General features: G+C 35.2%; 28 protein-coding genes and 1 long non-coding RNA gene across 42 annotated transcripts; 15 read left to right on the forward strand and 14 right to left on the reverse strand.

Moving 5' to 3' along the window:
- Positions 1-4,494: 4,494 nt before the first annotated feature.
- Positions 4,495-12,201, reverse strand: LOC139432207 (uncharacterized). Its single transcript, XM_071200628.1, has 2 exons — positions 11,785-12,201; positions 4,495-10,804 (listed from the first exon to the last, which is right to left on the reverse strand). The coding sequence occupies exon 2, from the start codon at positions 9,224-9,226 to the stop codon at positions 6,584-6,586; it is 2,643 nt and encodes an 880-aa protein (XP_071056729.1). The 5' UTR covers positions 9,227-10,804; positions 11,785-12,201; the 3' UTR covers positions 4,495-6,583.
- Positions 12,202-12,220: 19 nt separating this feature from the next.
- Positions 12,221-12,619, reverse strand: LOC139431994 (transcription factor Sp7-like). Its single transcript, XM_071200322.1, has one exon. The coding sequence runs from the start codon at positions 12,617-12,619 to the stop codon at positions 12,221-12,223; it is 399 nt and encodes a 132-aa protein (XP_071056423.1).
- A 2,938-nt stretch (positions 12,620-15,557) lies between these two features.
- Positions 15,558-16,583, forward strand: LOC139431995 (matrilysin-like). The gene is made up of 2 exons (XM_071200323.1): positions 15,558-15,876; positions 15,940-16,583. The coding sequence occupies exons 1-2, from the start codon at positions 15,558-15,560 to the stop codon at positions 16,581-16,583; spliced, it is 963 nt and encodes a 320-aa protein (XP_071056424.1).
- A 15,925-nt stretch (positions 16,584-32,508) lies between these two features.
- LOC139432208 (piggyBac transposable element-derived protein 4-like) lies at positions 32,509-44,763 on the forward strand. 11 transcript variants are annotated; one of them, XM_071200640.1, is made up of 12 exons: positions 32,509-37,476; positions 40,270-41,481; positions 41,537-41,677; positions 41,735-41,803; positions 41,863-42,169; positions 42,229-42,488; positions 42,836-42,910; positions 42,963-44,008; positions 44,064-44,203; positions 44,263-44,328; positions 44,378-44,523; positions 44,579-44,763. In XM_071200640.1, exons 9-11 carry the CDS (start codon positions 44,086-44,088, stop codon positions 44,473-44,475), a joined length of 282 nt encoding a protein of 93 aa, XP_071056741.1. In that variant the 5' UTR covers positions 32,509-37,476; positions 40,270-41,481; positions 41,537-41,677; positions 41,735-41,803; positions 41,863-42,169; positions 42,229-42,488; positions 42,836-42,910; positions 42,963-44,008; positions 44,064-44,085; the 3' UTR covers positions 44,476-44,523; positions 44,579-44,763. The 11 variants fall into 11 exon arrangements, with proteins under 11 accessions (XP_071056741.1, XP_071056740.1, XP_071056734.1 ...); XM_071200639.1 differs by having other exon boundaries at positions 42,963-44,203; XM_071200633.1 differs by having other exon boundaries at positions 32,509-41,481; positions 42,963-44,203.
- Positions 44,764-47,740: 2,977 nt separating this feature from the next.
- On the forward strand, positions 47,741-50,533 carry LOC111418492 (uncharacterized). Its single transcript, XM_071200629.1, has 4 exons — positions 47,741-48,783; positions 48,833-48,994; positions 49,047-49,519; positions 49,903-50,533. The coding sequence occupies exons 1-4, from the start codon at positions 48,129-48,131 to the stop codon at positions 50,527-50,529; spliced, it is 1,917 nt and encodes a 638-aa protein (XP_071056730.1). The 5' UTR covers positions 47,741-48,128; the 3' UTR covers positions 50,530-50,533.
- A 3,300-nt stretch (positions 50,534-53,833) lies between these two features.
- LOC139432210 (uncharacterized) lies at positions 53,834-56,414 on the forward strand. The gene is made up of 3 exons (XR_011642077.1): positions 53,834-53,883; positions 53,939-54,236; positions 54,290-56,414. It is a non-coding gene; the product is annotated as an uncharacterized lncRNA (long non-coding RNA).
- Positions 56,415-61,133: 4,719 nt separating this feature from the next.
- On the reverse strand, positions 61,134-62,264 carry LOC139431996 (uncharacterized). The gene has a single exon (XM_071200324.1). The coding sequence runs from the start codon at positions 62,262-62,264 to the stop codon at positions 61,134-61,136; it is 1,131 nt and encodes a 376-aa protein (XP_071056425.1).
- A 1,849-nt stretch (positions 62,265-64,113) lies between these two features.
- Positions 64,114-74,202, forward strand: LOC139431747 (uncharacterized). The gene has a single exon (XM_071199861.1). It carries the CDS (start codon positions 64,114-64,116, stop codon positions 65,008-65,010), a length of 897 nt encoding a protein of 298 aa, XP_071055962.1. The 3' UTR covers positions 65,011-74,202.
- An 11,079-nt stretch (positions 74,203-85,281) lies between these two features.
- On the reverse strand, positions 85,282-90,463 carry LOC139431997 (uncharacterized). The gene is made up of 4 exons (XM_071200325.1): positions 90,389-90,463; positions 88,144-90,028; positions 87,830-87,969; positions 85,282-86,199 (listed from the first exon to the last, which is right to left on the reverse strand). Exons 1-4 carry the CDS (start codon positions 90,461-90,463, stop codon positions 85,282-85,284), a joined length of 3,018 nt encoding a protein of 1,005 aa, XP_071056426.1.
- A 2,171-nt stretch (positions 90,464-92,634) lies between these two features.
- Positions 92,635-93,033, reverse strand: LOC139431998 (transcription factor Sp7-like). Its single transcript, XM_071200326.1, has one exon. The coding sequence runs from the start codon at positions 93,031-93,033 to the stop codon at positions 92,635-92,637; it is 399 nt and encodes a 132-aa protein (XP_071056427.1).
- Positions 93,034-95,972: 2,939 nt separating this feature from the next.
- On the forward strand, positions 95,973-96,995 carry LOC139431999 (matrilysin-like). Its single transcript, XM_071200327.1, has 2 exons — positions 95,973-96,288; positions 96,352-96,995. The coding sequence occupies exons 1-2, from the start codon at positions 95,973-95,975 to the stop codon at positions 96,993-96,995; spliced, it is 960 nt and encodes a 319-aa protein (XP_071056428.1).
- Positions 96,996-101,636: 4,641 nt separating this feature from the next.
- LOC139432000 (uncharacterized) lies at positions 101,637-102,740 on the forward strand. The gene has a single exon (XM_071200328.1). It carries the CDS (start codon positions 101,637-101,639, stop codon positions 102,738-102,740), a length of 1,104 nt encoding a protein of 367 aa, XP_071056429.1.
- Positions 102,741-118,071: 15,331 nt separating this feature from the next.
- LOC139432001 (piggyBac transposable element-derived protein 4-like) lies at positions 118,072-119,835 on the forward strand. Its single transcript, XM_071200329.1, has one exon. It carries the CDS (start codon positions 118,072-118,074, stop codon positions 119,833-119,835), a length of 1,764 nt encoding a protein of 587 aa, XP_071056430.1.
- A 1,844-nt stretch (positions 119,836-121,679) lies between these two features.
- Positions 121,680-122,918, reverse strand: LOC111415086 (uncharacterized). Its single transcript, XM_023046595.2, has one exon. The coding sequence runs from the start codon at positions 122,916-122,918 to the stop codon at positions 121,680-121,682; it is 1,239 nt and encodes a 412-aa protein (XP_022902363.2).
- A 5,093-nt stretch (positions 122,919-128,011) lies between these two features.
- LOC139432002 (piggyBac transposable element-derived protein 4-like) lies at positions 128,012-129,102 on the forward strand. Its single transcript, XM_071200330.1, has 2 exons — positions 128,012-128,216; positions 128,393-129,102. The coding sequence occupies exons 1-2, from the start codon at positions 128,012-128,014 to the stop codon at positions 129,100-129,102; spliced, it is 915 nt and encodes a 304-aa protein (XP_071056431.1).
- Positions 129,103-130,082: 980 nt separating this feature from the next.
- LOC139432003 (uncharacterized) lies at positions 130,083-133,931 on the reverse strand. The gene has a single exon (XM_071200331.1). The coding sequence runs from the start codon at positions 133,929-133,931 to the stop codon at positions 130,083-130,085; it is 3,849 nt and encodes a 1,282-aa protein (XP_071056432.1).
- Positions 133,932-134,796: 865 nt separating this feature from the next.
- LOC139431745 (macrophage metalloelastase-like) lies at positions 134,797-137,959 on the reverse strand. Its single transcript, XM_071199858.1, has one exon. The coding sequence runs from the start codon at positions 136,424-136,426 to the stop codon at positions 134,798-134,800; it is 1,629 nt and encodes a 542-aa protein (XP_071055959.1). The 5' UTR covers positions 136,427-137,959; the 3' UTR covers position 134,797.
- LOC139432004 (uncharacterized) lies at positions 136,668-138,455 on the reverse strand. Its single transcript, XM_071200332.1, has 3 exons — positions 137,568-138,455; positions 136,815-136,896; positions 136,668-136,708 (listed from the first exon to the last, which is right to left on the reverse strand). The coding sequence occupies exons 1-3, from the start codon at positions 138,453-138,455 to the stop codon at positions 136,668-136,670; spliced, it is 1,011 nt and encodes a 336-aa protein (XP_071056433.1).
- Positions 138,456-144,632: 6,177 nt separating this feature from the next.
- On the forward strand, positions 144,633-145,713 carry LOC139431748 (uncharacterized). Of its 2 annotated transcripts, XM_071199863.1 has the most exons (6): positions 144,633-144,719; positions 144,775-144,916; positions 144,976-145,041; positions 145,094-145,191; positions 145,257-145,317; positions 145,368-145,713. In XM_071199863.1, the coding sequence occupies exons 1-5, from the start codon at positions 144,633-144,635 to the stop codon at positions 145,266-145,268; spliced, it is 405 nt and encodes a 134-aa protein (XP_071055964.1). In that variant the 3' UTR covers positions 145,269-145,317; positions 145,368-145,713. The 2 variants fall into 2 exon arrangements, with proteins under 2 accessions (XP_071055964.1, XP_071055963.1); XM_071199862.1 differs by having other exon boundaries at positions 145,094-145,713.
- LOC111415091 (uncharacterized) lies at positions 145,703-186,129 on the reverse strand. The gene is made up of 6 exons (XM_071199859.1): positions 185,897-186,129; positions 182,618-182,932; positions 182,086-182,262; positions 155,453-171,547; positions 154,058-154,217; positions 145,703-153,998 (listed from the first exon to the last, which is right to left on the reverse strand). Exons 4-6 carry the CDS (start codon positions 155,604-155,606, stop codon positions 153,392-153,394), a joined length of 921 nt encoding a protein of 306 aa, XP_071055960.1. The 5' UTR covers positions 155,607-171,547; positions 182,086-182,262; positions 182,618-182,932; positions 185,897-186,129; the 3' UTR covers positions 145,703-153,391.
- On the forward strand, positions 148,896-150,244 carry LOC111415087 (uncharacterized). Its single transcript, XM_071200333.1, has 2 exons — positions 148,896-149,175; positions 150,138-150,244. Exons 1-2 carry the CDS (start codon positions 148,896-148,898, stop codon positions 150,242-150,244), a joined length of 387 nt encoding a protein of 128 aa, XP_071056434.1.
- On the forward strand, positions 152,986-155,451 carry LOC139431746 (uncharacterized). 3 transcript variants are annotated; one of them, XM_071199860.1, is made up of 2 exons: positions 152,986-153,293; positions 154,310-155,451. In XM_071199860.1, exons 1-2 carry the CDS (start codon positions 152,986-152,988, stop codon positions 155,226-155,228), a joined length of 1,227 nt encoding a protein of 408 aa, XP_071055961.1. In that variant the 3' UTR covers positions 155,229-155,451. The 3 variants fall into 3 exon arrangements, 1 of the variants encoding a protein (XP_071055961.1); XR_011641823.1 differs by having other exon boundaries at positions 153,219-153,293; positions 153,833-155,451; XR_011641824.1 differs by lacking the exon at positions 152,986-153,293 and adding an exon at positions 154,160-154,240.
- Positions 186,130-188,425: 2,296 nt separating the features above from the next.
- On the reverse strand, positions 188,426-189,048 carry LOC111415096 (histone H2A-like). Its single transcript, XM_023046604.2, has one exon. The coding sequence runs from the start codon at positions 189,006-189,008 to the stop codon at positions 188,634-188,636; it is 375 nt and encodes a 124-aa protein (XP_022902372.1). The 5' UTR covers positions 189,009-189,048; the 3' UTR covers positions 188,426-188,633.
- A 200-nt stretch (positions 189,049-189,248) lies between these two features.
- On the forward strand, positions 189,249-190,157 carry LOC111415095 (histone H2B). The gene has a single exon (XM_071200265.1). The coding sequence runs from the start codon at positions 189,322-189,324 to the stop codon at positions 189,691-189,693; it is 372 nt and encodes a 123-aa protein (XP_071056366.1). The 5' UTR covers positions 189,249-189,321; the 3' UTR covers positions 189,694-190,157.
- Positions 190,158-192,332: 2,175 nt separating this feature from the next.
- LOC111415099 (histone H3) lies at positions 192,333-192,837 on the reverse strand. Its single transcript, XM_023046605.2, has one exon. The coding sequence runs from the start codon at positions 192,793-192,795 to the stop codon at positions 192,385-192,387; it is 411 nt and encodes a 136-aa protein (XP_022902373.1). The 5' UTR covers positions 192,796-192,837; the 3' UTR covers positions 192,333-192,384.
- A 205-nt stretch (positions 192,838-193,042) lies between these two features.
- Positions 193,043-193,422, forward strand: LOC111415094 (histone H4). Its single transcript, XM_023046602.2, has one exon. The coding sequence runs from the start codon at positions 193,054-193,056 to the stop codon at positions 193,363-193,365; it is 312 nt and encodes a 103-aa protein (XP_022902370.1). The 5' UTR covers positions 193,043-193,053; the 3' UTR covers positions 193,366-193,422.
- Positions 193,423-217,003: 23,581 nt separating this feature from the next.
- On the reverse strand, positions 217,004-218,062 carry LOC139432005 (uncharacterized). The gene has a single exon (XM_071200334.1). The coding sequence runs from the start codon at positions 218,060-218,062 to the stop codon at positions 217,004-217,006; it is 1,059 nt and encodes a 352-aa protein (XP_071056435.1).
- A 14,402-nt stretch (positions 218,063-232,464) lies between these two features.
- Positions 232,465-233,753, reverse strand: LOC139432006 (jerky protein homolog-like). The gene is made up of 2 exons (XM_071200335.1): positions 233,585-233,753; positions 232,465-233,531 (listed from the first exon to the last, which is right to left on the reverse strand). The coding sequence occupies exons 1-2, from the start codon at positions 233,751-233,753 to the stop codon at positions 232,465-232,467; spliced, it is 1,236 nt and encodes a 411-aa protein (XP_071056436.1).
- Positions 233,754-272,012: 38,259 nt separating this feature from the next.
- LOC139432007 (uncharacterized) lies at positions 272,013-273,332 on the forward strand. The gene has a single exon (XM_071200336.1). It carries the CDS (start codon positions 272,013-272,015, stop codon positions 273,330-273,332), a length of 1,320 nt encoding a protein of 439 aa, XP_071056437.1.
- Positions 273,333-285,345: the final 12,013 nt, after the last annotated feature.

Consider the following 285,345-nt stretch of genomic DNA (forward strand, 5'->3'; position numbering starts at 1 on the left):
GGAAAGTAGTGTTAGAGTTATGGAACACGTGGTTCCAGAATAATTGGTTCGAGCTTGGGGCGCATAAAAAATGTTTCGATGATGTGGACGTGAGGTGTATTACAATGGATGTGTTTAATAGAAAGCTCAATCATAAGTTACAATGCGCCATCTTTAGAAATGTTGAAATTTTCAGGTAAATTAGAAATTAAAATATAGTCTTTAAAGATAATTGAAATGTTAATAATAGGTTTGTTCGAGCAGCGGCAAAACCAATCTGCAAATTGGGAGACGCATGCGCAGTATGGTAACTGTGTTCGAGCAGTAAATAAATCCCGAATTCTGACTTTTTCGACTACCAGTCGTGTGTTCGATCAGAATTTAGGATTAGTTGGGTACTGGTTGGGTATAGTTTTTACAATTTGCTGAGTTTCGAAAAATTGTTGACGGATTGTGTACTGTCATGCGCAGTGGATACTTTGCGAGTTTGTTGGTAATAAACGTAGCACGTCGAGAGGGCGACACAATCGATTTATATTTGTAAACACAATATCCGCTTTATTATTCTGTAATTGTTGTTAACACGTTCTTAAGTACCTAGTATAAATCAGAGTATAAATAATCATGTCCGATATTTCGTCGTCAAGTGAAGATGTGCCTTTAGTAAATTTTGAGTCAAGTGATGATGACCTAGAAGGTGAATTACTTGATACACCAGTGCGAATAAAGCCAAAAAATGAAGAGTACTTCGAAATAACAGTACAACAGTATAGCGACTCAAAATTTATGGAACATTTTCGTTTGAGTAGAGTAGTTGCTGAAGATCTAGCAAATCGATTTAAAGCCAGCCAGTATTATAATTATCAAGCCGGAGGAAATGGAAAATTAACAGAAAAACAACATATATTAACCTTTAACTGGTGACGTATGGGTCTCTGGGACCCGTGTCTGTTAATTTTGGTTGCTGAACAACATATACAAACACTTTCAGACTTAACTCTTCAATACCTTCCTAAAACATAGCAACTTACTCAGTCGGTAATGTTTTAATTGTTTACGGCGTGTATTGAGCCCACGACAGCGACTCATGGGCCCCAGGGACCCGACGTCGTCGTAAACGTTAAAAAAAAAAAAAATTTAAGGTAGATGTTGACTAAAAAATCCAAATAGGCTTCGTTTCAAAATTATCCAAGTAGGCTTAGAAAAAAAAAACGATTTACTGTGCATACAAAAAATTTATAACAGTTGATTTTAAGCGTCCTTACTGTAAGCATCATCTTTGTCTAAACTATTCAATTTCTGAATATAATCTGAAGATACTTTATGAAAAGTCATTGTTGGGGTATCCGGGTGCATTTAACTAATTGTAAATAGAAAATATTATCAAAGAACATAAATTAAAAAACAATGGCCACAAAACGTTATCTCGAATCTACGAGACCGGATGATCCAAATTTCCTGATTTTGAACTTCCTGAAGTGGACGAAAATGCAAGTGATAAAGACGATTGTCCTAGTGATTACTACTCTAAAAGTTGCCATAACTCTGACTCTGAACAAGGTGACAGTGATATAGATGATACCTGCGCAGTACCTGTACGAAACGTACAATTACTAAACGATGAAAGTGAAAAAAGTAACCGAAAAGAGAGCCGCGTTAAATATTTTTATGGAAAAAATAGATTGAAGTGGGCCACACAAGAGAAAAAAAGAACAACAAGAGTGTCCGCCTCTAATAAAGTAACCATAAAACTACCAGGCGTCAGAGGACCTGTAAAAAATGTTCAGGATTCTTCACGTATCTCCGATATTTGGAATTGTCTATTCTCACAAGAACTCTCCCAAGAAATAATTTCCAAAACAAACCAAAAGTTAGAAGCCAATCGCGAAAAATTTCAAGGTACAACTCGCATAGAAATCCGAAATGTGGATGAGATCGAATTTCAAGCGCTATTAGGGTTGCTCTTGTATAGTGGGGTCTTCAAGTCAGGACATGAAGATTTGAGTTCACTGTTTGCGACAGATGATACTGGCCGTGATTTATTTTGCTGTACGATGTCACTGAAGCGGATATTGACGTTATTAGCATGTCTTCGATTCGATGATTCAAACACAAGACAGCAAAGAAGAAAAGATAATGCTGCAGCACCTATATCTTGGTGTTTCGAAAAACTAGTGTCAAACTTTCAAGATAACTATATTTTGGGAGAATATGTCTGTGTAGACGAAATGCTAGTAGGATTTAGGGGTCGCTGCAGTTTCAAAATGTACATCCCAAACAAACCGAATAAATATGGCATAAAAGTGATGATACTTACCGACACCAGAAATAATTACTGCTATAATGCATACATATACAGTGGGAGAAATTCAGATGGTAGGGGATTGGATACAAACTTATTGACTCTAAATAAACCGACCCAAGCTGTTCTTCGACTTGCACATCCAATTTATGACTCCAATAGAAATGTTACAGCCGACAATTGGTTTACATCGGTTGAACTTGTAAATGAACTTACAAAGAGAAAATTAACGTATGTGGGCACAATGCGAAAAAATAATAGGGATATATCGATTGCATTTTTATCAAATAGAAGACGCACCGTGGGCTCAACGTTGTACGGGTTTCACGGAAATATGACTTTGGTTTCTCATGTACCCAAAAAATCCAAGGTTGTTATTGCACTTTCTTCTATGCATCAAACATCTGGCATTGATCAAGAAACAAGGAAGCCCGAAATAATAGCGTTATATAACATGACTAAAGGCGGAGTAGACAGTTTAGATAAAAAATGTGCGAATTATTCCGTCAATCGCAGAACTCGTAGATGGCCTATGGCAGTTTTTTACGCAATGATTAACATGTCTTCCGTTAACTCATATATTTTATACAACTGTTTACCAAATAGAAAACAAATCAGTCGGTTAGATTTTATCAAGCAATTGGCAAGAGAGCTGATACTACCCGAACTGAAACGTCGTACATATAATGATAGGTTACCATCCCAACTTCGGATAACGATCAATCGGATTTTAGGACCTGATGCTCCTGAAACACTACCTCTAGCAGCTGTAGAAAATACTGTAGAGCGTTCCAAGCGCAAACGGTGCTACATGTGCCCAAAAAATGTGGATAGAAAGACATCATATTACTGCAAGGACTGTAAACATCCCATTTGTCTACAATGTTCGGACATGCTCTGCAGAAATTGTGAAAATAGAACCTAGAGTGCCATTTTTAATTTTACTTTGTTATCATATATATGTTAAACAATATGGACATCATAGATGTGATCCTTATTTAGTTTATTTGTATTTCTTTCTCTAAGAATAAAATAATACCTTTTTTTGTAGGCTATTGCTGTTTATTGTAGGCTATTATTTATTTAATACCGCCCTTGTTAATAGTAATAAAATGAGCAGAATCCACTTTTCTAATTAAGTAAGGTATGAAGTGAAGCATAAAACGGCAAACTAAAAGAAAAATATACCAAAGGCTCTTAAAAAGACATGGGTCCCTAGAACCCAACGTCACCACGCACGTCCCTCCACATGCACGTCACCAGTTAAAGGTTAATATTTCTGTGGTTTGCTGGTCATCAGACGGCTTCTTTCCGAGATGTAGCTGATAGATTTAATATTAGTATAAGTTCCCTACAAACTGTAATCCAGCGAACAGTGTATTTTATAAGCAACCTATCAGACGAAGTAATACAATGGCCATATACAATGTTTAATACAATGTTTTCATATTTTTACTGTTCGAGCTGTGACAAATATCGTACTAGTTCGCAATTAATCGTTACGTGCGCATACGCATTCATGAATGCACTAATTTGTCACAAACTAATACCTAATTCTCTGCTCGAACAAACCTAATACTTTAGCGATGAAATTTTCAATCAAATAAATGGGGATGGAGTAGTATACGTGAGGATATTATACGCTGAAACTAAACACGGGCGTGTATGCTGGGATTGTTGGGATATGTTCGATTGGGAGCTTACAATTGGTTATTTAGAAAATAAAGAAGGATTTCAACGAAAACCACTAAACAGCGTAATGGGGGGGTTTCAAATTATAAATAAGAGCGAATTCATAGAGCTAGTGGAAAGCGAGAAAATGTGGTGCGCGTTCTGCTTGAATCGCCCAAATTTTCGAGTAAGTTTAAGAGTAGAATGTTCCGAAGTTGTATACCAATTTTTAATGATAGAAGTAGCTCGTTATTAAATCAATAGAAAAGGATATTATAATAGTATATAAAAGTATCATTAAGAGCACGTTTTACTGGAAATAGACTAATTTAAAGTTTTAAATAATGTAGGTATATTATTTTTAAAATAAGCTTGTAAGTTAAATATAAAAGATAAGTTAGTTTATTATAATTTACGTATAATATTTTTAAATAAATTTTTTGTAATATAAGCAATTGTTTGATATTTCTAAAAAGCTAATTAAATATGAACTTTAAAGTTATATGTAGGGTATGGAAATTTGATAAATAAAACAAATTAAATTCAGGTCAGGGCATTTTAATCTAAATAAATTAAAAAATGAAAGTTAATATAAATATAATAACAATGTAAAAAGATTAAACTCACTTTCTAATTTATATAATATGGAGACATATGCCCCCATATCCTGAAAATAGAAGCCTGGTCCGAGGGGCGTCAAATCACAAAAAATTAAAGTTAATACATATTATTATATTAAAAAAAATTTAAATTAAACATACTCGAATAAAATTATACTATTTTCTACTTAACCTACTTAAATATATTTAAACGTTATTCGAAATAGTTGTAAAATGACCCCAAGCCAATGTTTTAATACCATCGGCATCGATACATCGCTTGGAATCATGTGGGGAAAGGGCCAATTTGTTTTGTAAAACGGTAAAAACCGTGTGGTTAAAACTTCTAAATAATAACTGTTTTCTACACAAGACGGAATTTGAATGTAAACAGTCGAAATAATTTTGAAATGAAAGCTTTTGTTTAACCACAGCTTTCCTAATACCTTTAGATTTTTTAGTAACCCGCCCATCAGCAACCCGATTTGCGTACACCTTCGATCTTAAGCCAATAAATTCGACCATTACGTTTCCGCAATTTTCATCTTTCATCTTACCTAAAACCGCTTTATTTTGCAAGGGGATGTCAAACCGATTATCGGGACTGTAGTTAGATGTATCAAATTTATCTAAATTTAATTTAACATCATTATACACATCGTCAGACTTAATTAGTACGGTGAAACTGTCGGTATCCATGTAACACAACTGAACGTCCTCGCCGTATTTAGGTTTTAAAAAATCATAATAAAAATCGTACATTAATAATTTTGAGAGTTCTAAAACTGTAAAACCAACGTATAGAGGCTTATCGTAGACTACATGAAGACGCTCCATTTGAATTGCCGAAAACGTTTCTGTGAATACTTTAACACTTTTAAAATTTAATTTAGCGATTAAACTCCGAGCTCCAAGTCTAGGTCGACCTGCGGTTTCGCCAGACCTGATATCGTCCCAACTGGTTACTAAGCGGACGTCGACTCGCTTATCAACATTTTCCATGGTTTTACCGAAAACTGCGTTGTTCATTAATTTAAAAAAATCCTTTTCAAAATCATTTTTAGCCGATTGGCGTAACTCTGTATTTTTATCTATACAGTGTGTCCCCGGATAGGTGAAACGACTCTTATAAAAGGTAAAATTTTTTCGATATTAATTGTCATCTTTTGGGGTTTAGCCCTGCTTGATTAACGACTAATTTTGAACATATTATCAATTATTAAAAAACAAGTGAGCCTTGACAGTGAAAGAAAAACTCTTTTTGTGGCAGGTAAAGTACCTTTTCTGTTTACAGTACGTGAAAGTGTTACTAAGAAGTTTTGTTCAGAATGAAAAACTATGGGCATATGCAAATTTTCGGATTGATCGGCCTACTTTGAAAAAATCCATATCAAACAATTTTATTTCTAACAAAGACTGCCATGGAAAAACAAAATTGCTTTCCTGTCACTGTTAATCTCTCAAACTGTAATTTAGTAAACTTAAAGTGTTTTTTAAACAGAATGTTAACATTACAGGAAAAAGTTTACGTGATTCAGTGTTATGGAACCGGGAAAAAAACGATTATTGCTTTATTTTGTGAAAAATTTCCAAATACTGGAAATAAAAGAAGTACTTGTTGGCGTTTAATCAAAAGATTTCTTACAGCAGGAAGTATTCACTCTAAGAAAAAAAAATTATGATGAAACTGATTAACTATGATCAACTGTTTTCCTTTGTGGGCGAACACACACTTAATTTCTTGTGAACATTTTCAGAACGGTTTGTTTATTTCTCCCTAATAATCTGAATCTCAAAACAAAAAGTCGTAATAAGGTACTATTGACGAAAATAATAAACAATAGGTTTTATCAAAGTAGGCTGATGAAAATTTGCATATGGCCATAACTTTTCATTCTGAATAAAATTTCTTAGTAACATTTTACCATACTGTAAACAGAAAAGGTACTTTACCTGACACACAAGAAGTTTTAGCTTCAGTATCAACACTCACTTGTTTTTTAAAATTTGAAAATATGTTCAAAATTAGTCTTTAATCAAGCAGGCCTGAACCCCAAAAGATGACAGTTAATATCGAAAAAAATTTACATTTTATAAGAGTCGTTTCACCTATCCGGGGACACACTGTATATGACTTTAACCAAGGGGATTGTTTAAACGATAAAACTCTATTTACTTTACTTATAATTAATCCGTGTGCAACGGCTTGTTTTAAATTTCTGTAATGAATCACATAATTTGTCTTATCAAATAAATTTGGAATTAATCGTTTATCGCTCTCACATTTACAATTAGGGGGGATTAAATTTTCGGCTAAGAAAGGTAGATCATTATGTAGGTTGTGCAAGTGTTCGGGATACGCAATATCCACGTATAAAATATATCCGAAATCGTAATCGTCGGCTATATTATTAAAATCTAAATTTTGAATTTCGTTTTCAGTCAACCATTTAAAGTCGGAAACGGGCATAAATTGAGATATTGCCCACAAATACAAATTGTTAGCGTCCCAATTTATTAAAAATGTAGAGGGTGAATTAGCATCATAATTTTCCATATATTTATTATTTGCTTTAGCATGACGTAGAGAGCATTGGGAAATGCCCCCACGGATACCTTTTTTAATGAAATGAACTTGATCAATATTCGTCAACAATTCCAATTTAATTTTAGTGAATTTTAGCATAGCATCCCAAGATAACCCCGGTGCCGTATAATAATGCGCGGGATCTAAACCGTACGTTTTGAAACATACCCGTCTAAATTTCTCAAATACATCAGCTAATAGAAGAACATCGGTCTTTAAGTATAAATCGGAATAATCCTTAAAAGTATGACAATTAAATTTCTTCCAAACAGTTTGGGCATGGGCATATTGCTCATCAGATATTCCCTCTAAATTTAAATTATTAAAAAATGCCTCTTTAGGGGGTAAGGATGTGGCATTAAGCCTATCAAATGATGACATAAAGGTGTAGGGAAAGATTCCCTTTTTGGTCAGCAATTTAAAATAATCATTGTGTGGGTAAAATTTACGCACGTTAATAAAATCAAACTCATTAAGGTTACCTGCTAAAGAATCTAATGAAGACGCCATGAACCGAAATGAATCAACAAATCTTAATTTAAAGAAAACATTTTTAACAGATTTGTCTTCGCTAATTACCTTATCAACCAACACTCTTTTACTAAAATTAATGTATCTCTCTTTATTATTAGGTAACACATCAAGTCCATCTTTGTCTGCATCACCCATTTCTTTAATAAATAAATGACAATCATACCCACTAAAGTTATGAAAAAATATCGGAATAAAATTTTGAAGTTTGAAATTTCGATTACAATTTGAATGGGTGGGACCTCGGTATTTGCCGCTAATATGACAATGATCACGAACCTTAACCTGGTTTGAAGTAAAAGGATTTTGACAAATAATACAATTTTCTGCCGATTCGAAATGCCGTTGCTCATCGGCCGTTAAAGGTATAATTGGTTTTACAGTTTTAAAGTATTTGTTGTAAAGTAATTTAACATCATCAATTAATTTAGAGATACAAATTTTAGGCGCATCCGGTCCCGCATACGTTTCAAATTTATTTAAACTGCTATCAATATTGGAAACAATGTAATAAGCAAAACTGTACGGTTGATGTTCCTCAATTTTTTCCGTAAAAGATTTAGCGCTACTCTGCTTACAATAATCGATCGGTTTTAAAAGCGATTCAAAGTCAGCGTAGATGACAAAGGGAGCCATTTGAGCGAATTTATAATTGTTAAATTCTAAAATATTTTGCGGAGTTTTTAAACCGAAAAAGTTTGGTTTAGATTTTAAATCGGTTGTAGGTAAAACGGTCATCACATGATTACAATCATAAGTCTGATGTGCGAGTAACTTGTCTGCGGATGAAAACCGCGTCAAACATCCATCACAAAGATGTATAGAGCCGTTGCGGTTCACCCACTGGTTTGATATTAGCCTTGAAAGATTTTTAATTAAAACGAAATGTCCCTTGCCGTTTTCGTATAGATAAAGCAAATTTATATGAATATCGCGTCTTTGTTTGGTAAAATAAATTGGCCCTTCCACCGTGTATTTACCACTACTACTACTTAACAATTCGTAAACATTAATACTTAAATTATTTAATTTTTCTACATTAATGATATCTTTTAAAGTAATGGGAAATGTAATCCCTTGTAAATTAAGTACTTGACTATAATGAGGGTAGCTTGTAGTTCGATCGTGACTATGATTTGCAGGATGAAGAGCCGCCGTCAAACACCACGCTAAACAAGCATCGTCCTCATAGTTTTTAATATTTACGCACGCATGTTTTTCAGCAATTACCTGAGATAAACGTATATACGATGACCCGGGTATAGGTTCAAATTTTTTAATATTAAGCAGGAGGTGAGATACGGAGAAGAAGGCCCACCCAGAGTCGCGTTCTTGAAATTCTTCGCTTTGAGCTAAAATTTCCCTACACTTCCCAACATACACCTCATGCAAATCTGTACCCACCGAAACAACTTGAAATTTACAATTACAATTTTTCTCAGACATTAATACGTCTTCATCCCCATTTTCATCATACGCGGCTTTAACATAATTTGCAAAAAACTCAATCTGAACCTTTATAGAGGGACCACAGCGATCTAAACTAACCTCAATCATTCGTTTAACAGCTCCTTCTGATCTTGTTAGGAACGATGGTATATCATCATCGGCCAACACGTCTGCGACTCTATAGGTGCAAACTCTACCTTTAAAACATGATTCCAATCTATCGACGTTATCTTCACCTTCGACCGGGGTTGCATGTTCCAACCTTAGATGAGTCCGTAGGTGAGTGGTAGATATAAAGTCAACACCGCAAATTGGACATAAGGGCGATGACAGACACGGCGGTTTTCGTCGAATCGGCTGCCGACTCGACCACCGTCTCGGCGTATACTTCTAATGTTTCATATTAGTTAAGGCACACACAGCGTTGCCCACCGCCTCTCGGCTCTGTGGCCGACTCGACACGTCGTTGACTCGTTCTGCAGCGGCTGCTTCCCGAACAGAAAGCGGCTTGTTATTCCACGTGTTTATATCTACCCGGACACACAGAGCTGTCTTTCGTTCGGTTTTCCGATTTTAATTTCATGAAAATGGACGAAATAATTGATATAGAAAAACTCATTGTGGAAATTCAAAACCGTCCTGCATTATGGGACATGAAAACGAAAGAGTACAGCGATAGAGTAAAGAGGAATGAGTGCTAGGAAGAACTTGTGAATGTTTTTGCCGACCAAAACATGACAATAGATGCAAAAAAACAATTAGGTAAGTTCAAATATTTATTTATAATTACAAGTAAGTTAATATAATTATAAGTATTGAGTTTATTTTGATAAATATTGACAATATCGATCTCTAACAGCAGTGGCTCTAGAATTTCCTCTATGATATGAATCAGGTGGTAAACTCTGCATATTGGATTCAATTTCATTCATGTTCTCTTCAATAAATAGGTTTTCTCGCAATCCATCTCTTCTTCTAACAAAGTTATGTAGAACACAACTGGCTCTAATAATAATTTCAATTAAATCTATGTCGACATCTAGTGATCGATGAAATATCCTCCATTTGTTAGCCAAAATTCCAAATGTACATTCGATATATCTTCTGGCTCTGGATAGTTTGTAATTAAATATTTTCTTAGCATCTGTAAGATGTTTGCCTCCATATGGTGTAAGTAGATTTTCTGCTAGAGGAAATGCTTCATCGCCTATTATTACATAGGGATACGGTTCATTTGAATTGGGGAAAGATCGTGGTGGAGGCACGCTTAAGGAACCTTCAGTTAATTTACGAAAAAGTGCAGAATTCTTGAATATTCCAGCATCACTAGATTTTCCGTAAGATCCGACTTCTATATAGGTAAAACAAAAGTTGGCATCGCACATTCCAAACAATACAGTCGAAAAATAATTTTTGTAGTTATAGTACATAGAGCCACTGTTGGGTGGTTGCTTAGTTCTAATGTGTTTGCCATCTATGGCTCCAATGCAGTTTGGAAACTTTGCGTTTTTTTCAAATCCTGCTGCTATCTCTAACCACTTTTTTGTACATAGTTTTGGTATGGTACTTTCAACTAAACAAAACCAAATTGCCTCGCATACTTCTTTAACAATAGAACTAGCAGTAGATCTTCCCACTCGGAAAGTATAATGAAGATCGGTTAGGGAGCACCCAGTTGCTAGATATCTAAAAAGATATTATTGTAAATGCAATATTCCATGAGAAAATTTTTTTAGAAGAGTGATCATGTAAGAAAAATTAAAAAAGTTTCTTTTTTATGATTCCAGTAATTTATTTCTTCTTTAGAGATACCCTATTTCGAAAGCTACGAACCATAAAAATGAAACTGTTCAAATTTTCCCTCACTGTTATGAAGATCTTTTCGTTGTATAATATAGTGACGACCGTAACTTTCTGTCGATATTCATTTTGTTTATTTTAGGTGAGTTGATACGAAAGAAATGGAAGAACATTAGAGATAGATTTGCGAGGGAATTGCAAGAAAGGAAAGGAAAGTCTGGGGATGGAGCAAGAACAAAAGCTCCGTATGTGTATACAAAGCATTTACAATTTTTAAAAGATATTTTGACACCAAAACAAACCATAAATTCTTTAGAACAAATTTCAAATACCGAACCAATAATATCTGAACAAGAACCTGGACCTTCTATGACCAACCCTCCACAAACAGAATGGAAGAGACTTGGGAAGAAAAGACTGTATCCTTTTGAGGACAAATTAATAAATTCGTTGGAAACTGTTCAGAAAAAAATGATGGAAGCAAAATCTACACCTCCAGATGATAATGACGACAACCGGCATTTCGTCCTGTCTTTGCAACCAAGTCTTTCAGCGTTACCAAGACACCTAAATACACTTTGCAGAATAGAATTATTGCAAGTCATGTCCAAGTACGAAACATACGGTCATTCACGTCAAAATCAATTACAAACAATACCCAGTTTCACGCAAAGTCAATTTAGCAATATGCAACAACACCATCAACAACAACCTCAAGTTCCAGTTCCATCGCCATCTCCAGCAAGTTCCTATATATCAACTTTTAGTACTGAAGAAGACTCATTCCCATACTAGGTTGTTAATATTATAATAAATATATTTTTGAATAAAAAGCTTGAATAAATATGATTTTTTTTCTTGCTTACCTAAGAGTAATGACTAACTTTTCTTCAGGAGGAATACTACACCTCATACGAGTATTTGTTTTAGTAATATTTCCCTTTATAGTATTTAATAATTCATCGAAAGTAGTCATTGACATCCTCAAATAATTGAAAAATTTGTCTTCGTCACTTTTTAGTTCCGCAAATAAGGTTTGAAACTGACCTTTCTTTTCTCTTTCCATTACAATGGGATGCACCCACATTCTACGATTTTTTTTCTTTTTTCGTTTCCAAAGCACATATAGCATTGACAAATAAATAATATGATTTAAATAATCATTGTAATCATCCATCTTTGAATAACCGTTATACTTAACAGAAAACCGAGAGAATATTGCAACTGGTAAAAACCGCAATGTGTGCCAAATAGTCGCGGCAGCCGACTCGGCTGCCGATTCGGCGAAAACCGCCGTGTCTGTCATCGCCCTAAGTTGGAGGGTTGCCGCTGCTGCTGCTTAGGTGAAGGACGTGATGATGTTGATGACACATGTTGAACAGGCTCCGCTGACGTACTTGATGAAGGGTTGGAGGGTTGTTGTTTAGGCGGATGACGCAATGATGCCTGTTGAACCGGACCGGCCGATGTACTTTGTAAAGATGATGGTAGTGGTGGTGGCGGCGGCGCAACACAACGTGGAACATTTAGTCCATGTACGCTTCTTTGATGGTGTTTCAATTTGTCAGATCTTGAATAACCTTTTTCGCAGATACGGCATTTAAAGTTCGATTCCCGCACATCACCGTGTTTCACAAGTATATGCCGGGTAAGATTGTGTTTTAAGGTAAACGCACCGTTACACACTTTGCAAAGAAACATTTTATTACGAAATTTAATAAATTTACGCGACGACCGCTAACGCTGAACTGATAAGCAGCTAGGCGTGTGATTAGAGTTACGGTGGTCAGTCGACACTATCACGAGGTGATCACGTGATCCGAGAGGCGCGGTCACGTGATCAAATAGAAACTGTTGTAGTGGAGTTTATTATTTCCAAGTATTCCATCACATAAAAATTAATTTCCGATAAATTATTTAAACATAATTCTTCAATGGACGTCGTGTTATATATATCATCGTCGTCAACAAGCTGTAGAGATTTAATGTATTCCATAAAATTTAGGCTATCCAAAAGGTTCATTTTATAGGTAATTAGCTTCTCCATTGCGAAAATCTTATCGATATCCGTTGAATGAAGTAAAATCGGTATGAATACACCACTTTCAGAATCCTCAATCACATACGTTAGATACAGGTAATCATCATCATCGTCAAATTCGACCTTTAGGTTACCTTCGGCTAATGGTAGCGTCTGCGAGGAAACTTCTACATTGAAACGTATCAGTTTAAGGGTAGATAACCCGAACAATTACACAGATCCGATCTCCCTGTAAATATAATACGCGTGACGTCCGTTCGCGTGGAGTGTAATATAATTTCTGGATCATATTACAACAATAAGCAGTCACATACGCTATTTGAATTTGCACCGGCGGTAGATCCTGGCTTCAGTATAAATATAGAGCCTAGGAACCCAATATATTTTGCAGTCGACACCGATCGACCGATAACGAACATTACCCTTAGACTCCTGGATCAGCGCGGTAGATTGGTAAACTTTCGAGGAGAAGAAATCGTAATTAGGTTAGAGCTGAAACGTGTTGCATTATAATGGGATTTATGTTTGAAACGCCTGGTGGCGGTGGTGGGACCTATCGCACACCACCATCACAGCCTACCTTGAAAAAGGGTAAAGGGTATAAATGTAAACGTAAGAGAACGTCTAGATCAGTCTGCAGAAAGACTTCCTTGTGACCTGACAACGTTCGTTTACTTCAAGATTTGGGATACCATGTCAACAAAAAAATTAAACATTTATAGAGATCCTATCGTGGATAATTCCATCGCTAGGGAAGAGGTGCACAGTTACCATCCTTCAACAAATTCGTTTCAAAACAACGATGTGTTCACCATTGAACGGAACCAAGAAGATGTTTTATTTTCCTTTTTCGAGAGTTATATACGAATTGAGGGTAACTATGTTAAAAAATTGACGAATCCTGCAGATAACGTAAGTTTAACGCACAATTTGCCGGCATTTCTATTTGAGTACATCGCATTCGAACATAATGGCGTTGAAATAGAACGGGTTCGTGAACCAGGGCTCACATCGCTAATTAGAACACTTCTACACCATAACGATGTGGAATGTAAATCATTGGAAATTGCCGGGTTAAAATGGCCTCCTGAAGGCGCCTTACCCACGGTGGACAGCGCAAACGATAACTTTGTATTTCAAATCCCACTTGTGCACATTTTTGGATTATTTAGAGACTACAATCAGGTTATGAGAGGTCGTTTCAAGTTTAGGTTTGTCAGAAGCCGCACAGATTCAAACTGTTTTAAATCTATATCGACTAAAGCCGACCCCAGCACTGCAGAGTTTACCCTAAAGACAGTGTCATTACTGGCGAAGCATGTTTCTCCCAGTCCATCGATAAAGATTAAACTTTTGGATGGACTAAATAAAAATTCGAATATAGCTGTACCTTTTCGTAAATGGACGTTTTATGAATTGCCATCTATGAGACGGGGGAATAAAGAGATTTGGCCTGTTACATCAACTACCAACAGGGGTAGACCGCAATATGTCATAGTGACATTCCAAACCAATCGAAAGGATCAGCCGAAATCTGATTGTACGCTGTTTGACCACTTGAACATTATAGATCTTAAAGTCTATTTAAATTCATATTCCTACCCATTCGAGTCTATGAATTTGGATTTTACGAAGGAAAACTACGTTGAACTATATAAAATGTATACGGAATTTCAATCATACATTTGGGAATCTAACCGAAAACAGCCGATAATGGATTTCAACAGTTTCAAGAAAAGACCTCTATTCGTAATTGATACCACAAAGAATAATGATGAGGAGGCAGCGCCATCTGCATCATGTGAAGTACGGCTTGAAATTCAGAGTGATAAAGATTTTCCCGCCAACACGAAGGCATACTGTATCCTAATACAGGAATCTATGTATACCTATAAGCCGCTGAGTGGGGAGGTCTCAATCGTTATTAATTGAGTCAATTTCGATTGCGCATCATAGTCAGAGTTATGGAGTTGCGTAGAGCGGTAGTTGATATTCAGGGGTTCTATATAGACTCTGAATTCATAGTTAAAGAATTCACACTTCTGGACCTTATCACCGACTATGCCGTACATCTCCACTTCAAGGCTGACAGACCCTTTCGATGCTTATCGGTTCAAGATCAACGATCCGCCAAGTATTTAGAGCGAAATCACCATAAACTATCGTATATTGGAGGATGGATGGACCTGTCGATGGGGTTAAATTTACTGGATGATATACTGTCGTTCTATGATGAGGTGTATGTGAAGAGTAGCCAGAAGAGGGAGTTTTTGGAAAGCAGACCCTATTATCGGTTCCGATGTCATCGGAATTTGACGGTCAGGGATATTGCCTCGGAGTTTTCTGAGAAGGCGGTTGAAGAAGATACTAAATTGACGGCAACTTCCAATCCATGCTGGTTCCACAACGATGCTCCCGCAGTTTGCTCGCAAAATAACGCCATAATTTTAAAGAATTTTTATGTAATTTGCGTAGACGTGTTATATAAGAAGTTGTTAAATTTTTTTTAATACATATATTAACTTTTATTTATTGTATTTATTTTTGAATCCTTATACATCCTTCATGCAATCAGTGTCTGACCTCCATCACGCAAACATGTACATTGCGAGAGTTATTTTAGTATATACGCTCTGGGCGCTTCCAATACGAATTTTAATGGAAGATTTGATGTACGATAGGGATATGGAAATCTATAAATATCTCAAAGCATTTGGATATTTAAATGGGAATGTGAGCGGTTTACATCATCATCATCAAATGGGATATACAACAACAATGACGGAAGGGTTACGTAAATTGCAGGGATATTTTCACCTGCCAGTATCGGGTGAAGTTGATTTTAAAACTTTGGATTTGATTGGTAAACCAAGATGTGGGAATAAAGACTTGGAAGACATTTCAGTAGACGCTAAACGTACGATACATCGAAAGTGAGGGATCCCAATAGTTAAATGGGCCATCTATAATAAATATCCAGATGGCTTTCCCAATATCGTTGAAAGGGCATTTGCGGTTTGGGCTAAGCATATGGATTTAAAGTTTCAGAGCTCGTTTACCGACGTCAACATTCTAATCGGGTTTAAAGGTTACAACCATACGTGCATAAGGAACGTTGGATCAATGTGTGGTAGTACATTCAAAAATGGAATTTTAGCTCACGCATACTATCCTTATATTAATGGGCGTAATGTTGAAATCCACATAAATTCAGATTTAGAGTTTGATTTATCCAACTCTACAGTAGATGGAAAATATAACCTATTTTTGGTAATGGTGCATGAAATTGGACATTCCTTAGGTTTAATGCATCGAGTTGAACTCGATTCCATCATGCATCCCAACTATGGTAACACGAGAATTGAGGATTTCAAGTTGAATAGCAGAGATATTGTGGCAATTCAAGCTATATATGGTAGACCCAAACTGTATACATCATCGACTGTTCCAAGTCACGTTACGTCATCATATAGGACCACGACGAGTCGGTCTACGACAAAGCCCGCTCAACCCTCAGCATTTAGAGACGTTTGTGATGTGGATTCAAAGTTTTCCGGTTTTTTGATTCACTATCAAACCATGTACGTGCAAACAATGGGTTTGGTTAATAGATTTAAAGTCTAAACGACCTAAACAACCCAATCCTGTAGACATAAATGATTGGCTGCCGACTTTGAGGAATGTTTTTCGTACTGTAGACTATAGTTATAAAGTGTCTATCTCGCCTATAGGTGACCTTATACTTATAATGGAAAATTCAATATACAGAATTGATTTTAAGAGTATGAATGTGCGGTCTGTGTGGCCGTTCACTTCGACCGAGTTAGGGTTTAATAATTTTACTCGAGTTAACGGAATAGTTACAAGCAATTACGGTTTACCTTACATATTTTTCGATGATATGTACGCAATTCAAGTGGATTTTAATTACTTTAGAAAGGAGAGAGTTATAGTTTCGATTGGTGAACTTTTGCCGGGAATCCCAACTTCTTTCAATGGGATTTACAAAGGTTCCGACGGCATATTTAATTTCTTTGTTGGCGATCGAATCCTCCAATACGATGAATATATAAAGGAGGTTGTAGGCACCTCTGACAAGAGTGTATCGATATTAGGGATAACTTGCCCCTATATATCAATTTTAGATCAATTGAAATCTCTCCTCTCAACAATCATTTCAACCAATCTCTCAATTCCCATAAATTATTGAGATGGTGGGGGGAGGGGGTAATTAATTATATTCACCCGTCGCGTGCATTTAAATTCAGTTCTCCATTGGAAATGGATATCGAGGGAGGAGTGAGCGACGTCTGTGAAGAGATGGGCTCGGATTATTGGAATTCAATCGGCGCGCAGTGGAAACGGTATCGTGAATTGATAAAAAAGGAGACTAAATTTATCGGGGAAACGCAATTTTCAACCGAATCTTTCGGCATTAAAGTTGGAATTAGCGTCGCTAGAGGGGGTACAACCTGTGTAAAGTTCGTAGTTAGAACATGCAAAGGTTTGGAATCCCAGTCGCATCAAATTACGTTTTTACGTCAAGATTGGGAGCACCTAATATCTACCCTTAAACTGATACGTTTCAATGTAGAAGTTTCCTCGCAGACGCTACCATTAGCCGAAGGTAACCTAAAGGTCGAATTTGACGATGATGATGATTACCTGTATCTAACGTATGTGATTGCGGATTCTGAAAGTGGTGTATTCATACCGATTTTACTTCATTCAACGGATATCGATAAGATTTTCGCAATGGAGAATCCTAAAATCGAAGCAATCGAATCGGATTCTGTGAAATCAATCTCCAAGTAGTCGCTGCTAATCTCGCACTGTAACGTATTTTTATTAGTCTTGAGGGACAATAGGGTCTCAGGTCTATCTATCTTATCCAATCCGACCAACCGTAGAATCTCCTTTTGCAAATATTTTTCAATATCTGAAATTTCGTATACGCCCGTAGGAATTCCGATTACCTCTTTTGAAGTATTCTTAGGCCCCTGCTGCTGCTGCTGCCCCCTCTTCAATGTTGGGTATGCTGTTGTATGTGTACAGACCAATCAGTCCCAATGAATAAAGTTGGGATCCAATTGTATAGGTGGAAAGTATTCCTCAGAAATTTCGCTCTTCGTACCAACCAGTGTGAACGTCTGCGACATCGTTATACATATGACCCGCTTCCTGTTTGAAGTAGGAATTTTATACATAAATGCCCGCAATTGTACTGATTGTCCTTTTGATAATTATCGTGGTTGTATATAATTTGAGTGTCTTTAAAGTACTTTAAAAGTTCTTTGGGGGGTTTGAGATCCCGATAACTATCAAAATAGAACACTCTATTACCGGATTTTCTATAGGCTACCCAATGTGTTCCATCTCCGCTTTGTACATCTAAATTCACCACCGCCGCTTCATCCGTTTTAGGGCCCCCTTTTGGTAATGCGTTTCGCATATAGACGCCGCGGAATTTTGGGATATTTAGAGATTTAGCGTAACGTAGTATATCAAAGTTGGTTAGAGGTCTCTTGGGTAGCAGCCTTAAAAGTTTTTTTGAGTCTTCTTCTTCTTCGTTAAATATATACCCAATCCCTTTTTATACCTTTTAATGTAAATACCACTCCCCGTCTTTCGGATCGCAATGTCCTCCATTGCTTTATTGTGCCGCTCAGCTTCTTTCATTTTATCCTTCGCCTCTTGAGTTTTCTTTACTGCTCTATAGACTCCGGCCGCGCCTCCGGATAGTGCGCTGAGAGCTGACAGTCCGGCAAATATCGCAGGTAAAAGTGGTAATATTCCTCCTCGTTTAACTGGAATTGGGATTGTTCGTGGAATTTTAACTATTCGCTTTCCACCTACAGACTTTACGGCTATGCGAGCACCTTTCAACGCCAATCGCGCCGCTTCTCGTAAACTATCGGTGTTTTTCGGTAAATCATTTGCTATACGCTTAACTATCCCCTTTTGAAAGGTCACCTGTTTACCGCCACTTTTCGACTTCAATGATCCACCTCGACGTTTTCTCCGGCTTTTACCACCTTTACGCTTATGCCCCATGCCTAATTTACGTTTCGCTTTCATAGCGTTTGTAACTAACCACGCCGCAGTCTTTTCACCAAGTGATGAGTCTTTCGCCTTCACCCTTTCCCAAGCGGTATCCTCTAAACGCCTATCGGCCTCGTGACGTTGATCTAATGTTTTATTATCCCTATAGGCTATATCGTGTTCTCTACAGGCGCGATCTAGCGGATTTATACCTTTTTCACCTCGTGCCAAGCGTTTATCCAACTTTGTTCCGGGCCCGCAAAATTGATATCCGGGAATGTGTAACTCTACGGGGAGTTTGTTGATAATTGAATTTAAAATTCCTCCACCTCGAATTGAAGCTACTGTTGATGTGTTACCTTGAGCGAGCATTACTCTCAAGTGATGCGATTTCAAACATAACCGGGACCTTTATATATGCGTGCAGGTACGTTAGAGTCTCAGTCAATTTTTGACAACATGCGTGTAGTGAAACACCCTTCTCTAACTATGCCATTGACTGATCTCGATCGACTGGTATCAGCAACGGAGACTAAGCGTAGACATAGCGATTTAATACCCAACAGTTTACGCGCAATTGTCTGCGGACCTTCTGGCTGTGGGAAGACAAATTTAATTTTGAATCTAATATTTGATGAAAATGGTCTGACATTCGAAAATATCTACATTTACTCAAAGTCACTGGAGCAACCGAAATATGAACTTTTAAGTTTAGTTTTGAATCGACTTCCGGAAATTGGATTCTGTCGATTCAGCGATAATGACGCCGTAGTGGATCCGAATGAAGCTAAGGAGAATTCAATTTTTATATTCGATGATGTGGCGTGCGATAAGCAGGATAAAATTCGAGCGTATTTTTCTATGGGCAGACATAGAAACGTAGACTCTTTCTACCTTACACAGACCTATACGCGTATACCTAAACATCTAATTCGGGATACCGCTAAAGTGTTAGTGCTTTTCAAGCAGGATGAGGTGAATTTGAAACATGTATACGACGAACATATAAATACCGATATGAGGTTTGAAGAATTTAAAGAGATGTGTAGACGCTGTTGGAACGACGGTAAATATAACCCATTAATTATAATGAAAGACTTTGAAATTAAGGATGGTAGATATCGTATAGGCATGGATAAATACATCTACCCAGATTGAAAAGACGCATTGCTATTTTACATGCGTTTGTGTGAGGTCATCATCACCATTATCATCGATGGCCACTTATAGTAGTAAACAAAATAAAGTAGGCAAGCGGTCAAACGCCGAACGTGATAGAGCTATAGTAAACATCACGAATGCGATAAAGCGTAAACGCCTGGCGATTAGACTAGGCCAGGAACGCGATGACGCGCTTATAGCTAAACTCCACCGACCGTTAAGCGATACTTTGAAGGATATATCAAAAAAATTGGATGACGTAAAGGTACCGATAAAATTGCATCGAAAGACTCAACAGAAAACAGTTAAGGGCAAAATTAAAGAGATAAAGTTTAGTGATGAAGATGTTGATAAATTTGAGGTTAAAAGTCCGACCGTAATTCCCAAGGGTTCGCAAATGATTGAAAATTTGGGAGCTGATGTATCAAAATCCCCTTCAACGTCAACGTTGACGAAACCCGATGCAAAATTAGAGCGTATACCTATTGGAAGGCTACCCGTCGGAATTAGAAATTGATCTCAGAATGGGTATAAGGTACGATTCTAAAACAGATGGATGAAAGATCAGTTCAAAACCTGTTGAACTTACCGACGCTCACATATCACTAGACGGTGGTAAATTAAATATTAAAAAATATTATAAAAATTTTACGGAAGAGGATCTTCGCAAGTATAAAGAGATTCTAACGTATACGGGAGCCCATAAACAGAACTATACCGGTCCCATAGCGAGTAATCGTTCTGAAAAATATATTAAAATAATTAAACCGCTATTTAGCAGCGCGGGTGAAACCGCAGGGTCAGGTCTAGAGATTAATTCCAACCGGATTCAGTATAAATACTGGGATGATGTTAACGAATTGGTAGATCGATTGCGATTGTTGCATGCATCGTATGCGGCCGGAAACAATTCGCATAGAAACGAGATTGCGTATATTGTGGAGGAGCTTAAAGAAATCAACGTTATCAAATAAATTACTACGGACATGTTTGGAGGTGGTGTTGGTGGTATTATCAGTATCGATAAATTCGGACGTACGTTGCACGCATCTTCATGGGGTAGAATAATTGATGAGGCCGGAACGTCTCAGCGGGGGGTTGGTTAATCTCATCTGGGGATTATGATATGCAGGGACGTAAACTTAGTAATGTACAAAGTCCATCGTTAGAAAACGATTGCGTTATAAAAGCATATGTAGATGAGATGTTTAAGACAAACGATACGGAGTATAAACGTATGTTCGATTCAATAAGTAGGACAATGCGAGCCAATAGGAATCTTCATTATACTTTAAAATCGGTGGTTGAGGATTTGCGAGATAAATCCAGACAAGTTACGTCGGTGATTGAAACCCTACGTGATGAAATTGATGCCAGCAAGAAATATATTGATCTTCAAGTTTCCGGAAATTTAAAGCCTTCAATCGAAGCGATCGAGGATCAGATTTTAAATTTAAAATCGCACTGGGTGTCCGATATTAACAATCTGAATGCTAAAATTGATGTTGGCGATGTAAAAATTACCGACATTTCCAACGAATTAGCTGATACGGCGGCAAAGTTCACAGATGTTATTAATCAAAATTACTCGGACGTCTCTGGTGATTTAACTCAACTTTCCGATCGATTAACAAAGTTGGGGGACGCGATTAAAACGGAATTCACTAATTTATTAAATCAAGTAAAGCTTAACAAATCGAATATCGAAGATGTATCGAATTTATTAGACCCATCTAAGACCGGACAGATCGCATCGCTAATTAAAACGGTAAACACCGATATACCTTTAAATCTAAATCGCATTACAAATCGTCTATCGGTGATTGATACGCTCATATCGAATATACGACAGTCGATCGGTGCGCAAAAGTCGCGAGTTGACCTCATGGATTCCGCCATATTTTCCCGACTTGATATATTAGAGAAAAAGGTTGGTCTCAAACCTTAATTGGCACAATGGAGAAGGTGTCAGATGCGAAACGTGTCATTGTGGAGGAACTCCATCGCCCCGCTAGACGTATTTTCGCTAGACGAAGAACCATCCTGAAGGGGATCGATGATCTATGGCAGGCGGATCTAATTGAAATGATTGAGTTTGCCAAATTGAATTCCGGATATAAATATATATTAGTGGTTATAGACTGTTTCTCCAAGTTTCTTTGGACGCGTCCGTTAAAAAGTAAAAATTCTACGGACGTCACCGCAGCGCTACGCTCAATTCTCACAGACGACGGTCGCGCGCCTCGAAATCTACAAACCGATCAGGGCAAAGAGTTCTACAACAGTCAATTTAAACGGTTGATGTCGGATTTTAAAATTAATCATTTTTCATCGTATAGCGTTATGAAAGCGTCGATGGCTGAACGTGTAATTCGAACCGTTAAACAAAGAATCTACAAGTTCTTCAGTCTATATGGAAATCATAAATGGGTGCACCTATTGGAGGATATAACATCTCGATATAACAGTACGAAACATTCGACTACGAAAATGAAACCGTCTGAAATAAATTCGAAATCGGTGGAGAATAAACTTCTCGATACTGTGTACAATCATATTAAAATTGCCGGCAGAGGAAAGTTTAGAGTTGGAGACGCTGTTCGTATCAGTAAATATAAACATGTGTTTGATAAAGGATATCTGCCCAACTGGACCGCCGAATTGTTTAAAATCGTTAAAGTGAATATCACAAATCCAATTTCATATTTATTGGAGGATGTGCGTGGCCAGCCGATTAAAGGCGCTTTTTACGAATTCAAACTTCAAAGGACTGCCCAACCTAACGTTTACCTCGTTGAAAAGGTGTTGAAGAGGAAGAAGGATAAGTTGTACGTAAAATGGTTAGGATTCGATTCATCCCATAATTCTTGGATATCAAATAAAGATATATCATAAAATTTTTTATATCGATGTGAATTATTTTTTTAAATAAAATTTAATTTTTTAAACGTCTATTTTATGGAATTTTACTCGAGTTTCTTTTTCCTTAAGAAACCACATTTGATAAGGGTTTGCAGCATAAGAACGTTGCACCCAAGTTCTTTCCTTAGGAAACCACACACTTGATAAGGGTATACTGTAAAGGGTATAAAGCCTTATGCAATACCGTTTTACCGCATTTTCATTTACAATGTATAACCAAAGAGGTGAGCTCTAAATTGTTAAAGTTTAGTTTAAGTTTTGAGTTTAAAAGTCATATTTTTTCAGTTAAACTAATAGTGGAGGAGATAGCGGGGAGGCTCCTGCCCGCCCATTTAAAAGTAAGTCTCAATACAGAGGTTTAATTTCATTCATTATTTTAATTTTTATCTTTAAATTTAGAGCGTGCCGTTATCGATATTTCTATCGAGAAAACTACCCAGATACAATTGTCCGAGGGGCTTTATGCGCTTAGAGCAGGGCCTGTTTTACCAAGATATGGGGACGTATGTCTCCATATTATACAGGTTAGAATAGAATGTGAGTTTATTCATTTTAAATTGTTATTATATTTATATTAACTTTCATTTTTTAATTTATTTAGATTAAAATGCGCTGACCTGAATTTAATTTGTTTTCTTTATCAAATCTCCATCCCCCCATACATATATCTTTAAAGAGTTATTTACCGTATTTTCTCGAATCTAATCCGCACCCTTTTTACAAATTTTGTATGCTCTAAAATCAAATGCGGATTACAATCGGATGTGGATTACATTGGAAAACCAACTTTTTTTACCATCATTGCATTTTTAAAATCGAGGTGCGGATTAGATTCGAGTGCGGATAAGATCCGAGAAAATACGGTAATATTAATTCCTCAATGCGTTTGGATTATTTAAAAATATCAAACAATTTCTTAAATTATAAAAAATTATTTATTTAAAAAAGTATGCCTTATTTATAATAAACTAACTTATCTTTTATATTTAACTTACAAGCTTATTTTAAAAATAATATACCTACATTATTTAAAACTTTAAATTTAATTTGAAATTAGTCTATTTCCAGTAAAACGTGCTCTTAATGATATTTTTATACACTATTACAATATCCTTTTCTATTGATTTAATAACGAGCTACTTCTATCATTAAAAATTGGTATACAACTTCGGAGCATTCTACTCTTAAACTTACTCCAAAATTTGGGCGCTTCAAGCAGAACGTGCACCACATTTTCTCGCTTTCCACTAGCTCAATGAATTCGCTCTTATTTATAGTTTGAAACCCCCCAATTACGCTGTTTAGTGGTTTTCGTTGAAATCCTTCTTTATTTTCTAAATAACCAATTGTAAGCTCTCAATCGAATATATCCCAACAATCCCAGCATACACGCCCGTGTTTAGTTTCAGCGTATAATATCCTCACGTATACTACTCCATCCCCATTTATTTGATTGAAAATTTCATCGCTAAAATATTATTAACATTTCAATTACCTTTAAAGACTATATTTTAATTTCTAATTTACCTGAAAATTTCAACATTTCTAAAGATGGCGCATTGTAACTTATGATTGAGCCTTCTATTAAACACATCCATTGTAATACACCTCACGTCCACATCATCGGAACATTTTTTATGCGCCCCAAGCTCGAACCAATTATCCTGGAACCACGTGTTCCATAACTCTAACACTACTTTCCACGGCAAGTATTCTTTGAGTGATAGTACATGTAGACGTTTCGATATGTTTAAATTGATTTTTGTTTGAGCCAAATCGTTCAATGAAGGTGCGTTGATCAAAGCCATTGTAGTATATGTTAACGTAAAACAAGTTAAATGATACTAAACTCCTTAATTTAAAACTATTGTATTTAAGCGAAAAGTCGAGAATTCGTAATCTTTATCTAACCACATTAACCCCATTTAACGGTTGCAAGATTTTTATTCTAGTGATAATTACGTTAAATTATTTTATTTATTTTAAATTACATCTTTTTAATTTACATCAATCTAATTCGATTTACGACAGCGATAGGGATGATGCAATAATTAGGGAGCTACTCCCTTACTTCAAGGGTATTTTGCGGTTTTTAGAATTTAGATTTTCTAATTGGTGGATTCACTGATGCGCGCGCATCTTTTTGGCTTAGGGTAATTACCACCCCTGCTGTAATTTCAATGTAGTCCGAGGTAGCCGTTCATACTGATAAGATGTCTCGTCTAAATCTTTTGGGTTCATACGTTTTCCCATTGAAACGTTCGCTTTCTTCGCTACAAATCGATCATCCTTACCCGATTGTGAGAGCTAAAAGAATCGCATCGAACAAATGGCCCTCCGTTATTGTAGAGTTGGAAGATGGTTTTGCGGTATATTTACCGTTGAGTAAACCGTTGAGTTACCGTTGAATTGCCGAAGCTATAACTGATGAAGAGTTACGGTCCCTCGATAGGATGTCTTTAGTATATCTCGGAAAGAGGGATTTCGGGAAACAGAATCCTGTGAATTTAATCCGATTCGATCAGAAAATTTATACGACTCCTTCTCCGGTAGCGGACGTCGCTGAAAATTTGGTGGTGGCCCATACTGTTCCGGAAGTGTCCACACCCGTCAGCAGACGATATCATGGGGCAGCACAGGCCCCTCTTCATGAACGTAACCAAGGCGGTTTCTATTACAATTTAGCGACCGATGTCGTGAACAGTACAGACTAATCTTATCCGTTAATTATGTTTAATTGAAATTTAAATATATATGTATTAACTTTAATTTTTTGTGATTTTCTCTTCCTCCTACCCTCAATCAATAATAATAAAGAACATATTTTAAGTCATCGCTCAGCGGGGGATTAACTTCCGCTGATAAGCATACGATCGTCGACGTCGTCTCCCATTGATCGTTATCTGAAATTTATGTGCGACCTATTGTAATATAGATGGCGCTTATGTAATTTTTATCTCCTCCCATATATATTATATATCGCTACCGTTTTATATTTCAGTCGACGTCTAGCGTTACGATATGTCCCAACGCGATTTGATTGTTGCGATACAAGGTTTAAATGCCTTAAGTATAAGCGCGAGCAAACCTAAAGTTCCAATTTCGTCGTTAGAGAAGAATAGGGTGTATCGGGTGATACGTTTCACGCAAGACCCAGATTCGTATCAAGACCTTCTGGCAGAATTGGAGCACGTTAGGGTATATTTACCACCCCTTTACGCTGATCGCATTTAGAAAGATATCATAAACGGACAAGAGCAACTCGATTCGATTAATCTATGAAGGATATACACCCGCTACTGAACGATTGAAATTTATACTTTTGTAATTAAACTGCTACACAATGGGCAAATGTTTAAATAGCTTACTATCTTTCGTCGCCGAAATTCTCTGTACTTTGATCGATGTTGTGACAAGCGCTGTCTGTATATTTTTATCATTTTTGGCATGTTTAATTTAAATTTAAATTTTTAATATATGTATTAACTTTAATTTTTTGTGATTTTCTCTTCCTCCTACCATCAATCAATCAATCAATCAATAATAATAGGGCACTAATAGGGGGTGATGGGGTTGAAGGGGCCAATAGGGCACTAATAGGGGGATGAAGGGGGCCATTAGGGCACTAACATGGGGTTGAAGGGGGTCAATAGGGCACTAATAGGGGATGAAGGGGTTGAAGGGACCATGAGGGCACTAACATGGGGTTGAAGATGACACCGGAAGTGACAAGATACCGGAAGTGGGATGACACCGGAAGTGACGTCATGGGGGATTAGGGGGATGGGGGATTGACTTCCGGTCCAGAACCGGCATTTATTATCTACTCCAATCATTGCTTCTTGTAATTACCGTCTGGTTTTCTAAAGATAAGAAACATATTTATTAAGTGCTCATTAAATATAGGCGTAACTCTGTTTATATAACTTTCGTGCCGTGTGCAATTCATTTAGTATGAGTTCATCGTCTACAAGTAACTCTTCATTTGTGCAGCTAAGTATAAAAAGTTTTTTCACCGAAAATGGCAACAGATGCTTTGCGAGAACCAGAGGCGATCAGAGACTCCGAGGAAGAAGAAGATGTCCTTCCATCAGCTCAGAATCCAGTCGAAGACCTCAATCAATTAGAGACATTTTTCAACAAGAAGAAAACGGTGGAAGATGTGGTACTTCAAATCTTTCCGAAATATCCAACAGCATCGAAATTGATGACATTTCTAATGGCATGCTCGAGGTTAGCCAACGCCAAGAAGTGGAATGCCGAGATGCAATGTCTGAAGAACTTGTGGCTTCCGATATCGACAAAATGGAAATCGATTCAGAAAAGGTCGGAAATAACTTCCTGGAAATGTTTCCAGGAAGTTATTTCCACGATATCGTGCGATCTGCTATCATTGACGAGTACGGAACAATTAGAAACTTTATTACTAGACTACGACAAACTGAATTCAGAGGTGAGGTGTTCTTCCACTTCCACATCATACACGACTGCCCGTACTCGGGAAACAGATGCAGATGCGCCCGCATCGAAATATGCAAGGGATTCCGCAGGAGGACGAGTAGGACGATTATTTGCAAGTCAGAGCTTACCTTCGAGAGAAACCAGTATATCGGAATATATGTATGCACGGGAGAACGGGAGGTTGTATTCGCTGAAGTGTCAGGCCGACGCTTCGGACGAGTATATCATTCAACTCAAAGTATTCTCGACATCAGAAATCGCTCGTCTCGATCCCAACCTATGGTGGAAGAAGGCGATGTACAGGATGCAAGTAGCATTGCCTTCTTGCAAACCGGAGATTGCGGAAGTAATGTGGGATATGATAGCAGACCTCAAGAACAAATTGGAGAACACGGAAGGTGTACAAGCGAACGAGAGCCCGGACTCCTTCAATTCTTAAAAGCGAATCCGTTTTCTCCAATTCAACTGGTTTTAGACAGTGAGTTGTGGTTTTCTAGTAAGTACAGATATATAATTGATAGACGAAAATTAGATCCAATGTTTGTAGCCTTTAATCATTTTTTTTGTAACAAAAATTTATTTGAAATTTACGAATATGCTATGTCAGTAAATGTTAGGTACGGATGTATTACTGAAAACTTAGATTCCATGTACTACGATGTTGAGGAGTCAATTGAAATAATAAAAAAATTATTAATGTATCAATTAGAGGACTTAGAGTTAGTTAAACAGTTCATGATTCGAACTAATGTTGAGCAAGACTCCAAGTTATTTATATAGGAAGATTAATTTTAGATATAACTTTCACGATCAATTGACCAGGTTTTTTTTTTACTTTTCCACCTGACCATCGCACGGGTTTGTTTGAGAGATCTTTCTCATACCATATTTACAAATTCTATAATCTTATTTCGATGGCTGATAAGAAATTAAGTTTATCGGAATTCTAATTCCATCCTATTATTGAATGAATGAATGCGAGGTAGGTAGGTATCAAGGTTTATACAACCTTGGGCTACACGGTGAAAGCTTGTATTAGTGATTGTGGTGGAAGTAATGTTCAATTATAGAGAGATCTTGGTGTAACATATGAACATACTTATATAAAACACCAAATTATTGGGAGTAATATATATTTTTTTCCTGATGCTCCACATCTGCTAATATTAATTCAAAATTGGCAACCATTTGAACAACTGACAGTAATTTCAAATTAAATGAAAATCATGTACGGTGGTGTCGAAGATACGAAACACAAAATGTTGCTTTGGCAGCTCAACTGCTATCATATACTACTGCGGTGGCGTTAAGAAAATATAGCTCAGTAGATAAATAATGAGAGTTCTGGAGCGGAAGTCAATCCCCCATCCCCCTAATCCCCCATGACGTCACTTCCGGTGTGATGACATCACTTCCGGTGTCATCCCACTTCCGGTATCTTGTCACTTCCGATGTCATCTTCAACCCCATGTTAGTGTCCTAATGGTCCCTTCAACCCCTTCACCCCCTCTTAGTGCCCTATTGGCCTCCTTCAACCCCATCACCCCCTTCAACCCCATATTAGTGCCCTATTGGCCTCCTTCAACCCCATCACCCCCTTCAACCCCATGCTAGCGCCCTAATGGCTCCCTACTACCCCGCTTCAACCCCAAGCATTCATAGATTAATCCAAGCTTAATCGAATCGAGTTGCTCTTGTCCGTGTATGATATCTTTCCAAATGCGATCAGCGTAAAGGGGTGGTAAATATACCCTAACGCGCTCCAATTCTGCCAGAAGGTCTTGATACGTTCCAACAACTTCACTTTTAAGAGCTATGTAGAAATACAGTTTATTTGGTGGAACATAGTTCTTTACCAACTGCATAACATCTTTTTGTTTAGCCTTTTTCAATGGCAATGCATGATCATACAGCCGTTTCTGAGGCAGAATGGATAGCTGGACTTGAGCATTTCGCATTATGGGAAAATAATCAAATATTGGTATTCCCGTTGTAACACTTATTGCAATCGTTTCAATGTGGTCTTTACTGTATTCAAAAACGCGATATTTAGATATTTTGAATCGTATCTTCTCGGTATTAGTTATTACTTTTTTGAAATGACTTTCATAATGTTGACTGAAGTTAAGTATCATATTTTTATCTGCTTTCACAACTTTAAAGTTTTTAGATGCTTGAACAATAGAATCGGCATATTCAGAGGTAGTAAAGACGTAATCTTTCCTTCTATTAAACTTTTCTATAACTCCGAAACACCGATCACAGGGTAAGAAGCTGTGTCCTGGCTCAGGAAATCGCTGAACAATCTTCTTAAAATGTGAACACCTCATAAGCATATATAGATAGCGAACTAAAGTAGAGTTCTTATTTTGTGCGGCTGCGTTATCAGAAAATAAATACAGTATTTTAACTGTGCTTGGTAATATGTTATCTATGTAGTGATTTATAAAAGATATGACTTCGTTTGGGGATTTTCTAGCTACAGTTTCGTCATATAAATAAAAGTGAGCCATTCCTGTTTTCGCTGAGTGTATACAAAAATTATATGCCCAAAGTTGACGTTTATAGAATGCTTCACCTGCTGGAATTTTGGGCAATGACATATTCTGCTGATAATCAAATGTTAATACCTCGCACTCTTCATTAGAAACAGCAAGTTGACTCTTCTCTTTTAAATCAACAATAAAAGTGTCGGCCTTGGTTTGGTGGAGACTCTTCTCTATCTGTATTTGTTGAGTGTCATCGCTATCCAAAGTCTTATCTTTTAATTTGTTATCCAGCATGTCGCACTTCTTGCATGTGTCTGAGCGAGGTGATCCAAAACTGTATTTAAAATTTTGCTTAAAGAATAATAAAAATCAAATGATACTACAGGCTTAGCAGATGCTTCCAGACCAGGCTCATGCTTTTTCAAATATAAATCGTACATCCTTTTAATGTTCAACTCTGGAGATAGATAATAACGAGAGCTTTTATTTCTGCTGTAGTGTGACTCGCGACGTGGAAAACTTCTAATATGAGAATCAACTTTGGAAACCCATTCACTTGGAATACGATTTGGTCTATTTTGATGTTTCCCACGCTTAGACTTAGCTGGTATAGTTACATTAGGGTCTCGATACTCTGTAGCAATATTGTCTACACGCTTTTTGGATATTCCATGGATAGATGCCATTTCTGCGAACTTGTATATTTCTATTTCCTAATTTAATATAATACTTGTGTGAACAGCTCAGTTTATTCCTCGTACCACTTTTAGATCTTTCCCTTACAACATTCTCAGTTTTAATTAAACCACCTAAGTATACGTTTTGCACATAGGCTTCTTCCAATTTATTAAAATTTTCCAATATTAATTTCCTATCTCCTTCATTAATTTGAACAAAACACTTATACTTACTTACACTTACACTTCTTGCAACAACAATTCGGTCCAGTTTTTCTTTCGCCTATTTCACGGCCTTTATAGTTTAAATAGCCTTTTCCAGTAGCAATAGACTTCCGAACTACATTCCGTTTCCATTCTGAAGGATTCGCTTTTACTGCAAGGTCCTCAATTTCAATTAGCTTTATAGACTATATATTAATTTCTAATTTACCTGAAAATTTCAACATTTCTAAAGATCGCGCATTGTAACTTATGATTGAGGTTATTATTAAACACATCCATCCTAATACACCTCACGTCTACATCATCGGAACATTTTTTATGCGTCCCCAACTCATTCCAATTGTCCTCGAACCAGGTGTTCCATAACTCTAACACTAACTTCCACAGATAGTATTCTCTAAGTGTTAGCACATTTACAAGTTTCGATAAGTTTAAATTAATTTTCGTTTGAGCTAACTCTTTCAATGAAGGTGCGTTGAATAAAGCCATTAAAGCCCAACGTAAAGTTGGAAATTCGTAATCTTTATCTAACCACATTAACCTCATTTAACGACTACCAGATTTTTATTATATTTACGTTAAATTATTTTATTTTCAAATACATTTTTTTAATTTACATCAATCTACTTCAATTTGCAACGTCAATAGGGATGATGATGCAATAATGAGGGAGCTACTCCCTTACTTCAAGGTTATTTTGCGGTTACCAATTTTGATTTTTAATTGGTGGATTTACAGATGCGCGCGCGCATATTTTTGACTTAATCTAATTACTGGACCTGCTTTAATTTCAATGTAGTCCAAGGTAGCCGTTCTTACTGACAGGATGTCTCGTCTAAATCTTTTGGGTTCGTACGTTTTCCCATTGACGCGTTCGCTTTCTTCGCTACAGATCGACCAACCTTACCCGATTGCGAAAGCTACAAGAATTGCATCGAACAAATGGCCCTCCGTTATTGTTGAGTTGGAAGATGGTTTTTCAGTATATTTACCGTTGAGAATTTCCGAAGCTATAACTGATGAAGAGTTACGTTCCCTTGAAAGATGTCTTTAGTATATCTCGGCAAGAGGGATTTTGGGAAACAGAATCCCGCAAACTTAGTCCGATTCGATCAGAAAATGTATGCGATTCCTTCTCCAGTCGCGAAGGGGGATGATGATGACACCGGAAGTGACAAGATACCGGAAGTAGGATGACACCGGAAGTGACGTTATCACACCGGAAGTGACGTCATGTGGGATTGGGGGATTCACTTCCGCTCCAGAACCGGCGTTAACTATCTACGTACGAATTCGAACTTCAAAGGACCGCTCAACCCAACGTTTACCTCGTTGGAAAGGAAGAAGGATAAGTTAAGTACGTAAAATGGTTGGGATTCGATTCATCGCATAATTCTTGGGTATCAAATAAATATATATCATAAAATTTCTTTGTATCGTTGTGAGGCTACTGCCCTCCCAATTAAAGGCTCCCTACGGGGGTTTAATTTCAGTGAATTAATTGAATTCTATCTTTAATTTTAGAGATTACCAAAATCGATTTTTATATCGAGGAATATTTTAACTTTTAACTTTTTTATTTATAGGAATACTTTAAAGTTCATATTTAATTAGCTTTTTAGAAATATCAAACAATTGCTTAAATTAAAAAAAAAATTATTTAAAAATAGTATACGTAAATTATAATAGACTAAATTATCGTTTTATATTTAAATTACGGGCTTATTTTAAAAATAATATACCTAAATTATAATAAACTAACTTCTTATTTTCTATTCTGCGTATAAAAATCTATGGATCAGTTCGAAACATGATTCTCTTAAATTTAATTTAAAAATAGACTGTTTCCAGCAAAACGCGTTCTTATTGATACTTGACATGATGATGACACCGGAAGTGACAAGATACCGGAAGTGACGTCATCACACCGGAAGTGACGGGGAGCAGGGGGAGCACTTCCACTCCAGAACTCTCATTAATTATCTACTAACTTCCTCTTTCCATTGGTATAAAGATTGTTCATTTTGGATCTGTACGAAGATGTTATCCAAGGTACAATGAGTGTTGGAAGTGATTTCTTCAATATGAAGGAAGTATTTTCCGTTTTAAATATACCGTTCAGTCATCTAAGTTGTACCAAAAATGTTAAAATCGAGTAGCTGATGCTTGGGAGGGTGTTGCAGTACAAGTCATGAAAGAGGTTGCAGTTGAAGAAGCCACATATGCCATACAAAATGGTAAAGTGGATCACGATGATGTTCCATTAATAACTGTTGTGGCCGATGATGCTTGTTGAATCAAGAGATCTTACAAACAAAATTACAACGCGTTGTCAGGTGCTGCAGCTATCGTAGGTGCTCAATCAGAAAAAGTTGCTCAATCAGAAGGTTTATTACAAGGCTTTAAAGTTTGAGAAGAAGTATACGACTTGCAGTATGCGACAGTGATTGCTGATGGTGATAGCAGCACCATCAGCAAACATAACAGAATATTGGACTCTAGACCGTATACAAATGTAATTGCAGAAAAAATAAAATGCTGCAATCAACTATTACGAAGCTATTACAATAAATTAACAGCATTAACTAAAGAAACCACATTTATGTTAAAGTTCCGTAAAATAATTACCAAAAATATACGTTTTCGTTCTGGCGCAAATGGAACAATAAACCACAGACGAGATAAAAATAAGAAGGAAGATGCTATACATCTTTTAAAAAAGGACATCGACAACTCTTTGTATCATATTTTAGGCCACCACGACAACTGCGAAATATACTATTCCACCCCAAAAGAAGAAACAAGCTACATTATGGAAATGAGAACTTTGTGTCCAGAAATGTATTATAGATTACAACAAATCATCTCGTCAATTTCAAATCGAAGTAGGAGTCTTTTAGTCAGATAGAGATCTAAGAGTTTATATTCCTCGCGGCACACCTCATTGTTTTGATTGTTAATTAAAAAGTAAAGTTAAAAGTAACATTTCTTTTGAGCGATTATTTGAAGAGATGAGACCTGGAGCGCTTGAACGAGAAGTCAGTCATTTAAGTGCATCCAACGTTGTGGAATCGAATAATGAAAGTATGGGTACTTATAACTCATTAAATATCAATTCTGGATATGAGCCAGTTCTATGTAAATATAAAAGATGGGGCATCAATCTCAAAATATGATACGGAATATTTAAACAAATTATACCAAGATGGACAACAATCTGATAATTCAAGTCAATGTAGCTGTAAAATCTGTGACGATGATGAAACGATATGTATAAATCTATCCACATAAATTAACGGATGCACTAATGTGTACTCCGCCAAGATCGCCACTTCCACCAACGTTTTATGACAATCAAAGAAGAGAAGTAATCCGTGAAATACCAGAAGGTAGCGAAATTGATATAGTATTAACGAATGAAACTGGAGCAAAAACACAATCACGACGTAGCAGTGGAAATAATAGTGAATCAAGAAATACTAATGGTCTTAAACGTAAAAGAACAAACTTCAAACTATTGTATAGCATATGAGATACAATGCAAAATAATGCAAACAATATTTAACAATGAAACTTATATGAAATATAGGGATAAAATCTTGAAGGAAATTGATAAAGCTAAAGCGGAAATTACTTTAGATTATCGCTCAAACTTCGTTAATTTGAAAAATCTCACCGAAACCTCTATAAATAACTCTGCAAACGAAATCATAAACATAAAAAGCAAATTATTGATCATAAAACATACAATGACAAGTCATCCGTGACGATAAACAATCTTAGCGCTGAAATTCTAAAGCTTAAAACTAAATTGATGAAAATAAGGTAGAGGTAGATAAGGAATTCATATATTTTAACGATACTTTGTTTCATATTGTAAACTCAGTTAAAACATCCAACGAGAATATTCGATAATACCATCAATGGCTAAAGTATCCAAAGCAAAGGAAACCATAGTTGTAGAACTACATCGTCCGACTAGGCGTATATTTCCTCGACGAAGAACTATACTAAAGGGGATCGATGATGTATGGCAAGCTGATCTTATTGAAATGATTGAGTTCGCTAAAGTTAATTCCGGAAGTAAATACATTAAGTTGTTATCGATTGTTTTTCAAAATACCTATGGACTCGACCACTAAAAACCAAATCAGCCACGGACGTTACTCACGCGTTACGCACAATCTTATCTGAAAACGGACATCGCACGCCTCGCAACCTACAAACGGACAACGGTAAAGAATTCTACAATAATCAATTTAAAAAATTGATGGAAGAATTTATCATTTACCATTATTCTACGTTCAGCGTTATGAAAGCTTCGATGGCTGAACGCGTTATTAGAACTATAAAACAAAAATTGTATAAATTGTTTAGTCTTTACGGAAATCATATATGGCTGCAAACTTTAAAAGATGTAACATTAAAATACAACACAAAACATAGTACCACAAGGTTGGCACCAGCTCAAATTAATTCGAAATCCGTTGAAAACGATTTACTTAAAACGGTGTACAACCACATTAAGATTGCTGGTAAAGGAAAATTTAAAATTGGTGACATCGTTCGAATTAGTAAATATAAACATGTTTTTGATAAAGGCTACTTGCCCAACTGGACTACTGAATTATTTAAAAGTGTTAAAGTGCAAATTACAAATGTAACCTATATATTGGAAGATATCAACGGGCAGCCGATTAAAGGAGCGTTTTATGAATTTGAACTTCAAAAATCTAGACAATCGGATACATATCTTGTTGAGAAAGTGTTAAAACGTAAAAAGAATATGCTATATGTAAAATGGTTAGGTTTTGATTCAACGCATAACAGTTGGATATCATCTCTCGGTATACATAGCGTGTCTTATGTTTTACAGTTAGTTTAAGGGCGGCCGCACATTTGCTACTTTTTGATCCGATTGTCGGATCAAAAAGTAGCAAATAACTAAAAACTAAATAACTGTAGTTTTATACGACCATATCGCAAACCTACGATCCGATATCAGGTCGGACGTCCGACTCGGATGCAGGCCTAGTGCATCCTACTAGTCGGTCCGACAAAAAATCGGAGCAGACTGTCGAAAGGCGCGCTGTGCATAGTTCTCGCATGCTGAGCCGCAAACATACGATTATTTTGTCAGATCTGGCGCGACAGCAGGTGGGTTGTGACGTGTCTGTGACACACAAACATGTGCGATACCGAACATCTAATTACTTCGATCGAAAAATATCCGTGTTTGTGGAATGTTAGCCACGAATCTTATCATGATCGCGACTTAAAAGATCATGCCTGGGAACAAGTGTGCTTGGAAGTAATTAAGGATTGGGACAGTACAAGTGACGAGGACAAAAAGAAGAAACGTAAGTGAAACAATATTTATTTATATTATTAGTAAATAATTACTATAGCGACTTAGTTATTTATGCGCCTATATTGCCAAGGTATTTCCCCAGCCTGTGAAACAAAGTACTCTGAAAAATTGTCTCGAACATTTCGGCTTTGATTGGTAGATCTGTGTTGTGGACATCTAAATGGATTATCTTCAAAATAATGAGTAAGAGAATCTTCAACGTTATACCCATCTCTTGCGCGTACAAAATTATGTAGTACGCAAGCTGTTTTTGTGACCAGTACTGCAAAATCTGGTGGAATGGTCATACTATTATGAAAGACCCTCCACTTGTTTGAAAGGATTCCAAATGTACACTCTACAAGACGCCGTGCCCGACTCAGCCTATAATTAAAAACTCGACGTTGTTCGTTCAAATTGTTTCTAGGGTAAGGCCTCAGAAAATTTATATTTAGAGCGAAAGCTTCGTCGCCCAAAAATACATATGGCAGCGATGGATTATCAGTATTCGGCAATGCTTTTGGAGCAGGCAAATTGAGCTCATTTCTAGCAAGTTTTTTCCCAACGGTCCAGTCGTTAAAGATGTTGCTGTCACTTTCTCGCCCATAGGCACCCACATCAATTGCAATAAAACGATAGTCGGCATCAACAACAACCAACAGAACTATAGAAAAATATGTCTTATAGTTATAATAGTTGGAACCACTGTGCCTAGAATTGTCTACTGCGCCTAGACAATTTGGAAAATTAGCTTTGTTATTAAAATTCTTTGCTATTTCTTCCCATCGTTCTTTTGATATGGTGGTTGCAATTCCAACGGTTTTAAAATTCTCCATATTGCTTCACACGTATCATGTACGATGCTAGATACGGTTCTGCTTCCCATTAAAAAATGCACCTAATTTTACACATGAGAGCATTACCTCAACAGTCTACCGTAGTTGAACAAAGCATATCTTTCAATTATAGCTACCTACATAGGTAATATACACGGAGTTCTATAAGTACAATAAAAAGTTTTTAATTTCAGGTGTCGAGTTAAAAAAAAAATGGAACAACGTACGTGATTGCTACCGGAGAGATATCAATAAAGTGAAACAAACTCCAACAGGATCGGGTGCTACAAAAGTGAAGAAATATGTTTACACCGATCTTCTAACATTTCTAGCTCCCGTTATGCAGAGTAGATGGTAAACACAATAATAAATATACATTTCTACAATATTTTATGAATGCATCATGTATCGATTCAAGTTAAAGTAAATGTTTCATTTTGTTTTTAACCCTAGAACCACAACGTGGCGTCGTATGCGACCGCAAGAAATTTAAATCTTAACGTGCGCTTGCGCTATATGACGTAGGTGATCACGCGTCTCAGTACCTTTTAGGTTAAGAGTGAAAAGTGTGTAGACGAATCAGTTCCAAATTTAAACAATTGTATCTGTGTCAAAAAAATTAGCCGTCGTATACGACGCCACGTTGTTCTTTAAAACATAGAAATTCCAGAGGTATGTGCTTCTGTTTGTATTTTGTTTTATTTATTTTTATGCAAATATATACCTTGTAGAGCAAATATGAATGAAAGAAAACGTCCCTTGTCTCAGATAGAGTTAGAAAGAATAGCACTTGCGATTCAAAATGACGAATTGGAGGACGATGAAGCAGCTGAAAGTGAAGAAAGTGAAACAGAAGATTTTACAACAAATGAAATTTTAGAAGACGACGAGTTTGATGCAGCTGAACCACAAAATACTAATGAAGAAAGTAATCAGTGTAATGACGTGAGCGATAATACTGCAGCTTCTTCAAGCAGTTATGAGACAGAAAATAGGAAAGCGATATATGCGAAGAATGGTCGTAAATGGTATTTGAAAAGTTTTCATGCTAGAAATGCAAGAACTGCCCGGAAGAACATTGTACTTCATTTACCCGGTCCAAAAGGTTGTTTGCGCAACTTGAAATGCATACGTAAAATTTGGAATTCATTTTTTACTGACGAGATCCTCGACATAATTGTTCAATATACAAACCACCAAATCAATATAAAAAGGACACGTTATAAAACCGCTCAGCGATATATTGGTGAAACAAATGTTGTTGAATTGCGTGCTTTACTTGGTCTTTTATATCTTAGCGGTGTTATGAAAAGCGCGCATCTTACCCTACATGATTTATTTTCATTAGAGTTAGGACCTCCGGTTTTCAGAGCAACAATGTGTAAAAACCGATTTGAATTTCTGATCAATTGTTTGCGGTTTGACAATAAAGCGACAAGGGAAGAAAGGAAAAAACAAGACAAATTCGCTGCTACCAGAGAGATATGGGATATTTTTGAGGGATGTTGTAGAAGAAACTACAGCCCCTCAGAATATGTAACTATTGATGAAACTTTACTGGCATTTAGAGGACGATGTCCTTTTAAAATGTATATCCCTAGTAAGCCGGATAAATACGGTTTAAAACTTGTGACCATGTGTGATTCAAGAACATTTTATATGTGCTCGGCCAAGCCTTATATCGGTAAAGAGGTCAGGGAAGGACCGTTTTCCATTCCGACACATTATGTTTTGAACTTGACGAAAGAAATTCAAGGCTCAAACCGAAACTGCACAATGGATAATTGGTTTAGTTCATTAGAGGTAGCGGAAAAATTATTAGAACTCAAGCTAACCATGGTGGGAACCTTGAGAAAGAACAAACCAGACATACCAAAACAGCTTGTGGAAACAAAAGGAAAAGCGGTACAATCGAGTATGTTTGTACATAACGACCAAAGCACTCTGGTTTCGTACGTCCCAAAAAAGAACAAAACAGTTATTCTAATATCAACAATGCATACCCAACCAGATATAAATGAACACACCAAAAAGCCAGAAATGATCATGTTTTATAATGAAACAAAAGGTGGCGTTGATACATTCGACCAGCTATGTCATTCGACGACAGTGTCCAGAAAAACTCGTAGATGGCCACTAAGAATCTTTTATGGAATGATGGACATTGCAGGAATCAACTCGTATGTCATTTACAAATGGAACGAGGATGCCGATAAACCAGTTCAACGGTCAGCCTTCCTAAAGCAACTGTCTATGTCACTGGTAGAAGAACATCTTAGAGGCAGGATGAATAATGGACGACTTCCGAGGGAAATAAGAAGTAATATTCGCCAAATATTAAAGTGCGACGAAGAAGAGGTATTGCAAAGGGCTGAGGGGCCATTAGGTCGTTGTGATTACTGCCCCAGGGCAAAAAACCGTAAAGCGCGAAACAAATGCGAACATTGCAAAAAAAGCGTATGCGCCGAGCACCGCCTCAGCATTTGTGTAGACTGCAAATAATAAAACTTTTATTTCAAATACCATAGTTTTTTATTTCAGTTTTAGCGTGGTTTCTTTCTTTTTATAAATAAATAAAATTCTAGTATTTACTTGAACTAAATATATTTTTCTACTCCCATATTAGTAAGTTACCGATTATGTACTGTTTGGTTACTAACATAAGTAAACGGACAATTGTTAACATTATAATGTAATGTAATATTCATTACGTTATAGTTCCGGTTCATTCTGACCAATCAAAATCGAATCGAATTGGTAGACGCTGTTCTGACAGATACACGCTGTCAAAACGTCGTAATTCTGAAAAAAAATTGAAAATATATATACGATTTTTTTCTTTCGTAGAAATAGTATAGTACATAACTCGAATTGTAAGCTTATTACATGCACGTAGAATTACTGCACTCGCCGCTACGCGGCACGCGCGCAGCTTTCCTACTCGCATATAATAAGGTCCTTACAGTCCTCATAATGTAATATACTATTACAACCTTTCCAGTACTTCATTTGCTTTCCATATGTATAATTATATGGACGTTTTAATCCAAAAAACAAGGTATAAATAGGATTTTATTATGGAGTCGTATGCGACGCCAGGTTGTGACTAATGTGATCAAAATTCCACGTTGTGGTTCTAGGGTTAAGTCACGAGGGGAATTACGACGGCGCAGGCGAAAGAACTTCAAAAACTGGAACTAGAGAAGAAGAAGATAGTCAAAACCCAATTGTGGAAGACTATATCACGGAAGAAAAAACTACTAATGCGAAAAAGAAAAAGGTTGCTGAGAAAGATGTGCCAACGCAAATACTAGCTATAATGAAACAGAGAAAAGAACAACCCATACATGATGACGACGATACAAAGTTTTTGTTAAGTTTCCGAAGTGACATGGAAGCAATGAACAGAACTCAGAAATTGGATTTCAAAATTGGCATGTTACAGCTACTAAACCAAATTAGCGAACCGCCACGAAATGTTCATTCCTCGCTTTCGTCGCATACCTTCAGTTCACAAAGCCCTCAGATGGTATGCTCTCCAGCTCCCCCGAGTCCTCTACACATGAATCGATATAATATTGGCCGTAACACAGAATGTGCCACATATACAGTACTGATGCCACCGAATCCAGAACATAGTACCGTTGGGTCTGCATCTTTGCATCAACCACGATCACAACAGCAACCACCACCACGATCATCACAAAATAGTATGTTAGAGTGTGCTGATAATGATCTTATACATGAATATTTGAATTTTCGAAAATAGTATGATAATAGTATGATAATAAAAATCTTACCTGAGAGTAACAGCTAATCGTTCTTCTGTAGAAATTGCAAGTCTCAAATGTGTGTCCTTTTTCGTTATGTCTTTCCGAATCAAATTGAGAAGTTCATTGAATGAATTAATTGACATTCGATAATAATCGAAAAATTTTTCCGGATGAGCACGTAACTTATTATGCAAAATGTAAAACTGGCTTTGTTGAAGTCTTTTCCTATTTAACGGATGTATCCAGTAGCGACGTTTTCTTTTTTTTCTCGGTTGTGATAATAGAAGAGCAATCGCCAGAAGTTCGTCGCCCTCCATTTTCTTTTGCGACGCGTTACACCGGAGTATGAAACTCAAATGAGATCAAAATCGGATGTACATATTTTGTCGGTAGTGTGCAGTACAGCGTCAGATAGTCGGATACGACAATCGTTTCCGACAATCGGATCAAAAAGTAGCAAATGTGCGGCCGCCCTAATGTAGGTTTTTTCACACATCACCGCATCATGAACGTTTACAACGAGAACGAGTATGCCACAATCCCCTGGGATCTAATCCGGGGGATTTGTGAGTTACATCTCCCAAATGTAAGTTATACCTATACTATAATTAATTTTTCCATATGTAATATTAATTTTTTAGCCTATTATGATTGTGACCACCAATGGTGGTTTTGAGGACTCGCTCGTCCAGGGGGGCGCATAGTTTATAGCTATGTGACCCCCACGGATTTTTTCCTTATTGCTGAGAGCGATGTCATACCATCGCATTTTTTTATACTCTGTAAGTATTTTTTCTTTTTACTTTAATTTATTAATTTTTTTATACTTTTATTTATAGTCGGAGGAGTAATTTTACCACCGCCACCGCTTATCCCATTAGATATGGTCGACTTAACCGGTGAAGAAGGTAATGATGACTTGAAAACTAACTGTTTTTTACTTTTTAATTAATTTTATTTTTTACAGCGGAAGGATCGATCTTACAGCGGGTGCGGGTGGTGGTGTAGACGCTGTTAATTCTGTGGTAATAGACATAGACATTACCACAGAAAACGATTCAGCGGTAATTGAATTCAACGGTAATTTAATATTACATATGGAATTTTTCCATATGTAATATTAATTTTTTAGCCCATTATGATTGTAACCACTAATGGCGGTTTGGAGGACTCGCTCGTGCAGGGGGGGCGCATAGTTTATAGCTATGTGACCCCCACAGATTTTTTAATAATTTCTGAGAGCGAGGTCGTGCCATCTCATTTTTTTATACTCTGTAAATATTTTTTCTTTTTACTTTAATTTTGTATTAATTTTTTATACTTTTATTTATAGTCGGAGGAGTAATTTTACCACCGCCACCGCTTATCCCATTAGATATGGTCGATTTAACCGGTGAAGGTAATTTAATATTACATATGGAATTTTTCCATATGTAATATTAATTTTTTAGCCCATTATGATTGTAACCACTAATGGCGGTTTGGAGGACTCGCTCGTGCAGGGGGGGCGCATAGTTTATAGCTATGTGACCCCCACAGATTTTTTAATAATTTCTGAGAGCGAGGTCGTGCCATCTCATTTTTTTATACTCTGTTAATTATTTGTTGTTTTATTGATTATATATTTTTTATTATATTATGTATTTACCCTCACGTTATCAAGTTATCCGTTGCACGGCGTAAAAATTGATTCGTCGTCAACGCGACATTCGTCGTCAACGCGATAACAAACAAAACATAAAAATATAATTATTCACAACTCGAACGCACGTCTTTCAATGTTTGGCTGTTGCAAACAAATAAAAATAAGGTATTTTTCACGAAAGAAGTTTTTCAACCAGTGCAACCCAGAGAAACCCAGATATTATTTAAACATACTCTGTAAGTATTTTTTCATTTTACTTTAATTTTGTATTAATTTTTTATACTTTTATTTATAGTCGGAGGAGTAATTTTACCACCGCCACCGCTTATCCCATTAGATATGGTCGATTTAACCGGCGACGGTTTAACCGGTAATGATGACTTAGTTGGTTTTTTACTTTTTAATTAATTTTATTTTTACAGAGGAATTGATCGATCTAACAACGGGTACCGGTGGTGGTGTAGGCGCTGTTAATTCTGTGGTAATAGAAATAGACATTACCACAGATAACGATTCAGCGGTAATTGATATATTTTTATTAGAGGATAGTTTTTCGGTGTTTTTACCGAAACGCATGGCTGAGGAGATGACTGATGAAGACATCGATTCGCTAAGTTCAATGTGCATCATCTATGGAGGGGAGAAAGAAGTTGGACAAGTCAACAATGCGCACCTAGTATCGTTTTGTGAAAAATCTCCTCAACCAAATTAAGTGTTAAAACATAATGAATGTAACTACTAATCTTTTTGGCAATAAAATTAGAAAAAACGGTTTTTGAGTTATAAACACAACTCAAACACTGAATACTCAACTTCTAAAATACTTAACTCTTTATAACTCAAAAGCCGTGATGACTAGAAAAATTCTACGTGCACCATTGGTTTCTACGTGAAAAAATCTATTAGAACCCGTTTTTACGTTTCCGGATAGCCGAGATACAGGAGGTGTCTGAAAATCGTAAATTTTGAAACACTCCCTGTATATCAAAAACGAAGAGGGCTATGAAAATTTGGTTTGCGCCATTGTAAATTTCACAAATAAGTAGCTCAGGTTCGCTAAAGCCGCAACTTTCTATCTTTCATAATAACTGAGATACCCTGCAAACCCATCGAAATTTGGACACCCTGTGCATTTTATATAGTTCCACATAATTTTCCTTTGCGAGGTTTAAATTCATAGATTCGAACGGATAACAGTATGAGTTAAGATATACTTTAAGATCAACGATGTTCAAGTGATCGAAGAAAGTGCAGTCGGAAGCGACGTGATCTTTTCTCTTAGTTTGAAACCCAACTATAACGTATTGAGGTCGACCCCTGTTGGACGTTGATGTGACCGACCATATCTAGTTAGTTTAAAGTAGGTTTTTTTTAATGCATCATCATCATGAACAACAACAATGAAAACGAATATGCAACAATCCCCTGGGATCTAATCCGGGGGATTTGTGAATTACATCATCCGAATGTAAGTTATACCTATACTAGAATTAATTTTTCCATATGTAATATTAATTTTTTAGCCCATTATGATTGTAACCACTAATGGCGGTTTGGAGGACTCGCTCGTGCAGGGGGCGCATAGTTTATAGCTATGTGACCCCCACAGATTTTTTAATAATTTCTGAGAGCGAGGTCGTGCCATCTCATTTTTTTATACTCTGTAAGTATTTTTTCTTTTTACTTTAATTTTGTATTAATTTTTTATACTTTTATTTATAGTTGGAGGAGTAATTTTACCACCGCCACCGCTTATCCCATTAGATATGGTCGATTTAACCGGTGAAGGTAATGATGACTTAGTTTTTACTTTTTAATTAATTTTATTTTTTTATAGAGGAAGTAATCAATCTTACAGCGGGTGATGTAAACGCTGTTAATTCTGCGGTGCAGTATAGGTATGGGCGTTCTGGACCAAAATCCCATAAGATTTAACATTGGGGGTCCGAAATCACATTTTATCCCCACCATTATCTGTTGAAGGTAATGATGATGTAGTTAGTTTTTTACTTTTTAATTAATTTTATATTTTTTACAGGTGGAGTTATGGTATCGCCACTGGTGTTGGTAATGATGATCATGTGATCGTTATCGCTGACTCCATGAGCGCATCACACTTAGTATTTTATAAAATCTTTAATTTGTTATGTGTGATTACAGTATTGTATTGTATAAAATTAAATTAATATATAAGAAATTAATTAATATATTTTATTTAACTTATTTTATTTAACATGTTTTATTTACATTTCATTGAATATCCTATGTACATGTGATGAGCATTCCGTTTTTAATAGCAACCTGAAGTTGGGGCGTCTTAAGCAAAAGTTACACCAATTTCCAAACTCTAGAATAGTATCGCCACACTCTTCTGTTGAAACTATTTCATGATCGATTTTACATTCTTCATTTGCTACTACGAATAGCCGTTCCGCAAAATAATCTTTGAAACCTCTAACATATATGTTATAGCGCCTTATACAATCATGACACACCCCACCATGCGCTGTTTTATAATAGCACCACCACATACATATCTGCTGATTATCTTCAAAGATTGCATCACTTTGAAATTTTTATAAAAATTAGCATCCGTTGTTTATTCATTAATTTGCTCCTACCTACCTATAACTACTGAAATGGAATGATAGCGCTTTTATACACCGATGATTCATTTCATAATTAAACGTTTCCCGTTCGATACATAGCATTTCATAATTTATATTGTGATCATATGCACCCACTATCTCATCCCAATTATCTTCAACCCAGGTGTTCCATAGCGCTAATACTAACCCCCAGGTAGAGCTGGGCATACTTAAAATACTTATATTTAAAATATGTATTTTAAGTATCAAAAGTATTTTGGGCTTAGTATTTAAAATACTCTATAAAATTGGTACTTATATTTAGTATTTAAAATACTTCGACAATATATTTAGTATTTTATACTTAAAAAAGTATTTTAAATATCATACAAGTATTTTAAGAATCTGAAAAGTATTTTAAGTATTTTTCATTTCCAAAATACTTGTTAGATTTGCAAGTCTGAACGTGTTCAAACGAAAACTATAATTAGAATTCAGCGCCATCTCTACAAATTAGGTGGGTACTGCATTTTCGGTTTACTTGTTATGTCGGTAATATCATTTGCTAGTTGTTCTCTTGCAACTTGCAATTTGCAATCGTAGTTTGAGACGAGACGACTGTGGACTGAGACGAGTCACAAGTCGTCTGTTGCTGTGTCGAGTTCGTGTACACCAGTAGTGAAATTGTTAAATTGAATAAACGATCGCTGTAGTGATAGGTAAGATTTTTTTTTATTACAGATTTTATTAACGAGTAAATACTGAGAATTTTACGTTTATTGCTTGAATAACCGCAAAAAGACGTTTACGTTTGCAACGACCTATCCTGGTTCGGTCCTAGGAAAAGGGGTCTTGGTGCCCTGTTATGTGTTCGGGATGTTAACGGTCTCGGGCGCCACCTTATGTTTAGAGAGTTAAGGAACTCTTTCGCCTCCAGGTAACTTTTGGGGGTTACAGTCGGAGATCCAGGGATTCGGTATGGGAATGAAGAACACAAGAAAAATTCGGAATACAAATAACTATCAACTTTATTAAAAATAAACAAATAAACAAATAGGAGGGCAGTTTATTGCTTTGTGACCACGGTCGGAGAATGGGGACGGTGGGAATAAATTGACAAGACTTTGACTTTATAATAATTGAATTTAAATTAAACAAATAAAAAAAATGAGGTGGAGGTATGGGATACACCTGGAAACCTTCCTAAGGTGCAAAGGAACGGAATACTCGAAGAACCTTCCAAGAGTATTAAGGTTGGGACAAAATGTACAACAATCAATGAAAATTAACAGCAAAATAAAATCAAAGTCTATCAAAATAAATTGGACTTACGGTAAACTGAAATACGGATATTTCGGAAATTAACTGTTGACGAAGACTGTTGTAGTACTTGTTGAGGACGGTCGTAGTACCGATGAAGAACTGTTGTAGATCTGATGAAGAACTGTTAGAAGTCAGAATTTTGGCCGGCTATTTATACCATTTTGGGGCGAAAACTGGATTTTTCCGCGTGGGGGATCGTATCAGTACAAGTTATCAACGACTAATTTACAATGCGCGGCGCTAATTAACAAAAATAGCAAAATTCTGACGGCGCTATCGGATGCGGGACATAAAATTACATAATTATAGTTTTTGAACGGGTAAAATCGGTTAAAGAACAGCGGAGTAATTAACAATTAATCAACAATAATTAACGGAAAAAAATTATAATACAAATCAAAAGATACCCTTACTTATACAGAAAATCACAAAAATATTTTTAACAAAATCGGCCACTGTTTACGGCACTTATATTCACAGATGTTTTCCCGACCACGTGTTTCACGTCAACACCAATTAATCGGTATTAATTTACGCGCACCTTAACACAAAACAATTCCAGCAGTTGGGTGATGTTCGGGGCAATCCTACATGGACAATATTTTCAACGGATGACCATCAGGAATGGAGTAATTTAATTAATTATGATGCGGGATGATTTTCGGTGAATTATTGTATTAATAATAAGCGGATCATCTTTAGAATCGTTCAACGGTTATTTCATGATATTTGTAAATATTTGAAATCGGTTTGGTCGGTCTACGATTTCTAATTCCGCATCATAAAAAATAGTCGCTATACGGTAGCTCGACGGTAGCTCGCTGGCTGCTGAAACTTCCTCGGGACGGTCGGCTGGACTGATAGAAACATGTGGCTTGTCATATCTTGTTTGGAAATTAGTTAGTTTCGGCATTATTTAATTATTTGATAATAATTTTTCGGAAAGCACATGTTTTCGTGATTCAGCAATTTTATTAATCACATTCATTTATTGATGATTCGGTCAGGGAACGTTGTTGGAATTTAAGATAACGGTTTCGAAATGGAAAATGGAGAAAATCAAAGTCTAATTAAGAAAATTATCAAAATTAATAAAATGTGAATTGGGTTGCATAAACGGGCGGTGATAAGGAGATAAGATATCTTTTTCGGAATTTCTATAAATCGGGTGGAAACTGTAACGTATCGAGGTAGTGTGGGAAGTATACTCGGATATATTTAATTGTCGGTAATTTTTCGGAATATTCGGTTTTTGAAAAATAAAAATAATGTAACTTCGTTACACGTTATCTGCACACGTTTATGTTAGAAATAATTGATTATTTTTTAAATTTTTTCGAACCAAAATAAAATAAAATGTTGTATGTACCACGGGCATAAACGTCTTTTAAGGCCCCTAGATTATGCCCTTGATGCATAAACAAGTATTAAATAAGGTCAAAATAAATTTTTGCAATGGTTTTTTGCAATTTTTAATTCAAACAATGAGTTTAATATTCTACTTCTAAACGTTTTTCGATATTGATTTTTGATCATCCTGAGTGATGAATTGGACACAAAAATTTAACAGTTTTTACATTCCAGTATATTACTCTTTAAAAAAATGGAAGAACCATTAAAACCAAGTTGTTCACATGAAAAATTAATAATGCGATTGATACATCCACGCAATCCATCATGAATGCACATTTACAACAGCGACTAAAAAATAGTCCATTACTGGATGGTACTTTTTTTAAAGTAGCAGGTGAAATTCGAAATTTTAAAAACTTTGAAGTTACCTGCGTTACCTGTCAACCAAAAATAAAGATTCTAAAAGCAAATTTAGATGCTACATCTAATTTATTAAAACACCTGAAGCAATCACATCGGAATAAATTTGACACTTACATTAAACACAAATCCGAAAAAAAAAAATCCGTTAAGCGCAAAGCTAAAAGTCCTCTATGGAAGAAACAAACATGTGAAAAATTACAGCAACCCACTTTCACTTTCACCCACGTTCAACAAGCTGAGTTTAACAGAAGATTAACACGGTTTATAATTAATACAATATCACCGTTATCAATAATTGAAAATGATAGTTTTAAAGCAATCTTTGAGGGGTTTAACGTAGATATACCTAGTCGGCGAACTATATGTAGAGATATGGAATTATTATATGAGTCTACTATCACTCATATTCAAGCAGAAATGTCAAAACAGAATTATTTCTGTACTACTGCCGACATTTGGTCTTGCAAAAATAGAAGCTTTTTGGGTGTAACAGTACACTGGATTGATGACAACTTAGAACGTCGATCAGCTGCTCTTTCGTGTAGCAGATTTAAAGGTTTGTGTATCGATAGTGCTCTCTAGTTGTATAATTCCTATTTTTTTAGGTGTCCACTCATTTAACCGGATTGCTGAAGCATTAGATGAAATTAATATTAAGTTTTACTTAAATTATAAGAATATTGTCAGCACAATTACTGACAATGGAAGTAATTTTGTCAAGGCGTTTAAGGAATTTAACTATGTAACTCCGGAACTTGATGATATGGGTATGTTGGTTAATTCCTGTTTTATGCAGTAGAATACAGAATGACATTTTAGATGATGGTGCTGAAGATGATGAAGTTCTCCAGTTCGAATATATATCCGAAGGCGATAGGAATGATCAGGATAATATTAATATAATTCTTCCTCGTCATCTTCGATGTGCTAGTCACACCTTAAACCTCATAGCAACTACCGACATGAAAAATATTTTACAGAAAAACACTATATTACGCAGCAGAAATATTCACGCCATTAATGAATGTTCTTTGTTGTGGAATAAGGCTAACAGGCCAAAATCAGCTGAAGTTATAAAAGGGGTGTTGGGACATGCGCTTTCAACACCTGGAGCTACACGATGGAATTTTTTGTATGACTCTATAACACAAATTTTGAAAGAAAAAGAAAAATTGCCGGTTTTGTTCAAAGAATTGGATTTAAATTCTAGTTTTAAGGATGCAGAATTAGCGTACTTAGAGCAATACGTCAACATCATGAAGCCATTAGCGCAAACAATAGATTTATTGCAGGTGTGTAATTTAACTTTAAAGGCATACCTTTAAAGTATGCCTTTACGATTTTGCCTTACAAGCGCTTACCTGACCGCATGAGCGCTTGGTCTACCCTCTCTTTTGTCATATGCTAATATATCTTTTGCCGATAGTACATTTCGGCGTTATAAGCAGATAGCAGATAAGCAGTATACATGAATTTTATGAATGATAAGTTTATGAAATTGTAATGTTTTTCATTTTTATATTAAAAATTTCATCGAAAGTGAATAAAAATATAATATGGCATGTGAATTATAGATTTAAATACGTTAAAGATTATAATTCACCCAAAGAAACGTTCTGATAACTTTTTAGTTATTCAGTAAATTTATTTTTGTTATTCAGTTATGATGTTTTAGGGGGAAGAGTGCTGTTTCTATGGATTTTTATTGCCTTCTATTTTATCGTTACACCGAAAATGGACTAAAATGATTGACTCTTCACTGGATCAGGTTGGATTGATATTAAGGGGATGCATAGATGCCCTCAATAACCGTTATGGACTGCTTTTAAACCTAGAATGTGATACTGCCACTATTGCGGCTGTATCACATCCTAGGTTTAAATTGCGATGGCTGTGTGGGATTGAAGATAAAAAGGTGGAAGAAGAAAGCAATAAAATAAAAACCAAGATTTTAAATTTAATAAATGAAGAAAATTTTGAAATAATGGACTCTTCTCCAACAGGCAGTGAAGAGGATGATTTTTTTGAATTCGAAAAACGAGGAACAAATAAAGATGTGGGACATAACGAAATCCAATTATTGAACTATCTGCAAGATAAAAGATGTGATATTAAGATGCTGAATGATTATCCAGTGATGAAGAAAATATTTTTAAAATATAATACTCCATTACCATCTTCTACGGCAGTGGGGCGTTTGTTTTCATTTGCCACGATGATTAATACGCCGCGACGACACGGACTATCAGATAATAATTTTGAAATGTTGACGTTATTAAAAGCTAATAAAGTGTACCACTAATAAATTACAATAATTGATTTTGACCCAATTTCAAACAACAGATTAATTTATTTTTTATTAATCATTTTATTATTTTTCAAATGAATTAGAGAGTATTTGAAAAAGTATTTTGAAAAGTATTTAAATACTTTACACGAGTACTTAGTATTTAAAATACTTTTTATCGAAAGTATTTGTACTTAATACTTTAAATATTTCTTAAATTTAGTACTTAGTATTTTGTATTTAAAATACTTGTGGGAAGTATTTTGCCCAGCTCTGCCCCCAGGGTAAATACAAATGTAGTCTTAAAATTCCCACTCTGTTATTTACACTTAAATTTATACGTTTTAATGCTATGTCGCGTAAAGACACTGGTTGGAATTTATATGAACTCATTTTTACTAATATTAAAAAATTACTATCATACATCCTTACTTATATATGTCCGTTCCACACCACATCCGTTATCCCTTGCAAATGAAATGTTTAAATACATAAAATTCTGAAATTAATTAATCAGTTACATATTTAAGTTCTAAAAGGAAACATGTATAAAATGATGTCTCAGGAGGAATTTAGATGCGCATTGAAGGTGTTTTTAAACGATATTATTATACATGCTAAAAACTCCGAAATCGAGTTGAAACTATTAAATTTAGAAGACCTGGACACTGAATTATTTGAAAATGTTGAGGTCATTATGTATTGTGATTACTTATCGATAAACTGGAAAATCTATCGGAATGGAAATACGTTCTATGCTGGAAATAGTGATGTATTTGAATTTCATAATAAATTTAAAAGTTTTTTAAAAGAAAAAGGACACTTTATTGAAAATGAAACCGCTAAATTAATCATTATGGATAATGCTTTATCTCTCAATAATAATATCGAACATGTGGAATTTTGCTACTTTGATTATGCTGTTTGAAGTTTATATCATAAAAATAATGTGATTTTTGCTGTATTTATAAGATATTAAATAGATTTATTATACATGTTATATTTAAATTTCCCATTTTTGATTTCGCATACATCCTGTTTTTGTAAAAGACATAGTTATCTCCATGGTTTACCGCGACTTCCCGGAAATCCCCCCTATTTCTTCTTTCATGTAAACATCCTGTTTTTCATGAAAGATATAATTATCTTTATGGTCTACCGCAACTTCCCGGAAACCCCCTCTATTTCTTCTTTCGTGTCAACATCCTGTTGTTCATAAAAGAGATAGTCATCTTTATGGTCTACCACAACTTCCCGGAAATCCCCCCCTATTTCTTCTTTCATGCAAACATCCTGTTTTTCATAAAAGACATAATTATCTTTATAGTCTACCACAACTTCCCGGAAATTTATATCTAAACATCCTGTTTTTATAAAAGGACAGTCATCTTTATGGTCTACCGCAACTTCCCGGAAATCCCCCCTATTTCTTCTCTCATGTAAACATCCTGTTTTTCATAACAGACATAATTATCTTTATGGTCTACCGCAACTTCCCGGAAACCCACCCTATTTCTTCTTTCGCGTCAACATCCTGTTGTTCATAAAAGAGATAGTTATCTTTATGGTCTACCACAACTTCCCGGAAATCCCCCCTATTTTTTCTTCTCAACCAATGAAAGTTCTGTAAACATCCTGTTTTTTTATTTCTAGATAATTCGAAATGATGTGAAATTTAAGTACATATAACCATAAGACGGCTTTTAATTATGAGTATTCTAGTTAAAGTCAAAACTGCTATACCAAGTATGTCACTATCGCATTTAAATACGTTGGGGCTCTGTGAATCTGGAAAATTCCTCATCCTATAAAACAAGCAAAACGTGTGACAACGTTGAAATGGCCATCGGTTGTTCTCGAATTAGAGGATGATTTTTCGATGTTTTTACCGAAACGAATGGCTGAGGAGATGACTGATGAAGACATCCAGTCGCTAAGTTCAATGTGCATCATCTATGAAGGGGAGAAAGAAGTTGGGCAAGTCAACAATGCGCACCTTGTATCGTTTTGTGAAAAATCTCCTCAACCAAATTAAGTGTTCAAACACTTCGATTCGCTAAGTTCAATAATGTGCATCATCATCTATGAAGGGGAGAGAAATAACTTGGACAAGTCGACAATGCGCACCTAGCATGCAGTATCGTTTTGTGAAAAATCTCCTCAACCAAATTAAGTTAACATAATGAATGTATGTACTATTTTTTTAGCAATAAAATTACATTTATACGTTAATATTCTTTTTTTATTTCAAACATATTAAATTTACATTATTTTTATTTCAATCCCATAATCTCATGCTATGTTGCTCTACTACTACACCATCCTCAATTCTGATATGTTCCTAGATATGTTTCACAATTAACACAATAATGATCAATGTTCATACACGTGTCCATTAAATATGGTATCCATATAAGGCCAGCATCTATTATTTAAATATTTATTAAATTTCAGAATCTCTTTTTACTATAATTTGTTTACCCAAACAAACATAATATTAAACTGAACGTGTGAGTTCTTGTCGTCGTTTCAGATTTAATCCTAGTTTTACCTTCTTGCCCACAATGTGAGCATATCACAATGTGTTCCGTAAGCTATGTGTGACATATCTGCTCACTTGCTATTCACTTAATTCATTTAATAGTGGAATGGGGGATATATGACAGCCCCCGATCCTCGTATCCACCTCTACAACGAGGAGTAATATTTAATAAGATGGAGGAGGATGATCGTAAGTCCTTATTTTTCTTTTGCTTTACAATATTTTTTTTTTCTTAGCGGAATGTGGGGGATATGAAAGCCCCCTAATTCCCTTCTTCTCTTCCCCTAATATGATTCCCATCACCGATCAATATCAGTGATGATGATGAGTCGTCCCGTCCTCCTTCCCGTCTCCGGTAGGATTACACACCCCCGATGTCGCGATTCGCCGAGGCCCCCCACCGGAGCGGTAGATATAACTAATTTACTCAAAGATATTATTATAGAAATAAAAAAAAAAAATAGAACGTTAAATTTTTTGTTTTTATACTTTTAAATACGTTAATTAATTTCATTGAATGAAGATGTTTATATCAAAGAAAAACAACTCAAATTATGGCGAAAAACTCATAAATCAAAAGATTGTAAAGGTAATAAGTCACTCAACACGAAAAAACAAACAACAACAACCACCATGAAAAAAACAACTTTTCCGGAGATAATTAAAATGATTCATGAAATCATCTCTCGGTATAAATTGAGTGTCTTATGTTTTTACAGTTTATTTTTATTATTTCACACATCATGGCCATGACTAATGCTAACAACGAGTATGCCACAATCCCCTGAGATCTAATTCCGGGGATTTGTGAGTTGCGTCACCCAAATGTAAGTTATACCTATACTAGAATTAATTTTTCCACATGTAATATTAATTTTTTAGACTATTATGATTGTGACAACGAATGGTTGTTTTGAGGACTTGCTCGTCCAGGGGGGCGCATAATTTATAGTTATGTGACCCCACAGACTATTTGATTATTGCTGGGGGCGATGTCATACCCTCACATTTTTTTATACTGCCTAAGTATTTTTTCTTGTTACTTTAATGTTTTATTAATTTTTTTTTATATTTGGTTGGTTTTTATACTTTTATTTCATTTTATTTATAGTCGGAGGAGTAATGTTGCCGCCACCACCACCGCTTATCCCATTAGACATGGTTGACTTAACCGCTGAAGGTGATGATGACTCAGTTAGTTTTTTACTTTTTAATTAATTTTATTTTTTACAGAGGAAGTGATCGATCTTACAGCGGGCAGCGTAAACGCTGTTAATTCTGTGGTAATTGACATTATCACAGAAAACAATTCAGTGGTAATTGGTACATTTTTATTAATTCTTCTCATAATCAGTTGGTTTTTATACGTTTATTTCATTTTATGTTTTTTATAGTCGGAGGAGTGATGATGATATCACCATCACCATCACCACTCAATCCGCTAGTGATTGAAGTAAATTTCAAAAATATATGAACATAAAAAAATTTAAATCGTATAAAATTTAACTCAATTCTCATTAAAAAATAAAATCTTGAAGCCGTTAAATGAGGTTAATGCGGTTATATAAAGATTACGAATTTTAACTTTACGTTTAAATGCGATAGTTTTAAATTAATCACTTTAGTATTATTTAACTTGTTCTTCATTAACATATACTACTACTTCAATGGCTTTATTCAACGAACCTTCATTGAAAGAGTTAGCTCAAACGAAAATTAATTTAAACTTATCGAAACGTGTAAATGTGCTAACACTTAGAGAATACTATCCGTGGAAGTTAGTGTTAGAGTTATAGAACACCTGGTCCGAGGACAATTGGAATGAGCTGGGGACGCATAAAAAATGTTCCGATGATGTAGACGTGAGGTGTATTACGATGGATGTGTTTAATAATAACCTCAATCATAAGTAACAATGCGCGATCTTTAGAAATGTTGAAATTTGCAGGTAAATTAGAAATTAATATATAGTCTATAAAACTAATTGAAATTTTAATAATACTTTACCGATGAAATTTTCAATCGAAAAAATGTGAACGAAGTAGTATACGAATCGGCATCATACATTCAAACTAAACGAGGACGTCTATGCTGGGGATGTTGTGATATGTTCGAGTCGGAAATTCGATCGGACTATTTTAAAGATAAAGAAGGATTTCAGGGAAATTCAAAGAGCTTTATATGGTGGGATGATGATGATATCAATAAGAACCAGTTCATAGATTTAGTGGAAACAGAGTATATGTGGTGTGCTTTTTGTCTGGTACGTCCACATTTTAAAATAAATTTAAGAGAAACAACAATTTCCGAAGTAACTGATAAATTTTTAATGGAGGAAGTAGATCGTTATTGATCCATCTCAAATAAGGACATTAGAATAGTATATAAAAGTATCATTAAGAACGTGTTTTACTAGAAATAGCCTATTTTTAAATTAAATTTAAGAGAATCATGTTTCGAACTAATCCATAGATTTTTATACGCAGAATAGAAAATAAGAAGTTAGTTTATTATAATTTAGGTATACTATTTTTAAAATAAGCCCGTAATTTAAATTTAAGAGAAGTTAGTTTATTATAATTTACGTATACAATGGATGTATTTAATTATAAACTGAATCATACGTTGCAATGCGCCATATTTAGGAATGTATAAATTTTCAGGTAAATTAGAAATTAAAATATAGTAAAAATATAGTATATAAAGTTAAATGAAATTTTAATAATACTTTAGGGATGAAATTTTCTACCAAATGTATGGGGATGATGAAAATGGAGTACTATGTGCGTGGATGACATACATTGAAACTGAACACGGACGTGTATGTGGGAAATGTTTCCAGGATTACGATTGGCTTCTTATAATAGAACTGGATAAAATTATTGATAAGTACAAGTTCGTAGATTTAGTGGAAAATGAAGTTATGTGGTGTGCGTTCTGTTTGAAACGTCCTAAATTGGATGACGGAAAGGGACCGATAAAATTGCATCGAAAGCCTCCACCGACTCCACAGAGAAAAGTTAAGGGTGAAATTAAAGAGATAAAGTTTAGTAGTAGATAGTAAATGCCGGTTCTGGACCGGAAATCAATCCCCCATCCCCCTAATCCCCCATGACGTCACTTCCGGTGTCATCCCACTTCCGGTGTCATCCCACTTCCGGTATCTTGTCACTTCCGGTATCTTGTCACTTCCGGTGTCATCTTCAACCCCATGCTAGTGCCCTTTTGGCCCTTCAACCCCCAACCCCCTTCAACCCCATGTGAGTGCCCTATTGGCCCCTTCAACCCCATGTTAGTGCCCTATTGGCCCCCTTCAACCCCCATCCCCCTTCAACCCCATGTTAGTGCCCTATTGGCCCCCTTCAACCCCCACCCGCCTTCAACCCCCACCCGCCTTCAACCCCATGTTAGTGCCCTATTGGCCCCCTTCAACCCCCATCCCCCTTCAACCCCATGTGAGTGCCCTATTGGCCCCTTCAACCCCATGTGAGTGCCCTAATGGGCCCTCCAACCCCCATCCCCCTTCAACCCTATGTTAGTAGAGATGACGATGACGGCGCTCATACGTTTATCAGCGCGGAGGCTAATCCCCCGCGGAGCGATGACGACGACGGCGATGACGTCGACGATCGTATGCTTATCAGCGGAAGCTAATCCCCCGCGGAGCGATGACTGAATTGAAATAATACTCACCTTAAAATAGGTTATTTATTATTATTATTGATTGATTGATTGACTGATTGATGGTAGGAGGAGGAGGAGGAAGAGAAAATCACAAAAAATTAAAGTTAATACATATATTAAAAATTTAAATTTAAATTAAACATGCCCAAAATGATAAACATATGCAGACAGCGCTTGTGATAACATCGATCAAAGTGCAGAGAATTTCGGCGACAAAAGATAGTAAACTATTTAAACATTTACCCATTGTGTAGCACTTTAATTACAAAACTTTAAATCTCAATCGTTCGGTAGCGGGTGTATATCCTTCATAGATTAATCCAATCCTAATCGAATCGAGTCGCTCTTGTCCGTGGATGATATCTTTCCAAATGTTCTCAGCGTAAAGGGGCGGTATATATACCCTAACGTGCTCCAATTCTGCCAGAAGGTCTTGATACGATTCCGGATCTTGCGTGAAACGTATCACCCGATACACCCTATTCTTCTCTAACGACGAAATGGGAACTTTAGGTTTGTCCGCGTTTATACCTAAGGCATTTAAACCTTGTATCGCAAAAATCAAATCGCGTTGAGACATATCGTAACTCTAAACGTCGACTGAAATTTAAAACGGTGGCGATATATAATATATATTTGGGAGGAGAGAAAAATTACATAAGCGCCATCTATACTACAATAGGTTGCACATAAATTTCAGATAACGCTCAATAGGAGACGGCGTCAACGATCGTATGCTTATCAGCGGAAGTTAATCCCCCGCGGAGCGATGACTGAATTGAAATAATACTCACCTTAAAATAGGTTATTTATTATTATTATTATTATTGATTGATTGAGGGTAGGAGGAGGAAGAGAAAATCACAAAAAATTACAGTTAATAGATATATTAAAAATTTAAATTTCAATTAAACATAATTAACGAATAAGATTAGTCAGTACCGTTCACGACATCGGTCGCTAAATTGTAATAGAAACCGTCTTGGTTACGTTCGCGAAGAGGGGCCCGTGCTGCCCCATGATATCGTCTGCTGACGGGTGTGGACACTTCCGGAACTGTATGGGCCACCGCCAAATTTTCAGCGACGTCCGCTACCGGAGAAGGAATCGTAAAAATTTTCTGATCGAATCGGATTAAATTCGCAGGATTCTGTTTCCCAAAATCCCTCTTTCCGAGATATACTAAAGACATCCTATCGAGGGACCGTAACTCTTCATCAGTTATAGCTTCGGCAATTCTCAACGGTAAATATACCGTAAAACCATCTTCCAACTCAACAATAACGGAGGGCCATTTGTTCGATGCGATTCTTTTAGCTCTCACAATCGGGTAAGGATGATCGATTTGTAGCGAAGAAAGCGAACGTTTCAATGGGAAAACGTATGAACCCAAAAGATTTAGACGAGACATCTTATCAGTATGAACGGCTACCTCGGACTACATTGAAATTACGGTAGGGATAGTAATTACCCTAAGCCAAAAAAGATGCGCGCGCATCAGTGAATCCACCAATTAGAAAATATAAAAACCGCAAAATACCCTTGAACTAAGGGAGTAGCTCCCTCATTATTGCATCATCCCTATCGCTGTCGTTAATCAAATTAGATTGATGTAAATTAAAAAAAAGATTTAATTTAAAATAAATAAAATAATTTAACGAAATTATCACCAGAATAAAAATCTCGCAACCGTTAAATGGGGTTAATGCGGTTAGATAATGATTACGAATTCTCGACTTTTCGCTTAAATACAATAATTTTAAATTAAGGAGTTTAGTATCATTTAACTTGTTTTACGTTAACATATACTACAATGGCTTTGATCAACGCACCTTCGCTGATCGATTTGGCTCAAGCGAAAATCAATGTAAACATATCGAATCGTCTACATATACTATCACTCCGAGAATACTTGCCGTGGAAAGTAGTGTTAGACTTATGGAACACGTGGTTCCAGGATAATTGGTTCGAGCTTGGAACGCATAAAAAATGTTCCGATGATGTGGACGTTAGGTGCATTACAATGGATGTGTTTAATTATGAACTGAATCATAAGTTACAATGCGCCATCTTTAGAAATGCTGAAATTTTCAGGTAAATTAGAAATTAAAATATACTCTTTAAAGATAATAATTGAGATGTTAATAATAATAATAATACTTTAGTGATGAAATTTTCAATCAAATAAATGGGGATGGAGTAGTATACAAGAGGGTATTTTTCTGTCAAACTAAACACGGACCTGTTTGCAGCCATTGTTGGGATATGTTCGAAATCAAGCTTAATTTTGGTGGTTTACAATATAAAGAAGGATTTCAACCCAAACGACAATTCAGCGGAATTCGGAGGTATCGATTTGAAAATACAATTGATCCCATTTTTCGGGGGCGTGAAATTATAAATAAGAGTGAATTCATTGAGCTAGTGGAAAGCGAGAAAATGTGGTGTGCTTTTTGTCTGGTACGTCCACATTTTAAATTAAGTTTAAGAGTAACAGTTTCCGAAGTTTTATACCAATTTTTAATGGTAGAAGTAGCTCGTTATAAGCATGTAAGTTAAATATAAAAGATAAGTTAGTTTATTATAATTTACGGTATATTATTTTTTAAAATAAGCTTGTAAGATAAATATAAAAGATAAGTTAGTTTATTATAAATAAGGTATACTTTTTTAAATAAATAATTTTTTATAATTTAAGAAATTATCGTTTGATATTTTTAAATAATCCAAACGCATTGAGGAATTAATATTAAATAACTCTTTAAAGATATATGTACGGGGGGATGGAAATTTGATAAAGAAAACAAATTAAATTCAGGTCGAGGCATTTTAATCTAAATAAATTAAAAAATAAAAGTTAATATAAATATAATAACAATTTAAAATGAATAAACTCACTTTCTAGCCTATATAATATGGAGACATACGTCCCCATATCTCTGTAAAAAATGCCCGACCCGAGGGGCGTGAAGCCCCTCGGACACTTGTATCGAGGCACTTGCCTCGACATGAATATCGATTTCTGCACCTTCTAAATTTAAAGATATAAATTAAAATAATGAAATTAAACCTCTGTATTGAGACTTACTTTTAAATGGGGAGGCAGAAGCCTCCCCGCCACCTCCTCCACAATGAATTTAACTGAAAAAATTTGAATTTTAAACTCAAAACTTAAACTTTAACAATTTAACAATTTAGAGCTCACCTCTTTGATTATACATTATTAACCAAAATGCGGTAAAACGGTATTGCATAAGACTTTATACCCTTTACAGAGTATACCCTTATCAAGTGTGTGGTTTCCTAAGGAAACGACTTGGACGCAACGTTCTTATGCTGCAAACCCTTATCAAATGTGGTTTCTTAAGGAAAAAAGAAACTCGAGTAAAATAGACGTTTAAAAAAGTAAATTTTATTTTAAAAAATAATTCACATCGATAGAAAAAAAATTTTTATGATATATCTTTATTTGATATCCAAGAATTATGGGATGAATCGAATCCTAACCATTTTACGTACAACTTATCCTTCTTCCTCTTCAACACCTTTTCAACGAGGTAAACGTTGGGTTGAGCGGTCTTTTGAAGTTCGAATTCGTAAAAAGCGCCTTTAATCGGCTGACCACGCACATCCTCCAATAAATACGAAACTGGATTTGTGATATTCACTTTAACGATTTTAAACAATTCGGCGGTCCAGTTGGGCAGATATCCTTTATCAAACACATGTTTATATTTACTGATACGAACAGCGTCTCCAACTCTAAACTTTCCTCTGCCGGCAATTTTAATATGATTGTACACTGTATCGAGAAGTTTATTCTCTACCGATTTCGAATTTATTTCAGACGGTTTCATTTTCGTAGTCGAATGTTTCGTACTGTTATATCGAGATGTTATATCCACCAATAGGTGCGCCCATTTATGATTTCCATATAGACTGAAGAACTTGTAGATTCTTTGTTTAACGGTTCGAATTACACGTTCAGCCATCGACGCTTTCATAACGCTATAAAAATGATTAATTTTAAAATCCGACATCAACCGTTTAAATTGACTGTTGTAGAACTCTTTGCCCTGATCGGTTTGTAGATTTCGAGGCGCGCGACCGACGTCTGTGAGAATTGAGCGTAGCGCTGCGGTGACGTCCGTAGAATTTTTACTTTTTAACGGACGCGTCCAAAGAAACTTGGAGAAACAGTCTATAACCACTAATATATATTTATATCCGGAATTCAATCTGGCAAACTCAATCATTTCAATTAGATCCGCCTGCCATAGATCATCGATCCCCTTCAGGATGGTTCTCCGTCTAGCGAAAATACGTCTAGCGGGGCGATGGAGCTCCTCCACAATGACACGTTTCGCATCTGACACCTTCTCCATTGTGACAATTAAGGTTTGAGACCAACCTTTTTCTCTAATATATCAAGTCGGGAAAATATAGCGGAATCCATGAGGTCAACTCGCGACTTTTGCGCACCGATCGACTGTCGTATATTCGATATGAGCGTATCAATCACCGATAGACGATTTCTAATGCGATTTAGATTCAAAGGTATATCGGTGTTTACCGTTTTAATTAGCGATGCGATCTGTCCGGTCTTAGATGGGTCTAATAAATTCGATACATCTTCGATATTCGATTTGTTAAGCTTTACTTGATTTAATAAATTAGTGAATTCCGTTTTAATTGCGTCCCCCAACTTTGTTAAACGATCGGAAAGTTGAGTTAAATCACCAGAGACGTCCGAGTAATTTCGATTAATAACATCGGTGAACTTTGCCGCCGTATCAGTTAATTCGTTGGATATTTCGGTAATTTTTACATCGCCAACATCAATTTTAGCATGCAGATTTTTAATATCGGATACCCAGTGCGATTTTAAATTTAAAATCTGATCCTCGATCGCTTCGATTGAAGGTTTTAAATTTCCGGAAACTTGCAGATCGATATATTTCTTGCTGGCATCGAATTCATCACGTAGGGTTTGAATCTCCGGCGTAACTTGTTCGGATTTAATTCGCAAATTTTCAACACCCGATTTTAAATTTAAAATCTGATCCTCGATCGCTTCGATTGAAGGCCTTAAATTTCCGGAAACTTGAAGATCAATATATTTCTTGCTAGCATCAATTTCATCACGTAGGGTTTCAATCACCGACGTAACTTTTCTGGATTTATCTCGCAAATCATCAACCTCCGATTTTAAAGAATAATGAAGATTCCTATTGGCTCGCATTGTCCTACTTATTGAATCGAACATACGTTTATACTCCGTATCGTTTGTCTTAAACATCTCATCTACATATGCTTTTATAACGCAATCGTTTTCTAACGATGGGCTTTGTACATTACTAAGTTTACGTCCCTGCATATCATAATCCCCAGATGAGGTTAACGGTAATCCAACCGCCCGCTGAGACGTTCCGGCTTCATCAATTATTCTACCCCATGAAGATGCGTGCAGCGTACGTCCGAATTTATCGATACTGATAATACCACCAACACCGCCTCCAAACATGTCTAGCGTAGTTATTTATTTGATAACGTTGATTTCTTTAAGCTCCTCCACAATATACGCAATCTCGTTTCTATGCGAATTGTTTCCGGCCGCATACGATGCATGCAACAATCGCAATCGATCTACCAATTCGTTAACATCATCCCAGTATTTATACTGAATCCGATTGGAATTAACCTCTAGACCCGATCCTGCAGCTGTTTCACCCGCGCTGCTAAATAGCGGTTTAATTATTTTAATATATTTTTCAGAACGATTACTCGCTATGGGACCGGTATAGTTCTGTTTATGAGCTCCCGTATACGTTAGAATCTCTTTATACTTGCGAAGATCCTCTTCCGTAAAATTTTTAGGTGCTTTCAATTGTATGAGCTCGTATAAACCCGAGCTGGTTGGAATATTTAATTTACCACCGTCTAGTGATATGTGAGCGTCGGTAAATTCAACAGGTTTTGAACCAATCTTCCATCCATCTGTTTTAGAATCGTACCTTATACCCATTCTGAGATCAATTGAATCCCGTTTGCCGTACATATAATATAAATTTCTAATTCCGACGGGTAGCCTTCCAATAGGTATACGCTCTAATTTTGCATCGGGTTTCGTCAACGTTGACGTTGAAGGGGATTTTGATACATCAGCTCCCAAATTTTCAATCATTTGCGAACCCTTGGGAATTACGGACGGACTTTTAACCTCAAACTTATCAACATCTTCATCACTAAACTTTATCTCTTTAATTTCCCCCTTAACTGTTTTCTGTTGAGTCTTTCGATGCAATTTTATCGGTACCTTTACGTCATCCAATTTTTTCGATATATCCTTCAAAGTATCGCTTAACGGTCGGTGGAGTTTAGCTATAAGCGCGTCATCGCGTTCCTGGCCTTGTCTAATCGCCAGGCGTTTACGCTTTATCGCATTCGTGATGTTTACTATAGCTCTATCACGTTCGACGTTTGACCGCTTGCCTACTTTATTTTGTTTACTACTATAATTGGCCATCGATGATAATGGTGATGATGATGACCTCACACAAACGCATGTAAAATAGCAATGCGTCTTTTCAATCTGGGTAGATGTATTTATCCATGCCTATACGATATCTACCATCCTTAACTTCAAAGTCTTTCATTATAATTAATGGGTTATATTTACCGTCGTTCCAACAGCGTCTACACATCTCTTTAAATTCTTCAAACCTCATATCGGTATTTACATGTTCGTCGTATACATGTTTCAAGTTCACCTCATCCTGCTTGAAAAGCACTAACACGTTAGCGTTATCCCGAATTAGATGTTTAGGTATACGCGTATAGGTCTGTGTAAGGTAGAAAGAGTCTACGTTTCTATGTCTACCCATAGAAAAATACGCTCGAATTTTATCCTGCTTATCGCACGCCACATCATCGAATATAAAAATTGAATTCTCCTTAGCTTCATTCGGATCCACTACGGCGTCATTATCGCTGAATCGATAGAATCCAATTTCCGGAAGTCGATTCAAAACTAAACTTAAAAGTTCATATTTCGGTTGCCCCAGTGACTTTGAGTAAATGTAGATATTTTCGAATGTCAGACCATTTTCATCAAATATTAGATTCAAAATTAAATTTGTCTTCCCACAGCCAGAAGGTCCGCAGACAATTGCGCGTAAACTGTTGGGTATTAAATCGCTATGTCTACGCTTCGTCTCCGTTGCTGATACCAGCCGATCGAGATCAGTCAATGGCATAGTTAGAGAAGGGTGTTTCACTACACGCATGTTGTCAAAAATTGACTGAGACTCTAACGTACCTGCACGCATATATAAAGGCACCGGTTATGTTTGAAATCGCATCACTTGAGAGTAATGCTCACTCAAGGTAACACATCAACAGTAGCTTCGATTCGAGGTGGAGGAATTTTAAATTCAATTATCAACAAACTCCCCGTAGAGTTACACATTCCCGGATATCAATTTTGCGGGCCCGGAACAAAGTTGAATAAACGCTTGGCACGAGGTGAAAAAGGCATAAATCCGTTAGATCGCGCCTGTAGAGAACACGATATAGCCTATAGGGATAATAAAACATTAGATCAACGTCACGAGGCCGATAGGCGTTTAGAGGATACCGCTTGGGAAAGGGTGAAGGCGAAAGACTCATCACTTGGTGAAAAGACTGCGGCGTGGTTAGTCACAAACGCTATGAAAGCGAAACGTAAATTAGGCATGGGGCATAAGCGTAAAGGTGTTGGTGGTAAAAGCCGGCGAAAACGTCGAGGTGGATCATTGAAGTCGAAAAGTGGTGGTGGTGGTGGTGGTAAACAGGTGACCTTTCAAAAGGGGATAGTTAAGCGTATAGCAAATGATTTACCAAAAAACACCGATAGTTTACGAGAAGCGGCGCGATTGGCGTTGAAAGGTGCTCGCATAGCTGTAAAGTCTGTAGGCGGAAAGCGAAAAGTTAAAATTCCACGAACAATCCCAATTCCGGTTAAACGAGGAGGAATATTACCACTTTTACCTGCGATATTCGCCGGACTGTCAGCTCTCAGCGCACTATCCGGAGGCGCGGCCGGAGTCTATAGAGCAGTAAAGAAAACTCAAGAGGCGAAGGATAAAATGAAAGAAGCTGAGCGGCACAATAAAGCAATGGAGGACATTGCGATCGGAAAGACGGGGAGTGGTATTTACATTAAAAGGTACAAAAAGGGATTGGGTATATATTTAACGAAGAAGAAGAAGAAGACTCAAAAAAACTTTTAAGGCTGCTACCCAAGAGACCTCTAACCAACTTTGATATACTACGTTACGCTAAATCTCTAAATATCCCAAAATTCCGCGGCGTCTATATGCGAAACGCATTACCAAAAGGGGGCCCTAAAACGGATGAAGCGGCGGTGGTGAATTTAGATGTACAAAGCGGAGATGGAACGCATTGGGTAGCCTATAGAAAATCCGGTAATAGAGTGTTCTATTTTGATAGTTATGGGGATCTCAAACCCCCCAAAGAACTTTTAAAGTACTTTAAAGACACTCAAATTATATACAACCACGATAATTATCAAAAGGACAATCAGTACAATTGCGGGCATTTATGTATAAAATTCCTACTTCAAACGGGAAACGGGTCATATGTATAACGATGTCGCAGACGTTCACACTGGTTGGTACGAAGAGCGAAATTTCTGAGGAATACTTTCCACCTATACAATTGGATCCCAACTTTAACTATTCATTGGGACTGATTGGTCTGTACACATATAACAGCATACCCAACATTGAAGAGGGAGTTAACGATAAATTCCACTTTACAATAGTAAATCCCATCAATAAACGGCAGCAGCAGCAGCAACAGCAGCAGCAGGGGTCTAAGAATACTTCAAAAGAGGTAATCGGAATTCCTACGGGCGTATACGAAATTTCAGATATTGAAAAATATTTGCAAAAGGAGATTCTACGGTTGGTCGGATTGGATAAGATAGATAGACCTGAGACCCTATTGTCCCTCAAGGCTAATAACAATACGTTACAGTGCGAGATTAGCAGCGACTACTTGGAGATTGATTTCACAGAATCCGATTCGATTGCTTCGATTTTAGGATTCTCCCAACGTACACTGAAACCCGAACAATTACACAGATCCGATCTCCCTGTAAATATAATACGCGTGACGTCCGTTCGCGTGGAGTGTAATATAATTTCCGGATCATATTACAACAATAAGCAGTCACATACGCTATTCGAATTCGCACCGGCGGTAGATCCTGGCTTCAGTATAAATATAGAGCCTAGGAACCCAATATATTTTGCAGTCGACACCGATCGACCGATAACGAACATTACCCTTAGACTCCTGGATCAGCGCGGTAGATTGGTAAACTTTCGAGGAGAGGAAATCGTACTTAGGTTAGAGCTGAAACGTGTTGCATTATAATGGGATTTATGTTTGAAACGCCTGGTGGAACCTATCGCCCACCACCACCACCATCGCAACCTACCTTGAAAAAGGGTAAAGGGTATAAATGTAAACGTAAGAGAACGTCTAGATCAGTCTGCAGAAAGACTTCGTTGCGACCTGACAACGTTCGTTTCCTTCAAGATTTGGGGTACCATGTCAACAAAAAAATTAAACATTTATAGAGATCCTATCGTGGATAATTCCATCGCTAGGGAAGAGGTGCACAGTTACCATCCTTCAACAAATTCGTTTCAAAACAACGACGTGTTCACCATTGAACTGAACCAAGAAGATGTTTTATTTTCCTTTTTCGAGAGTTATATACGAATTGAGGGTAACTATGTTAAAAAATTGACGGATCCTGCAGATAGCGTAAGTTTAACGCACAATTTGCCGGCATTTCTATTTGAGTACATCGCATTCGAACATAATGGCGTTGAAATAGAACGTGTTCGTGAACCAGGGCTCACATCGCTAATTAGAACCCTTCTACACCATAACGATGTGGAATGTAAATCATTGGAAATTGCCGGGTTAAAATGGCCTCCTGAAGGAGCCTTACCCACGGTGGACAGCGCAAACGATAACTTTGTATTTCAAATCCCACTTGTGCACATTTTTGGATTATTTAGAGACTACAATCAGGTTATGAGAGGTCGTTTCAAGTTTAGGTTTGTCAGAAGCCGCACAGATTCAAACTGTTTTAAATCTATATCGACTAAAGCCGACCCCAGCACTGCAGAGTTTACCATAAAGACAGTGTCATTACTGGCGAAGCATGTTTATCCCAGTCCATCGATAAAGATTAAACTTTTGGATGGGCTAAATAAAAATTCGAATATAGCCGTACCTTTTCGTAAATGGACGTTTTATGAATTGCCATCTATGAGACGGGGGAATAAAGAGATTTGGCCTGTTACATCAACTACTAACAGGGGTAGACCGCAATATGTTATAGTGGCATTCCAAACCAATCGAAAGGATCAGCCGAAATCTGATTGTACGCTGTTTGACCACTTGAACATTATAGATCTTAAAGTCTATTTAAATTCATATTCCTACCCATTCGAGTCTATGAATTTGGATTTTACGAAGGAAAACTACGTTGAACTATATAAAATGTATACGGAATTTCAATCATACATTTGGGAATCTAACCGAAAACAGCCGATAATGGATTTCAACAGTTTCAAGAAAAGACCTCTATTCGTAATTGATACCACAAAGAATAATGATGAGGAGGCAGCGCCATCTGCATCATGTGAAGTGCGGCTTGAAATTCAGAGTGATAAAGATTTTCCCGCCAACACGAAGGCATACTGTATCCTAATACAGGAATCTATGTATACCTATAAGCCGCTGAGTGGGGAGGTCTCAATCGTTATTAATTGAGTCAATTTCGATTGCGCATCATAGTCAGAGTTATGGAGTTGCGTAGAGCGGTAGTTGATATTCAGGGGTTCTATATAGACTCTGAATTCATAGTTAAAGAATTCACACTTCTGGACCTTATCACCGACTATGCCGTACATCTCCACTTCAAGGCTGACAGACCCTTTCGATGCTTATCGGTTCAAGATCAACGATCCGCCAAGTATTTAGAGCGAAATCACCATAAACTATCGTATATTGGAGGATGGATGGACCTGTCGATGGGGTTAAATTTACTGGATGATATACTGTCGTTCTATGATGAGGTGTATGTGAAGGGTAGCCAGAAGAGGGAGTTTTTGGAAAGCAGACCCTATTATCGGTTCCGATGTCATCGGAATTTGACGGTCAGGGATATTGCCTCGGAGTTTTCTGAGAAGGCGGTTGAAGAAGATACTAAATTGACGGCGACTTCCAATCCATGCTGGTTCCACAACGATTCTCCCGCAGTTTGCTCGCAAAATAACGCCATAATTTTAAAGAATTTTTTATGTAATTTGCATAGACGTGTTATATAAGAAGTTGTTAAATTTTTTTTGTAATACATATATTAACTTTTATTTATTGTATTTATTTTTGAATCCTTCATGCATTCAGTGTCTGACCTCCATCACGCAAACATGTACATTGCGAGAGTTATTTTAGTATATACGCTCTGGGCGCTTCCAATACGAATTTTAATGGAAGATTTGATGTACGATAGGGATATGGAAATCTATAAATATCTCAAAGCATTTGGATATTTAAATGGGAATGTGAGCGGTTTACATCATCATCAGATGGAATATACAACAACAATGACGGAAGGGTTACGTAAATTGCAGGAATATTTTCACCTGCCAGTATCGGGTGAAGTTGATTTTAAAACTTTGGATTTGATTGGTAAACCAAGATGTGGGAATAAAGACTTGGAAGACATATCAGTAGACGCTAAACGTACGATACATCGAAAGTGGGGGATCCCAATAGTTAAATGGGCCATCTATAATAAATATCCAGATGGCTTTCCCAATATCGTTGAAAGGGCATTTGCGGTTTGGGCTAAGCATATAGATTTAAAGTTTCAGAGCTCGTTTACCGACGTCAACATTCTAATCGGGTTTAAAGGTTACAACCATACGTGCATAAGGAACGTTGGATCAATGTGTGGTAGTACATTCAAAAATGGGATTTTAGCTCACGCATACTATCCTTATATTAATGGACGTAATGTTGAAATCCATATAAATTCAGATTTAGAGTTTGATTTATCCAACTCTACAGTAGATGGGAAATATAACCTATTTTTGGTAATGGTGCATGAAATTGGACATTCCTTAGGTTTAATGCATCGAGTTGAACTCGATTCCATCATGCATCCCAACTATGGTAACATGAGAATTGAGGATTTCAAGTTGAATAGCAGAGATATTGTGGCAATTCAAGCTATATATGGTAGACCCAAATTGTATACATCATCGACTGTTTCAAGTCACGTTACATCATCATATAGGACCACGACGAGTCGGTCTACGACAAATCCTGCCGTTCAACCCTCACCCTTTAGAGACGTTTGCGATGTGGATTCAAAGTTTTCCGGTTTTTTGATTCACTATCAAACCATGTACGTGTTTTACAAACAATGGGTTTGGTTAATAGATTTAAAGTCTAAACGACCTAAACAACCCAATCCTATAGACATAAATGATTGGCTGCCGACTTTGAGGAATGTTTTTCGTACTGTAGACTATAGTTATAAAGTGTCTATCTCGCCTATAGGTGACCTTATACTTATAATGGAAAATGCAATATACAGAATTGATTTTAAGAGTATGAATGTGCGGTCTGTGTGGCCGTTCACTTCCACCGAGTTAGGGTTTAATAATTTTACTCGAGTTAACGGGATAGTTACAAGCAATTACGGTTTACCTTACATATTTTTCGATGATATGTACGCAATTCAAGTGGATTTTAATTACTTTAGAAAGGAGAGAGTTATAGTTTCGATTGGTGAACTTTTTCCGGGAATCCCAACTTCTTTCAATGGGATTTACAAAGGTTCCGACGGCATATTTAATTTCTTTGTTGGCGATCGAATCCTCCAATACGATGAATATTTAAAGGAGGTTGTAGGCACCTCTGACAAGAGTCTATCGATATTAGGGATAACTTGTCCCTATATATCAATTTTAGATCAATTGAAATCTCTCCTCTCAACAATCATTTCAACCAATCTCTCAATTCCCATAAATTATTGAGATGATGGGGGGAGGGAGGGGGTAATTAATTATATTCACCCGTTGCGTGCATTTAAATTCAGTTCTCCATTGGAAATGGATATCGAGGGAGGAGTGAGCGACGTCTGTGAAGAGATGGGCTTGGATTATTGGAATTCAATCGGCGCGCAGTGGAAACGGTATCGTGAATTGATAAAAAAGGAGACTAAATTTATCGGGGAAACGCAATTTTCAACTGAATCTTTCAGCATTAAAGTTGGAATTAGCGTCGCTAGAGGGGGTACAACCTGTGTAAAGTTCGTAGTTAGAACATGCAAAGGTTTGGAATCCCAGTCGCATCAAATTACGTTTTTACGTCAAGATTGGGAACATCTAATATCTACCCTTAAACTGATACGTTTCAATGTAGAAGTTTCCTCGCAGACGCTACCATTAGCCGAAGGTAACCTAAAGGTCGAATTTGATGATGATGATGATTACCTGTATCTAACGTATGTGATTGAGGATTCCGAAAGTGGTGTATTCATACCGATTTTACTTCATTCAACGGATATCGATAAGATTTTCGCTACGAAACATTCGACTACGAAAATGAAACCGTCTGAAATAAATTCGAAATCGGTAGAGAATAAACTTCTCGATACAGTGTACAATCATATTAAAATTGCCGGCAGAGGAAAGTTTAGAGTTGGAGACGCTGTTCGTATCAGTAAATATAAACATGTGTTTGATAAAGGATATCTGCCCAACTGGACCGCCGAATTGTTTAAAATCGTTAAAGTGAATATCACAAATCCAGTTTCGTATTTATTGGAGGATGTGCGTGGTCAGCCGATTAAAGGCGCTTTTTACGAATTCGAACTTCAAAAGACCGCTCAACCCAACGTTTACCTCGTTGAAAAGGTGTTGAAGAGGAAGAAGGATAAGTTGTACGTAAAATGGTTAGGATTCGATTCATCCCATAATTCTTGGATATCAAATAAAGATATATCATAAAAATTTTTTTTCTATCGATGTGAATTATTTTTTAAAATAAAATTTACTTTTTTAAACGTCTATTTTACTCGAGTTTCTTTTTTCCTTAAGAAACCACATTTGATAAGGGTTTGCAGCATAAGAACGTTGCGTCCAAGTCGTTTCCTTAGGAAACCACACACTTGATAAGGGTATACTCTGTAAAGGGTATAAAGTCTTATGCAATACCGTTTTACCGCATTTTGGTTAATAATGTATAATCAAAGAGGTGAGCTCTAAATTGTTAAATTGTTAAAGTTTAAGTTTTGAGTTTAAAATTCAAATTTTTTCAGTTAAATTCATTGTGGAGGAGGTGGCGGGGAGGCTTCTGCCTCCCCATTTAAAAGTAAGTCTCAATACAGAGGTTTAATTTCATTATTTTAATTTATATCTTTAAATTTAGAAGGTGCAGAAATCGATATTCATGTCGAGGCAAGTGCCTCGATACAAGTGTCCGAGGGGCTTCACGCCCCTCGGGTCGGGCATTTTTTACAGAGATATGGGGACGTATGTCTCCATATTATATAGGCTAGAAAGTGAGTTTATTCATTTTAAATTGTTATTATATTTATATTAACTTTTATTTTTTAATTTATTTAGATTAAAATGCCTCGACCTGAATTTAATTTGTTTTCTTTATCAAATTTCCATCCCCCCGTACATATATCTTTAAAGAGTTATTTAATATTAATTCCTCAATGCGTTTGGATTATTTAAAAATATCAAACGATAATTTCTTAAATTATAAAAAATTATTTATTTAAAAAAGTATACCTTATTTATAATAAACTAACTTATCTTTTATATTTATCTTACAAGCTTATTTTAAAAAATAATATACCGTAAATTATAATAAACTAACTTATCTTTTATATTTAACTTACATGCTTATAACGAGCTACTTCTACCATTAAAAATTGGTATAAAACTTCGGAAACTGTTACTCTTAAACTTAATTTAAAATGTGGACGTACCAGACAAAAAGCACACCACATTTTCTCGCTTTCCACTAGCTCAATGAATTCACTCTTATTTATAATTTCACGCCCCCGAAAAATGGGATCAATTGTATTTTCAAATCGATACCTCCGAATTCCGCTGAATTGTCGTTTGGGTTGAAATCCTTCTTTATATTGTAAACCACCAAAATTAAGCTTGATTTCGAACATATCCCAACAATGGCTGCAAACAGGTCCGTGTTTAGTTTGACAGAAAAATACCCTCTTGTATACTACTCCATCCCCATTTATTTGATTGAAAATTTCATCACTAAAGTATTATTATTATTATTAACATCTCAATTATTATCTTTAAAGAGTATATTTTAATTTCTAATTTACCTGAAAATTTCAGCATTTCTAAAGATGGCGCATTGTAACTTATGATTCAGTTCATAATTAAACACATCCATTGTAATGCACCTAACGTCCACATCATCGGAACATTTTTTATGCGTTCCAAGCTCGAACCAATTATCCTGGAACCACGTGTTCCATAAGTCTAACACTACTTTCCACGGCAAGTATTCTCGGAGTGATAGTATATGTAGACGATTCGATATGTTTACATTGATTTTCGCTTGAGCCAAATCGATCAGCGAAGGTGCGTTGATCAAAGCCATTGTAGTATATGTTAACGTAAAACAAGTTAAATGATACTAAACTCCTTAATTTAAAATTATTGTATTTAAGCGAAAAGTCGAGAATTCGTAATCATTATCTAACCGCATTAACCCCATTTAACGGTTGCGAGATTTTTATTCTGGTGATAATTTCGTTAAATTATTTTATTTATTTTAAATTAAATCTTTTTTTTAATTTACATCAATCTAATTTGATTAACGACAGCGATAGGGATGATGCAATAATGAGGGAGCTACTCCCTTAGTTCAAGGGTATTTTGCGGTTTTTATATTTTCTAATTGGTGGATTCACTGATGCGCGCGCATCTTTTTTGGCTTAGGGTAATTACTATCCCTACCGTAATTTCAATGTAGTCCGAGGTAGCCGTTCATACTGATAAGATGTCTCGTCTAAATCTTTTGGGTTCATACGTTTTCCCATTGAAACGTTCGCTTTCTTCGCTACAAATCGATCATCCTTACCCGATTGTGAGAGCTAAAAGAATCGCATCGAACAAATGGCCCTCCGTTATTGTTGAGTTGGAAGATGGTTTTACGGTATATTTACCGTTGAGAATTGCCGAAGCTATAACTGATGAAGAGTTACGGTCCCTCGATAGGATGTCTTTAGTATATCTCGGAAAGAGGGATTTTGGGAAACAGAATCCTGCGAATTTAATCCGATTCGATCAGAAAATTTTTACGATTCCTTCTCCGGTAGCGGACGTCGCTGAAAATTTGGCGGTGGCCCATACAGTTCCGGAAGTGTCCACACCCGTCAGCAGACGATATCATGGGGCAGCACGGGCCCCTCTTCGCGAACGTAACCAAGACGGTTTCTATTACAATTTAGCGACCGATGTCGTGAACGGTACTGACTAATCTTATTCGTTAATTATGTTTAATTGAAATTTAAATTTTTAATATATCTATTAACTGTAATTTTTTGTGATTTTCTCTTCCTCCTCCTACCCTCAATCAATCAATAATAATAATAATAATAAATAACCTATTTTAAGGTGAGTATTATTTCAATTCAGTCATCGCTCCGCGGGGGATTAACTTCCGCTGATAAGCATACGATCGTTGACGCCGTCTCCTATTGAGCGTTATCTGAAATTTATGTGCAACCTATTGTAGTATAGATGGCGCTTATGTAATTTTTCTCTCCTCCCAAATATATATTATATATCGCCACCGTTTTAAATTTCAGTCGACGTTTAGAGTTACGATATGTCTCAACGCGATTTGATTTTTGCGATACAAGGTTTAAATGCCTTAGGTATAAACGCGGACAAACCTAAAGTTCCCATTTCGTCGTTAGAGAAGAATAGGGTGTATCGGGTGATACGTTTCACGCAAGATCCGGAATCGTATCAAGACCTTCTGGCAGAATTGGAGCACGTTAGGGTATATATACCGCCCCTTTACGCTGAGAACATTTGGAAAGATATCATCCACGGACAAGAGCGACTCGATTCGATTAGGATTGGATTAATCTATGAAGGATATACACCCGCTACCGAACGATTGAGATTTAAAGTTTTGTAATTAAAGTGCTACACAATGGGTAAATGTTTAAATAGTTTACTATCTTTTGTCGCCGAAATTCTCTGCACTTTGATCGATGTTATCACAAGCGCTGTCTGCATATGTTTATCATTTTGGGCATGTTTAATTTAAATTTAAATTTTTAATATATGTATTAACTTTAATTTTTTGTGATTTTCTCTTCCTCCTCCTCCTCCTACCATCAATCAGTCAATCAATCAATCAATAATAATAATAAATAACCTATTTTAAGGTGAGTATTATTTCAATTCAGTCATCGCTCCGCGGGGGATTAGCTTCCGCTGATAAGCATACGATCGTCGACGTCATCGCCGTCGTCGTCATCGCTCCGCGGGGGATTAGCCTCCGCGCTGATAAACGTATGAGCGCAATAGGGCACTAACATGGGGTTGAAGGCGGGTGGGGGTTGAAGGGGGCCAATAGGGCACTAACATGGGGTTGAAGGGGGATGGGGGTTGGAGGGCCCATTAGGGCACTCACATGGGGTTGAAGGGGCCAATAGGGCACTCACATGGGGTTGAAGGGGGTTGGGGGTTGAAGGGCCAAAAGGGCACTAGCATGGGGTTGAAGATGACACCGGAAGTGACAAGATACCGGAAGTGACAAGATACCGGAAGTGGGATGACACCGGAAGTGGGATGACACCGGAAGTGACGTCATGGGGGATTAGGGGGATGGGGGATTGATTTCCGGTCCAGAACCGGCATTATCTATCTACTTTTAGTGATGAAGATGTTGATAAATTTGAGGTTAAAAGTCCGAACGTAATTCCTAAGGGTTTAGGAGCTGATGTATCAAAATCTCCTTCAACCTCGGCGTTAATGAAACCTGAAGCAAAATTAGAGCGTATACGCATTGGAAGCTCGTTGAAATTAAAAATTTATATTATGTGTACGGTAAACAGGATTCAATTGATCTTAGAATGGGTATAAGATACGATTCTAAAACCGATGGATGGAAGATCGGTTCAAAACCTGTTGAATTTACTGACACACACATATTACTTGACGGCGGTAAATTAAATATCCCAACCAGTCCGGGTTTATATGAGCTCATACAATTGAAGGGGCCTAAAAATTTCACGGAAGAGGATCTTCAGAGGTATAAAGATATCCTAACGTTTACGGGAGCCCGTAAACAGAACTATACCGGGCCTATAGCGAGTAATCGTTCTGAAAAATATATTAGAATAATTAAACCGCTATTTAACAACGCGGGCGAAACCGCGTGATCAGGACTAGAGGTCAATTCCAATCGGGTTCAGTATAAATACTGGAATGATGTTAACGAATTGGTAGATTGATTGAGATTGTTGCACGCACCGTATGCGGTCGGAAACAATTCGTACAGAAACGAAATTGCGTATATTGTAGAGGAGCTTAAAGAAATCAACGTTACCATATAAATTACAGACAGGCGGATATGTATGGAAGCGGTGGTGGCGGTGTTGGGGTACTTATGTGAATTACAATCATTTAATTTAGTTTTTAGCCTTTTTGTTTCCCGTTCACACGAAGAGCAACACCAACCGCACTCCGATCAGTAATTGTTTTAATAGTAGGCATTGTAGGCGCTATAGTACGTAACTCTGGCTTAGGTAACATTTTATGAACACATTTACTAGCCCATGCTTAGATTTCAACTCATAAACCTAAATTTTGACCCTTACGATTTGTTAAATCCTGTCTAATCTCCATAATTTCCTGGGTTCTTTCATCGAGAGATTCTCTTAAAGATGCAATTTCTTTAGGAATCTAAATTTTTTAAATTCTCATTGCAAGTTTCTAAATGTTTAAGATCTCTATGAGTTGTAATGGATAATTGAACATATCTTGAAACTAGATCCGTGTTTCGTAATTTATATTCTGTTAGATCATTAGTACAATTAGTGCGTTCCACTGTTTCAAATTCATTCGAAGAGTTCGCTATGGACTTTATTGTAGATGTTGTTCCATTATAAGGTTTTAAAGTCGATGATAATACAGGTTTTGGTGATGAGAGTGAGGAAAAGCGAGCAGAGTCCTCTACATCCAGCAACTCTTCTTGGAGGAAGGAAAGCTAATTTGAGTCGAAATTGAAGTTGCTAATGAAAAAATTTTCGGTAGCAAACCTCAACTCTCCTGCTTGGAATTAAAAATTGGTGAGGTACATCCGATAGTATCTTTAAAACGATTGGTTAAAGCCAATTTTCTTCTTTGTTGGTGGAGCTTGAGAAAAACATTATCTTTCTCCCCGAAAGATATTTACTACAAATTGATGATGAATTCAACGAAATGGTGAATTCGAGAGAGTATGATCAAATAAATTTGAAACTAATCGAACGCAAACCTGTGGGAAAATCTAACGCTCTACATGAATTTGAATTTGTAAAGTGTTAAGAATGTTTAATACATAAATTAGAGTATGGATTTAATAGAATTTAGTAAATATAGTCGGTTGTAGCAGATAAGGTTGTATGAATATCATATAAATTAAAATTTAATGAATTTGAAGATATAAAAAACCACGATGGAATTTTTAACTACCGAAACCGTTAAAACTACGAGGAATTTATTGAATATTTCCAGAACTGAAGAGAAACTTAAAATACTACAAAAATTAAATAAAACAAATATTCGATTAGTAACTAAATTTACGTACATCTAATGGGGGAATAAGAGACAAGAGACGTTATCAATCAATCTTATGCGATATAGCAAATAGGTTTAAAAATTCAAAAATCATTGGCGGTAGCGAGAGATATTAAAAGCGGGAAAGGATTTTGTAGAAAAAGAAGTGATCGTATTCAATGGAGAGATGTAGCTTCCGCATTTCAGTCCCGTATAAGAACAGGTGCTATTCTTAATATAGTGCATAAAGACCCTAGAGCGTTTTTAAAAGATTGTATTCCTCTCATCCAGTCCAGAGTGCGAAACGCGTTAAAACAAAATATGATTGGTTAAAAAACTGAAAAAGAAGATATCAAATATTTGAATACCATCAATTTCTAATATTACACTCATCTTCCATTAAATCGTTATTAATGAATCTTATTGAAGCTATAATTAATCAAGTAAGTCGTTTGCATGATTTCTTAGGCACTTATTTATTATATTTTTATTTTATGTTTTATAGATGGGAGAATTTGCGGAACGCAACTCTGGCATTCGTTTCCAGCAACTACTTATTGGTTTGCATCAATAAATTTTCACCGCTGCAAGGAGGCACTTACATTTCGCTACCTTCCAATTTGTCGAGAAATAAAAAAGGTGCTATCCTCAACATTCGTAATTATAACAACCTCTGTTTTTTGTATTGTATATTGGCTGTTATGCACAACATTTATTCATGTGAATTCGCTTCTTTAATATCGAAGAAATTTTTAATTTAAACGGAATTCAATTTCCTATTGGTCTATCCGACATAAGTAAATTCGAAAAACTAAATCTTTCAATATCAGTTAATGTTTACGGATTCAATAGTGATTGAGAGATTGAGATTGATCATTTTAATTTATTATGTTTAGAAAGTAATGGTACTGTTTAATACTTGATTTATCTCCGTTGTTGCACAATTGTTGAACAAAAAAAATTTAAAATTTAAAAATTTTAAAGCATTGACGGACCGTTGTTGGTTAAGGGATACAATTTGGATAGCATGGACCACATTAGTAGGGGTGGTGGTATGTTTTGACACCACGTTTTTTCTCAAGTTAGTAAATATGTTAAAGATGTCAAGCGGATGTTATGTGATGCTCTTGTTTTGTCTCAATTTAATTACATGGTTTCTGTATATCATCCAGCCTTGACTGCTTTTGATTCAAATAGAATCCAAAACATTCAAAACTGCATGTCTACATTTTATTTATGGCATACGAAAACATGATAAGATTTCTCATAAGTTAGTTGACGCTGGATGATTGTCGATGAGGAACAGAAGAGTGCTTCAGCCATTGGTGGTTTATCATAAACTAATGTTGAGCAAGACTCCAAGTTATTTATATAGGAAGATTAATTTTAGATATAACTTTCATGATCAATTGACTAGGTTTTTTTTTTTATTTTTCCACCTGACCATTGCACGGGTTTGTTTGAGAGATCTTTCTCATACCATATTTACAAATTCTATAATCTTATTTCGATGGCTGATAAGAAATTAAGTTTATCGGAATTCTAATTCCATCCTATTATTGAATGAATGAATGCGAGGTAGGTAGGTATCAAGGTTTATACAACCTTGGGCTACACGGTGAAAGCTTGTATTAGTGATTGTGGTGGAAGTAATGTTCAATTATAGAGAGATCTTGGTGTAACATATGAACATACTTATATAAAACACCAAATTATTGGGAGTAATATATATTTTTTTCCTGATGCTCCACATCTGCTAATATTAATTCAAAATTGGCAACCATTTGAACAACTGATTCAAACAAATGATTTAGAAATAAGCAGTAATTTCAAATTAAATGAAAATCATGTACGGTGGTGTCAAAGATACGAAACACAAAATGTTGCTTTGGCAGCTCAACTGCTATCATATACTACTGCGGTGGCGTTAAGAAAATATAGCTCAGTAGATAAATAATGAGAGTTCTGGAGCGGAAGTCAATCCCCCATCCCCCTAATCCCCCATGACGTCACTTCCGGTGTGATGACATCACTTCCGGTGTCATCCCACTTCCGGTATCTTGTCACTTCCGATGTCATCTTCAACCCCATGTTAGTGTCCTAATGGTCCCTTCAACCCCTTCACCCCCTCTTAGTGCCCTATTGGCCTCCTTCAACCCCATCACCCCCTTCAACCCCATATTAGTGCCCTATTGGCCTCCTTCAACCCCATCACCCCCTTCAACCCCATGCTAGCGCCCTAATGGCTCCCTACTACCCCGCTTCAACCCCAAGCATTCATAGATTAATCCAAGCTTAATCGAATCGAGTTGCTCTTGTCCGTGTATGATATCTTTCCAAATGCGATCAGCGTAAAGGGGTGGTAAATATACCCTAACGCGCTCCAATTCTGCCAGAAGGTCTTGATACGAATCTGGGTCTTGCGTGAAACGTATCACCCGATACACCCTATTCTTCTCTAACGAAGAAATTGGAACTTTAGGTTTGTTCGCGCTTATACTTAAGGCATTTAAACCTTGTATCGCAACAATCAAATCGCGTTGGGACATATCGTAACGCTAGACGTCGACTGAAATATAAAACGGTGGCGATACATAATATATATTTGGGAGGAGATACAAATTACATAAGCGCCATCTATATTACAATAGGTCGCACATAAATTTCAGATAACGCTCAATGGGAGACGACGTCGACGATCGTATACTTATCAGCGGAAGTTAATCCCCCGCGGAGCGATGACTTAAAATATGTTCTTTATTATTATTGATTGAGGGTAGGAGGAAGAGAAAATCACAAAAAATTAAAGTTAATACATATATTAAAAATTTAAATTTCAATTAAACATAATTAACGGATAAGATTAGTCTGTACCGTTCACGACATCGGTCGCTAAATTGTAATAGAAACCGCCTTGGTTACGTTCATGAAGAGGGGCCCGTGCTGCCCTATGATATCGTCTGCTGACGGGTGTGGACACTTCCGGAACAGTATGGGCCACCACCAAATTTTCAGCGACGTCCGCTACCGGAGAAGGAATCGTATAAATTTTCTGATCGAATCGGATTAAATTCACAGGATTCTGTTTCCCGAAATCCCCTCTTTCCGAGATATACTAAAGACATCCTATCGAGGGACCGTAACTCTTCATCAGTTATAGCTTCGGCAATTCTCAACGGTAAATATACCGCAAAACCATCTTCCAACTCAACAATAACGGAGGGCCATTTGTTCGATGCGATTCTTTTAGCTCTCACAATCGGGTAAAGATGATCGATTTGTAGCGAAGAAAGCGAACGTTTCAATGGGAAAACGTATGAACCCAAAAGATTTAGACGAGACATCTTATCAGTATGAACGGCTACCTCGGACTACATTGAAATTACAGCAGGGGTAGTAATTACCCTAAGCCAAAAAGATGCGCGCGCATCAGTGAATCCACCAATTAGAAAATCTAAATTCTAAAAACCGCAAAATACCCTTGAAGTAAGGGAGTAGCTCCCTCATTATTGCATCATCCCTATCGCTGTCGTAAATCGAATTAGATTGATGTAAATTAAAAAGATGTAATTTAAAATAAATAAAATAATTTAACGTAATTATCACTAGAATAAAAATCTCGCAACCGTTAAATGGGGTTAATGTGGTTAGATAAAGATTACGAATTCTCGACTTTTCGCTTAAATACAATAGTTTTAAATTAAGGAGTTTAGTATCATTTAACTTGTTTTACGTTAACATATACTACAATGGCTTTGATCAACGCACCTTCATTGAAAGATTTGGCTCAAACGAAAATCAATTTAAACATATCGAAACGTCTACATGTACTATCACTCAAAGAATACTTGCCGTGGAAAGTAGTGTTAGAGTTATGGAACACGTGGTTCCAGAATAATTGGTTCGAGCTTGGGGCGCATAAAAAATGTTTCGATGATGTGGACGTGAGGTGTATTACAATGGATGTGTTTAATAGAAAGCTCAATCATAAGTTACAATGCGCCATCTTTAGAAATGTTGAAATTTTCAGGTAAATTAGAAATTAAAATATAGTCTTTAAAGATAATTGAAATGTTAATAATAGGTTTGTTCGAGCAGCGGCAAAACCAATCTGCAAATTGGGAGACGCATGCGCAGTATGGTAACTGTGTTCGAGCAGTAAATAAATCCCGAATTCTGACTTTTTCGACTACCAGTCGTGTGTTCGATCAGAATTTAGGATTAGTTGGGTACTGGTTGGGTATAGTTTTTACAATTTGCTGAGTTTCGAAAAATTGTTGACGGATTGTGTACTGTCATGCGCAGTGGATACTTTGCGAGTTTGTTGGTAATAAACGTAGCACGTCGAGAGGGCGACACAATCGATTTATATTTGTAAACACAATATCCGCTTTATTATTCTGTAATTGTTGTTAACACGTTCTTAAGTACCTAGTATAAATCAGAGTATAAATAATCATGTCCGATATTTCGTCGTCAAGTGAAGATGTGCCTTTAGTAAATTTTGAGTCAAGTGATGATGACCTAGAAGGTGAATTACTTGATACACCAGTGCGAATAAAGCCAAAAAATGAAGAGTACTTCGAAATAACAGTACAACAGTATAGCGACTCAAAATTTATGGAACATTTTCGTTTGAGTAGAGTAGTTGCTGAAGATCTAGCAAATCGATTTAAAGCCAGCCAGTATTATAATTATCAAGCCGGAGGAAATGGAAAATTAACAGAAAAACAACATATATTAACCTTTAACTGGTGACGTATGGGTCTCTGGGACCCGTGTCTGTTAATTTTGGTTGCTGAACAACATATACAAACACTTTCAGACTTAACTCTTCAATACCTTCCTAAAACATAGCAACTTACTCAGTCGGTAATGTTTTAATTGTTTACGGCGTGTATTGAGCCCACGACAGCGACTCATGGGCCCCAGGGACCCGACGTCGTCGTAAACGTTAAAAAAAAAAAAAATTTAAGGTAGATGTTGACTAAAAAATCCAAATAGGCTTCGTTTCAAAATTATCCAAGTAGGCTTAGAAAAAAAAAACGATTTACTGTGCATACAAAAAATTTATAACAGTTGATTTTAAGCGTCCTTACTGTAAGCATCATCTTTGTCTAAACTATTCAATTTCTGAATATAATCTGAAGATACTTTATGAAAAGTCATTGTTGGGGTATCCGGGTGCATTTAACTAATTGTAAATAGAAAATATTATCAAAGAACATAAATTAAAAAACAATGGCCACAAAACGTTATCTCGAATCTACGAGACCGGATGATCCAAATTTCCTGATTTTGAACTTCCTGAAGTGGACGAAAATGCAAGTGATAAAGACGATTGTCCTAGTGATTACTACTCTAAAAGTTGCCATAACTCTGACTCTGAACAAGGTGACAGTGATATAGATGATACCTGCGCAGTACCTGTACGAAACGTACAATTACTAAACGATGAAAGTGAAAAAAGTAACCGAAAAGAGAGCCGCGTTAAATATTTTTATGGAAAAAATAGATTGAAGTGGGCCACACAAGAGAAAAAAAGAACAACAAGAGTGTCCGCCTCTAATAAAGTAACCATAAAACTACCAGGCGTCAGAGGACCTGTAAAAAATGTTCAGGATTCTTCACGTATCTCCGATATTTGGAATTGTCTATTCTCACAAGAACTCTCCCAAGAAATAATTTCCAAAACAAACCAAAAGTTAGAAGCCAATCGCGAAAAATTTCAAGGTACAACTCGCATAGAAATCCGAAATGTGGATGAGATCGAATTTCAAGCGCTATTAGGGTTGCTCTTGTATAGTGGGGTCTTCAAGTCAGGACATGAAGATTTGAGTTCACTGTTTGCGACAGATGATACTGGCCGTGATTTATTTTGCTGTACGATGTCACTGAAGCGGATATTGACGTTATTAGCATGTCTTCGATTCGATGATTCAAACACAAGACAGCAAAGAAGAAAAGATAATGCTGCAGCACCTATATCTTGGTGTTTCGAAAAACTAGTGTCAAACTTTCAAGATAACTATATTTTGGGAGAATATGTCTGTGTAGACGAAATGCTAGTAGGATTTAGGGGTCGCTGCAGTTTCAAAATGTACATCCCAAACAAACCGAATAAATATGGCATAAAAGTGATGATACTTACCGACACCAGAAATAATTACTGCTATAATGCATACATATACAGTGGGAGAAATTCAGATGGTAGGGGATTGGATACAAACTTATTGACTCTAAATAAACCGACCCAAGCTGTTCTTCGACTTGCACATCCAATTTATGACTCCAATAGAAATGTTACAGCCGACAATTGGTTTACATCGGTTGAACTTGTAAATGAACTTACAAAGAGAAAATTAACGTATGTGGGCACAATGCGAAAAAATAATAGGGATATATCGATTGCATTTTTATCAAATAGAAGACGCACCGTGGGCTCAACGTTGTACGGGTTTCACGGAAATATGACTTTGGTTTCTCATGTACCCAAAAAATCCAAGGTTGTTATTGCACTTTCTTCTATGCATCAAACATCTGGCATTGATCAAGAAACAAGGAAGCCCGAAATAATAGCGTTATATAACATGACTAAAGGCGGAGTAGACAGTTTAGATAAAAAATGTGCGAATTATTCCGTCAATCGCAGAACTCGTAGATGGCCTATGGCAGTTTTTTACGCAATGATTAACATGTCTTCCGTTAACTCATATATTTTATACAACTGTTTACCAAATAGAAAACAAATCAGTCGGTTAGATTTTATCAAGCAATTGGCAAGAGAGCTGATACTACCCGAACTGAAACGTCGTACATATAATGATAGGTTACCATCCCAACTTCGGATAACGATCAATCGGATTTTAGGACCTGATGCTCCTGAAACACTACCTCTAGCAGCTGTAGAAAATACTGTAGAGCGTTCCAAGCGCAAACGGTGCTACATGTGCCCAAAAAATGTGGATAGAAAGACATCATATTACTGCAAGGACTGTAAACATCCCATTTGTCTACAATGTTCGGACATGCTCTGCAGAAATTGTGAAAATAGAACCTAGAGTGCCATTTTTAATTTTACTTTGTTATCATATATATGTTAAACAATATGGACATCATAGATGTGATCCTTATTTAGTTTATTTGTATTTCTTTCTCTAAGAATAAAATAATACCTTTTTTTGTAGGCTATTGCTGTTTATTGTAGGCTATTATTTATTTAATACCGCCCTTGTTAATAGTAATAAAATGAGCAGAATCCACTTTTCTAATTAAGTAAGGTATGAAGTGAAGCATAAAACGGCAAACTAAAAGAAAAATATACCAAAGGCTCTTAAAAAGACATGGGTCCCTAGAACCCAACGTCACCACGCACGTCCCTCCACATGCACGTCACCAGTTAAAGGTTAATATTTCTGTGGTTTGCTGGTCATCAGACGGCTTCTTTCCGAGATGTAGCTGATAGATTTAATATTAGTATAAGTTCCCTACAAACTGTAATCCAGCGAACAGTGTATTTTATAAGCAACCTATCAGACGAAGTAATACAATGGCCATATACAATGTTTAATACAATGTTTTCATATTTTTACTGTTCGAGCTGTGACAAATATCGTACTAGTTCGCAATTAATCGTTACGTGCGCATACGCATTCATGAATGCACTAATTTGTCACAAACTAATACCTAATTCTCTGCTCGAACAAACCTAATACTTTAGCGATGAAATTTTCAATCAAATAAATGGGGATGGAGTAGTATACGTGAGGATATTATACGCTGAAACTAAACACGGGCGTGTATGCTGGGATTGTTGGGATATGTTCGATTGGGAGCTTACAATTGGTTATTTAGAAAATAAAGAAGGATTTCAACGAAAACCACTAAACAGCGTAATGGGGGGGTTTCAAATTATAAATAAGAGCGAATTCATAGAGCTAGTGGAAAGCGAGAAAATGTGGTGCGCGTTCTGCTTGAATCGCCCAAATTTTCGAGTAAGTTTAAGAGTAGAATGTTCCGAAGTTGTATACCAATTTTTAATGATAGAAGTAGCTCGTTATTAAATCAATAGAAAAGGATATTATAATAGTATATAAAAGTATCATTAAGAGCACGTTTTACTGGAAATAGACTAATTTAAAGTTTTAAATAATGTAGGTATATTATTTTTAAAATAAGCTTGTAAGTTAAATATAAAAGATAAGTTAGTTTATTATAATTTACGTATAATATTTTTAAATAAATTTTTTGTAATATAAGCAATTGTTTGATATTTCTAAAAAGCTAATTAAATATGAACTTTAAAGTTATATGTAGGGTATGGAAATTTGATAAATAAAACAAATTAAATTCAGGTCAGGGCATTTTAATCTAAATAAATTAAAAAATGAAAGTTAATATAAATATAATAACAATGTAAAAAGATTAAACTCACTTTCTAATTTATATAATATGGAGACATATGCCCCCATATCCTGAAAATAGAAGCCTGGTCCGAGGGGCGTCAAATCACAAAAAATTAAAGTTAATACATATTATTATATTAAAAAAAATTTAAATTAAACATACTCGAATAAAATTATACTATTTTCTACTTAACCTACTTAAATATATTTAAACGTTATTCGAAATAGTTGTAAAATGACCCCAAGCCAATGTTTTAATACCATCGGCATCGATACATCGCTTGGAATCATGTGGGGAAAGGGCCAATTTGTTTTGTAAAACGGTAAAAACCGTGTGGTTAAAACTTCTAAATAATAACTGTTTTCTACACAAGACGGAATTTGAATGTAAACAGTCGAAATAATTTTGAAATGAAAGCTTTTGTTTAACCACAGCTTTCCTAATACCTTTAGATTTTTTAGTAACCCGCCCATCAGCAACCCGATTTGCGTACACCTTCGATCTTAAGCCAATAAATTCGACCATTACGTTTCCGCAATTTTCATCTTTCATCTTACCTAAAACCGCTTTATTTTGCAAGGGGATGTCAAACCGATTATCGGGACTGTAGTTAGATGTATCAAATTTATCTAAATTTAATTTAACATCATTATACACATCGTCAGACTTAATTAGTACGGTGAAACTGTCGGTATCCATGTAACACAACTGAACGTCCTCGCCGTATTTAGGTTTTAAAAAATCATAATAAAAATCGTACATTAATAATTTTGAGAGTTCTAAAACTGTAAAACCAACGTATAGAGGCTTATCGTAGACTACATGAAGACGCTCCATTTGAATTGCCGAAAACGTTTCTGTGAATACTTTAACACTTTTAAAATTTAATTTAGCGATTAAACTCCGAGCTCCAAGTCTAGGTCGACCTGCGGTTTCGCCAGACCTGATATCGTCCCAACTGGTTACTAAGCGGACGTCGACTCGCTTATCAACATTTTCCATGGTTTTACCGAAAACTGCGTTGTTCATTAATTTAAAAAAATCCTTTTCAAAATCATTTTTAGCCGATTGGCGTAACTCTGTATTTTTATCTATACAGTGTGTCCCCGGATAGGTGAAACGACTCTTATAAAAGGTAAAATTTTTTCGATATTAATTGTCATCTTTTGGGGTTTAGCCCTGCTTGATTAACGACTAATTTTGAACATATTATCAATTATTAAAAAACAAGTGAGCCTTGACAGTGAAAGAAAAACTCTTTTTGTGGCAGGTAAAGTACCTTTTCTGTTTACAGTACGTGAAAGTGTTACTAAGAAGTTTTGTTCAGAATGAAAAACTATGGGCATATGCAAATTTTCGGATTGATCGGCCTACTTTGAAAAAATCCATATCAAACAATTTTATTTCTAACAAAGACTGCCATGGAAAAACAAAATTGCTTTCCTGTCACTGTTAATCTCTCAAACTGTAATTTAGTAAACTTAAAGTGTTTTTTAAACAGAATGTTAACATTACAGGAAAAAGTTTACGTGATTCAGTGTTATGGAACCGGGAAAAAAACGATTATTGCTTTATTTTGTGAAAAATTTCCAAATACTGGAAATAAAAGAAGTACTTGTTGGCGTTTAATCAAAAGATTTCTTACAGCAGGAAGTATTCACTCTAAGAAAAAAAAATTATGATGAAACTGATTAACTATGATCAACTGTTTTCCTTTGTGGGCGAACACACACTTAATTTCTTGTGAACATTTTCAGAACGGTTTGTTTATTTCTCCCTAATAATCTGAATCTCAAAACAAAAAGTCGTAATAAGGTACTATTGACGAAAATAATAAACAATAGGTTTTATCAAAGTAGGCTGATGAAAATTTGCATATGGCCATAACTTTTCATTCTGAATAAAATTTCTTAGTAACATTTTACCATACTGTAAACAGAAAAGGTACTTTACCTGACACACAAGAAGTTTTAGCTTCAGTATCAACACTCACTTGTTTTTTAAAATTTGAAAATATGTTCAAAATTAGTCTTTAATCAAGCAGGCCTGAACCCCAAAAGATGACAGTTAATATCGAAAAAAATTTACATTTTATAAGAGTCGTTTCACCTATCCGGGGACACACTGTATATGACTTTAACCAAGGGGATTGTTTAAACGATAAAACTCTATTTACTTTACTTATAATTAATCCGTGTGCAACGGCTTGTTTTAAATTTCTGTAATGAATCACATAATTTGTCTTATCAAATAAATTTGGAATTAATCGTTTATCGCTCTCACATTTACAATTAGGGGGGATTAAATTTTCGGCTAAGAAAGGTAGATCATTATGTAGGTTGTGCAAGTGTTCGGGATACGCAATATCCACGTATAAAATATATCCGAAATCGTAATCGTCGGCTATATTATTAAAATCTAAATTTTGAATTTCGTTTTCAGTCAACCATTTAAAGTCGGAAACGGGCATAAATTGAGATATTGCCCACAAATACAAATTGTTAGCGTCCCAATTTATTAAAAATGTAGAGGGTGAATTAGCATCATAATTTTCCATATATTTATTATTTGCTTTAGCATGACGTAGAGAGCATTGGGAAATGCCCCCACGGATACCTTTTTTAATGAAATGAACTTGATCAATATTCGTCAACAATTCCAATTTAATTTTAGTGAATTTTAGCATAGCATCTCAAGATAACCCCGGTGCCGTATAATAATGCGCGGGATCTAAACCGTACGTTTTGAAACATACCCGTCTAAATTTCTCAAATACATCAGCTAATAGAAGAACATCGGTCTTTAAGTATAAATCGGAATAATCCTTAAAAGTATGACAATTAAATTTCTTCCAAACAGTTTGGGCATGGGCATATTGCTCATCAGATATTCCCTCTAAATTTAAATTATTAAAAAATGCCTCTTTAGGGGGTAAGGATGTGGCATTAAGCCTATCAAATGATGACATAAAGGTGTAGGGAAAGATTCCCTTTTTGGTCAGCAATTTAAAATAATCATTGTGTGGGTAAAATTTACGCACGTTAATAAAATCAAACTCATTAAGGTTACCTGCTAAAGAATCTAATGAAGACGCCATGAACCGAAATGAATCAACAAATCTTAATTTAAAGAAAACATTTTTAACAGATTTGTCTTCGCTAATTACCTTATCAACCAACACTCTTTTACTAAAATTAATGTATCTCTCTTTATTATTAGGTAACACATCAAGTCCATCTTTGTCTGCATCACCCATTTCTTTAATAAATAAATGACAATCATACCCACTAAAGTTATGAAAAAATATCGGAATAAAATTTTGAAGTTTGAAATTTCGATTACAATTTGAATGGGTGGGACCTCGGTATTTGCCGCTAATATGACAATGATCACGAACCTTAACCTGGTTTGAAGTAAAAGGATTTTGACAAATAATACAATTTTCTGCCGATTCGAAATGCCGTTGCTCATCGGCCGTTAAAGGTATAATTGGTTTTACAGTTTTAAAGTATTTGTTGTAAAGTAATTTAACATCATCAATTAATTTAGAGATACAAATTTTAGGCGCATCCGGTCCCGCATACGTTTCAAATTTATTTAAACTGCTATCAATATTGGAAACAATGTAATAAGCAAAACTGTACGGTTGATGTTCCTCAATTTTTTCCGTAAAAGATTTAGCGCTACTCTGCTTACAATAATCGATCGGTTTTAAAAGCGATTCAAAGTCAGCGTAGATGACAAAGGGAGCCATTTGAGCGAATTTATAATTGTTAAATTCTAAAATATTTTGCGGAGTTTTTAAACCGAAAAAGTTTGGTTTAGATTTTAAATCGGTTGTAGGTAAAACGGTCATCACATGATTACAATCATAAGTCTGATGTGCGAGTAACTTGTCTGCGGATGAAAACCGCGTCAAACATCCATCACAAAGATGTATAGAGCCGTTGCGGTTCACCCACTGGTTTGATATTAGCCTTGAAAGATTTTTAATTAAAACGAAATGTCCCTTGCCGTTTTCGTATAGATAAAGCAAATTTATATGAATATCGCGTCTTTGTTTGGTAAAATAAATTGGCCCTTCCACCGTGTATTTACCACTACTACTACTTAACAATTCGTAAACATTAATACTTAAATTATTTAATTTTTCTACATTAATGATATCTTTTAAAGTAATGGGAAATGTAATCCCTTGTAAATTAAGTACTTGACTATAATGAGGGTAGCTTGTAGTTCGATCGTGACTATGATTTGCAGGATGAAGAGCCGCCGTCAAACACCACGCTAAACAAGCATCGTCCTCATAGTTTTTAATATTTACGCACGCATGTTTTTCAGCAATTACCTGAGATAAACGTATATACGATGACCCGGGTATAGGTTCAAATTTTTTAATATTAAGCAGGAGGTGAGATACGGAGAAGAAGGCCCACCCAGAGTCGCGTTCTTGAAATTCTTCGCTTTGAGCTAAAATTTCCCTACACTTCCCAACATACACCTCATGCAAATCTGTACCCACCGAAACAACTTGAAATTTACAATTACAATTTTTCTCAGACATTAATACGTCTTCATCCCCATTTTCATCATACGCGGCTTTAACATAATTTGCAAAAAACTCAATCTGAACCTTTATAGAGGGACCACAGCGATCTAAACTAACCTCAATCATTCGTTTAACAGCTCCTTCTGATCTTGTTAGGAACGATGGTATATCATCATCGGCCAACACGTCTGCGACTCTATAGGTGCAAACTCTACCTTTAAAACATGATTCCAATCTATCGACGTTATCTTCACCTTCGACCGGGGTTGCATGTTCCAACCTTAGATGAGTCCGTAGGTGAGTGGTAGATATAAAGTCAACACCGCAAATTGGACATAAGGGCGATGACAGACACGGCGGTTTTCGTCGAATCGGCTGCCGACTCGACCACCGTCTCGGCGTATACTTCTAATGTTTCATATTAGTTAAGGCACACACAGCGTTGCCCACCGCCTCTCGGCTCTGTGGCCGACTCGACACGTCGTTGACTCGTTCTGCAGCGGCTGCTTCCCGAACAGAAAGCGGCTTGTTATTCCACGTGTTTATATCTACCCGGACACACAGAGCTGTCTTTCGTTCGGTTTTCCGATTTTAATTTCATGAAAATAGGAAGAACTTGTGAATGTTTTTGCCGACCAAAACATGACAATAGATGCAAAAAAACAATTAGGTAAGTTCAAATATTTATTTATAATTACAAGTAAGTTAATATAATTATAAGTATTGAGTTTATTTTGATAAATATTGACAATATCGATCTCTAACAGCAGTGGCTCTAGAATTTCCTCTATGATATGAATCTGGTGGTAAACTCTGCATATTGGATTCAATTTCATTCATGTTCTCTTCAATAAATAGGTTTTCTCGCAATCCATCTCTTCTTCTAACAAAGTTATGTAGAACACAAGTGGCTCTAATAATAATTTCAATTAAATCTATGTCGACATCTAGTGATCGATGAAATATCCTCCATTTGTTAGCCAAAATTCCAAATGTACATTCGATATATCTTCTGGCTCTGGATAGTTTGTAATTAAATATTTTCTTAGCATCTGTAAGATGTTTGCCTCCATATGGTGTAAGTAGATTTTCTGCTAGAGGAAATGCTTCATCGCCTATTATTACATAGGGATACGGTTCATTTGAATTGGGGAAAGATCGTGGTGGAGGCACGCTTAAGGAACCTTCAGTTAATTTACGAAAAAGTGCAGAATTCTTGAATATTCCAGCATCACTAGATTTTCCGTAAGATCCGACTTCTATATAGGTAAAACAAAAGTTGGCATCGCACATTCCAAACAATACAGTCGAAAAATAATTTTTGTAGTTATAGTACATAGAGCCACTGTTGGGTGGTTGCTTAGTTCTAATGTGTTTGCCATCTATGGCTCCAATGCAGTTTGGAAACTTTGCGTTTTTTTCAAATCCTGCTGCTATCTCTAACCACTTTTTTGTACATAGTTTTGGTATGGTACTTTCAACTAAACAAAACCAAATTGCCTCGCATACTTCTTTAACAATAGAACTAGCAGTAGATCTTCCCACTCGGAAAGTATAATGAAGATCGGTTAGGGAGCACCCAGTTGCTAGATATCTAAAAAGATATTATTGTAAATGCAATATTCCATGAGAAAATTTTTTTAGAAGAGTGATCATGTAAGAAAAATTAAAAAAGTTTCTTTTTTATGATTCCAGTAATTTATTTCTTCTTTAGAGATACCCTATTTCGAAAGCTACGAACCATAAAAATGAAACTGTTCAAATTTTCCCTCACTGTTATGAAGATCTTTTCGTTGTATAATATAGTGACGACCGTAACTTTCTGTCGATATTCATTTTGTTTATTTTAGGTGAGTTGATACGAAAGAAATGGAAGAACATTAGAGATAGATTTGCGAGGGAATTGCAAGAAAGGAAAGGAAAGTCTGGGGATGGAGCAAGAACAAAAGCTCCGTATGTGTATACAAAGCATTTACAATTTTTAAAAGATATTTTGACACCAAAACAAACCATAAATTCTTTAGAACAAATTTCAAATACCGAACCAATAATATCTGAACAAGAACCTGGACCTTCTATGACCAACCCTCCACAAACAGAATGGAAGAGACTTGGGAAGAAAAGACTGTATCCTTTTGAGGACAAATTAATAAATTCGTTGGAAACTGTTCAGAAAAAAATGATGGAAGCAAAATCTACACCTCCAGATGATAATGACGACAACCGGCATTTCGTCCTGTCTTTGCAACCAAGTCTTTCAGCGTTACCAAGACACCTAAATACACTTTGCAGAATAGAATTATTGCAAGTCATGTCCAAGTACGAAACATACGGTCATTCACGTCAAAATCAATTACAAACAATACCCAGTTTCACGCAAAGTCAATTTAGCAATATGCAACAACACCATCAACAACAACCTCAAGTTCCAGTTCCATCGCCATCTCCAGCAAGTTCCTATATATCAACTTTTAGTACTGAAGAAGACTCATTCCCATACTAGGTTGTTAATATTATAATAAATATATTTTTGAATAAAAAGCTTGAGTAAATATGATTTTTTTTTCTTGCTTACCTAAGAGTAATGACTAACTTTTCTTCAGGAGGAATACTACACCTCATACGAGTATTTGTTTTAGTAATATTTCCCTTTATAGTATTTAATAATTCATCAAAAGTAGTCATTGACATCCTCAAATAATTGAAAAATTTGTCTTCGTCACTTTTTAGTTCCGCAAATAAGGTTTGAAACTGACCTTTCTTTTCTCTTTCCATTACAATGGGATGCACCCACATTCTACGATTTTTTTTCTTTTTTCGTTTCCAAAGCACATATAGCATTGACAAATAAATAATATGATTTAAATAATCATTGTAATCATCCATCTTTGAATAACCGTTATACTTAACAGAAAACCGAGCGAATATTGCAACTGGTAAAAACCGCAATGTGTGCCAAATAGTCGCGGCAGCCGACTCGGCTGCCGATTCGGCGAAAACCGCCGTGTCTGTCATCGCCCTAAGTTGGAGGGTTGCCGCTGCTGCTGCTTAGGTGAAGGACGTGATGATGTTGATGACACATGTTGAACAGGCTCCGCTGACGTACTTGATGAAGGGTTGGAGGGTTGTTGTTTAGGCGGATGACGCAATGATGCCTGTTGAACCGGACCGGCCGATGTACTTTGTAAAGATGATGGTAGTGGTGGTGGCGGCGGCGCAACACAACGTGGAACATTTAGTCCATGTACGCTTCTTTGATGGTGTTTCAATTTGTCAGATCTTGAATAACCTTTTTCGCAGATACGGCATTTAAAGTTCGATTCCCGCACATCACCGTGTTTCACAAGTATATGCCGGGTAAGATTATGTTTTAAGGTAAACGCACCGTTACACACTTTGCAAAGAAACATTTTATTACGAAATTTAATAAATTTACACGACGACCGCTAACGCTGAACTGATAAGCAGCTAGGCGTGTGATTAGAGTTACGGTGGTCAGTCGACACTATCACGAGGTGATCACGTGATCCGAGAGGCGCGGTCACGTGATCAAATAGAAACTGTTGTAGTGGAGTTTATTATTTCCAAGTATTCCATCACATAAAAATTAATTTCCGATAAATTATTTAAACATAATTCTTCAATGGACGTCGTGTTATATATATCATCGTCGTCAACAAGCTGTAGAGATTTAATGTATTCCATAAAATTTAGGCTATCCAAAAGGTTCATTTTATAGGTAATTAGCTTCTCCATTGCGAAAATCTTATCGATATCCGTTGAATGAAGTAAAATCGGTATGAATACACCACTTTCAGAATCCTCAATCACATACGTTAGATACAGGTAATCATCATCATCGTCAAATTCGACCTTTAGGTTACCTTCGGCTAATGGTAGCGTCTGCGAGGAAACTTCTACATTGAAACGTATCAGTTTAAGGGTAGATAACCCGAACAATTACACAGATCCGATCTCCCTGTAAATATAATACGCGTGACGTCCGTTCGCGTGGAGTGTAATATAATTTCTGGATCATATTACAACAATAAGCAGTCACATACGCTATTTGAATTTGCACCGGCGGTAGATCCTGGCTTCAGTATAAATATAGAGCCTAGGAACCCAATATATTTTGCAGTCGACACCGATCGACCGATAACGAACATTACCCTTAGACTCCTGGATCAGCGCGGTAGATTGGTAAACTTTCGAGGAGAAGAAATCGTAATTAGGTTAGAGCTGAAACGTGTTGCATTATAATGGGATTTATGTTTGAAACGCCTGGTGGCGGTGGTGGGACCTATCGCACACCACCATCACAGCCTACCTTGAAAAAGGGTAAAGGGTATAAATGTAAACGTAAGAGAACGTCTAGATCAGTCTGCAGAAAGACTTCCTTGTGACCTGACAACGTTCGTTTACTTCAAGATTTGGGATACCATGTCAACAAAAAAATTAAACATTTATAGAGATCCTATCGTGGATAATTCCATCGCTAGGGAAGAGGTGCACAGTTACCATCCTTCAACAAATTCGTTTCAAAACAACGATGTGTTCACCATTGAACGGAACCAAGAAGATGTTTTATTTTCCTTTTTCGAGAGTTATATACGAATTGAGGGTAACTATGTTAAAAAATTGACGAATCCTGCAGATAACGTAAGTTTAACGCACAATTTGCCGGCATTTCTATTTGAGTACATCGCATTCGAACATAATGGCGTTGAAATAGAACGGGTTCGTGAACCAGGGCTCACATCGCTAATTAGAACACTTCTACACCATAACGATGTGGAATGTAAATCATTGGAAATTGCCGGGTTAAAATGGCCTCCTGAAGGCGCCTTACCCACGGTGGACAGCGCAAACGATAACTTTGTATTTCAAATCCCACTTGTGCACATTTTTGGATTATTTAGAGACTACAATCAGGTTATGAGAGGTCGTTTCAAGTTTAGGTTTGTCAGAAGCCGCACAGATTCAAACTGTTTTAAATCTATATCGACTAAAGCCGACCCCAGCACTGCAGAGTTTACCCTAAAGACAGTGTCATTACTGGCGAAGCATGTTTCTCCCAGTCCATCGATAAAGATTAAACTTTTGGATGGACTAAATAAAAATTCGAATATAGCTGTACCTTTTCGTAAATGGACGTTTTATGAATTGCCATCTATGAGACGGGGGAATAAAGAGATTTGGCCTGTTACATCAACTACCAACAGGGGTAGACCGCAATATGTCATAGTGACATTCCAAACCAATCGAAAGGATCAGCCGAAATCTGATTGTACGCTGTTTGACCACTTGAACATTATAGATCTTAAAGTCTATTTAAATTCATATTCCTACCCATTCGAGTCTATGAATTTGGATTTTACGAAGGAAAACTACGTTGAACTATATAAAATGTATACGGAATTTCAATCATACATTTGGGAATCTAACCGAAAACAGCCGATAATGGATTTCAACAGTTTCAAGAAAAGACCTCTATTCGTAATTGATACCACAAAGAATAATGATGAGGAGGCAGCGCCATCTGCATCATGTGAAGTACGGCTTGAAATTCAGAGTGATAAAGATTTTCCCGCCAACACGAAGGCATACTGTATCCTAATACAGGAATCTATGTATACCTATAAGCCGCTGAGTGGGGAGGTCTCAATCGTTATTAATTGAATCAATTTCGATTGCGCATCATAGTCTGAGTTATGGAGTTGCGTAGTGCGGTAGTTGATATTCAGGGGTTCTATATAGACTCTGAATTCATAGTTAAAGAATTCACACTTCTGGACCTTATCACCGACTATGCCGTACATCTCCACTTCAAGGCTGACAGACCCTTTCGATGATTATCGGTTCAAGATCAACGATACGCCAAGTATTTAGAGCGAAATCACCATAAACTATCGTATATTGGAGGATGGATGGACCTGTCGATGGGGTTAAATTTACTGGATGATATACTGTCGTTCTATGATGAGGTGTATGTGAAGAGTAGCCAGAAGAGGGAGTTTTTGGAAAGCAGACCCTATTATCGGTTCCGATGTCATCGGAATTTGACGGTCAGGGATATTGCCTCGGAGTTTTCTGAGAAGGCGGTTGAAGAAGATACTAAATTGACGGCAACTTCCAATCCATGCTGGTTCCACAACGATGCTCCCGCAGTTTGCTCGCAAAATAACGCCATAATTTTAAAGAATTTTTTATGTAATTTGCGTAGACGTGTTATATAAGAAGTTGTTAAATTTTTTTTAATACATATATTAACTTTTATTTATTGTATTTATTTTTGAATCCTTATACATCCTTCATGCAATCAGTGTCTGACCTCCATCACGCAAACATGTACATTGCGAGAGTTATTTTAGTATATACGCTCTGGGCGCTTCCAATACGAATTTTAATGGAAGATTTGATGTACGATAGGGATATGGAAATCTATAAATATCTCAAAGCATTTGGATATTTAAATGGGAATGTGAGCGGTTTACATCATCATCAAATGGGATATACAACAACAATGACGGAAGGGTTACGTAAATTGCAGGGATATTTTCACCTGCCAGTATCGGGTGAAGTTGATTTTAAAACTTTGGATTTGATTGGTAAACCAAGATGTGGGAATAAAGACTTGGAAGACATTTCAGTAGACGCTAAACGTACGATACATCGAAAGTGAGGGATCCCAATAGTTAAATGGGCCATCTATAATAAATATCCAGATGGCTTTCCCAATATCGTTGAAAGGGCATTTGCGGTTTGGGCTAAGCATATGGATTTAAAGTTTCAGAGCTCGTTTACCGACGTCAACATTCTAATCGGGTTTAAAGGTTACAACCATACGTGCATAAGGAACGTTGGATCAATGTGTGGTAGTACATTCAAAAATGGAATTTTAGCTCACGCATACTATCCTTATATTAATGGGCGTAATGTTGAAATCCACATAAATTCAGATTTAGAGTTTGATTTATCCAACTCTACAGTAGATGGAAAATATAACCTATTTTTGGTAATGGTGCATGAAATTGGACATTCCTTAGGTTTAATGCATCGAGTTGAACTCGATTCCATCATGCATCCCAACTATGGTAACACGAGAATTGAGGATTTCAAGTTGAATAGCAGAGATATTGTGGCAATTCAAGCTATATATGGTAGACCCAAACTGTATACATCATCGACTGTTCCAAGTCACGTTACGTCATCATATAGGACCACGACGAGTCGGTCTACGACAAAGCCCGCTCAACCCTCAGCATTTAGAGACGTTTGTGATGTGGATTCAAAGTTTTCCGGTTTTTTGATTCACTATCAAACCATGTACGTGCAAACAATGGGTTTGGTTAATAGATTTAAAGTCTAAACGACCTAAACAACCCAATCCTGTAGACATAAATGATTGGCTGCCGACTTTGAGGAATGTTTTTCGTACTGTAGACTATAGTTATAAAGTGTCTATCTCGCCTATAGGTGACCTTATACTTATAATGGAAAATTCAATATACAGAATTGATTTTAAGAGTATGAATGTGCGGTCTGTGTGGCCGTTCACTTCGACCGAGTTAGGGTTTAATAATTTTACTCGAGTTAACGGGATAGTTACAAGCAATTACGGTTTACCTTACATATTTTTCGATGATATGTACGCAATTCAAGTGGATTTTAATTACTTTAGAAAGGAGAGAGTTATAGTTTCGATTGGTGAACTTTTGCCGGGAATCCCAACTTCTTTCAATGGGATTTACAAAGGTTCCGACGGCATATTTAATTTCTTTGTTGGCGATCGAATCCTCCAATACGATGAATATATAAAGGAGGTTGTAGGCACCTCTGACAAGAGTGTATCGATATTAGGGATAACTTGCCCCTATATATCAATTTTAGATCAATTGAAATCTCTCCTCTCAACAATCATTTCAACCAATCTCTCAATTCCCATAAATTATTGAGATGGTGGGGGGAGGGGGTAATTAATTATATTCACCCGTCGCGTGCATTTAAATTCAGTTCTCCATTGGAAATGGATATCGAGGGAGGAGTGAGCGACGTCTGTGAAGAGATGGGCTCGGATTATTGGAATTCAATCGGCGCGCAGTGGAAACGGTATCGTGAATTGATAAAAAAGGAGACTAAATTTATCGGGGAAACGCAATTTTCAACCGAATCTTTCGGCATTAAAGTTGGAATTAGCGTCGCTAGAGGGGGTACAACCTGTGTAAAGTTCGTAGTTAGAACATGCAAAGGTTTGGAATCCCAGTCGCATCAAATTACGTTTTTACGTCAAGATTGGGAGCACCTAATATCTACCCTTAAACTGATACGTTTCAATGTAGAAGTTTCCTCGCAGACGCTACCATTAGCCGAAGGTAACCTAAAGGTCGAATTTGACGATGATGATGATTACCTGTATCTAACGTATGTGATTGCGGATTCTGAAAGTGGTGTATTCATACCGATTTTACTTCATTCAACGGATATCGATAAGATTTTCGCAATGGAGAATCCTAAAATCGAAGCAATCGAATCGGATTCTGTGAAATCAATCTCCAAGTAGTCGCTGCTAATCTCGCACTGTAACGTATTTTTATTAGTCTTGAGGGACAATAGGGTCTCAGGTCTATCTATCTTATCCAATCCGACCAACCGTAGAATCTCCTTTTGCAAATATTTTTCAATATCTGAAATTTCGTATACGCCCGTAGGAATTCCGATTACCTCTTTTGAAGTATTCTTAGGCCCCTGCTGCTGCTGCTGCCCCCTCTTCAATGTTGGGTATGCTGTTGTATGTGTACAGACCAATCAGTCCCAATGAATAAAGTTGGGATCCAATTGTATAGGTGGAAAGTATTCCTCAGAAATTTCGCTCTTCGTACCAACCAGTGTGAACGTCTGCGACATCGTTATACATATGACCCGCTTCCTGTTTGAAGTAGGAATTTTATACATAAATGCCCGCAATTGTACTGATTGTCCTTTTGATAATTATCGTGGTTGTATATAATTTGAGTGTCTTTAAAGTACTTTAAAAGTTCTTTGGGGGGTTTGAGATCCCGATAACTATCAAAATAGAACACTCTATTACCGGATTTTCTATAGGCTACCCAATGCGTTCCATCTCCGCTTTGTACATCTAAATTCACCACCGCCGCTTCATCCGTTTTAGGGCCCCCTTTTGGTAATGCGTTTCGCATATAGACGCCGCGGAATTTTGGGATATTTAGAGATTTAGCGTAACGTAGTATATCAAAGTTGGTTAGAGGTCTCTTGGGTAGCAGCCTTAAAAGTTTTTTTGAGTCTTCTTCTTCTTCGTTAAATATATACCCAATCCCTTTTTATACCTTTTAATGTAAATACCACTCCCCGTCTTTCCGATCGCAATGTCCTCCATTGCTTTATTGTGCCGCTCAGCTTCTTTCATTTTATCCTTAGCCTCTTGAGTTTTCTTTACTGCTCTATAGACTCCGGCCGCGCCTCCGGATAGTGCGCTGAGAGCTGACAGTCCGGCGAATATCGCAGGTAAAAGTGGTAATATTCCTCCTCGTTTAACTGGAATTGGGATTGTTCGTGGAATTTTAACTTTTCGCTTTCCGCCTACAGACTTTACGGCTATGCGAGCACCTTTCAACGCCAATCGCGCCGCTTCTCGTAAACTATCGGTGTTTTTCGGTAAATCATTTGCTATACGCTTAACTATCCCCTTTTGAAAGGTCACCTGTTTACCACCACTTTTCGACTTCAATGATCCACCTCGACGTTTTCGCCGGCTTTTACCACCACCACCTTTACGCTTATGCCACATGCCTAATTTACGTTTCGCTTTCATAGCGTTTGTAACTAACCACGCCGCAGTCTTTTCACCAAGTGATGAGTCTTTCGCCTTCACCCTGTCCCAAGCGGTATCCTCTAAACGCCTATCGGCCTCGTGACGTTGATCTAATGTTTTATTATCCCTATAGGCTATATCGTGTTCTCTACAGGCGCGATCTAGCGGATTTATGCCTTTTTCACCTCGTGCCAAGCGTTTATCCAACTTTGTTCCGGGCCCGCAAAATTGATATCCGGGAATGTGTAACTCTACGGGGAGTTTGTTGATAATTGAATTTAAAATTCCTCCACCTCGAATTGAAGCTACTGTTGATGTGTTACCTTGAGCGAGCATTACTCTCAAGTGATGCGATTTCAAACATAACCGGGACCTTTATATATGCGTGCAGGTACGTTAGAGTCTCAGTCAATTTTTGACAACATGCGTGTAGTGAAACACCCTTCTCTAACTATGCCATTGACTGATCTCGATCGACTGGTATCAGCAACGGAGACGAAGCGTAGACATAGCGATTTAATACCCAACAGTTTACGCGCAATTGTCTGCGGACCTTCTGGCTGTGGGAAGACAAATTTAATTTTGAATCTAATATTTGATGAAAATGGTCTGACATTCGAAAATATCTACATTTACTCAAAGTCACTGGAGCAACCGAAATATGAACTTTTAAGTTTAGTTTTGAATCGACTTCCGGAAATTGGATTCTATCGATTCAGCGATAATGACGCCGTAGTGGATCCGAATGAAGCTAAGGAGAATTCAATTTTTATATTCGATGATGTGGCGTGCGATAAGCAGGATAAAATTCGAGCGTATTTTTCTATGGGTAGACATAGAAACGTAGACTCTTTCTACCTTACACAGACCTATACGCGTATACCTAAACATCTAATTCGGGATAACGCTAACGTGTTAGTGCTTTTCAAGCAGGATGAGGTGAACTTGAAACATGTATACGACGAACATGTAAATACCGATATGAGGTTTGAAGAATTTAAAGAGATGTGTAGACGCTGTTGGAACGACGGTAAATATAACCCATTAATTATAATGAAAGACTTTGAAATTAAGGATGGTAGATATCGTATAGGCATGGATAAATACATTTACCCAGATTGAAAGACGCATTGCTATTTTACATGCGTTTGTGTGAGGTCATCATCATCACCATTATCATCGATGGCCACTTATAGTAGTAAACAAAATAAAGTAGGCAAGCGGTCAAACGTCGAACGTGATAGAGCTATAGTAAACATCATGAATGCGATAAAGCGTAAACGCCTGGCGATTAGACTAGGCCAGGAACGCGATGACGCGCTTATAGCTAAACTCCACCGACCGTTAAGCGATACTTTGAAGGATATATCAAAAAAATTGGATGACGTAAAGGTACCGATAAAATTGCATCGAAAGACTCAACAGAAAACAGTTAAGGGGGAAATTAAAGAGATAAAGTTTAGTGATGAAGATGTTGATAAGTTTGAGGTTAAAAGTCCGTCCGTAATTCCTAAGGGTTCGCAAATGATTGAAAATTTGGGAGCTGATGTATCAAAATCCCCTTCAACGTCAACGTTGACGAAACCCGATGCAAAATTAGAGCGTATACCTATTGGAAGGCTACCCGTCGGAATTAGAAATTTATATTATATGTACGGCAAACGGGATTCAATTGATCTCAGAATGGGTATAAGGTACGATTCTAAAACAGATGGATGGAAGATTGGTTCAAAACCTGTTGAATTTACCGACGCTCACATATCACTAGACGGTGGTAAATTAAATATTCCAACCAGCTCGGGTTTATACGAGCTCATACAATTGAAAGCACCTAAAAATTTTACGGAAGAGGATCTTCGCAAGTATAAAGAGATTCTAACGTATACGGGAGCTCATAAACAGAACTATACCGGTCCCATAGCGAGTAATCGTTCTGAAAAATATATTAAAATAATTAAACCGCTATTTAGCAGCGCGGGTGAAACAGCTGCAGGATCGGGTCTAGAGGTTAATTCCAATCGGATTCAGTATAAATACTGGGATGATGTTAACGAATTGGTAGATCGATTGCGATTGTTGCATGCATCGTATGCGGCCGGAAACAATTCGCATAGAAACGAGATTGCGTATATTGTGGAGGAGCTTAAAGAAATCAACGTTATCAAATAAATTACTACGGACATGTTTGGAGGTGGTGTTGGTGGTATTATCAGTATCGATAAATTCGGACGTACGTTGCACGCATCTTCATGGGGTAGAATAATTGATGAAGCCGGAACGTCTCAGCGGGGGGTTGGATTACCGTTAACCTCATCTGGGGATTATGATATGCAGGGACGTAAACTTAGTAATGTACAAAGTCCATCGTTAGAAAACGATTGCGTTATAAAAGCATATGTAGATGAGATGTTTAAGACAAACGATACGGAGTATAAACGTATGTTCGATTCAATAAGTAGGACAATGCGAGCCAATAGGAATCTTCATTATACTTTAAAATCGGTGGTTGAGGATTTGCGAGATAAATCCAGACAAGTTACGTCGGTGATTGAAACCCTACGTGATGAAATTGATGCCAGCAAGAAATATATTGATCTTCAAGTTTCCGGAAATTTAAAGCCTTCAATCGAAGCGATCGAAGATCAGATTTTAAATTTAAAATCGGGTGTTGAAGATTTGCGAATTAAATCCGAACAAGTTACGCCGGAGATTCAAACCCTACGTGATGAATTTGATGCCAGAAAGAAATATATCGATCTGCAAGTTTCCGGAAATTTAAAACCTTCAATCGAAGCGATCGAGGATCAGATTTTAAATTTAAAATCGCACTGGGTATCCGATATTAAAAATCTGCATGCTAAAATTGATGTTGGCGATGTGAAAATTACCGAAATTTCCAACGAATTAACTGATACGGCGGCAAAGTTCACAGATGTTATTAATCGAAATTACTCGGACGTCTCTGGTGATTTAACTCAACTTTCCGATCGTTTAACAAAGTTGGGGGACGCAATTAAAACGGAATTCACTAATTTATTAAATCAAGTAAAGCTTAACAAATCGAATATCGAAGATGTATCGAATTTATTAGACCCATCTAAGACCGGACAGATCGCATCGCTAATTAAAACGGTAAACACCGATATACCTTTGAATCTAAATCGCATTAGAAATCGTCTATCGGTGATTGATACGCTCATATCGAATATACGACAGTCGATCGGTGCGCAAAAGTCGCGAGTGACCTCATGGATTCCGCTATATTTTCCCGACTTGATATATTAGAGAAAAAGGTTGGTCTCAAACCTTAATTGTCACAATGGAGAAGGTGTCAGATGCGAAACGTGTCATTGTGGAGGAGCTCCATCGCCCCGCTAGACGTATTTTCGCTAGACGGAGAACCATCCTGAAGGGGATCGATGATCTATGGCAGGCGGATCTAATTGAAATGATTGAGTTTGCCAGATTGAATTCCGGATATAAATATATATTAGTGGTTATAGACTGTTTCTCCAAGTTTCTTTGGACGCGTCCGTTAAAAAGTAAAAATTCTACGGACGTCACCGCAGCGCTACGCTCAATTCTCACAGACGTCGGTCGCGCGCCTCGAAATCTACAAACCGATCAGGGCAAAGAGTTCTACAACAGTCAATTTAAACGGTTGATGTCGGATTTTAAAATTAATCATTTTTCATCGTATAGCGTTATGAAAGCGTCGATGGCTGAACGTGTAATTCGAACCGTTAAACAAAGAATCTACAAGTTCTTCAGTCTATATGGAAATCATAAATGGGCGCACCTATTGGTGGATATAACATCTCGATATAACAGTACGAAACATTCGACTACGAAAATGAAACCGTCTGAAATAAATTCGAAATCGGTAGAGAATAAACTTCTCGATACAGTGTACAATCATATTAAAATTGCCGGCAGAGGAAAGTTTAGAGTTGGAGACGCTGTTCGTATCAGTAAATATAAACATGTGTTTGATAAAGGATATCTGCCCAACTGGACCGCCGAATTGTTTAAAATCGTTAAAGTGAATATCACAAATCCAATTTCGTATTTATTGGAGGATGTGCGTGGTCAGCCGATTAAAGGCGCTTTTTACGAATTCGAACTTCAAAAGACCGCTCAACCCAACGTTTACCTCGTTGAAAAGGTGTTGAAGAGGAAGAAGGATAAGTTGTACGTAAAATGGTTAGGATTCGATTCATCCCATAATTCTTGGATATCAAATAAAGATATATCATAAAAATTTTTTTCTATCGATGTGAATTATTTTTTAAAATAAAATTTACTTTTTTAAACGTCTATTTTACTCGAGTTTCTTTTTTCCTTAAGAAACCACATTTGATAAGGGTTTGCAGCATAAGAACGTTGCGCCCAAGTCGTTTCCTTAGGAAACCACACACTTGATAAGGGTATACTCTGTAAAGGGTATAAAGTCTTATGCAATACCGTTTTACCGCATTTTGGTTAATAATGTATAACCAAAGAGGTGAGCTCTAAATTGTTAAATTGTTAAAGTTTAAGTTTTGAGTTTAAAATTCAAATTTTTTCAGTTAAATTCATTGTGGAGGAGTTGGCGGGGAGGCTTCTGCCTCCCCATTTAAAAGTAAGTCTCCCTTCGGGGTTTAATTTCATTGATTTAATTGATTTGTATCTTTAATTTTAGAAGGTGCCGTTATCGATTTTTATATCGAGGCACTTGCCGCTTCACGCCCCTCGGGCCTGGTTTATATTTTGCGGATATGGGGACGTATGTCTCCATATTATATAGACTAGAAAGTGAGTTTATTCATTTTAAATTGTTATTATATTTATATTAACTTTTATTTTTTAATTTATTTAGATTAAAATGCCTCGACCTGAATTTAATTTGTTTTCTTTATCAAATTTCCATCCCCCATACATATATCTTTAAAGAGTTATTTAATATTAATTCCTCAATGCGTTTGGATTATTTAAAAATATCAAACAATAATTTCTTAAATTATAAAAAAAAATTTATTTAAAAATATTATACGTAAATTATAATAAACTAACTTATCTTTTATATTTAACTTACAAGCTTATTTTAAAAAATAATATACCTACATTATTTATACGTAAATTATAATAAACTAACTTATCTTTTATATTTAACTTACAAGCTTATAACGAGCTACTTCTACCATTAAAAATTGGTATAAAACTTCGGAAACTTCTACTCTTAAACTTACTTTAAAATTTGGACGCTTCAAGCAGAACGCGCACCACATTTTCTCGCTTTCCACTAGCTCAATGAATTCACTCTTATTTATAATTTCACGCCCCCGAATAATGGGATCAATTGTATTTTCAAATCGATACCTCCGAATTCTGCTGATTTGTGGTTTGGGTTGAAATCCTTCTTTATATTGTAAACCACCAAAATTAAGCTCCATTTCGAACATATCCCAACAATGGGCGCAAACAGGTCCGTGTTTAGTTTGACAGAAAAATACCCTCTTGTATACTACTCCATCCCCATTTATTTGATTGAAAATTTCATCACTAAAGTATTATTATTATTAACATCTCAATTATTATCTTTAAATACTATATTTTAATTTCTAATTTACCTGAAAATTTCAACATTTCTAAAGATGGCGCATTGTAACTTATGATTCAGTTTATAATTAAACACCTCCATTGTAATGCATCTAACGTCCACATCATCGGAACATTTTTTATGCGTTCCAAGCTCGAACCAATTATCCTGGAACCACGTGTTCCATAAGTCTAACACTACTTTCCACGGCAAGTATTCTTGGAGTGATAGTATATGTAGACGATTCGATATGTTTACATTGATTTTCGCTTGAGCCAAATCTTTCAGCGAAGGTGCGTTGATCAAAGCCATTGTAGTATATGTTAACGTAAAACAAGTTAAATGATACTAAACTCCTTAATTTAAAACTATTGTATTTAAGCGAAAAGTCGAGAATTCGTAATCTTTATCTAACCACATTAACCCCATTTAACGGTTGCGAGATTTTTATTCTAGTGATAATTACGTTAAATTATTTTATTTATTTTAAATTAAATCTTTTTAATTTACATCAATCTAATTTGATTTACGACAGCGATAGGGATGATGCAATAATGAGGGAGCTACTCCCTTACTTCAAGGGTATTTTGCGGTTTTTATATTTTCTAATTGGTGGATTCACTGATGCGCGCGCATCTTTTTGGCTTAGGGTAATTACTATCCCTACCGTAATTTCAATGTAGTCCGAGGTAGCCGTTCATACTGATAAGATGTCTCGTCTAAATCTTTTGGGTTCATACGTTTTCCCATTGAAACGTTCGCTTTCTTCGCTACAAATCGATCATCCTTACCCGATTGTGAGAGCTAAAAGAATCGCATCGAACAAATGGCCCTCCGTTATTGTTGAGTTGGAAGATGGTTTTGCGGTATATTTACCGTTGAGAATTGCCGAAGCTATAACTGATGAAGAGTTACGGTCCCTCGATAGGATGTCTTTAGTATATCTCGGAAAGAGGGATTTTGGGAAACAGAATCCTGCGAATTTAATCCGATTCGATCAGAAAATTTATACGATTCCTTCTCCGGTAGCGGACGTCGCTGAAAATTTGGTGGTGGCCCATACAGTTCCGGAAGTGTCCACACCCGTCAGCAGACGATATCATGGGGCAGCACGGGCCCCTCTTCGCGAACGTAACCAAGACGGTTTCTATTACAATTTAGCGACCGATGTCGTGAACGGTACTGACTAATCTTATCCGTTAATTATGTTTAATTTAAATTTAAATTTTTAATACATGTATTAACTTTAATTTTTTGTGATTTTCTCTTCCTCCTATCCTCAATCAATCAATCAATCAATCAATAATAATAAATAACCTATTTTAAGGTGAGTATTATTTCAATTCAGTCATCGCTCCGCGGGGGATTAACTTCCGCTGATAAGCATACGATCGTTGACGCCGTCTCCCATTGAGCGTTATCTGAAATTTATGTGCGACCTATTGTAGTATAGATGGCGCTTATGTAATTTTTCTCTCTTCCCAAATATATATTATATATCGCCACCGTTTTAAATTTCAGTCGACGTTTAGAGTTACGATATGTCCCAACGCGATTTGATTTTTGCGATACAAGGTTTAAATGCCTTAGGTATAAACGCGGACAAACCTAAAGTTCCCATTTCGTCGTTAGAGAAGAATAGGGTGTATCGGGTGATACGTTTCACGCAAGATCCGGAATCGTATTAAGACCTTCTGGCAGAATTGGAGCACGTTAGGGTATATTTACCGCCCCTTTACGCTGAGCGCATTTGGAAAGATATCATCCACGGACAAGAGCGACTCGATTCGATTAGGCTTGGATTAATCTATGAAGGATATACACCCGCTACCGAACGATTGAGATTTAAAGTGCTACACAATGGGTAAATGTTTAAATAGTTTACTATCTTTTGTCGCCGAAATTCTCTGCACTTTGATCGATGTTATCACAAGCGCTGTCTGCATATGTTTATCATTTTGGGCATGTTTAATTTAAATTTAAATTTTTAATATATGTATTAACTTTAATTTTTTGTGATTTTCTCTTCCTCCTCCTCCTCCTCCTCCTCCTCCTACCATCAATCAGTCAATCAATCAATCAATAATAATAAATAACCTATTTTAAGGTGAGTATTATTTCAATTCAGTCATCGCTCCGCGGGGGATTAGCTTCCGCTGATAAGCATACGATCGTCGACGTCATCGCTCCGCGGGGGATTAGCCTCCGCGCTGATAAACGTATGAGCGCCGTCGTCATCTCTACTTGAACGTTATTTAAACACCTTTAACTCATTTCCTTCGGTAGCCTAGCGGGCAAGACGCCCGACTCTCAACCAGACAGCCCGGGTTCGATCCTGAGCGTTGGCAAAAAAAAAAAAAAATTTAACCGACTGTTAGGGCGCTAGCATGGGGTTGAAGGGGGTGATGGGGTTGAAGGGGACCAATAGGGCACTAGCATGGGGTTGAAGGGGGATGGGGGTTGAAGGGGACCAATAGGGCACTAGCATGGCGTTGAAGGGGAGAGGGGACCAATAGGGCACTAGCATGGGGTTGAAGGGGAGGTGGGGGTTGAAGGGCCAATAGGGCACTAACATGGGGTTGAAGGGGGATGGGGGTTGAAGGGCCCATTAGGGCACTCACATGGGGTTGAAGGGGCCAATAGGGCACTCACATGGGGTTGAAGGGGGTGGGGGTTGAAGGGCCAAAAGGGCACTAGCATGGGGTTGAAGATGACACCGGAAGTGACAAGATACCGGAAGTGGGATGACACCGGAAGTGGGATGACACCGGAAGTGACGTCATGGGGGATTAGGGGGATGGGGGATTGATTTCCGGTCCAGAACTCTCATTATTTATCTACTGGCCGGAAACAATTCGCATAGAAACGAGATTGCGTATATGGTGGAGGAGCTTAAAGAAATCAACGTTATCAAATAAATTACTACGGACCTGTTTGGAGGTGGTGTTGGTGGTATTATCAGTATCAATAAATTCGGCCGTACGTTGCACGCATCTTCATGGGGTAGAATAATTGATGAAGCCGGAACGTCTCAGCGGGGGGTTGGATTACCGTTAACCTCATCTGGGGATTATGATATGCAGGGACGTAAACTTAGTAATGTACAAAGTCCATCATTAGAAAACGATTGCGTTATAAAAGCATATGTAGATGAGATGTTTAAGACAAACGATACGGAGTATAAACGTATGTTCGATTCAATAAGTAGGACAATGCGAGCCAATAGGAATCTTCATTATACTTTAAAATCGGTGGTTGAGGATTTGCGAGATAAATCCAGACAAGTTACGTCGGTGATTGAAACCCTACGTGATGAAATTGATTCCAGCAAGAAATATATTGATCTTAAAGTTTCCGGAAATTTAAAGCCTTCAATCGAAGCGATCGAGGATCAGATTTTAAATTTAAAATCGCACTGGGTGTCCGATATTAACAATCTGAATGCTAAAATTGATGTTGGCGATGTAAAAATTACCGATATTTCCAACGAATTAGCTGATACGGCGGCAAAGTTCACAGATGTTATTAATCAAAATTACTCGGACGTCTCTGGTGATTTAACTCAACTTTCCGATCGATTAACAAAGTTGGGGGACGCGATTAAAACGGAATTCACTAATTTATTAAATCAAGTAAAGCTTAACAAATCGAATATCGAAGATGTATCGAATTTATTAGACCCATCTAAGACCGGACAGATCGCATCGCTAATTAAAACGGTAAACACCGATATACCTTTAAATCTAAATCGCATTACAAATCGTCTATCGGTGATTGATACGCTCATATCGAATATACGACAGTCGATCGGTGCGCAAAAGTCGCGAGTGACCTCATGGATTCCGCCATATTTTCCCGACTTGATATATTAGAGAAAAAGGTTGGTCTCAAACCTTAATTGGCACAATGGAGAAGGTGTCAGATGCGAAACGTGTCATTGTGGAGGAACTCCATCGCCCCGCTAGACGTATTTTCGCTAGATGAAGAACCATCCTGAAGGGGATCGATGATCTATGGCAGGCGGATCTAATTGAAATGATTGAGTTTGCCAAATTGAATTCCGGATATAAATATATATTAGTGGTTATAGACTGTTTCTCCAAGTTTCTTTGGACGCGTCAGTTAAAAAGTAAAAATTCTACGGACGTCACCGCAGCGCTACGCTCAATTCTCGCAGACGACGGTCGCGCGCCTCGAAATCTACAAACCGATCAGGGCAAAGAGTTCTACAACAGTCAATTTAAACGGTTGATGTCGGATTTTAAAATTAATCATTTTTCATCGTATAGCGTTATGAAAGCGTCGATGGCTGAACGTGTAATTCGAACCGTTAAACAAAGAATCTACAAGTTCTTCAGTCTATATGGAAATCATAAATGGGTGCACCTATTGGAGGATATAACATCTCGATATAACAGTACGAAACATTCGACTACGAAAATGAAACCGTCTGAAATAAATTCGAAATCGGTAGAGAATAAACTTCTCGATACAGTGTACAATCATATTAAAATTGCCGGCAGAGGAAAGTTTAGAGTTGGAGACGCTGTTCGTATCAGTAAATATAAACATGTGTTTGATAAAGGATATCTGCCCAACTGGACCGCCGAATTGTTTAAAATCGTTAAAGTGAATATCACAAATCCAATTTCATATTTATTGGAGGATGTGCGTGGCCAGCCGATTAAAGGCGCTTTTTACGAATTCGAACTTCAAAGGACCGCTCAACCCAAACGTTTACCTCGTTGAAAAGGTGCTGAAAAGGAAGAAGGATAAGTTGTACGTAAAATGGTTAGGATTCGATTCATCCCATAATTCTTGGATATCAAATAAAGATATATCATAAAAATTTTTTATATCGATGTGAATTATTTTTTTAAATAAAATTTAATTTTTAAACGTCTATTTTATGGAATTTTACTCGAGTTTCTTTTTCCTTAAGAAACCACATTTGATAAGGGTTTGCAGCATAAGAACGTTGCACCCAAGTTGCTTCCTTAGGAAACCACACACTTGATAAGGGTATACTCTGTAAAGGGTATAAAGTCTTATGCAATACCGTTTTACCGCATTTTCATTTACGATGTATAATCAAAGAGGTGAGCTCTAAATTGTTAAAGTTTAGTTTAAGTTTTGAGTTTAAAATTCATATTTTTTCAGTTAAACTAATTATCGAGGATTTGGCGGGGAGGCTCCTGCCTCCCCATTTAAAAGTAAGTCTCAATACAGAGGTTTAATTTGATTATTTTAATTTATATCTTTAAATTTAGAGGGTGCCGTTATCAATTTTCATGTCGAGGCTGGTGCCTCGATATAAATGCCCAAGGGGCTTCACGCCCCTCGGGTCAGGATTATTTTACCGAGATATGGGGACTTATGTCTCCATATTATATAAATTAGAGAGTGAGTTTATTCATTTTAAATTGTTATTATATTTATATTAACTTTCATTTTTTAATTTATTTAGATTAAAATGAGCTGACCTGAATTTAATTTGTTTTCTTTATCAAATCCCCATCCCCCATACATATATCTTTAAAGAGTTATTTAATATTAATTCCTCAATGCGTTTGGATTATTTAAAAATATCAAACAATAATTTCTTAAATTATAAAAAATTATTTATTTAAAAAAGTATACCTTATTTATAATAAACTAACTTATCTTTTATATTTAACTTACAAGCTTATTTTAAAAATAATATACCTACATTATTTAAAACTTTAAATTTAATTTGAAATTAATCTATTTCCAGTAAAACGTGCTCTTAATGATATTTTTATACACTATTACAATATCCTTTTCTATTGATTTAATAGCGAGCTACTTCTATCATTAAAAATTGGTATACAACTTCGGAACATTCTACTCTTAAACTTACTTGAAAATTTGGTTTCTTCAAGCAGAACGCGCACCACATTTTCTCGCTTTCCAGTAGCTCAATGAATTCACTCTTATTTATAATTTGAAACCCCCCAAGAATGGATTCACTTTTATTTACATTCGGGGGTTTCAACCCCGAATTCTGCTGTTTTGTGGTTTGAGTTGAAATCCTTCTTTATTTCGTAAAGAACCAAAATTAAGCTCCATATCGAACATATCCCAACAATGGCCGCATACAGGCCCGTGTTTAGTGTGATCGTATGAAATGCTCTTGTATACTACTCCATCCCCATTTATTTGATTGAAAATTTCATCACTAAAGTATTATTATTAACATCTCAATTATCTTTAAAGACTATATTTCAATTTCTAATTTACCTGAAAATTTCAACATTTCTAAAGATGGCGCATTGTAACTTATGATTCAGTTTATAATTAAACACCTCCATTGTAATGCACCTCACGTCCACATCATCGGAACATTTTTTATGCGCCCCAAGCTCGAACCAATTATCCTGGAACCACGTGTTCCATAACTCTAGCACTAATTTCCACGGCAAGTATTCTTTGAGTGATAGTACAGGTAGACGTTTCGATATGTTTAAATTGATTTTCGTTTGTGCCAAATCTTTCAATGAAGGTGCGTTGATCAAAGCCATTGTAGTATATGTTAACGTAAAACAAGTTAAATGATACTAAACTCCTTAATTTAAAACTATTGTATTTAAGCGAAAAGTCGAGAATTCGTAATCTTTATCTAACCACATTAACCCCATTTAACGGTTGCGAGATTTTTATTCTAGTGATAATTACGTTAAATTATTTTATTTATTTTAAATTAAATCTTTTTAATTTACATCAATCTAATTTGATTTACGACAGCGATAGGGATGATGCAATAATGAGGGAGCTACTCCCTTACTTCAAGGGTATTTTGCGGTTTTTAGATTTTCTAATTGGTGGATTCACTGATGCGCGCGCATCTTTTTGGCTTAGGGTAATTACTACCCCTACCGTAATTTCAATGTAGTCCGAGGTAGCCGTTCATACTGATAAGATGTTTCGTCTAAATCTTTTGGGTTCATACGTTTTCCCATTGAAACGTTCGCTTTCTTCGCTACAAATCGATCATCGTTACCCGATTGTGCGAGCTAAAAGAATCGCATCGAACAAATGGCCCTCCGTTATTGTTGAGTTGGAAGATGGTTTTGCGGTATATTTACCGTTGAGAATTGCCGAAGCTATAACTGATGAAGAGTTACGGTCCCTCGATAGGATGTCTTTAGTATATCTCGGAAAGAGGGATTTTGGGAAACAGAATCCTGTGAATTTAATCCGATTCGATCAGAAAATTTATACGATTCCTTCTCCGGTAGCGGACTACTGTTCCGGAAGTGTCCACACCCGTCAGCAGACGATATCATGGGACATCACGGACCCCCCTTCATGAACGTAACCAAGGCGGTTTCTATTACAATTTAGCGACCGGTGTCGTGAACGGTACAGACTAATCTTATCCGTTAATTATGTTTAATTGAAATTTAAATTTTTAATATATGTATTAACTTTAATTTTTTGTGATTTTCTCTTCCTCCTACCCTCAATCAATAATAATAAAGAACATATTTTAAGTCATCGCTCAGCGGGGGATTAACTTCCGCTGATAAGCATACGATCGTCGACGTCGTCTCCCATTGAGCGTTATCTGAAATTTATGTGCGACCTATTGTAATATAGATGGCGCTTATGTAATTTTTATCTCCTCCCATATATATTATATATCGCTACCGTTTTATATTTCAGTCGACGTCTAGCGTTACGATATGTCCCAACGCGATTTGATTGTTGCGATACAAGGTTTAAATGCCTTAAGTATAAGCGCGAGCAAACCTAAAGTTCCAATTTCGTCGTTAGAGAAGAATAGGGTGTATCGGGTGATACGTTTCACGCAAGACCCAGATTCGTATCAAGACCTTCTGGCAGAATTGGAGCACGTTAGGGTATATTTACCACCCCTTTACGCTGATCGCATTTGGAAAGATATCATACACGGACAAGAGCAACTCGATTCGATTAAGCTTGGATTAATCTATGAAGGATATACACCCGCTACCGAACGATTGAAATTTATACTATAATAATAGGGCACTAATAGGGGGTGATGGGGTTGAAGGGGCCAATAGGGCACTAATAGGGGGATGAAGGGGGCCATTAGGGCACTAACATGGGGTTGAAGGGGGGGATGGGGTTGAAGGGGGTCAATAGGGCACTAATAGGGGATGAAGGGGTTGAAGGGACCATTAGGGCACTAACATGGGGTTGAAGATGACACCGGAAGTGACAAGATACCGGAAGTGGGATGACACCGGAAGTGGGATGACACCGGAAGTGACGTCATGGGGGATTAGGGGGATGGGGGATTGACTTCCGGTCCAGAACCGGCATTTATTATCTACTCCAATCATTGCTTCTTGTAATTACCGTCTGGTTTTCTAAAGATAAGAAACATATTTATTAAGTGCTCATTAAATATAGGCGTAACTCTGTTTATATAACTTTCGTGCAGTGTGCAATTCATTTAGTATGAGTTCATCGTCTACAAGTAACTCTTCATTTGTGCAGCTAAGTATAAAAAGTTTTTTCACCGAAAATGGCAACAGATGCTTTGCGAGAACCAGAGGCGATCAGCGACTCCGAGGAAGAAGAAGATGTCCTTCCATCAGCTCAGAATCCAGTCGAAGACCTCAATCAATTAGAGACATTTTTCAACAAGAAGAAAACGGTGGAAGATGTGGTACTTCAAATCTTTCCGAAATATCCAACAGCATCGAAATTGATGACATTTCTAATGGCATGCTCGAGGTTAGCCAACGCCAAGAAGTGGAATGCCGAGATGCAATGTCTGAAGAACTTGTGGCTTCCGATATCGACAAAATGGAAATCGATTCAGAAAAGGTCGGAAATAACTTCCTGGAAATGTTTCCAGGAAGTTATTTCCATGATAACGTGCGATCTGCTATCATTGACGAGTACGGAACAATTAGAAACTTTATTACTAGACTACGACAAACTGAATTCAGAGGTGAGGTGTTCATCTTATCAAAACACGGGGAACACTTCCACATCATACACGACTCCCCGTACTCGGGAAACAGATGCAGATGCGCCCGCACCGAAATATGCAAGGGATTCCGCAGGAGGACGAGTAGGACGATTATTTGCAAGTCAGAGCTTACCTTCGAGAGAAACCTTTCGAGAGAAATATCGGAATATATGTATGCACGGGAGAACGGGAGGTTGTATTCGCTGAAGTGTCAGGCCGACGCTTCGGACGAGATATCATTCAACTCAAAGTATTCTCGACATCAGAAATCGCTCGTCTCGATCCCAACCTATGGTGGAAGAAGGCGATGTACAGGATGCAAGTAGCATTGCCTTCTTGCAAACCGGAGATTGCGGAAGTAATGTGGGATATGATAGCAGACCTCAAGAACAAATTGGAGAACACGGAAGGTGTACAAGCGAACGAGAGCCCGGACTCCTTCAATTCTTAAAAGCGAATCCGTTTTCTCCAATTCAACTGGTTTTAGACAGTGAGTTGTGGTTTTCTAGTAAGTACAGATATATAATTGATAGACGAAAATTAGATCCAATGTTTGTAGCCTTTAATCATTTTTTTTGTAACAAAAATGTATTTGAAATTTACGAATATGCTATGTCAGTAAATGTTAGGTACGGATGTATTACTGAAAACTTAGATTCCATATACTACGATGTTGAGGAGTCAATTGAAATAATAAAAAAATTATTAATGTATCAATTAGAGGACTTAGAGTTAGTTAAACAGTTCATGATTCGAACTAATGTTGAGCAAGACTCCAAGTTATTTATATAGGAAGATTAATTTTAGATATAACTTTCACGATCAATTGACCAGGTTTTTTTTACTTTTCCACCTGACCATCGCACGGGTTTGTTTGAGAGATCTTTCTCATACCATATTTACAAATTCTATAATCTTATTTCGATGGCTGATAAGAAATTAAGTTTATCGGAATTCTAATTCCATCCTATTATTGAATGAATGAATGCGAGGTAGGTAGGTATCAAGGTTTATACAACCTTGGGCTACACGGTGAAAGCTTGTATTAGTGATTGTGGTGGAAGTAATGTTCAATTATAGAGAGATCTTGGTGTAACATATGAACATACTTATATAAAACACCAAATTATTGGGAGTAATATATATTTTTTTCCTGATGCTCCACATCTGCTAATATTAATTCAAAATTGGCAACCATTTGAACAACTGATTCAAACAAATGATTTAGAAATAAGCAGTAATTTCAAATTAAATGAAAAACATGTACGGTGTCAAAGATACGAAACACAAAATGTTGCTTTGGCAGCTCAACTGCTATCATATACTACTGCGGTGGCGTTAAGAAGATATAGCTCAAATAAAAATGAAACAGATTCTGTTGAAATAGTAAATGGTTTGTTTACTGGTCGATATCATGAATTCGCGTACACCATATGATAAGGTACCAACTAAATCTGCAAATGGACTCGCATTAGCAGAACAAAACAAAATATTGGATAAAATGCATTGCACAATACAGAATATGAAGTGTATTGGAAAGAACTCAATGCAGACGTTTGAGAAGGGAGTATTAATGTCAATAGTTTCTATAATGTTACTGTATAAAGAGATGGTCGAATGTCATGACATTAAATATATTTTGACAAATAGATTGAATCAATATGCCTTAGAAAATTTATTTTGTCAAATTAAACGAGATGAGGACTTAATAATAATCAAACACCATTAAATGCCCTTTATAGGCTGACTTATCGTTAGATTACCTTAGATAGGTATAATATTCTTCGGTCAATAAACTGTCATGCAATGAATATCGGTGCATCATAAACATTTAAAATTTCACTCATTGCGTTTGCTTAATTGGAAACCCAGAGATTTTAAAAATAACTTATTTTCCTTCGTTAGCTGCTATCTTAAAAGCCCTCCACCGATTGTTCTTCGATATCGCTTAAATGATGTTACATACACTAATTATATTTATTTTAAGAATTCAATTTAATAGATTTTTTCGAGTGTTTTGAATTCTATATATTACCTTTTTAACATTTAACGAATTTAAATTCATGTAATGGATTTTTATCTTTGGAAACACATTTCCGGGAGTGCAACAACAATCCAATTCTTTCATATTCCCCCGAATTTACCATTTCCGCAAATTCCTCGTCTACATGGTTTAGATATCGTTCCGGGAGAAAAACAACATTATCTTCAAGCTCCACCAGCAATGAAGGGAATTTAGCGTTCACCAATCGTTTCATGGTAATAATTGGATATATCACATCTAACTCCATTTCCGTGCAAGATAATTTTGGTTTTAGCGAAGGTAAATTCGCGTTAATAAGTTTATCGTCAAATTTTTGCTGCGAAACGGACGATGTAGATTCATCACTTTCATATACAACATTTTTCTTAACTTTTTTCGTATACGGCATTGTTAGGGTATTTGCTGATTCACAAGTTTTTTTATTTGAAACTTTAGGCATTTTTAGCGTGTAGAGCAACGATGATGCTTATATTATGTCTACTTTATGACTGTATATATATTACCGAAATTTACCCTGTTTATATATATGTTGGTGTGACCATGAAATTTTTCTAATAAATAAATCAACAGGATGTAATGAATAATTACATGATAAATATATCCTGTTAATTAAACATGTATAAACTTGTTAGAAACGCGATCTCATAAACATCCAGCTTGGGGAAAAATAGATCAACTATTTTTATAACAGATGCATCCTCCCGTTACCGATAATTCGCATCCTCCCGCTAACGATGATAAGGTGTGAGCATGAAATTTTCTAATAAATAAATCATCGGGATGTAATGAATAATTAGACGATAAATATATCCTGTTAATTAAAGATGTATAAACTTATTAGAAACACGATCTCGTAAACATCCGGCTTCGGAAAAAAATAGGTCAACTATTTTTATAACAGATACATCCTCCCGTTACCGATAATTCGCTATCGATAAAATGTGTAATGCATTCTATCAATTAGCTACATCCTCCCGCTAACGATGATAAAATGTGTAATGCATTCCGTCAATTAACCACACAAAAAATATATCGATTAACACCCGCATCATCTCGCCAACTCTATATGATTCAACGACAACACTCAGATCATCGTTATCTAATTTTATTTTATTGCTATGCAAAAAATATATTAATTAACCGCCTGCATCCTCGGGATAGCGATAATTCGAGTTATATAAATTCTTTATAATATGTACTAAGAGTTATTAAGTCTACAATGTCATCGTCATCAGATGCGAATTTCGTCCGATATGAGGAAGAATGTAAGTTTTTTCTTTTTCGTTTATCTTATGAATTAAATATTGATTATTTAAATTTGATTTTTTTTTTTTTTTAGATTACAAAAACGATTACCTTCAAGCGGGGGAAACAAATTTTAATCGCAACCAAAAATGCAAGTTTTTTTCTTTTTTCATTTGTCTTATGAATTAAATATTGATTATTTAAAATCGATTTTAGATAACGAGAGGATAGCGAGAGGGAGTTCCAAGTCTCCAAGCGCCGATGCTGGGACTAAACGTAAGTTTTTTTTATTTTTTTATTTCATGAAATACTATTCTTTATTGTTTTTTAGTTGGAGCGATAGCGAATCCGCGGCGCTCTCACATGCTAAGGAAAAAATAATTTTATGTATTATTTTATGTATGTAATAATAAAATATATATAGTGGAAATAAAATTTTTTTTATTTTCTTAAATTTAAAAGTATATATTAACCCTAGAACCACAACGTGGCGTCGTATGTGACCGCAAGAAATTTAAATCTTAACGTGCGCTTGCGCTATATGACGTAGGTGATCACGCGTCTCAGTACCTTTTAGGTTAAGAGTGAAAAGTGTGTAGACGAATCAGTTCCAAATTTAAACAATTGTATCTGTGTCAAAAAAATTAGCCGTCGTATACGACGCTACGTTGTTCTTTAAAACATAGAAATTCCAGAGGTATGTGCTTCTGTTTGTATTTTGTTTTATTTATTTTTATGCAAATATATACCTTGTAGAGCAAATATGAATGAAAGAAAACGTCCCTTGTCTCAGATAGAGTTAGAAAGAATAGCACTTGCGATTCAAAATGACGAATTGGAGGACGATGAAGCAGCTGAAAGTGAAGAAAGTGAAACAGAAGATTTTACAACAAATGAAATTTTAGAAGACGACGAGTTTGATGCAGCTGAACCACAAAATACTAATGAAGAAAGTAATCAGTGTAATGACGTGAGCGATAATACTGCAGCTTCTTCAAGCAGTTATGAGACAGAAAATAGGAAAGCGATATATGCGAAGAATGGTCGTAAATGGTATTTGAAAAGTTTTCATGCTAGAAATGCAAGAACTGCCCGGAAGAACATTGTACTTCATTTACCCGGTCCAAAAGGTTGTTTGCGCAACTTGAAATGCATACGTAAAATTTGGAATTCATTTTTTACTGACGAGATCCTCGACATAATTGTTCAATATACAAACCACCAAATCAATATAAAAAGGACACGTTATAAAACCGCTCAGCGATATATTGGTGAAACAAATGTTGTTGAATTGCGTGCTTTACTTGGTCTTTTATATCTTAGCGGTGTTATGAAAAGCGCGCATCTTACCCTACATGATTTATTTTCATTAGAGTTAGGACCTCCGGTTTTCAGAGCAACAATGTGTAAAAACCGATTTGAATTTCTGATCAATTGTTTGCGGTTTGACAATAAAGCGACAAGGGAAGAAAGGAAAAAACAAGACAAATTCGCTGCTACCAGAGAGATATGGGATATTTTTGAGGGATGTTGTAGAAGAAACTACAGCCCCTCAGAATATGTAACTATTGATGAAACTTTACTGGCATTTAGAGGACGATGTCCTTTTAAAATGTATATCCCTAGTAAGCCGGATAAATACGGTTTAAAACTTGTGACCATGTGTGATTCAAGAACATTTTATATGTGCTCGGCCAAGCCTTATATCGGTAAAGAGGTCAGGGAAGGACCGTTTTCCATTCCGACACATTATGTTTTGAACTTGACGAAAGAAATTCAAGGCTCAAACCGAAACTGCACAATGGATAATTGGTTTAGTTCATTAGAGGTAGCGGAAAAATTATTAGAACTCAAGCTAACCATGGTGGGAACCTTGAGAAAGAACAAACCAGACATACCAAAACAGCTTGTGGAAACAAAAGGAAAAGCGGTACAATCGAGTATGTTTGTACATAACGACCAAAGCACTCTGGTTTCGTACGTCCCAAAAAAGAACAAAACAGTTATTCTAATATCAACAATGCATACCCAACCAGATATAAATGAACACACCAAAAAGCCAGAAATGATCATGTTTTATAATGAAACAAAAGGTGGCGTTGATACATTCGACCAGCTATGTCATTCGACGACAGTGTCCAGAAAAACTCGTAGATGGCCACTAAGAATCTTTTATGGAATGATGGACATTGCAGGAATCAACTCGTATGTCATTTACAAATGGAACGAGGATGCCGATAAACCAGTTCAACGGTCAGCCTTCCTAAAGCAACTGTCTATGTCACTGGTAGAAGAACATCTTAGAGGCAGGATGAATAATGGACGACTTCCGAGGGAAATAAGAAGTAATATTCGCCAAATATTAAAGTGCGACGAAGAAGAGGTATTGCAAAGGGCTGAGGGGCCATTAGGTCGTTGTGATTACTGCCCCAGGGCAAAAAACCGTAAAGCGCGAAACAAATGCGAACATTGCAAAAAAAGCGTATGCGCCGAGCACCGCCTCAGCATTTGTGTAGACTGCAAATAATAAAACTTTTATTTCAAATACCATAGTTTTTTATTTCAGTTTTAGCGTGGTTTCTTTCTTTTTATAAATAAATAAAATTCTAGTATTTACTTGAACTAAATATATTTTTCTACTCCCATATTAGTAAGTTACCGATTATGTACTGTTTGGTTACTAACATAAGTAAACGGACAATTGCGAACACTGTAACATAATGAACCGGAACTGTAATGTAATATTCATTACGTTATAGTTCCGGTTCATTCTGACCAATCAAAATCGAATCGAATTGGTAGACGCTGTTCTGACAGATACACGCTGTCAAAACGTCGTAATTCTGAAAAAAAATTGAAAATATATATACGATTTTTTTCTTTCGTAGAAATAGTATAGTACATAACTCGAATTGTAAGCTTATTACATGCTCGTAGAATTACTGCACTCGCCGCTACGCGGCTCGCGCGCAGCTTTCCTACTCGCATATAATAAGGTCCTTACAGTCCTCATAATGTAATATACTATTACAACCTTTCCAGTACTTCATTTGCTTTCCATATGTATAATTATATGAACGTTTTAATCCAAAAAACAAGGTATAAATAGGATTTTATTATGGAGTCGTATGCGACGCCAGGTTGTGACTAATGTGATCAAAATTCCACGTTGTGGTTCTAGGGTTAATAATCTAAACTTATTTTAAAAATAGAATATATCGCGGAAATAAATTTAAAAGTATATATATTAATAATCTAATCTAAACTTATTTTTAAAAATTTACATAAAGTTTTCATGTTTTCGAACGCACAGTTGCTGTTTATGTTGCGATGATGATGACAGGGATTTTCCTGTTTCCGTAAAACAGGACACGTCTTATTTATATCTAAATTTATGATTACTAAATTTTTAAAATCTTCTCCAATCGTCTCCCGCAATAACCTCTCTTTTTGATGTCCCTTCACAAAAACCACCTCCACATCCCTCAAACGCTCCAACAAAATTTCTTTGAGCGAGGAGTATGGAACGTCCCCATCATCGTAGGGGATGTTATGTAAATTCTTTTCTTGCCATACAACATCCTTGGCTTCTTTTCTATTTAGATGATGTTTGGCTATTGCAGGTTGAAATAGAAGATGGGTACCATCCGATATCGCTAATTCTTTCACTTTAAACCCTGTGGAGATGGCGAATCCCTGAACATCCAATACTTTTATCACGTTGTGAGTTGACATTATAATGCTTAGACGGTGCGATTGCGAAAATATGGGCGATAAAATTACTTCTACTTCATCGATTCGTTTTTTGAATCTTAACCGATCGTTGCAGACTTCTTGCCAGTTCGGCGCATCAATTTCAACTAACTCGATCTGTACAACAAACGCGCATTCAGAAAACTTTACGCATGTTCTTCCAGCACGTTTTTTATTTATTTTTTCCTCCTTTTACAACACCTTCAGCTTTCCTATACAGATTCTCCAACTCTATAAGTTCGATTGCACTCATTTAATTTCGATTTAAGTCTTTTGGTTTCTTGTTCACATGAAGAACAATACCAGCTACATTCGGAGGTTACAGATAAATTTACAAGAGCCCCCGCTCGCGGTAATAATTCGCTAATATTATTGCTATTAGCACATTTCCCGCTCCAAACACATATTTCCAAGCGTAAACCAGCGTTTTGACCTAAACAATTGATTAAATCTTGTCTGCTCTCAATAAGATCTTCCTTAGTTTGCTCGAGAGATTCTTTTAATTCGTTAATTTCTCGAATCGAATTTAATGTCTTCATTCTTTCATTACATTATTCTAAATACTGTAAATCCTCATGAGATGTAATCGATAATGCGAGATATCGAACATTTAAATCTTTATTCATCAAGCGGCATTCTATTAAATTTGTTCTTTTGCACTAAACCTGTTAATGGTCTATATTGTACGATGGTATCGTGAATAATGAGGCAGAATACGGAAGTATTTTTACTAAAAGGTAGATCCGCTTCAAACTCTAACTTTATATCAACTGAAGATGATTTTACGCTTTCTAATTGTTTTGAGCAATCGATAACGAAAAGTGGTACATCGTGAAAGAGATCAAAGTCTATTAGCGGTTCTCCAACAATTTTATTCGAGCCATAATAACTTTTTCTGAAGTTTGTATACATATTATAAACGTTACCATAACGTTTTTGTATCATGGATAGATTTAAATTATCGTATGGATATTGAGATGAATTTAAATGTAATTTAATATTATTGATGTTTGCATGTTGAAAATCGGATGCATCGAATTTAGCATCACGTTTTGTTTGAAACGCTATTATGACGTATCGCGGTCTTTCCAAACTAGTACTCGATTTTACGGACCATATATCCTTTTTCGTTTCGCGTAGAGAAGGTAATTCAAATAATTCCCATTTTCTGAATGGAATCAATATAGGAGAGTCCTTATTGAGAACATTTAATAATTGCAAACGATATTTATCGTTTACAGTTATGTGTCGAATTCTCCAATCAATGTTGGTGATAGTGATTTTCATTTTTTTCGTACCATCTTTTACATCATTTTTATAGCAATTATCATCGCTTCGCGATCTTAACAACACCAATTCCTGTCGAGCGTTAATGATAATTTTTTTATAATCCTCACCGAAACCCAAAATAAAGCTTAATGGTATGCATGCGGTAAAATTCGGTGTAAGAAATGTAGGTTGTTTCGTTAAAGGTTTCGGAATCCAGTCCCCCGATTGCAGACTTTTACTTTCGTTATCGGTATAGGAAATGTATCCTTTTATCGTTGATGTAACTCCAGGTTTTATGCATCTATCTATTTCAACGCCATTTATTTCATATCGTATTTCATCAAATAAAAATAAGTAGGCATTATTGATTAATTGTACTTGACCGGTTCCATCTAACTCTTCTATATTTCCTTGAATATAAATATAGCTGTCGTGGGGATATGTATATATGTCTTGGTGACTTATAGGAATTCTAACTTCATCGCTTGAATTAAAGAATTGTATGCGTGGAAGGTAGGTATGATATTCTTCGCTTGACAAACTATCATCAAATATCGCTGTATTGAAGACGTTTAAAATTTCACTCATTTTTCTTTTTTCAATTTAAATCCCAGAGATATTAAAAATAATTTATTTTTTCTTGTTAATCCCGCTCGCTGTCGTCGTCGTCATTGATGTTGTCTCGAAGAATGACCAGCACCAAATATCTTTCGTTTACAGCTACTCGATCCTTTATAGACAAAAAGCGTATTATTGTTGAATACTAATCCCATGTTGGGAAATTCGTTTCAATTCGAGCCTTATAACAATTTCTTCGTTTCGAAAATTTACAGGTCTCCCGTTTTGATCGGCGAGAAATAGGGTTATGTTGTTGATATTCCTACGATTGATTGGTAAATAAACAATATTTCTCGGTTCTATATTTATAGCATATCCTGTAGCGACTTGAGGAGAAAATTCGTATATCGTATGCGATCTTTCACTATCATAAAAAGCGTTCGTCACAATATTACATTCAACGCGAATACTTGATACTTTAATTATTTGTATTGGTCGATCCGATTCCGTTAAAATTCCTGCTCTTATTATCTTTGCGCTAAACCCCAACATGGAACCAATACTATCGGGTTTATTTTTCTTTTTTTCTTAGCGGAATGTGGGGGATATGAAAGTCCTCCCAGATTCCCATCACCGATAAATATCAGCAGTGATGAGTCCTCCTCCTTCGGTTTTAACTCACCCGAATTTGTTACTTTCTGTCAGTCAAATGGAATAAAAGCAGTAAAATCACCACCTTACCATCTACAAAGCAAAGGATTGGCAGAGAGAGGTGTCCAAACTGTTAAAAAAAGGTTTAGAAAAATCACTTTTTATGAACAGAGTGTGAAATTATCAGAATTTTCAAAGAAAATTAAATTGTATGCATTGAATGAAGATGTTTATATCAAACACAAACAACTCAAATTATTTCGAAAAAGTCATAATTCAAAAGATTGCAAAGGTAATAAGTCACTCAACACGAAAAAACAAACAACAACAACAACCATGAAAACCAACTTTTCCAGAGATAATTAAAATGATTCATTTTAAAACCAAATCTTCCTGTATTAATTTTTAGAAATCATCTCTCGGTAGGTACAAATTGAGTGTCTTGAAATATTGAAATTGAAAACAGTCAAGACTTTCCAGCGGAGACAAAGGCATACTGTATCTTAATTCAAGACTCGATGTATACATATAAACCATTGGGCGGTGAGGTGTCGGTAATCATAAATTAACAGGATATCTATATTTAGATGTCCATTCATTGATAAAAATGTGGTTATTGTTGTGTGGTCAGCCACAGAAAAAAACAACTACAGGTGACGATATATATATGGCGTTCATGCTATGCGCACATTAGTTTCCATCATAAAATTCAGACCTGTAGTTGTAGTCTGTCTTGTAGTGTCTCATAGATTTAGACACATCCCACACGTTCAATCTACATCTACAGTCAAGCAAACCATTTCGAGCGCTAAACGAAAAGGACTAGAAGTCTAGATATTTAGAACGACATCATCATCGATTGGGTTTTAACGATGGCTGGATCAGTCAAGATATAGGTTTGAAGCTGCTCGATGACACCATCTCAAACTATGATATGATCTATGTGAAGGAGAACCAGACGGCACATTTTTTGGAAAAACGCCCATGTCATCCAAATCAATGTTGTAGGAATTGAAAGATTATCGACCTATCGCTAGAAAAATGTAATGTAGCCTAAGAGATTAAATTCAATGCCACGTTAGATGCATGTTGGTGTCATAACAGATTCCCAGCCGCATGTTCTCAAAACAACGCATTGATGTTAAAATCTTACTTAAACCATTCGAAATATGTACTGTATATTTAGTAAACTTGAATATATTGTGTTCGAAACGTACACTGAAATTTAATAAAATTGAATATATTTTGTAAACTGTTCAACTTTCATTCATTCATTCCCCAACATTTGACAAGTTAAGATGTATCTCCATGTTAAGTATGGACATATTTCGTACTTTGAAGAACAACCCAATTTAAATTTAAATCGTCAGGAGATGTTAGCTGAAGGTTTATCCCACTTTCAAAATTACTATAATCTCCCTATAACAGGAGAGGCTGATAAGGAGACATTAAAGCTACTGTCAAAACCCCGATATGGTAATTCGGATATTTATACAAATTTAAACTCCAAACCTATAACCCGTAAATGGAACTTTACTAAAATTAAATGGGGTTTGTTCCAACCATATCCTACACAGTCCGTAGAGCTATTTAGAAAAGCGTTTAACGTTTGATCTGAGCATACAAATTTACAATTTTAACACGTTGACCGCCGTAATGGCAACCGTTTTTACCATGGCTAGGGCCGGAGTCTTTTTTTGTTTTAAACATTCATAAACCTATATACTAGGCTATAGAATTACATAATATGGTCTTATTTACTCTGTAAGTATTTTTTTTAGGTGCGAAGCAAGTGTGCATCGCGCGGCGCCAAAGGCAAAATTTTCATGCTGGCGCCGCGCGATGCATCCGTGCTTCGCAGCGAACAGGAATGAACCTGCAAACTTTACGGTGTCTAGTTGCTTAGTTTATCTTGATCATTCGTGAAGTTAAGTACCTGTGTGCAAAATAGTGATATTGGTGAAATGGGTGATGATGAAAGAAATCAATTGCGTTTACAAGCACTGATGAACGAGGTTTTATCAGATGAAGAACCGTTTGAATATTCATCTGATACTCCTATACAAAAGAAAAAGAAAAAAAGTCAAAAACCATAACTGCTAATCCTGCTGTTATACCTACTACATCATTCATCAACTGTCTACCGAAAATGTGCTAGAAAATAAAGACCGCGACTATCAGGTTAGTACACACGTTGAAGAAACAATCGAATCAGTTATACAGTGGTTCACAGCTTATTTCAACCACCCTCTTTTAAGAAAATATAGCTCACATAATTTCGAAACGAAACAAGATATTGCAAAAATTTAAACAAGGGTTTACATAATACTTTCCAAACTTAAAAAAAAGAAGTTTTATTCAGTCTCAAATTTACATTTTCAAACATTTACAAACTAAAAACCAAAAACATACCTACATAAGTAGTCACAGCTTATTTCAACCACCCACTTCTAAGATCTGTTAAGTTGACTTTTTTTGAGGTTATGTTTCCAATTATGTAAATACATATGGTTGTAGTGTGATTTGGGCAGTTAAGTAAACCAGAGGCGTATTTTGTGACAATGGGACGACGTACTACCATAGAACACAGGGAATTGGTTATTAGCCATTTTAAAAACGGCCATTCGCGTCGGAAAATTGCTGAAATGGTTCGCCTTAGTGATTCGACAGTGCAAAGCATAATATCTCGGTTCGTTCATAAAAATAGGATACATGATAAGGGCAGAAAAGCTCCCAACAAAATTTTTAACGAAACTGATGAGCGCTACATTGTCAGGAAAATAAAGGAAAACCCGAAGCTATCCGCTCCAAAATTGGCTACAGAAGTTCAAAATCAGCTGAATAAAACATGCAGTGCGGAAACTATTCGCCGTGTATTACGAAACCATGGTTTTAATGGTAGAGTAGCCCGGAAAAAACCATTTATTAATAAGAAAAATCAAGCAGCGCGCCTAAAATTCGCCAAGGAACATATTAACAAAGATTCAAACTTTTGGGAGCAAGTTATTTTTGCGGATGAGTCTACATTTAATATTTTCGGCTCGGATGGTCAAACTTACGTCTGGCGTAAGCCAAATACAGAGCTCCAAAATAAAAATTTAAAAGCGACAGTAAAACACGGTGGTGGTAGTGTCATGGTGTGGGCTTGTATGTCATCAAGTGGGGTAGGAAACTTACAGTTTATTGAAAGTAAAATGGACAAAAATAAATACCTCGACATCCTAAAGTCCAATTTATTACAAAGTGCCGAAAAACTGGGTATAAGGGAGGGGTTTCGGTTCTAGCAGGACAACGACCCGAAACATAAATCTGGTATTGTGCAGACATGGCTGATTTGGAACTGTCCCCACTTGATGCAACCGCCGGCACAATCACCTGATTTAAATGTTATTGAAAACTTATGGACAATTTTAGACCAAAACATCCGTCAACACCAGATCTCGAACAGGAATGACCTTATAGCAGCGCTAAAGGAGGAATGGGCAAAAATAACTCCCCAAACCACAAGAAAGTTAGTGGAATCCATGCAAAGAAGGCTGAAAACTGTAATTGATCAAAAAGGAGGTCATACTAAGTTTTGAAATTAAATAAATTAAGTTAAAATAATAAGTGGTTGAAATAAGCTGTGACTACTTATGTAGGTATGTTTTTGGTTTTTAGTTTGTAAATGTTTGAAAATGTAAATTTGAGACTGAATAAAACTTCTTTTTTTTAAGTTTGGAAAGTATTATGTAAACCCTTGTTTAAATTTTTGCAATATCTTGTTTTGTTTCGAAATTATGTGAGCTATATTTTCTTAAAAGAGGGTGGTTGAAATAAGCTGTGAACCACTGTACCAACGGTGACCATTCGTACTTTATTTAACCCTCCAGCAGAAGGGTGAGGCCTGTGAGTCTACCCAATACTTATATGTTGCTGTAATTTTTGTAAGAAAAATTTTGGCACCGTGGGCTTCCGTGTACCTTTCACAAATAGTAAAACCCGAATTTTTATAAAAATTTCTAATAAAGTATGTGACAATTTTTTTGAAAAAAAAATAAAAATGTCCTAATAGGCCTCACCCGTTCACTCATGTAACATCTTATAAAAAAACAAATACGTGTTTTCATTACTCTTTTGGTAGAATTAAAAAAAATATAGATGTAAATTTTAAATTTTCTGTTTTCTCAATAAGTTCCAAATTGCTAAATTTAAATTCGGGGTATTCCCTTCTTACAATGACTTCGCTAGTGTATAACGGTCCGTGATTCCCCTAACATCACCACTTGGCTTCTGTACACAAACGTGGTTCAGTCGTTTATTACTTTTGTTAGTGAATTGTTTTCCAGAGAGTGGCGTAAAAACAAGTTATTATAAGTGTTTGTTAAATTCTTTTGGATTATCGAAGGTAAATAATTCTATAGTTATATATAAATATCAAGCATATTTACGTATTTTCTTTTTTCTCTCCCTTATAGGTTTATTTTATTTCAATGTGTTCATATGAACGAGAGGTAAAAAGGTTAGAACGCCTTGCCGATGAAGTAAATAGTGATGAACTTTCACAGTTGACTGAAAGTGATAATGAATCTTTGGCCGACGAAGACCATAACCTTGTAAGTGACCATGAATTAGATACTGAGCAAGAGTCGTTTTCAGATGTAGAAGAACAAGCCAATCTTTTGCGAAGAAGCAGATGTAAGTACTTTTATGGAAAGGATGGGACAAAATGGAGTAAGGAAGCTGCTTTTCCATTCTTTGGGACTGGCAAAGAATGGAAAAACGCCAATGCAATGTTGGATGTATTTTTTCGAAGAAATCGTGAATGTCATTGTAGTAAACACTAATCTATACATCACAAAAATTTCAAATAGATATCAAGATCAGTACGACTACCACTGAAACAAATACCACTGAAATAATGGCATTACTAGGTCTGCTGTATCTAGCAGGTTCGCAGCATGGAGGACGAAAACACATTGCTGAATTTTATAGCGACGATGGCCTAGGATGCGAAATATTTCCTGCTGCAATGGCTCAAAGAAGGGTTAAATTTTTGTTGAGATGCCTACGGTTTGATGACACAAACACCAGAGAGGTCAGAAAATCCCAAGACAATCTTGCTGCCGTAAGGGAAATGATGATAAAGTTCAATGAACAGTGCAAAGTACACTATTCTGTTGGGGAGTACGTTACCCTTGATGAAATGCTACTTGCATTTCGTGGGAGATGCAGATTTAAAATGTATATCCCAAATAAGCCAAATAAATACGGCTTAAAAGTGTTCTCAATGGTCGATTCTAGGACATTTTACACATCCCATTTAGAAATCTATGCAGGGACTCAACTCGAAGGCCCATTTAAAATCGATAATTCAACAGCTGCTGTCACAGAGAGGATGTGTATGCACCTATCCGGATCTGGACGAAATGTAACCATGGATCGTTGGTTTACCGGATATAAAATAGCTAGTTTGCTATTACGAGAGCATCGCCTCACTGTAGTGGCAACTATTCGGGCCAACAGAAGGAGTAGTATAGTAATGCCGGTTCTGGAGCGGAAATGGCTCCCACGTCACGTGTGACGTCAGAGATAAGTGTGTGACGTAATGTATGACGTCATGGAGTGCGCCATCTGTTGGAGAGTGTCGGCGGTGTGGGTAATGTAGGTTTCTGTTGTGGTGGGGGTGAAGCCTATCTTTTGGAGAGTGTCGGCGGTGTGGGTAATGTAGGTTTCTGTTGTGGTGGGGGTGAAGGCCATCTGTTGGAGAGTGTCGGCGGTGTGAGTAATGTAGGTTTCTGTTGTGGTGGGGGTGAAGCACCTTCCGGCCCGCGAGTGCATGCAGGCACCTAGCGGTGGGGTGGTGTTGATGGGTTAAATTAAAACGAATTAAGTAAATAACAGTTAAACAATTTTATTTAATACAATCTAAAATCATTGTTGAGAAAATCATACAACTTTGGCGTACGACAAGTGGAAAAAATATACAACTATAACTAATGGTAATAAATATAATTACTGAGGCGGCTATAAGAAGTATCCTATTAATATAACACAATGAAATAGTATTGGTATTGTATAAGATCGATGTCCAATTTCCATTAATCACATTATTATTTTCTAACGTGTACCGCAACTTAAAAGTAATAATCTCACTGAATGTGGTATTGGGGGGAACAATTTGAAAAACGCTATCATCCCCATAGTCATCATAATCAACGGTGGTAGTGTTCGGCTTCATCATTTTCAACCATTTTAAATCATTATCACTAGCAGGTTTACTGGTATAATCACTAATGAAAGAAATTGATACGTTTTTAACTTCAGTAGGAAATTTAATTAATAAAACTCCATGTAGTATAGTGTAAAATATTGTCGAGTTCATAGTTGTGGTGTATGTATGCGAACGCGGCGACGACTGGTTAGATTTGAATTAAAACTTAAACTAAAATTATGAAAATAACGTTGCGAGATTTTATACATATTTTATCGCTATAAAAACCGCAAAGCAATATAGATAACATGTATGTATCATAAAGTTATATAGATTACATAAATAAATACTTATCTATTATTAATAATATTGTGGTGACCCCAAGCTAATGTATTAATATAATCAGAATCAATCCATCGCTTAGAGTCATAAGGTGATAGGACCAATTTATTCTGTAAAACGGTAAAAATGTCATGATTGAAACTTCTGAAGATGAGCTGTTTTTTAAATAAAACCGATTTCGTACTCAAACAATCTAAATAATTTTCAAAAGTGATTTTACGTTTAACAATAGCCTTTCTAACCCCTTTCGATTTTTTTGTAATACGTTCACCTGAAACACGATTCGCATACACCTTTGACCTTAAACCAACGAATTCCAGCATTATATTACCACAATTCTCATCTTTCATGAGTCCTAAAACAGCTTTATTTTGGAGCGGGATGTTAAACTGGTTATCTGGACTATAATTCGATGTGTCAAATTTATCTAAATTCAATTTAACCTCATTATAAATGTCATCTGTATAAATTTGAACGGTGAAGCTATCTGTATCCATATAGCATAACCGAATATCTTCACCATATTTCGGCTTTAAATAAGCGTAGTAGAAATCATACATTAATAATTTTGATAGCTCTAAAACGGTAAAACCTATGTATAGAGGTTTATCGTAAATTACGTGAAGCCGCTCCATCTCAATAGCTGAAAACGTTTTAGTGAAAATTTTTATACTTTTAAAATTTAACTTTGAAATTAAACTACGCGCTCCAAGTCGTGGTCGACCACGACCACCTGTATGAACATCATCCCAGCTAGTGACTAATTTTACATCAACTCGCTTATCAACGTTCTCCATTGTTTTCCCGAATACAGAATTATTCATCAATTTAAAAAAATCTTTCTCAAATGAATTGTTTGCCATCTGACGTAATTCTGTATTTTTGTTAATGTAAGACTTTAACCAAGCCGACTGCTTAAACGATAAAACTCTATTCACACTACTAACTTTAAGGCCATGAGCGACAGCTTGCTTTAAGTTTCTATAATGTATAATATAATTTTTCTTGCTTAATAAATTCGGGATTAAACGTCTATCACTTTCACATTTACCATTAGGTGGGATTATGTTTTCAGGTAGAAAAGGTAGATCGTTATGTAGATCGTGTAAATTTTTAGGGTATTCAACATCCACATCTAAAATATAGCCAAAATCAGAGCAATCGGATACATCATTAAAATTGAAATTTCGAATTTGGTTTTCATTTAACCACGTGAACTCACCAACAGGCATAGGTTGCGACATCGCCCACCCATACAAATTGTTGGCATCCCAATACATTAAAAAATTTGAGGGTAAATTAGTATCAAAATGTTCCATAAATTTATTATTAGCTCTGGCATGACGTAATGAACATTGAGAAATACCACCACGAATACCTTTTTTAATAAAGTGAACTTGATCTATATCCGTTAGTAATTCCAATTTAATTTTTGTAAATTTCAACATTGAATCCCACGAAAGACTAGGAGCGGTATAATAATTCGCAGGATCCAAACCGTATGTTCTAAAACAAACTTGCCGAAATTTTTCGAAAACATCAGCAAGTAAAAGAACATCCGACTTTAGATATAGATCCGAATAGTCTTTTAGAGTTTGACACATAAATGTTTCCCACACAGTTTGCGCGTGTAAATATTGTTCATCGGTTATAGCTTCTAAAGTGAGTTTATTGAAAAACGCATCTTTACAGGGTAGAACTGTATCATTAAGTTTATCAAAAGAGTTCATGTAATTATATGGAAATATTCCTTTTTTAGTTAATAATTTAAATTGATTGTTGTGTGGGAAAAATTTACGCACATTTTTAAAATCACAATTATCGAGAGTGCTGACTAAAGAATCTAATGAAGATGCCATAAATCTAAACGAATCCAGAAATTTTAGTTTCATAAAAACATCTTCAAACTGATTATTTTCCTTTTCAACTCTATCAACAAGCACCCTTTTACTAAAACTGATGTATCTCTCTTTATTGTTAGGTAATACATCAAGCCCATCACCAAGTTTAGCTATTTCTTTGATAAATAAATGGCAATCATAACCGCTAAAATTATGGAAAAATACTGGAACGAAATGTTGAAGTTTATAATTTAGATTACAGTTTGTATGAGCCGGCCCGCGATATCTGCCACTTATGTGACAGTGATCCCGCACCTTAGTTTGGTCTATTGTGAAAGGATTTTGACAAATGAAACAAAATTGTGCAATATCGAAATTATGTTGCTCTTCAGTCGTTAAAGGTAGCATAGGTTTTACGGTTTTAAAGTATTCGCTATAGATAAATTTAGTATCGTTAAGTAATTTTGTGATAAAAACTTGTGATGCATCAGGACCCGTGTAAGTTTCAAATTTATTATAACTATCATCCACTGTGGATACTATGTAATATGCGAAACTATAGGGTAAATGCATCTCAATTTTTTCGGTGAAAGATTGGGTTGAATTGGGTTCACAATGCTGGATCGGTAGTAAAAGAGCCTCAAAATCCGCATAAATCACAAACGGGCACATTTGAGTGAATTTATAGTTATTGAATTCTAAAATATTTTGCGGGGTTAATTGTCCAAAAAAATTTGGTGTTGGTTTTACATCTTTCGATGGTATGATGGTCATTTTATGGTTACAATCATTAAGTTGATGTACCTGCAGCTTATTAACGGATGGAAATCGTAATAAACAACCATCACATATGTAATTCGCATGTTCGTGGTTTGAAAGCCGACTAGAAATAAGTCGTGATAGGTTTTTTATTAAAACGAAATGACCTATACCGTTTTTAAATAAATATAGGAGATTAATATGTATATCCCGACGTCGTTTAGTAAAATAAATTGGTCCTTCCACCGTGCATCCACCATAATTATCTACAACTAATTCATAAACATTAATACTTAAATTATTCATTAATTCTATTTTAACTAAGTCCTTTAAATGAACTGGGAACATTATACCATTTAAATTAAGTACTGTGCTATAATGTGGATAGCTAGAAATCCGATCCTGAGTAAAATCGGTGGGATAGAGGGCCGCTGTCAAACACCACGCTAAACATGCATCATCATCATAGTTTTTAATATTGATACATGCATGTTTTTTAGCGATTTGCTCTGGAAGTCGGATGTATGATGACCCAGACAGCGGCTCATATTTATTGATATTAAGCAGAAGGTTGGATATAGCTAAGAAAGCCCAACCAGATCCACGCTCCTGAAACTCCTCACTCTGATTTAAAATATCACGAGTCATGTCATTGTACACCGCATCCAACTCCGTAGTAGGTGTAATAACTTTAAATTTTGAATTAAAATTTTTTTCCGAAACAAGCACACCCTCTAAGTTATCATCACCGTTTTCATCTGGATCGGATTTAATGAAAAATGCTAATAGTTCAATTTGAACTTTAATAGAATTAAATTTACCTATACTATCCATAATTAATCTAAATACAACATTACCACATTTCTTTAAGTATGATGGTATGTCATCATCGCGCGTTGCACCTTTCACTCTATAAACGGCGATGCGGTTTTTAAAACATGTAGCTATCATTTCCACATCGTTTTCACCATCAACCGGAGATACATGTTCAGCGCAAAGATGCGCTCGAAGTGTTGAAATTGATGGGAACATTTTAGCGCAGATTCCACATTCCTTAAACTTAGAGCTTGAAGAGGTTGTAGCCGCAACATCAACGACATCGGCAGCGGATGTTGAAGGTATAGGTCCAGGAACATCCACAGCGGATGTTGAAGGTGTAGGTCCCACATCCATCAAACCATGATTTACATTTTGCAAATGGCGTAAAAGATTTTTCTTTAAAGTGAATACTTGATTACAGAATTCGCATGAAAACATTGTACACTTTGTTATTGTAGGAACTAGTATTAAAGTGACGCATTAGGTCGCATAAGCCGGCTTTTATGTGTGTGTGTGGGGGGAGGTGTTATTGTCATCATGTGGTTTGCACGACATTTCCAAATATTGCATCACATAAAAGTTAATCTCACATATGTTTTCCGAACAAAATCGTCTAACTAAATCCAACTTATCCTTTGAAAACTTAGATGATGAGGAAGATGAGGTCATTATAAAATGTATATAATTTTTAAGATTTAAATTATCCAATATATTCAATTTGTATGAAATTAAAACCGTCTTGGATAAAATTTCACGCACATCTTCCAAGGTTAGCATTATTGGTATAAAATATCTATTTTTAGATCCCACATCATCAACATCATCACCATCTTCATGTTCATATGTTATGTGAATATAATTATCACCATCTACACCATCGTTAGCAGCAACTCTAAGAATTCCTTCAGCTAATGGGATTGTTTCATATGAAAAGTTTAAATTGAAGTGGATGAGCTTAAGCGTATTTATTAATATCATCCAATCATCCCTCAGCAATGTGATTAAATGATTTTGGGATTCAATTAATTTTGAGGTTAATTTTACACAGGTTATAAAACCTCTCGCAGCACTAATTCCAACTTTAATACAAAAATTTTCAGTGGAAAAGTCCGTCTCACCAATAAATTTATTTTCTTTCTCTATAGCAGCCTGAGACTGTTTCCACTGTTTATTCAGTGAGGTCCAGTAAGAGATTTCATCAGAAATTTTACAAATGCTGGTAGCATCCATTTCGCAAAGAGATTGAATGTAAACTAAATCGATTGATCGATGTTGACTCCTTTATATTTCATGTCAAACATTTTTTAATATTCAGCGGGAATTGGTAGTTTGTATGAAATGATCGCAGATAATACATATTTAAGTTGATCTAATAGAGATTTATAGGGGCAAGATATACCTAAAATAAATAAACTTTTATCTAAACTATCTGTAACTTCCTTTAAATATTCATCATAACGAATAATTTTATCTCCAACGATGAAATTCAATAAACCATCAGGTGTTTTGTATACTCCATTAAATTTCGTTGGCATCCCAGGAAATAGATCGACAACTGATGTAATAATTTTGTTTCTATTGTAAAATGACTCATCCACCCCAATCGCATAAATATCATCAAAAAATATATATGTTAATCCATAATTACTCGTTACAACACCTCTAACCTTAGATTGATCATTTAAACCTAAATCAGTTTCTGAAAATTTCCATTTATAGCGTATGGTTATACTAGCAATTTCAATTATATAGATTGTATCACGTATGATAAATATAAATTGACCGTTAGGACCTATCGAAACTACATAATCATCATCCTCTTTTAAAACCCCTCTTAAAGGACGTATCCAATCCACAATGTTTACAGGTTTAGACCAAATTGGTTTTTTTGTTTTTAGATCGATTAACCAAACCCATTGTTTATAGAATACATAAATTTGTTTATTGTAAATTAAAAATCCTGAAAACTTATTGTCCACATCACATACCTCCGCGTGTGCTAGATTCGACAATGTTGGTGTTGAAGATGTAGATGTTAGGGAATGTGTAATATAGGCGGGGGGTGTTGTATTTAACGTAGGTGTTGGATTAACAGTGGTGGTTACACTTTCTGTTGAATTTCCATATAATTGTTGTATATTATAAATATCTTCACGACTTAACGTGAAATTTTCAATATTTATGTTACCATAAATCGGATGCATCACCGAGTTGAGTCGTACATTATGATGTAATCCTAAGGCGTGCCCTATTTCATGCACCATAACTAGAAATAGGTTATGTTTACCTTCTATTGTGGTATTGGTTATATCCCAATCTTCATCTAAATCTACATGAATTTCAACTTTGGATTTTTTAATATGTGGATAGTATGCGTGAGCTAACACGCGCCCTTTACCATCTAAAGAACTCCGACAATATATCGTTGAATTTCGTATACACGTATGATTTTTCGATAGGAAACCTATTAAAATATTAGCGCCCGCAAACGTCCTTTCAAACTTTACGTTAATGTATTTAGACCAAACGTTAAAGGCTCTTTCCACCACGGTTGTAAAACCGGGATATGAAGATGTGTATACATTCCATCTAAGTGTTGATAGATTCCATCTTCGAGTCGTGATTGGTTTGGAACTTAAATTTTCGAATAAATCCACATTACCACATCTAGGCGTCCAAAGTAACTCCAAGGTGTCAAAATTTGCTTGTCCTGTGATTGGGAGATTAAAATATTTTTGGAAATTATTTATACCATCCCTCAACATTTCATTCTCAGTTTTATGCACGCTTATTTTACCAGTACCAGCATTAGCATCTTGTCTGATATAACCATACTTATCTAGAATATTATAAATTTCCACTTCATGCTCGGTTAGCAACCCCGTGATATGTCTTAACATATACATCCAAAGAATCAACAATAATACCTTCATATTTAAAATTTTTTTCCACGTCTACACTGTGTGAGAGTTAGTGAGTAAATGATTAAATATCAAGAGGTTATCGATTTATATAATTATTATGGATAAAATAAAAAAATAGTTTCCAATAAAAAAGTAATATTTATTTATTTACATAGAATTTACCAATATATACATCTTTAGAACGAACGATTAACAGAATACATCTCTAGAGCGGGTACTACACAAACATTTTTTAAAATTAACACAATATCTAGAGCGAACGATTAACAGCATACATCTCTAGAGCGGGTACTACACAAAAATTTTTTTAAAATAAACACATTGTTTTGAGAACAGATTGCTGGGGCACTAATGTGGAACCAGCACGGAGTGATGGTTAAATTTAATTTATTGGTACTGTCTTCATCAAATTCGACTCCAATATCGGTTATAATACATCTACCAGCGCGCGCTTCCAAAAAATGGGCTTTTTGATTACCCTTAACGTAAATTTGATTATAATTGGATAATAAATCATCAATTATATTTAAACCATCTGATTGTTCCATCCATCCATCGTTGTACGATAATTTATGGTGATTACGCTCTAAATATCTCACCGATCGCTGATCTTGTGTAGATAACCTCTGGTATGGTATGTCAGACTTCAAGTTTAGATGCACCACATAATCACTAGTGAGATCAAGAAGTGTAAACTCTTTTACCATAAAGTCTGAATTAATATGAAAACCTTGAAGGTCTGCGATCGCTCTTTTGAACATCTTGATGTAAACTAGCATGCGGTAAGTAAGCGCACTTTAATTTATAATGATAGATACCTCCCCACTTAAAGGTTTATATGCATACATGGATTCTTGTATCAAGAGACAGTAAGCCTTCGTATCAGGCGGAAAATCCATATCGCTTTGAATTTCAATACGTACTTCACATGAAGTAGATGGCGCTGCTTCTTCATCATTATTTTTTGTAGTATCAACAACAAACAACGATCTCTCTTTAAAGCTTTTGAAATCCATAAGCGGCTATTTCGCGAAGATTCCCAAATGTAGGGTTGAAACTCGGTGTACATTTTATATAATTCCACATAATTTTCCTTTGCGAAGTTTAAATTCATAGATTCGAACGGATAACAGTATGAGTTAAGATATACTTTAAGATCAACGATGTTTAAGTGATCGAAGAAAGTGCAGTCGGAAGCGACGTGATCTTTTCTCTTAGTTTGAAACCCAACTATAACGTATTGAGGTCGACCCCTGTTGGACGTTGATGTGACCGACCATATCTCCTTATTACCTTTTCGCATTGATGGTAGCTCGTAAAAGGACCATTTACGAAATGGTACTAGAATATTTGAATTTTTATTTAAACCATCTAAAAGCTTCATTTTTATCGTTGGGCTAGGATAGACATGTTTTGCTAACAATGTAACCGTTTTTATAGCAAACTTTGCACTACTAGGTTTTGCTTTGACGTTTGATGTGGCTTTGTAGCAATTAGAGTCCGTCCGACTTCTAACAAATCGGTATTTAAAACGTCCTCGCATAATGTGATTATAATCTCGGAATAGACCGAATATATGACTAAGTGGTATTTGAAACATGAAATTGTTGTTTGCATCCACCGTTGGTAGATCTCCTTCAGGCGGCCATTTTAAACCAGCGATTTCTAAAGTTTTACACTCCACATCGTTTAATTGGAGTAGAGTTCGAATGAGTGATGTTAAACCTGGCTCTCGAACCCGCTCAATTTCCGTTCCATTATGCTCAAATGCGATGTATTCAAATAGAAAAGTTGGTAGGTTATGTGTTAATTGAATAACATCATTAGCAGGATCACCTAAAGTTTTTGTAAAATTACCTTCGATGCGTAGATAGCTTTCAAAAAATGAAAATAGGACGTCTTCTTGGTTCAACTCGATGATAAATACATCATTGTTTTCAAAAGAATTTGTAGATGGATGATAGCTATGCACTTCCTCTCTAGCTATGGAATTATCCGTGATAGGTTCGCGGTATATATTTAATTTTTTTGTTGACATGATAACCCAGTTTCTCGAGGAAACGTCGGTTGTCCGCTCGCAATGATGTCTTTTTGTATACTGCTCTAGAACCCTTCTTTCCAATCGAGTTATAACGTTTTTTTGTAGTCGAAGGATGTTGATGTCGTTGAGGATCGCTGCTGCTGCCTTCCGTCAAAAATATTAATCCCATTATATTGTACGTTTCAATTCTAACCTAACAACTATTTCTTCACCTCGAAAATTAACCAAATTACCACGCTGATCGAGCAATCTAATTGTGATGTTCGATATCGCGTTGTCTGAATTGATTGGTAAATAGATGGGGTTCCTAGGTTCAATATTTATACTGAAACCAGGATCCACCGTTGGAGCAAATTCGTATAAAGTATGTGATAGCTTGCTGTTGTAGTATGACCCAGAAATTATATTACACTCCACTCTAATGGTTGTTACGCGAATTATGTTGACTGGGAGATCGGAGTAGTGTTTTATACCTGCAGGTAGAGTTCTACCCTCGGAAAACCCCAATACCGAAGCTAACGTATTAGGCTTAGAAAAATCAACCCCAAAATAATCGCTCTTTAATTCGCACTTTAAGGTATTATTATTAGCTTTGAGGGTGAAATACTTATTAGGATCGTCAACGGTATCATCTAAACCAACAATTCGTAGAATCTCTTTTTGTAAATATTTCTCGATATCAGTAATTTCGTAAGAACCTGTAGGAATTGTGATAACATTTATTGCTGGTCCCACGTCTATAATCGCTTGTCGAGCGGAATTTATCGCGTTTTCTTCAGTAAAATAAAATATATTGTTAACTCCTTCTTCAATATTAGGTATACTATTGTAGGTGTGGAATCCAATAAGCCCCAAAGAGTAGTTTAATTTAGGATTCAAATCTATTAGTGGATAATAATCTTCAGAAATTTCGCTTTTTCTACCAACCAGTGTGAACGTTTGAGACATTTTTAATCAAATGATGAGTTTTCGGTGTTTAACAGGAAATTTATACATAAATGTCCACAGTTAAAGGGGTTCTCTTTTTGAAAATTTTCATGATTGTACACAATTCGACAATTTTTCAAATAATTCAGTAGTTCAAAGGGAGGTTTAAGATCGCCATAGCTGTCGAAGTACAACGCTTGATTACCATTCTTTTTATAGGCTACCCAATGGGTTCCGCGACCGTTTCGATCATCTAAATTTATAACTGCTGATTCCTTATATTTAGGACCGCTCTTAGGTAATTCATTCCGCATAAATACACCGCGAAAATTTGAAATTTTTAGAGCTTTAACGAATTGAATTATATCAAGATTTGTTAGAGGTCTGTTGGGTAGCCTATCTACAAGTTTTTTTGTTTCTTTTTTTTACTTAAATATAAACCCAATCCTTTTTTATATTTCTTGATGTAGAGACCATTACCCGATTTACCTATTGCGATAGCTTCCATCTGTTTATTATGCCGTTCAGCCTCTTCTAATTTCTCTTTAGCCTCCTGCCCACTCTTTATAGCCCGATACACTCCTGCCGTACCACCGGATAATGCTCCGAGGGCTGAAAGCCCAGCAAATATGGCAGGTAAAATTGGAAGAATACCTCCCCTTTTAATCGGTAACGGTATTGCTCGAGGGATTTTTATTTTTTTCCTACCACCAACAGTTTTCACGGCTATACGAGCGCTCTTTAGCGCTAATTGAGCTGCTTCCCGTAAATTATCAGTAGATTTTGGTAGATCTTTAACTATGCGGTTTACAAGCGTGCGTTTAAATGCTAGCGGTTTATTAGATTTATATTTTAAAGCTCCTCCTTTTTCTACTCCTCGAATTATATTTTCTTTTTCACATCGTTTTTTTTTCTTCGAAATTTTTCTTTTTAAGACGCCCGTTGACGGCGGTTTTGGTTTAGTTTGACGACGACTCCGCCTTTTATGGCCGAGGCCTAATTTTCGTTTTGCTTTCATAACGTTTGTAACCATCCAAGCTGATGCCTTTTCACCAAACGTTGAGTCTTTAGCCTTAACTCTTTCCCAAGCGTTTTCCTCCAAACGCTTATCGGCTTCGTGACGTCGATCTAAAGTATTACTATTAGAATACGCTATATCGTGTTCTCTACAAGCACGATCTAGCGGGTTAATACCAGTATCCCCACGTGCTAGACGCTTCTTTAATTTTGTGCCCGGTCCACAAAATTGATAGCCTGGAACGTGTAACTCGATTGGTAGTTTGTTGATAAGCGTATTAAAACCACCTCCTCCTCCTAACGTTGTAGGTGATGATATGATGCTGTTATCACGTATGAACATCACATTGAAATGGTGGTATTTTAAAGTTTCCAACAAATATATAGTTGATGTGGGGTGTGTTTCATATTTAGTAGCATAATGCGCATTGTAAAGCATCCATCGCTGTCTATGTCATCCATCGATCTAGATCGGCTGGTGATGACTCAATCTACATCCGATCGACGTCAACGTCATGGTGAGCTCATGCCGAATAGTTTGCGGGCGATAGTATGCGGTCCAAGCGGATGTGGGAAAACAAATTTAATGCTAAATCTTATTTTCGATATAAATGGTTTAAAATTTGAAAACATTTACATCTATTCTAAATCACTACATCAACCGAAATATGAATTGTTAGAAAAGGTTTTAAAACGGCTACCAGATGTGGGGCTTTATCGCTTTGCAGATAATGAATCAGTTGTCGATCCAGCTGAAGCTAAAGAGAACTCAATCTTTATATTTGATGACGTAGCGTGTGATAAACAAGACAGGATTCGAGCGTTTTTTTGTATGGGTAGACATAAAAACATTGATTCATTTTATCTTACACAAACTTATACGAGAATACCTAAACATTTAATTAGGGATAACGCTAATGTTTTAATGTTATTCAAACAGGATGAGCTTAATTTGAAACATGTATATGATGAACACGTTAACACCGATATGAAATTTGATGTTTTCAAAGAGGTTTGCATTCGGTGTTGGAATGATGGTGGGCCGTACACACCGATGATTATTATGAAGGATTTTGAAATTAAAAATGGTAGATACCGTATGGGAATGGATAAATTTCTCCACCTAGACTAAATTTAATTATTCATACATAGGTTTTCACAATGTAAACATGTCACCATCACATAATCGATCTAATAATAAGGATGTTATGAAATCAATGCGTGAAAGAGATAAAGCTATAATTAGTATAACGAATAATATTAAGAAAAAGTATCTGGCTCTTAAACTCGGTCGTGATAGAGATGATAAACTCATCGCTAAACTTCATCAACCGTTGCTTGAACCGCTGAAGGACATCACTAATAAATTAAACGATGGAAATAAAGCTACACATTTCCATCACCACTACCCACCACCACCACCGATAGGGTTAAAACCTGATGATGAGGGAATCGAAGAATTTAAAACCCCCACCTTGTCCGGAGTTAGTGTGAAAAAAAGGAAATTACTACTAACACCTGAATCGAAAGTAAAGTCTGATGAGACCTCAATTGAAAATTTACCGCTCCAAATTCAGCAATATTATCTTAAAAGGGGGATTATTGATGATAGGATGGGTATACGGCGCTCCTCTGGCGATAACGGATGGAAGATTGGATCGAAGGCAGTTCAATTTAAGCCATCCCATATTATCATAGGTGGTGAAAAACAATTTCAAGCTACCCCCGGTCTATATGAGCTCATACAATTAAAGGAACCTAAACACTACACAGATGATGATTTAAAACAATATAAAGCGATTTTACAATATACCAGCGCGCATAGACATAATTATGAGTATGATGGTTATATTACGGGAAATAGATCATCCAAGTATGTTAAAATAATTAAACCCCTATTTAACGTGGGGGATGGAGAGGGGCGAGGAATTTCGGATAAATTTCTAGAAGTTAACAGTAAATCCATTCAGTATAAATACTGGGATGATGTTAATGAATTGGTAGATCGTTTGAGATTGTTGCATGCATCACAAGTGGCTGGTAATAATTCACATATCAATGAAATTACTTCAATTATAGAGGAATTGAAAGAAAGCAACATTATTTCCTAATGCACTCAGCCGTTGTTAGTATTGATAAATTTGGTCGCACTTCATGGAGTAAATCAGATGGTGGCGATGAAGGTGGTAGATTTGCATTTCAACGAAACATCGGATTCTCTTTGACCGCCGATGGTGATTATGATGTTCAGGGTCGAAAATTATCAAACGTTAAGCGACCTGAAGCCGCTGATGATTGTGCTATAAAACAAAACGTGGATGAAATGGATAAAGAATGGGGTGTTAAGTTTTTAGAAACAACAAAATTATTTATTGATACTAAAAATGAATTTACTAAACACTGTAAAGATTTAGAAGATAATCTCATAATGTATGTTAGAAAACAAATAACGGATATAGAGAATAAAACAGAGCATAAAATAGACTATACTAATAGGAAACTTAAACAATATGCGGATGAAACTTGTAAGAATAAAATCTTAAAGGAAGTTGCTGATAAAATAATTGATACTAATAAGAAACTTAAACAATATGTAGATGAAACTTATATGAAATATAAGGATGAAATCTTGAAGGAAATTGATAAAGCTAAAGCGGAAATTACTTTAGATCATCGCTCAAACTTCGTTAATTTGAAAAATCTCACCGAAACCTCTATAAATAACTGTGCAAACGAAATCATAAACATTAAAAAGCAAATTACTGATCATAAAACATACATTGATAAGTCATCTGCGACGATAAACAATCTTAGCGCTGAAATTCCAAACCTTAAAACTAAAATTGATGAAAATAAGGTGGAGGTAGATAAGGAATTCATATATTTCAACGGTACTTTGTTTGATATTGTAAACTCAGTTAAAACATCCAACGAGAATATTCGAAATAGCATTACGGATGTTCAGAAGCGAATTGATTCCCTAGATGCGGATCTAAAATCACGTATTGATAAACTGGATAGTAGAATCCCTTGAATTGAAGAAGAATAATACCATCAATGGCTAAAGTATCCAAAGCAAAGGAGACCATAGTTGAAGAACTACATCGTCCGACTAGACGTATATTTCCTCGACGAAGAACTATACTAAAGGGGATCGATGATCTATGGCAAGCTGATCTTATTGAAATGATTGAGTTCGCTAAAGTTAATTCCGGAAATAAATACATTCTAGTTGTTATCGATTGTTTTTCAAAATACCTATGGACTCGACCGCTAAAAACCAAATCAGCCACGGATGTTACTCACGCGTTACGCACAATCTTATCTGAAAACGGACATCGCACGCCTCGCAACCTACAAACGGACAACGGTAAAGAATTCTACAATAATCAATTTAAAAAATTGATGGAAGAATTTAACATTAACCATTATTCTACGTTCAGCGTTATGAAAGCTTCGATGGCTGAACGTGTTATTAGAACTATAAAACAAAAATTGTATAAATTGTTTAGTCTTTACGGAAATCATATATGGCTGCAAACTTTAAAAGATGTAACATTAAAATACAACAACACAAAACATAGTACCACAAGGTTAGCACCAGCTCAAATTAATTCGAAATCCGTTGAAAACGAACTACTTAAAACGGTGTACAACCACATTAAGATTGCCGGTAAAGGAAAATTTAAAATTGGCGACGTCGTTCGAATTAGTAAATATAAACATGTTTTCGATAAAGGCTACTTACCCAACTGGACTACTGAATTATTTAAAATTGTTAAAGTGCAAATTACAAATCCTGTAACCTATATATTGGAAGATATCAACGGGCAGCCGATTAAAGGCGCGTTTTATGAATTTGAACTTCAAAAATCTAGACAATCGGATGCATATCTTGTTGAGAAAGTGTTAAAACGTAAAAAGAATATGCTATATGTAAAATGGCTAGGTTTTGATTCAACACATAATAGTTGGATATCTAAAGATAATATTGTTTAATTTTTAAGTTTTATAAATTATAATTTTTTAAAAAATCTACAAGGACAATTTTATTTTATAAACAAATTGATATTAACAACCATAGAAACCGAGTTTTCCGGAGATAATTAAAATGATTCATATTCAAACCAAATCTTCCTGTTTTCGTTAATTTTTTTAGATATCATCTCTCGGTATAAATAGCGTGTCTTATGTTTTTACAGTTAGTTTAAAGAAGGTTTTTAGTGCAATATGAACAATAACAATAACAACGCAAATGAATATGCGGCAATCCCCTGGGATCTAATCCGGGGGATTTGTGAATTACATCATCCAAATGTAAGTTATACCTATACTAGAATTAATTTTTCAATATGTAATATTAATTTTTTAGCCCATTATGATTGTAACAACTAATGGCGGTTTGGAGGACTCGCTCGTGCAGGGGGGGCGCATAGTTTATAGCTATGTGACCCCCACAGATTTTTTAATAATTTCTGAGAGCGAGGTCGTGCCATCTCATTTTTTTATACTCTGTAAGTATTTTTTCTTTTTACTTTAATTTTGTATTAATTTTTTATACTTTTATTTATAGTCGGAGGAGTAATTTTACCACCGCCACCGCTTATCCCATTAGATATGGTCGATTTAACCGGTGAAGGTAATGATGACTTAGTTGGTTTTTTACTTTTTAATTAATTTTATTTTTACAGAGGAATTGATCGATCTAACGACGGGTGCCGGTGGTGGTGTAGGCGCTGTTAATTCTGTGGTAATAGAAATAGACATTACCACAGATAACGATTCAGCGGTAATTGATATATTTTTATTTTATATTCAGTTGGCTTTTATACTTTTATTTCATTTTATTTATAGCCGGAAGAGTAATTTTTGCTGCCGCTTATCCCATTAGATATGGTTGACGTAACCACTAAAGGTGATGATGACTTAGTTTTTTACTTTTTAATTAATTTTATTTTTTTATAGAGGAAGTAATCAAACGCTGTTAATTCTGCGGTGCAGTATAGCTATGGGCGTTCTGGACCAAAATCCCATAAGATTTAACATTGGGGGTCCGAAATCACATTTTATCCCCACCATTATCTGTTGAAGGCAATGATGATGTAGTTGGTTTTTTACTTTTTAATTAATTTTATATTTTTTACAGGTGGAGTTATGGTATCGCCACTGGTGTTGGTAATGATGACCATGTGATCGTTATCGCTGACTCCATGAGCGCATCACATTTAGTATTTTATAAAATCTTTAATTTGTTATGTTTGATTACAGTATTGTATTGTATAAAATTAAATGAATATATATAAGAAATTAATTAATATATTTTATTTAACTTATTTTATTTAACATGTTTTATTTACATTTCATTGAATATCCTATGTACATGTGATGAGCATTCCGTTTTTAATAGCAACCTGAAGTTGGGGCGTCTTAAACAAAAGTTACACCAATTTCCAAACTCTAGAATAGTATCACCACACTCTTCTGTTGAAACTATTTCATGATCGATTTTACATTCTTCATATGCTACTACGAACAGCCGTTCCGCAAAAAAATCTTTGAAACCTCTAACATATATGTTATAGCGCCTTATACAATCATGACACACCCCACCATGCGTTGTTTTATAATAGCACCACCACATACATATCTGCTGATTATCTTCAAAGATTGCATCACTTTGAAATTTTTATAAAAATTAGCATCCGTTGTTTATTCATTAATTTGCTCCTACCTACCTATAACTACTGAAATGGAATGATAGCGCTTTTATACACCGATGATTCATTTCATAATTAAACGTTTCCCGTTCGATACATAGCATTTCATAATTTATATTGTGATCATATGCACCCACCATCTCATCCCAATTATCTTCAACCCAGGTGTTCCATAGCGCTAATACTAACCCCCAGGGTAAATACAAATGTAGTCTTAAAATTCCCACTCTGTTATTTACACTTAAATTTATACGTTTTAATGCTATGTCGCGTAAAGACACTGGTTGGAATTTATATGAACTCATTTTTACTAATATTAAAAAATTACTATCATACATCCTTACTTATATATGTCCGTCCCACACCACATCCGTTATCCCTTGCAAATGAAATGTTTAAATACATAAAATTCTGAAATTAATTAATCAGTTACATATTTAACTTCTAAAAGAAAACATGTATAAAATGATGTCTCAGGAAGAATTTAGATGCGCATTGAAGGTGTTTTTAAACGATATTATTCTACATGCTGAAAACTCTGAAATCGAGTTGAAACTATTAAATTTAGAAGACCTGGACACTGAATTATTTGAAAATGTTGAGTTCATTATGTATTGTGATTATTTATCGATAAACTGGAAAATCTATCGGAATGGAAATACGTTCTATGCTGGAAATAGTGATGTATTTGAATTTCATAATAAATTTAAAAGTTTTTTAAAAGAAAAAGGACACTTTATTGAAAATGAAAACGCTAAATTAATCATTATGGATAATGCTTTATCTTTCAATAATAATATCGAACATGTGGAATTTTGCTACTTTGATTATGCTGTTTGGAGTTTATATCATAAAAATAATGTGATTTTTGCTGTATTTATAAGATATTAAATAGATTTATTATACATGTTATATTTAAATTTCCCATTTTTGATTTCGCATACATCCTGTTTTTGTGACCATGACTTCCCGGAAATCCCCCCTATTTCTTCTTTCATGTAACCATCCTGTTTTTCATAAAAGATATAATTATCTTTATGGTCCACCGCAACTTCCCGGAAACCCCCTCTATTTCTTCTTTCGTGTCAACATCCTGTTGTTCATAAAAGAGATAGTCATCTTTATGGTCTACCACAACTTCCCGGAAATCCCCCCCTATTTCTTCTTTCATGCAAACATCCTGTTTTTCATAAAAGACATAATTATCTTCATGGTCTACCGCAACTTCCCGGAAATCCCCCCCTATTTCTTCTCTCATGTAAACATCCTGTTTTTCATAACAGACATAATTATCTTTATGGTCTACCGCAACTTCCCGGAAACCCACCCTATTTCTTCTGATGCGTCAACATCCTGTTGTTCATAAAAGAGATAGTTATCTTTATGGTCTACCACAACTTCCCGGAAATCCCCCCTATTTTTTCTTCTCAACCAATGAAAGTTCTGTAAACATCCTGTTTTTTATTTCTAGATAATTCGAAATGACGTGAAATTTAGGTATATAAGACGGCTTTTAATTATGAGTATTCTAGTTAAAGTCAAAACTGCTATACCAAGTATGTCACTATCGCATTTAAATAAGTTGGGGCTCTGTGAATTCCCACAGAAGAAGAAATTGGTTGATTTGGGCTTGAAAATTCCTCATCCTATAAAACAAGCAAAACGTGTGACAACGTTGAAATGGCCATCAGTTGTTCTCGAATTAGAGGATGGTTTTTCGGTGTTTTTGCCGAAACGGATGGCTGAGGAGATGACTGATGAAGACATCCAGTCGCTAAGTTCAATGTGCATCATCTATGAAGGGGAGAAAGAAGTTGGGCAAGTCAACAATGCGCACCTTATATCGTTTTGTGAAAAATCTCCCCAACCAAATTAAGTTAACATAATGTATATACTATTTTTTTAGCAATAAAATTACATTTATACGTTAATATTCTTTTTATTTCAAACATATTAAATTTACATTATTTTTATTTCAATCCTATAATCTCATACTATGTTGCTCTACTACACCATCCTCAATTCTGATATGTTCCTAGATATGTTTCACAATTAACACAATAATGATCAATGTTCATACACGTGTCCATTAAGTATGGTATCCAAATACAAGGCCAGCATCTATAATTTAAATATTTATTAAATTTAAAAATCTCTTTATACTATAATTTATTTACCCAAACAAACATAATATTAAACTGAATGTGTGAGTTCTTGTTGTTATTTTAGATTTAATCCTAGTTTTACCTTCTTGCCCACAATGCGAGCATACGATATTTTGACTTTCTGTTCCGTAAGCTATGTGTGACATGTCTGCTCACTTGCTGTTCGCTTAATTCGTTTTAATTTAACCCATCAACACCACCCCACCGCTAGGTGCCTGCATGCACTCGCGGGCCGGAAGGTGCTTCACCCCCACCACAACAGAAACCTACATTACTCACACCGCCGACACTCTCCAACAGATGGCCTTCACCCCCACCACAACAGAAACCTACATTACCCACACCGCCGACACTCTCCAAAAGATAGGCTTCACCCCCACCACAACAGAAACCTACATTACCCACACCGCCGACACTCTCCAACAGATGGCGCACTCCATGACGTCATACATTACGTCACACACTTATCTCTGACGTCACACGTGACGTGGGAGCCATTTCCGCTCCAGAACCGGCATTACTATACTACTAGAAGGGAATTACCTTTAGAAATAACACAGGTAAAGAACAGGAAAGTGAATTCGTCGCTATTTGCTTTTAGTAAAGACATGATGGCTGTTTCATACGTTCCAAAAAAATCAAAAAATGTTTTATTGATTTCGTCAATGCATAATGACACTGCTATTGATCAAAGTACTGGTGAAAAAGCTAAACCAGAAGTGGTCAGTTTTTATAATATGACCAAAGGTGGTGTAGATGTTGTCGACCGAATGATAACAGCATACAATCCAGCCAGAAGCACACGACGTTGGCCTATGGTCATATTTTATGGATTGATGAACGTCGCTGCGATTAACGCTTTTATAATTTATAAAGCAAACAACCGTGATGGTGAGTTTAGTAAAAGTCGAAGAATGTTTTTAAAAAATCTAGGAACTTCTTTACTATAAGAAAACATGCGACAAAGGGCTGTAAATGCACGCCTGCCAAGAAAAGTTCGTGAAACAGCTGGTCGTTTATCAGGACTCTCTGCTTCAGAAGACCAGCAGGACCCCCCTCCCAATAAACGGGGCTACTGTAAATATTGTAAACGAAGGAAGACTCGATACTTTTGCAAATTTTGCAGGTGTTGGTTGTGTATGGATCATATTACAGCTTGTTGCCGGGAATGCACAGAGAAAAATTAATCTGAATTATCACCTTTTTTTCCCATCCATTGTTTTGTGTCGAGGCTATTTTAAACATTTTGATATAGTTTTTTTTTTATAAATTAGTTTGTTAACTGTATACTTATAACTTCTTTTTATACTTGTTATTGTTTAAAACTCAGTAAATAATGTTTAAAATAAAAGTGTTCAAAATGATATGTGTTGTTAAATTTAACAAAATTCCTAACCTTAATATTTATATTTTTTAATTTTATTGACTCATGGTGAAATAAACTAACTATAATTTACTCTAAATTGAAAAACAGTTAAAAAATCTATTTAATTCTTTTTTTATATGTATTGCAAATATAGGCCTGACAGGCCTCACCCGTTCGCTCGTGTGATTTTCGGAACACCCGTTCACTGGAGGGTTAAGAGGACAGTCCTGTATTTCACACTCCTGTCCTCTAACTTTATTTATTGTCTAAAATAAGCGTTTTGTCCTTTATTTTGAAACGTTAAAAGAAATTATGCACACCATCTAGACCGAGTATATTTTTACAGTACTCTCCTTTTCTCGGGACTGTACTAATGTGACTTTTGGTGACTTTGCATCAAATACTACACTTTTAAATACCGTTAATTAATCACACAGGGACTGCATGTGAGTTTTTAATCTATTATTTCTAATTTTTCGTGTTTAAGTATTATTTAATTTAGATTTTGTAGCCCATTTATCATGGCACCCAAAAGAAAATGCGTTTTTAATCAATCATTACAAGAAGAATTTCCATTTATTAAAAAAGGAATAACAGAGAGTGACGTCAAATGCAGCAAATGTTTAGCCAATTTTAATATTGCGAATAGTGGTAAATCAGCAATTACCCAACATATTCAGACAGCAAAACACAAGGAAGCGGATATCCGGGCTTCAACAAACACATCGTTGAATTCATTTTTCGTTAATAAAAATGTCGATGACAAGCTAAAGGCTTTAGCACTAAAAGAAAGATCTTGGTGTTATCACTCCATACAACATAACCATTCTTTTCGGTCAAATGACTGCACTTCTAAATTAATTAAAAAATGTTTTGAAGAAAAATATTCTTGTGCAAGGACGACAACGGAAGCAATCGTTTGTAGTGTTTTTGCACCTTAATTCTTTTGAATTAATTCAATATGACTTAAACAAAACCAATTTTATCACTATTTATTCTGATTGTTCAAATCATGGTAATACTAAATTGTGCACAATCTTTGTCAGATATTTTTTACCCAATTGCGGTATCAGAGTAAAAGTTTTGAGTATCAATAATCTTTCTGGAGAAACTTAAGCTATATTAACAAATTGCATCACGGAATTACTGTCCAAATTTGAAATTACTGATAAATTAATAGCTTTGTGTGCTGATAATTGTTGTAAATGCATTTAAGTTTAAGTTAAAATAGATGGTATAGATGGCGTTGTAGAATGTCGATAACGTAGAGTAAAAAGAATAAAAAAGATGATAGTAGATTGGGTAGATTGTCAGTTGTAGGAAACGTTAGGGTTTTGTTTAAGAAAACAAGTTGTTATTTTATTATACTAATATTGACTAATATACTGAAACTAAAGTGTTATTCTGGATTTATTTCACGCCCTCTTCCACTAAAACAACAATAATACCAACAGCAATTTTGGTGGTTCTAAGAGAAAAGGAAAGAATAATGTTTTATTTAAAATGCAACAAACAAGTAAAAATAAATTGATAGGAGTTAATTGTGCTGCTCACATATTAAACAATTGCATAAGCACTGCTGTAGATTGTCTTCCGATAGATATTGAAGTGATATTAGTAAAAATTTATTCACATTTCTATATTTACACAATACGAGTAGAAGAATTCAAAGAATTTTGTGATGACGCAGAGGTTCAATATAAAAAGCTTCTTGGTTACAGCAAAACACGCTGGCTAACTCTTTTGCCAGCTTTAGATAGAATTTTACAACTATTTAAGCCATTAAAATCGTACTTTTTGAATCTGGAAAAATGTCCCACAATTTTGAAAAACTTTTTCAATGAAACTTTAGCAGAGGAATGGTTGTTATTTGTTCATAACCAAGCTTCAATATTTCACCAATATATATTGAAAATTGAATCACAAGAAATCTCAATGTGCGAAACATCCATACTTCTAAAGGAATTCAAGCTAAAGTTGAATGAAAGAAAAAATGAGCGGTTTCTTCCTATTGTTATTCGAAAAGTTATTTTAGCGTTAAAAAAATCTGAAAATGAACAAGCAAAAAAATTCAATGATGATGTCTACTCTACACGTTTTATCAAACATGCATAGACTATCTAAATAATTGGGACAAGTGTTTTACTGAAATAGAGGTGTTTGAATGGGTCACTTTACTCGAAATTCCTACGTGGGCAAAGGTAGAGGAAAGCTATATTTTTATTTCCAATAATAATTGGTCCATAAACATAATCGATGCTGAGTTATTTGATGAAGTTTCGTGTGTAAAAAAATACGTCACAAACGACAAGATCGACGAATGGCGACAGAATAACAAGCCTTGCCATCAAAGATGGGTTGAGATTTTTGAACATTTTACAGCTAAAGAAATTGCTTTTAAAAATATTTGTAAAATCGTAGAATTTTCTTTATGTCTTCCTGGATCTAATGCCCCCGTCGAACGAATATTTTCCTTGGTGAATAACATGTGGACAAATGAAAAAACTCAGTTAAAAGTAAGCACATTAGAAGCTTGTATTTCTGTCAAATATAACTTTCAGATGAACTGTATAGAGTTTTACGACTTTTTAAAGCGTGAACCGGCGCTATTAAAGAAAATTAACTCTACAGAAAAATATCAAAATTAATGTTATTTAAATTTTTACAATAGTTTAATGTAAAAATTTTAATACATGCTACTATTTTTGTAATAAATATAATAAATGTGATAAACATGATTATAAAGTATTTTTTATTTTCTTCGATGTCCTTTATTTTTCTAAAAAAAATATGGTCACCGTAGTTATACGACGCTTTCAATGGAGTGTCGATTCCTCGTCTAATGAAGATCTAGTACAGCCTAATGATCTTCAGTGGAACGAAGTGACAGGAAATCATTTGAAAAATTTTCCTGTTTATGCACAAAATTTGAAGATAAATGACGATATTCAAAATCTACAAAACAAACGCCCTATTTTATTTATTTTTTTTTCATTATTTGTTGACGATGGTCTTCTAAATCTAATGGTACAAGAAACAAATATATACACCTCCCAAAAGGCTACAAAATTAACTTTACCCAAGGCTCGAATTAGAAGTTGGAAAGATACTAACTCTGAAGAAATGAAAATTTTTTTGGGCCTTCAAATCTGGATGGGTTTAGTTCAGATGTCTAAAGGTGGAATTTCGTTGCGACGTCCAGCGTTCGCGGCCCGCCGCGACGTCCAGCAGTAACGGCCAGCCGTTACGTTCGCGTGAATTTCGTTGGAACGTCTGAGTCTGTGCTTCGGCAGCATTTATGTTCATGCTTCTGTAGTGAAAGGTGCTTTTTAAAAATGGATAGGAAGACGTTAGCGGCATTGATTTTGCTAGAAGAAGAAGAAGATGATGATATTAGGCTTTTGCTATCCATTCGTGAGGACACTAGCGAGTTATATAAATCTCGAAACCAAGAAGGGTATTTTGAAATACTTATAAGAAATCATCTCAATGCCGATGATGAAAAGTTTCGCAGTTTCTTCAGGCTAAATAAAGAGCAATTTAATTTTGTGTTGAATCTCGTTCATGCAGATTTGAAGAAACAATCCACAAATTGTGTGAAAAACCCAATTTCTCCTGAGGAAAAGTTAGCGTTGACCTTAAGGTAAGGATGTTTTCTTTGTAAAAAAATACAGATGTTTAAAAAAAAACCAACAATTTTATCAAAAATGCACGTTTAATTAACAAAAGCAATATATAAGTTTATTTCATGTTGTAATAGTCGTTTGAATAGGGTGTCATAAACGTAGTGGGCGTATGATCGTCAGGTGTACTTGTATTATGGGAAGTATTGAGGGAAAATGTTGGAGTTGGTGCCTGTGGTTGGTGGGGTTGTGTCTGTGTATGTGGAATATTTATTATTGGGGAAGATGCTTGTAAATTAGTCACTAGTGTTAGGATTTGTAACTTTGCTTGCGATATTAAATTGGGAGGTAGCTTTTTTACCATTAGAGCGATGCTTCTCATGAATAAATCCACTTCATCTTCTTCCTTTTGGTGCGTTAATTGTGATAGAACGTGAAGACGATGTTTAGACCGTTCTTCCAATTCGTGTAATAATTTCGCTTTTGCGTTGCTAGGTGTTGAACTGCTGCAAGTTGGCGTGTTTGAACGGCTTCTATCGTCCATGTTTGTTCTTTTTAGTATTTTCGGATTTGGCTGATTTAAATGTATGGAATCTGGTGATCCTACGTCGTCTTCAATTATTCTTGATTGCGATTCCGAATCAGTTTGAACATCTTCATCGCCGCTATCCTGAGTATTCTGAGATGATTCGGTGTTTTGCTGTACATTACAATTTTGAATGCGGCTACAATAATAAATAAATAAGAAAACTTAAAAAAACATAACTCAAAAGAGATAGTATACCTTCGTTCAGATTTGAGAAGTTCCAAAAATGTTAGCTGTTCGTATAAATGCCATTTTGATGGTCTTGTTGATGCTGCCGAACCAGTTCCTTGCTTTTGTTTTCTTTTTTGTTTTAAGTAGTTATCGCGAATATTTTTCCATCGCAATTTACAATCCTCGGCTGGAAAAATAAAATAAGAATAGGTACATAATATAAAAACATGAAATTGTATCGTATCGTATCGAATGATGTTTTGATGTTCTTTTTTTTAGGTTTTTAGCTACAGGTGAAACATTTAAATCCCTTTCATTTGCCTTTCGTATCTCATCCAGCTACATTTCAATTGTTGTCCGAGAAACATTAGAAGTGCTATGTCTGCGTTTAGTTCCTATATTTCTACCACCACAAAATGAAATAGATATGAAGGAAAAAGCACAGGAATTTTGGAATAAGTGGAATTTTCCTAACTGCGTCGCAGGAGTTGATGGCAAACATATTCGAGTTTTTTGTCCCAGAAAAAGCGGATCGCTATGCTTCAATTACAAGGATTATTTCTCAATAGTATTGCTTGCTATGGTAGATGCAAATTGCAAATTTTTATTTGTGGATGTTGGTGCCTATGGAAAAGAAGGAGATAGTACCATTTTTTCAACTTCTGAAATGGGCAAACAAGTGTACTCTGGAAAATTATTTCCAAAAGACGAAATGCTTCCCAATTCGAACAAAAAGTTGCCGTATGTTGTAGTTGGCGATGAAGCGTTTAGATTACACAGACATTTAATGAAACCATACAGCAAATTATCTGCTAAATCGGATAGGAGGAAAACTATTTACAACTATCGATTATGCAGAGCTCGACGAGTCACTGAAAACGCATTTGGTCTTTTAAGCCAAATTTTTCGCATTTACTACACACCAATAGCTATAAATCCAGAATCGTGTGATAAGTTGATCATGGTAACTTGTTGTTTGCACAATCTGTTAAGAGATGCATTTTTGGAGAAAGGCAATCGACCCTTTTACGAATATGATCCAAATGTACAGATCCCGAACAATGTGACTCCATTAGCAGGAGCAGGTGGCTTTGCAAGTGCAAATGGTTTGGAAGTAAGGGAAATGTTCACCCAGTTTTTTAATGAGGATGGGGCACTCCATTGGCAGAATGATCGTGTTTTTAGAGTGTCCAGTTAATTTCTGTATGCTATTATACAGTGAGCGCAAAACTATTGGAATAAATTCACTTAAAATTCTTTTGTTTTTGAAAACATATTCGGACCCGCTAATTTTTATTTTTAGTTGCGCATTTTCTAAACTAATTTTTATTTATACAGGGTGCCCCAGAAATATAAATAGTTTAATATAAATAATTTAATATAATGTACTTAGCTAGCACAAATATATACATGCATACTTACATTTCTTCAATAACACTACACCAATCTTATTCCACGCATTTTCCCGAATCTGGTGATCCTTAAAGTCCTTATTTGCATGGTCGTAAATGCAAGGATATTCACGTACTTGTTCAATTAATAATTCGTCATCATCATGAGAAAATTTTTGCGACATTTTTAATCTAAATACGAACTCTGCATGCAAATATAACCTCTCAAATATAAAGTCACGGTTGGCGTTCGCGTCTCGACATGTTTTTGAGCAGTCGGGACGCAGCCGTCGACGGCTGGCCGCTGAGCCGTCGGGACGCGCCGCGTCAACGAAATCAATTCCATTGTATGCATTGTATTAGTGCTTGACTGCCGGACGTCGCGGCGGGCCGCGAACGCTGGACGTCGCAACGAAATTCCACCTTAAGCTGGTTTGCTATTGGTCAAATAATGTTCTTTATTCGAATGAAATAAAATCAGTAATGTCTCGTAACCGATTTGAACTTCTTTTGAGCAATTGGCATTTCTCTAACAATGAACACCCGGATGTTTCGGATAGACTTTACAAAATCAAACCGCTTTTGGATTACATAAGCCAAAAATTTCAAGATGCTGTGCGTCCCACATGTAATGTGTGCGTGGATGAAACTTTAGTGCCATTTCGAGGACGACTCGTTTTTTTACAGTTTATAAAAAACAAAAGACAAAAATTTTTAAAGTTTGTATTGAAGAAGGCTATACTTATGACTTCAAAATTTATTGCGGAACAGAAAAAAAAAGTGCTTCTGGAAGTGTGCCCACGTCTATTGTGATGGAACTTTGTAAAAATTTATTGGATAGTGGGCGTACAATATATGTAGATAATTACTATACAAGCCTTGAACTTGCACATAAGTTATTAGATAGACAAACTCATCTAGTAGGAACCCTAAGAAGAAACAGAAAAGGAAATCCGAAAGAAATTGTAAGTAAAAAACTCAAAAAAGGAGAAAGTATTGCCAAGGAAAGTGACTCTGGAGTAGTAATAATAAAATGGTGTGATAAACGTGAAATTTTGATGTTGACAACAAAGCATACAAATAATATGGTTTTAGTAAAATCTCGAAGTGGATCTGAAAAACAAAAGCCAGTAGCTATCAAAGACTACAACGAGAATAAGAGTTTCATCGATCTGTCCGACCAAATAAAAGCCTATGCATCTCGTCTTAGGCGCAGTATCAAATGGTACCGCAAAATGGCCATCGAAATTCTCTTGGGCTCAACAATCGTAAATGCATTTATTTTGTACAAACGAGTTTAGAGAAGAAATTACCAAAGATTTGCTTTGTATTACGCCGAAGGAAAAGCCCTCATCAACGGAAAGACATTTTATTGAAGAAGTAGGCACAAGTAATCGTCGTAGATGTGTGGTTTGTTACAAAAACTTATCTGAACTGCATGGCAGAAAGTATGCTACTTCACAGGCACCTCCGTCTCGTTATAAGTGTGTTCAGTGCGATAAGTTTTATTGCATACCTTGTTTTACTTCTGCCCATACCTGTATACTATAAAAAAGATTAGATCAACAAAATGTTATTTTTCTTATATAATCTGCGCTTTGATTTATACTTAGTATGATCAGCAAATTTACCATAAATAAGAATTTTGTATTTTGGTTTTGAATTATTTTATGTTCTTATATTCTTCAAAATAAATATTATATTCCTCGTGTCTATTTTTTTTTGTAAAATAAAGAAATACATCATTACATTTATCATCCTACAAAGTAGAATATTACTGTTAAAAAAGCGTATATATCCAACACCAGATATAATACGTATGTTAACCTTTAAGTACAGGCCAATAGATTTTTTTTGTTCAGTGGGCCGTACATTTTTAGCACCCATAAGATTTCTGCTATATTACGAAGCAAACCTGAGCAGCGCGTCTCAAATGAAATACTACGTGCGAAACACATGTGAGTGGCACGGCTTACTTAATTAAGGGCAGTGCGAGTCACACGTGCATCGCATGGCGGTCAACGTGTTAAAAAGCTTATTGAGATATTAACATTTTAATCGGGTTCAAACGTGGGAGTCATACACTTATACGAGATCCTAGGATATATTGCGTCGGTAAATTTGAGTAAAGGAGGTGTGCTAGCACACGCACATTATTCGAGTTTAAATAAAGATAGAGTTGAAATTCATATAGACATAGACGAGAATTGGAATTTCACCAAAAATGAAAATGAAATCGATTTATTGTCAGTTATTATACATGAAATTGATCACACTTTAGGATTGGAGCATAATAATCGAAATGATTCCGTAATGTATGGATTTTATGGTGGAGTTGAAACCTTAAGTCAGTATGACGTTGATAATATACAGAGAATCTATGGGGGTAAATAACTGGATAAGCCTATCTCTACATCAACCTCAATTCCCACTACAAATAGAACCATCACTCAACAACAAGGTCAACATCCACAACATCATCGGTCTCAACATCAACATCGGTCTCAACTGTAAACGTCTCCCATATATGTGATGTGGATGGAAAGTTTTCAGTATTTTTAATTTACAATAAAATAGACTATGTTTTCTTTAAGCAGTGGTTTTGGTTAATTGATCTAAAGACCAAAAAAACGATTCAATCTAAACCTGTAAACTTTTAGATTGGATATAGCCCTTGAGTGGGGTTTTACACGGATTCGGCAACCGTTGAGAGGTGTTTTTCGAAGAATGGAATCATCCTTCTCTATGGTCATGTCACAATATATATATGAGATCCAATAAGACCTTCGTTAGAATCTCTCGTTTGGAGTGTAATAGAATATATCGTATAATAGGAATTGACAGACTTGTTAACTCGAGTACATATCCCAAAGTTTTAATTGAATTGCAGGATTTTAAAGTCTATATACCTAAACGTTATGAAGATGAGATTTTAAAGGACGGTACGTTTGCAATTTTAACATCTTCAATCAATTCTATCGGATTGGTCTTTAAAGGTTCTACCGTTCTAATGGATGTTTTAAATTTTGTAAATTTAAATGAAGTTTAATTTCTTATACCGAGAGTATTTCTATTGTTTCTCGAAGTTTCCTTTCGATAATTTTTATTTTTTTCTTTTACCAACAGTTGTTATTGAAACTTTGTTAACCGCATTCATTTTGTGGTTTACCTACAGTTGTTATTGCGCCTATGTTAACCGCATTAGTTTTACGTATGAAATTTATTTATTCCGAATTTACATTTCAAACTGTTCACTTGAAGTTTATACACCGTTTATTGAAAAGATGAAACATCTAAAACGTTTAGGACAGTATGAATTTTTACCTAAGAAAAAGTAAGTGATTTACATTTATTACTTTTACTGTGCAAAAGATTGAATTTATAAAGAAGAAGATTTATTCAAATGTTGAAATTTCACCGGTAGCTATTTCTTAAATGTACTCGTATTTCAAGTTAATGATTTAAATTTTAATTCATGTACATTTTAAGTTAACACCGCTATGTAGTCCGCATATTGATTTTAAATTTGGAATTGTTACTTTTACACTAGATTTTCATATGTTACAGATTATATATTATGCTAATATAATTTACTGTTAATTTGAAATGTATTGATTTTATTTTTTTTTAATTGTTAATATATTTATTTATTTTTTGTAAATTGTTTTTTGCATTTCAAACCCTACCACCATTTAATTTTTCAGATCAAGCTACGCTTATTTACAGTTCACCTCTCACTCACTCCTACTTACACCACTCAATCCTAGGTGGCAATCACTTTGATTTAAATATTTATCTCACTCCTACTTACACCATTCAATCCTAGGTGGCACGATTTTATTTAAATTTTTCTGGTTACTTTCTATAAAAAATCACCCGATCTAGTCACTTTTAAAACCAACAAAATTTTTTCCCAACGCAAGAAGATTGAAAGTTATCGAAAGCTTATTACAACCAACAAACAGTGCAGAGGAGGATTAGTTGGATAAGTTATTTACGCGAAGTATAGCTTTATCTGTATTCTGACGGTTGTAACATCACTACAAGCGAGAGTTGGTCAACACACAAGCGGTCTTGGTATACTGCACCAACAGACTGTAGCACCTGTTTCATATGAAACGACCACTACAACTTCAGCTTATAATTATAGTGATTTCGTTTGAATAGGTTTAAGAAAATAAATACACATTTATGTATTTTGAAAGCAATATTTTTTTCTACTTTTAAATATGTACATATAATAAATCTTAAAAACTAAATATAACAAAAGTTGTTGAAAATATATTGTAGGATCCCTATGCGTTTAATGAATACCTACATCTAGCGTACATTTACAGTATTATCTTGCCATTCGACCGTGTGGCAATCTTAAAACGTTTTGAGACAAATATTGAGACTGTCTATTTTCATAGTAAGCACACCCGTCCTGTTCTAAGTAAGCATCACGCAACAAGTTATGTAAACGGAGGATAGCCAGTACAAGTTTTTCGCATATTTCAGGTTTTATTGGAATATACGTGTAATAATTCTGAATACTTGGCACAGCACAGGTGAAAAAGAGCTTACAGAGACAATTTTATTGTCTGCAACAAGATTAAAAAGTAAATATGATAGCGACTCAGGTAATTTATAAAAAAGGCATTTGTTACTAATGAATGATATGGACGTTGATAATATCAATCCGAACTTAACAAAGAAGGTCACAGAAGAAGAGATTATGTGCCACTGGAATGACTAACATTACAACTTCAAAGTAATTTCCAGGATATCACTTCTTTTTCTTTGGAAACAGAAAATATTCCTCCTAAAAATTGCACTACTGATCATGATAGTTATATAAAAAAAACTTTATCAGAAGCAGAGATTCCTCCAACCACAGAAGTGACTCCTTCGCAAGGTATTACACAAAAAAAATTTTTAAAAGAAAATGAGTTGTGAAATAAGTCTGATTATGCAGAGTTGTGCACGGTATGCACTACGGTGTTACTTGATGCTTATTCAGTTCTTCTATTCAGTTGCTAAATACTGCAAAATGTCTCAGTTTGTTGAACATGGCAAACACATTTCTTCTGCTCGTAATTATATCGCAGGACGTTTTAATTTATCTGAAGATCTCGATTGTGTTGATCAAAATATTCAACAACGTCTGCTGCCGTCTTTCAAATTAAATGGTCAGCACCTCGTAGAATGAAAGAACGTTTTTGGAGCAAAATTCCGAATGGTTAGATAAAGATTTCGTTGTGAGTCTAAAAGGGGAAAATCTACCATCTTCGTCCGCAGTAATCTCGGAAAAAAACCGTCCGTGTAAAACATTTGATCATTCCAGCGAAAGGACAAAGAGGTAATATCCCATTCGCTTACTGCAGACAGAAGGTTTGGACCAATTACGTCATGCTTTTTTGCAAGGACTACGAGCAGAAGACCAAATTCGAAACACAAATCTTATAGAAAGTATAAAAAATAAAAAAAATAAATATACTGTGCGACTTATATAGCATGTGGGCATATAGAACCACAAAAATTTTTAGAAGATTGTGTTCCTCTCATTAAATCAAGAATCCGAAACATATTAAAAAAAATGAGTGGAGTAAAAGTGAATGTAGAACTATCAAGTAATTTTATTATTCCCACAACTAAAGAACAGGACATCAAATATTTTAATACAGCCAACCGGATAATATTAAAATCTTCATGCATCAAGACAATCTTAAACGAATTTATCGAGTTAATTTTGCTTCAGGTGAGTTTCTTTCTTTGTTTTATAAAAGCATATTAATTACCTATTATTTTTATTTTTTTATTGAGATGAGCGAATTCGCTGAGCGAGGTTCAGGTTGGGCATTCCTCTCTTACTCAATTATTTATTGGTTTGCATCAATATTCACCCATCCATAGAGGTAGCTATATAGAGTTGCCAAGTAACTTAAGTAGTAGGAAAAAAGGAGCGAATCTTAATATTCGAAATTTAAACGATAATTTGTTTTATTTATTGTATACTGGCTTCTATATATAAAATCAACTCGATAGAGGCGCGATCATATAATTATTACAATATTGAACAGATCTTTAATTTGTGTGGATTAGATTTTCCTCTTAAATTGTCGGATATTAGTAAATTTGAAAAACAGAATCCCACTATGTCTATTAATGTTTTTGGGTTCAATGATGCTTTAGAACTAGTAGGACCATATTATCATATAAAAGAAATAAAAGATAATCATTGTAATTTACTAATTTTGGGAAAAAATAATTTGCATCGTTACTGCTTAATTTAGCACCGCTATTATTTAAATCTATTACCAAAAATAGAAACAAATTATTTATTTGCGATCGTTGTCTCAACCATTTTAATTCAAAAGATCTACTAAATAAACATTCGTGAAATTGTAGTGATCATAAAGTAGTTAAATTAACAATTCCCGACGAAAATACTCATTTTAAAAATTTTAAAGCATTATTATTTAGGAAACCTTTCGTTATTTACGCAGACTTTGAATCTTTACAAAAAAAATTGATGGTTGTTCTAATTCAAACTTAATGTCATACGTGTTAAATTATCAATTACATGACGCATGCAGTGTTGCATTTAACATCGTATGCTCGTTTAATGAGTGCTACAATAGTTATAAAATGTATCGAGGACAAGATCCTCAAATATGGTTCGTTGAACAATTAAACCTTTTAAACTTTCAGTACACGCGTACGGACTGTCAGTCCGCAAAATTTAAACTTTTAATTTGACAGTTACGCCATCTATTGTTAGGTAGGCAAGTCTCTTTTTAAATTGTTTATATTTCCCCTGACGAGCTTCTAGCTCCATGCAAATAAAAATATTTGATGCGCAATAGCGTGTGCATTTGATAGTAATAAATAGTAAATAAACGGTTAAATCTGTTATTTTACCATAAGTAGTTAGTAATAGTGCTAATTGTGGAGTATTGTCTGCCTAAAACAGGTAAATAAAAGTACGATTTAATTAAATTGTTTCCTCGAATGTGACGTTTAATTTTCAGAATGTGTTCTGATGAAAATGAACAATTGCAACTAGAAACGTTTTTAGAAAATTTTACATTAGATGATAAAACAATTGAAGCAGAGTATGAGGACGACGAAGACAATGATGAAGTAGATCATTTGGAAGATCGAACGGACTGTTCAGACAGTGGACAAGACATCTCAGATACTGAGGAGCATGTGTATAAATCGCCGACTTCAGACGTTTCCTTTTATGTATGTAAAGACGGATTTACAAAATGGAAAAAAAAACTTACCACCGAAACATGAAAGAACAATATCTGAAAACTTAGTCAAACATTTTCCTAGCCCTACAACCGCGACTAAAAATCTAAAAACTGAAATAGATATTTGGAGATATTTTTTCAATGAAGGTATGATGAAGATAATTGTTGATTGCACAAATCAATACATAGGTCGTACCAAATCAAATTTTGCGCGTGAAAGGGATGCTGACTATACAAATATTTATGAAATTGAGGCGTTGTTAGGCTTGATATACATGGCTGGAGTTTTGAAAGAAAGTAGGTTGAATGCTAGAGAATTATTCAGCACTCAGGGATACGGAATGGAAATATTTCGCCTGACAATGTCGATAAATAGGTTTTTGTTTCTTTTGCGTACTCTCCGCTTCGACAATACAGAAACACGTGAGCAACGAAAAGAAATTGATAGATTAGCACCAATTCGAGTTATTTTTGACAATTTTGTCGTAAACTGTAGAAGTGCTTACGGCCCTTTTCATTATGTAACCATAGATGAAATGTTGGAAGGGTTTCGAGGACGCTGTGCGTTCAAACAGTATATACCTAGTAAGCCAAATAAGTATGGCATCAAAATTTACGCATTAGTGGACGCTAAATGCTATTTTACATGCAATTTAGAAGTGTACGTTGGTAAGCAACCAAATGGACCTTATGCTGTTAACAACTCTACTAGCGCTGTTGTACAAAGATTGTGCGAACCAATAAAAGAATCTGGTAGAAATGTTACTACCGATAATTGGTTCACTAGTTTAGAATTATTGGAGGCATTAAATCAAAATAAACTCACGTTGTTGGGAACAATACGTAAAAATAGGAAAGGGTTGCCAAAAGAATTTACCCAACCACCAAAATCTAGACCTGTAATGTCCAGCCTGTTCGGATTTCGCGAAAATGCTACTTTAGTATCATACAAACCAAAAAAAAAAAAAAGTTTTACTAATTTCAAGTGGACATCATGACGACAGCATTGCAGAAAAATCTCATAAACCAAATATGATCCTCGATTATAATAACACTAAAGGCGGTGTTGATACTGTCGATAAATTGTGCGCATCTTACAATTGTGCAAGAAATACACGAAGATGGCCAATGGTGTTTTTTTATGCAACATTAAATATTGCTGGAATTAATAGTATGGTTATCTATAAATTTAACAATCCAACAGTAACCCAACCGAGAAGAAAATTTCTACGAAATTTATCAATGGCGCTAATTGATGGTCATCTTCGACAGCGAGCTCAGCTTCATTGTCTTCCGAAGCAAATGTCATCCAGAATTAGAGAAATTGTAGGATATGAGGAGCCATTACAAGGAGCTGCACCACCACCGAACGACGAAGATATTCCAAAGCGAGGTCATTGTGCATATTGCGACAAAAGAAAAAACCGCCCAACTAGATATCACTGTAAGAATTGCAAAACATTTATGTGCTTGGTTCATTGCACGGTTGTTTGGACAGAATGTTACAATAAAGATGAAATTATGTAAATATATTTTGATTTGAAAGTAAAAAAAGAATTTTATTTAAATTTTTAATTAGCGCCATCTTCCAACTGGTGGCCACTACTACTATTTGATTGCGGACTCACAGTCCGGCGCGTGTAGTCTTGTGTATATTAAAAGGCGCGTGTACTGGAAGGTTAAGTAATGAACTTTACTTAATCTTAAACGCCAGCACCACAAAATCGTATGCATCCCATGACGCAAGCAGAAAGAAACGCATTCCATTCCACAAATAACTGCCTCATCTGTCTTTGCAATTTTATAAGCACAAATCCCAAAGTCAAACATCATGACCATTTTACGGGAAAATTTATATCTCCTTTATGTTCTAACTGTAATTTACAAATCAAAGTAGACTATGGCCGAGATACAGGAGGTGTCTGAAAATCGTAAATTTTGAAACACTCCCTATATATCAAAAACAGAGGGCTATGAAAAATTGGTTTGCGCCATTGTAAGTTTCACAAACAAGTAGCTCAGGTTCGCGAAAGCCGCAACTTTCTATCTTGCACATCGAAATTTGGACACCCTGTACATCTTTTCGTTTTGGAGCTTGCAAAAAACTATGAAATTAGCGTGATTCCAGTTAACCATGAAACATACATTTCTCTATCAGTGAAAATTAATCAAATAAAATTTGTATTTTTAGATAGTTATAGATTTATGTCTGCATCTTTAAGTGAGCTTGTCGGCAATTTGAAAACGGAACAATTAATTCATACTAAAGCACGGTTTCCAAACCCTCAACAATTCAAATTAGCTACGCGGAAAGGTATATATCTTTACGACTATATAGACAATTTTGATAAATTCGATGAAACATACTTACCCGAACCAGAGAAATTCTTTTCAATTCTCGCGAATAAAGGAATAAGCGATGATGATTATTCACATGCGCTCGATATTTGGAATACATTCAATTGTAAAACACTAAGATTTATATTTAAAAACAGATGCGCTTCTTTTGTGCGATGTATTTGAAAATTTTCGTAATTAAACGATTAATCATTATGGATTAGACGCTGCGGCATTTTACACTGCTCCAGGATTAAGTTGGGCTGCATCCTTGAAATCAACTCATGTAAAATTGGAGCTCCTTAAAGATATTGATATGATGTTATTTATTGAAAAAGGAATTGAATCGTTTATTACAAAAAGGGCCTAAGTCACATTTTGGTGATTTTGAGCTTTTAATATTTATTAACTAAATCGACCAAGCCTACTCGTTTGGTGTTAAAAAGAACTAAGTCCGAGCAACGCATGCTGTGTTTACATACTCCATGAAATACATTTAGTGTAAGAAGGGCCTAAGTCCATGGACTTAGTTCCTTTTACAAGTTACCATATAGAGGAATGTAGTGTCTACACGTGCACGAACCAACACGTGGTAAACCTAACCTAGATTTATAGACTAGTGAATCTTATAAAAATGTTAGACAGTAGCATAGATGAAAGTGAAAGTGGTGCAGAAACACAACATGAATCCTCCAAGAAAAGGCGTAGAGGAGTAAGGAATGATGATAATTATTCCCGAAACGCTATAAAGAAAGCCAAAGTAAAGGGAACAGAACATAAGAATCATGTAGGAAAGATAGTGCCTGCTAAAACAGTAGGAGAAGACTGCAGGTAAATCATAAACAGATACTATGAATTTAGTAAATTAAACGCAACTTTTCTATCCTTTAGGTGCCGTTTGAAATGCTTTGTTACTCTAACCGAAGACGAGAGACTGAATATTTTCTACAAATTTTATAGTTTTGGTACTAAAAACGAGCAGGATATAACGTAAGGATGCATCGAAGTAACCAATGTTGTAAGACACAGAAAACGCAACGAAAATGGAAAAGAGTGGCAAAATTCATTTTGTCACTACGTTTTGAAAGGAATCACTAAAGTAAAAGTATGCCAGACGGCTTTTTAAATTTACATGGTATTACTAACAAACGTTTAAAGAGGTTGAAGAATTTGTTGGTTAATAATATAATACCCCAGGATATGCGAGGAAAAACATTGAAATCAAATGCCATACCAGAAAATATAGATAATATCTTAATTCGAGAACATATAGGTTCTTTTACCGTAAAGGAGAGTCACTATTCGGGAAAGGCATATCACTACCTAAACGCAAAATTAAATGTTAAAAAAATGTATGAGATGTTTAAGGAGAAGCATCCGAAATCGCTAATAAGATATAGCTACTACCTAAAAATATTCCACGAACATTTTAATTTGCATTTTGGACGGCCACAAATCGATACATGTTGCCAGTGTGAAGATTTATCTTTAAAAATTAAAAGTCCTTCCCTATGTGAAAATTCAAAGAGGGCTGCAGTTGCAGAAATGATAGTGCACAAGCGAAGGGCGAAAAAGTTTTACACTTCTTTGCAAAACACTACCGAAGAAACTAAGAACGGAACGATATAGAAGCAATTGCCTTTGACTTTATGCAAAATTTACATCTACCTGAAGTTCCAGTCCAAGATCTTTTTTATTTGACGCAATTGAGTGTGAATGTTTTTTGTATTCACAATTTAAATACTGGGAAAGCATATTTTATTTATATCATGAGGGCATTGCCAATAAGGGTCCTAACAAAGTGTGCAGCTTCATAATGGATTATATTACAAATTATGTCGATCCGGATGTTAGAGAACTTAGATTATATTCAGACAACTGTCCAGGTCAAAATAAGAACCATACTATGGTAAGAATGTGTATGGCCCTTGTTGACAGCAGTCGATTTGCTAAAGTTCAACAGTTTTATCCTATTCGTGGGCATTCTTTCTTGCCCTGCGACAGGGACTTCGGCGTCATAAAAAGATCGTTACGAAAAATTGATAGAATCTATTCCATTCATGAATATACTGAAATAATAATCAAATCCAGTAAAAATAACAAATTTGTCGTCAAAGAAGTTTCTACTGAAGATATTTTAAACTGGAAAGATTGGTGGCCTTCTTATTATAAAAAGACATGCTTATCCAATGAATTCGTCAGATGTCCCAGAAATGAAAAGCAAAGTTTTTCAATTTCAAAAATGCATCACATAATACACGACAAAAAGTTATGCGGTCATATATTGGTATCCGAATTTATTAATAATAGCTTTTTACAGCATCATTTTAAACTAGCCATGCCAAATAAAACATGTAACTTAAAATTGCCTGTTATGAAAGCCTATGTTGAAGATAAGGTTCCCATTCTTGAAACGAAAGTAAAGCATTTGAAACTTCTAGTCAGATGGGTAACGGAAGAACACAAACTTTTTTTTGAAGACATTATCAAAAATTGGAAAACTAAGAAGGGAAAGAACAAAAATTCGGCTGATGCAAATTAAACTTTTATATTACTTGTAATTTTTTGAATTTCTTTAAATAAACTTAAAAAAAGATAAGCTAAAATGCCATTTATTGTTAAAAGGATCTAAGTCCTGAACCTTTAATCTTGAATACAGTGACCCCAATCTTATCATTTTCCACTAAATTCTAAATAATATAAGACTGATATCTAATAAAACAGTTCATATATAAAAACTTTGAAAAATCTGCTGCTGCTCAAAATAAAATAGTTTTTGTTAGTTTTCTCAAAACTCTAGCAATGTGACTTAGGCCCTTTTTGTAATAAACGATTCAATTAGAGGTGGAATTACTCAATCCATTCATCGGTATGCTAAAGCAAATAATCCATACGATCCCAATAATTTCGATGGAGATCCTTTTCACACATACTTAATGTATTGGGATGCAACTAACATATATGTTTGGGCTCAAAGTCAATATATGCCGATTAATGAATTTAGCTAGTTAGATGATACAAATTTTAATGTATTAAATGTTGCCGATGATTCTGAATATGGATATATCATAGAAGTGGATTTATCGGTACCAAGAGAATTACACGATTTTTACAGCGATTTTCCTTTACTCCCTGAACATATCAAACCTCCAAACAGATCCGTTTTCAAATTACTATGTACGCTTAATAATAAACTTTCATATATAATTCACTATATTAATTTAAAACAAGCTGTTAAATTGGGTATTCAGATTGATAATGTAAAACGTATTTTAAAATTTAAACAATCACCCTGGCTAAAGCGGTTTATAGATTTAAATACGAAATTGCGAATGAAGGCTGAAAATGAATTCGAAAAAAATTGCTTTAAATTAATTATTAATGCACATTTCGGAAAAACTATGGAGAATGATAGAAAAAAAAGGAAAATTGTTATTTGTAATAATTGGGCGAGCGCTCGAAAATATATATCAAAACTTGAATATAAATGTTTAAAAATTTTTAGCGAAAATATCGTTTCAATTGAATTAGAAAAAACAGAAATAATTTTTAATAAACCTATTTATATAGGTTTTACTGTATTGGAGCTATCGAAAACATTAATGTATTCCTTTCACTACGATTTTGTTAAACAAATTCTAGATAGTAAATTTCATGTTCAACTTATGTATATGAAAAATTATTCTATTTATGATGCTATTCGCTATAAAGCCGGATTTATATTTATCTGACGTGTTGTGTCGTGATGCGCTCTGACGTAATGATTAGTGTTCACATTTATATGTTGTGTTCTGACGCACTCTGACGATATTTTGAATCAATACAATCGTAGCACTCAGAGAGTTCATACGTGGGTCTATAATATTTTCCCATGAATCTTTTGATTTAGATTATGAAGAAGATATTCATTTTATGGTACTGGCAACTCTTTAAAAAAAAAAGAAAAACAGAGAAGATATTGGGTTCATCCAGTGAACAGAGGGCGAATTTCACGGCCTGGTTAAAGAGCTTGAGAGCGATGCTGATAATGTTAAATGTAATAAATTTAATATCGAAAGAAAGAAGAAACGCAAATCTGACGAGTTATAAAACAGGTGTACACTTGTCTGATCTGTCGTTATGCGTCACTTCCCACTCCACTGCTGTGACGGATATCGGGATCGCTGCTGATGCGACACAACACAAGGCACCACAACACATTGCGACACACAAATATAAATCTCACCATAGTAAACGTATTCAACCGATACCGTTCTGACGCGTCACAACACGACACGTCAGACAAATATAAATCCGGCTTAATATTGATTTATTTGATATCTCAGATCTGTCTTCTAATAACATTTGGAAAATTCCTTTGATGAATAAAAAAGTTCCAGGTAAATTTAAGGATGAATGTAAGGGAGATAATATTCTAACAGAATTTATTGCATTAAGAGCTAAAGTATACACATTAAAGATTAATAATAAAGAAATATCACCTAAAGTAAAAGGAATTGGAAGAACCGCTTCAAAATTATTAACCTTTAAAGATTTCGAAAACGCTCTATTTAATGATTCAATTAAATTAAGCGATTTCAATAGTATTCGTTCAAATAATCATCAAAAATAAAACAAAAATAATATAAACAAAATTTCATTGAGCAGTAATGATGATAAGAGATTTATTTCCTCTAATACCCCAATAATCACGTTTCCGTGGGGACATTAAAATAAATGTTACAAATAAAAACACTGCATCTGCTTCTAATGGGTGGGAAGCCGTAAAATATAGACGCAAAAAATTAAAATTTCGAATAGAAAATAGTATCGTTTCGAGATGTTTGCTCGGCGTAGATTAGTACGAGCGTATGGAAACACGATCTGAGTAACATTTATTAATAACATAATATCCAGTACACAGAAAAATAAGCAGAGTTATAAGAAAGAGTTACATTTTGGGAACTTTAATAAAACAAATTACCAAAAAAGCCGATCCCAAAATGTACAAGTTGCACATACGCATGCATTCCACAAAGAATTATTCAAGTTCTCTGGAAATCATTCTTGGTGGAACGCTTGCGTACCTATCCATAGCACAGCCATAAAAGACTGGTTCTCAATTATATTTCACAAATATGAAATTATTGAGGCATGTCAGCAGCATATTGTGGAAATAATATACAAATTTATGTTGGTCTGATAAGAACCCACATGCGGCAGTGGAAAGTCACGTTCAGCATCGATTTTCATTTTTCGAAATTAACTTGATAGAACTTGACTGACCAGCCTAGAGTGATGCAAAGTACCTCGTCTGTTGCCATTAAGATAATAACTGATAATGATCATAATGAAACAAAATTGAATCCGACTGATTTACATTCAAGCACCTCTGCGGTTGAGGTTGAGATTAATGAAAATGATCATATTAATAATGCTTATAATGGATCTAAAAAGCGGTCAAGTGCTTCTATTGTTGGTAACGAGGTGACAACTGACAGTAATAATCGTAATCCACCTAAACTGCCTAACACTTCGTTGCAAATACTTCGTCAGGAGTCAATAATCACAGTGATCATAATCAAGATTTGTATACAGTCACAAGAACTGGAATAACAAAATTTAATTTGCGTAAAATTCCAAATTTAGCTTACAAAGAAGGTTCTGAAAACGAGGATGTGTACGCGGAAGAAAGCAATGAGTATGAAGTATCAGAACGTTCTTCAGAGAGTAGTTGCTCGTCCATAGAGTCGGACAGGAAAACACTATTACTGATCATCCACTAAGACCACCAGTGCCAGCTGTAAACCAAGATTCTCCACCGAAAAAAGGAAAAAAAAAACACGAATATATCTCGAAAAGACCTCATCTTAACCTCTTTAGCCAAGACGAGTCCTTTTCGAACAATCATTGTGGACATTGAGCATCATCACTCAACTATGATGGCAACATGATGTTCTTAACATTCAAAATATTGAGTGCAACTTTTATTATTAATATTTGGGTTCTGGGTTATAATTTTAAAAATGATACTTACACAAAATTTTGAATGATTCAAAATAATTATGTGAACAGTTACATAATATCCAGTACACAGAAAAATGAGCAGAGTTATAAGGAAGAGTTACATTTTGGGAACTTTAATAAAACAAATTATTAAAAAAGCAGATCCCAAAATGTACAGGTTGCACATACACATGCATTCCACAAAGAATTATTCCAGTTTTCTGGAAATCATACTTGGTAGAACGCTTGCGTACCTATCCATAGCACAGCCATAAAAGACTGGTTCCCAACTATATTTCACAAATATGAAATTATTGAGACATGTCAACAGCATATTGTGGAAATAATATAAATGTGTATATTATTGCATGTTGGTCTGATAAAAACCCATATGTGACAGTGGAAAGTCACGTTCAGCTACAATTTTCATTTTTCGAAATTAACTTGATAGACCTACTGAGCGAAGTTCCATTGAATATCGGACAAAATATTTACTATCAACGTAGTGGCCCCATTTTAGTTGCACAATGATTGATCATCATAAATCCATGTTCGCACAAAAGCTGAAACAAAAAAAAAACATGTAATGAATAGTGTCCAGCCGAAGATCCGGATTCGGTTTCAGCCAGTTTCGGCCAAAATACGATTTTCAGCCAAAAATCAACCGAATGTTCGGCAAAAATCGAAACTTCGTTAGTCGAGTCTCGGCTGGTGTTCGTCTATTCTCGTATCTGCTTTGACTTGCGCATACGGCAGTTTCTTCTTGTTTCATGCAAGTGGAAACAAGTTGTTTGCAAAAAGTTCGTAAATACAGAAACACTATATAGGTATGTATAATTAAATTTATTTAATCTTTTTATGACTCTCATTAAGTAACATTAGTTTTCATTTCCGCAAGATTTTGCTCGTATAAATTTAAAAAGTTCAACTTTAAAAAGGTATACACTATTATAAATTTAATCATGCTAGATAGTAGCATAAAACTTAAATTGATTCAAAAAACAGTTTCAATTTATTTGATAGAAAAGCAATCAAAGGAAGAATTTCAAAAAGTACATAAAATTTTTTTTCTGGAATGGGTGTATTTCCTGAGCAATATGAAATAAAATAAGATTGGAAATAAATTAAAAATTGAGATACATAAATTAATAAAAATGAATATCATACAAAAAGTTGAATATCCAGATAAGTGGTGTAGTAATTTAATAATTATTGAAAAAGGTGATAAACTGAGGTTATGTTTAGATCCTCATGAACTCAATAAAGTTATCTAGAGGGAATATGAATTAATCCCTACATTTGACGAAATTTGTACAAAGCTTTATAATAAAAAATTCTTTAGTGTATTGAACATTAAAAAAGGCTTTTGGCATGTTAAGTTTAGTTTCGAGTCCACAAATCTTTGTGCATTTAGCACACCATTTGGGTACTATAAGTTTTTGAGATTACCTTTCAGGTTGAACCACGTACACCGGAAGCTTTTATAGAACTCAATAATAAATATTTTAGTAATATTGATAAAGATGACATAATAATCTATTTTGACGATATTCTTATAGCGACAGAAACAGAGAAGAAACATGATCAACCCGTAAAACAAATAATAAAAAACGCTAAAAACTTCAACGTCAAATTCAATCAAGAAAAATTTATTTATAAACAAAATGAAATAAAATATTTCAGTCACATTTTTAATGTAAACGGTGTTAAGGCTGATAAAGATCATATTGAGGCTATTTTAAAAGTGAATAACCACGAATCAAAGCACTTCAAAGACTTTTAGGATTGTTTAATTATCTAAGGCAATACATTCCTAATATGGCAGAAGTTAGTGCTCCTCTCAAAGAGCTCCTTAAGAAAGACATCGCTTGGTATTGGAATGAGATACATAGTAAAACAGTAGAAAGTTTAAAAAAGATTCTGACAGAAGGAACAATCTTAAGTCAGTTCAATCCAAATTTGCCTGTAGTTATTCAATGTGATGCCTCTAAAGAGGGGCTGGGTTGTAGTTTATTACAAGACGGAAAACCATTGCATTTGCGTCACGCAGTTACGTCTTACCGGTGCTGAAATACAATACTCACAAATAGAGAAGGAATTAATTAGCGTAGTGTTTGCTTGCAGAAAATAAAAAAATAATATTTGGGGAACTAAAATTAAGGTAGAAAGTGATCATCGACCGTTACTAAGTTTAATGAAAAAAGATATAATAAAAATTCCTTCATCTAGACTGCAAAAAATGAGACTAAAATTACTTCAATATGATGTAGATCTTACTTATCTACCGGGGAAAAACATGTACATAGACAATTTGGTGAGTAGAAGTTTTCCAAAAAAAACTTATCCTAGTGAAATTAACATTGAAGGCAATCACACTAGAAATTACCCGATTTTATCTAAGATTTGGATTCTTTGTAAATACTAGAGTAGATAAAGTATGCAGACAATATTATAAATTAAGACTTGACATTATTGCTGATAATGAGATTTTATATTTTGATGGCTGAATCGTAATTCCACGAGATCTAAGACCTAATATGTTAAGATTGTTGAGGGTCACATCGAAATTACAGAAACATTACTACGAGTGAAACAAGCTAAATTTTGGCCGGGTATAACACATGAAATAATGGAATATATCAGTAAATGCTCGATTTGTAGAAGATGTTCAATTACGAATCGAAAACCATCATCAAAAGCTAGGAATGGACATAATGACATATAGTAGCAAAGATTATCTAGTTATAATAGATTATTTAGCCAAATGGATTGAAATTTTTAAAATTAAAACTAAGTTATCTTCAGAAATTAACGATAAACTATTAATTGTATTTTCAAGCCATGGTGTCCTACGAGGAAATGCTAAATAAAGGAAAAGGTAATAATAGCTGACAATGTACCATTTGGTTCAGAATATTTGAAAAAAGTTTCTAAACAATGGAACTTTAAAATAATTAATACGAGTCCGAGGTATTCGATAAGTAGTGGAATGGCAGAGAAAGCAGTGCATATAGTGAAACTAATTTTAAAGAGAAGTTAGAATGTAATGGAGTTGGAGTTAATAAACGAACTCTAAATAGTTAAAAGTGTTTTATGAAAGTTAATAAAGAACATAAAAGTAGCGACCAGGTGATAGAATACCTTCGAAGAAAATAGACATCGAGTGAGATGTAAGAAAAGAAACAACGCAAAATAAAGAAAAGAGAAGTGAAGTTAGAATTGGAAAAAAATTACTGAAATCGGAGAATAGGAGAATACGATCCTTCCAAAGATGCCTTTACTACGTACGTAAAAAGATTAAAGTTATATTTCAAGGTTAATAGAACAGAAGAAGAAAAACAAAAGAATATTTTCTTATTGTTAATGGGTACAAAGATCTACGAAATACTAACTAATGTAGTAATTCCAAAACAACCTGAGGACCTGTCCTTTGAGGAAGTTGAGGCGACGTTGACAAAGTATTTCCAACCAACAAAATTAACAACTGTAATTGTTGTTTTGTCTTCTTAACATCGTGTGATATTGGATATGAAGGTTCCAATGATGATTGTGATGCTCATCGCAATCATGCATTACTAAACACGCCACAACAACGAGAAGATATCGAAAGTTAAGAAATAATCGATAATCATCAATAATATCAAATAACGGAAACAGAACATGGTGAAGTTTTATTCATAAATTTGACGATTTCTTCCTGATGATGAGGGCTCAGTTTCCTCGAAACATGTAGAAAAGAAAACAAAAAAAAATAACATCGATATAGTACAAGGAAAATAATTTAATCTTCATATCCAAAATTAACAACAGTACAAAGATTCCAATTTTGGAAAAAAGAACAAACGGAAAGTCAGTCAGTGAATGAATATGCAATTGCACTAAAAAATGGCTATTGATTGTCAGTTTGGAAACTTAAGTAAAATTAAGTAATGTATATTGTTATATATCATCTATATAACAATTCTTATTTGGGGAACTAATTTGGAGGAATGCCAGAAGACAGTAACAGAAGTATTAAACAAGAAACAAGTTGAATATTTGAGAGTATTGATGTCAGAGAAAGAAATTCAACCAACAGAAAGGGGTATTCAAGCTGTAAAGGAAGCACCAACACCAACAGATTTAACCACATTAGGATCTTTTATTGGATTAATGAATTTTTATGGAAATTTTATATCAGGTGCAGCCAATATTTTAAGGCCTTTATATAACCTTTTGAAGAAGAATAAATCTTTTGAATGGACAACTGACAACTGAATGCCAAAGAGATTTTGAAAAGTGTAAACTATATTATTGCAAGATAATATTTTAACATATTATGACTTAGAAAAGGCACTTATTTTAACAGGTGATGCTTCAGGTGACTGCTGGAGTAGGAGCAGTTCTTGCGCATGTAGGTAGATGAATGTGAAAGACCTACATATTTTGCTTAAAGAATACTGAATCAGGCAGAGCGATTATATTTGGAATAAAAAGATTTCATTTGTTTTTACATGGAAGAAAGTTTGTAATTTATTCAGATCATAAACCTTTACAAACAATATTTCGCTACTGCCGGGGCAAAAGGTCATAAGTCTATTTTTTTTTAATATGGCGTTTGAGGTAAATTTGAACTCTTCATGTTGATACAATTGTACAATATGAAGAATAACGCCATATTAAAAAAATAGACTTATGACCTTTTGCCCCGGCAGTAGCGATTTAATCCTAATAAAAGTATACCAACTCTTCAACGCTGCTTCAACATTGGGCGTTAATTTTGGCAACATATGATTATTATATCAAATACAAATGTGGAAAAAGAATATCACATGCCGATTTGTTATCCAGACTACCATTGAAATAGACAGAAGAAAAATCTAGAGCAGAATTAAATTATTTTTCAACAGTGAATGATATACCAATTTCAGCCGAAATTATAGCAAAACAAAAAATGATAATATTCTATCAATAGTAAAAGAATATATTTTAACAGATTGGCCAGCAATAACTAAAATGAACAATCAATTATTAGAAGCATATTTTACAAAAAATGAGTTGACAATAGAGAAAGATTGTGTATTATGGGGAGGAAGAGTTGTTATACCTAAAATACTAAGGTCTGAGATTTTAAATCTGTTACATGAACAACATCCAGCAAGAAGTCTAGTTTGGTGGCCGAAAATAGATAATGATTTGAAAGATTTAATAAAACATTGTAAAGTGTGTCAGAAATCTGCAAATGCTAAAACAGAACCAATGATTAATTAGTCTTGCGCTAACAGAATATTTGAACGAGTACATATAGATTTTGCAGTTAGAGATAATAAGAATTTTTTTGTATAAGAGATTCATATTCACAATGGATTGAAATCTGTTATTTATCAATAACTACTAAGTCAAATTTCCCTAACTCGAATTTCTCTGTAACTCGAACTGAACTACCATGGAATTTCTTCAACTTTTACTTCTATAAGTCGAATTTACCAAAGAAAAAATATTCGAATCCGCTCTGTAAGTAATTTTAACTACAGAATCAAACCACATAGACTCAGGCTTAGAAACTACAGACTTTTGAACCAAAACAAACCTAATGTTCTTATTGATTCAGAATCAAATGAGGGTGCTGATAATCTTGAAAATGAAATACTATTATATCGCTGTGCCTACATTTGATGAAGCTTATTCCTCTCTTAGAAAACTTGAAACCTTTGTATTATCAAGAGAAAATGTTCCAGATAATATTCATAATTCTTTACATTTAATAGAAGATTTTTTCGACAAAGAGCGGTTGTCCACTTTAAGCCAAAAGAAAATTACGTATTACTTTAAAACACTTGATTAATTTTCTACTTACAATAGTATTAAGGTTTCTGTTTTAAATATACGTATTAGAAAAGTACATTTCTAATTTTTTTCTTTAAAGCTGAAATTCTCTAACTCGAAGTTTTCTTCCGCTCCCTTAGTGATTCAAGTTAGGGGAATTTCACTGTATAAATAGTTAATAAAGAAGCTAAATACAAATAACAGTTAATTTTATTAACAAATACGGGAACGATTGTATTAAAATATACAACACATTCAGTTCAAAAGCTGAAGAAAAACTCAATACATATAATTAATATTATAAAGATGAACCTGGACGTAAATATCGCTAATCTGAAGAAAAAGACAAAATTTACATATTAAAAAAGAAATTTGAAGAATACTTCGTAGCCAAAAAGAACATGACCTACAAGAGTTACATATTTTTCAGGGCTAGACAAGAAAATTTATCCATGGAACAATTTATAAGGCAAATTAAAAGTCAAGGACAACAATGTGTACTAGAAAATGATAACCTGACAACGGAATTAACATTAACTATGTTAATAATAAAACCGAAAATGACGAAGCCATAAGAGAGAAGTTACTGCAAATTGACAACTTAGCATTGGAAAAAACCATTGAGTGTTGTGTCATAACGGAGACACCGAGGAAGCAGTTAAGGGACATGCAACAACATCGTCCAGAGTGAACAGAAGGATCAACAATCAACACTGAAAGAAAACAGAACAACAATGAAAAGGATAAACACGATCGAAAAGAGAAACAAGATATAAATTCATATGAAGGATCAAAGAAATATTATAAATCAGATAAGTAAAGCAAACCTGCAACAGATGCGCTTATAATCACAAAATAAACAACTACCCCGCCTTGGGGAAAATATGTAAACATTGTGGCATTAAAAATCGTTTTGCAAATGTGTGTAAATCTAAGAAAAGACAAATTCATGAAATAAAAGACTCTGGCAATGATGATATTTTACAAATAAATTGTATTAGGAGCCAATGTCAATGTTATAACGTCACGTCAACTAAAGATAATTAACTTTAATTTAAATAAGGTATTAAAAAACAAATGATACTTTATTAACTTATACTGGAAAAAAGATTAATACGTTAGGTAAATGCAGAATTTTATGTTAGTGAAAATGAATATCAAGAATGTATTCTTGGCATAGATGCGAACTTTAAGTTAGATGTTGTAAAATTTCATAAATAAAAACAATTAACCCACAACCGGTAAGGTGGGTCACCTGTGACCCGAACGTATTTAATAACGCTCTAAAAGTGCACAAATTTTAATGTAAAGATAAGAAACACTACCTATACCCTTTCCCCCATCTGTCTTCAATGCGCTTACGATCTTACTGTCGGGTAACTCTGATAAACTAGTTATTGGTCCAACTTCAACACAGAACATTACGAAACCGGGTCACGGGCGACCCATCATACCTTATGAGTAAGTTTTTTTAATTAATTTTTTTTCTTAGTCCAGTTTTTGTTTCTGCTTATTTATACGCAGAATGGAACCGATGGATGTAGATGAAAATTTTTTTGATGAGTTTCGCCGAAAAATAGACGAAGATGATTCAGAAAATTTAGATGAGTTTAATGATTCATGTAGTGAAACGGAAGATGAAATTTTAGAAAATGATAACAACGTGGAAGACATGTTTGAACCTTCCGACAATGATAATGAACAAGACGAAGATTTTGATTCCGAATATTTTCTAGGAAAAGATCTGGAAACGATGTGGACTAACAAGCCTCTGAGCTCTAAATATTCGAGAACCTCTAAGCGAAATTTAGTCCTACGCTTACCTGGGCCAAAAGGAGGCGCAAAAAATGTAAAGACAGAACTTGAATGTTTTTCATTATTTTTTACTGATGATATTACAAAAAAAATCACGACTTATACTAACGAAGAAATAATAACTAAATCAACCAAATACACTTCCCAACAGTGGTGCATTGGGCCCACAAATGAGATTGAAATTTGCGCTGTTATAGGACTTCTGTTGAAAGCAGGATTCTATAGTTCGTCAATGGAGGAATTGTTTTACGTTGAAGATGGTCCTCCTTTATTTCGCGCGGTTATGACTTTCAGTCGCTTCAAGTTTTTATTGTATTGTTTGCGGTTTGATTCTAAAACTACAAGGGAAGAACGGCGTGCAAGCGACAAGTTTGCAGCATTTCGAGAAGTATGGGATTTGTTCATAAGTAATTGCAAAGAAAATTACACCCCGTCCGAATATGTCACTGTGGACGAAACTTTGTTGTCGTTTCGAGGAAGAGCTCCGTTCAAAATGTACCTCCCGTCAAAACCAGACAAGTATGGCCTAAAAATTATATCACTCTGTGATGCAAAAACATTTTATTTCTGCGGAGGAATTCCTTACGTAGGAAAAGAGACAAGAAAACGAAGTGATTTTCTTTTGCCAACCCAGTATGTTCTGAACCTTATAGAACCCATTGTGGGGACAAATAGGAATGTGACGACAGACAACTGGTTCACTTCATTGGAACTAGCCAGGGCTCTGCTTGACAACAAACTAACTTTGGTAGCCACTTTGAGGAAAAATAAACGTGAAGTCCTCCCACATATGCTAGATGTAAAGAATCTTCCAGTAATGACCGCACGTTTTCTTTATTCCCCTGATGAAACTTTGTTGTCATTTTCAAAAAGAAAGAACTGCAATGTGTTGTTATTATCTACAATGCATCGAACTGGTGAAGTTGACGAGAATACAAAGGTGCCAGAAATAATAAACTTCTACAACCATACGAAAGGTGGAGTCGATGTATTTGATATGTTATGTCATAAATATACAACAGCCAGAAAAACAAACAGATGGCCAATGCGATATTTGTACGGAATTCTGGAATTCTGCAACTGCGGTAAACGCATTCGTAATTTTCAAATTTAATCATATCGAAAAAAAGCATAAATTCATACGTTCAGAATTTTTGAAAAAATTAGCAATGCAGTTATTAGAACCGCAGTTGAAATTACGCAACCAACAAGGTCGTCTTCCTAGAGAACTGAATGCGGTAATAAGAAAAATTTTGAAAATAGAGCCTATCATCGCTAAGCCAACATCGTCGACTAGTTGTCGCAGCCGTTGCGAATTTTGTACGGGAACCAAGAAAGATCGAAAAGGAACATCTAAGTGCAGTGGGTGCGACCGGAGCCTATGCGCTGAACATAGGTATAGCATTTGCCCGTTGTGTGTACAAAATGTAAATGAAGAAGAAACCTGAACAGTTGCCTAGTTTACTTTGACTATTTGTCAGTGCACGAGTTTGACATTTATTTTTTTTTTATTTTCTTTCTACTAAAATATGCTTTCTTTCTTTGCAGCAAACATGATTTTTAAATGTTTATAAAGTGTTTTCTTTTTTCTTTGTGCAATAACTTTAAAATGTTTGATACCATAAATGAAGTTTATTATTAATACTATAAGCAAGGAATATCCTTTTATAATAAAAATAAGAAAGATGTTATTAAGTTGTATTGTGTAAGCATTTATTAAACTAAAAAATAATAATGTAAGACATATATATAACCAACAAATGACTCTTAGCTTTAAAACAACTCATGAGTTATGTTTTAAAACAAGTGATGCATCACTTGGGTCACGGGTGACCCATCTTACCAGTTTCGTAAGTTTTAAGTGCCTTACCGGGAGAGGGTTGCATAAAAGTAGACAATAAACATTTAAAAACGTCAAAATATGATATGTTAATTCACAAATATAAACAAATTTTTGAAGGGTAAAATTGGAAAACCATATAAAATAGAAGTTGAAGAAAACATAAAACCTACTATAAACCCCATCAGAAATCTACCTTTTATATTAGATCAGTTTAGAAAATGCTTAAATAATTTGGAGAAACTACAAGAGAATTGAATAAGTAGAGGGTAGCACAGAATGGTGAAATTCATATTTATGTATTAGTTTGTAAAGCCGATGGAAGCTTAAAAATATGTTTAGATCTAAAAGACTACAACGTTTAAGCCTTTTAGATAAAGTCCAGGAAATTTAAACTTCCCAATATAAATTAAATTTGTAATAGTTTGAATGGTTCAGTTAAATTCTGCATTTTAGATGCTACTAGTAGATTTTAGAACATTTGTTTAGATGAACAATCTAGCAATTTATGTACATTTGGAACAGCGTTTGGAAGATTTAAATTTTTAAGATTACCATTTGGTATTAAAACAGCAAGTGAAGTTTTTCAAAAATACTTTAAAGAAATATTTCAAATTCCAGGAGTAAAACTATATATTGATTATATTATCTGTATTAATACATGCTAACACAGATGAAGAACATGACAAAATTTTAGAACAAGTCTTTCAAATAGCTAAAGGAAAAAATGTAATGTTCAATTTAGAAAAATGTAAGGATATAAATTTTCAAAGAAAGGTATTGGCATAGATGAAGAGGAAAGTAGAGCTATTTCTGAAATGATATAACCAACGGGCTGGAAATGGAAATGGCTGGAAGGCATTCAGGAGTTCAGCAAAGAACTAAAGAAATATATCCCAAAGTTGAATTTATACCTTGCTCAAATCATTGGTTAAACCTACTTTGTTTACATACTGCCTCAGTTGAGGCAAGTTAAGTCTTTTGTTGGCACATTAAAACGTTGCTATTCATTTTTTTCGCTGGGAAATTCTTATAACCGCCGACACCCACGCTACGCCACTTTTTCAAAAACAAGTATAGTCTCCAAGCAGATAGGAAGCCAGCCTTATAGTAAAGACTTACAATGAGGCTACAAACAACAATCAAGTTATTAGTTTGGATTGAAACATTGTAAAACTTATTAAAATTAACTGAACACTTCCTAATTTAAAGTTTTATACATGTAAACAACAATGTACTTGTAGATAACGTTTCTTAAGAATGAAAACTTGCACATTTTTCCCAATAAATTAATTTGCTATTGAAAATTGTATTATATTGTTTAAAATTTGTTTTATATTTAATATAATTGATCAGGCTTTAGTAGTCATGCTTTGAATACAATTTAGAGGTTAATTATAAAAGATCCATTGTTCAATTTAAAAAAGTTTGCTTTGAAACGCATAAAAACTATTTCAGGTACACATTTTTTCAACATCAAACCATTTTGCGATTTAGCAAAAGAAGACTTACAAGATTTTTTATGATTTTAAGCCATAATACAGAATCATTATTGTAATTCATTAACACAAAAAAGATTAATTATTTTGTGTTGATTAATTTGTGACCAAATTTGATAAAAAAGATAAATTAAACTATTACCTGTTAAACTGAGGAATTGTCTTTGAAAATGGGACTACAGGAAAACCATAGTTGGTGTTATTTAATTGTTAATCAAACTAACTTCCTTGAAGGTGTTTGTAATTTCAGTGCAACATTAATTAGTGCACAACAGAGACAAATTGGTACTATTTATACTTTTAGAGGGTTGGGAGCCACCTAAAATACACAAAAAGAAATATTAGATAAAAAAAATATATCCTACATATAAAATGTATTATTGTTATTAGACATAATGTCCTCAATGCACTTTTTATCTATCAGAACGGTAGATTTGGACAGACACATAATTTATGGATATATTGCATTATACTATAATCATTTATAAATTATACAACCACAATAAATTCAAGCTGAAGAAGCATTACCAATTATGTAATTTCACTGAAATTTTATCTGTGAATGTTTTTCTGTGAACTTTCATGCCGAAAATCAGAAAGTTATTAATAAAATTAATAATTTAAATGAATAAAAAATTAAATAAATGAATTAAGTTAAATGTTCAAATGTATACCTTGAGCAACTTGTCAGTACTTGTCGTTCTTGTGAGTGCTTTTCAGCAACCTAAGCGATTTTAAATTCTTCCTGACAACTTCTTCTTAGATTCTGATTTTTTGTTCATCCAAAGTATTTGGTCCAGTAGTGTAAACTTTACTCATCAGATATCGATAAAAGAAAGAGTCCAGCGGAGTGAAATCTGATTATTTTGCCGGCCACTCATTAGCCCTCTTCTCCTAATCCATCAGTTAGAAAATAAGTGATTGCAATAAGATCGAACTGGAACGGCATAGTGAGGTGGATCGCCATCTTGTTGAAGATATCAATGCCGCTGGAATTGAGTTTTTATTTAATACATTTATTTAATAAAGAACACTATTGACATAAGGCATATAAACAGACTTTACACAAGCAAGATGTGAAAAAACATGAGTGGTTCGTAAGATAACCCCAAGTTGTCTCATAGCTTTCAAAAAAACATACTAAATACGATTAGAAAATAATAGCTGAGAATCCAGAATCACACCGAGATCTTTGATAGATGTATCGCACTTAATAGACTTAACACTGAATACGTGTGAATAATCAATATTGTATCTTTTCTTGCTAAAAGTAACCTTTGCGCATTTATCGTAGTTAAAATCAATAAAGATCGTTTTGTAATGCAATACAATCTGCGTATGTACTACGTACGGAGAAAAAAATATGAAAATTACTATTCCGCACCACATTGATTTTTTGCGGATATTGGATGTGCGACTCTCAAAAACGATTAAGTTTAGGTTTATGATGTGCTGCATGAATTTTGTTTAGAATTTCGAGATGAAATATGAAATAATATGCTCAGTATATTATTCAACAGTTGTTCCATTAAAGACCCTGTATACTTAATTTGTCTGTATTGCAATAGATTGAAAAAAACACTTCACATATTTAGATCTATATTTAAACATTTGACTTAAAAAATCAATCTAATGTATATTTTTTGGATTATTCAACCATTTCTTTTGTTAATTCGCCTCTTTTCATCCTGTACATTGTGTGATACATAAAAAAAAACCTTTCTCTTGTAAGTGGATGATACGAGTTGTCTCAAAATTAATAAAAATAGAAATCAACGTAATCGCATAGAAATTATTGATATCAGGAGCAATTATCAAACAAAACCAACTTATACACAACGATTTCCTTCGGATGTGGCCGAACACACATCCGGTAAATAAACTGGGTTTCGATAACAAATGTGAAATACAACTTCTATAAAAAAATTAATAAAAAATAATTTTATGTTGTATTTAGAAAATTATTTCAAAGAACGTTATAAGCAATTTATAAAAATTTGTTGGAAACATTTTAGTGAGTGATACTAGTACAAAATTCAATTTAATTTAACATGCATATACACGGTTTCCCAAAAGTAATGGATAAATTCGTTGAAACAATCAAAAACAGATTATAGAAAAATCGCTGGGAGCGGTCCAAAGATTTAGCTTTTTGCAATTTTTGGTTTTGATTTTAAATTTTTCCGCTATTTTTAAACGAGTTACAACGTCATCAATACTTTTTTCAAATGGCAATCCCTCATTTTTATTACGGAATATGAAAGAAAATATTTTTCTGAATTTAGTACATTCAAAATTAATATTAATTACAAAGACATTTAACATTCATTTGACATAGAAAAATAGCAGTAGGAATTTTAGCAAATTTGGCAAACAGGTATGAAAAGGAGTATCAACAGTTTTGCCAGTGGAAAAGGGACAATGGTGAACAAAAAGAAGAAAAGTAATATTGGATACGAATCAAGACAGTTAAAAGTACTCACCAGAGTACGTAAATATTAGCTTCTAAGATTTAGAACATATTTTATTAGTTTAAAATTTATTTAAAACTATATTTTGTACTTATTTAATAATATTGTAAATACAAATTTTTAAATATTTGTGTTTCTATTTACAAAAAAAGAAATAGTCCGGTATGTGTTGCTTAATAACATAATGTTTTCATTAATCGTAGATGCCTATGGAAACAAATAAATTGTAAGTAAAGACAACCTGATTACAAACATTTCTTAGAAACATTTAAAAAAATTTAAGACAGAAGTATGTAAATAACGGGAATCTGAGATCATTTTAGAATATCCAAATGTACTTCTTGGCATGTCCTACATGAACAGCAATTGTATCCTTCGAAAATGTACTATTGATGATGCGTTTTTAGAAAAAAATACTTTTTACAGATAACCATTAATTATACTGAAGAAAATCCAGATTTTCTCAGATTTTTTTTATTTTATTTTTGTGAATAACTCGAAAACTATGCGTCTAATTAAAAATTTGTAAGCGTAAAAATAATTTCAAAATGAAATAGTCTTTTAGAATCAGTTGGAAAATTTAATGGTTTATGACAATGAAAAAGTTCTAAGAAAATAACCTTTGTGAACAGCCTGTATAGCACTAATCTGGTGTTTGCATATTTTTAAAAAGTATCTTAAACGATTTTTCATGATAACATTGCACTGTTTGCCAAATTTTATCATTTTAAGACAAATCATATTGAAAATATTTAAGAAAATGTTTAAAAATTTCTTAACATTGATGGCCTATATCTTAGCCATTTATGGGTTTAGACCAAAAAAACGAATCGTCATCATTTTGACTTTAGTATTTGTGCTTAAAATTATGTCACGACTTACAGAAACACCTGTATATGTTCAGTCTCTATTAAATGAACCAATTTTATTTTTTGTCTACCAACTAATTTAAATACACAAGATTCTGTTTCATTTAATAACCTACATTCAATTGTTAAGATAAATAAAAAAGATCTGGGATTAATGTTATAGATAAATTTAACTCAATTAACACAGTTTTTAAATTTCTTTGACAAATTTTCTAATATAAGGCTATTAAGATGTTACATCATCGAAAAAAGAAAAAAAAAATTCTATCAAATGAGCCTAAGGAAAGCGTACATTGCTATTTAAAAAATTCAAGTGTTAAAATTCATTTGTTTTCTGAAATAAAAACAATTGAATGCTGTCTTATTATGAAACATAAAATGTTAAACAACTTTTCTATAAAAAGTCTTTTTATAAAGTCGATATTTACGAAAGATTCTTTGTATTTGTGCGCTAAATAAAGATTATTATTATTTATTGTTATAATTGATATTTAAGCGACAATGCTATTCTTGAAATATGCCTTGTTTTATTAATTTTATTTTAATAATGCATTTACTATCATAAAATAATACAAGTTTTTAATCATTATAAATTTTTTATAAAAATTCTTACCTCCAACAATTTGTTGTTAATCATCTTCGAAATGGAGAATTGAAAATCTGCCTTCTTTTGTGTTTATTTGATGATAATTCATAACCAATATGCAATATTTGGACATTTCTACAACGTTGTTTCTGCAAAAACTGTTAAAACCACAAAACAAGCTTCTTTGAAATCAACTCTTCTTCGAATGGAATGGAATGAAAAATAGAATTGCGTCTGGATGAAATCCACGGTTGCAAGGTCAACGAAAGAGCTCATGCGTCACTGAAACGACATCTGGGCAGGCATAGTTTTGTTTCCCATTAATAGATGGCACCGCTTAAATTATTCTACATTTTTACACACAATTAAATTTTATTATATTTTTTAAAAGCTGTATTTAATTACAGAGATAATTTAAAATTTTAAGTATGATGCAGTTAACACTTTGTTTACGTGAATCTGAATCAGCGTTGCCAACCCTACTGAATAATCGGTAGAGTTACCGCTATAGCAAGGTCTATAGAACATAAGGTTACCCAATACCGATTCTCCTCCTCTGAGAGGCAAGGTGGGTCAGTGACGTAGCTGGTTCTATGAACAACACAACACCACCTATACTGTGGTACAGTCTATATAAAATATTTAAACCTCGCATCGTGTTGTCACGTATAGGCACATGTATAGGCTATCTTTTATTCTGACTGTATCGAACCAGTGACGTCAATTTGCGGGGTAATAATCGATACTACAGAGGCATAGGGAATGAGGTAACCTTATGTTCTATAAACCTTGCCGCTATAGAACATTGTCTACCGACATACGACATCTACTGATTTTCATGAGCTTTATTTTATTCTACAATTCCAACCTATTACAGAACATTTTTTAAGTGCGATTATAGTGTGCTTTCTAACAATATGGTTTAAAAAAAGCGATCTGGCAACGTCGTTCGCTTCGTTTCTCTCAATGATGTTATTAAAATTGATATTTTTTTACAAATTAAAAACTATTCAATAAGTACTGTAAGGAGCGGCCCTTACTTTGACGTGTGGGTGTGGACGTGTGAAATGAAAATTTGTCACGCAATTATTAACTTGGTCAAAGAATTAGAATAAAAGGAAATTTGATTTTTAAGCTTTAAGTACTTTAATTACAACAGAATTTATCGAACAAAATTCATTAAACAAAATTTATACAACAAAATTTACCAAAACGTATGTACCAAACGAGTCATACCAAACAAAATGGAATATAAGCAATTAGTACATGAAATTACTCACAAAGGGTTACAACTCTCATCGTTGCAACGGGCTCCTTTCGACCAACGATCACTTCTCCCTTTCTGGTTTCGACTCTTCTTGTCTGAACCTTTCCACTGGAATCCACACTAGGAACTCGTTTTCCAACTCATGAACGACTCAATTGTCTTCTGGACCTCGAACTCTTCTTTGTTTCTCTCATCCACTAGATATGACTTTGACTTCAGTGGTCCATCTCTACTCTAAACTAAACTCCTAACTCACTGAGGCTTCATAACTGACTCTAATTAACTGACTGACTATGACTAACTGACTCCAAGGAACTCCTCTCTTCTTCTTCCCGTCTGAGATTTGAAACCCTTTCGTTCCGAGCGCTCTTAACCTAAACAATACTCTTTTAAACTGTGTGATATGGAAGACGCTGAAAGCAAAATTAATCATGACTTAGTTAAGGTCGAAGAACTTGCTGGCAAGCTTTGTCTACGGATTAATTCTAGTAAGTCATCGGTTATGGTTTTTGGGGATACAGCTTCATCTGAGTTTGTAAAAACTAACTTGCAATTGGTGATGGGTGGAAGTTGGCTTAGCATTGGGGAAAATGTAAAAAATTTTTTGTATCTGTTTCGATGAGCGCCTTCGCTTTGATGGGCATGTTCGGGTGTTTCAATTATTTTATTTTTCAATTTTTGTCTTATTATTATGCTGAGGGTCATTGAAAAACACTGCGACAAAGGGGCCTTGGTCACTTGGTCGACCTGACGTGACCCTCTTTAATCAAAACTGCCTTTTTATGATTTTATTATTATTTTTTCTATTTGTACATATATCTTATTGATACCGATTAATAAACATTATTATTATTATTAAACAATCGTTTCCATAGGCCGAACAACTCGAATAGTCGAAAATGTTCCGTGCTAAACTAAAGTAGCGGAGAAATCATACCTTTTTCAGAAAACCATTTTCAAAATAACGGGGTAAAAATTTGAAAATTAACGACAAAAATAAATCAATGAAAAAACGTTACAATTACATTCATTAGACCTTTTTTTCAACCAGTAGTAAATACGTACACAATTTCAAATTCTAAGGTTTAATTTTTGGCTCAACTTTGATCGCTCATAGCTCGAAACAAAAGAGTTGCGACCCTATGTTTATATAAAAAAATTGTTATTGTTATTTTGGGAAGTACGACAAATAAGATGTAATTGTTATTTAACATTTTTTCAGTCGTCTTTTAGACGACACTGCCGTGCTTGGTTAAGAAAATATCAAAAGAAAACTATAGGCACAAAGCTTCAACTGATCGTTGTTTTATTAATTGTACACAAATGAGAGGTTGTTAGATGAACAACACTAGCAAAAAGAATGATGCACAAATATTATGTATATTGATATTTGTCGCAATCGTAGACATCGATAGATAGTTCATTATTCTGATATATTTGTGGCCCTGAGAAGGGCCGTTTGTTAATGTGTCGCGGCGGCAAGGATAAAAGAGTAAATTAAGGTTTTTTCTCGGTCTTCTTAGGTAACAAAACAGCTTGAATATTCGGAAGCACACCTCCTTGTGCAATAGTTACTCCAGATAGTAATTTATTTAATTCTTCGTCGTTACGTATGGCCAGTTGCAAATGCCTAGGGATGATACGAGTCTTTTTGTTATCTCTAGCGGCGTTACCGGCTAATTCGAGAACTTCCGCTGCTAAGTACTCCATTACGGCCGCCAAATATACGGGAGCTCCGGCTCCTACACGTTCAGCATAATTGCCCTTCCTCAGCAACCTGTGAATGCGGCCAACGGGAAATTGTAATCCGGCACGACTGGATCTGGACTTTGCTTTCCCTTTAACTTTTCCACCTTTTCCTCGACCCGACATGGCGACTTAGATTAGTTGATTGTTGATTAATGTGTGCCGAAAACTTCAACAATATGGTTCTAGTTTTAATGCCAGCGAAACCGTTTTCTTAAAATATTTATACGCATCTACGCCGACGGTGCAACCAATAGGCTGCCGTCAACCAAGCGATAGCAACAGGAGGCGTGGCCTACTGGTCCGACGCTTCCACGTTTTAAACGACAAAAACGGTTTTTTTTTAAATTTTGTAGACGCGAACGGTTTGTTAACGTCGTGCGAGTACTGAACGATATTAAAATCTTGTAATCGATTTATTGTTATTAACTAATCAACAATGCCACCAAAAACTAGTGGAAAAGCAGCAAAAAAGGCCGGTAAAGCGCAAAAAAACATTTCGAAAACCGACAAAAAGAAGAAGCGCAAGAGGAAGGAAAGCTACGCTATTTACATTTACAAGGTATTGAAGCAAGTTCATCCTGACACTGGCATTTCGAGTAAAGCTATGAGCATCATGAACAGCTTTGTGAATGATATTTTCGAGCGAATTGCCGCGGAAGCGTCTCGTTTGGCCCATTATAACAAAAGATCGACCATCACCAGTCGTGAAATTCAGACGGCGGTCAGACTTCTATTACCCGGAGAATTGGCGAAGCACGCCGTAAGTGAGGGCACCAAAGCTGTTACGAAATACACAAGTTCCAAATAATTTCTCTACATTTTTATAACGACCGGTTCTTTTCAGAGCCACAAATCTATTTCTGAGAAAGTATTATCGCATCCTATCCACAGTTTAGTTTTACATACTATTATCATACAAGACTCGCTGAATTTAATATAAATTTAAGCACGTCGAATACTTTACCACCACCTTGTTTATAACTTTTATGATGTCCGAAGAAGTTCCAAACTATAAGTAAAACGCTTAATGAAGTATGTAATAACTCGGTAAAATTTCAGAAAAATTTTTAACTTGAATATATGTAAGTATTTGAAAATAAAAAAAGCTACAAACTTTGTACTAGAACTGTGTACGTAGAAAGGAAAGGAATGACGGTGGTAATAACAGGGACTTAAATTTTTTTTTAACTAAAATTTAATAAAAAATTAAAGTTTATTTATAACAACTAAAATTTAATTATAAAAATACGGTAATTATAATTAACTTAATATTTGAAAGAAATACAACAAATAAGAGAATAGTATGAATGAGTATTTATTAAAAATTAAAAAATACTTAAACAACAGGGTATTAATTGTTTAGACTCTAAAATCATAAATTTGAAATACCTAAATTGAAAAGAAATTTACTCCTTAAAAAAAAGAAAAAAAAACACTTAAACAGTATTTAGAGTACTAATTATTATTATTAATATTATTACTTCCCATCTCGTTAGAAATTTTTATGTAAAAAATTAATAAAAAAAAAATAAAATAACCGTTATAATCAATAACAAAAAAAGAAGGTACAACACAAAATTAGAGACATTTTTGACAATAATTAACAATAAAGAATTTAAGAAAACGATTATAAATAAGAAGATGAATCCAGATTTTGAAAATTAAAAGTAAAACTGACGTGGCTAAAGCTCCTGAAGATGACTAAAAATAGTTGAAACCGGTTGAGCTGAAAATAAAATTTATTCATCTCAAAAACAAAGTTATTTTATTCGAGCGCGGGAAGTTAGCCTCCCATTTTTTGATTTTTAATTTTTTTATTGTTGTTCTACATTGTCCCAAAGTGGCAAATCGAAAAAATAAAAACACCGCGAGAAAACCGAAAAAACGGGTTTTTTGACTAGCTCCCCATTTTTGGAAAAATGAAATTTTCTTTGTTATTCTGGGTTATTCTAATTGTTCTAGTTATTGTTCTAGAAAATCAAAATTATGGAATACAGCATTACGAAGTTATAACTAAAAATAGGTTTGGCCGCCGAAATGTCTAGTTGATGTGACCATAGTTTTTCTATTATCAATTCCATATTGCAAATATATACTTATTATAACTAACGCAATCTAGAACAGCTATTATTTTCACTAGAACAACTCTCTAAAGGGCACTTTACTCTTTAAAAATTAAAGTTTTTGGAAGTTTCAGTCAGTAATTCTTGTGTCAGCGGTTTTATATTACACAATAAGAATTAAAAAACATAGAACAATCTAAAATAACTCAAACTTTGTAGATTCAAATTGTTCTAGATGTGTTTTACGTTTAACACGGACATTAATTTTGCAAAATCACATATTTTTTGTTGCTCTAAATTGTTCTTGTTGTTCTAGGTACTTGTTTATAAATGTTTATTTAATCACTGCGGCTTTAGTTCTTTTAAAGTTTTATATTAAAAATTAGTACTTACAACAATTAAAACAATTCAGAACAGCTGATATTTTCACTAGAAAAGCCTTAAATTTGAGTTGTTGTGATAGGTTTTGTTGAATCAGTGAACCAACCTTTAATATAATAATAGTTTTAAAAAAATTAAATAATATGGAATAATCTGACTTGTTAATTCAACTTGTATGGATTTTTTTCTTAATGTTTATAAAGTTTAAAGTTTATGTATGTTCTTGTAATTTCAGTTGTATACCTAGTTGTTTAAAATTCATATTTTATTTTTTTTATTAATTATTTTAATTAATTCTTAATTTTCGTTCAAGGATCAACATAATGTTAAAACTTTTCTTTATTTTTAATTTCTTTTTATTTCTTTTGTTTTCTATTCCGAATGAACAAGTTTCGTTAATAATTTGAGAACGTGTCGTTTTCTCTTTTTAATTTTTTGAACCTGTTTTTGGAAGAAGTCTTGTTCGTATGTAATAAACAAATCAGTGTCAAGTTATTCGTCGAAACATTCGTTTCAATTTCAACGCTTAAATTCTTCATTCAAAATTTAAGATTAATCCAAAACTATACAACTATTCAGTGAACTTAAGCTGAATAGTAGCTGTGAACAATAAATATAATGTAAATTTGGAATGTAATTTGCAATATTATGATTATATAGTAACATTAATTCTGATGTTGTCACCTACCACTTATAATTATTTTTGATAAAGTGTAAATGCACAAAAGATTAATTTTTAATCAAATAATTTTGTGCGTTTAATCTGCCTATCAATTTTGTTTCTAGAAGGCAAGAAGCGCCTACCCGACTATGGTCCTCAAGACGAAAAGAATAAAACTAATCCAGTCTTTGTTTTTTTTTTGAATGAAATCAATTAAAAAAAAGCTTTCGTTTGTTAGTTTGTACCTACCTTGTTTAAGTAGTAATTTAAACTTTAGGTCGTAAAACTTACTTAAAAATGTAGAATTCGTATTGGATAAGTTACTTTTCAGAAAATAAACTATTGGTTCTGAAAAGAACCGGTCTTGTTGAGAAGTTGGGTTGATTAAAATGAATTAAGCTCTTTCGCCACGAATACGTCTAGCGAGCTGAATGTCCTTCGGCATAATGGTGACGCGTTTTGCATGAATTGCGCACAAATTGGTATCCTCAAAAAGTCCTACCAAGTAAGCCTCGCTAGCTTCTTGCAAGGCCATCACGGCACTACTTTGGAATCGCAAATCGGTCTTGAAATCTTGGGCAATTTCTCTAACCAAACGTTGGAAAGGTAACTTTCTAATCAAAAGTTCAGTGCTCTTTTGGTAACGACGAATTTCTCGAAGAGCTACAGTTCCAGGTCTGTAACGATGTGGCTTCTTTACACCTCCAGTAGCAGGAGCGCTTTTCCTGGCTGCTTTAGTTGCCAATTGTTTACGAGGGGCTTTACCGCCAGTAGATTTACGTGCAGTTTGCTTCGTACGCGCCATTTTCGTTGTTTTTTTTTATGAACGTAACAGTAACAAACAGACAATTACAAACCGATTGCTATCGGCAGATCTAAAAAATTTTAACGGCCGGAGGCTATTTTCTATCCGTTACACGTACCGCACATTGCACGCTTGTTCGGATTGGTCGAAAACAAGCGGTGATGGGCGTTCCCGTTCGACATGTATATAACAGGGTCGAAAGTGGTCACTCCTATCATAACCATCGAGTGATTACTAGAGTATTGACAAACTAACACAATGACTGGTCGTGGAAAAGGAGGAAAAGGGCTTGGTAAAGGTGGTGCGAAACGTCATCGCAAAGTACTCCGTGACAACATCCAAGGCATTACCAAACCGGCCATCAGGCGTCTTGCTCGTCGTGGTGGCGTAAAACGAATTTCCGGTTTAATTTACGAAGAAACCAGAGGAGTTCTAAAGGTATTTCTTGAGAACGTTATTCGCGACGCTGTCACCTATACGGAACATGCAAAGAGAAAAACCGTCACTGCTATGGACGTCGTTTACGCCCTTAAACGGCAAGGGCGCACTCTCTACGGCTTTGGAGGCTAAGAAATTGAAATTATTTTAATATCAAAACGACCCGGTTCTTTTCAGAACCAAAACATTCATAAAAGTTGAAGAACAATTTCACATACATCAACTAAATTTACTGCGATTTAAGAGTCGCAGCGTATATGTATTTCTTAACATACATATTATGTATGTAATATTAATATATTACAATATTTTAACGGTAATGTATTATTTGCTGCCACTACTTACCCGATCCATCATATAGATATGTATTCCATCGGTTGTGGAATTGGCTTTTTTTACGTCTAAATTTTAAGATGGAAAATGTTTAGGCAACACAGTTTACTTTCTTTAATGGTTGTCAAAAGATGTTGCGAACTGTGTTTATTGGTTGTGATGTGTAAAAGCTTTTTTTTGAAATGTTAGAGAATCTCGATCTTTTCTCGCCCCTTTTTATTCCGAATAGTCACCGATGTAAGACGTGATAAGATCAATCTTGAATTTATTCAACGATAGAGAAGAATTAAAGGTAAGTCTATTTTACACAGTGTTTTATTCCTGAATTGGTCCGGCACCTAATTAAAGTACATTTGTGAAACTAAAAGAAAATTAAACATATTTTGATCCCGGTAATTGCCGCGCGTTCAGAAAGAATAGAATTTAATCAATTTAATAAAATCTTATTAAAAATATTAAAAGATGCTTGCCGTTTTTATATATACTATCTCCTATATCGCTGACTAAGGCAGCAAAAGAGTGTAAACACTAGAGTGCAGATATATATATATCTGTCTCTGTCGTGCCCCCGTCTACACAAGAGACATGCGTGAACACGTGGTGAGTACGCTTTTATCTTATTGGACGGTAAATTAAAAATTAATAGCAGCTGATGACCTTGATGTTTATAAAACACCAAATAAATGTTTGACATAAACATAACCTAAAATCTAATACAATAATGGCTTCTTGTTTTATTTATAACATTTGAAATCGACAAAATTGTCATGGTTACATAAAATTTGGTTTGTTATTTGGGTTGCCTAAACAAAAGTAAAGAATATAATGTTTAATGAACAACCTACATAAAGTTGATATTTAAAGCAATATTTAACGTCAATTTCACACAAAAGTACATATATTCTAATTTATTTGATGCATCTACGATAATTTATAATTAAAGTCAACTATCTACAATAATTGCATTTCAAAGCTGCATAAAATACGCGCGAAACACTTCAAACTCTTAAAAATTTACGATTCGCGCAAGCGCCTTCGCGATATGGGGACACGACAAAGACAAAACATATATCATTCCGTCTGCTTTTGATGGAAACGCTCGCCACTCATTGCTTAGATAGGGAGTCAGCGATATAGGAGATAGTATATATATGCTTACGACGTATTTAACACAATTGTACGGATAACACAGGTCCGAGAATAGTATATTAAAAAACAAGTTTCGTAAGACACGCTTGAAATGCACGAATTCAAGTTGAAAAACGAGTGGCGAAGCCACGAGTTTTTTAATGAATGAGTGCTTTAAGTCTTATGAAACGTGTTTTTTATGCTATTTTTTAACAAAAATAAAGTAAATTTTGGCAATGTAGGGAAATAGGTATGTAGCAGTTGGTAACACCGAAACATTTGAAAATAGAAACTTTGAATTGACAATTAGAAACTGTCAAAACACAAAATATATTCACCTGAAAAAAATGTTTGATGTACACCTCCCAAAATAAGAGAAATTGCTCAGAGTCAATGTCCTCATCATTGTGGACTTTGTATTCGATGCTAAGAACGTGTTTAAACATCCATAGACAAAAATTGTCACATTGACAACTAGAAAAATTAATGACCCAATGTCACCAACTTGAACTGGTTCCATAAAATGTTACTAAAATCTCATTACAGCATCGGATGCTGTAAGGAGTCTCATTACAGCACCCGTTTGAGTACTGTTATAGCTTCCATTACCGTAGCGAATTACAAAAAATTATTTTTCCACATCCACGTACACAACCCGAATAAAGAAGTAAAAATGAAATCATTTTCTCAAATTTAATGAAAGAATTAACAACTTTTAGTATTATAACGCATATTTTGGGGTGATATACCCATGTTATTTTGGTTCTTGATCCATAACGACTAAACGTCTTTATTTACCATCTACCTGCTCGTGTGGATCTGTGTTATTACCCCTGCTTCGAACCCGACCCGACATTTCGGGATTGCGCACTAGTTTAAATGTTAATTAACCTAACTTAAAATCTAATTTCTACACAAAATTCGCAAATTAATCAGTATATTAGGTGGATCCGAATGTAACGTTTTTTTTCAACGAGACCATACCTATATTTGACCCACACCCTTTTTGACATCTAATCAGACATTTGGGAAATTCTCACTAGTTTAAACGTAAATTATTAATGGTTATGTGATTTGTTTCTCTCGATGAGTAGTACCTAAGGGACTGTGAAGTAAATAATACCGTTCCCTTTAACTTTTCTTCAAAAATCACAAAAATATGTAATCGCTGCAGATAACGACCTCTAGTTTATTTGTTTGAAAGCAAACGGTCTTACTGAAAATATCTTTAAAAAGAGCATAAAATGCATTGCCCTCCCCCATTCCTTTATGCAATCTACAATACCGTTACGAGTTTAGTCGATTATGGTCCTACATTTATTATTAATTCTAAATTAAATAAATAACTTTTTTTTAATTTATAATTCTAGATGAATTGAGTCGTGCCATCTGTTAATAAGATGCCCAACTACACATGTTAGGAGAAATTTTGTTTTAGTGACGCATCCGCTTTATTGATTTTCTTTTGTGACCTACAAATAATAATCGTCTCAGCGGTGTCAATGCTATTTTGTTTTTCGAACAAAAATAATATCATTTGGAAGAAGCTTCTCCGACAATGTTAACAGCTTTTTCGCAATCCAGTTTACAATAATGTCTGAATGTTGCAAGTGGAATCTTTTTTCTAATCGTTACGTTGAAAATTATCTATTACCAATAAACATGAAATCGGAAATTTATTGCAAATCGATATTCCATAGGAGACGTAGAAGGTAATAGTAAGAATTTGAAATTAAATTTAATCCTTTATAAAGATAATGATTAAGGTTAAAAATTAAATGCAGAAACCTAAATTAAATGCTTAAAAACCATATGCAAAAAATTGAAAAAAAAAGATTTTGTTACCAATAGATTGAGGATGTTTATTTCTGATCAGTTACAATATTACATTCATATATATTTTTAAGTTATTGTGTAATGTATTTTTTTTTTCTATATTTTAGGTGGAACTGTATTAAAGGATAAACACCAGAGATTGGTGTCATTTGTTGATTGGGTAATTGGGAACTGATACTTCAAGGAATTACTTAATTCTTTATTGAAAATTAAAGAATACTGTCATGTTTTAAACGTCAAATTAAACCGTCAAGCTAACAATCAAATACAAATAACATTCGCGTACTTGAGGCTATAGAGTTTACGTCTGAGGTGTTCTGTAAAGTTAGGTTATAAGGTTATAATTGATAGGTGGCTACCCCGCGGTAAGTCTTATTAATTAATTAAAAAAAAAAAGAAATAAATTAACCCTTTCAGGACGGCACTCAAAAGTAGGTTGCGTGCCACACGGACGGGAGTTTTTGCAATGGCAAACAGGCGGCTGTCAAATATATACGACTGTGGAAAAAGTTGTTTTTATTGAAGAAATAATCAAACAATACAAAATTAACTAAAACTCTTGGTAAAGCAAAAATATAAGAACAAAAATTAACAAATAATAAAAATATTAGGAACAAAATATCAAAAATAAGTGTGAGCCTTTTCTTCTGATCTAGTCTTTTTTCCCCGTTTCTACTGCTACTACTAATATTTGATCTGTTCGTGGTATATTTGGAAACATGGTGCAACACAGAGCCCGACTTCACAATCTTTGCACATGAATCTCGATTCTTTCCTTTTTTTTGCACCGTTTGTTGTATGCGAGCAGACCCAGCATCTTCTCATTTACGCTTTCCCATTTTTGCGAGGAACTTCTGAAGGGAAGTGCTTTCCTAATAGTCTGGCCACGGTTGGATATCTAAAAAATGCGTACGATAAAAAATTTACAAAAATAAAAGAATAAAAATACCTTTCCAGAAGCTGCCGGATAACTTCTAAATGGAAGGCAGGAAATAAGATGTTACTGGCATTCTGGGTCTTATATAAAGCATGCGCATTTAGCATGCATATATCGAGGGTACGAAGAAATAATTTCTTGTACCATTTTAAGGTTTTTCGCGTGCAATCCGTACTGGTAATCATCATGTCACTTCTGTCAATTGCCCCCATCCTTTCATTGTAAGCCAGTACACATAATGGTTTGGTCTTATTTTCATTAGTAACCCTATCAACCTTACTAAGCGTAATTATTTTATTTTCGTGAAAGGTGGTCAGCATTACCACGTCACGACGATCTCTCCATTTCAATACTAGCATTTGTTCACTGCTACGCCACTCTGTTTCCCCTTTCTTCAGCTTTTTTTCAAATATTGGCATGTGTTTACGATTTATGCGAACAGTTCCGCAAGAGTTTGTTTTGTGCTGAAAAAGATAATTTGCCAAAGTAGGACTTGTGTAGTAGTTGTCACTGTAAAATGAATGGCCTTTGTTCAGGTAGGGCTCCAAAAGTTTCACAACAACATCACCTGACAATCCTAGACCGCTGTCATTATCTCTATTTTTAACATTATTTTTGCCAGTATATACCAAATATCCCAAAACATAACCTGTTTCACAATCGCATAAGACATAAACTTTTATTCCGAAACGGTGTCTCTTGGTTTTTATATACTGTTTGAAGGACAGCCTCCCTTTGAAAAGAATCATACTTTCATCAATGACGACATTTTCAAACAGATAAAAATTACTTTTGAAATTGTTTTGTATCAAATTCAAAACGTGTTCGATTTTGTGCAGACGATTACCTTCCTGTGCATTTTGATTATTACTAAAATGTAAGTGCCTTAGTATTTGTAAATAGCGATCTCGAGACATTGTTTGGCGGAAAAAGGGCGTGCCAATTAAATTATCTGTAGACCAGTAGTCCTTTACATCGGACTTTTTAACGTAGGGCATCAACAATGTGAGGGCTATGAAATTGTAAAACTCTTGTTTATCAACGTTTTTCCAATCTTTAGCATTTTGTTGTTGAGCGAAAATATTGGTTTCTGCAACAATAGTGTTGACTACTTCTTCCGAGAATAGGTTCAAGAAATACTCTATTTCCTTGTTTTCATTTTTTAGGTTTTTATTCTGTAGTCCACTATAAGTGACGTCAAACTGGTGAACTTTAGGAACAAACTCACGTGAATCCCATTTTAGCTGAAATTCCTTCTCACGTATATTTTGATCAGAGATATCCGAAGCTACTAAATGTTCTTGTTCTTCGGTACTTTCATCTTCCAACAAGGTTTCGTCGTCTTCTCCGGAGCTCAATTCACTGTCAGAGTCAGGGATATATTCGCTGCCACTGTCGATAAATGGTTCGTCCTCACTCAAATATATATCATTATCGTTCAGAGCATTAATAATATTTTTCACTTCCTTCCCAGACAGTCCACAATAAGTATTACAACCCGACGGACCCGCGTGATTTTTAGATGACATTCTAAAACATGTTCTAAAACAGACTGGTACTAAACGCAGGTGGTCTATCAGGGTATCACCTGACCTTGCCATGTTGCCGCGTATGTACGACAATGTCGGATATCCACGACATCCGTCTGTGTGACAAACACAAACTGTCGGAACGGTACGACGGCCGTCGGTGGGCCAAATTAAAAATTTATGTATGCCATATCTGAAACGACAAGCGTACAGAAGGGAAATGAGCTGCTGTCGGCTATATACGACAGCCGTCCGTCTGCCAAAAAAGTTGGTGACGGGTATATACGACAACCGTCTTGAAAGGGTTAAACCTCACATAAGGGATACAAGATAATAAGAGCCGGGTAACCAGCTTACAATGGAAACGTCACAAGGGGATTGATACATGCTTAATTCCCAGAATAATTCACAAAAGTCAAATAATCTGGTAGAAGATACTAACTTAGATAATGGAAATAGGTATAAAAGTACAAATTTACCTCCATACTCTATTTATCTAGAATCAATCGATAACAATATAGGATATATGAAAGATTTAGTAATTGGTAAAAAACTTTTTGATAGTGGCATTGAAGGAATTAATAAAGTGGAGAAAAGAGGTCGGAACCGGGTTGAAGTTGAATTTAATTACTATAAAAAAGATTTCATTATATCCGAATATACTAAAGCAAACAACTGGCGAGCGTATATACCACCTCATCGGGTGTAATATTTAGTATATCGTCGCTGGGCGTGCAATACCTCTAATGTGAATAATTACAAATTTTACAGGAGAACGAAAAAACTATATAATTGAAGGAGATTCGGAAAAATATCATAAAAATTGTATTGACGCTGATTTATATACATTTTGAATGTAACAGATCACACAAAAACAATCGGAACACCTTTTTTCTCCAAAAATTCGCTTATGCAAGTCACATTGGGGGTATTGCTACATTTTAAAATATCACATTGTTGGTATTTACCACTTTACGGTTTCATTGTACCTATTTTAGGATTTAGAAATAATATATTTGTGCAAAACAAATAAAAGCCCTGTCTACTCAAAAATTTATTTATTATTATATTATTTATTTATGCATAGAAATTTATCAAAACGCTTCAAAAGAAAATCAACTTAATTATTCAACTGAAAGAAAAACTTTAGTTTTTAGTTTTCTTCTTTTTATGTTCGTGCGGCAATGCATCGTAAAATGGATGATGATCTTTTTCTAGAACTCCCTTTAAGTCTTGCAAGTGGTTGTATTTGTCGTCAGATATTGGCAGTTGTCTTTTATAAAGCGGCATAGTGTAAGAAGCAGTTTCTTGAGGACATCTTCGATGAGGTAATTCTTGCCAATTTTTAGAGTAGTCCAAGGTGTATAAAACTTTACCATCAGGTAAATATTTTATTTGACGAACATCGACTACAACGGGATCTCCCACACGCTTTCCTGGCCTAATGGACGGAAAATTAGAAGGCATTTCATATTTTTTAAAGAAAGTGTGATCTAGAACATTTATCTCGTATGGAAGATTTGGTCGAGCCAACCGCATTCTTGCCACGTAGTCAGTCGGCGAGTTGATAGGAGGATGGAAGTAATGTTCTAATGCTGAATGGACAGAATCAGCTTCCATCATGGTATGTCCCTTTTCTAAGAAAAGCTGGTGAATTGTTACTTTTTTTCAACGGCAAAGTCATTGAGAGCACTTGCCAAGACCTTATTGCGGTTTTGATAGTTGCATCCGTCCGAAATCAGAACAAATGATCTAATTTTGTTCTGGTCCTCCAGCTTGGACAGCAAGTAATCAATTACACAGGACGTGAATTCATTCGATGAAACTCCGCCATTGGCTTCGTGCCATACATATAGCGCAACCCTTTTGTCGTTTAACGAATAAATGGTAAAATTGTGTAGTTGTAGCTTCAGCTTATAGTAGTTTACTGAAGCTAGGAGTTTTGGGCATGTCAAAACACTCTGAAGGTCCATGGTGACAACAAAGTTTTCATCACTTGCACTAGCCTTCAGAGCTGCTTTTTCTTCTCTACCAGCTTTTTCTTTTCCACGGTGAAGATTATATTCGACTTCAGAAACATTTCCACATTTATAACCAACACAAGTATCACATTGATCTTTGCGAGGTTTGTGGATAGAAATTTTTTCATCCCTCAAAATACATTTAAATGATTTAAGGTGCGTTACTTCTTTTTCATTTTCTGTACACCAAGTCTTGTATATTTTATACATATTTTGTTTTGAAACAAAAGCATTGACAACATAATGTCTAGATGAAGATGCTCTACAATAGTGTGACGGTACTTTTGGTATCAAACTAAGCCACTCAACAACAGTGCGGCTTAATTTCTGTTACTGTATACCTTGACGAGTTTCTTTTTTGTTATTATTCATCGGAACTTCAGAGTGACTTATAGTATCATCTGTAGATGACTCAGAGACCGACCTGCTTTCTTTTAGCCATCTCTTCAAGCAGTCTTCACCCAAACTTAAAGTATGTAAAAACATCTTGTGACAAACTTTGAGTCTTTCCCTATTTCGCTTCATAAGAAAATAGTCATGACCTTCATTTTTCTTGAAATCACCATCCTTATTTTTTGTCTTTTCTTCGTCTGCGAATTGGTCTGGTGACAACGAGATTTCGGATAAATAGTTTTTTTTCATTCCAAGTATCTAGCTTCCATAGTCTTCGAAAAATATCTTGTCTGTCCTCATCGGTAAGTGAAGCGCACAAAAAAGATTTTTTTGTTATTTTTTATATTTCTATTGTGTTGTGATTGCATCTTGCCTTTAGATGTCTAGCTTCCCTTGGAGTACGTGTTATATGTTTTTCTTTATTTCTTCTGTAACCTTCATAACCTTTACCTCGAACTCTTTTTAAATTTGTTTCTAGCTTGTCTCCTCGCTTCAAATGTGTCCTTTTCTTTAAAATGATTTCGCCTTCCTCATCACTACTTTCTGGTTCAAAATCAGAATCGTTTTCTGCATTTTTTATTTGTTTATATTTTTTACCCATCTCTGTACCTCCTCTAGAATCAGAATAAGGATCTTCCGATTGTTTTTGTTCTTCTTTGCCCTCTACTGCCTCTTTGACGTTCTCGAACTTTTCACGGACTTCATCCTCTGTTTCTTCGTTGTTTTCTATGATACAAGGATCTTCGACAGATCCAAAATCAGTGTCTCTTCCTGTGTTCTCCATCTCCTCTGGAACGTGAATGAGCACAAAATGTGGACTTCTTCGTAATTCTTCGAGTTCTTCAAGTCCGATGCTTGGATTTTCACCCAGACCAAAAGTTGAATGCCTATCTGCAGTTTCTACCTCATTCGATTTTTCCAGGACCGTGTCATTCGTGTGCAGGTATCTATCATTATTACTTGGCTCCTCTACGTAAATAATATCATTACACGTTTCTAGTTGAATTCTCTTCTTTTTTTCTTCTATCAGATGGGAGTATTCCAATGGTTGTGGTTGTGGAACTGCATCTTCACTTTTCTGCGACATATCATCATTCACTCTATCAAGCGTCCCATCGGAGTTAACTACATAATTTCCAGTAACTATTTTTGGTGGATCTGGTCGAGATAAACAGTTCCTTTTGGTACTGTTATTCATCTGCACCAGGTTCATTATTTTTCGTGTCCTTGAAGACATTTTTCCTGGAAATAAAATACTACATTCAAGCATAAAATTTGGCTAAAAATATTTATACACAGGATACTCTGCATGAAAAACCACTCCTTCTTTATCATTTCAAGGAATGTGAAATGAAATACTGTGACTATTCTGATTTGTTCTAAAATCTGACTGGTATCAAAACAATGTCGAAGTGATTAAAAAGAAATAAATAGTTCTACCAGCGAGAATTCTTGAGACTAAAAGTATTTACCCCTTTTTGTTTACTTCTGCTAATGGGTCTATATTTTCACAAATCGTCTTATAACACAAAAATAAACTATTTATTATAAAAAATGATACATACCTTTATAACGGCTTCTTCGATTCTAAATTCACTTCAAGCACTAATTTAGCTTTCGAATTTTAAGGAAATTGGCAAACAAACGTTGTAAATAAACTGTTTAACCGCCGTAGAATTGAATTTAGAGGTTAGGAAATACAACCGATGTGCATTCAGTCTTGCGAAAATATAAATCCAATGTACTAAAGAACGCACATCGGAGGTATTGAACGCCTGGTAAATAACACCAATGTTGCTTAATTGCACATTGGGTATATTTCTGTCATAGTATTTGGACATGCGTCACATTGGCGATTGAAAAAGTTGTTTTGAATACCATGTTAGTGGACTGCGGAACATTAGAGATATCGCCAGAAGATGCGGCAATCTCCAATGCGTCTTTTAGTGTCAAAACCTAGATTTAGGAAGGTATGTCACATTGGAGGTATTGCACGCCCGGCGACGATATATCGAAGGCTTCAAGTCAGAAGGGTGTATCAACCAATACTTAAATTTACAGGAAACAAAAAAAAAACACTTCAAAATTACAATTTTTTGCAGTTCTTCACAAAAACTAGGGAATATACAATTAGAAAGCTTATTATTAAGACAAGTTAATTAAAATTTTGACATCATGGATATTTTTCTACTAATTGAGTATACGCCTTTCTGTCTTGATATAATGTTTCACAAAAGCTGTAAGATCATTTACAGTAACATAAGATAAAAAAAAATAGAAAAATTCTAAGTGGTAGGTGCAAACTTTATTATTTAGAAATTTCATTTTGTTTTACGGCGCAGTAGTTTTTCTTTGCTCAACAGTGCTCCTTTCTACTGGGAGAGACTTGTAAAAGTGGTGATACTGCTGGGGTATTACAGCATCCTTCTGATTACACATTTCTTGAAGGTTCACAAACTTTTTCTTATTTAAAGGTATACAAGAACTATACAGAGGATTAATTGCTGTTACAAATTTTTCTTGCTATTCTTCCTTTTCGTGTAATATTTGCACTTTGGAATTCATCCCAATATTCATTTTTGTATTGAAAGTAGTTGCTTCTTCCTTTTTCAAATCTCAGCCATTTAACTACCTTCCAGTTGACATTTCCACCTGCCTCATTCCTTTTAGAGTTTACCATTACTTTATTCTTCAATTCTTTATAATTTAAAAAGTCGCTATACTCCATCACCTGTACGTTGTACGGTTTTTTTCTATTCGCCAGACGTACGACATTAACCCAGTCATTGGGCCAGTAGATTTTAGTATACTCTGAAGCTCGTTCTATAGTGGCATGCATGGAATCATACTCCATGTGAGTGTGCCCTGATTCTAAAAATTTCAAGTCGATGATTTGAAGGCTGGTGTGTTTTACAGCTTCTAGGAGCATGCATGCCACTATGGAATTCCGATTCTGTCCAGGGCAACAGTCAGAATGAAGAACTAAATGACGTGTTTCTTTTGGAAGAGACTGTATAAATTTCGAAAGGCATGTGGCTACTTCATTGGCTCCTCTATTTCCCTCATATTCGGGCTAAACAAAGCAATGACCTTGCTGTTTTGCTGTTTCGTATATCGTGAAGTTAAATGTTGCTAACTTAAGTTTATAAAAAACTGGTTTAGCAAATAATAGTGATGAATACAAGACAGCTTCAAGATCAAAATTGGCAGAAATATAGCTAGGGTCTTCTTTTGCCTTTAAAGCATCGCTTTTCTTTTCTTCCAATGCAGCTATTATTCTACGAACATGAAGCTGATACTCAATTAATTTCTCAGCAGGTCGTTCATTTGCAGGTATTTGCTCGAAGTGATGCCACCAACATTGATCTTTTTTAGGAATGTGAAATCCTATATTTTTTTTTATCAGTAGTTCTCTATACGATGTTGCAGAAATAGGTTTTTAGTTCATTTCTGTACATTTCTTTTTGTAGAGTGAATACATTTTTTCTTTATTTAAAATTGATTCTAGATAATCTTTTTTAGTATCTCTCCAACACCAATGTGCTGGCACACGGGGGAAAGAATCGATGTGATTCTCTGCGAATTTAATTGTTTCTTCTGTATGCTTAACCTCTGGACGGTGCTTACCACGATTATCAGGAGAAGGAAAATCAGCAACATTGCGACTTGCTTTTTCTAAAGCTGTTCTCATCATCTTTTCGGAAATATCCAACGTTTGTAAAAAGAAGTTCTTGCAGACCTGAGTTTTTTTCCTTCAAATTTCAGGAAGTACATAACAGAAAAATGCCTTCTTGAATTCTCTGTACGACTTCTGACAGATTTTTGACGGATCACATTACTTGCAATGAAATCGCGCTGCCTATTCAAATCGTCAAGTTGCCAGAAAGCAGAGCAAATTTGTGATTTACCTTCATCGGGAATCGCAAGGTGACATTTGCGTAAACAGGGACACTCAATTCCTATATTTCTTGATTTTTGTTCTAGCCTAATTTTTTTTGAAGTTGTTGTGTAAGAAACTCCTAAGTTTCTTTTTTGTTTCCTCGCAGTTTTTATCCAAGTATTTGGGTCGCCACGTTTCGCTCTCACTCTCTTCTGTTGCAAATCTAATTTATTAGAATCTACAGTATTTCTTTCGGTATCTGCTACTACTGGTGTTGTAACCTTAACTTGTTCAATTACTATACCGTCATCGTTCGAAGACTAACTGGGTTTATAAGCAGGATCAGCATCCGAATCATAATAATATTCTTCGTCTTCTTGCTCTATTAAATCAATTTCATTTATGTCTAGTGCAGCTTCCTGTTGTGCAGCATAAGAACAGGATGGCTGTCCTAGAGTAATAATAATTAGGTATATAAATCAAGAATAATATCAGGTATACATTCATTGTTACTCACCATTTTCTTCAGGAAGTTTTAACATGTGCAATATGTATTCAGACCTAGATTTTCCACCGTACATAGTTGATTGTTTATTTATTGCTTATTATCAAAATCTACTGGCACTTGACTTTTAACTATAAACACACTAAACTGTCACGAATTCACATGTGTTTATGACAAAAAGTTTGTACTCAACTGAGGTAGGCACACCACTACTATCAGAAAGATGCTGTTCTAAATATAAAAATAAAAAAGAAGTTAAGAGGTTAATGGCAACACACAATTATTCAGCATATGAAGCTCATATGCTAACTACAAACCCAAGTAGAGTTGTAACATCTAATACGCAAGTCTCGCATCAACACTTTCCCCCACTAAAAAATTCGAATAAGATGAAAAACTTTACCAACATTAATGCATCCAATGCTGGATATAGACCATTGATCGATTACTCCGATATTGTCAAGAATTCCGGCGAAAATAATTATAAACCTACGATATTTCGAAAGCCAATTAGAAACGATGGTAACCGAAATACGGAAAATTATAAAAGAAAAAAAGAAAACTCGCCAGAAATACAAGTGACACAACATGAGAGACTATAAAAAGAAAATAATTGAGCAACCAACAAGGGAAAATTCGCAACCCTATACTATCAAACCACCCAGCCAGGCATCAAGTTCAATACCCAGTACCACAAAAGAAAAAGAAGAACAGGTAGTTGTCTCTAGACCATCGATGCGATTGATTAATGAAGAACAAATATTATATTCTGAAGATGATATCCCATATGATAAAGATTACACTTTGGAATTCCAAGAGCCTTTCAAAAAATAAAGCAAGTCTCTTCAGTTTTTTAAAGGACAACGAACAACATGTAGTAGCTGTAACAGAAACATGGATGAAGGAAGAATACCCTATATCAACCCCCGGATATAATCACCTCTATATCTGTAACTCAATTTTAAATATCATGAAAATATCACGTCGACAGTGGAAAGAACACACTTTTTATGTATTTAAATAGATAATATAACCATCGTTGCGGGATAATCCCATCGGATATTACCTTTAATAGCAACGATTGGGATAATTTACTGGGAAATGTTCCACTTACAAAGAAATTTATTTTACTAGGGGATTTTAACGCTCACCTTCCAGGATGGAGCAGCCAACACCTGAAAAACACCAGAGGAAGAGCAGTACAATCAACGGTTGAACAATACAACTTTTGCATAGTAAACGACGGAAAAACTACTCTTTTCACGCGGCAGGATACTAAAAATATTTTAGACCTCATGATTTGTTCACCAGATTTGGCACCTATCGCTCTCTGCGTCACTATGGGCGATACATTAGGAAGTGATCACTTTCCTGTGATGGCTTCCTTTAATGTTGGGACCTTGCGATGTGGTGATGGCCGGCACCAAAGAAATGTAACTGAAAATTGGTCTGTATACCAAAAACATGTCGACAGCTGTATAGAAGGAGGATGGATCGATAATATGGCAGATCTTATTAAGACCATCAAAGAGGCCAAACGTCAAGCTAAAACTACCTCTGAAAGAGATGAGCAAGACAAACCATCATGTCCATGGTGGGACAAAGCATGTGATAGGGCAGTAAAGATAAGAAAATTCACAATAAGACAATTTTCAGAAAACAAAACGGACATTAACTACATGATAGCCAAAAGGCATATAGCCTTAACAAAGAAGCTTTTGTTGAAGAAGAAAAGAGAACATTTCAGAAAATGCTGTAACGAAATAAGTAGATACCCCACTAACTATAATATGGGAAAAGATTAAAATCCTAAAGCATTGGCAAGATAAGAATAAAAATGTAAGCGATAGTAATGAAGATTGGCAGGAGGGATTCCTGAATAAAATATGTTCAGCGTACGTGCCCGATAAAGAAAGCACAGAATTTATAGAAGAGGAAGATTACATGACAACTAACCAACACATAGCAGATGATATTACAAGCTACGAACTGGAAAAAACCCTAAAAATCTTTCGCAACTCCGCACCTGGTGGTGATAAAATCACATATCATAACTTAAGAACATTACCAATACCTGCAAAAAACCTACTATGGGAAAAGAGAAGAAAGAGTAAAGAAAGAAATGAATAAAATATGGGCTACGAGCAATATCCCAAACGAATGGGAAAAAATTACAATAGTACCAATACCAAAACCAGGAGGGAATAAAAAAATCACCGGAAGGATACAGACCAATATCCTTAATCCCATGTATTAGAAAATTATACGATAAGGTATTAGCACATAGATTTGAATGGTGGCTAGAGAAAGAAAGGCGTTTTGACCATTTGACCTTCGGCTTCAGGAGAGGAAAAAGCATTCTACACTACATCGCGTACTTGGTGAGTTCCATCCAACTGGCCTTTGCACAAAACAAACAACGGTGGCTGTATTTCTGGATATTCAGGCGGCATACGACAATGTCTCAATTCCAGTATTAATAAAAATTTTGAAACAACAAGGTCTGCCTGTACGCTTCTAAAGGGACATATACTATCTAAATAATAGAAAGTTTATTAAAATTAAGAATGATAATGGAACATTAGAAGAGAGAACAAGTTATCGGGGCTTAGCACAAGGGAGTCCTTTAAGCGCCTTACTATTCAATATTTACATAAATGGTATTAATTTAGAGGTTATGGATGCAGGATGCACAGCATTGACTTACGCGGATTACGCAATGGAAAAACTAAAAATTTTCCTCGAAGAACGTACACTTACAGTGGCTACTCAAAAAACAAAGGCAGTGATTTTTACAAAAAATAAAAATGACGCAAAACCACCCGTAACATTCGGAGACAACAATAACCAGTACGTCGATACCATCAAGTATCTGGGGTTGCGAATTAACGTAAAATTAAGCTGGAAGGAGCAGATCGAGCGACTGTGGCATCAGCGGAAAAAGCTCTAAACTTAATCTAAACTTATCTGTGTCATCAGTCAGATGGGGTGGCGATCCACTCACACTTAGAACTCTATACCGAGCGTTAGTAAGATCGAGATTAGAATTCATGTTACCCATAATGATGCCATTAACAGTTGCAAGTCAAACAAAGCTTAACAAAACCGTATACAAAGGTCTCCGGCTAATATTAGGATTACCTTTAACCACACCAACCAATGTATTGGAGGTGGAAGCAGGCGGACCCCCTTTAAGGTTAGGGACAGTAGGAAGAGCAAGAAAATTTATCTTAAAAAATCAAAAATATATAAACAATGTTATAACACCTACATTAAATAGACTGGGAACACAATTAGAGAAAATAAAGGCTAAACAAAATAAGGTACCGATGCTGGTCAGGGTTGGAACGAAATTAAGTAAACGAAATGGGACATGCACAAAAGTAACAAAGCTGCATATTACACAATACCGTATGAGGCGATATACCAAAACATTGACATAAAGTTAAAGTTACCCTGTCTTGACTACATAGAAAGAGCGGGGCTAACTGGGACTGCTGCAAATGGTATTTTTGAATAGTATGTGAGGGAAGAGTGGCCGGATCATATCACCATTTTTACAGATGGTTCGGTAAGAAGGAATCCGGACGCAGCAGGTTAATCTACTCCATAAAAGGGGAAATAGATGTCTATATTTGCGGCGGAAATGCAAGCGATATGCAGGAGCCTGGAAATAATTAAAAAGAAGAGGTGGGGAAAGTGATTATATGTTCAGACTCGTTAAGCGCATTGAAGGCAATAAATAACATCACAACGGGGGTCCAGTGCCATTATCTACTTATAAAAGTGCTAAAATTCTTTCTGAGTTGAACAATAAACACCAAGAAGTAATATTATTATGGTTACCATCACATCGTGGCATAATCGCCAACGAAAGAGCCGATGAATTAGCAAAGAGTGGCTTGGTTTTACAGCTAGAACAAATTCAGCTCGATTTCTTGGACATATGCAGATACTATAAAGGAAAAATCTTTGAAACCTGGTCCAGAGAATGGGAAGAGTCGTAACGGATAAAAGGCAGATGGTATGCGCAAATACAAAATCAACTTACCAAGAAGAGCTGGTTCGAGAGTTACCCTCTGGTGTCCAGATACCTCTACACCTTAATGAGCCGCCTAAGAACAAACCAGGCAACAACAGAAAATTATTTATACCGAATAGGAAGAAGAAATTCACCACTTTGTGAATGCATGGCGCATGGAGATGCTAATCACCTCTTCTTAGAATGCCCGTCCTTCGATCAATTTAGAACTGACCTCTTGGAGAAACTAAATCAACATATACAGTGGGTCACTTAAGTATTTGTACACCTAATATTTTCAATAGAAATTGCAAAGGAGGTAAACAAAGTCAAATTTTAAACTATATTTTATTTACACAAATGAAAACAATAACAGAACTCTTAATAACATTAAAAAAAATAAACAGTTTATGAATTTTTAAAGATAATGAAATTTTTGACATCACAAAAGTATTTGTACACATTACCAAATTAAATCAGATGCCTCTTAAACCAACTATCTAATACTTGGTATGCATTCCGTTAGCATTTATAACGGAATGCATACCGTTATAATAATGTATACTATTTCTCAGAACATGTATCCGATTAGAGAAAATGTAAAAAAAATAATGCTTCATATGCTGTTTAGCTTTTTTTTTAGTAAATTGGTCCTGTGCAAATACTTAAGTGACCCACTATAGGACTTCAACGCACCGTATAATTTGGCGGAAATCCTCGCCACAAATAATTCGATAGTATATAAATATCTTTATGAGTAATAAGATGTAAAAAAAGACTATAGTATTAAAGCACGTGGCATGGAAAAGTACATTTCTATCGGTACTTACTTAATTAACATACGAAGAGATATTTATAGCTATATAAATATCTCTTCGATATATGTATTCAATATATGTATTTTTTATTTTATTTTTCTTATGAAGTTCATTTAATTGACATAATTATTTATTTTTTGTTCCAGAATAATATACCTTTTAACTTTTCTATTCCGGGGGGCAACCTAAAACATAGTGTGCGAAGAACCTCAGCCCCCAGGTTTGAGAAGAGTCTTGTTTATGTTACCCTTTATTTAATTGAATGCTGGGCTTGTAATCTTTGATTAGTTACTTTTATTTACTGAATGATCTTTACTTAGTTTGTTTTGCATGAATAACTTTTGATTTTCTGTTTGATTATTTTTGAATTGCTAGTTGCGTTTGTGCAATCATACATATAGCTTAGTCACATACGCGGGGAAAGCCTTAGCGATTAGATTGGTATAAAATTTTAACGCACCAGACATAAATGAATAGACGCAGTGGCTGGGAAAAGAAGAACCCGTTTCCAAATCCCATTACCAACCCAAAACGTTTTGAAGAAGAAGAAAGAATACTATGGTGACACTCTAATTTTCAAAAATAGTGGTACAGTATAGGTAATAGTTATTTTTTGAAAAACTTTGTTTATAAATTAACACTTTCGCGGACACTATGATTTTGATAATTTCACCCAAAAACGCACCATTTTTTTAATTAAATTTAAGCTTATTTTGACTTGAAATTGACAGAGACAATCAACAAAATTTGAAAACTAATGTTATTTTGTTAAATAATCAATCACTGTGTATGCAGTCCTGAAATAAAAATGACTGTTTATGCAGTCATGCTCCTAGCTAATATATGAAGGGGTTAGTGCAAAAAGGGTACAAATAGCTTTTTTGTGTTGTTGAGTTATTTGATCCTAAAGTTACTTCAACTTTTAAAATTCAACAATAAAATATGAGTCTGTATAAACTGCCAGATGTATGTGAAAATTGTTCATATTTTATTAGAGAAGAAAAGTTTGAATCACGATGCATGGCTACATGCTTTTTCAAAGGTTTTCGCACTTATACCCTTTTTGCGTAAAACAATTTTTCACCACAAAAAAAACTTTATTAAATAAATACAAGAGAAAGTAACAAAGGTAATCGATAAACGTTGGTACATAAAATAGTAATATTACTCATAATCAGAATCTAGATAAGATGCAATATCAGAATCACTGTCATCGTTGGATATGGCAGTTGAGCTGGAAGGCACTTCTATATTTTTAGTTTTCTTTGGCGCCTCTCGTGATGTTTTCTTTGTTTTCTTCTTCATCTTTTTCAGTGGTTCTTCATGAGCCATGTTTTTATAAAATGGATGGTATATTGGAGGAATAAATTCCAGAAGGGTTTGTAGATTTTTCCATTTGTCAAACTTGATTTTATTAGCCTCTGTATGAAGCTGTGTAAATATGGAAAATGATGGACGTCCAGGAAAAGCCGAGGTGCATATACATTTCCTAAAGGGAAATGATATTTCTAGGGTGTCTTTAAACTCAAAAGAAAACGTTTCTTGTCGTTTGTCGTATCTGAAGTGGTTTATTTCTCGAAATTTAATAGGATGTCCAGAAGTATCTTTTTTTGGATCACGTATAGCTTTCAGCTGTTCAAAACTGTAGAATTTCTCTTGTGTCATTTTATGAACAGCGAATTTCGTTGATGACTTTTTAATAACTTCATGCCAGTGATCGGGAACAAATACTTGAGGATTCTTTCTCTTATTTTTTTCAATAAGGACTCTATCGCACTCCATGTACGTGTGCCCTGATTCCAAAAATTTATGGTCGATTTCTTCAATATTAGTAGAGTTAACCAGAAACATTAGCAGCTTGCACACGTTTTTGTTCTTATTTTGTCCTCCGCAGGAGTCACTAAAAGCGATAACTTTGGTTATGTTTTGGGGCAGTGATTTGAAATATTCAAGAAGACATGATCCGATCTCCTGGGAACCCCTGGAGGCAACCGTTTCATCCCAAGTGTACATACCTGATTTTCCGGTGACTAAATTGTGTACACCAAAATTATATGTCCATAACTGCCGAAGATAAAATGTTTTTGAATTTGTAAGTAAAGGTGTAGGAAGAGTCTGTTGTAAATCGAAACATATTACTACGGTGTCTGCTGAAAGTTTGTGATTTTCTATATCTATTGCTTTGCAGTTTACTGCTTTTTCTGCTTTTCGTTGATGCACCTCTAATTTTACTTTACTAGTGCGCCGTGTGGTTTATGAAATTTGAGATTAAATTTTGTATTGAATAAATTTCTGTAATACGACAATTCTCATTGCAAAATTCGGTATATAACGTATACATTTTTACTATATTAAGACCAGGTGCCAAATATCTGGTGTTTGTATTGTCTTTTCTGGAGTAGTGGCTTTTATATCTGGGAAATTTGTTAATATGTTGAATTGCAAAGGAACGACTAGCTTCATCAATCTTATTAATGCTAGAAGCTTTTCCCCTCTGATCAGTTTGACAGATTCCTAAACTGTTAGTTTTCTTACAAACTGATGTAAATCTTCTATTGGATATGTCAAACGTTTTGAGAAAAAATGGCTTACAAACTCGTTTGTTTAATAATGTTATTGTTGTACTAAAATTTCTATTTTCTTGGGCACTCACATTTTTCCTTCTAACTGTTTCTTTTTTAATACAGGAGGAAAGAAAAGCAGTTTGTAAGTCATAACTCGGTAGCTTATAAAAGTTATCAAAAAGTTCTTGTTGTTGTTCCATTGAAATATTTTCGTTACACCGATATCTGCATAAATGGTTATATTCTTTTAGCTCCCTCTTAGCATGTATAACTTTCCTGCGGCCTAAATATTCCAAGCCTGCAGTCCGTAACCTCTTCTTATTATTACGGTTCCATTCACATTCAAAAACGGTATAAGTGACTTTATACCCTTTATGCTCAAACATTTCCGGCATTTTATTTCAGTATCTTTATTTGCTTGTCCATAGATGGTGCTAGGAGTGTCAAAATGCACTTATATCCTGTTTGCCCTGAAAGAACACATCTTTAACTGTACATAACTGCGTTTATACCAAAATCTCAAATTTTGCACTTATACCCTTTTTGCACTTCATATATAATTATAAATGAAATTCCAAACGAAAATGTATTTGATTTGAAAATATGAAAAACGAAAATTTTATTTCAAAATTACAAACTAGAGATGATACAATACAATAACACCAATAACACAAAATAATAAAATATAGTTTATACATAAATTATTTATAAGTTTTTATGAAACTCTTCAAAACATTTTCTAGCACATAATGCAGAATTTGATGGACATGTTTTGCATCTCCAAGCCGTATTAGATCTTTTTTTATTTATGGAGCACTGTTGGCACCCCAGATAGTATTTCTTTCTTTTGTAATCTTCGGGTATAGGTATTCTTTCCAAGTAATGTGTCCCTGATACATCTAGTCTTTTTCCTATACACTTTGAGGAACATTTAACATTAAACATATCTTTTGCTGATGTTATATTTTCTGAAATTTCAAGTAATTTTTTAATTAATGCTTCTCGAAACTGTAATAAACTACTCTTACTTTTATTAATGCAACAGTACAAAATATGACTGTTCATTACTGCCAAATCCAGTAAATGGAAGATAATTTTCTTGGGCAGGAATAATTCAACGTTAGTTGATCACTATTTATAATTGAATAAGGTAAAAGGCAGTTATTGACACTATAAGGGACATATTTCTATTCCGCACATGTTATTTTATTTACTGAGACATGTAAAGTGTTTCTTATATTTTTATTTTGATCTTTGGAGATTTATTCATTAATTTATTAAACTTTCAATATAGTAACCTCATTTCCATTATTGTGATTTTTTTTATTTGATGTTTTCAATGTCCAGTTATTGACATGGATATTTTTTCAAAATTTAGTAATTGACACCCAGTTATTGACTACTACTTAGTATTACATACTTTATTTTTCAAAATCTGATAAGAACATTTAAATTAAACTAATTCAAAAAAACAAAAAAGTAACATGTAGGTACCTATATCTAAAAAATACAATCGGATACATCTACAAGTTCTGGAAATACATATTTTAATCTAATACTTGATAATATCATATTTGGAAAAGGCAATTTTTTAATAACCTGAGTAAAACTTATTACAGATACATCCGTTTCATTTAGCTTAAATGTAGCTTTTTCATTATTACAACAAGTTATTACCGACTACTTCAGCTTCCGAATTAATTAACATTTCTTGAACAACATAAGCAAGGAAAATTAACAAATGTATAGTCACCCTCTTTGATATTATCTTTTTCAAGGTCTGTGCTTTGCTTTTCAGAACTCTTTAATATTACTATCTTTAATATTCTTATCACTGTCAAATTCAGAACTTTCCTTATCACTTTCTTCACTTGATGCCTATACTTCTGAAAGAGAATCTGAGTCACTTATATATTTCCTTTTTTTTGATCCTACTGGCTTCCTTTTTTATAGACTTTTCACACTCTTCTTTATTTTCTCATTGACATTTTATTTTGTGGCTGTATCTTTTAGCTTTTGAAGTGATATTTGTTAACAGGTAACTTGAGAGAATGATTATCACAATTCACAAATATTGCCACGTTGTTCTTTTTCTTGATTCTTTGATGAACACCAGTCTTGTGTCCAGCCATAACAGCAGCATTATCATAGCACTGTGACCTACAATCTTGTAAATTCATATGGTCTTTCTCTAACTGCTTCAATATTTCTTGAACCAAGCTTGCAGCGTCCTTATCGCTTATTGGTATAAAACCGAGAAATGATTCTTTAATCTAAACAGCTTTTTTTGTCAAAATTTATATCAACATATCTTACTACCTCAGACATTTGTTCACGATGAGCTTGATCAGGAGTCTCGTTCTGTATTTTCGGTGAAAGATATGAAGTGGATCCAGGATGGCTCTCCGCAAATCGTCTTTCCAAATATCACACCACTTCTGACTTTCTCTTTGAATTTGCTCTTGAAGTTCTGCATCAATAATTCAATTAATTGAGCAATAGACTGCAAAGAGACCGATTCTTGTTTATCGTACCTACGTTAGAATACCGATGCACGTGCTACGCGACGGGGATTCCCCGTATTCCGAACGGCTTTAGCACAGAACACAACAGACGCTACTATTTTGCATTTCTTTTTCTCAAATACAGAATCACATTTGTAGAGAGAAAGAGAGCTAGAGGTATAGAGAACATGGACAAACAAACGAAAAACGAATGCGTGCTTTTTCCTACAAAGTTTTTTAATACTGCTATATATCTATAAAAATATTATATTTATATTTATATCTATATATAATATATAATATATTTATATCTATAAAAATATTTTTTTATTTTCATTTGCGTATTTATACGTTAGGCGCTTTTTCGCGCCCCCCTTCAGTTGGCGCCCATAGCACGTGCTATGCCTGCCATACCCTAGATACGCTTCTGGATATATTTATGTATCTAGATTATGTAGTAAATAATACCTTATTATTGATTCATATCCATTTGAAATAGGGTGAATATGAATGCAAGATGTGTACTGATCGGTCGCAATTTCGGGGAATGATAAACGATCGACTGGTGATGTAGGTATTCAGTTTGCTGCGTAAAGATTGATTGCAATTATTTCGTGATCACATACACGAGAACTACCCATTCTCTGAGTAATCGTGCAGTAATCGTGGTTTTCTATTTAGCTTTATTTTAAAATCAGTTGAACGCAATAATCAATCGAATTATTTGACAAAACTAATATTTATTAATAATCTTTTTTTTTGTGTCGCTATGACATTATTGCTAACGGACGAACGACAAGTTACAACTATTTTGCGTTTTGGATTGCAAAACCCGTTCTTTTAAAAATAAAAACTTCAAGTCATTGACAGTCCATCTACGATATGTCAATACCCCTTCTATTTGATGAAACAACTGGTGAACTTCATGTTCATCTATACCTTTTACAGTATGATTTCACACTTATGAAATATGATTTCGCACTAGCGAAAACAGATTACATGCAAATGAAATTTGATTTCGCACTAGCGAAAACAGATTACATGCAAATGAAATTTGATTTCACACTAACGAAAACAGATTTCATACAAATGAAATTTGATTTCTCACTAACGAAAACAGATTTCATACAAATGAAATATGATTTCACACTAACGAAAACAGAATTCATACAAATGAAATTTTATTTCAAACCAATGAAAACAGATTTCACAGTATTTAAATATTTAATTAGAACATTATTTATAACAAAAAATTATTAAATTAAATTTAACAACCAATCTAGCAACCAATAAATTATTAATTATATTTCTTGAATGTTTTCTTGTTGTAGTGCTGCTGCATAATAACGTTCTACATGATTCGAATATCTTAGTAAGTGTTGTTGTTGAACTTCTTGAATTGCTCTATCTGAAATTTCTTCTAAGATGCGCATTCTATATTCATGAAGTGTTAACCCTTGATTATTAACGCGTCTGTAATTCAATATTTCTTGCATTCTTTCTTGCATTTGCACTTTTACGGAAGATTTGAAACTACTCCATAACAACTCAATCGGATTTAGTAAATAAGAATATGGAGCAAGGCGTACTATTTCTATATCTTCTTCGGGTTCAAGTTCAGATTCAAGATTTGAATGTACAGGAGCATTATCAATAATAAATGTTGGCTTCTCGATGCCATCCGCAGTGCAAGTTGCTATTAAGCGACGCAGCCATTGTTTACAGTCGTGAGCTTTGTAGGATCCTCTTCTATGTTCAAATGAGATAATTCGCATCGCACTCATTGCCCCAATGCAATGTAAATTGCTTCCTTTACAAGCCGGAAGAATTACGTGTGCTTTATGACCTATTTTGGATCTACCTTCTTTTCGCCGACAATATAAATTAAAATTTGTTTCATCGATCCAAATAAGAGTTCTACCATTTGCTCGACTTTGTAATATTTGGTTTACATACTCTTTACGCTTGACTTTGTTTTCCTCATTATTCATATTTACTATTTGTGGTCTTAGTGCCTTAAGTGAAAATAATTGCCCGTCCAACCAGTTTTTCATTGTGTTTTGGCAAACGTTAACTTGAAATTCATTGCTAACATGATCACATAAGCCTTTCAATGTTATTGTAGAATCTTCCTCAATCCATCTAACCAATGCATCGGAAATTGCGGCGGTCTTTTTGGAAGAAGCATTACCACCTTTCTTTTTTGGAAGTGATTGATCTTTTTTCAACCATTCATAAGCAGTACGAACGTTCACTCCTAAAGCTGTAGCTGTAGCTCGCCAATCTTTGCCTTCTTCGTGTGCTTTTATAATTCTTTCTCTATCACTAATTGATATTTTATTATATTTAACACGAGACATTGCAAATGTAAAATCAAAACTTATGATATATTTTTATGATTGTCACAAAATGTCAAATAATTTTCATTCAAAATTAAAAATGATATTTGCCAAATATTTATTTAAATATTAATGAAACCAATATCTAATTATTAATTATTAATTGTGAAATCTGTTTTCATTGGTTTGAAATCAAATTTCATTTGTATGAAATCTGTTTTCGCTAGTGTGAAATCAAATTTTATTTGTGTGAATTCTGTTTTCGTTAGTGTGAAATCAAATTTCATTTGTATGAAATCTGTTTTCGCTAGTGTGAAATCAAATTTCATTTGTGTGAATTCTGTTTTCGTTAGTGTGAAATCAAATTTCATTTGTATGAAATCTGTTTTCGCTAGTGTGAAATCAAATTTCATTTGTGTGAATTCTGTTTTCGTTAGTGTGAAATCAAATTTCATTTGTATGAAATCTGTTTTCGCTAGTGTGAAATCATATTTCATAAGTGTGAAATCATACTGTAAAAGGTATAGATATGAGTCCCCTTTTATGCCCTTTGTCTCGTCGGTTTCTTCTGAATATTCAGTAGACCCGAATAGAATAACCTCACGCTCCACCTTTGTATGGACTTTCCATTCCAACATGCCTTTTATTCATATTTTGTTATAATAAATGTTGAAACTTGTTAACTCGAAAGCAATTAAAACACCTCACGCCACTGATTGTTAAAAATACGATGCAATACGTCGAAAACACCAACATTATTTGTTAAACACAAGCGCGCCAAATTAAAACGCCTTACAATCATTGTTGAACGCTCCGTATAAATGGTTGGTTGTTTACGTTTCTTGTTCACAAAATTTTCGTTCCGAGTTTGACTTTTTTCAATCAGTTGTTGCGTTTCGGATCTAATTAAATCTAAATCTCTATCGTTTGATTTCAAATCATTTAAATATTGAGCAACGACATCTTGCACAATTCCTCTTTGATTTAATCCAAAAAGAAGTGTGACCCCAAAAACGTTTGAAACAATTGCCGTGGATAGTAAACAGGACCAGTTGGAACATGTAGAAGAAGAAGGTTTTGCATGAAGTCAAAAGACAAGCATGTTATGCTCCCTTCTCTAGCCACCATAACAAACTTTCTTTTTTCTTTCTTGAAAGCTTCCGGTTTATACATGCGCTTAGATAGCACATGTATCTGACCTCGAGTAACCAAAATGAATGTTGAAAGAATTGAAAATTGACCAGTAAGACTTATAGGGAATGTTTATCCGTTATTGCTCAAGAAAGTGTTTACAAATCGTCAGGAAGATACCTCCGGTGAGGATTGTCCCTAAGCGAGTAATGAGACTTTCTGACCTGGTATGCATTAATGCACAAGATGCTTTATGTAATCGGGAAACATTTTTGGCATCCCTGTTTATTTTTATATAAAAATATAAAAAATATAATATAATATAAATATATAAAAAATATAATATAATATAAATATATAAAACATATAATATAAATATATAAAAATAATAAAAAATACGAAATGTAGTCTTCATTTTCGGTTTTATTAAATTTATAATTGCTGTTACAAAGTAAAACCATCATTTCCAAATGTGTGTCTGTAAAAGACGTTCTTCGAGATGTAAAAATACTGATAAATATTGAAAACGATCGTTCCACATCGCAACTAGTCAGCAAAGCATCATTAAAAATATGGCGGTAAAGATTCATATTTATCTTTAAGTTCAGCCTTTATATTTTTATACGACAGTTGCTGAGTTATGTTCAAATCTGAATTTCTGTAATACACATCTCGAATTTTATTGTTAAATAAATTTCCGAATTCTCCAGGAAATTTATTTAAATTCCTCCAACAAAGAAAATAAACTATCAACTGACTCTTTAATACGAAGACCTTGTTTTTGAAAGTACTTTATTTTCTCGGTTAATTTTGAAAAATTGTCGTTTATATGTTTAAACTATTCATGCAAATTTGACATTTGAATAATTTCTTTGCATTGTACAATGATTGCTGCATCATTCTTTAGATGTAATATGCAGTTTTTAATGCTTTCAAAATTGTTTGCGTAAAATACACACGCTTCAATCCATGTTGACCATTGCGTGATAATTGGTGATGGAAGAAGAGGTAAATTTTCACATAGTTCTTCAAAACATTGGAAATATTTATATTGTTTAAATTGTATGATCTTGCCAAAGCTGCAGCTGAAACAACGTAACCTATTAAAAAGCTGTTGAAGTAGATTTTTACAAAGAATATTTTAGAATTTAGCAGGTAGAACTACTTCCGTTTTAAAAAAGTGGTAATCTGATTCTGACATTCATTTGATTTGTTCGCTGAAATGTGTTTAAGCTTTAAATGGCATTGAAAATTAGAATAAATCCAACGTTTTGAGTCTTTAGCTATTTTTGATACTTTCATGATTTTATATGTATTGTGTGGTTACAAAAACATTTGATGAAACAATATGTATTGTCATTATCACACTCTGTATTGACTATACCATTTTTCATTGGACATTTGCCTCTTAGTCCATGCTTTCAAAGTTTCCAGAATATGTAGATATTCTTCAAAAACGTTTATATTTCTTTCTTCTCTACTTGATTGTTTTTGAGAATTTTTAGCTGCAATATTGTGTGTACTCTTATATTCTTTTGATTTATTATAAACTTTTGCGTCTTTTTCTTTAAAATAATTAGAAATTAAAAAAATTTATTTTTTATGGCCACTAACTATTCTAAATCTTGCGGATTCCTTGCAAATGGTCCAAGGTATTCGTGTAATTGAGTATTTTCAACTATATGGCATAATTCCTCTTTGCAAAATTTCTCAATTTCTTCAATGTCAGATCCTGAAATTTTTACAAGAAGAACATCATTTTCGTAACCATTAATGATTAATATATTTTTTAAAGAGGTGGGAATAATAATATCCCTTTCTTTTTCGAATTCACTGAACAGTCTAGGTATGGAAGTTAAATATTTCCCAGTATTTTCGTACTCGTTTTCACAAAACGACATCTTTATACCCAAAAGCAAAAATCTATCTTATGACATATTAAAACCACCACTGTCAGAATTACTTACCTTAGAAACTGCTTATTTAGCGACACTTGTAGGTTTTTATTTAATGAATTGTGCGAATCTTTTTAAAAAATTTATAGATTATCACATCACATTTTCAAATTGTAAGTCTTTACTGTAACTAAATGGTAAGTAACTCTGAGCCGGTTTGAGCAACGCGTTTGTGCCACGACGCAAACATATTTTTTGGTTATGTTTGCGCAAGCGCAGTGGCTATTAATTCCCAAGTACTTCCTATAATACCTTGTATTTCCTTGTCAATACCCTCTACTTTCCTGTAATTCCCTACACTTCCTACACTATATGTAATAATACCTACACTTCGCCGACAATACCCATTAATACACCAATATTTCTTCCAAATTCCCCAATCTGTGCACCTATTTCCTCCCGCGAATTACGCCTCGCTGCACCCTTTAAAGGTTTCCCTCTTCGGCGTGTAAGATACTCCCATTGACGCTGTCGAATAACTTATCCCCGAATAGCAAGAAATCTGCAGAGTCTACTGAAATGTCTGGCAGACAAGTACCTAAAATACACAAATAAATTTTAAATTTAATAATATAATATCCATATCACCAATTATATTTAATTATTTATATTAAAAAAAATTATACTTTGGTGATTGAAAAAAATAAATTTTAATCACCAAAGTATAATCTGTTTTAATATAATTAAATAAAGTTATTTGTAATTTTAACACAAAACAATACTTGAAATAACATTAAGTTAATGAAGTTAACTAACATAAAGTAATGATTCATTAAGAACTTACCAAACTTGACCAGTCCTCTCATTGTAGATGAAACCCTATGTGAGAACACTTGGGCTGCCAGTTTCACCTTCATTTTTTTCATTTTTTGTTCCAGAAAATGTGCCTTCATTAACTTGTACAGCATTCTACTATCATAGTCACCGTCATCTAATTCATATAAGTCAACGATGTCCTTCCAGGAAGCTGTTTGATGTCCACTTTTCCATTGAATGCTAATGTTATGTTCTAGTAGGTTATTTCTCAAACCTTTCAGGAAATGGGGGCCATCAAACAATGGGATCACCTCCAGACCATCAACATCAAAACCGAACAATCTGTTTTCTGTTTCTTTTTGACCAAATTTTCGGTTTGTTTCTTCAACCCAATCTTCAACCAACATTTTTATGGCTGTGCAATTAATGCTAAGTTGGTCACAAACAGTCGCAACTACAGTAAAACCCGATATTGAGTAGAGATGTTATAATCGTTTTTAAATTTCTCACTATGTTGGGTGCATTCATGCCATTTTCAGAAAAAAAATAAGCATTTGGTTGCTTCTATTTCTTGCTCAATCCACGGGCTATAAACACCATCGTATGATCAGCAAACTTTTTTCTTCTACCATCACCGTAATCCTCAAACCCTTCAATGCAATCTGTTTTTTTTATTATATGACAACGATGGTTCTATAGACATCTCATCAAACATTAAACAGCAATATCTATCATGCTCCATCTTAGCCACTGATACCTCAAGTGCTTTTAAAATGGGTTCATTAATGCCTACACTGAATGGAACATTATTTAGTAACGCCATAAGTGTTTTTCGAGATGGCAACGCGAAAGTTTTTTGTAAGAGGCGATAGCCTTTTGGGCTTTGTTTTAACAGCGACAAAGCATAAATTTTATCCTCTACTGTATAGCGCCGTCTTTTACTTCTTTTCCCTTGCATAAGTAATTACGAATTTATGAAATTGAATATCGTTCTATTAACTTTTTTAACAAAAAAATTGCCACAGGGGACTGGCACCCTATCTAACTAAAAAGAGTACGTAATATTAAATAAGAGTGAACAGGGCATGCTACGCACAGAACAGTAGTATACTGCGACTACATTAGGTTGTCAGGTGACAAGGATGCGCATGCCCCAGAGGAAAAGTGTAAATGGCGGGGAGAAGGAATGTACAAAATTGAAAAAATCATAATGGTTTGCGAAAAGTTATGATGGTAAAAATTGGGGAGAATAAATTGGGGAAACAAACGTAGAACAGAAGAGGAAATCCTCGTCCTCTTCGTCATAGCACTAACCGCTTCAATCTATGTTCCCAAGCGAATAGTTACCGGTTGTGGAGAAAGAGCGGGACAAGGCGCTATTTCGTTAAAAATTTCTGCTCTTGACAGCGCTTTTAAAAATACTTTTTACACATTGGCAATAAGCCGGTCGACGCTGCGCTGATGATTCGCTTTATCAAGCTCGAAACAAAAATTGTTGTTTAACGATCAACTCATAAAAAATTCAAAATACCAATAATGACATTTACCACATATCCTCCTGTTGCATCTGTTGTTTCGTGGATTGATCCCCAAGAAGTGATCGTTGATGCATTTCTGTTTGTGGTTCCTCGTATAGGCTGAATGCGTACTTGACATCATCTATAGACCTCATAGCTACGTTCGGTACATTTGTACTTGCTAATTGTCTACCACTGAGGATTTAAATCTTGTCAACCGATTGATAAAAAAATGGCGGTAAAGTTTATTGTAATCAGTGAAAATTTCTACGTTAAATGAAACAACTATCATATAATATTCGTGGATGACAAAGTAGACCCAATTACATTGTGATTTTTAATTTTCGGTTAATGGTAATGAGTATAAATTCGACTAAGAAATAATAAATTTAAATTTATTTAAATTAAATTGTGTGACGAAGATTTCGGAACTAATTATTTGCTAATTTTAGGCTTTATTAATTTATGATTTTTTCATTTTTATAGATTAAACGAATAATTGATCGTAATTTAATAAAGGCCAGAATTAAATCTATGGGGATATTTAAATGTTTTTTCTTAATTATTAACGAAAGCTGTTTCACAACCCTTGGTGTGGTTTTTATTTGATTTAGTGCGGTATTGTGAGAATATGCGAAATATTTGTTTAAAAGTTTAATATTTCTCAATTATTCTTCGGATGGGTTGATTAATCCTCCGTAAGATAGATGTTGTGTCCATGTTGGTAAACAATAACTATGGTCAGCTTTAATTTTGTAAGTGTAATCACCTAAATCGTTGTAACGATCTTTGAATTTTTTTGCTAAATAGCCAGCAATATATTCTAAAGAATCGTTGGTGATTTCTTGTTGTTTTTCTATATCATCAAAACTATCATATTTTACTTGATGAATCCGATGATAAGGAGTTTTCAGAAGCGGAGGTTTCTATAACCTCTATGCCCACTTTGTTCATTATTGACGATAGTACATTGTTCTTGACAAAAGTGCATTGTGTTGGTATTCTAAAACACCTGGATTTTTGCCAAAAGTAGGTAGGTGTTGAATGATCATCAGTTCCGCATTTGCTCCTTATTTGAAAGAAAAAAATTTCCAAAGCGTCCTGTTTAACTTTGTTGCAATGTTTTGTACAGTTCTTTCAAAGATGTTATAGAAATGATGATGGTTTTTTGAAAAGGTTAGTAGGAATCGCAGTTTTAGAGCAGTTATCATTACCACACTCATTTGAGGTGATTTGAGATACGTAATGCAGTTCATTACCGCACTGGTTTCATTACGTAAAGCAGCGGTTCTTTAACTCTCTTTGTTTAAGTACCCCTTAAAAAGCAAACTTTTTCTGCGGACCCCCTTCTCTATTTTAATGTTAAATAAATGAAAATAAAACATTTCAACAAACTTCCCTATTAAAACTAAATAAAAAATACATATGTAGGAATAATGAAAAAAAGTCATTCTTATTTCATGAACTTTGTAAAGTAATACAAAAAAAATACATTCTAATTATTATCAACAAAAAAATATTTAATAACAGAGTATTTTGTATGTGAGGGATGGAGTTGTTTTTCTGAAACCAATTGTTTAAAATCCGGTGAGGTTAAGGAAACGTTCAATCGCAGGTCTGGTTCCACATCTAAACGATTCCTGTATTTATTTTTTAAATAACTTAAAAAGTTATTTCACACAAATATGTGCTCGAAAAAGGTAACAGAAACTTTGTTGCCTTTTCTCCTATTAGTGGATATAATTTTCATACTGATGTCAAAAATTCTGCAAGTGTTTTGGTTTGGAAAACTTGCTTTAGAGATCCATCACAAGTAAGTTCTGCAAGTTGGTCCTGTTCATATGTCGACAAATTATGCAACATAGATATATCATTACATTGAAAAGGATTCCTAATCCATTCATTTTCAGATTTAGGTTCTGGAAAATAGCTCCTTAATGATACTCGAAGGCTTTCGAGATGTTGAATAAATTCTAATATAATAGATTCAGACAATTTTTGTTCTGAACTTCCCAGAAAATCGTTTAGTATTGAAAAATTTTCCATGTTATAATTTTTAATTCTAGTTGTCCATAAACCAAACTTTTTAATGGAAGCTTCGATGTTATCTTGCACTTTAAATATATTTATAGTTGGACCTTGTAATTTTAAATTTATATCGTTCAGATATTGAAATATGTCAACAAGGTAAGCCACCTTTGCTAACCAGTGAAAATCATTAAACCGGTCCTTGAGATGAAAATTTGGATGACTTTTCAGAGAAATAAGTATATCTCCTCCCGAAGTTCAAATACTCGATTTAATACTTTTCCTCGAGAAAGCCAGCGAACATCGGAATGCAGAAGTAGCTGTTTATGTTGACTTCCCATTTCTTCGCAAATAACTTTAAAAATTCGCGAATTCAATAGACGACCTTTAATAAAATTAACAACTTCATCGAATGTTTTCTTTAAATCTGTAGGCATCCCTTTTGCAGCTAGTGCCGCACGATGTATACAGCAATGCGTCCAAGCAGCATTAGGCGCAACATCTTTCACTAAACCTTGAAGTCCTCTTACAGTGCCGCTCATAGCACGAGACCCATCCGTACATATTCCTATGCATTTTGTCCATTCAATATTATTTGTTTCTATGAAATTATTTACACATTTGAATATCTCTCCTCCTGTACTATGTGTTTGTAGTGGTTGGCAAAATAAAAAATCTTCACATATGTTGTCCTCACAGTCATATCGAATAAAAACCAATAAATTTTCGTTGTCGGCAACGTCTTTACTTTCATCAAGTTGCAATGAATAAAATTTACTTTTTTATTTTCGAAATTAATTGAGTTTTAGCATTTTCTGCCATATCTATTATTAATTTTTTTTTCACTGTGTCATTCGACACTGCAATCAGATTGAAGTCTTTTGCTGCGTTATCACCCAACATTGTCGTAACAATTGTTTTCACCGCTGGAAGAATCAAGTTTTCCCCAATAGTATGAGGTTTTCCTGATTTCGCAATCAGTAGTGCCACTTGATATGAAGCAATAACAGCTTTTTCATTATTGCTCCCAAATGCTGTTTTCTCGATCAACTTTTGACTTGCTTTTAAATCTCTAAGTTTGTTTTGATAAAAATCGATATCTTTAGTGACATACTGTTCATGTTTTGTTTGTAGATGACGACGAAAATTTGCTGGCTTCATTGATTCATTTGATAACTTTTCATGGCAAATAACACAAAGCGGCCGTTCTACGTTGTCGACAATTATGTCACGTCACTGGGCGTGAAGGGGTTAAGCAGAAGGTATTAAATTATCGATTATCGCGTGCTAGGAAGATTGTGGAAAGCGCTTTTGGTATAATGGTCAGTAGGTTTACATAGCTGACTCAGGACTTCAAGAGTCGATGAATCAAGTTTCGGCCATTCTGTAGACCTGGAAGATCAAGTAAGAGGGACAATAATGGAAGGTAATTGGAGAAATTTGCCACAGCCACTTGGTTTACTTCCACCGCCTAGAGCGTTAATGAACCACTCAACACGCCGAGCTCAGGAACTTAGGGAAAAATACGCTGATTATTTCATAGTAGAAGGGCCAGTGTCTTGGCAGTTGAGAATGATACATTAGAGAGAGCATGCTTTCTTATAAAAATAAACATGTACTTATTTTTGTTATAACACATGATAAAACCTGAATAGTTACCAAATTACTTAATACATTATCTAGTATTTGAAACCATTTTATTGATAGACCATAAACATCATCGGCAGATTATTATCCAGACTTCATGGAATCCTTATTTTTTTTTTGTTCTTGAGAATATGTTGATCTAATATTTTTTATTTTAAATTTTATTTCCTTTTCCGCAAATCCTGGAATATTCATAACTTCCTTTAAACACGCTTACGTTTGCTTGTACCGGGTTTTAACCAGCGATCTATGGTAACTACGAAAATGCAAACAAATTTAACTTACCTTAGATATTCATCCAGGGTCGGCTCTTTGTATTTCAGCACCCCTGTGCAAGATTTTATTATACACCCCCCTCTCCCCATTCATTCAGTCACTGTCATCCAGTCTTTAAACGGAAAGATTATTAAAGTTTTTTACTTATTTATTATCACAAAAATAAAATATATTTAAATGTTAAAATTAACATGTGTTTCACGAATCGCTTGTATTGTCCTATCAAGTACAGCCAAGAAAAAATTTATTCTAAAACTATCTTTTGATGATAGCAAGGTTTCTTCTCCGCGTTGGTAGTCAAACTGATTCCGCCTTCTCCTACGGGATTCCGGTAGAAAATCTGGATCTAGCTGTATGCTTTCGGCGACCAAAGAAGCAGAATTGCACAATTTATGAAAATGATCATCGGTTCTAAAATTGATAAGAATCTTTTCCAGCGATTTCAGTTTTTCAGTTGAATCCACTAAGCTTATTTTAGTATTTTGAAGCATTTTACTTACAATATTGACATTTGAAAGAATATCATACCACAAAACTATTGCACATATAAATTTGAAACTTTCCATTTTATTCTTGAGAGACAATGCCATATGCTTGGTCTTTAAATCAAAAGACACTTCTCCATTCCCATTACTATCAAAAATTTTCTGTAATCCACTAAGAATTTCAGGTAAATTAAATCGTAAAGGCTTTATTGCCTCAATTCGACTTTCCCAACGTGTATCTGCTAATGGTTTAAGTGTTAAGCCGCTAACTTTATCTTTCATCACTTTCCATCGTTTTGGGCTACAGGAAAAAAAGGTGTACAACTCTTGTATAATTCCGAAGAAATCCACTGTTTGAATTGACACATCTGCAGCATCATTTACCACTAAATTTAATGTATGCGCGGTGCAGGGTACATAAAGTGCTCTTGAATTTATGTCCAATATTTTTTTCTGAAGGCCATTATGCCTACCTTTCATATTTGCCCCGTTATCGTACCCTTGACCACGCATATGTTTATAATTTATGTTGTTTTCCTTTAAGAAGTTCAAAACGTACGAAGACAATCCAGCTCCGGTTGTGTCTGTCGTTACACAAAAACCTAAGAAATGTTCTTGTACATCGTAACCCCCATCGCTTTGAAGTACAACGAATCTTATTACAATTGACATCTGTTCTTGGTGGCTGGAATCAGGTGTAGTATCAAGAATGGTAGAAAAATACCGTGCTTCTTTTAACATTAATAAAATTTTCTTTTTTATATTACTTCCCAGTAAGCTCAAAACTTCATTTTGTATCATTTTTCCGAGATAGTGTGGCATTATGTTGTCTTTAGCTTGAACACGACGTACGTGATCTGACAATAAAGGATCAAATTGCGAAATCATTTCTATAAGTTGTAAGAAATTTCCATTATTGTTGTCAAAAAGTTTTGAATTTGTACCCCTGAGCGCTAAATTCTGTTTACCCAAATACTGAATACATAAAATAATTCTTTTCAGAATTCCTTCCCATCTTTGTTTTTCGATATCTATTAATGATTGATGATGTGCACCTACACCAGTTTTCATTTTCAGGGTATTCTTTAATAATATTAATTGTTGGGAACATTTTATATGATTTAGTGAGTTTTCATGAACCCTCACAGCTTCTGACAAATGACCCCAGTCATTATAACCGCCTTTGATTAGAGCACTGTCTTTTCGTGGATATGAAAATAGCTTACAATTATAACAAAACACTGCATCAATATAATAACCAATTTCTAGAAGCCAATTCGTTATTTGGAAGGATTTTATTGTAATACCTTTCAGAAAAGCTTCTCTTAGCATTGTTTTAAGGAAATGCTATACCTCTTATTTCTAGAACATCCGGCCATAATCCGGGATCTCTTAAATTAATTAGTGTATTATTTAAATCTTGACTACGTTCGTTATCTTTCTCGAGATCCTCGTCACTGTTTTTAATGTCTGTGTTTTCTCCTTTATCTTCTCCTTTATTTTTTTGTTCTTCCGTGAACGTTGCAGTTGACGTCGATGGCGATGGAACATTTTCAAAAAACTTTGCAAGGGGTGTAGTAATTCGCTTAATTTCATCATCTTTTCGTTTTTTTATTTTCCTCTGCTGGCTGCCCGATGGTCTTTTTCTTTGTAAGGACGACATCTGGAATTAACAATAAATTTTATTAAAAATATCTCATTGTCAGTAGAATATAATTATTATGTTTTCCAATTTGGTAGTATTGTAATCTTCAAAATACTTACGGTTGTATTTTGTATTTAATTAAATAATAATTATTTTTTAATACTGTGCACCTATTGCAATAAACCACACAACACAACAACTAGAAGTTGAATAGGGTAACGTGTAGGCGCATTGTAATAATCGGCACCCTCAATCGTCGCCGTCGCGTCGGCGTCGATCATCGTCGACGTCGGCGAGTCGCCATCGCGTCGGCGTTCCTCGTGCGTCGACTGTCGGGACGTTACGTTTTCTTTGCCTGCACCCCCCTCGGTCGTACGCCCCTGTGCATTACACGGGTTGCACAGTCGCATGAGCCGGCCCTGTATTCATCTTGCACATTCACATACCTGTTTGTTATTTAAATAGCACTGCAAATTATTTATCAATTACGCTTACGTTCACTTAAGCCTCGGTTTACTCGAGAGCGGCACCCTCAAAGCAGCGCTGAGCGTCGTATCGTAAGTTTACGGCGCCGTCGGTCGTATGCGAAGCGGTCGTCACTACGCTACGGTGAGAAATAGTTTGCCAACGGTTTTTGTCGGTGGTGTGTCGCGTCAGGGATAATATCGTTACTCAATTTTTTCATTTAAAATTTAAAGGTTCAGTAATATTTAAAAATTACTATTTTGATGATTATTAATGAAGTCACGGACGCCCGACTATTAACTCGCGGACCCCCGGGGGTCCGCGGACCCCAGTTTGAGAACCGCTGATGTAAAGCATTTTTAGCCCAATTAGAACAGATTTAATTTGTTTTTTTAATTTGTGGAACATAACACACATCGTTGATGTCAGGAAAATGTCTTTCCGTCAGTCCGTGACCCAGGTGTCTTTGGACGTCCTGCCTTTTTAGTAGATTCTTTTATGTATTAGTTATAAGATATTTTTTTAATTTTTATTATATGTAACATATATATATATATGGTAGTAACTACCACGTCGCTAAAACGTTCTGCAGGTATAAAGACGATATGCGCGTCCTATCACGTCACTGAGCGGTTAAATTAAGTGTGAACAACACCTGTTGTAAATCAACACACAAAACTACAAAATCTTGATTATGTTTTGCAGTCTCTGCATCCCTATGCAAGGTTTCATAAGCTTCTCCGCCTTTCTGTGATGAAGTTCAGTTTCTGTAGCAATTTTATTTCGAGTTTCATCATCTTCGGTAGCAATAAGTTTAATGTAATATTTGTCACAAAACTTACAGGTGTCTGATCTTGGGCTACCGAATCTTAAGTCAACGTCTGACTTAAATATGTTTCTGGATGTGTCATACTTAATAGGTGAGTTATGGTATTTTTCTATGTACAGTTGAAACATGTTTTGTATAGACAGAGATGGATCAAGACATTTTTTCTTATTAGAAGATCTCGTATAATGATCTCTTGAGCAGGAAGGGTGATAATGCGAGACTTAATCGTAACAATATGAAAATATTTATTATATTTTATGAGGACGGTTTCGATGAAGGCCCCTTTAATCGTTACTCGTTTTATCCAATTTTATTTTATTTACTAATAGCTGTAACTGCCGATGTGTGACACTTAATACGTAACATAAAGATTTCTGACATACATGGAGCCGTCCATTTTTAGTTATTAGTGAATATTTTACTGTACAATGTCTGGTAGAAACTTCTTCAGCAACACGTCTTCTTTTAGGCTCCATCATCAAAATGGGGCAAGAGCAAACAGAACCTTTTTTTCCGAACACAATATTATGATTAACAAACGGGGCTAGAGCAATGTAATTTAAAGAGTATTCTTTACCGTACACTGAACCAAAAATCATTCATTTACAAGATATAAAAACTACTAACTTTTAACTGCAGATGAAAGAGCTGTGAAAAATAACACTAACTAATCATTAAAAAGAAACAAATAAACATACAGCAGTAACAAATAAAATATTATTCTAATTCAGTTCACATGTAATGAGTAACAAAAAAGTAAGTAACAAACCTAGTAAATCATTTATAACTATAATAATAAGATCTAAAAATAAAAAGATGTCTTTTAAATAGATCCATACATATTTATAATTCAAAAACTTTTACGGACTCTGGAAAAACATATTTTTGGAAAGCACCATGTGGTAAGAGCTTTGGTTGCGGTAGCTTTTCTATGACATCTGACAGCAGGATTGAGCATTTGTCGTTTTCATCCAGCCGATATTCAGAGGCATTTTTTAGCTTGCGTAAACATGTCACTTCAGCTTCATCGTCTGAAACATCTGTTGCAAGACATATATATTTGTAAGTTTTCTTTTTCCCATAAAAATGCGATAGAACAAAATCGCCACGTTGAATTGTGAGGATTTGGTTTTCATCATTATTTATTATTTTGTTATTTTGGCTGTTTTGTAGATCAGATTTTTCCTCCATTTCAGCATCTGATAAATCATCGAACTCGGTTATTCTGTCACTAGTAGAATCACTTATCCAAGAATCTAATTCACTTTCGTCTGAACTAATTTTACGTGATTTCTTCTGTAGAACAATTTTTGCCCTTTTTTTAAAACTTTTTTTCTGCTTGGAAACTTTCTTTCCTTGTGTTTTATTTTGAAAATTTGTAACATCTTTCTGTGTTATAACCTGTGCTCCTAAACAAATTCGCCTTCTTGGTTGCTTTGTAAGAACATGGTCTCGTTTTATGAATTTTAGTAAGAGCTCTTGAAAACCAACTCCGATTTTATGCGAGTTATTGCGATCTTGCTGCTGAGCAATAACTGGCGCGATTATTGTACTTTCTTGAGATTGGTTTTGAATTTCAGAGTTTTCATCTGTAGATGGTTTTGGCTGACTTTGATATTCATTATGCATTCTGGACGTTGACATTGACATCTGATCGGTATGTTGCGCATTGGATGTTGAAGGTATCGCTTAATGATCAATATCGGACACACTAGATGTTGAGGGTAAACTTACGTCAGCAATTTTTTGAGCTTGACGAGATTTCCATCTTTGAATAGCAGTTGGATCGAATAATTCTACAGGTACGACATTTCGGTTAATTGGAGAAATTCCAGCTTTAACAAAACCATTTATTATTATTTCTGGCTTTGTGTCGGTCCATATCTCGCCAATTAACTTTGAGAATATACACTTTGGAATCTTCACTCCTACATTTTTTCGCTGCCATTCGACCAATTTAGCATCCCAACGAGTTTTAAGAGACTTAAACACGCTTAAGTCCAGAGGTTGGAGCAAATGACTGGTGTGCGGTGGAAGCTTTAAAATTGTTATTTGATTTTCTATAGCAGTTTTAAAGACGTCCACACTTAAATGAGTAGCGTGGCCGTTGTAAATTACTAAAACTGGTCGATCGTCGGATAAATGTTTAATGAAACTTTTTTGAAAATAGTTCTTGAAAACTGCACTCTCCATCCACCCGTTAGAGGTTGCCGCATATGTGGTATTAGGGAATTCAGTGTCAGGTGGTGCTACCCATTGATCCCATACATTTTTGCCCTTAAAAATTATAAGAGGCGGTGCCTTGTCACCAATTGCACTACAGCACATTAAAACAGTAGTATTCTGTTTTCCAGGGCCACTTGTTGTACGAGTTGATGGATATCCTTTTTGACCAACAATTTTTGTTTTGGAAGGATCACAACAGAAACTACTTTCCTTTAAATTCCAAATTTGAGATGGCTTATCGTCCAATCCGAGTTCCTTTACTGTCTTTTCAAGCAAATCAAAATAGTCATATATTAAAAACGGGTCGACATTTTTCTTTCTGGCGAATTCGACACTTTGGGGAGTTGTTAGGGAAAGATTATGCCTACGCTTAAAGTTTAAAAACCAATCTTCGCCAGGGATTCCATTTTTAAATTGAGTTTTAATATTGTTTACCCTGACGTAATCGGCAACGATTTTTATTATTTCTTTTCTAGTAAGGCCGAAACCCCATTTTTCCAAACAACAAATACAATCAGCCAGTGATGTCACTTCTTCAAGAGTAAAGTCTGTTCTCTCCTACCATAGCTTGAACTTAATTTACCTCTTCGTCCTTTGACATGATCCGCAAGAGTATTTTTAGGTATTTTGTATATCTTGCTAGCTCTATAAGTGCTCAACGAACCACTTTTAATAAGGTCAACTGCTATTGTGAGTGTTTCTTGAGAATATCCTGATCCTATAGTACTTTTACGCACATAATTGCGAACCATTATTTATCTGAAATGGCAGGAAACACGATTTTAGTTTTAAATTCTAATACGGGGCAAGTGCGCTCTAAGGATTGCACTTGCCCCATTGAAATAAATGCACTTGCCCCGGCCGCTTCAATGGCCGGGGCAAGTGCGCCATAACTTCATAAATGGATGTTTATGCAAACAAGAAGAAAAGTACCCTAAGAATAATGAATATAACTTAGAAAGGTATATATGTACTTACCACAAATCACCACAAAATCTTCGTTAATTTTGAAGTAGCTGGACAATTACTAAAACACTGTTAACTAGTCTTATAACCGAACTGAACAATAAAATTTTGCACGTGTCTTTTCACAACAATCACGAAACAGAACACCACCAGCCGATAAAGTAGGGAAGAATATGTTAGTTACTTGTTTTATTCATAGATATCAGTGCAATATATTCAAACATGCGAAATTTAATGGCAGAAACTGCTCTTGCCCCGTATACGCACTTGCCCCACCTTACCTTACTGTTTTAAAAAATCCTTTAAAAAAAGTAGCTTTAAAATAATCTGAATAGTGCTCTACTACCACTAATATTTTTCTGTTTTAATCTTTGTATTTCGCAAAGCAAATATCCATGGATACGATTTGCCATGGGTAACTTGGTATCGGTGTTGCCATCATAGGTTCTTTTTTTTGACTATTGTTATATTTTAAACATATATGGCAATTTTGAATTCTTTCCTTAATGAGTCTTAATGAGTTTATGATTCTTTAATCTTTCATCAGTGATTGACAATTCCTCAATAGTACTAATCGGTCCAACTCTTTTAATCGCTGCGTCTTCGTTATGGTTGTCTGTGTCCATTATCGATGCTCTTAATAAAGTATCGGCAGTTATATTGCTTTTCCCATGAATTAATTCCAATTTTATATTGTATCTGTATATTGTATCTATATATTGTATAATGTATAGTCCTTGTCGGTAAAACAGTTAACTTTATTAAATATTATTAACACGTTCAGGACATCGTGTACCACATTTGGTATATCACGTCTACATTAGCAGCCGTTGTGTACCACATGTGGTACATCCTACAGTTCTTCCTATTTCCTGTATAAAAACGCAACGGCTACGTAGGAAGCTTGAAAAATTAGTAAGGGGGTTATATAAAGTGTGTACATGACTGGGTACATGGTGACATGGTGGTACATTTGTTTCCAAGTCGGATAAATTTTGCAGTTACTACCTAATTATTTTTGACTATCTAGCAAAAAAAGGTTTTCTAAATATGTTTAGTGTAAAGCAAATTTATTCTTACAAAACAGATAAATCTAATCAAAACCTAACTATTATTAGAGAAATATAAAATTCTTAGTTTTTAACAAAATGAGCCTAAATCAAACTATTGGTAAACTAGGAACATTTATGTTTTTCGTTGAAAAAGTGTAAACACATTGGTAGGTTGTTATGACAATCATCACAGTAAGTCATAACTCTCTTCGTTTTGGCTCTTGCTTCTTTTGTTCCTAATTGTAATTTTTCGTAGTAGGAAATACACCGTTTTGGAAATACAGTGTTGTTTCTCGCAATACCATTGAATATCTTTATCTGATGTGTATTTTTTGTCTTTCTTCTTGGTATTGGTACGTCTGGTTCATCTTCTATTTCCTCTTCATCATCATTGTCATTGAACAATTTCTGTATTAGAAGTTCTCTGAATGCTAGCATTTCGATTTTTTTATTTGTATTTCTTTGGTATATTACCCATATTGAATTTACAACAGCGGTTCCTAAAATGATTTCAAAAACAGCCTTCTTATACCACTTTATTGATTTCCTTAGACATGTGTAATATGAAGACATTCGGATATATTATCACCTTTTTTAGCAGAGTTGTAATCTATTACACATTGTGGTTTTTTTTATATCGTCTTGCTTCCTGTTTTTTCTCCCCGTAACGATTAGTTCATCCATATATCCTGGTAAAGTATTCAACATTAAAAATGCATGTATATGTATTGTAATTTGCTCCGCCTTTATTAGCGAAAACTCGTTCGTTCTGATAATGTCTATGCATTTCTGCAATAGATAGTGATAGTCTACCATCTATAAATTCTCTTGCGGTTTTGGTCCTTAAATAGTAGCTTTCTACTCGAGGGATAGTTACAATATTTCTGTTTCAATCTTCGTTTGATTCCTATGTTTGTCGCGGTTATCTGCTCCAACAATTCCTAAACCACTAGCTTAGTACAAATCACAGCACGAATTGTTCGTTCCGTTATTCCAAAAGTGTTAATCAAAAATTTTTTGTATACACGAAATCGCTTATCGTTATTCCATAAAAAAATGTGTTATTCTGCTTTCTTGGTTCATTGGCTGAAATACGACGATATACGTAGTGTCTCGATGCACGAACCCAAGAAATCCCGTTGACGTTGTAATGAAGCTAATTCCTAGAAATTTTTGAAGAATTGAGCTCTCACATTTTCATTAACACGTTCGCTACCACAAGGTATACGAAAGATGCTCATGGTAGACTGAAAACAATTTATTCTTATTTTCTTCGAAAATTTTCTGTTTTTGTACCAGGAATATAATATATAGTAAGAAAATTATGAGAACTTGTTTTCTTGAACACGTCACACCAGTGTGACGGAGGTCTATATGTACAACTTTTTAACCTATTGACCACTTGACACATATATGTGACATTATAAAATTAAAACTGTATACATTTTTAAACAATTTAAATTTATTTCTAATATTACATTGCGTCAAGTAGCTTTGAATAAGGGTCCTGGTGCTGACGGTATACCTGCTATACTGGTCAGAAACTGTGCTCAGGCAATATCAGTTCCTTTACAGCTGATATATAATAAATCCATTAAGCTGGGAGTGTTTCCGGATGCGTGGAAGCGAGCCAACGTTGCACCCATTTTTAAATCAGATGATCGACACTTCGTTGTCAATTATCGTCCAATATCTATATTACCCATACTTGGAAAGGTCTTTGACAAGTTGGTGTACGCCAGTGCATTTTTTCAAATTCGTGGAAGTATTAATACTAATCAGCACGGTTTTTTTTCCGGGCGTTCAGTCGAAACTAATCTTTTAGAATATACCGATTTTCTATTTGCGTCGCTCGATGAAAATGTTCAAGTGGACGCAGTGTACACCGATTTTAGTAAGGCCTTCGACAAAGTTGATCACTCTCTGTTGGTAAGTAAATTGCAACTTTTTGATATTTCTGGAAATTTGTTGCGTTGGTTTGATTCATAAGTGTCCGATCGCTCTCAGTCTGTACATATTGGTGGCTATAAGTCACGCTTAATTCACACTACATCCGGAGTGCCGCAAGGCAGTCATCTCGGTCCTTTACTGTTTTTAATTTACATAAACGACATTTTTAATAATATTCTTAATTCGCGTTGCCTGATGTACGCTGAAGACTTAAAAATTTATCTTTCTATTCGAAACATCGACGATTGTGTTAAATTACAGGCAGATCTTGATAGGATTTGCAATTTCTGTACAAGTAATCAATTACACTTAAACTTTTCTAAGTATCACACCATCACATTCACCAGGAAAAAGAATTACATAAAATATGATTACATCCTTAACTATGATAAGTTGCGTCGAGTTACATCTACAGTTGATCTTGGTGTAACACTAGATCAAAAACTACGTTTCGATGTTCATGTAGATGGTGTGGTTGCTCGATCATACAGAATGCTGGGCTTTATAAAGCGATCTTCCGAGGATTTCACAAACCACAACGCAATTATAAGTATGTACAATGCATATGTCAACAGCATCTTAAACTTTGGTAGCGTAATCTGGAATCCTCAATATTCCGTATATATCACTAGGTTAGAAGGAATCCAGAAACGACTGATTAAATATTTGTGTTGTAAAACCCAACAAGTGTACAGTAACTATGCGTCTGGTTGTGAAATGTTCGGATTGCTAACGCTCTCCCAGCGACGAGCATATAATGACGTTTTATTTTTGTACAAGCTTGTCAATGGTCATACTGATTCCCCATCGCTGATGGCGAGAATTGATTTTCATGTTCCTCCTCGTCAGTTACGGTACGACTTCCTTTTTTATATGCCCACTCCACGAACAAACGCATATCGTAACTCGCCTATTCTGAGGATGGAAAGAACCGCGGATCGGGTGAGTTGCGATCTTTTTTCGAGTAACCAACGAAATATTAAGTTTGCGGTCCGCGAGGCTGTGAAAACTGCGCGCACCATGTGTAATTTAAATATTTAATAATGTTAATTTATGATAACAACATATTTGTAATCATATTAAATATTACTTTAAGGTTTTCGTATATAATAATTATGTGGAGCAACTTTATTGGGTTTGTCCTGTTGTTGCTCCCCGATATCAATAAATAAATAAATAACAAAAATATCCTTAGAATAAAATATTTTTCATATACAAAATGTAAAAAATAAGAAAACAGAACTTTTATGATTGAAAACTATCAATTAATTTTATTTGAATTGTAAAATTCAAGATTCATCAAGATTTATTTCGTATGGTATTCTTTAAAACAGTTATCGGTACATAAACCAACCGGTTGGTCATCAATTTTACAAGTGTCGCAAACATAAAAGGTAGCAGATCTTTGTTTTGTTTGGAACACATGCGACATCTCACTCTTTTGGCTACTTTTTTGGGAAAATGTTGATCTTCTGTTGTCCTCTGTTCTTGATTTACAATAATATTATGTTGCAATAATTTATTTGCTATTGCATCTCGATATTGTAAGTAGGTCATCTTCTTACGTGCCACTTTATTGTAAATATAACATGAATTCCAAATACACACGTCTAGAAGATGAAAGAACATCTTCAAATACCAACGCACATATTTGTGTGGTGTGGAGTAGTAGGACATTTGGTCAGTTCGGTCAATGCCTGACATATAATTATTATAATCAACGATAGTGATTGGTTTGAATTTATAATTTCCTTTTTTGTTAGCCACTTCTTGGAATTCAGCTGAATGTTTTGTAGAGATTGATAAAACCTCTCGTTTATCTTTCCATTTTTGAACAAGGACACAATTTTTTCTTTGGAAAATAGAGTGTTCGCTCGATAAAAAATCGGGAACGAAAAGAGGAAGGTGCTGAATTCGGTGAAATAATAAGAAATAAATGATCTTACTTTTACCTTTGTTGTTGTTCTTGTGGTTTTAATTTTAATATACACTATAGAAGTAATTTATAAATTATTGTAATAATTACAATATATAACGATGTTTATCGCCCGACAGTCAAACGATAAGAGTGATTGTTCGGTTTTTTTTAAAAGGTATCGGGGGTAACGGTGCACGCGCATGACCCAACTCAAATCATACCGGCGCGGGGCGGACAAGCTCCCCCTGTGAGCGTGCGTGAACATTTTCCACCCACCAAAAAAAATAGTACAAATATATATTTTTTTTTACAGGTAAGTAAAATAATATAACAAAAAATGAATAAATTTTGAATATAATTAAAATAATAATTTTTTTCTTTTTTAGGTTGGCAGCGGAAGCGGACAGATATTAGCCACCGGCCTTGTAAATTGACTGTTATGGGTTCGAACGGTAACAACTCTGACGACGCCGTCTTTACCGGGGTGAGTTTTATCTATTCGAGCGAGAGACCACTGTGTAGGAGGCTTCTGATCATTCTTCAGGACTACCAAATCTCCCACACGTAAATTCGGAAGGCCCAAATTCCATTTTTGACGTTGCTGGAGTGTATGAAGATATTCGTTCTTCCATCGGCCCCAAAAGTCCTGTACCATCCGTTGCAACAGTTGCCACCTGGTAAGACGATTCAACTTTAAGTGAGAAAGGTCCGGGTCTGGAATAGTCGAATTTAAAGGTTCTAGACAAAGAAAATGAAATGGTGTAAGAGGCTGATAGTCATTCGGGTCAGAACTGATAGCTGTTAATGGACGTGAATTTAATACAGCTTCAATCTGTGTGAGTATAGTAAATAATTCTTCAAAAGTGAGAATCTGATCCCCAATTACTCGGTTTAGGTGCGTCTTGACAGACTTTACTCCGGCCTCGACCAAACCATTAAAATGTGGCGCTGATGGGGGGTTGAATTGCCAATTAAGACCCAATTTAACCTTTGCTGTATTCGCCATCTCTTCCAATCTACGATTTGCCCCCACAAAATTGGTGCCATTGTCGCTAAATATGAGCTCACAGCGACCCCGTCTTGACACAAAACGTCTCAGGGAGGCAATGAAAGCCTCTGTGGACATATCCGATACCAATTCGAGATGGATGGCCTTGGTTGCCGAGCAGACGAATATGCACACGTAGCCTTTAACGGAAATGGTTCCCCGGCATCGTCTCATGGATATAAGAAATGGTCCAGCGTAATCTATTCCAACAACCGAAAAGGCTTTAAGTGCTGAAACTCGGTATTTTGGTAAGTCCGCCATTATTGGAGCATAAGAACGTGGTTTGGCTCTAAAACATTTAATACACTTTGATAATACTCGATATATTACCTTTCTCGCAGAAACAATCCAAAACTGTTGTAAAAGAAGGCAATGTAAAGTACGAAGTCCTGGATGTAAAAATGACTGATGGGTTTTTTCAATTATCATTTCGCTCAATCGGGAGTCACTTGGAAGTAACAAAGGATGTTTCTGTTCAAATGGCATGTCCGAATTCTTCAAGCGTCCACCCACCCTCATCAATCCATCTCGGTCAATAAATAGAGCCAGCTTATGGAATGGTTTTTTAGGTAATTGATTTTTTAAGATGGCTTGATATACATCCGGAAAGTGTTGATGTTGTACATGTTTTATAATTGAATAGAGAGCACTCTGAAGTTCAATAGGAGATAATAATATGGAATAAGATGATCTTTTTCGTTGAATTTGAGTAATAAACCGCCTCATGTAGGCAATGATACGTTTAACCTTTGACAAGGAAGAAAATTTGGTAAGTAAATGATCAAAAAATGACAGTTGTGTTTCAGTAGAATTAACTGTAATCGTTCTTTTTTCTTTAAGGATATCTTCTTGAATAAAATTACGAATTGGATTGGCAGGCCAATTGTTGCTGTCGTCAATCAACCAAGATGGACCCTTCCACCATAAATCAAATGTTGACAATTGACCAGGATAAAATCCCCGCGAGCCACAATCAGCAGGATTTTCGAGAGACGGAACATATCTCCATGACTCCGACGGAACAATTTCTTGAATATGACTGACGCGATTTGCGATGAACACTTTCCATGTACAAGGTTCGGAATTAATCCAATTTAGCACTACCTGAGAGTCTGTCCAAGCAGTAACAGAATCTATTTTTATTGTAGGTGATAGATATTCAAGAACATTCTTAACCAGATCGGCTAAAAGAGTAGCTCCGCAGAGCTCAAGGCGAGGAACCGATATGACTTTCAATGGGGCTACGCGGGATTTGGCACAAACAAAGGAAGTGCTGACAACTTGAGAGGAATATTGGCTACGCAAATACGCCACTGCACAGTAGCCCACCTGAGAAGCATCGCAAAAGACGTGAAGTTGAAGAGAACTAGAATTGTCTGGGATCATTAATCGAGGTAAACGAATTACAGATAATAGTTCCAATTGAGATTTAAATTTATTCCAATTTGAGGCCATCAATGAAGGGGCGATTTCATCCCAATCGCTTTTTATTTGCCACAATTGTTGAATAAAATGTTTGGCCTTCAATGTACAGGGAGTTAAAAAGCCAAGCGGGTCATAAATCCGTGCCACATCAGAAAGGATGTTTCTTTTTGTGCAACTTGACGTTCTAGCTGAATATGAATATCTAAACTCATCTGTACAGGGATCCCATTGGAGACCCAAAACCTTTATATAATTGATTTCGTCGTAGTCCAGCGAAATAGGTTGTTGGACATCGGACTCAGAAACCAGATTTAGAATTTCAGGGCAGTTACTGGCCCATTTACGGAGTTCAAACTTCCCCTTTTTTAATAAAGCTATTAATTCTTCTTGTAAATTTAGTGCTTCTTCTATTGTTGGACTACTAACTACAATATCATCAACATAAATATTATGTTTTAGGGCTTTGGACGCTCTCGGAAATTCCTGATGATAGATGTCTGATAATTCTACAAGTGTTCTGAGGGCAAGAAAAGGAGCTGAGGAGATGCCATAAGTTACCGTATTAAGCACATACTCTTGTATTGGATTGTCTGGAGAGAATCGCCACAGAATTCTTTGAAAGTCCCTTTGCATTGGAGATATAAGGATCTGTCTGTACATCTGCTTTATATCGCAGGTAAATGCGAAAGGATAACATCGGAACAACAATAAAATTTGACTAATGTCCTGTTGTAGTTTAGGTCCTACATGAAGGAGATCATTTAAAGATTTTCCATTGGACGTTGACATAGAAGCGTCGAAAACAACTCGAAACTTTGTAGAAGGACTGTCAGTGCGCATGACACAATGATGGGGAATATAATAAGCTTCTGATAACGGCGTTTTAGGGGGCGGCACAGCAGACATATGACCAGACTCCAAATAATCTTTCATGAATTGTACGTACTCTTTACGCATTAAGGAATTTTTTGAAAGACGAAACTCTAAGGAGGTAAGACGTTTTACTGCAATTTGATAAGAGTGACCTAAAACTTGTTTATCATTTTTAAAGGGTAATGACACGACAAAGCGTCCAGAAACAGTACGCTTATAATTTTCCACAAAATGACGTTCGCATTGTTTTTCATCTGTGGTTAAGGAAGCTTCTTTGGGAATTGATTCTAATTCCCAAAAGCGTTGAATTGAATGATCGAGAGATGATTCCGTTGTCGATAAGCATGTAGCTATGGAAGTTCCAGAAGAGGAACTTGAACGTCCCATCACGATCCACCCGAAGACGGAATCAACGGCAACCGGATCACTAGATTCCCCAAGTACACGCCCACCAGTGAGTATCTTCGGGACCAATTCTGCACCCAATAATAAATCGATTTGTCTTACATTGGAATTATGTTCCATAGGGAATTTTAATCCCTTTAAATGACTATGAGACCTTATAATGGATGATAATGACGGTTGATCAGAGCAGATGTTGGGTGTTATGATAGCATTAAATTCAAAGGAGGGTGTTTGTGATTGACAAGGTTGGATGAAACAGTTAACCGAACCTTTGTTACAAATGGATGTCATTGAATTAAGACCTTTAATTTCTAGAGAAGAATTAAAGGTACGAGGGAGACGAAGCTTCTTAGATAACCTGTCAGTTATGAAATTTGACATGCTACCCGAGTCAATTAAGGCTCTAACGGGATGCAACTTTCCGAATTTGTCTCTGATATGCAAAAATGCGATAGGCAAAATGACATAAGAATTCGTTTCATTAATTGAGTTATGTTTCAGATTACAATCAGTGGTGCCAACATGAACAGGGGAACTCTTTTGAGATTCAAAGTGCAATAACGAATGGTGGTGTTGTTGACATACACGACAACGGTGAGAAGAGGGACAATTTTGGGTAGAATGCTTTGAATTAAGGCAGTTTCTACAAAGATTGTGTTGTCGAGCAAGAGCCAGACGCTCAGATGGTGATTTTGAGTTAAATGATGAACAGCGATAAATAGAATGATTATCGGAGCATAAAATGCATTTAGATGTTGATGAATTGTCTTCAAAGTTTAAACTCATTACGGTCTTTCCACGAATGTTTGACAGGGGCCTTTGACGATTGAGAGATGTTTTATCTTGAGAAGTAAGTAAAACAGATTCAAAAGCCTTTGATTGGTTTTCTAAAAATGTCATAAGTTGTTTGTAGGTGGGTATTTCATAAGACGTGTGTTCTCCTTCAAACTTAGTTTTGGTAGATTGATTAAGTTTCTGAAGTAATAAATTGAATAATAAAAAATCCCACTCATCTACAGGAAAACCAAGGGTCCGAAAACCCTCTACATTCTCGCTGAATGTGTCAATTAATAGACGATAAAATTTAGAAGACTCTTCGGAAACAGCCTTAATACTCAGAATTTCGTTAAAATACAGAGTGGCCAAGTGGCGTTTATTTTGATAACGCCCTTTAAGTGTATTGTAGGCGATTATGTAATTATCATTTGTGGCCGGAAGCCCTTTCAACAAATTAAAAGGCTCACCTTTCAGGGACGTAATTAAATATTGATGTTTTGCCACGGGAGAGAGAGAAGAATTATCATGGACCATACTGCTAAACAAATCAAAGAATGTAGGCCAATTCTTAAGATTGCCATCAAAAATTGGTAATATTAATTTATTAAGTTTTGGCGTTACAATAGACGAGGCTGACTCTGACAGTTTTTGAGAAACTAGATTTAATTTGTGCACGAGGGCTTTGATGGTGTAAAAATTAATGTCAGCTTCTTTACGAATTTGATCGTGAGTTTCAAAGTCTTCATCGGTTATCAGACCGATGATTTGATTGTGTAGTAATTTGAATTCTTTGTAGATCTCCTCAGAGTCTTGGGCTCTTTGAAGAAAAATATCATGTTCAAAAGGATCATCGGGAAGATCACGACCAGCTATCATCGATTCCGAAAGGCGGCTTAAAAGAGTGTTACGACGCAAGATCAGTTTATCGAGTTTCTTTGACATCGTTAACGAGAAAAAAAAAAATAAAAAATAAGAGTGGCACAGAAAAAATGAAAAGGATAATCCCCTTTTTCTAGAAAAGATAGTAATAAAATAAAAAGTAGATGATTCCAAAACTAAATGGATTCTATAGAAAGAAAATGATTCCACCTGGAATATGACAAAAAGGAAAATAAAATTAATTCTGATGAAAATCAAGAAAATAGGATGGATGATTCCAAAGGGAATATCGGCAAAAATAAATAAAATGAAAACGTGTGTAGAAAAATGGAACGGAATTAATAAAATTTTGAAAAATAAAGAAAATCCAGTTTTTATCTTCTTGTTTACTCCCCAAGAGACCAAATGTGAACCATGTGGTTCGGATCGAAATGGCTGAAAGGAATGAAAAAAGAAGTAACGTGGATAATTGTAGTGGAAAAATCTCGAACAGCGGCGTCGTACGTCCGGATCACCTAATTCTAATACGATAAAAAATCGTATCACCAGAAGGCCCACTAACGTACGCTGGCAGAAGAAGCTGAACAAGAACCTAAGAATAAACGGAATAAGAATCCGGCTCGAAGGACCAATGTTCGCTCGATAAAAAATCGGGAACGAAAAGAGGAAGGTGCTGAATTCGGTGAAATAATAAGAAATAAATGATCTTACTTTTACCTTTGTTGTTGTTCTTGTGGTTTTAATTTTAATATACACTATAGAAGTAATTTATAAATTATTGTAATAATTACAATATATAACGATGTTTATCGCCCGACAGTCAAACGATAAGAGTGATTGTTCGGTTTTTTTAAAAGGTATCGGGGGTAACGGTGCACGCGCATGACCCAACTCAAATCATACCGGCGCGGGGCGGACAAGCTCCCCCTGTGAGCGTGCGTGAACATAGAGTCACCTTTCTTCAGCTTCGTAGACACAACTTTCACACGATTGCCTTTTCTATTTTTTCGAAGCGTACCGACAACATGTGTTTTGTCCTTGTAAAGGCATTCTGCTAGCTTTACACTGTTATAATAATTATCCATGTAAAGTGTATGACCTTTACCTAAATAATTTTTAACGAGTTCATAAACTACAGAAGCAGCATGTCCATTTTCATTGTTGACGGTTCCTTTTCCACAATAAACTAAAATATTCAGCAAAAATCCATCAGGTGTACATAATTCATACAATTTTATTCCATATTTTGCCTTTTTGTTCGGTATGTACTGTCTAAAGCTCAAACGTCCTCGCCACAAAACTAGTGCTTCGTCTAATAAAAGATGTTCACCAGGATAATATAAACTTTGTATATTATGTAAGATATGATTCAAAACTTGATCAATTTATGCATTTTATAGGATTTATCATCTGTTTCTTTATAAAAACATAAACATCTTAGTATGTTTTCAAAACGGTTTCTTGGCATATTATTTCCAAACAATGGGTGATAGTAGATACTATTTTTACACCAATAACTTTTTAATGATGGCATTTTTATATTACCCATTACGATGCATAATCCTAGAAACTTTTTTATTTCGTCAGAAGTAGTTGGAAACCATCTTTTCATATTTGACTTACGTTTTATGTTTTGATTTTGAATCATATAATTAGCGCGAGCAGTTGTCCAATCACAATTTTTTCAATAAGCTTTTCATCAAATATCAACGAAAATACGTCGTACTCTGAAGATGTTAATGAGATATTACATTTCAACCCTTCTTTTTCACTAAATGGATGTAATTGTGGGCTTTCGTCAGTATCAGTCCAATTTTCTTCTCCATGTTCACTGCTGTGTGGTTCTGAATGTTTCCCTTCAACTGAAGGGCATGAGCATGAGCTAGAGCTACTTAACGAGTTATAATCTTGTGAGGTATCGTCAGAATCTGATGGTGCAAAACTACTCTCAGACTCAGAAAACGGTTCTTCAAAACTATCATTTCCGTCGACAACCATAATTTTTTTTGTATCATTCTCTAATTCCTCCTGGATAGCAGTTCTCTTACGACTGGTGCTAGCCATAGTAAACCTATAATAAATGTATTGATAATAACAAAACACCATCGTCAACCCCTGACCATCCAAGGTTGACTAGACCACTAATATATCAAGAACTTCACGAAAATTTACATTGAAAAATAATCATATTTACCTTTTCCTGCTAAACACAATAAAATTAATAATAAAATTATTATTTTATTAATTTCCAGCCGCACATAGAAACAGACATGACTATAACATCAAAATTAAAAAAAAAAATTTTTTGAATCAACTAAAACACAAAACCGCAGACCATGTGGCACGTGTTTGTATCAAACAAATATCGAGATCGTGGAAACAGCAATATACGTATATATAGACCGGTTTATAAGAAAACGCGTTTGAAACATTGTGATCTCGGTGTCACATATATGTGACGCCGGTCCTGTAAGGAAATTCATGCGTCACATATGTGTGACGCTTGGTAGCGAACATGTTAAAATGTTTCGAACATGAAAATTTGCATTGCGCAGAACACGGAGGTCTCATCACTTTTTCTTTCACAACTTTTCCCACTCTTCCCTGAGCTTGGCTTGCGCTTTTTTCCAAGTTTCTGGATTTCTTGAAAATTTAATTCTTAAAATTTAATAAAACAAAGTTAAAATAACGTTTGAAAGTATAACTAAAAACTAAAATTGTAGTTGTGTTTTTTTTTAATTACCTTTAAAATAAGGTAAAACTCGACAGGGGTTGGGTTATTTAAAAATGTAGGGGTGGTCATCCCCTAAAAAAAGCGCACATTGCATGGAAGTTCCAAACTATCTAAAAATGTAGTTTTATGATTCTTTATTGATTCCCAAATTTTCAAATTTTTTTCTTCACTAGTTCAAAACTTATAGCAATATCCGTCCGGGAGTTTTGGGAAACCCTGTATATTGCACGTCCGATAGTATCCCACAAAATCCATAATATGTTGACGACAAGTAATAGATTTTAAATCAACACACAAAAAACTTTATTATTATTTTATAAGTTGTTAAATAAATATCCGGATGAGTGGCGTCGCACACTGGTCGAAACGTTGAATCTAGCTGAACATTTCAATATAAACTGTTTTAAACTACTTAAAATTGTTCGAACTAGTAACAAATATTTTATTAGATATATTAATCAATGCAATATTTAATAATTTTCCATATCCACTATCCATAACCACCCTAATCACTGTTTTAAATTTACAGCCGAAAAATATTAGAAAAAAAATAAAATTATAAAATGTTAATCCCACACTTCAGAACACAAATATGATCATCGTGTAATTCTTTTGTTTAACTTTTGTTTCTTTTGTTAATTATACTACATAATTTACATAAAAAAAACACATATATACAAATAATAATCAAAATAATCAGTCAGAATCAGAATTTTCTGGTAACGCATCAAAAACTGATGTACTATCACGCGGTTCTGATAGTAACTTCAAGACGTCTTCGCCTAATTTGTTAATATAAAATGGCCGTGCTATATATGTTTTCTTCGACATGCTTGATATAAGCGGATCAGATGAGTATAATAGGGTCGTTCTCATGAAACGTTAAAATGTGGAGCGAAAATATATTTTAATTTCAAAGCTAACTAGAAATTATGAAAAAAGTACTGTGTGAAGTGGAAGGTGTACTAATCATTAGCTGGTAGTTTAACGCGCAAATTTTTTTGTTTTTGTAGGTTTTTCAAAATTTCGAATCCATTCTAATGATGAGCGATCCACTCTAATGATTATCTTAAGGTAATTATATAAAATGCTTATTTGATTTAAAAAAAATAGTTAATTAATAACAAAGTTTTATTTTAAATTTCATTTTTATAACAACATTTATTTATTAATTACAAAGTTTGTTTATTAGAACATTTTTTTTAGCAATTTTTAACTGACAACATACTTATATTAGTATACGTATTCCCATGTACACATTCTGTACCAAATTCACAATGGAAACAACTGAGTTTATTTACAAAAATTTGCTTCCTTTTTCTGGACCATGTTATTTGATGAGTTTGCATCAGTCCTTTAACACTCTTTATAGTTTTAGGAAGCTCTTTGTCAATTTTTTCAATATCGTCTACATCAATTACATCAATGTGGATTTTCAACATAGCTTGCTGTAATTTACACACAAAAACTTTAAAATTATTAATGTCACAGTTACAAGAAACTAATCTATCTGCACAACGTTTAATTGTAGCGCCAATTCCGTCTGGTGCTCCCTTTCCGTGCCCTGCTTCGGAAAAATTCCAAGATATGTAATTGATTTCGGGATACATTTTTGGCAATAATCCTTGAATAAAATATAACATTTTCCTATTTCTATACTGAGTGCTGGGACTGTCAGATAGAGAAGGTTGTAAGGTTGTTATTTTTCTTTCATATTTTGTTACATAGTGATTTATAATTGGTGTTAAATGTGCTACTATCGCAGATGAGTCATGACGAAGGGATGATGATATAGTGCAAAAACCTTGTTTTTCTTTGGTGTAGTACACAACTCCTGTATGTAACGTAATTTGCTCGCGTGATGCACCAAAGTGCACAGCTTGTGCTTCTTCGGCATACTTACAACAATAATTTTCAGAAAAGTCAATGTGCAACAAGAGTTCATGTTTTTGTAAATTTCGTTTAACCCTAGAACCACAACGTGGAATTTTGATCACATTAGTCACAACCTGGCGTCGCATACGACTCCATAATAAAATCCTATTTATACCTTGTTTTTTGGATTAAAACGTCCATATAATTATACATATGGAAAGCAAATGAAGTACTGGAAAGGTTGTAATAGTATATTACATTATGAGGACTGTAAGGACCTTATTATATGCGAGTAGGAAAGCTGCGCGCGAGCCGCGTAGCGGCGAGTGCAGTAATTCTACGAGCATGTAATAAGCTTACAATTCGAGTTATGTACTATACTATTTCTACGAAAGAAAAAAATCGTATATATATTTTCAATTTTTTTTCAGAATTACGACGTTTTGACAGCGTGTATCTGTCAGAACAGCGTCTACCAATTCGATTCGATTTTGATTGGTCAGAATGAACCGGAACTATAACGTAATGAATATTACATTACAGTTCCGGTTCATTATGTTACAGTGTTCGCAATTGTCCGTTTACTTATGTTAGTAACCAAACAGTACATAATCGGTAACTTACTAATATGGGAGTAGAAAAATATATTTAGTTCAAGTAAATACTAGAATTTTATTTATTTATAAAAAGAAAGAAACCACGCTAAAACTGAAATAAAAAACTATGGTATTTGAAATAAAAGTTTTATTATTTGCAGTCTACACAAATGCTGAGGCGGTGCTCGGCGCATACGCTTTTTTTGCAATGTTCGCATTTGTTTCGCGCTTTACGGTTTTTTGCCCTGGGGCAGTAATCACAACGACCTAATGGCCCCTCAGCCCTTTGCAATACCTCTTCTTCGTCGCACTTTAATATTTGGCGAATATTACTTCTTATTTCCCTCGGAAGTCGTCCATTATTCATCCTGCCTCTAAGATGTTCTTCTACCAGTGACATAGACAGTTGCTTTAGGAAGGCTGACCGTTGAACTGGTTTATCGGCATCCTCGTTCCATTTGTAAATGACATACGAGTTGATTCCTGCAATGTCCATCATTCCATAAAAGATTCTTAGTGGCCATCTACGAGTTTTTCTGGACACTGTCGTCGAATGACATAGCTGGTCGAATGTATCAACGCCACCTTTTGTTTCATTATAAAACATGATCATTTCTGGCTTGTTGGTGTGTTCATTTATATCTGGTTGGGTATGCATTGTTGATATTAGAATAACTGTTTTGTTCTTTTTTGGGACGTACGAAACCAGAGTGCTTTGGCCGTTATGTACAAACATACTCGATTGTACCGCTTTTCCTTTTGTTTCCACAAGCTGTTTTGGTATGTCTGGTTTGTTCTTTCTCAAGGTTCCCACCATGGTTAGCTTGAGTTCTAATAATTTTTCCGCTACCTCTAATGAACTAAACCAATTATCCATTGTGCAGTTTCGGTTTGAGCCTTGAATTTCTTTCGTCAAGTTCAAAACATAATGTGTCGGAATGGAAAACGGTCCTTCCCTGACCTCTTTACCGATATAAGGCTTGGCCGAGCACATATAAAATGTTCTTGAATCACACATGGTCACAAGTTTTAAACCGTATTTATCCGGCTTACTAGGGATATACATTTTAAAAGGACATCGTCCTCTAAATGCCAGTAAAGTTTCATCAATAGTTACATATTCTGAGGGGCTGTAGTTTCTTCTACAACATCCCTCAAAAATATCCCATATCTCTCTGGTAGCAGCGAATTTGTCTTGTTTTTTCCTTTCTTCCCTTGTCGCTTTATTGTCAAACCGCAAACAATTGATCAGAAATTCAAATCGGTTTTTACACATTGTTGCTCTGAAAACCGGAGGTCCTAACTCTAATGAAAATAAATCATGTAGGGTAAGATGCGCGCTTTTCATAACACCGCTAAGATATAAAAGACCAAGTAAAGCACGCAATTCAACAACATTTGTTTCACCAATATATCGCTGAGCGGTTTTATAACGTGTCCTTTTTATATTGATTTGGTGGTTTGTATATTGAACAATTATGTCGAGGATCTCGTCAGTAAAAAATGAATTCCAAATTTTACGTATGCATTTCAAGTTGCGCAAACAACCTTTTGGACCGGGTAAATGAAGTACAATGTTCTTCCGGGCAGTTCTTGCATTTCTAGCATGAAAACTTTTCAAATACAATTTACGACCATTCTTCGCATATATCGCTTTCCTATTTTCTGTCTCATAACTGCTTGAAGAAGCTGCAGTATTATCGCTCACGTCATTACACTGATTACTTTCTTCATTAGTATTTTGTGGTTCAGCTGCATCAAACTCGTCGTCTTCTAAAATTTCATTTGTTGTAAAATCTTCTGTTTCACTTTCTTCACTTTCAGCTGCTTCATCGTCCTCCAATTCGTCATTTTGAATCGCAAGTGCTATTCTTTCTAACTCTATCTGAGACAAGGGACGTTTTCTTTCATTCATATTTGCTCTACAAGGTATATATTTGCATAAAAATAAATAAAACAAAATACAAACAGAAGCACATACCTCTGGAATTTCTATGTTTTAAAGAACAACGTGGCGTCGTATACGACGGCTAATTTTTTTGACACAGATACAATTGTTTAAATTTGGAACTGATTCGTCTACACACTTTTCACTCTTAACCTAAAAGGTACTGAGACGCGTGATCACCTACGTCATATAGCGCAAGCGCACGTTAAGATTTAAATTTCTTGCGGTCGCATACGACGCCACGTTGTGGTTCTAGGGTTAAGTTCGTTTATTTCATTAAATTGGTGTAGTATATTTAGACTATGATTTATGAATTTTGGAAGCAATATATTTAATTTGGTAATTATTTCATGTGGTTTTGCGTGCATCTTTTGCTTTAATGTACGTTGGACTAAAATTGTTTTTTTAGTTTTCTCGCTAACAGGTTCTTCTTTTTTTGTTGTCCACTGTTGATAAGGATATGACATATCCACTTCTCAGGAGGAACGTTAAATAGTAATTTATTTGTATTGCAATTTTGACAGGTACGATTTAAGCATGTTTCCTTTCTGATGTCACAGCACATTGTACAAAGAACATTTTGTGTAGACGATTCTTTTAGGATATTTACCCTCCATAGTGCTTGTATTAGTAGGTTCATATTTTCATGTAGAACACATAAACATGTATTTCTTTCAGCTAGTTTTTGGGGAACTACCCAAAATGGTCGCAGTTTACAGAAAGTGGAATAGGAAATAGAAATATCATGTTGTTTCTTAAATTGTTGGTGTAGTGTCTTCATAGTTGCATTTAAATAACGTTTTTGTTTTTTTCGTAAGTTTCTTGTGATAGTATCTTTCTTTCCTGGAGCTAATCTTGAATTTTCATCAGCGATAAAAAATTTTCCTACAAGTTTTCTCAATTCTGGATTTTTTTGTCTATTCTTGCGGTTGTAACACAATATATCGTCTGAGTGTAATTGTTTTTTCCACAATGAATAGGGTAAAAAACTTCTTGCAAATTTAAGTAGTCTGTATTTTTTCAGCATCTTTCCTTCGATAACTTTAGCGAATGCTTGTTTTCTTTTACAATCCGTCAAAGCTTGGAAATTATTTGTTAACTCTTGTTTTATAACCTCCCCAAATAAAAGATGTTTTTTCACTTCTTGTGGAACATTTGTTACACCCTTGAGAAGTTTATTTACGTTAGAATTTGGCGTATATCCTTTTCTGTTTTCGATTTATATTTCAATCATAACCGTTCTAGTACAACAAAGTTAGCAACAAATACTTGGATTTCCAGTAAAAAAGGTTTTCATGTCGCTTAAGTCGTTTTAAGATTACAAATGGCGCTTAAGTCTTAAATACATGTACTTACGCCATTCACTTTGTATGAAATTGTGATCAAAGTGGTACTTACGTCAAACTTACGTCGTAGATAATTTTTTCCATTGATCACTTGTTGCCTCTTACGCAGCTGTATGTTTCGTTGCTTAAGCAAAGTGTTTACTAAGGCCAATTGATTTAGTGACGCGTAACAGTCACATTGCTGCCAATGGTTATTATTTTTTGAATACTTTATCAATAACTAAATCATACAAATTATGGTCTTAATATGAAAAAAAAAATATTTATTCAGTAACATAGTAAGAATCAAAGTAAGAAAAATATAAAATTTTTTCTTATGTACTGTGGTGTTTTACTTGTGTGTTTTTACACAAGTTATTATACTATAAATTTGGGTTTCTTTAATTTTAAGAGACTCTTATTAAAAACTCAGGGTTTCGGGCAAGTTTAGGTTCAAAAAAATATTAATCAGGTTCGACAAAAAATTCATTTAATTAAACACAAAATCAAATTAACTCGTTTTATGAGTAACAAAAAAAAATGGTTTTCCTAAATTTACTTTATAACAATGCTTATTTACAAGAGATAAATTTTTAAATAAAATAGATAACTGCGGTTATCGACTGAAATATCGATATTAGAGAGCACCCGTTTATTATTTGAGAGAGAGAGAGTAGGATAAAAGTCGTTAGAACCGTTCTTTGAAAATAACAAATGGCCGATGTCTTAAGTTGTCATCAAACTCGTTAAAAAAAAATAGAATTAAATAAATGAACGTTATTCAAGAAAACTAATAAATCTTTACCCACAAGTAAGTATTGATCAAAATTATAGGAAAGTCTTGTGAGTTGTTCTTTGTGTAACAACTTGAATTAAACGACTTGTTTTAAAAGTACTTAGTTGTTTTTATTATTATAAAAATATCTTACACTCCATCTTATACATGTTGTCTCTCACATCTTCTAAAAGGACCGAGAGCCCTCTATCGACACACCACGACATCTATCTTAAAGTTAACTGACTAACGTACTACATCCCCCCTCCCAAGTCTATACCCAACAAAGTCCCTCAAATGTGACGGTTCCTTTATTACTCTACCCGACCTCGTTTGCACAGATGAATCTGACGGTCTTGCTATCGGTTCACAATCTTTATTAACAACAACCTTACTTAAACTAGGCTTAGTACGATTTTTTACATATATGTCACTATCGGGAATGTTGTCAATTTCAGTTAATTTAGGTCTAATTACTACATCATTATACGATTTTCGGAGATGCACACTATTGCGTCTAATATGCCTACCTGTATCTTTTTGTACAATGTATGATCTAGGTGTATCATAAACATCCACTATTTTACCTGGAGCCCATGTTTTATTATCTAAATTTTGAATTAACACATTATCATCTTTATTAAAACTTTTAGGTTCAACTGATGTTTTATTATAACATGTTTCTGATTTTTTCTGATTATTCAACAATTGTTCATATACGTTATTACTCATTTGCGGTTTTAAACTATTTTTAGTGCAAGGTAATTTATCCCTTAATGTTCTAGAAAATAACATTTGCGCAGGTGAATAGGACATACCCGTAATGGGCGTGTTCCTATACGTTAACAATGCCAAATATATATCTTGATCACTTTCTAAACACTTCTTCAACAATCTTTTTACTACACCTACTCCCCTTTCCGCTAAACCATTCGACTTAGGATATCTTGGACTAGATGTTATTACTTTTATTCCCCAACTGTCAGTAAATTTTTTAAAGTTGTAACTAGAAAATGGCATATTATCAGAAATAATAATTTCTGGAATTCCATGAACAGAGAATATTTGTTTTAATCTATTTATTACGTTACCAGCTGTTTTATTTTCCAACTCTTTAACCTCAATCCACTTACTGTAGTAGTCAATTACAAGCAAATAGTCATGATTTTTGAACTGAAACAAGTCCATGCCAACTTTATTAAAGGGTAATTCCGGAATCTCATGACCAATAAACGTTTCTTTTGGATTCGATAAGTTGTATTTCTCACATACTTTGCATTGTCTTATAAGATTTTCTATATCCAGTGTAATTCCAGGCCAGTATAATAACGATCTAGCTCTAGCCTTACATTTATCAATTCCTAGATGACCTGTGTGTATTATATTAAGCATTTCTTTCCTAAGTGTTTTCGGAATTATAACTTTTTTACCCCAGTACAAAATTCCATTCTGTACCGTAATGTCATTTCTCAATTTATACAGTATTTTCAGTTCCTTACCTTCAACATTCTTATTGTTTTTAGGAAACCCTTCATTGTACCACTCAATATATGTTTTTAGATTTTCGTCCTTTCGACCTTCTTTTTGTAGTTGTAACAAACGACTATCAGATATAGGTAATTCAGCACTCATGCAATGTACTACATCTAATAAGCTCTTATCTTCTTGTCCAGTATTTTTTAAGTAATTTCTTGACAGGAAGTCTGCTATATACATCTTTGATCCAGGAACATACGTTACCTCCAACTTATACTTTAGTAACTTTAAAAGCATACGTTGTAATCTGGCACTGACCTTATTGATATCTTTTTTAACTATCGACACTAATGGTTTGTGGTCTGTTTCAACCTTTACCTTGTAACCATAGACAAACTGGTGATACTTTTCTACACCACAACAAATGGCGAATAATTCTTTTTCGATTGGTGCCCATCTGACTTGAGCTTCTGTTAAGCTTTTTGAGTAAAAAGAAACGGGTTGTCCATTTTGTAATAAACACGCGCCAACCCCATTTTTTGAGCTGTCTGTTTGTAAAGTGATAGGCATTTCTTTATCAAAAACTCTCAATGTAGGTGATTGAGTTATTTTTTCTTTTAAAATTGTAAATGCTTTGTTTTCATTTTCCCCCCAATTCCAAGAATTATCTTTTTTAGTTAACTCTCTTAGAGGGGCTGTGATTTCAGCAAACCGTGGAATAAATTTGGTTATGTAGTTACACATTCCAAGAAATTTCTGTACCCCTTTCACGTTTTTTGGTGGTTCTAATTTAAGAATTGTGTTTACATTATCAGGGTCGCAACTTATGCCTTTTTCAGACAAAATTAATCCTAAGAATTTAACTTGATTTATTCTGTATTGGACCTTATTTTTATTAAACTTAACATTAAATCTTTTTGCACGATCTATAACTGTTTGTAAAACTCTATCATGTTTTTCCAAAGTAGTTCCTGAAATAATTATATCATCAAAATAGGTCTCTACTCCTTCTATGTTATTAAAAATTGAAAACATTAAATTTTGCATTATTTCTGGAGCAGATGATATACCAAATGGCATTCGTAAGAACCGATATACTCCAAACGGTGTTCCGAAAGAACATAATTTGCTACTTTGTTTATCTAGTTTCACTTGGAAAAACCCATCTTTCATATCCAAGACTGAGAAAAACTTTTTTCCTGCTAATCTACTACAAATTTCTTCCAGAGATGGAATTTGACATTTTTCTCTTATTATGTACTGATTTAAATATCTTGGATCCAGACAAAGTCGTAAACTTCCATCTGGTTTTTGAACTACTACTAGATTATGGCACCATTCTGTTGGTCCTTCAACTTTTTCTATAATTTTATTACTTTCTAGTTTATTTAGAGCTATTTTCAGCTGTGGTTTAATCGATTCTGGAATTCTCCTTAGCGGTTTTATTATTGGTTCAGCATCATCTTTTAATTTAATTTTACACATGCCTATATTCCCTAAACCCTCAAACACACTTGAATTTTCTTTTATAAATTGGGTTTTATCCTTACTAACTTGGACATTTATTTTATCAACTCTTTTTATTAAACCTAATTTTAAACAATCTTCTAAACCTAGGATCGGTATTGCTCTACTTTCTTTTATAATTACAAACCTAACCTTACTTTCTTTTTCATTTATATTACATTTTAGATTAACTGTCCCTAATGGTTTTATTTTATTTCCGTTATAAACTACTAATACAGTGTTTGTTTTTTCTAAAACTAGATTGTTTTTTAAATTATTTTGTAACAGATCAAATGGCAGAATTGAACATTCGCTACCCGTATCTAGTTTGAAAACAATATTTTTTCCATTTACATCTATTTTCTGTGTCCATTGTTTAACATTTTTATCATTATTGATTATGGAATCTAATCTAATATACTTATCATCCTCCTCGGTGCTTTCTTCTTCTGCATTATGGCTTTCTTTGACATCTCGGACATTCTTCTTATTTGTTTGTTTCATATTAAACTTGCACACCTCGGCAAAATGATTTTCTTTTTTGCATACCATACAAGTCTTTCCGTACGCTGGACACTGTCTTGGCTTGTGATTTCGATTGCAGTATTTGCACTTAAACTCCTTTTCTTTCTTGTTCTTGTTTTTTCCATCCATTTTCTTTCCTCCTTGCTTGATGTAACTAACCATATTTCCTTCTCCTTCTTCTTTAGTTAATACTTTTAGTTGTCTTTTAGTCACTTCCGAAGCTCTGCAATACTCTATGGCAGTTTTCAAGGTAAGTTTAGGTGTTCGGAGCAACCTTTCTTGTAAATCTCTGTCATTTATTCCTATAACGATTTTGTCCTTCAATAGCCCTTCTTCTAATTGTTCAAAGTTACATGCTTGAGCTAATGTTCTAATATCAGTTAAAAAGTGTTCGAAGTCTTCACTCTCACCTTGAAATCGATTAAAAAACTTAAATCGGTCATATGTTTCATTTCTTACTGGAGCACAGTGTTGTTTAAAAGCTTCTACTACTGTAGTGTATTTCTTCTTCTCTTCTTCGGATAATCCCAACTGTCGAAACACAACTTGCGCTTCTTCTCCAGCTATATTCAGAAAAATCGATACTTTCGTTTCGTCATCCTTTTTGTCATATCCTGATGCTTTCATAAAGTACGATAAGCTTTCAAGGAATTGATTGAAATTTCTTTCAATATTTTCATCGAATTTCAGCGAATTCGGAGGCTTGAAGCACGCCATTTTCTTATTAACTTTTTTTTTTTTTTTTTTTTTTTTTTTCTTTTCCTTTTCTTTCTTCTTTTTCAGTTCTCAGGTGTTTCACCTGACACCATGTAACAACTTGAATTAAACGACTTGTTTTAAAAGTACTTAGTTGTTTTTATTATTATAAAAATATCTTACACTCCATCTTATACATGTTGTCTCTCACATCTTCTAAAAGGACCGAGAGCCCTCTATCGACACACCACGACATCTATCTTAAAGTTAACTGACTAACGTACTACACTTTGAGTTTGATTCTTTGAATTTTCTTTTTGTAGGTTATGTTAAATAATAAAATAAAATTATCATCCGACTCACTGTGAAAAATAAAGGATTGGAGTTCAATGTGGTATCTGGATTAAGGATTGTCTCTTGTGTTCGGGGCACTAACTAATTTTCTGGATTGTCTACAGGATACTTCTTACGGGAAATTGAACTGTTTGTTCTTCGGAAATAGGGTCTTGGATGATCTCGAAGAAGTATCAGTAGTTCTCGGAATAGGTTGTAGGATGATTCTCTTTTTATTTTAATATCGTAAGTTGATTTGATTTTTAAAAAAATTATCTTAAATTTTTGAGGTTATCTCTTGAGATTCAAAATTTCTTCTATCTGACGACGTGGATTCGACGCTGGTCCGACGACGACTCTCTCACTCCCTTTTTTTTTTTATTCTTCTGACTTTTCTACTAATTTTCAGACTTCTGTCTATGAATTAGTTGCTTTTTTTTTCCAAATGTTATATGGTTATCTTTTTACCTTATAGGTTTTTCCTCGTTTCCTCCATTTTCTCTCTCTGTGTTCTTGCCTTTTCCCATATGGGTATCCTGTTTAGTTCCTTTCGTATTGTGTCGTTTTTTGTTCTCCATTCGTATCCTCCTGCTTGTTTTAGTCTTCTCATAATGTTTCCTTCTAGTTCTTTCCCGATTTTCTCATTTCTCGCTGTACAAATTTCCATCCCGTATGTTATCTGCGGTTCTATTATCTTCGTTATCAACCTGTTTCTCTCCCCATTTTCTAGGTATTCCTTGTTGATCAATCGGTAGAGCCTTCCATATGTTCTGTTGGCGAGAGCCTTTCTTTTCTTCGCGTGCCTTTTGAAGTTGTTCTTTTTGTCGAATGTTATCCCTAGGTAGGTGATGGCGTTTTTCGTTTTTATCACGGAGCTTCCGATTCTGATTTTGTCTTCTGCGTATTTTCTTCCAGCTAATCTTGCTACCTCGGTTTTTCCTGTATTTATTTTCATCTTCCATTTCTTGGCCCATGTTATTACGTTAGCTGTCGCTATTTCCGCCTTTCTCATCGCGTTCCAATATCCTCTCCCTTCTGTTATTATCGCAATATCATCTGCGTATTGTAGAATCTTTCCTCCTGTGATTCTTGGTATGTCGTATGCCATCACGTTGTATAGGATGGGAGATAGTGGAGATCCTTGCGGTAACCCCTCTTCCGCCACCTTTCTGGTGGACAGCTCTTCTTCTATTCTTACTCGGAATCTTCTGTCTTCTAGAAATGATGCGATAATCTGTTGTAGGTATGCCGGCGTGTCTAATTTTCTCAGTTTATGTAGGAGTCCCTCTCTCCACGTCCTATCGTATGCCTTCTCCATATCCAGTAGGACTGCGTATGCGTTCATTCGTTTTCTTTTTGCTTTTTCCACTTCTTCTGTGAGGTTTTCCGCTTGCATGACTGCTCCCCTCTCTTTTCTAAATCCGTACTGGTATTCCGGTATTATGTTGTTTTCTTCTACGTACTCGTTGATTTCTTCTTTTATTAGTATGTCCAGTATTTTTCCCATCGAATTCAGTAGGCTTATTGGTCTTCTGTTTTCGGGCTTCGTTGTATCTTTCCCTTTCTTCTGTATCGGAACTATTATCGACTCTTTCCATGCTTTCGGATATCTTCTTTTCTTTGTCGTTTTGTTTAAAATCGCTGTCACCGCTTCGGTGACGTTTTCTGGTGCCTGTTGTAGTGTTTCGTTCCTGATTCCGTCGGATCCTGGTGATTTCTTTTTTGGTAGTGTTTTGATTATCTTCTCTATTTCTTCTTGTTTCCATTGTTTTGGTGTTCCTACCTTGTTTTTGTCTATCTTCATTATCTTTATGTCCGTTGTCTGATCGTTCGTGAATACTCGTTCGTAGTGTTCTGCCATTTCTTCTGCTATCTCTGCATCTTTGTATAGGTATCCCTTTCTACCTTGTAGCGGCTGAGGACACCTTTTTTCCCTTCTGTATATCCTGGCGACTTGCCATAGTCCGTTGGGTCGTTCTTTGATATCGTTGATTTTTTGATCCCATCTCCATTTGTTCTTTTTCTGAATCATTTCTTTTACTTCCTTTGTCTTTCTATTTAGTTCCTCCTTGTCTTCTTGTCTTCTATGTTTCAGGTACATTTGTTTGGCCCTGTGTTTTTCCTGTACCAATCGCTTCTCCTCTGTGGTCAGGAAGTGTCTGTTCTCTTTGTTTGACACAGTTATTGTGGCTGCCTTCTCCGCCTCTTGTATGGCTGTTGTCAGATTTTCTATTTGTTCGTCGGTACTCTTGTTCTTGTTGTGTTCGTATTTTTCTAATATTCCTCTGTATTTTTCCCAGAGTGTGAACTTCTTCGTTGTCTCTCTCTTTATCTGTCTTCCTGTTCTCGGGAACGTCATTCTGACGGCCGCATGGTCAGAGATTAGGTCGGTGTCTCTCTCTACGTCGACTTGTTTCTCCAAGTTCTTTGTTATGAAGAAGTCTATGATGTCTCCTCTCGTTCCGTTGGTCGGGAAGTTTGTTTCTTCAGTAGGTGCTCTGATCTTGCTGTTAGTTTGTCTGACTATTTCCCATATTTTTCTTCCTCTTACGGTCTTGTATCGTCCTCCCCAGCTCGTGTGATGGGCGTTAAAATCTCCTCCTATCACGGTCGTTCTGCCGTCTGTCAGTAGCTCTTTTAATTCATCTTCTATCAATTCCCTGTTTGGTGCTAAGTAGATGGCGACTAGGTTTACGATCTTTCCTTCTATTTCCGTTTCCGTAACTGTGCATTCCGTTTCTTTTGGTTTTTCCAGATGTCGCATTTTTATTTCATTTCTTGCTATTACGGCTGTTCCTCCGCCCCGGTTGTCTTTCCTATCATCTCTGTATATGTGGTATCCTGGTATTCCTACTCTCGTTTGGGGTTTTAGGAGTGTCTCGTTCAATAGCGCTACGTCGATTTTGTTTTCGATGAGGTATTCTTGGAGCTCTGTTCGTCTTTCCCAGAGTCCATGTATATTCCAGGTTATGACCTTAAAGTTTTCTTGATCCATTGAATTGGCGTAATTCTTCTCTTAATATGTCCCTGATCGTCGTGGACAGTTCCTCCCTTATTATCTGCCTTACAATTTCCCTTAAATCTTCTTTCTTTTCTTCTTTTTTCTCTTCTTTTTCTTCCTTCTTTTTATCTCCTCCCATTATTTTGGCGAAGGATACTCCTTTCCTTATTTCGGCTTTTTCTGCCATTTCTTGTTGCGCTTTGTAGCGATCTTCTTTGATTTTGTCCGGGTTTGCCGGACATTCTTTCCATGCCGAACTGTGCTCTCCTCCGCAGTTGGCGCATTTCCTGATCTTTTCCTGGCAATTCTTGCCTTCGTGTTCTTCTCCGCATTTATAGCATCTCGTCTTTTTCGAGCATCTGTAGCTCACGTGTCCAAATTCTTGGCATCTGAAGCATTGTACGGCGCTTCCACTTTTCCGTTTGGCCTCGACTTTTACCCTCATGTCGAGAACTTTCTCCACGTTGAAGATCCTTTTTCCTTCGGGTGTTTTTTCGGCTTTCACCATGACCACGTCTATTTCTTTCCCCTTCGAGGTCATTCTTTTTACTGCGATGGCCGCCACTTCTTGGCTCTTTAATTCTTTTAAAATTTCTTCTTCCTTGTACGATGTGGGTATCCCTTTAATGACTACCCTTAATTCTTTTTCGCTTCTTAGTTGATAGGTGTGGTGTTCCACTTCTCCTATCTCCAATTTCGCTTTCAAGCTTCTAAAATCCTCGACTTCTTTCGTAAATATTTTTAGGCCCTCCTGGCTCATCTTTCCCTCGAATTTTATTCCGGCCTCTTTGGCCATCTTTTGGACTTTCTCCGCTTCGTTCGCCTTCTTGAGGATTATCGGTGGTGGTCTTTCCGTTTTCTTCTTTTCCGCTTTCTTTGCATCTTCATCTTCTTTTGGTTGGTTCTTATTTTTGGCGCTTTGCCTCTCTTGCTCTCTTTTGAGCGCACGCCTCTTCTTAGCTTCTTTTTCGTCCCTTGTTATTTGGGACATTCTTGTAATTTCCTTCTTGTTTTCCTGTAGATCTTCCTGGTCGTTTTCCATTTCTTCTAGAACCTGGTATCGGTTCGGCGCGATTATGTCGTCATCTTTCTCGTTGGTTAGACGCCTTTTCTTGGCCATCTTTGTCATCCTCTCTTCATCGACCATGATGCTTTCCACATCGATGTTGTGGTTTTCTTTCAATTCGTAGATTATACTGTGTAGCGCGTCTACCAGCTCCTTCGCGGTGTTCCCCGTGAACCCGGACATTCTTGTTTTCTGGGCCCTTGCCCCGTTCCTATGAAAAAGAAAATTCCTGTAAATAATTAATTATTAGGTTAGTTTGCTAACAACGTCGCTAAAAAATAATCTATGCCCTAAAAAGGACGCAAGATTTCTTCTTTTTGAAGTTTCGCTCTCTGGAGATTTCTTGTTGAATGTCGTCAGTGATCGTAACCTCTGCTCTGCTGCTAATTCTTCTGTCCTCTCACTCCCTGTTCGCGATCTCCTTATATACTCCGGCACTCCAACTGTTTTTTCCTCGTTTCTGATTGGCTCTTAGCTTCGCGCCCTTTTCAAAATTCAAAATTCTTGCTTCGAAACTAGCGTCATCTCTTGATTTTTCTCGGAATTAACCTTCAAAATTTAATTCTTTTTTCGTTGATTTTTCCCTTATTCCTTTATGAAACGTAATAAAACTTCGTATTCAACGTTGTCTTTTCTTGTTTTTAGACATACATTGGAGTACACGCCAAATTTCAACAATGAGTAAAGTTAGAAAAATTCAAATTTAAATCAAGGATTTCTTCCTCAAAATAACGTTAAAACCTCAAAAGATGTATGAAAAATGTGCTTTAGGAGCTGAACTATAATAATTGATACATTTGGAAGTAAACAAAACGGTTTAAGATAAGATTTTCACCAACAAAAAATCTCTCTGTCACAAATTCTAGGTTATGTTCTCTCGGTGAACTAAGAGAATGTTAAAATTATCACAGTACCTACGCAATAACATAAAATAAAAAATACATTTTTAAACAAATAAAAATTGTAAATGACTCTTTTAACAACAAAAATAAAAATATTCATTAGTGACATAAATAATACTAAACTAAAAATCACATTTTAAGTAGGTATAGACAGGAATACAATAAGGTAATAAATTCAGTTCTGCTGGAAGTCTTCAATATCAGTGTCAGGTAAGATGTCCGGGATATTAGCATTCGTTTTTAATGAAAAATATTCATGATGATATTGGGGCTCTATTACAAACTTTTTACACAGGTCAGTAAGATCATCATATTTGTTTTTATTGATTGGCAATTCAGAGTTGTAGGCACGTTGTAGGACAGCTTTACCCAAGTTTTTAGTTTGGAAGGGGACTTCGTCTGCATTTCGACATCGTCCTCCTCATAAGCGTACTTTATTTTAATACTATTTGAACAGCGCTTGTCAAAAAGTATTTCTACTATATCAGATATTTTAATATCAATGCCGGACGACGTTTTAAGTTTTTTATTTGGAATTATGCTCTTCCAATCGAAAATTGCATCATATTTGGTAACAATCACATTATAGGGCTTTGGTTTCTTTCGAGAATTTCTTATTACTGTCGGCCATTATGAAGGAGCTTGAATGAACATGTTCTTCGATCTTCGTTCGATTACTGCGTGGACACTATCAACTGGCATGTATGTATGCCCGGATACCAAGTAAGTAATTCTGATTGTTTTAATGTTTTTTGACTTGCTGAGAAAATACGAGATCATGCTAATCATATGCTTATTTTTATTCTGTCCTGGACAGTTATCACAAAAAAGATGAATGTTTTGTTTCGCAGTTGCTATATTAGAGTCTAAATTAGATAAGTATGAAAACAGATGCGTGCATATTTCATTTGCCCCTCGTTTTCCATCATTTTCCCCCCATACATAACAAAATGTATTGGAAGATCCACTTTCGTATATGCAAAAGTTATAAGTGGCGTATTTTCTAGAGAAGCCTAGCCACAATAGAGGTCTCATCTATTTTGGTTTGTTTATTTAGAAAATATTGCTTCGCTTTATTTTTTTTTTCTATATGGATAAGGTAATCAGCTTCATCCTTTTCTGTTCTTAAGTTTTTGGGTAGATTTTTATATCTCTCACAATTGACACATTTGTCTTTCTTAGGGACATGAATTCCTATATTGTACTCCTTTTTTAAAATTCTTTTAAAGCTAGAGTTACTAATAACTTTGCCGGAAATTTCATTGGTATACATAGTATACAAATTTTTAAACGTTTTTATATCCGCAGGAAGATACAATTTAGAAGAAGACCCTCTACAATAATGCGAGGGAACAGCTGGTAACGTTTTAATAAAACTTTCAAAGTCCAACTTCTGATATTTGGTAATTTTATGTGATGGCTCATGCTTACCTCTCAAGTCTTTCACTTCAGAAAATTTTCCTAATTGTAATATAAGAACGTAAATATTAAGAAAAACATAATTAACTGGAATTAATGGGTCACAAAAGTCTACATACACTAGATATTACCGTATAAATTACGAAGTTAAATGTACGCAAAAACAAAAATTTTAATATTTTGTTGGTCCTCCTTGCAAGTCAAGGACAGCTTGTAGCCTTCTTGGCATTGAAAGCACAAGATTTTCTGTAACACTGGCTGGTATTTCATTCCAAACTTTAATTAACGCATCTTTTAAAGATTCCTTGTTGGTTACCCTATATTTTCGTACTCTTCGTTCTACTTCGTCCCAAATGTGCTCAATAGGGTTGAGATCGGGTGATTGGTGAGGCGAATGGAGTTGTTTCGGCATATTATAGAGTATCCATTCTTTGACAAGCGCGGTATGCTTCGGATCGTTGTCTTGTTGGAAGACCCAACGATTTCCAAGTCTTAAGCGCTCAGCCGACGCATTCAAATTATCCTTCAATATTGCCAGATATTGTCTGTGATCCATAATGCCATCAATAAACACCAAATTTCCAACTCCAGATGTCGCCATTGACCCCCAAACCATTACCGACCCACCACCATGTTTAACAGTTGGAAGCAAATTCTCCGTTTTCATCTCTTCATTTACCTTACGCCATACTTTTCCTCTAGCATCCGATCCGAAAATATTGAATTTACTTTCGTCAGTAAACATGACAAATTTCCAAAATTCAAGATCTTTTTCAATGTAATTTCTAGCAAACTCAACCCTTTTTTGCCTATTTTGTTGGGAAATCAACGGTTTTCTTTGTGGTACTCGTCCGTTAAATCTATTAGATCGCAACACTCTACGCACTGTTTCTGGATGTACGGCTTTTTGAGTGGCTTGTTGAACATCTTCAGCAAGTTGGGGCGCACTAAGTCTAGGGTTTGCTTTACCTTTTTTCAGAATTGTTCGAACATCACGCTGATTCAAAATTCTAGGACGCCCAGAACGTGGTTTATTAGTTATACATCCATTCGAATTAAAAATTTTTATAATAGTTTGAATTGTTGCGCGACTTTCACCAACAATTTTTGCAATTTCTCCATACGACTTTTCCTCATTCCGTAATTTTACTATTAAATTGCGAATATCCACTGAAATTTCCTTCCTTCCCATAATTCTCGATATGTAATAAATCTTATACAATATAATTTCTATTTATAAATATTTAACTGGATACTACAACAGCAAACTTATGGATACAATTTATTATAAACACAAAAATAGCAAATATCTAACTTTCGTTGTCATATACGCTATACTCAGCACAACTGTATGTTGAATTTTGTGAAGTTGATTTATCTAATTCAATTTTTTTACGCTTCCATGGCATGCGTGATTTTATTTTATTTAGGTGCACTGAGCTTATCAATAATAAAGAAGATGTTTTGTATATTATTAAAAATTAATTTTTGTTTCTTTATTACGATATTGCATTTTTAGGTACTGTATGTAGACTTTTGTGACTAACTGTACGTGTAACGTCGGCTTAAATGGTTTCGATTTCATGATTGAGGTTAAGATATGGTAATAGTAATGTTTTGTATGTTTGGGTAACTTTGCTGTGGAGCGCTGTATGCTGGCAATACCCACTGCAAAATGTAATAAAATAGTTTTACTTTATGGTCATGAAGGGATATGCATATATGTTCAGATGACTGCAGCCTATGATTTAAATATTCTTGATTAAAATATACCTGTAAAGGTGCCCATTGCTGAAGTAAGCGATTTAACCATCGAGTTTGAGAGGGTGTAATATTTTGTGCGGTTACATTACAAAAGTGTTAGAATTTTTTAAACTGATCTTGCCTTTTGGAACTGCTTTTGAAAAAAAAAAAAATACGTTGTAAACCAAATCCTTACACAGTCAATGTAAAATTGTGCAAGCTTCGTTTGCACATAAGTGCTGTGATGGCAAATACACTTTTAAAGTGTTATACCAGAAAATTTAGGTATTTGTTAGCCCACTAACTACAGAGTCATTTGATCTAAACATTGTGTTACACCCATCCAATGTCTGTTGCTTCGTCTATTAATAAACTAAACTCTCTTCTTTTCATGAGCTCTACAAGTTTATCTCTTTGTGATTTTTCTATCACATTTCTAATAATTTTTGTTGCTTTGGCTCTTCCCATTGAAAGATTTTGTGCAATCTTCGAATCAGGAAAAGGTACTCTTTCCAAAAAGTACACTATTTTCATGATTTTTTATTACTGTTAGATTGCTGTAAATCACATAGTAAACATTTACCTTTAGAACGTTTTCCTGAAAACGGAAAAACAATGTATAGCAGATACTTACTGTTAAGAAGAAAGAAGTTTATAACTTAAAATTCACAAACTTTCAACTTCTTCAAGTCAATCCTTAAAAAAATTGACTTGATTTCCATTCCATTCGAATTTTTGATTTATTTTCCTACGGTTTGACATATGTATTTCCTCTATTTCGTCGATTTCTGAATCTCAATCGGAAGCTTTTCTCTACCTTGTACCGCTTGTGCTTGCCATTTCACATACAATGTTTTATATTTTACCGAAAACGCACTACATGCTTACATGTAATGATTTTAGAACAATTAAGGTAAAGTACCGCAAAATAAGTAGTACTACCTTGTGGAGCGTGAAGTGTCGATGTGCAATACAAAGATACATTGGATGCGGTTTTTCTTATGTGTTATTAAGTGAAATTCTATCTTGCAAAGAAAGCAGTTTAATTATTAAATAAACTTAATATAATAATAATAAACTTTATTTTATACAAGTTTAAGCCAGCAGCTCCAGTAGCACTAAATACTTGCGTCGCAAATTTAACTTTCATTTTTTCGAAGTTATTGGCATGAGTATGTAACTGGGTTAGTTTGGGTGCCGCTCTTGTCGAATACTGTTTATCGTTGTTATAAAACTGTACAACATACTCCCATAAAATTGTATTTTCTTCATGAACGAATTTATATTTGATAAAATAGTTTCTTAGTGCTTTGAGCAAATGGGGAGGTTCAAACATGAAGATAATTTTGTTTGAACGCGAAAATCCTTTTAACTTTTTTATGGCCTCTACAATAATGTTTTTTAATAATTGTCCAGGACATCCCGATTTAAAAAAGTAGTATGATATTGGTTGGTTCCATTTAGAAAATATTCCTCGTACCATGACGGTCAAGGCACTTAAAGCATGTTGAAATGTCCTGCTATTTTCCTCTTGCTCATTATCTTCAAAACCTTGTCCTACTACCTTGGCCACTGCGACGTGCAATATGGCAGATCAGTTTGCGCAGTCGTTTCCTAACAAGCTGGAGTTGATATTCTGTTGATTGTTAGATATTCTGTGCCTCTTGACTCCTTTTTCCATTCCCACTACTACTCCCTCTTTTCTTCTGGGGGATTTCTTTGTCGCATTATTACAAAAGGTATGTAAAATTTCAAAGCTATTTCCGCGAAATGGATAGATACGATAGCATTTTATTCAAAAAGACGTAATTTTCAATTCAAAGTCATCTTTCGCTGCTGAATCCTGTTTCAAGTCGATTGCTTGTTTTTGAATGTGTACTGGAAGGTTGTTTATATCGAAATTGAATGGATTACGTGTGAATTTATGTTATTCTTGTTTATCATCCAAATGGGGAAAACTGATTCTTACATTTTCCAATAAGTTTTCCAATACAAATGCAAATTTCTGAAATGATGAAAAATTAGGTACGTCAGCTTGTGGAAACGTCGTCTCCACAAAAGTAATTTTTGTAAAAATGTTTGAATGGCATCATGATGGGCAATTATGTTTGCTGAAATGTTGCCTTGCAACTTCAAATTAAGCATGTTTCTCTTGAAAATATCAGTTAGGTAAGCCAATTTAATTTGAAAAGTTTGATCAGCAAATGCGTCAAATAATTCATGTTTTTTATTCTGTTTGAGAAACTGCTGTACCTCCATTCGTTATTCAAAAAGCCTGGATAACATGTTTCCCTTCGAAAGCCATCGTACTTCCGTCTGACACCACGAGTTTTTGTGTTCTGAACCAAAATTCGAACAAAGAATTTCAAAAATGACTCTTGACAACTTTAATAGCTATATTTAAACATTCGTTGAATTTTTTTTGAAGCGTTTTAGCCGCCAATGTTTGTCAATGTATGACAGTGAATTCCAGTTATTGTTACCATCGCCAAGCGCCAGGGTGGATAAGATACCCCAAACTCTTACGGTTAGACCTCCTCCGCCTTTTTGATTTGAAACGTTTCCCAATCTCCATATCCATGATATGTACTACGTATGTTTACTTATTTTTCGGCCTGTACTTTCAATTGCGGCCACAATGTGTGTCGAAAATCCTATTGCACTGTTTTCGAATACTGTAGCTCTATTGTCTATATTTGCGGAAACTAACTGCTCAGATAAACTTTCAAGAAACTGTTTTCATCTTGTTTTTATACTACCAGCTGCCCAATCCGGCTTTTTGAGTTGCCATAGTACAAATGCATTATAGGCTGCAATATCTATGTCATGTAAAAAAAGCGACATAATTACCACCTGAACGGTATTTTTAAGGATTGACATTTGTTTTTTTAAAAGGTCTCGTAATTGATTTTGATTTGTCTGCAATTTTTGGATTTGACTGTCATAATATTCAGCATCGTTTGCATCCAATGTACCGAATGATATTTTAGAAATTTGACCTACTACGCCCATTAATCTGCGCTTTCGTAAACTTCTGCAGTTGTGGAACTAAAAAGTTGCTTAGTATGTCAGAATACGGTGCACTATGTACCGTAAGTGTTTGCCCTCGCCTCGTCTTTAAAAAATAACTTAGCATCACACACAATGACTTTTGAACTATGTAATGGTCGTTTCTTATGTGACCTTTCAGATGTTGAACAAACTGAATTTTGCAGGCTATAAAATTTAAATCTTGCTTCAGTTTGGTCCTTGACTGCGTTTTCGAACTGATTCAGACGGATTTGCATTTATTGAACCATTCGTTTGTTGGATTCTTACAAAGCGCAGGCGACATTGGTTGCGAATTTTTACAGTCAAATCGGTTTTTTCAAACAATATTGGGCTGGTTACCGAATTGAAGGACGAAAAGACAAATTTTATTACTATACGAGGAAGTCGACCTACCCCTTGAACAACGATGTCCTTCGAATTGTATTCGTGTATTGTGTTTTTACAACAACGTGAAGAAGTTGCTGATTGCACCTTGGTACAGTTTTTCTTGCTATTAGTGCTACCACTAAAGGTTTCGACACATATGAATAAAAATTCCCACTAATATCAACAAAATAGTATAACAAGGAATAAAACATACATAATAATAATAATAACAATTTATTACCACAATAACATATTACAAAGTCAAACAAAAACCAGAGAATAGCCACAATATATGTTTTAAATAACGTAAATGTCAATTCCCATTGTTTCAAATTAAATGGAACGTAATATTCAACTAATGAATATTGTGTAGCATTTTTATAATTAGCACAATTATCCTCAAACAAAATATAGAATATCATAATATAAACTCGTTTTCAGGAATGCCGAATTGGTTAAAATCACTTAATAAATCAATCATTTCGAATAAACGATAAAGCGATAGAAAAGCTGCTCTATTCTTTCTCAAAAATACCCTGACATGCCAAATATTCTGATGAGCCATATTTTTGCTTGCAGTTACCACAAATAAGACAATGCAAGCCTCAATTAGGGATTTGGCTACTGCCCGGCTTTTAAACAGTGGAGACGAGTGAGTTCGATTTTTTAAGGGCGCCATTGACTTAAACAAAGTCCCTATTGAAAACTGCCACAAACCAATTAAGTCCGAACTTAGTAGTAATTACAAAGAAGAACGAACACAAAAAAGAACAACTTACAATCAAAATATAAATTGAATGAAAATCTATTGACCAATTTAAAATAATTAGTAATAAAATATTGAACGTAATAATCAATGTAATAATTTGTTATTTTACCACAATAAATATCAATAAAAGTTATAACCGTAATCCCCAAAAAAAACCGTATTTACATAATCATGCATGTACAAAAACAGCAGGTACATCAGTGATAGGTACTAAGATAGGTATAGTACATGAGTAGAAGCAGTAGATATTATTCGTTATCTACACATTGAAAGGCTTGTGCTAAAGCCCGAGAAACCGTATCCGATTTTCATTATAACGTATGTTTGAAAATTGTGTGGTGTGTGGAAAAGACGATTGTTGATTTAGTATTTCCATTTCCGTTACTATTTTAAAAATACTCGCTTTCGTCCAGGTAACAAGATATGGTCGGAAATTTTTCACAGTAGCTGCCATTGCTTTGAAAAACATATTAATTTCGTTATCTTGAGGTTCTGCACTATGTATAAGCTCTTTTATATACCTTTTGAAACTTGCTGTCTTTCCAGCAAATATTTGTGGTGAGTAAAATTTTCTTTCCGTGTTTTGGAATTTGATCGAAATATTGGCATTGCTAGACGTTTGGTCATTTGTGGGTGAGGCAGAACTACCAGTTTTTGGATATGATCCATGACGAGATGAAATTCGTGACGATTGCTCTAGTGGATCATCCTCCTCATATTCGCGAACTTCGCCAATGGCTGGTTATACAGTTGACGCTTCATTGCTGGATGGAGTCGGAACGTTCGTAAAACTGTTGCTTTCATCTTCCACGGTATCCAAAAATTGATTTCAATTTCACTTACAAGAGTGCATACTTTCGTTTTTATGAAATGTTGATCAACAGCAGAAAATGTTTTAACGGTGACAGCGATTAATACAAAAAAATGTCGATGGTTTGTGCTTTATGTTCCTGTGCTTTTTTATCTGAAATGTACTGATCTGCATTGTTTTAACACTTATTGTTATAAGAGTAAACTTTCTAAATTAGGAAAAATGTGCTAAAATTTCTTTTAGCAGGAAAAGATATAACAACGATTTCACCCGCGGGGGAGCTGGACCCCCACCGGGCGCGTCCCCAGGTGGCGGATAGGGGAACGCTCGCTTCGACGAGTATCGGGTTAACCCGACGCGGACCAACCAGCCGGACTTCTATAGTCTGTTTTTTGCCAGGACCGGCACGGCACCGGCTTGTTACGTCTCTTGTTCTTCGTCTTCTTTTTCGTTTTTATGTGATTGGCACGTATTTTGGAAACCCTGGGAGTGCTGACGAAGCCTCCGGTGTCTCGGCCGGGGGTGGAGGAGGCTGATGTGAGCTTGCTCTGCCGAGGGGGGACTGGGTACGTGTCAGAGGCCAGCCACTTCGGGCCCTGATCAGGTAGTGTAGAATGGATGCGGAGGTCGGAATCCGCATTGCCCCGAACGAGTATCGATTCGTCCGTGTTTATCCGGAATCGATAAAATGAGGGTTGGGCCCCGGGGAACTGGGGTAGGTTTCTTTAACCGAGGGTATACCCGTTCCCAACCATTCTCAGCCCGTTCCTTTCTACACGAAGCGCTGGTGAACCCAATAGAATGGAAAATCCTACGAGAAAACCCATTCAAGAGGCGCCCGCCTCTAAAAAAACGGGCAACTTGACGAACTCGGAAAAGGAGGTCACTCCCCGGTTCCTTGTCGTCAAGGCTTTGAACGGTTTGTCGTTCGACAAACTTAGCCCGTTCGTGTTGCAAAAGCAATTGTACGGTTTGTATGGAGATTTCAAATCTATTAAGAAAACCAGAGAAGGTTTGTTGCTTGAAACCGCGTCTGCGGCACAAGCCAAAAGAGTCATGGCCAGCGAGCGAATAGGAGATATTGATGTGGAGGTTAACCCTCATAGAGCCTTGAATACCTCGAAAGGCATTGTTTACTGTCCTGATTTGTTGAATTGCTCCGTGGAAGAAATCCAGATGGAACTGAGGTCACAAGGAGTAATAGAGGTGAGGAGAATCAAATCTAAAAGAGAGGGTGTTCTCAGCGACACCCCCAATCATATACTGACGTTTAATAGCCCTATTTTGCCGAAAAAAGTCAAGGCCGCTTATTACTCATTGGATGTCAGGCTATACATACCGGCTCCAATGAGATGCTTTAAGTGTCAACGATATGGTCACACATCCCTTCGATGTGAGGCCTTACAAATTTGTGTATGCGGGAAAGCTATCCACGAGGGACGACCTTGCGAGGATCCCCTCGTTTGTGTTAATTGCGGTGGACCGCATTCAGCTCGGTCCAGATCCTGCCCCGTCTTCAAAAAAGAAGCGGCGATACAAGAAATAAGGACGAAGGATAAATTATCGTACGTTGAGGCAAAACGAAAACTCCAACAAACGACGGTACGCATGCCCACTCAGGGAGTGTCGTATTCGTCTGCAACCGCTTCTATGCCCAAGTATGATAGTCTGATTAAAGACCTAATACCCGCGATTGTAGCCGCCATCAAGCCGCTAATTAAATCGGAAGTAAAGGCGAAGGTTCAACCCTCGACCAGCACTTCCGGAAATCTAGGGGTGTTCAAAATTCCCCTGCCGGTGGATCTCACCGACAACGTGGAAACCTCAAGTCAGTTCTCCCATACGGAGTCTGAAAAGAGGAAACGTGAAGGAGCGTTAAGCTCTTCGACTGACGATTTGTCGGAAACTTCTACCGACAATAATCGCAAAAAGAAGAAGGGATGGCAGAAGGGAAGGCCTCGTAACGTTACGACGCCCCCTAACGCAACCGCAGGTGGCGGCACACAGCCACCGCCTAGACAACCCCCAGGCGGATCTATGGCGATGAAAGCGTCACCGACGCCGTCGCGCCGATCGTCCGTTGGGGGTCCCCCGTCAGCTTCTCCTGCAAAGGAAAGTTGATTGTTTTAATATAGATATTATTTACATAAATGTCTGTTTTTGTCTTTTATTTATTTATTATAGAACATTTATTTATCTACATGTTTGTCCGTCCGTTTACACATTTATTTTATTTATTTTTCATAGAGCTTTTATTTACATACCTGTTTGTCCGTCCGTTTACACTTTTATTTTATTTATTTATTATAGAGCATTATTTATTTTCCTGTTTTTTCCGTCTTTTTACATTTTATTTTATTTTATCTATTTATTTGTATAGTTTTATTTATACACTTATTTATTTATTTATTTATTCTTATAGTTTATTTACACTTGTTTGTTATTTATTTGTTTATACGTCTCAGTCAGCTGGTTCAAAATAAAATTAAATCCTTTAAAATTCGATAAATCCACAACCAACATCATTCAGTGGAACTGTAACGGATTGGTTCGACATTATTGCGAACTAAAGTCCCTAATGAACCAGTATGACCCTTTGTGTGTTTGTCTTCAAGAGACTCACTTAGCACCGGAACAGAGCTATAATCTTAAACGCTACGAAACTTTCCGCGTCGACTGCCCCCGTAACCTACGGGCGAAAGGGGGGGTGGCGCTACTAGTCAAGAGACCGCACGTGGCGATCCCGGTTGCCGTCACCAGCAACCTACAGGTCGTTGCGGTCCGTCTGCGGAGTCCATTTCGGGTCACGGTTTGTTGCATTTACTTGCCAAATCCTGAATGGACTTTAAACGACCTACGTAGCCTTATAGCTCAGCTTCCCCGTCCCTTTTTGCTTCTGGGCGATTTCAACGCCCACAGTCCCATGTGGGGCTGCAACCGCCGAGACGCCCAGGGGAGCAGTATCGAAACACTCCTGGAGGACGAGGGACTTGTTCTGTTGAATACCGGCGATCCCACACACCTGGCTGCCAGGTCGGGCGCTTTAACGGCTGTCGATTTGTCCATCGCTTCTCCGTCGATAGCTCCAAGATTATTCTGGAGCACGGCGGAGCATCTATCCTTTAGCGACCACGTCCCCATAATAGTATCGATTCCTGGTCAAACCGAAAACCACGAAACACCGAGAAAGTGGATTCTCGAGAAGGCGGACTGGACGCGATTCGCGCTCCGGCTCCGGAAACCGACCTTCAACGGTGACGTGGAACACGACGTGGCCGCTTTTACGCGTGCCATTCAAAACGCCGCAGAGGAATCGATACCGCGCAGTAGCGGACGTGTGAGGACGGGCTCCGTTCCCTGGTGGAACCCCGAAATCGAAACAGCCGTTAAAGCAAAGAAAGCCGCATACAATCGCTTTAAGAATCTATCCACGCCTGAGCGTCTGATAGAATTCAAAAAAGCGAGGGCCAAAGCGAGACGTCTTATGCTCGCGGCCAAACGAAATAGTTGGAAAAACTTCGTCTCTTCCCTGACCGGCAAAACCTCCCCCGTCGAGGTGTGGAGAAAGATCGGAGCCATCAAGGGGGCCGGATACTACGGCCCCATATCAGAAATTCTGGACGATGACAACTCTCTGACCTACAGAGAGGACATCGCCGAGGCCCTGGGCCGACATTTCGAGCGGACGAGCTCCTCGTCCAACTACGATGGCGATTTCCGGCGAAATAAAAGAACTCGAGAATCAACCCCTCTAAATTTCTGGAGTGAGGGTGAGATATCGTATAACTCACCCTTCACGATGAAAGAGCTGTGTGAGTCTCTGAAGACGGCAAAACCATCTGCGGCCGGCCAAGATGGGATTCGGTACGAATTCGTCAAACACCTTCCCGAGGACTGGCTGGAACTGTTACTGGACCTATACAATAACGTATGGTCTTCCGGTACCTTTCCACCGTCCTGGAAGACTTCGTTGATCGTACCAATCTTGAAACAGGGCAAAGATCCGACGTCGGTGAACAGCTACAGACCGATCAGTCTTACTTGTTGTCTTAGTAAGTTGTTCGAAAAAATGGTGAATTCCAGATTCGTGTGGGTGCTGGAAAGTAAGCGACTCCTCGCCGACCATCAATTTGGTTTCAGGCAGGGTCGCTCTACCACCGACAACTTGGTCCTCCTGGAGCGCGCCGTTCAGGACGCTTTCTTCAAGAGAGAGCATCTGGTTGCCGTTTTCTTCGACATCGAAAAAGCCTACGATATGACCTGGCGATACGGCATCCTCGAGCAACTCCACGCTTGGGGTTTTCGGGGAAAACTCCCCGTGGCCGTATCGTCTTTCCTCGAAAACCGAAACTTCAGAGTTCGGGTAGGCAACAGTCTGTCGGAACTGAAAACTTTAGAAAACGGTATACCACAAGGCTCCACCCTGAGCGTGACGTTGTTCCTGGTAGCCATGAACTCCATCACATCCGGTCTGGATGCCGACGTCGGCAGGTGCCTATACGTCGATGACTTGGCCATTTTTTACAGCGGGAGTGACATGGCGGTAATGGAGCGTACGCTACAAACGGCGATCAACAAAATAAACGAAAATGCCTGTTATAGAGGTTTTAAAATCTCCAGAGATAAAACCAAATCCGTACATTTCTGCAGATTACGCCGCGAACATACGGACCCTAGCTTGCGAGTGTCCGACTCGCGAATCGAGTGCGTACCATCGATGCGGTTCTTAGGCGTCATCCTCGACAGAGGACTACGGTGGACGCATCACGTGGAGGACCTTTTGGCCCGCGGCAAGAAAGCGCTGAACACAGTGCGCATGGTGTCCAATACTCGGTGGGGTGCGGATTCGTCTGTCCTGCTGAGGCTGCACCATGCCCTCGTGCTGCCGATCCTGGACTACGGGGCGGTGGCGTACGCGTCGGCGAGACAGTCCCTGCTTAAAAAGCTAGACACTATCCACAACCTGGGACTGAGATATGCCATCGGGGCCTTTCCCACAACCCCCACAAGCAGCTTATACTGCGAGTGTGGCGTGCCGTCCCTGTGGAAAAGGAGAGAAAAGGCGCTATTGTCGTATGCCTCGAAAATAAGCGCGCGGCCGCACCACCCGGTTCACGGGTGTATCTTTGAGGTAGGGCTGCCGTACGAGCGCAGGCCGACTGTCACCCGACCGTGTGCCGTGCGATTAGCCGAATTACAGCGCGAGATGGATTGGACCCTGCCCGTGGTAACTTCTGTAGAGGCGGGAGGCCCGGAGCCCTGGATCGAGGACGCCGGGAACGTCCCGACGGTCGATCCCGAGACACAACCCGCTCCTGATCTAAAATTTGTTTTGAGCCACATTAAGCAACGAATAATGGGGAAGTGGCAACAGGAGTGGGACGATACGGGCAACCGGGGTTTTCGAGCGGTAAAGCCTGAAGTGGAGGGCTGGAGATTTCCAATCTCTCTGTCCCGGGAGGACCAGGTTATATACCACCGACTCCGTCTGGGACACACGGCCCTGACCTCCTCTCACCTTCTAAAGGGAGAGGAGCAACCTCGATGCGACGACTGTGACGAGTTTTTGACCGTCACACACATCATTTTAAATTGTCGTCGTTTTACAAACTTGAGGAACCGCATAAACATAAATATCGAGGCCCCCTTCAATATATCCTCGCAAAACATAAAAAAGGTGTTGTCATTTATAAAAGAGGCAGGACTGCGCAGTAAAATTTAATTAATTAATTAATTAACTATATGTCTAGTTGTGTCCTTTAAATTATTTACTATAGAGTTCTTTTTATTTACCTTCGTGTTTGTCCGTCCACTTACATTTTTAACTATTTATTTATTTATCATAGAGTTTGTTTATTTACTTACCTGTTTGTCCGTCCATTTACACTTGTTGCTTATTTATTATAGTTTTATTTTACTTACCTGTTTGTCCGTCCTTTTACACTTGTTGCTTATTTATTATAGTTTTATTTTACTTACCTGTTTGTCCGTCCTTTTACACTTGTTGCTAATTTATTATAGTTTTTATTTTTACTTACTTGTTTGTCCGTCCTTTTACACTTCACCTGTTCATGTACACAGTTACATTTAAGAGTGATCTTACAAGTGAGATCCACGTCTAATCACTACGATGGCCTTAATGACCTTAGATGTCGATGGGCCTATTTAAAAAAAAAAAAAAAAAAAAAAAAAAAAAAAACAACGATTTCATATCTACTTGATATTGCATCTATTAAATGTGTTACTTCTATCAACGATCTTAAGTATGTCTTTCTGAAAGCTATGAAACAATTGGGGTTTATTCTAAGAACTACTTATATCTTTTCTAATCTTGATTGCGTAAAATCTGCTTATATGGCACATGTTAATAGCATTCTTTTTTTCTTTCGGTGGTTTAGAATCCAATGTATCACATGTACATGGACCGTTTAGAGTCGGTTTGTTAGATGCCTCGCTCTGTACAAACTTGTTACTGGGCTTATTGATGTCCCCAACCGTCCTTTTATCTTTAATTAATATCAATGTCCCGCAATATTGCACTCATGATAGTTTACTGTTTAGGATCCCTCAGCGTTTACTGCCTATACTAATTAGGCCAACCTGCGCGTATTAAACACTTATAACAAAGTTTGCCAAATGATGGATTTATTTAATTGTTCTTTTCTATCGTTTAAAAAACAATCTACTTACTTAAATTGCTTTTTAGTTATTCTTTTTGATTATTTTTTTTTATGTAAACAACATATTTCTTCACCTTTATAGTTTATTATGTAATCTTTTGTTTGTTGTTAATTTTTGTAGATGCTTCATTGCGATTAACCTGTCAGTATCCCGAATTGAATAAATAAATAAAGGTACTCACCGTACTTGCGGATTCCAGCATGGAGAATCGTTGCTGTAGGAGATGTACGCTGACTACAGATTCCTTGTCATACACGACTTTTAATTTTGTCCACATTTCCTTTGCTGTGTTGTATGATCAAATATGTGTCAATGGGCCTTCTGCTAGCTATTTCTAGACAGCCTTTTCTAGACAGATACTAACAAGAAAATACATAAAAGCGCGCACTTTTGCAGGGTTGCAAACCAATGATAACTAAACTTTAAAATTCAAAAATTTACAAATGTGTTATTATTACAAATTGTGAAAGGGCAAACAATTTTTTTTAAATGTGAAAAGAAAATATGTTAATAAATGTAATTATGTCTGTCATTATGTTGGTGTTCTTTGATTCTAATTGTTAATGATTGAACTAAGCTTTGAATATCAACAACATTTTTGCGATTAAAATTTTGTTGGCTATGTAACTGTAAAGAAAACGCTATTAAATCGCATTCAATACTAAATTCGGTTGCATTTAACGACTTACTTGTTGATTTTTGAGAATATAAGTTTTCTTCTACAACAGTACTACCCCTGTATTTTGTTTTGGAAAGTGAATTTGTGTCATTATGCGTAAATTCAGATCTTTGCAAATATGGTGTTTACAACATTGCAGCAAACTGATTTCTTATTATCATGTTTTTCTAAATGGTTCTTATACGTGTAAATACTAGTAAATTGTTGCATACACTGAAAGTATGTACACGTAAACTTAAAAATAGATGGAACTTTATGAAAAGTCTTCAAATAATATAGTAACTCTGAACTTAAATTAAACATAAGGTTACACAAAATGCAAGTAAAATGATATATTTAAATTAAAGTAGTTTTGTCTGGTTACCAAGCTGCGCAAGTAGGCTATCAATCACATTTACATTGCCTTCCGTTATTTAAAAAAAATACGGAGCAACAAATTGCCATACCAATTTACTTATTGGCGAGAATTCCAAATTAAAAACGTATATTAGTTTCATAGTAATATCAAGACATTCAATAAAATAATTTAACTATAGCGTGCATATCAAATTCTTGAAGATTTATTTTGTCAGTACCTACTATAATTATCATGCGTGCCTATCCACCTACCAGGAAATTCTGCAGTTAGGTAGCGGCTCACTAACTGCGCATTATGAGCGGGAGCTCCGTTCTGTTGAAAATAAATATTATTTAACCGAATAAGAGGAATATCATCCAAAATATCTGGCAAAGTTTCTTGCAAGATGGCCAAATAGCGATTAGCGCAAAGGTTTCCTTCATATATTTTATAAACAATTCGTGGTCCAATAATAAAACATGCCACGCTAAAACCAAATTTTCCTTAACGCTCCCGCTGAATTACAATGCTAGTTTTTATTTACTAAAAATAACCAACAGAAGAACGAATAAATGAAACAATGAAAAACTATAATTTAATGACAAAAATTAGAATCAATAACATATGTATAAAAAAATAAAGACTTAAAATTATAAAAAAATGAAAACTGTTCGATATGCTGACCATTCGCAATTAAACATTTTTCAAGTCTTCTTTTCGACTTTTATGGTTGTTGGTCGCCGTCAATAGTATATATTGCACTCACCATTCTATCACGCACTTCTTGTGTGTTGACCGGTGAACTGTACAACTGATTTTCTAAATGACCCCACAAATACAGTGGTAAAAATAATATACAGTGTTATATCTGGAGATCGTGGAGGCCATTGCCATGGCCCATTTCTTCCAATCCATCGGTTATCAAACAAACTGTTTACTTATTGGTAAATTTGCCCTGAAGAATGTGCTGGAGCGCCATCAAGTTGATACCAATAATTTGCAAATGTGTTAAGACGCAAACTTTCACAAAAATCGGTTATTGTACCTCTTAAAATTTCTAAATATCGTTCACTGTTTAAATTCTCATCGTAAATTCCAAAACGAAGTTGGTTTCTCATTAACAAAACAAAAACATTGAAACTAAAATTTGCCTGTCTGACTGCATGGGGATTTTCGGCAGCCCAAATATATAAATTTGTCTATTAACTATACCTTCCCTCAATAATTCGCTGATGGGGGTGAAAAGGGAGTTAAGTCAAAAAACCCGATATCGAGAAAACCTTCATCGAAAAATTGGTAAACTATTTAGTTTATTTTCGCGTTTTAGGGTAAATTCTCTGTGGTAAATTTGTTTCTATTTTAAAATAATAAATAATTAACGGTCAGAAACGCAGATTTTCTTTTCAACATTTTGAATAAGTGACTTTGATTGACTTATCTCATTTTTCACAAAAATATATATGTGACATAAATCCTTTATCACTACATTAACTATCGCAAACAATGAAAAGATAGTTGTATTTTAAAAATTTTATTTTGAAATTACAATACAAAAAAAAGTTTAAAATTCTAATCTTCTTCGTCTGATGAGGCATCTGGATACATCCACTTGTTCAGCAGAAGTTGCTAAAGATTTGTAAAAATCCCAGTTTCCTTCAGTAATATAGGGCAGTAGTTCTTCAAGTTGACGTTTCTTTTCTTCTGTTATAGGGACTGGTTTTCTATAAGCTTGTTTAGGATTTAGTGTTTCTATGATATTTCCTCGGCCAGTTCTTTCCAAACTTAATATCTTAAAATCTTCAAGTTCGCTCAGGGAGTTTTTATATAAAAACTTTTTACTATTTTTCACATATCGAATCCATCTTACTTCTCTCCAATTAAATTTATTTCCCGATGTATGTTGCTTTCTGTTTATCAAAGCCTTTGAGTACAACCCTGCAAAATCTAAAAACTCCGACCTCCCCATTTCGTGGACCACAAAAGGTTTCTTCTTGCCTACAAGGCGAATGAGTTGAGCCCAATCATGTGGGTGTTCAATTTTTAAATTACTTTTCTTCTTTTTTTTCTCAAAAAGGCTATGGTCTGTATCACATTCCATGTGGGTGTGCCCAGGCAACAAAAACTTATGGTCAATAATGGACAAATTTTCACAGTTCTGTAATGCGACGACACAAGTGGCTGAGATGTACGTGTTCTTATTTTGACCCCCACATGAATCAGAGTACATGACAATATGGGTTACCATGGGGTCGAGATTATTTTTTAAGTAATTGTAAAGACATGAACCTATCTCATTTGCACCTCTCTTGGCTAACGACTCGTACCATAAATAGCAAAAAGTTTGAGCATCATCGCAGTCATGAACTGTGAGGTTATAAGTCCACAGCTGTCTCTTATAAAATGCTTCCCCAGTTTGAATATCTGGTGTTGGTAGACACTGTTGTAAGTCAAAACAAATGGTTTTCTTTTGAGGATCCGCCTTGGAAGCGGTTTTGTCATTACTTTTACTGGTATAACCGTCTTCGGCTTTTTGATGATGCTCTTGTATCTCTTGGGTTAATTTGGCTTTCTCGTCATCCGATTTTGCCATTTTAAGTTTCATTTGGAGCTTGTCACAATTACCGCATGTATCTTTCTTCGGTTGCTTAATTTTGATGTTTAATGAATAAAAAATCTTTTCATATTCTCTTCTATTTATAAATCTTGTTGGATTCTGGGATTTATAAGCCTGATATAGAGAGGTTAAAGTGTAGTGATGAGGTAAATACCTCTTAGAAGACTGCCTCCGGGTGTAATGGCTTTCATATGCAGGTATAGATAAAATATGCTCCCGTGCTATTTGTTTATCTTCATCACTAATCTTTTTTTCTGTTTTCATGAGTCCCTCTGCCATCTAACTGCATTATTCCTGACATATTATTTCCTCTCTTTTTCTGTATGATTAGCTCAATAAATTTATTACTTATATCAAAGGTTTTTTTGAAAGAATCTTTACATGTGCGATTTAAACTATTGTTGATTCTAAAATGATACACTGCAGTATCCGTACGCTTTTTGTTGCTATTTTCTTTACGAATTCTAACTTTCTTGTCTTTCAATAAAATTAGGTCGCTAATGTACTGTGTTCTTCTGTTATAGCTGCCCATTAACCAAAAATCTCTAAACAGTGTTGTTCGAATGTTGTTATCATATTTTTCAACACATTTATTTCTACAGTTTTTTAACTCTTTTATTGCTTTTTCAGGAACTACCTTATTTGATCGGGTAATATATTCTTTTCCAGTATTTCTCTTTAACTTTCTTTCTTCCCGTATTTTTCGCGTTTCTTTGTTTGATCGTTTACCTTTATTTACTTCAATTTCCATAACGTCATTGTGGTTTACTTCTGTATTCTTTTCATGCAACTCCTTCTTCTTCCTTTTCTTTCTTAGATCTCTAAGCGTTGTTTCGTTATCTAAAGAGTCACGAGATGAATCATCAGGAGAAAAATTTGGATCGAAATTCTCATCGTCAGAATTAAAAATTTCTGAAAATTGTGCCGCTACATCTGGTGGTAATGATTGAGCTTCACTTGACTCAGTCGAATCTGTAGAATTAATTGAATTAAGATTTATATTACTTTTCAATATATCTAAAACTCACATGACCGTTGTTTGCTATTAGAGATGTGGTTGTGTGAAAAACTAGGACTCGCATCTGAAATAATTTTAAGAAAAAATTGTATTCATTTATTATAGTTTTGCGTATTAAACGACCCTAAAAGTTATTTCGGTTTGTGAGACTTACCTACTGTGATATCAATTGAATTTCTTATTGCCATTTCAACCATCATTTTGCCTCTAGAACACATTTTTCCACTATTCAAAACACTAGATGTCGATCAAAATTGAGGTTATGTGTGAATATAAAGGGGATAAGTCAAATAGTTGATGTGAAAAGGAGTTAAGTAATCTTATCTTATTAGGCACTACATAATTTTGTGTATAGGGAGGTAAGTCGACTCGTCTCTCTTTACACAAAATTATTGTTTGATTGAAACAAAACATCTCCTTTGTACACACTAATAATACTCTCAATAGGTGCATTGCTTCGACTAAACTCGTTTTACACAAGGAAATAGACATATTTTTGATTACTAATATGACTTAAACCCATTTTCCCGAAAATACGACTTATCTCCCTTTTCACCCTCATCACCGAATTGTTCTCCTTCGAAAAGGATTTTCTTGAATTTTAAGTAATTACTTTTTACGTAATCTTCTGGTAAAAGGCCGTGCAAGATGTTTTATGCATAAGGGTGCATTTTACAATAGTAGCAAACTATAGCATTCCATTTAAAATAACGAAGTTGTGGTCTATTCCGGTAGACCGGAAGTGGCGGTCATCTTGAAAATATTTTAGATCAAAAGTTCCTAGTGTACAACCCATGCTACCAAAATTTCAAACCTCTACGAATAGTGGTTTAAAAAAGTTCTAACGAACCAGTTACATGACACCCTGTCATGTAACTGGTTCGTGGAACCTGCCACTCAGGCGAGTTCCACTTGATGAGCAATGAACTTACGATGTTGTACTCGTCTTCAATTTCTTCTGTACTGTGCTAAGTGATTATGTTCAAGTAAGTAAAAGTATATAAAGTTAACTTTGAATTACTTTTTTATTTAACAGTTTTCAAGTTAGTTCAATGTACAAAATTGTATAATTGTCAGTTAGACAAATCTCCACTTTGTTGATCTGTTAAGATGCTAGGGTTGGATATATCACTATCAATATTTGGTGCCATATTGCGCAAAGGGATGTATTCAGAAAGTGAAGAAAGTTTGGATATTGGCGACATAACCGGTGTACCTACTTCTCACACTATCATTATGTTGAGAGGGATGTGCTGAACGCTGATGAGATATTAGAATATCAACAGCGATACCACCTTCAACCCCTCGTGAGATAAGTTCATATTGCAACTCAGGTTTATGCAAGCGGTTTACATCTAGCGTCCACAAAGCCATTATAAAGGAGAAAAAAAATGTGAAAGAAATTTAGAAGCAAACAAAGAGAAGCAAATAAAAATAAATAACAGTAGCACTAGAGATGGCAAGGAGCATGACCCCAATACCTTTTCCATTTACCCCTCTCCTGAAAATGGTGTGGCCCCCACGTTGAGCGCCAAAATTTGTTACATGCTGAAAACCATCGGCATGCCAAACTGGAAGCAAAGGCTTCGATAGCTCAATCTGGAGATTTGGGTCGCGGGAGAAGAATCCTAAAAAATGGGGACCAATGAGAATAAATGATAAAAGGTCGCCACCAAGCTCTGCCCTTCACACTTCCAAAGGTGCCATTGAGCTTGGTACCGTATCTAATAGATAAACAGAAATATCAGGGACCAGTACAAAAAAAAGTATGACTAAAGTCTATTATACACTTCAATTGACAACCAAAATGAAATTAAAAAAATTAGGGTTACTGATAGAAAAAATATATAATAATGCTATATACAATATATGCGACATAATCTAAATGGTAGCGAGAGTTAAGACGTATACATAAACCTTACCAATTCAAGTAATGTAATTATACTGACAATTGCCAAAAGTTTAACTTCTTTTCTCACAAAAAAAAATATAATATCTTCAGCGTAAATTAATGAAAATTGAATTTAGGTAAATGCAAGACATGATTTATAAACTCGAAAAGATCGGTTCGAATAATTAAGTCGCATAATTAAATCTGTAGAAAACGAAGCGATCACCAAACGAAAACCAAAATTTTCGTTCGACCCGTCAAGAAAGATAACACAAAAATAACACATGTAAGGAAGCACGTCTGCTTCCTTACAAGTGCAGCGACGGAAAAGAAAGAAAAATTAGGGTTAGTGAAAATTTAATGCTTTAACGCATGCGTAACAGATATACGCCAAAATTTACCACTAACATGAATTCTATCAACGTAACACCCAAAGTTGATCAATAGGTGACACGACCAACTCTAATAAATATTAAAATAAAAGAAAATAACCATATAATTCAACTTGTAACGTATTGGAAGAAAAATCTGTCTTTCAACTGCCCGATCACATTATTCTGTTTTGCCAAAAGTTGCCGCCCTACAAAAGTTTGGCGCTCTAGGACAATTGTCTATTTAGCCCAGTATTTCGGGTGGCCCTATGTTATGTTACATGTTGTGTATGGTCACGAATGCTGCGTTCTACAAATTATCATATTTATCTACCATATCTCAATTGTTACAAAAGTTATTGTTGATTAAAATTAATCAAACAATTTTGCTTCTTGATTATTATATTTAGCAAACCATTTACCCGTAAATAAGTTTCAAGCATTTCTTTTCTTCGTAACTGTTAATATCCAATTATAGAAGACATAAACCTTAACAATAATAATTCCTTAAGAATTTCATTCTAAATTGCTCCCTGTTACATG

This window comes from Onthophagus taurus, chromosome 11 (genome assembly GCF_036711975.1).
Source record: "Onthophagus taurus isolate NC chromosome 11, IU_Otau_3.0, whole genome shotgun sequence".
Lineage (NCBI taxonomy): Eukaryota > Metazoa > Arthropoda > Insecta > Coleoptera > Scarabaeidae > Onthophagus > Onthophagus taurus.

Coding starts and splice junctions, on each gene's coding strand:
- LOC139432207 (XM_071200628.1), bottom strand. CDS start 9,226: ATGATTGAGGTTAGTTTAGATCGCTGTGGTCCCTCTATAAAGGTTCAG.
- LOC139431994 (XM_071200322.1), bottom strand. CDS start 12,619: ATGTTTCTTTGCAAAGTGTGTAACGGTGCGTTTACCTTAAAACACAAT.
- LOC139431995 (XM_071200323.1), top strand. CDS start 15,558: ATGTACATTGCGAGAGTTATTTTAGTATATACGCTCTGGGCGCTTCCA. Junction 15,877..15,939: donor CATTTCAGTAGACGCTAAAC/GTACGATACATC, acceptor ATAAATATCCAG/ATGGCTTTCCCAATATCGTT.
- LOC139432208 (XM_071200634.1), top strand. CDS start 37,861: ATGAATGAAAGAAAACGTCCCTTGTCTCAGATAGAGTTAGAAAGAATA.
- LOC111418492 (XM_071200629.1), top strand. CDS start 48,129: ATGAATGCACATTTACAACAGCGACTAAAAAATAGTCCATTACTGGAT. Junction 48,784..48,832: donor TTCGTGTAGCAGATTTAAAG/GTTTGTGTATCG, acceptor CTATTTTTTTAG/GTGTCCACTCATTTAACCGG. Junction 48,995..49,046: donor TCCGGAACTTGATGATATGG/GTATGTTGGTTA, acceptor ATGACATTTTAG/ATGATGGTGCTGAAGATGAT.
- LOC139431996 (XM_071200324.1), bottom strand. CDS start 62,264: ATGTTTGGAGGCGGTGTTGGTGGTATTATCAGTATCGATAAATTCGGA.
- LOC139431747 (XM_071199861.1), top strand. CDS start 64,114: ATGCTCACTCAAGGTAACACATCAACAGTAGCTTCGATTCGAGGTGGA.
- LOC139431997 (XM_071200325.1), bottom strand. CDS start 90,463: ATGAATGAAATTGAATCCAATATGCAGAGTTTACCACCAGATTCATAT. Junction 90,029..90,388: donor GAAATTCTAGAGCCACTGCT/GTTAGAGATCGA, acceptor AAACATTAGAAG/TATACGCCGAGACGGTGGTC. Junction 87,970..88,143: donor TTCATTAGATTCTTTAGCAG/GTAACCTTAATG, acceptor ATTTAAATTTAG/AGGGAATATCTGATGAGCAA.
- LOC139431998 (XM_071200326.1), bottom strand. CDS start 93,033: ATGTTTCTTTGCAAAGTGTGTAACGGTGCGTTTACCTTAAAACATAAT.
- LOC139431999 (XM_071200327.1), top strand. CDS start 95,973: ATGTACATTGCGAGAGTTATTTTAGTATATACGCTCTGGGCGCTTCCA. Junction 96,289..96,351: donor CATTTCAGTAGACGCTAAAC/GTACGATACATC, acceptor ATAAATATCCAG/ATGGCTTTCCCAATATCGTT.
- LOC139432000 (XM_071200328.1), top strand. CDS start 101,637: ATGTTTGGAGGTGGTGTTGGTGGTATTATCAGTATCGATAAATTCGGA.
- LOC139432001 (XM_071200329.1), top strand. CDS start 118,072: ATGAATGAAAGAAAACGTCCCTTGTCTCAGATAGAGTTAGAAAGAATA.
- LOC111415086 (XM_023046595.2), bottom strand. CDS start 122,918: ATGAGTGAAATTTTAAACGTCTTCAATACAGCGATATTTGATGATAGT.
- LOC139432002 (XM_071200330.1), top strand. CDS start 128,012: ATGTGTTCATATGAACGAGAGGTAAAAAGGTTAGAACGCCTTGCCGAT. Junction 128,217..128,392: donor TCTTTTGCGAAGAAGCAGAT/GTAAGTACTTTT, acceptor AATTTCAAATAG/ATATCAAGATCAGTACGACT.
- LOC139432003 (XM_071200331.1), bottom strand. CDS start 133,931: ATGTTTTCATGCGAATTCTGTAATCAAGTATTCACTTTAAAGAAAAAT.
- LOC139431745 (XM_071199858.1), bottom strand. CDS start 136,426: ATGAAGGTATTATTGTTGATTCTTTGGATGTATATGTTAAGACATATC.
- LOC139432004 (XM_071200332.1), bottom strand. CDS start 138,455: ATGTCAACAAAAAAATTAAATATATACCGCGAACCTATCACGGATAAT. Junction 136,897..137,567: donor TAAACATCGTTGATCTTAAA/GTATATCTTAAC, acceptor ATTTACGTTAAG/GGTAATCAAAAAGCCCATTT. Junction 136,709..136,814: donor AGTCGAATTTGATGAAGACA/GTACCAATAAAT, acceptor ATTTTTGTGTAG/TACCCGCTCTAGAGATGTAT.
- LOC139431748 (XM_071199862.1), top strand. CDS start 144,633: ATGAACAATAACAATAACAACGCAAATGAATATGCGGCAATCCCCTGG. Junction 144,720..144,774: donor GTGAATTACATCATCCAAAT/GTAAGTTATACC, acceptor TTAATTTTTTAG/CCCATTATGATTGTAACAAC. Junction 145,042..145,093: donor GGTCGATTTAACCGGTGAAG/GTAATGATGACT, acceptor TTATTTTTACAG/AGGAATTGATCGATCTAACG.
- LOC111415087 (XM_071200333.1), top strand. CDS start 148,896: ATGGCTGTTTCATACGTTCCAAAAAAATCAAAAAATGTTTTATTGATT. Junction 149,176..150,137: donor TAAAGCAAACAACCGTGATG/GTGAGTTTAGTA, acceptor TTCGTGTTTAAG/TATTATTTAATTTAGATTTT.
- LOC139431746 (XM_071199860.1), top strand. CDS start 152,986: ATGGATAGGAAGACGTTAGCGGCATTGATTTTGCTAGAAGAAGAAGAA. Junction 153,294..154,309: donor AAGTTAGCGTTGACCTTAAG/GTAAGGATGTTT, acceptor TCTTTTTTTTAG/GTTTTTAGCTACAGGTGAAA.
- LOC111415091 (XM_071199859.1), bottom strand. CDS start 155,606: ATGTCGCAAAAATTTTCTCATGATGATGACGAATTATTAATTGAACAA. Junction 154,218..155,452: donor TGTAGTGTTATTGAAGAAAT/GTAAGTATGCAT, acceptor TTATTTTTCCAG/CCGAGGATTGTAAATTGCGA. Junction 153,999..154,057: donor CTTCTCAAATCTGAACGAAG/GTATACTATCTC, acceptor TTATTATTGTAG/CCGCATTCAAAATTGTAATG.
- LOC111415096 (XM_023046604.2), bottom strand. CDS start 189,008: ATGTCGGGTCGAGGAAAAGGTGGAAAAGTTAAAGGGAAAGCAAAGTCC.
- LOC111415095 (XM_071200265.1), top strand. CDS start 189,322: ATGCCACCAAAAACTAGTGGAAAAGCAGCAAAAAAGGCCGGTAAAGCG.
- LOC111415099 (XM_023046605.2), bottom strand. CDS start 192,795: ATGGCGCGTACGAAGCAAACTGCACGTAAATCTACTGGCGGTAAAGCC.
- LOC111415094 (XM_023046602.2), top strand. CDS start 193,054: ATGACTGGTCGTGGAAAAGGAGGAAAAGGGCTTGGTAAAGGTGGTGCG.
- LOC139432005 (XM_071200334.1), bottom strand. CDS start 218,062: ATGTCTCGTGTTAAATATAATAAAATATCAATTAGTGATAGAGAAAGA.
- LOC139432006 (XM_071200335.1), bottom strand. CDS start 233,753: ATGGTTCGCAATTATGTGCGTAAAAGTACTATAGGATCAGGATATTCT. Junction 233,532..233,584: donor TCATGTCAAAGGACGAAGAG/GTAAATTAAGTT, acceptor CTCTTGAAGAAG/TGACATCACTGGCTGATTGT.
- LOC139432007 (XM_071200336.1), top strand. CDS start 272,013: ATGGAAAATCCTACGAGAAAACCCATTCAAGAGGCGCCCGCCTCTAAA.